The sequence below is a fragment of the Trichosurus vulpecula genome, chromosome 4, assembly GCF_011100635.1.
Source record: "Trichosurus vulpecula isolate mTriVul1 chromosome 4, mTriVul1.pri, whole genome shotgun sequence".
Taxonomy (NCBI): domain Eukaryota; kingdom Metazoa; phylum Chordata; class Mammalia; order Diprotodontia; family Phalangeridae; genus Trichosurus; species Trichosurus vulpecula.
Genome location: NC_050576.1, coordinates 431,648,815 through 431,907,727, shown reverse-complemented (window position 1 = coordinate 431,907,727; position 258,913 = coordinate 431,648,815). Strand labels below are relative to the sequence as shown.

General features: G+C 44.8%; 5 protein-coding genes and 1 pseudogene across 5 annotated transcripts; 2 read left to right on the top strand and 4 right to left on the bottom strand.

The window, feature by feature from the left end:
• Positions 1–22,926: 22,926 nt before the first annotated feature.
• NEU4 (neuraminidase 4) lies at positions 22,927–38,897 on the bottom strand. Its single transcript, XM_036753604.1, has 4 exons — positions 38,849–38,897; positions 30,357–30,564; positions 27,865–28,120; positions 22,927–24,288 (listed from the first exon to the last, which is right to left on the bottom strand). Exons 2-4 carry the CDS (start codon positions 30,555–30,557, stop codon positions 23,249–23,251), a joined length of 1,497 nt encoding a protein of 498 aa, XP_036609499.1. The 5' UTR covers positions 30,558–30,564; positions 38,849–38,897; the 3' UTR covers positions 22,927–23,248.
• Positions 38,898–82,470: 43,573 nt separating this feature from the next.
• On the bottom strand, positions 82,471–158,129 carry GAL3ST2 (galactose-3-O-sulfotransferase 2). The gene is made up of 5 exons (XM_036755839.1): positions 157,986–158,129; positions 125,549–125,754; positions 93,166–93,252; positions 90,866–91,124; positions 82,471–83,277 (listed from the first exon to the last, which is right to left on the bottom strand). The coding sequence occupies exons 1-5, from the start codon at positions 158,127–158,129 to the stop codon at positions 82,471–82,473; spliced, it is 1,503 nt and encodes a 500-aa protein (XP_036611734.1).
• A 3,473-nt stretch (positions 158,130–161,602) lies between these two features.
• LOC118848047 lies at positions 161,603–162,172 on the top strand (annotated as a pseudogene).
• A 10,899-nt stretch (positions 162,173–173,071) lies between these two features.
• Positions 173,072–202,095, bottom strand: D2HGDH (D-2-hydroxyglutarate dehydrogenase). The gene is made up of 10 exons (XM_036755960.1): positions 202,017–202,095; positions 199,502–199,869; positions 196,678–196,735; positions 194,144–194,283; positions 192,146–192,339; positions 185,635–185,803; positions 184,596–184,739; positions 182,184–182,326; positions 181,176–181,341; positions 173,072–175,906 (listed from the first exon to the last, which is right to left on the bottom strand). Exons 2-10 carry the CDS (start codon positions 199,860–199,862, stop codon positions 175,644–175,646), a joined length of 1,638 nt encoding a protein of 545 aa, XP_036611855.1. The 5' UTR covers positions 199,863–199,869; positions 202,017–202,095; the 3' UTR covers positions 173,072–175,643.
• Positions 202,096–204,725: 2,630 nt separating this feature from the next.
• On the bottom strand, positions 204,726–218,130 carry ING5 (inhibitor of growth family member 5). Its single transcript, XM_036757306.1, has 8 exons — positions 218,050–218,130; positions 214,963–215,034; positions 213,648–213,814; positions 212,388–212,499; positions 212,203–212,296; positions 209,250–209,385; positions 209,082–209,143; positions 204,726–208,561 (listed from the first exon to the last, which is right to left on the bottom strand). Exons 1-8 carry the CDS (start codon positions 218,084–218,086, stop codon positions 208,519–208,521), a joined length of 723 nt encoding a protein of 240 aa, XP_036613201.1. The 5' UTR covers positions 218,087–218,130; the 3' UTR covers positions 204,726–208,518.
• A 30,882-nt stretch (positions 218,131–249,012) lies between these two features.
• Positions 249,013–256,896, top strand: DTYMK (deoxythymidylate kinase). Its single transcript, XM_036753255.1, has 5 exons — positions 249,013–249,360; positions 251,373–251,481; positions 252,311–252,401; positions 254,155–254,352; positions 255,621–256,896. The coding sequence occupies exons 1-5, from the start codon at positions 249,231–249,233 to the stop codon at positions 255,729–255,731; spliced, it is 639 nt and encodes a 212-aa protein (XP_036609150.1). The 5' UTR covers positions 249,013–249,230; the 3' UTR covers positions 255,732–256,896.
• Positions 256,897–258,913: the final 2,017 nt, after the last annotated feature.

Here is a 258,913-nt window from a genome sequence, read left to right as displayed (position 1 = left end):
GTTTCCTTGATTAAACACCATTGACCAGCAGTGATGGACCACATCCCTGGGGGTCCCTGAAAAGGCTGAGCCCATCAGCTCCGAGGGAGTCCAGTTAGGGAGCCACTTTGCAGAATACAACCCTTGCACCTATACCAGAGGGGCATGTGCTCTCCCCACCCTCCCCCACTGGCCATGGCATTTTGTAGCAGAGATACAAGTCAGTTCAAAAGACTTTAAGACCTAGAGGAGCGAGTAGAGATTCACATGTTCCAGATACACTTGGACACAAAAAGGTGGTCATTTGAGGCCAGAAATATCTTTGAGATAAATGGCCTCTGACAGCAGAGAAAAGAGTTGGCCATGGCTTAAAGGGGAATCTTTTTCAAGAACCGCACTTCAGAGGAGACTCCAGGATCAGGGGTGGGGGGGGGGGAGATAAACCTCAAGATCCTACAATATCAGAGATGCTCATTGCCTTTGCCGCACATGTTCCCTATCTACTTGCTTCATTACCATTTTACTCCAAATTTGAGCCCCTTCTTCCCATGGACACTGTTCATATTTGTGGAAGATTATTCCACGGGTTTTCATGAGGGGAGGGAGAGGGAATATTTTATATCTACTGTTCTTAATATGTGATCTTAGTAAATTCCTTCCCTATGAGTTACTTGTGTCTACTGGTTGGCAGTGAAAGGGAAGCTTACTGGTAGGGGCTCATAGTCTAAGAAATATAGTTCCACAGAATCCCACAAAATTTATAAGAGTAAAACTGGCCTCTAGGAATTCATCCATGATGGTGACACAGTGAAGATTTTCCTGACATCAAGCCTAAATTTGTACCTTTGCAACTTCAACCTATTATTTCTGCTTCTTCTCTCTGCCAAATAAAACAAGTCTGATCCTTCTCCAGTATGATAGTCCTTCAAATACTTTAAGATAACTATCGTGTCTCTCCTGAATCTTCTCTTCTCCATACCAAGCATCCCCAATTCCATCCACAAATGACATGGACTTAAGACCCCTGATTGTCCAGATCACCCTCTTCTGGATACTTTCCAGCTCATCAATGTCTCCTTAACACAGTGGTACCCAGAACTCAATAAAATACTCCAGAAATGGTCCAGCTAGGACAGAGAGCAAAAGGATTATCACATCTTTCTTCCTGAAAGCTATCTATGCCTCTCAATGCAGCCCAAGCTCACATGAGTTTTTTTGGCTGCCACGTCACAGATGAATCATACTGAGTTTACAATCCACTAAAATCCCCTGATCTTTTTCAGACCAACTGCTATCAAACCATGCTTTCCCAATCCTGCACTTGTGAAGTTTATTATCTAAACCCAATGTAAGACTTGACACTTGCCCATATTGAGTTCCCCCTTATTAGATCTGTCCCAATACTTGAGCCTGTCAAGATCTTTTGGGACCCAGACTCTATCCTCTCCTTTATGAACTGCTCCTCACAGTTGGTATCACTTGAAAACTTGAGGAGTGAGCTATCTAAACCCTTCTCCAAGTCACTGATGAAAAATGTTAATAGCTTAGGCTTAAGCCCAGAACCATGGCACTCTACTGGAGACCTCCAGCTAAACTGACATCTACCTATGTCTGACATTTCCTCTCCATCAGCAGTGGCAATATAGACAGAGGTGATCTCTGGGAACTGGGAAGACCCCAGCTTTCCAATCCTCTACATTTAACCTGTACAGATGCACAAATATTTGTCTGTATACATGTTATTTATCACTTGTAGAAGGTGAGCTCTTTGAGGCAGTGACTGTCCCATTTTTGTTTTGTATCCTCAGACACAGTGTCAGACAGCACAGTGTCTGCTGCATAGTAAGTGCTCAATAAATGCTTGTGGAATTGATTTCAGTGTAGGTATTATCCCCATCTTGCTGACAGGGACACTGGAGCTCAAAGATTGGATCATCTTCTCCACAGCCACAGAGTTAGTAAGCAATGAACCCAAGAGTTTCTGCCTTCCATCACGGTCATCCCTCCAGAGCAATGGACTTCAAATTGTTTAGGTCCTATGCATCCCTATCAGTAGAAAATATTTGAGCACACATTCCCAATGGAGGCATATTTATTTATAAGTAATACAAATTACCATTGTACTAATATATTAAGTACATTGTGAATCACACTGAAAATAGAAATTAAAAAGCATGCAATAAAAGTGGTACAAACAATACCTGAATAATTTTTATTCTATTTTACTTATTATTGGTACAAAACACTTTTATGCTCTCCACAAGTCGTCAATATTCCTATATTAAGTGCCTACTGTATGCCAGGTACTGGACTAAGTACTGGAGATAAAAAGAAAAGCCAAAAAACCAGTCACTTCCCTCAATGAGCTCCAGTCTAATGGAGGAGACAACACCCAAACAACCATGAAAAATAAGATATAAACAAAGTAAATTGGAGACAATCAAGAGAGGGAAGGCATTGGCTTTAAGAGGGATCATGGGTAGGCTTCCTGTAGAAGTGGGATTTCAGCTGAGACTTGAAGAAAGCCAGAAGATTGGGAGTGTCTAGTGTGAGAAACAAGAAGCCAAGGTTGCTAGATTGGATATTATGAGGAGGAGAATAAAATGCAAAAAGACTGGAAATTTAGGAAGGGTCCAGGTTATGAAGATCCTTTAAAACCATAGAGAGGATCTTGCATTTAGGAAGCCAATGGGATTTACTAAATAAGCAGGTGATCTGGTCATATCTGCCCATTGGCCACTGAGTAGATGATGGGCTAGAGTGAAGAAAGACATTGCAGACAGGCCCACTATCAGGAGTAAGGTGAGGAGGACCTCTCACTAAAATGATTAATTAATCATAAGAATTCATCATATTTTTTCAAGAGTAATGTGGTTACATCTGTTTCATCATTTTGAACATCTTGGTTTAACAAGATGTGACAGCAATCTGAAGGTATGGCTAGCAGAGGAGACAAAGATGCCTCACAGAGATATGTAGATATAAATGGAAGAAATGTATCATGAGCTAAATTTACTAAATGATGCTACTCGCTACTCTATCCCCTCCACTCATAATGCAAAGGTTTTTATTAACATTTGGATAGTAAGTTTCCAGCTTCCCCAATACCAATGAGTTGTTCTTGCAGAGTAATCAGAGGATGTTGCATTTTTAGATTTGTTAAAAATGGGTTCAAAACCCACTGAAACTCTTCTTCTGGAAGATGTTCAAACAGGCCAGAAAATTCTGTTTCCAAGTATTTTTTAAGTTGGCAGATATGAAAGTTTATATAGATAACAGGTTTGCATCATCTGGAAAAAAAAAACCCTTAGGTTTTACGTGCATTGCTAATTATGATGGCCTCACATGATTCTCAGCTAACATCTCAAGGAACAACACATGTTTAGAGTGGGGGTTATTGCTGAGAGGAAAGGTCTTTGCAGCAAGTTTCTCTGGCAAATATCTCCTTTCCAAGCTATAAAGGACCTGATTCAAATTTGTAAGAATAAGAGCCGTTCCTCAATTGGGAAGGCCATCATCAGGCAGTCTCAAGGTGGGAGTGGGTGCTAATTCATATTTCAAATAATTGCGATCATTTATGAACTCATGGGTTGGCTTCTTGCTGGATCGGAGGAGCTCTCTAGCACTTTAATGCAGCTGACACCGGGAGTAGGAGAAATGTCAGCTTGGCTATTTTCTTGCTCGTCATCTATGCCCACCTTCTTAACATTCTCTTCAATCTACTCTATCTTGGCAAGACTCTTTGATCCCTCTGGTTCCATTTTATGAGATTTGGTTTAGTTAAAACTAGATGATATAATGCATAAATCCACTTAAGTTGCAGTACCTTGCAATTCACTGAAGGCAAACAATTAAGGCTGGGCACCACTATCAAACCCCTTTGCATGGTGGGATTCTCACTCTCCCCTGAGGATTCTGAGCATGCCATAGTGACATATGGATCAAGAGAGGGAAAACTGGTGCTCCATTAATATTAGTCAAGTTTAATTTCTTTCCTTTTTAAGAAAAAATAAATAGAAATCCTAATGCTTTCTTCCCCCAGGGCACTAGCTTGCCCACTCACCCACCCCAAGATGTGCCCCCATCCCACTTGGGAGATGAATCTAGGAGGCTGGAACATGCTGCAAATAAGGAGCGGAGGTAGCATTTGAACCCAGGCCTTCCTGATTCCGAGACCAGAAGTCAATCCATCATACCACCTCCTTAGCAGCATTGTCTAAATTCTCATGGGCCATTGACATCCTGCTGTGTTTGTGTCTTTGTATTAGCTTGAAATAAGTGGACTGTCTTCTAAGCTTTGAATACCTTTGCATCTGACAGAGATTTGAGCTGTAATGATATATCTAGTAATACATCAATCTGCATCCATTCCTCAGTACACACACACAGACACACACACACACACACACGCAGACATATACACATGCACTCATACAGACATACACACACATTCACACACTCACATTCACACACACTCATACAAACACACACACATACAAACACACACACTCATACAGACACACAAATTCACACACATACTTATACAGACACACACACTCGTACAGACACACAAATTCACACACACATTCATACACACACTCATACAGACACACAAATTCACACACTCACACACCGTGGCAGAGTAGACCTGGAGTCAGGAAGAGCTGAGTTTGAATCCTATCTCAGACATTTACTAGGGCAAGACACTCAAACTCTGAGCCATAGTTTCCTGCCTCATCCATAAAATAAGAGGTCCCTCTCAAGCGTCAGTCTTTCCTCCCATGTCCCCTGAACCTCTGAGAAGTGCCAGGACTCCACAGGAGCCAGATTGCGATGGTAGCCAAGACCAGAGGGGCTACTCCAACCTAGAAACCTGGGATTAGCAGTGGGGAGGGTCCTTACTCTTCCCAGGGGTACCCAGTGACCAAGCTAATCCATACAGAGTAACTTATTAACAAGCACTTACTAAGCACCTACTGCATGCTGGGCACTGCACTCGAGGCTAAAGATACCAAAACAACAATAAAGCCGTTCCTGCCTTCTAGGGCTCACATCGGAGGCCCAGATGATGCCTGTCCCCTGCCTCCTAACAGAGGCTATAGATTCAGAGCAGACTGATCCATTGCGGGGACGGGGAATGTGGTCAATGCAGGAATTTGTTTTTCTTGACTAGTAGTGATTGGAATGGGGGAGGATGTTTTGCTTGCTTTCTCAGTGGGAGGAGAAAGAGAATGCAGATGTGAAAATAAAATAAAATTTAATCTTAAAAAAAGAAATCAAGATAAGCTTCTCATGCCTAGTGGAAGGAAGCATCAAGTGAAGGCCCTCTCCAAAGACAGGAAGGGAAATTGCTGCCTTCTGCAGCAATTCATCAGCTGGGATGCAAAACATGGGCAAAGCAAATACACAGGTAATTTCAGGAAGAAGAATGAGACACAAGGATTTGGAAGTGGGGGTGGGGATTGAGAAAGGCCTCATGTAGTCAGTCAATCAACTAGCATTTATTAAGTATCTACTGTGTGCTTGGCACTGTGTCAGTGGTAGTAGTTTTCGACCCAAGGTCTAAAGGAATCTATGAAGCAGAAGTAAGAAGGGAGTGCACACCAGGCATGGGCCAGCCTTGGCAAAGGCAAAGTCTCAGAGAAGAGGAAGGGTGGAGAGCTAGAGCCAGGCTTCCACGTCCAAGGCCACACCTCTTTCCACTAATTCCATCAGTGGACATTTACACGGCACTTTCACTTTTACAAAGCACCATACAGACATTTTTAATTTCAGGAAAACACCAAGCACCTACTATGTGCCGGACTTTGTGCCAAATGCTGAGGATATAAAGTAAAAAATGAACAAATAACTGTTCTTGAGATTACATTCCACAAGAGGAGATAATATACACACAGATAGTATATGTATATATGTAATAAGTACTAAATATTTTGTAATAAAAGGGAGGCTCAAGAATCTGGGGGAAATCAGGAAAGACTTCCTGTGGGAGGTGATGCTTGAGTTGAGTTTTGAAGGAAACTCAGAGGGATTCTAAAAGGTGAAGGTTAGGAGGCCATGCTTTCCAGACATAGGGCTCAGTCAGGGCAAAAGCACAGAGGTGGGAGGTGAAGGGTCTTGCATAAAGACCATTGTGCCATAAGTAATACAGGGCCTAATATTTCCATTTTCCATTTGGAAAAACTAAGGCTTAGAAATATTAAGCAACTTTATCGTGGCCACAGAGCTAGTCTCAGGGGTAAAATTTGAACCCAGCTCTTTCCTAACCGCAAGGCCTGTTATGAAGCCACTTTGCCCTCTCTCAGGCTTCCACCCACTGATTAACTGTTAGGCTAAGACATGAAAGGGTGAAGAGGAGAAAGTGACACCTGTCTACTCTCTGGTCTCCCACTTTCCTCTTCTGCTGCCCCTTTGTCTCACTCCCTACCAGCCCAGCCCTCACCCCTCACACCTTTTCTGGCCCCACTAAGGAAGGAAGGCAGACTATAAAAGACAGCAGGGACCCCCTGAAAGCCACAGGCCAGGTGGTTGTCTTTGGGCAGGGAGGCAGAGGAGTCAGCTTTGAAACACAAGTCGGGGAGCTGAGAGATTGCATCGCTCTTTCTGTGCTTCTAAAGAGCTTTCCAGCCCCATTCTCACACCTCCAATCAGTTTGTCTGACTGACTCTCGCAAGCAGTGGAAAAAAAAGCGAGATTATTTTACTCAGAGAGATTCAACTGATACCCTATTGATGAGTGGGCGGCACTTCTGCTTACAAGACAGCTTCTCTGTGCCAGCTTGCATACAATATTTTTATTAGCACTTCCTTCCCATGCCCTTTGAAGCAAGTTACCCTTGCGAACTTTGTTTTGCATATAGGGGAACTAGGCTGGGAGGAGGGGAGAAGTGTTGTAAATGGGACTGGAGAAAGGTGGTCAGTCCAAAGCCGTATAGCTATGAAGACTCAGAGCTCTCATCCACCATCTTGTTATTTGCAGGCTGAGGCAAAGGAAGTTCAGCTTCTCCTTCATGCCCCCTGGCATGACCTCTGAGTAGAAAATCACCAAGGGGAAGTTGGGGGTATTTGAGGAACAGCCCTAACCTTCGAGGATGGTGTCATGGAAAGCAGTTACCATGCTCTCTCACTTGGCACCTTCCCCCCCCTTGGCACCGCTGTCAAAGACAGAAAACTGGGCTGGATGCGTCAGTGCTCTGATCCAAGGTGAACTTTATCTTATCCTTCTGGGAAGCCAGAATATCGACACTCTCCTGGGCAGCCGGGTAGTACAATGGATAGACCACTGGATGTGGGGTTAGGAAGACCTGAGTTCGAATGTGGCCTCTGACACTTACTAGCCGTGTGATAGTTGTGATCGCAGTTGTCTCATCTGTAAAACAGGAAAAGCTACAGCATCGGCCTTCCAGGTGTCATGAGGATAAAATGAGACAAAACTTGTAAAGTGCTCTGCAAGCCCTGAAACATCATAGAAATGTTAGCTATTGGCACTGGCTTATTTTGTGATTCTTGAGACCCAGGGCATGTCCCAGTCTTTTCTTCTTAGTCTCTTCTCTTTTCCCTCTCAGAAAATATGAACTGTTAACTAATCCATCCTTAAGCTTCCTTCGGGACTGGGCTAAAGGGCCACCTCCTACAGGCAGCCTTCCCCTACCTGTCCTTGCAGCTGAAGCCTCCCATATCTGTGCTCTTATTAAGCTCCTTGAGAACAAGGATTGTCCTACTTTTCTCTCTCCATTCCTCGTACTTAGCACCCTGCGTGGCACCTGGTAAATGCTTGACAAATTCATTTTCACTCATTCCTTATCTAGAATGTGTGTTCCTTGAGGGCACAACCTGGCTTTCATGTTGTCTGTTTCCCCAGTACGTAGCCCAGTGCCTGACACAGAGTAGGTGCTTTATAAGTGCTTACTGGATTCAGTTCCATTTTTTCTCTCCATCCCTTATTTGAAGGAGGGAATTGTTGGAAATTCACAAAGAATCCAAACTTAGGTGCTGCCCCTAATAACAGCCGGTCTGCAGGTTCTCTCCCTAGAATTGTGCCTCTTTCTATGTTCAGAAGCCTCTTGCCCAGCCATCATCCTTCTGAGAGGGAGGGAAAATTAAACTTCTTTAGTCCTTGATCTGTGATTTTTAAAAATACTACAGAAGATGAGCCGTGTGAGTCCACCTTGGGTCAACTGCTCGCAGCACAAGACTTGGCTTCTCTTAGGATTCCACACCTGCAAGGCACTCACGTTTCCATTGCAAGTAAACTCCAGAAGCAGAGTCCTTGGACTGTTTAGAGATTAGAGATATGAGACCTGAAGAGGAGGAGACTTGGTGGGTCCTCAGTGCTGCCAAGTGGAAGTGGGATTAGCCTCATTCAGCTTGGCCCCTGGGGGGGAGAACTAAGAACAAGAAGTAGAAGACATTGAGGGAGATCTTGTTATTAAAAAAATCTTTCGAACACTGAGAGCTGCTCCAAAGGGAAAAGGATTGCATGGGAGAGAGGGAGCTCTCGCCCACCAGAGGTCCCCCAGCAGAGGCAGCTAAGCACTCTGTGGAGAAGGCAGAGAAGGCATTCTAATTCTGCCAGCTTCTTGGGTACCTTCCAGTTCTTAAGACTGGGTGAACCTGAGGAGCCAGAAGTATATACAGTGCTGCTTTGATGTTCTTGACCCAAGGCCAGCCCTGCATTCTTGCACCTGCCATCTGCAACCTGGCCAACTCTGGCACCATCTCATGCCATTTATCACAGGACCCGGGGAACTGAGCTGGTGACAATGTGCACCCAGAGACCATGATATATGAGATTAAGCCTAAAGAAGAGAAGATTCAGGAGGTCATATGGCTGTCTTCACGTATTTGGAGGGCTCTTTGTGGAAGAGGGATGCACCTTGTGCCATTTGACCCCAGAGGGCAGGACCAGGAATAACAGAGAGGTTGCTTTGGATTTGAAACTTCCTAATGGAATTGTCCAGAAATGGAGTGGGCAGTCCCAGGAGTGGTGGGCTTCCTTCCTTGAAATTGAGGCTAGACAACCTCCTGGCAGGGTGTATTACAGTTGATGATTCCCTTTGTGTGCGCTTTGGACTGGATGACTGCTGCCTTCATTCAAAAAAAAGAGTTTCATGTGTGTCAGCCACTGTGCTTGGCATTGGGGAAGATGACAAGACCAGGGCATATTAAACTGAATTGGTTTAGAGACAAGATTTCTGCCCTCAAGTAGCTTACCATCTGCTAAGGAGATAAGACATGTACACTGATACTTTTAATTAAAATTAGCATATGGTGAGTGTACAAGAGACAAGGTAGCACAGTGGAAGGCACTTGGGTTTGAAAAACAATTCATAGACTTAATAACTGTGACCCTAAGTAAATCAGTCACTCAACCTCTGACAGCCTCAAGCTACTCATCTGTAAAATGTGACATAAGAAATATGCTCAGATGGAAACCGGATTTTAAAAATATGTATTCTCCATGCTGTACCAACTTAACTTTGACATGAAAATGAGGATGAGATATTTCCGTTTAACATGAAAAAATATTCAACGGAAAATACTACATACATAAAGCTATTCTTGGCCAGTTAACGATTAGTAAGCTTCAACATGTACGTAAGACAAACATTGGATGGGGCATTCATTTATCAGAATTAAAAGTCATCTTCAGCAAAGCTAAAATTCTGAGCTAAAGCATGAGGAGGGTGAATATCTTCCATTTTAAACCACTAGGTAAATGGATTTTTTAAGACCCCAGAAGCTCAATTAGGTTCTGACTTTTGCGTCAGGAACAGGAAATGGTTAATACTGTTTGCAAATAACAACATGTACTTTTCTGTTTCTGAAGCATTTCTCAGAAGTTAGGAAAGATAATAGCCTTCCACGCCTCAGACACAGATAGTCACACCTCATATATCTGACATCTCTGAGAAGACAGCTCGGCAAAAGTGAATTTTCCCAATAACTGAATCGAGTCACTACTACTGTATTAGTAGAACCACTTTGGATGGAAAACTTCCTAAGCTACCTGGCATGAGTCTCTCTGTCTTCTGAAGCAGATCATGTGAAACATAACTTAACCTTTTCTTGGTGACTCAGGGTCACCATTGAGAATGTCAGACATGGCGCAGAGCCACATGGTAGGAGGGAGTGACGCTCTTAGGATCTGATGAGGTGTGGAAGACTGTCCCAATGCTCCACGGCTGGGGCACTTTCTAATTGCCCTATTTTCTTCCTCGTTGCCAGGTTGCCAAGTTATCAGTTCAAAGTAATGTCAGGCACTTGTCCCTCAAAGCCTCATCCTTTTCCTAATTTGCTGCCTTTCCTTGCTAGGAGCTAGAAAGCCAAATAACCAGGCCAGTGAGAGTTGTGAATGACACCTACAAGAGGGCTTTGAGTCATGCATGGACCTGGAGCCATAGATTTAAGGTGCTCAGAGGACTACTCTGCTTACCTCCACTCTTTCATGTGGCATTCACTATAGGTGAGCTTGCCAAAGAAATCTAGCTGGATAAATGAGGCATTGATAGTATGGGTTTCATCTTTCTTTTCCTTTCCAGTTGCTATCATAACCAAGGCTCAGTCTTACTGTCAAGAATGTCACCATCATCTTAGCCACCTAGGCTTCAGCACTGTCCTCAACTTCTCTCTTTCACTCACCCTACTTCTAACCCTACCTGCACATTGTTAAAATTAATTATCTGAAATAAAAGATTTTCTGAGGCCTATTATTTTTAATAAAAATGATTTAATAGCAAGGCTAGCAAATTACAACTAAAACAGGTCAACTAATTAATTTCTCAGTAATTAGTGACAAAGGAATAATATTTGAGCTTATTTTTAATAACAGAAAAGAAGGATAAAAAAATAAGAAACTTGTTTTGAATATAATTCAATTGGACAAGGCAGGTCATCTGACTAGTGTGCTTCTCCCAGATTTTCTCAACCCAGCTGTGTCTAACTGTCAAAGTGAGATTAGCCCAGAAATCCTTGCTCGAGGGGTAATACCTTTTGTGACCAGAAAGCTCACTGGGAAAGAAGAACTTATGGTTTGGAGTTAGCAGTCACCACCCCGCCCATCTTCCTTAGAAGATTCTATTACTCAACTTAGACTCTAGCTCAAGAAAAAAAAAAAGAAGCTTATCCTCTCAGACTGGGAAGAGCAAGTTAACCTTTGGCTAGCCTCCCTTTTCTTAGCTGCCAGAAAGGGGAACGTAGCCTTTAAAAAAAACAGTCTTATCATCCTATGATTATTCCTCTTAATTATGAAATCTTCTCAATCCTATCTGTTCCCTAAATCTATAGGTAATCCAGGTTTAAGAGACTATCTATGTTAATCTGGTTTAGCTGTTAGGGCTAGCTTTTCCTAAAGAAGGGAGCTTAATCCTTTCCATAGTCAAACTAAAAATAAGTCATCAATAAAAAAGTCAATATTTACTGACTTCCTTTTCCACATCTCTCCTAGACTTCTCCTTCTCTCCTCTGCCATTGCCCTCATCCTGGTGCCAACCCTCCTCACCTACTGCAGATGGGTCTGCCTGCCTCCAGCCTCTCCCCAGCCTCCACTATGGCCCAGCCTCCTCTCTGCTGATGAAAGCCAAGCTCTGACCATGTCACCAACCCCTGCCATTCAGTGGCTCCAGGACCTCCTCCTGTCCTCTAGGATCAAACTCAACCTTCTTTCTTTGGCTTTTCCTAAACTGGCCCCTCCCTACCTTTCTGGTCTCACTCAGTAATCTATCAAGGCTGGCCCTCTTGGTGTTTCTCACACCTGACACTCTATCTTCTGCCTTTGGCCCCCTACACCAGCTGTCCTCTTGTGCCTGGAATACTCCGTATCCTCACCTTCACTTCTCAGCCTCCCTGATTCCCCACAAAACTCGGTTCCAATCTCACCTTTCCTAATTGCACTCCCCCTGCCTACCTGCTGGTTCCCCCTCCTCTGAGACACCTTCCCTCTACTCCACTTTGTATGAATGTGGTCATGTGTGGAGTCTCCCCCATTTTGGCTGTGAGCTCCTCCAAGGCAGGGACAATGGGTTTTTCCCCTTTATATCCTCAGCACGCAGCATAGCCTGGCACATTCATGATTGTTGACTGGCTGCCTGAGGATAATCAGGACCATTGGCCAAGGTCCACACCAAGTCCTAGACACAGGATGTGAGACCCAGCAGGAGCAGGCCAGGTGATAAGTGGAGATCTAAGGGGCAGTGCCCAGGGAATGTGCCCAGGTATGGGTAGGGAAACCCAGGTTCTGAGGGAATATGACACAAGGCAGGATCCCTAGGCAAGAAATGAATTTAGGGACCAGGCAAAAAAGCCAGCCAATGGTGGGGAGTTGGGGGAAGAGATATAAGGCTGAAAACGCAGCTGGAAGGAGACCTGAGCACCAAAAAGACCCCCAGTCATGGTAGAACAGGACCATTGTGTAGGACAGGGAACTTCGGCAATGTGGGGTGAGGCACTTTCCCGTCCCAGATCTAAAGGAAACTTGGGACAGCTCAGCTAACGATATCACCCTAGCAGACTTGGACAAATCTCCTGGTTCCTATGGGTTTGAGGGGTTTAGACTGATAACTTCTGAGATCTCTATCCATGGTCCTATGATCCTGTAATCTCAAGGCCTCACATAAAGCACAGCTCCTTTAGGATGCAGGAAGTGTGTCCATGGCAGAGCCAGGTCAACCAGCCCATTCAATCTGGTTGCTGCCAAGGGAGACATCCTGGAATAAATGGGGTCTCTAATCTGTGCAGATTGGACCTCACCTTCCCCTGCGGTGGCCCTGGACCTGACTCCCTGGTGCCCCCTGCTTGTTTCTCCTTGATACTACCTGTCCTCCCTGATCCTGGCTTCCCCACCAAACCCAGCTTTACCCAATAGGGAGTTGGAATTAGGGTTAGGGTTAGGGTCTTGCTCCGTTTGAACTCACTTGTTCCTTTAGGGCAGCCAGGCTGTGGGAACGGTAAGGCAGCAGCTCCAGGTGGCAACGCTGGGGATGTTACCAGCCACTCTCACCGTGAGACTTCCTGCAAGCAGCGGATGAAACAGGCAGAGACAAGCTCAAGGGAAGTGCCTTTTTCTGACCCATTCATCCTCTTGGAAGCAGGGATGGGGGATGAAAATGACTGGGCATTTTCTCTGGCTGTCCCCCATGCTTTGGATTCTCTCCCTCCTCATCTCTGCCTCCTGGCTTCCCGGGGTTCCATCTATGAGAAGCCTTTCCCAGCCCCCCCTTATTTTGACTATTTCCAATTTATCCCATCTATATTTTGCTTGTACATTGTTGTCTACCATTAGACTGTTTGTTTTGCCTTACTTTTGCATCCTCAGTTCTCAGGCCAGTACATAGTAAGCACTTAATAATTGCTTCTTCATTACTGTTGGTTTTGACTTGAAACAATAGAGATCTGTGGTGACACAAGAATGCAGATTTGTTTTCCTTCCAGTGACCGTTGCTGGACATCCCTGTGTTTCCCTGTGCTCTCCATGTGTGTCAAACAATGCCGAAAGCTTCCTGGGCTCTTTGGTTGAAGATCACCAAATGGCTCGGCAGCAACGGCTGCGTTCTTGATGACACCTTCTGGACGACACCTCGACAACATCCCATAGGATCCTGACAGTCACAAGTGATGGTGCCTTGACACAGAGGGCGAGCATTGGTCTCAGAACTTGGGGCACATCTGAATGGACAGGTTGTCTCAAGTGCTAAGGTTAGAAGGTGAGGAGATCAGCGGTGTATGATGCCACTGTCTTGGATGAAATGATTGAAAGCTGAGTCTTGGGGGCTCAAGCAGGAGTTGTGATAAAAACTGCGCTGAGTTTGGAGTCAAGGGACCTGGTTCCCAAATCTGGCTCTACTACATACATGGCCTTGGGTGAATCACTTAACCTCTCTTTGCCTCAGTTTCCTGTTTGTTGTTCAATCATTTCAGTTATGTCTGATTCCTTATGACCACTTTGTGTGTGGGGGGAGGGGGGTGGGGTTCTTAGCAAAGACACTAAGGGGGTTTGCCATTTCCTTCTCTAGCTCATTTTACAAATGAGGAAACTAAAGCACCAAGAGGTTTTAAGTGGATTTGCCCAAATTCATGAAACTGGTAAATAGCAGAGCCTGGATTCAGACTTGGGTCCTCTTGGTCTAAATCCAGTGTTTGTTTCATGAGAGCACAGACGAAAAGCTTTTCCTCCCCTTGGAGTTAGATGTGCAGGCCGGCTAGTCCAGCTGTTCAAGGTTTTGACCACAAGATGGCAGTGTTGTAACACCTCAACCTCATTAAGGCAAGCGGAATCCCAGAATCTCATAGTTGGAAGACATTTCAGAAGCGTCCTGGGCTTTCCCCATGGCGCTGACCTCCGGGATGCAGGCGGCATGCTTCCCCTGGACAGTGGTCTCCTGGCCCACCAAGCCTCAAGTCCTCAGCTCACTCTGTGCCTTGCATCCCTAGCCCCATGGTACCACCCCTCCTCCGGCACTCACCTCACCTGACTCTCCCAGATTGGCCCCAGGAGCCAGACTCCTTAGTCAGTGCCCTGACCCCCTCCTCAATATGCATGACAAGGGGTCATCCAGTATCTGCTTGGAGATTTCCAGGAAGGGCAAATCCCTCCCTCTCTCCCAGGGCAGCTGATTAGACACTGGGGCAGTGTTAATGGTTAGGAAATCCCTAGTGAGGCCATAGGATTTAGAACTGGAACAGAGCCCCGAGGGTATCTGGAGAAAGCCCCTCATTTGGCAGAGGGAGAAACTGAGGCCCAGAGAGGTAGTGTTATAAGTACCTCTGTCACAAAGGACCTGGAGTATCGGTTTGGTGATGGAAGGAGTAAACGTGGCCCACCCAGGCAATTTCCTTAAAATGGAGGCCCCTGAAGGAATTTCCCAATCCAAGAAAAGGGAACGCAAGGGGAGAAGGATCTTCTAGGGTGAGGGGGACTGGGGTTGTTGAGACATGATGGTGGTGATGATGGTGACGATGATAGCTCACGTTTGCACGGCACTTTAAGGATCACAAAGCAATTTATAAATATTATCTCAGCTACAGCCCTGAGAGATAACTACTATTATCCCTGTTTCACAGATAAGGAAACTGAGGCAAATGGAGGTTAAATGACAGCTGGCAAGTGTCTGAGGCAGGATTGTGAACTCTTGTCTTCCTGCCTCCGGGTTCCACTCCGTCTTCTGTGCCACCAACTGCCTCATGGTAGAGGTAGAGAGGGGCAGCTGCCAGTGAGCCCCTTGTCACTAGAGGAGCCACACAGGCCTCCAGCCTGAAGGATTGGATCTACCCCAGAAAGAAAACACAACCAGGGTTGCTCCCCACCCAAACTAGAAGTGGTGGAGGAAATGTCCAGGTTTTTTGCTCCCTTTTGTCATAGCTTTGGTCACTTGCTGATTGTCCAGCAGGGAAATAGAGGGAGCCTTGGGCACTACCTTCTTCTCTCCAATGGGCTTGTAGAGCCTAGGAACCCTCCCCTTGTCTCAATAGAAGGCTCCATTCTGAGATGAGGGGAGGATCAGGACAGGCTCCCATAATGAGCGGCGCCTGTCTTGCAGGAAGGTAAAGAGTTAAGTAACAAGTAATGCACTTTCCTAGATAGCCTGATGTTTCCCTATTTGAAAGTGCTTTGGGGATAAGATATCAAAGAGAAATTTTTACTAACAACAACAAATGAGCAGCTGCATTGCACAATCAGGGAGAGCAGTCATTGTTCCCCCTTCAAAGTGCCTAACGTCATTTTTTATTCCAGCCCATGATTTGCTAACAGCAGTAATGCCATGACGGGAGCTCTAGGCATCCTGCACTCTGTCAGCATGGTGCATGGTCTGCTGCTCTCTGCTGAAAGAGTCACACTCCTCCACACAGGCACAGAGTATAGCTCTGCCTTTGACTACATAGATAATTGGCAGTAGGTCTGGGATTTGCTCAGATCTCTCAGCGTCCGGTGCTCCCTGTACTGAGGCTCCTCTCAGAGTTCCACAGCACGCCCCAGGTGCTCTAAAAGTCTCCAGAAAGGAGCCTGGGAGTCTTCCCCCTGGATGACCCAAGACTGGTTTCTTTCAGCAGGTTCAATGTATGCCCCAGAAGCATTAGCTCAGGCTTCTCTTACAAAACCTGTGGCTCTGATACCCCAGCAATTATCTCCTCTGGTTATCACTTCCATCAGAGTGAAGTCAACCACACCCGGGACACAGAGAATGACAGGAAACAGGGCCCTGGTCAAGTACTCAAAGTGATCTACCATAGATCCTCTCCCCAAGAGCTCTCTGGGTCTTGCCCCGAGGGAGGGTCAGGGCCAAGGTGGGGGGGTGGCCCTCGGGGAGGGGGGGTTGGGGGGGCGGCACTGATCCTTCCAATCCTGCTTGGGAAACAGTGAGGCTCACTGGAGCTCTCCAGGGTGGCCAGGCCACCCCAGACATTCCTCAGTTTACTCCCACTGGGCAGTCTGGACAATTATAAGCACACAAAACAACCACCACAGGCTACAGCACAAATAAGGTCTCTGGGTTCTGTTTCCTAATTCCTAATGCTTCCAAGGCAACCACTCTTTGTTTGACTCTCTAACCAAAATAATAAGTGACATTTATGAGGCTTTCTGCACACCTTAGATGAGGGACTGATCACCTGGAGCTTCAGAGCAGCCCTTCAGGGGAGTCCCTACAGAGATTATTGATTCCAATTTAGAGATGAGGAAGCTGGGACTTATCTATGACCACACAGCTAGTAAGGGTCAGAAGTGGGTAAGGTTTGAACTGTAGTCTCCCTGACACTTTGAGTCCAGCACCATTAATCTATACTGTCTCTACAAAATAAATCCTTCACAAGAAAACCATAAAAATCAACACTCGTGAAAGATGATTGATCCGTGTCCTTCCTGAGCTGTGGGAGCCGGAAGTGGACAAAGTGGGCCTCTCACTTCCCAACCCCCTGAACACTCACTATAGCTCTTGTAAAGGGGGAGGGAGGACAATACCTCCCGCAAATAATCTGTAATTAGGTATGATCAAGTTTTTAAATGTATAAACTAGATTGTCCACCTCTTGGCTGCCGTGTTGCATTCTTGAATCGTACCAGTGTTTTGCAGAGGAGCAGTCATTTGATAAACCCCTAATTATGCAGGGCATTGGCCACAGAGTTTAGATTACACTCCATCCCTGCCCTCACAGAGCTTACCATCCATCGACAAGCTTTATTAAGTGCCAGCTGTGTGCCAAACACTGTGCTAGATTCAAGAGATAAAATACAAAAGTGAAATCATTTGGGCCTTAAGAAGCTTACACGGTACTAAGAAGGAGGAAAGGGGAAAAGCAGGAGTCTGAAAACAATAAATACCAGTGACTCTCTTGTCAAGATAAAGTATAAACGCCTCCGGTTGGCTTTTATAGACCTTCATGACCTGGCCTCAACCTACCCTCTGACCTAATTGTATACTCTCCTTCCTTGTCTTTTCATGGGTTGTCCCCAATGTCTGAGATGAACCACTCTTTTCCCTCAGTCACTGGTTTCTAACCAGAATGAGGTTAAGCTCCCCCTGCTACAGGAAGCTTCCCTAATCCTCCCTTGTATTGATGCCCAAGCTCCCAAAATATCCTGGTATATAACTGTGTGTGCATACACACACACACACACACACACATACACAAATGTATATGTGTGTATATACATATGTACACAGAAATACACATTCTGTATATACTTGCGTAACTTTTACAGAAACTTAGCTCCTTACCCCAATCCTTCCCTTTTACTGATGAGTAGGGTCTCCCAGAGCAAGACTATAGCAAGACCTCAGGGTCATGCCACTGAGGGGTTATAGTGTTTTTCTAATGACATGGGCTCAATCCTCCATTCTATATCAATCAACCAGTTATAATTAACAACACCCTTCTATCATCAGTACACTCTAGTGACTAGTGCCCCATTTAACCAAATAACCCCAAACAGCTTTTACAAAAGAGCATTTCCTAAGAAGAGATAACAAGAATAGACATTCCTCCATATCGGTTCCTTTATAGGAGCTTTCTTGGAGTCAGACACAAGCTATGGCTCTAGGTCAATTTTTTAACTAGAGGAAGGAATTTGGTGAGCTGTTGCCAAGAAAACCCCAAATGGAGTCGCAAAGTGTCAGACACAACTAAAATGACCGAGCACCAACAAAAATGGCTTTGAAAGCCAGTCCATAATCACCTGGAATCAATCAACCAATCAAATATCAAGCATACATGAAGCACCTATGATGCACCAGGTGTTGTGTGCTGGAGAAACAAAGGCAAAAGTGGAACAGCGTTTGCCTTCAAGAGCTTCTGTTCCATGGGAAGGACAACAATGAGCCGCCCAGTCAACAAAAATTGATAAAGCATTTACTACGTGTTGTTGTTGAGTCATTTTCGTCATGTCCAATTCTCTGTGACCCCATTCAGGGTTTTCTTGGCAACGATACTAGAGCGGTTTGCCATCTCCTTCTCTGGCTCATAGTACAGATGAGGAAACTGAGGCAAACAGGGTAAAGTGACTTGCCCAGGGTCACACATCCAGCACCTGCCTGAGGCCATATTTGCGCTCCAATCTTCCACTGTGCCACCTGGCTGCCCAATTACTATGTATTAGGCACCAAAAACCAAAACAAAGTTCCTTCCCTCAAGAAGCTCACAATCTAATGGAAGAATAAACTATGGAAATAATTGTGTGCACATAAGATACACGCACAGAATAGATGGGCGGTTAACTCCAGAAGTCAGGGAGAAGAGACTGGGAAAGGTCTCCTGCAAAAAATGAGAATTATTACTAATAGCTAATGTTTGTACATCGCTTTAAGGTCTGCTAAGTGCTTTACATATATCATCTCCTTTGAGCCTAGAAACAACCCTGCGAGGTAGGTGCTTTTATTATCCCCATTTTACAGATGAGGAAACTGAGGCTGCTAGAAGTTAAGTGACTTGCCCAGGGTCTCCCAGCTAGTATGTGTCTGGGCCTGGATTTGAACTCAGGACCTCCTGACTCCATGTCAAGCATTCAGTCCACTATGTCACCTAGACGCCACTACAGAAAGTAAAGAAGGGATACTATGAGGAGAAGATAAGGTGGGAGAACATTCTAGACCTGAAGGTCTAGAAACCAGGACAAAGACACGAAGACAGATGGGGGGGGTGGCAGAGCTGCATGTGAGAGACGGAAGATCCTGTTGGCTGAACTGCAGAATGATGAGGGGGAGGAGGTAGGTTAGCACCAAGCTGTAAAGGCTTAAGTGCCAAATGGAGGAGGAGGTTGGGGTTGAATCTAGAGATCATGACGAGACTCTAGAATTTACTGAGGAGGGGAGTGATGTGGTCAGAACCAGAGCTGGGGCCCAGGAAAGCCCAAAGAGGAGCGTGAATGTGACCAAGTACATCCAGAGGGAGGGTTGGGCACTGTCCGCCATATTTCTTCAAAGGCACTTCCTCCCCATCTTCAGCTGCTGAAATCCCTTGCCTCCTTCAAGGCTCAGTCCAGACGTTCCTCTCCTCCATGAAGCCTTCTGTGATCCCTTCCTCCCCGGGGCCCCAGGGCAGGTGAAGTCTCCTTTCTCCAATGATCTTGAGCTCTTTGTCTGGACCCTTCCTTTGCCCCCATAATAATCTGGCCCTCCCCACCCCCATCCCTACCCCATAGATTATAAATTCCTTAAGAGGCAGGGACTATGTCATTTTTCATCATCATATCCCCACTGCCTTGCACAGGTTAAGTGAATAAATGCTAGACACACATTTATTGCATTCAGATCCAATCTTTATTGTGGTAGGATTTCCTTCCAACCCCCTTCCTTGCCCTTCTCTTAATTATCCCAACATCTGTAGCCAAAAACAAATCCAGAGATCCAGGGGCAATCCTAATCTTCAGATATCATCTTTCCAATGGCTTAATTTTCTGTGGTGCTATCAGAGCTGTAACTTGGACAGAGCAAACAGGGGTCCGGCCCAGTGCACTGACATTAAGGGGAGGGCTTGCACCAACATACCCTAGCTATTACCCTAAAAGCCCATTCATGGCATCTTTATCCCAGGATCCAATTCCGTCTCATCCATCATGGGCACAAAGACCACCCTCTCTGGACAAAGGGTTCTTGCCATCTCCTCACAAGACTTTACCTATGATGAGATTGTCTTCTACACTTTACCTTTCTCCAGTGAAGCTGCTTTGGACGTAATGACAGCTCTGACTGCCACAGTATGAGAGGATAATGCTATTTCTGCTCATAGGAGGTTAGTCCCATTGAAGACCTTCCTTGCTCTGAGCCCATCTTGGACTTTCACCTCTTCCAGTGATGAGAAGCAGCCCAATTATTAGATATCATGAGAGAGAAAAAAGGACAGACCACTCAATACTGTTATCATAGATGCTTAAGGAAAATAAAACTGTTTATTTGGAAAACAGCACATAAAGTAGCTCAACCCACAGAATCATAGAATCTCTTCACTGAATTGAGGCTTCAAGGTCATATGACCAACCCATACCTGAAGAAGATTTCTCTCCACAATATACCCACCAAATGGTCATCCAGCCTTCACTTGGAGAACTCTAAAGAGAGGGAGTCTGCCAGCTGCTGAGATAGCCCATGACACTTCAAGGTGTTTCTATATGTTAGGAATCAAGCCTCAGTCTGTCTTCCACCCACTGGCCCAGGTCTTGCCCTCTGGGCACAAGCAGCAGACCTTTAATACTGGGGGGCATCTCTTATACCTGGTAGGTCTTCTTTTGTCCAGACTAACCATCTCTACTTCCTTTCACATATCCTCACAAGACGTGGTGTCCAGTTACCTTGCCCTCTTTGTCACTTGGCTCAAGATGCTCTCCAGATCATCAATGTCCTTTTCAAATTGTGGTGCCCAGAGATAGTATGATGAAGGGAGAAGACAGTGGAACTATCCTCTCCCTTATTCTAGATATTATATCTACCATGATGCAGCCTAAAACAATAGAGTTCTTACCCTTAGAAGTCAGGAAATTGCCCAGTTAAAGCAATCAGTCCATCAACTAAAATAAATTTATTAAGCACTTGGGCCTTGTGCTAACTAAGCCTAAGGATACAAAGAAAAATGGAAAATTGTCCATACCCTCAAGAAGCTTACATGTTAATGGAGTAGGCAACATATACCTATAAGGGTCTAAAATGATACATACAATGAGGGTCCAGGTGAGGTTAGATAATATAAATATGCAGTGGACTCATTCTAAGGGGTTTTGTAGCTTCCCCTACCTCCATTTACAGCAAGAATAAATGAAGAAGGCAGATGTGGGAGCAGTTCAGGGTCAGGAACTGACAAAGTGTGAGGTGACAAGACAAGAGGGCAAAGGAAGAAAAAGTATAGAATAGTGTAAAGCTGAAGGGAGAGTGTAAACTGAGAGGGGGCAAAGTCCTGAGGGCTGGGAGAACCAGAAGACATCATGAAAATGAAGCAGTAAGACATGGGAAGAAGTGGAATTATAGAAACTATGACTGTGTAGAGGAATTTTAACGTTCTTGAAGACAGAAGTAGGTGAAGGCAAGATCGATGTTATGACCACCCTTGTGTATCTCACAGGAGGAGGACATGGGAGAGGATGAGGTTGACAATCTGGAAAATTAAGTATTTGAAGGCCCATCAACATGGATGTTGAAGTCCCCAAGAATGATGCCAGGATTTGGGGTAGAGAAGAAGACTATGCACCAGGCACTGATCTCATCGAGAAAAGGACACTATCCTGGGAGTCAGGAGATAATGGCCACCAGACTCCATATTGGATAAGAAACAAGAGCAAGTGTTAAGACAAAAAGCATTCCTATGGTTATGTCACTAATTTAGCTTCTGTGTTTCTTTAAATATTTACATATTTACATGTTTGGCTTGTGGCTTCATTCATACACACCTAGTACTTAAAATGCAGATATTAATTTCTTCTGATATTCTAATCTTTGTTCCTCACTGAGTCCTAAATACGCAAATCTTTTTTTTAAGTTTTTCTCCTTCGATTAATAGCTCCTCTTCCCATGTCTCTTCATTGCTGATGTCCCTGAAATTCAAACATGGGTGCATTTAAGGCCATTGTTTCTCCCTCTCAATTACTCCTAATTAACTCATTCAGGAGTGAGACACATGACCAGTAAGTAATATGGTGAATTAGTAATTCTCTGCAAACCCCTTAATGCTTCAACTCCCAAACAATTATGAAACTAACTGTAGAATTTCTAGAGCTTAATTACAAGATTAGACAAAAGAATAGAGTAGCTGCTGGCAGCCAACATAAGCAGTCTCAGGTTTGTGCCAGAAGCCTAGCCTGGGGTAGGGACCCCCCAAAACTGAAGGGTCTCTACCCAAATACTCTTAGCCCCTCAACCCCCTAGACCTAAAGAAGTGGTTGATTCTACCTAGTCATGAGAAGGAAAAGCAAAGAATGAAGGGAGAAATCAAGTAGTCTGAAAATGAACCAGCAAAAGCAAATATGCTGCACCTAAGGGAAAGATGAGTGAAAAATGAGTTGAGTTCAGTCCTACACACCATTTACTCTGGGCAGGGACCCAGGCAGGTGAACCAACTATCCCCTTTCTAAGGAAGATTAAGGCAGCTCTGCAGCCTAGTAGCCCAGTGTCCAGGGCTTGTAGCACCAATGGAAGGAGAGGAGCCAGAGAGTGAGGGATGGGGAATACAAGAAAAAGGATGATAGAGATAACAAGAGCAAAAGGCTCAACAAAAGCCCAGGATATCATCAGATAAACCAAGAGACAGGACACTAAAATAACAGAAGGAAAAATACATTAAAAAACCACAAAGAGAACTCCAAGTACAATTAGCAAATATTGCAAAATGAAGGAAGAAAGAGCCTCATGAAAGGCAAAATACTACGTAATATACAAAGATAATGGAAACCTTCAGAATGACTCAAAGGAGAAATAAAAATCGTAACAGAAAAAATAAGGAATGAATTTGGGCAGAAAATAAAGTCATCTATTCAGAACTGAAAAAAAAACCATAAACAGCCTAATTCATTCATTAAGGGATATTTCTTCAGGTAAATGATACAAGCCAAATTCTTAGAGGAGCTAGCCCTATATTTATTTTAGAGCCATCAAACAAAATAAAATGTGAGTTTAAAACATTAAACTACGTTTGACCATGTTCCAACCTCAATGAATGTCTGCTGAAAACTGATGATATGTTATAAGATGACAAGAACCATTCTGTAGTGTTAGAATATTTCTGTAGGTCTTCTATGGAGATGTACTAAATATACAAGGCTATCCTGGAGGCCTCCCTTCCAGGACAATGAGAGAAGAATATTCAGGAGGTCACACAGCTTTTCCAATGGTTCTTGCTTTCTGCTTGGTTACTCTGACTCAGGGAGCTAACCTTTGTAGGTATGTTCTCGATGACTTCAGAGAGTGTGAACAGACAAAAAGAGATCTCTTCGTATGCATACCTGGCTCCACTTTCATAGAGGCAGGCAAAAGTGATGGCTGGAATCCCTGGTGTTGATGGGTCTGAAAAGGGTAACTCAATAGCTGCCAGATCAGAGTATGCACTGGGCCCCTCATAAATCACCCAGGGCTCAGTCCAGCTGTCAACATTTCTGGGGAAAGTGCTAAGGTAGATTCCCATATTTACCCGAGACCTGTGACTAGTGGGGTGGGAATATAATACCCAAGTAGGTTTATGAAATGGAGTGGAAGGCTGAGAGACAGGTCCTAGGGCAGGCTGGCCTGAATCACCATCACCAGCAGAGATCAGAGATTCTTCAGAGATCTTCTGTTGCGGGTGGCATTGGGATGTACTTTGTGCAGAGGCGACTGGTATATTTCTAACATTTTTTCCTTTGTGCTTCTGAAGTCCATGAAGTTTTTGTAAGAAATGGGAATAGTCACAGCCACCAACAAACCATCTCTCCCCTCGTGACAGAAACTGAGAGGAGTTCCTAATGAGAGGAGCTGGGAACCCAACAATGCTGCCATGGCAACCACGGTTGCTCTCCACTAACTTCCGGACCAGCTGTCCTGGGAGAAAAGCAGCCCCATCATCCATGCTGAGTGCCTGCACCCGGCAGCCCAGGGGACTCCTGGCATTGCAATAAAGAATATTGCTGCCATCTTCTTCATATACTGATACCAGCTGGCACTCCCCAGTTTTCAGGTTGGGAATGAAGTCCCCAAATTGCCAGCTCTTACCGTGGTCATCACTGTAGAAGGTGAAGGAGTGAGGGGTGGTCTTACAGATTTTCCCAAAGCACTCCTTGCAGTCAATGTGGTAAGTGTAAGCAGGAACAAGCAGACGTCCTGATCTCAGCTGGATGCCATGGCCAGGGCCCAAGGCAAAGGTAGCCCAGTCTGCAGAGAGAGAGAAAGAGGCTGCCATAAATGAGTGGCTCTTCGTCCATGAGGAGGAAAGAAGAAAAAAAGAAGAGGAGGAGGAGGAGAAAGGGTAGGGTAGGGTGGAGAGAAGGAGCAGAAGGAGGAGAAAGAGGAGGAGGGGAGGAGGAGGAAAAGAAGAAAAAGGAGGAAGAGGAAGAGAATTATTGGTAGTAACATTAATGGCTCTCTCCGAAAGTCATTTCTGGAGAAGTGCTTACATAAACAAAAACACCACAGGGAACATTTAGGTTCCAGCTTCAAAGCCCAGGCTACCCTGCCTTTTGAACCACTCCAATGAGTATTATCACTTTGGGGGCCCAACTCACTCCTGACCAGGTCTCCCCTTTCTGGCTCCCTTTATGGGGCATCTTCCCCTATTTGACTGTAAGCTCCTTAAAGGCAGGGACTGTCTTGCTTGCATTTGTATACCCAATGATTCTCACAGAGCCTGGCACATGGAAAAATGCTTAATAAAATGCTGGATCGATCTATCATATCTATCATCTCTCTATCACTCTGTTCATTCATCTCCCACCTATCCATCTATCCATCCATCTATCCATTCATCCATCTGTCTATGCTTTCATCTATCTGTCATCTATCCACTTACCTATCTATCAGTGCCTACAAGGTCCAAGGCATTGTGCTTGGTGCTAGAGATTCAAAGTCCCAAATTAAGGTCTTCAAAGACCTTAGATTCTACTTGTGGGTTGCAGTAATACACATATGTACATACATGCATGTATATAGGCACATGTATGTGTATTCAAGCATGTGTGCACCTATGCATACCTGACCATGTATACATGTGTATATACATCCATATATGTATATGTAAATTGTGTTGTTGATTAAATAATATATTATGTTCAAATATGTATTATTAATAATTACATTTCTATAGCATGTGAAAATTTGTGAAACACTCTACATATGTTATCTCATTGGAACCCCACAGCAGCTTCATAAGATACAAGATTATATATATTATTATCCCCTTCTTATGGATGAAGGAACAAAGGTTAAGTGACTGGTCCTCAGTCTCAAAACTACTAAGTGTCTGAGGCCAGATTCAGCCTGAGGTCTTCATGATTCTCGGTCCAGTGCCTAGAACCACCCAGCTGCCTCTCCCCCACCCTTGAAATTATTCCTTTGCAGTATAAGAGATAACTAGGTGTTGATTATGTAAAATTGAAAAAGTTTTGTACAAACAAAGCCAGTGCAACTAAGATTAGGAGGGAAGCAGAAAATTGGGAAAGAATTTTTACAATCAGTGTCTCTGATAAAGGCCTCATCTCCAAAATATACAATGAACTGAGTCAAATTTATAGGAATACAAGTCATTCCCCAGTTGATAAATGATCAAAGGATATGAACAGGCAGTTTTCAGAGGACGAAATCAAAGATATCTACAGTCATATGAAAAAATGCTCTAAATCACTATTAATTAGAGAAATACAAATCAAAACAACTCTTAGGTACCACATCTCTCCTGTCAGATTGGCCAACATCACAAAACAGGAAAATGATAAATGCTGGAGAGGACGTGGGAAAATTGGAACATTGTTACATTGTTGGTGGAGTTGTGAACTGATCCAGCCATGCTGGATCATTGGAACTATACCCAAAGGGTTATAAAGATGTACATACCCTTTGACCCAGCAATACCACTTCTAGGGCTGTATCCCAAAGAGATCATAGAAGTGGGAAATGGACCCAATTGCACAAAAATATTTATAGCAGATCTTTTTGTTGTGACAAAGAATTGGAAATCAAAGGGATGCCCATCAGTTGGGGAATGGCTAAACAAGTTGTGGTATGTGAATGTAATGGAATACCACTGTGCTACAAGAAATGGGGAGCAGATGGACTTCATAATAACCTGGAAAGACCAATGTGATATGACTAACTTTGATAGACTTGGCTCTTCTCAGCAATACAAGGTCCAAAGACAGCTCCAAAAGGCTCACGATGGAAAAAGCTATCAACATCCAGAGAAAGAATTATGGAGTCTGAATGATATGAGATATAGAGATATAGAGGCAAACTATTTGCTCTCTCTTTTTTTCTTCTTCTTTTTTGGTTTTGTTTCCTCTTTCTCACGATTCATTCCATTGGTTATAATTCTTCTTTACAACTTGACTATTGTGTAAATAAGTTTAATGCAAAGGTATATGTAGAACCTATATCAGATTACATGCCATCTTGGGGGGAGACGGGGGAGGAAAAGGAGGGGGAGAAAATTTGGAACTCAAAAACTTGTGGAACTGAGTGTTGTAAACTAAAAATAAAAAATAAATTTAAAAAACAATTTAAAAAGAAATAACTAGATGTTAACAAACAGTGTCAACCCTATTGCTTGTGAAATTGACAGTGCCCTGTCCCTCTTTGAAGAAGTCTTGCTCTCTGCCTTTGTGACCTCACACAGATAAAGGAAAGAAAAAGGAAGTACTCTTCGTATGTCTACCAGCTGCTACTCAAAGTAGACGGGGGAAAACATTGTCAGGTTTTCTATAGCTACACATTCTACTTTTCCATGTATCCTATCCCTACCATATTATGAACATAGATTGGTTTGGGGTGGGGGAGGGGATTTAGTGTTTCAAACTCCCTCCCCTTTGTTAAAGCCCCTCTCTCCCCTTGTCTTCCCACTCCTAAGAAATTATTTTACTTGGAGCATCTACTTAGCAGAGGAAAGAATAACCTTACCTGTAAAAAAAAAAAAGGTAGAATCTTATAAATCCATTTATTTACTTGCTTTTCCCAGGTAGAATTGGAACATCTGATTGTCAAAAACATGAGTACATATACGTGTGTGTGTTTATATTTATGTACATATGCATTTTGCAATGACTTTCTGTCAGAGTTAATGGTTCCTTCATTCCTGCTGAAGTACCCAGTGCCTACCTCAAGCTCCTCTCACTCCCCTACATATTTCTCTTTCTTTCTCTCTTTCTCTTTCTCTATCTCTGTCTCTCTGTCTCTGTCTCTGTCTGTCTCTCTGTCTCTGTGTCTCTGTCTCTCTCTCCCTCTCTCTCTCTCTCTCTCTCTCTCTCTCTCTCTCTCTCTCTCTCTCTCTCTCTCTTTCTCTCTCCCCCTCTCTCTCTCTCATTGAAAGAGATTTTACCTCTAGGTAATTGGCGTTTTGGGAGGTGCCTTAGATTGTGACATTTGTTAGGGGCTCCATTTTCCACTGTGAGCTACTCATTTCAGCCTAAAGTTCTGAGCAAGAATGGAACATGAGCCAAGACCAAAACTAGCCTCATAGAGCCTATGTGTCAAGCAATGATATGGCTAAGGCACATGAAACCTCAGCATCCATTATCAACCAAATGGTTTTGGTGACCTCAAACCCCACATCTTTTCAAGTGGGTATGGCTTTTGCTTCTTGAAACTCTGGACTGGACTGGTCAATCTAGATAGTATTGAGAATTCTCTTCCCCCACCCCCATTTCTCTGTTACCAACACAAGTCTTAATTGATCCCAAATGAGAGCCAATGCCAGTCATTTTAGGTGGAGCAATTTCACCAGCTCGGTGTGGGCTCCTTTACCTTCTATAACCGAGCCAATGACTTGCTCTGTCAGGTCAGTAACAGCACTCCACGTGCGGCCCCCATCTGAACTGGTCACATAACAAAGGCGGGCTGCATTCTTGCCAGTCATGATCTGGAAGGATTCCGGAGTGTTGCCCAGCACCGCGATAAAGAAGAGGAAGACAGTGCCAGTGAGCTCATCATACACAGGGCAGGGATTCATGGACCGATGCTCCTCCAGAAATGCTGTCTTTATGACCCGCATATCTCCCCACTGGAGAGAGAAGAAAAGCATCAAAACTCTCTTCTTGCTCTATGTCAGGCTTACATCCATCTCCATTCGTGATTCTTTCACCTTTCTCAATGTGCTGCACACTCCAAATTCTCGTTAACTTATAGGATGTCAGTTGCCTTGAACAATGGTTCTAAAACCTTCTAAGTTCAAGCATGTCATTGGGCCAAAAGACCACACAGTTCCTGCACACGTCTGGAGGAAGCCACTCGTCTAGAGTGATGGGCGAAGTACCAAGGAGAGAGATATAATTCACCGAAAGGGCAAGTCAATTAAGCCCTCTGAGTCTCAGTTTCCTTATCAGTAAAATGGGAGTGATAATGCTGAGGGAGAGGGACTAGACCCGTTATTTCATTCTACCTGTGCAGGTCGGCGCCTGCACCGGCACCTCGTAGGGTACTAAGAACTAAAAAGACTTGCTGAGTGAGGGTCATCCAGCCAGCCAGGTGTCAAAGGCAGCTTCAGTCTAAGGGAAACTACCTACTGTGTGCATGGTACCGTGCAAAGGTGATGAAAGGCTCCTGGCCTCAAGGAGCTTACATAGAATCATAGATCTAGAGCCAGAAGGGAGTCTAGTCCGACCCCCTCATTTTACAAATGAGGAAACTGAGGCCCAGAGAGCTTAAATACCTTGACCAAAGTGGTAAGTAACAGAACCAGGATTTGAACCCAGGTCCTCTGACTCCAGAGTCAGATCTCTTCCCACCATACCACATTCCCTCCTGTGAAGCACATTCCTGTGAAAGTTGCAATCACATTCAGATTTGGGGGATTTGGTCATATATGTGGAGCGTATAATATTTTCTTGCGTATATAAAGAATCTAGGAAAGAGGTTCTTAACCTGGAGTCGATGAATAGATTTCAGGCTATCCAATTTGAATGGGAAAGAAAATTATATCTTTTCTCATTAACCTCTAGCTGAAACTTAGCATTTCCTTCTATTATGAATGTAGACAATAAATCATTATTCTAAGAAAGGGTTTATAGGCTTCAATAGACTGTCAAAAAAGATCCACGACCTAAAAAAGGGTAAGATCTTTGATCTAGGACTTAATCTCTCCCAGTATGGGAACTCTCTCCACTGATGGAGATGCAAAGCCTATGCAGGACTCCTGACTGCATCTATATCTGATGATGATGATGATGATGATGATGATGGTGATGGTGATGATGATGATGATGATGGTGGTGATGATGGTGGTGGTGGTGGTGGTAATGATGATGGTGATGATGATGATGGTGATGCTGGTGGTGGTGGTGGTGGTGATGATGGTGATGGTGGTGATGATGATGATGATAGTGGTGGTGGTGGTGATGGTGGTGATGATGGTGATGGTGGTGATGGTGATGCTGGTGGTGGTGGTGGTGGTGATGATGGTGATGGTGGTGATGATGATGATGATGGTGGTGATGGTGATGATGATGGTGGTGGTGGTGGTGGTGATGATGGTGATGGTGGTGATGATGATGATGATGGTGGTGATGGTGATGATGATGGTGGTGGTGGCGGTGGTGATGATGGTGGTGGTGGTGATGATGATGATGATGGTGGTGATGGTGATGATGATGGTGGTTGTGGCGGTGGTGATGATGGTGGTGGTGGTGATGATGATGATGGTGGTGGTGGTGGTGGTGATGGTGATGGTGGTGATGGTGATAGCTAATATACATACATGACTTCAGAGTTTGCTTTACATACACTATCTCATTTGATTTTCATAACAATCCCATAGGTGAAGGTACTAAGGCGTTATAGTCCCCATTTGACAAATGAAGAAACTAGACTCAGAGAAGTTGTTACTAGCTTAAAGTCACACAGCTATTAAGTGTCAGAGTCTAGATTCAGTTACCTGGTAGCTCCTGACTCCACACCAAGCATCAGAAACCAATATGCCACATTGCCTCCTAATACTGCTGCACATCCTAGCCTTTAATTCTCTCCTTCCCGGAATACACCAACTTCTACAGAAGGTTAAGACTTCTGAGGCGTCCCTCCAACCTCTGATACTGCCCCTGCCCTGCTGCTGCAGGAGTCTTGGTCTCTGGAAATACGATGTTGGTGTTTCACCTGAGTCTTTCACACAGAAGCCCATCAATTCAATAAGAGGAACTGGCAATTTGCCTACAGCCCCTCAACAGCAACCCCCAAGTCAGCTTATCAGGGTGTATTTCTCATGTTTCCTCAGAGGGTGATTCCATCACCCAGATGTCACTCACCTCCACATATGTCCTGTAGAAGGCTCCCCTTCTCAGGACCAGCACATTTGCATGGGAATCATCAGGGCTAAGCCTCTCCTCTGCAAAGGCCAGCAGAGTGGCCCTCTTAGGGATATAGAGCAGAGCAGGTATCCTATAGGTCACACCACCTTCCTCCCTCTCAAACAGTACTGTCCGAGCTGGGAAATATGGGTTACTCATGGCTCTCCTGGAAGAAAGGAAAGGACATACAACCAACCAGTGTGTAGGAAGTATGAGGGAAAGAAAGGAACCAAAGATTCCAGGGTTTAGTCAAAATATCTAAACCTCACATTTAAATTATTATTAAATTTTTGTTTTAAGACATTCTCAGACAAGGGATGCTTTTCCTCCAGGTAGATTAAATAGACAATAATTGCAGTGTTTCCAGAGTAAGGCTTCAGAGTCACAGAATCAAAGATCAAAGGGATCCCCACGGAAATCTAATCCCACCCATAGCAGAAAATAATCCTCTCTACAATATACTTTGATAAGTAGCCATCCAAGTTCTGCTTAAAAACTTCCGATGAGAAGGAGTCTTCTTAAGCATCCCATTACACTTTCAGATAGCTTTGATAGCGTAACTAGGTAATTGGCAGCAGTATGACTGTGTGGTCCTGAAAGGCAGTCAGGACCATGGACAGAAGTGAACATCAATCAACCCAACAAGCTGCCCCACCAGGTCTTTTTTTAATCTTGGAGAATGATTTAATTAGTTTGTAGAGTAAGCCTACTCTCTCCAACTATTCATCAAGCCTGTCATTTCCTTAATAAGGAGTTTAGTTGGATTAAATAAAAAAGGAATAAAATACAAACAACAGGTCCTAGGAGAAGGAACCATTTCAATGGATCCCTACCCCAAAGCTTGCTTCACTCTTGCTCATTCCAGTTGAAGGGTGAAATAAAAGTCTCCATGTTTATCCTCCTTTTTAAGGAAAAAACGAGGCAGATAGAGGTTAATGACTATGCCAGGGTCACAAAGCTAGTAAATGTCTGAGGCCAACTCAAGCCTTCCCGACTCCAAGCCCAGTGCTCTATCCATTGTTGCACCTACAAGTAAGTCCCTAGACATAATTCTACTATTCAAGGAAGTTTTTCCTTACATCAAGTCTAAACTTACTTCTTGTACCAGCTATCCATTACTCCTAGTTCTTCCTTCTCAGGTCAGACAGAACAGTTCTAATCTCTCCTCCATCACAGTCCTTCAAATAGCTGAAGACAGCTCTCTTGTCCCCCTTCAGTCTCCTCTTCTCTAAGCTAAACACCCCCAGTTCTTTCAACCAGTCCTCAAATGGCATGGCTTCAATGCCTTTCATCCTCCAGCTTGTCTGGATACACTCCAGCTTCTCCTTGTCCTTCTGAAAATGTGGGACCAGATCTGGACAGAGTACTCTAGATGTGGTCTGACTGGAGCATAGGGAAGAGAAACCATCACTGATCTATATTCAATTCAAGTCAGAAAGGGCTTCATGGAGTAAGTGATATCTGAATTGGACCTTGAAAGAAGACATGAAGGGAGGGCAATGAGAGTGAGGGAGATGTCCAGCCCAATTATAGGGGAAGTCATCAGAAAATGCGGAGACTAGAGAGGACAGGGTGAGAGCAGGAAAAGGAAGCAGTCTTTTTTCTCTGTTCTGTGAAATAGGGCAGTGTGGAAAAAAATACGCAGCCCCTGGAGCTGACTGGCTAAATGCTGAAATTACAGTTTGACTTTTCCAAATTTAGTCCCCATCAAAATGCAAATGCCCCTTGAAAGAATAAGTAATTAAGCTATTGATTCTAACGTAGGTCCCAGAGTAAGGTTGTGATGGGGAAGGGGCTCAGTTGAGAAACATGATGGCAGTGGACAGCTGAGTGGAGCCCACAAGAGGGGGACCTGATATGTAACTGTGGCATAAGACCAACAGGAATTTGCTCCAGGATGTTATAATAAGAGAAGAGAGGAGCATGCTTCCTTGCCACTTTCTATATCTCATATCATCTGAGCTGCTTTCTGTCATGACTGCCCCAGGGCTTCTACCCTCAGATCCCCATGGCCTCGTCCATTCTTCCTCAACCCCCATGAGGGTGCAGGCTAGAATTCAAGTGGGGTGGACTGCACCCTACCCCAGGGCAATTACACCCACAGTTAGACTATTCTATGTATCACCACTGTCCTCTTCTCTATCTGACTGTCTTATTTCCTGCCACCCCTGCTCCACCCTCCAACTATTTTGAGATGACATTTGCTCAGCTTTGGACTCAAACCACAGAGGCCAGCTTCCAGCAGAGGGCCATTCTCCTGCCTCCTTTCTCAGTTGCCATGGAGATCCACATCATAGGTCTGCCATGGAAACAGTGGAGCTGGCTGAAATTGATATCCAGGGTTCATGTCCAGCACACATCAATGAATGAGAATGAGAGAAATGCTTAGCTGGGACTGGTGTCAGAAAGGAAAATAAGCATGCAAAGCTATCAGCTCTCATCCTGGGGCCATAAAACCCAACAGAGCTGGAAGGAACCTCAGGATCTACCTAGTGCATACACCTCACTTTACAGATAAGGAGGGGGCCCCAAAGAAGATGAGTCACAACCAATGCCATATAAGTACTGAGTGGCAGAGCCAGGCTTCAATTGAACCAAAGCCTTCTGACTCTAAATCCAAAAAGGGAGCCACAAGAACTGGGGGGAGGTTGCAAGAGGAACTTTCTCCACCAAGACCACCCCAATGGCCTATTGGCCTTAGAAATCAATCCCCTCCCCTGACTAAAATGGAAAGAATCAGAGAACCCCAGAGCTGTAAGGGATTTCAGAGGGCATCTAGGCCAAGCCATAGTTAATCAATTGTCAATCAATCAAACATTTCTCAAAGGTCACTCATGCAAGAATCCTCTCTGCCATGTATCCAATAAGTAGGCATCTCCACAGTATCTGTTGGAATATTTCCTACAATGGGAAACTCACTACCTCCCAAGATAGCCCATCTTTCTTTGAGATAACTGATGGTTAGGTGTTACGGGCTGAGTTAGAGCTGAGCCAGAGCTGAGCCCTGCTCTCCTCAGACCTCCAGGCCCAGGGGCCTGCTGAGATAGACTCAGGGCTTTGGGATGTGGGTGGAGCCAGGAGGAGGGGTCCCGCCTTTGTTGCCTCCCTAGAGATTCCAGGTCGGACCTGCCTGACCACGTGGAACTTCCGGCTCTCTGGCAGAGCATGTGGAACTTGGACCACGTGGAGTTTCCGGTCTTTGCCTGGACTGCCTGCCCGCAGGGAGCTTTGGGTAGTGTGGGAGGAGAGTAGGCGGAGTCAGGGCGGTCCTAGGACCCAGGTGTATTAGCTTTACCTGTCTTTCATCCACGTAACCAAAGAGCGTACCTACGTCACTAAAGGTATAAATGTGCTGCTTGCTGAAATAATAAACGGAGTCATTCACCATCTTGTTCGGCTCCCGCCCCGTACATTGTCCACGAGATCAGGCCCTTTGCTTAGGCAGAGGCCTGGGGCTTGGGGGGAACCCCGAGCGTAGTCACGAGGCTTCGGAAGCCCGTGACAGTTAGGAAACTTTTCCTCATGTCAAGCCTAAATCTGTGGTTTCCACTTACGGCTCCCAGTTCTGCCTTCTGGGATCGAGACAAACAAGTCAAATCCCTCTTTGCAGCCATTCAGATATTTGAAGGTAGGTATCATGTGAGGAGATTGTAAGGTCCTTGAGGTCAGGGACTTGCTTCTTTTAGTCTTTGTAAACCCAGGCATAGCTCAGGGTCTAGAACATTCCAGTTGTTCAGTCGTTTTTAGTCATATCCAACTCTTCATGACTCCATTCAGGGTTTTGTTGGCAAAGATACTGGAGGGGTTTGCAATTTCCTTCTCCAGGTCATTTTATACTCAAGCAAACTGAGGCAAACAGGGTTAAGTGACTTGCATAGGGTCACACAGCTATTGTCTGAGGCCAGATTTGAAAGCAGGTCTTCCCGATTCCAGGCCTGTCGCTCTATCTACTGTGCCACATCCCTGCTCCAACTAGAAAATAGCAGGTGTTTAATAGGGCTTGTTGATTGGTTTGAATAGAAGCTGAAACATCAGATTTTTTTAAATGCAATCCACACTCAGCGCAGTTTCTCTGGCCATCCCAATAGGTCAAAGGGAGGCTCTATCGGGTTAGGTGAATTGGACTAATGTTACCTCAACAATGTGCTTGGAGGATGTTTTGAGGTGGGAAAGGGAAAGGAAGAAGCTAGATGGAGAAAATATCATATGCAAATCTCTTGGGTATATAATTATTTACTCCTAAAGTGTGGAAATACAATTATTTTCCAGGTCTGAAGACAGCACAGTCACAGAAATAGAGCTGGACTAGGAGCCACCAGACTTGGGTTCAGATCCCAGTTTTACCACTAACTGGCTGTGTGACTTTGGGCAAGTCACTTAACCCCTCTGGGCCTCAAGTATCTCACCTGTGAAATCAGGTAGGTTGGACTAGGTAACCTCCAAAGGTTCCTTCCAGCTCTAAACCCAGGGCCCTAAGAAGCTCACTTTCAAGCCTTCTTTCCTCAGGAGCCTCCTAGATCTGCATTGACTGGATGAAAGACAGAAAGCCATGGTGAAGGAGGAGCTGGACTTGGAATCAGAGAAACTTGAGTTCAAATCTCAGAGCACTTTCTACATGACTGTGTGACCTTGAACAAGTTATTTAATTCCCTGGGCCTCCTTATTGATAAAATGAGGAAAGAGAAAAAGAGACCTTTGTAAAGCACTTTGCATACCTTAAAGGGTTATATAAATGCTTATTAGTACTATCATCGATCACCCTCAGCCTGGTTTAGCCCATCTGCCAAGAGGGTTTCCTGGGGCATGGCCACTGTGCATGCTGCAGCTTCTTGGAGCCACAGGTGAGAGTTGGGTGACAGCAAAGGTGGATGCACAGCCCTCAGTCTTCCCTGAACACCCCATACACCCCAACAGGCCTCCAACCCATTGGTGAGTTGGGGGGGTATCTACCCCAAGCATGTGAAGACTCCCCCTGGCAGAATATCAGATGAGAACAATTTGTCCCAAGGACCATGAAGGTGGCTGAAGGGGGCTCTGTGGAGCCTTCAGAGCATGGTCAGGCATGAAAGATGCCAAGGTCATCCACTGCATCCTGGGCCAGCATCAGTTGTCTTGACTTTTGTCTTGCCCCTGGACTTCAATGGCTCTGGAAGAGTGAAGCTGATGACTTTGTGCAGCTCTGCCTCTCTTAAATCCAGTTCGTGCAAGTCAAGATGTCACTCTCGACATCATTGGTCCTTTTTGAAAATGAAAGACTAACACAATGCATCATTGTTGTCATCGTCATCATCATCCTCAAGGCCTGACCAAGATGCCATGACCTCTAAAGTTCTCTCCAGCTCCAAGCCTCTGAGCCTGTGCCCCTATGTTAACATTCCTGAATGCTCAACAGCAGGTTGCCCACCCTGCTCTGCCAGTAGAGATGCCCCCTAAAGTGTCAGTCATGTCCCTAAATGTGACAACCAAAAGCCATTGGTCCCCACAAGATGCCGGTCTCTTGCAGGGCACAACCTAGAAGATGTCCGTGAGGTCTGTAGACACGTAGGCAATTCAACTGCATTGAATTTAGTGTCTACTTACTCAGCACCTAGTCTGTGCCAGGGCTCAGTCGTCATGGGGAAGGCAAAGAATACACCCAGATGACGGCTTTGGTTGTGGAATACAAGCAGCTCAAGAGGTGAAACAGATCATGAGACTCACATCACAAACCTGATGCTGACTTTGAGTCCAACTATCCTTATTTATTAAGGAAGGTTAAACAGCAAAATTCACCACAATAACAGCTGGTGTGGATATAGTGCCTTACACGCACTACCTCCTTGGATCTTGTGAAGTGGATGCCTGTTTTACAGAGAGAGAGACTGAGGCTGGTGTGTGCCTGAGGCAGGATTTGAACCCCAGTCATGATGACTCTAGGTCTACAATGCTATTCACTCTGTCAGAGACTGCCTCAGGCAGCAAACACAATCTTTTTATAAAGATTTTTTTAAATGCCAACCAAGGGCAACACAGATCAAGGGTTCCCTTCAGATAGAAATGAATGCACCATCATGGAACCAGATAACAAAAGGCTGATTTATACTCACACACAAGAGGTGGTGGAAGGAGACACAGGCTTGGAGAGTGCTGTGTTCCTATGAGATCTGGCAAACAAAGCCCAGAAGCAATTATAGACAAAGCAAGGAGGGCCACAGATACATGGGAAATTAGCCAGCATTTCATGGAGAGCCTTCCTCGCCATTGAGGACAGTCCATCAGATGCTCTTACTTCAGACTTAAAATAAGGAAATAGAAGTAGCTATTCAAAAGATGAAGTTGGGGAGAAATCTGGGCCAGAAGCAAACATGTTTTTAGGTCGTCAGGGACCTGCTTCCAATATCTCTCCAATAGAATAGAAGAGGTAACAGAGAGAATCACTGAGGAGGCCCTGTGGCATCACAAGGCTTGATGAAATTATTTTTAGAACATGATTGGGAAACATCAGGAGCTCACAAGCCCTCTCTCACATTCCACTGCTTCATAGAATCCTAAGAGAACGGTCCGAACTGAGGTCAGGGCTATCCTTGATGAGAGCATGAGAAGGGATAATCGTCTCCAGCAGACCAAATCTTCACAGCAGTCTGGGAAATGCAGACAATGCAACAGCCTGCAGCATTTCTTGGTTCTTACTCAAAAAAAAAGACATTTGAGCAGGGGAGCAAGACATAGCTTCCTCCAACACCAGTTAAGCTTCTTATAAGCAAATGGAAAGGTCATATGAGAGCCCATGTTAGACGGAAGCACAAGGACGGCTTTGTTTAATCATCTACTAAGTATCAACATTGAGTGAGTCATAAAGCCAGAAGACTCTCATTACTCCCCCTGTGCCCTGTGGAACTCCTGTTAACCAACCAGCCTTCTTACTTATGGCCTCAGGCTGGAAATTACTCTTCATATTTATATATTTTCTACTTAATTTTCTACAAGCTCCATGCAAGAAGGGGGTATTTATTCTGGTTTTGTCCTTGTATACTCAGCATCTAGAGCAGTGTCTGAATATGCTAGGTACCTAATAAAATCTTACTGAATTGAATTAAAATGAATTGAATCAGAGCAGACCATAATCTCTGAAGACTCAAAATTTGAGGAGAACCAAAGGGTGCTGAAAAGACTTAGGGTGGGAAGACACAAATTGTGGAATGTGGCCAATGGTGACCACCTTACAGGAAGCTATGTAAAAAACAACCCCAAGCCATGGGCGACCAGAAAGTCAGGTGGGTAGATCTACCCAACACTCCACAGACCCCCACTGAGTCTGTTAATATTTCACGGCCTCCAGGGTAGTGAGGAATTCAGGCTTAGTTTATTCCTCCCTTGGCTCTGCTTCTGGTTCTCCAAACTTCGCAACTATGCTCAACTGCCTTCTCACCCGGGAATTCCCCTCAGCGTAGGGTGGGGGGCCTTCGCCCTCATCCCGGGATGTCCCTCCTCCCCGCAGCCTTGTCCCACTAGACTCTCCAGAACTTCATCATCATGTCCTTCCACTTTCCAGCTCCATTTTATCTCTCATCTTCCCCTATCCTTGAGGGCATGGACTGTTTCTCTTTTTTGCATTTGTCTATCCAACATTTAGCATGGTACCCTTAACAAATGAGTATTGACTGACTGGCTGGCTGATTTCAGGGTCCAATAGTCTCCTTAGAGGCCTCCCAGACACTCTTCAGTATACCCTCACAGCTCCCAAGCCATCATTCCCCAAGCACAGACCTAATCAGGCCTTCTCTCACTCAAGAAGCCATGAACGCCTTGACCAAGAAAGAGAGACATCACCAAGAACAGCAGAGGATGAGAAAGTCTGGGAAGGACTGATGTGTGGACTGGGAAGAGGGAATTCTGGCACTGTGGGTGAGGTCACTGATCCATCAAAGTACAGAAAGACCAATGTGAACCTGCCCCCCCCCCCCGGTACACACACCTAGTTCCTTGGATTATGATGGGGGAGCATGAGTGACTCAGAATCCTGGAGGGAGTCAGGAGCAGCTGGGAGTGGAATTCATAGGCCTAGCATTCCTGAGACCATACCTCAGAGCACTGGGCCTAGAGGCAGGAAGACTGTGCTCATATCCAGCCTCAGACACTAGCTATTTGACCATGGGAAAGTCATTTAACTTGTTTGCCTCAGTTTCTTTAACTATGAAATGGGGATAGCGTCTACCTACCTACCTAGTTGTCAAGATCAAATGAGACAATATTTGCAAAGCCCCTTGCAAACCTTAAAGGGTTAGTTATTGCTGCTATCACCATCATCATCATCGTTGTCAGTCATTGCCATCCTCCTTCTACCAAGATGCCAGAGATGCATCCCTCCAACTGACTCCCACTGTAACCATGGGCAATGCAATGGGAACACAGGACAAGGGAGAACTGGAATCACACCCTGAGCCTGGCCTGGAGCTGCACGGAAATCTTACCTTATTTCCCTTTGCTGGAGAGAAGAAAAGAAAAAGAAGTTTGGAGTTTGTTGTGGGGTAAGATCATCAGGTGAGATTCAGTACAGGCATCAGAATTAGAGGTCATCATATCAGGGAGCCCAGCCTCCTCATTCTGCAGGAAAGGAAATAAGCTCAGAGAGGTTAGAGGGATTTGCCTAAAGTTACACAACCAAAAAGGAGTAGCATCTCCATTTGAACCCGGATCCACTGTTTTCATAGTCTGTGCTCTCTCTACTGAGGTTTTCACCAAATTGTTCACTGATGCCAGCCCACAACAAAAGAACTCAGGGAAGGAAGGAAGGAATGGAAGGAAGGAAGAAAGGAAGAAAGGAAGAAAGGAAGAAAGAAAGAAAGAAAGAAAGAAAGAAAGAAAGAAAGAAAGAAAGAAAGAAAGAAAGAAAGAAAGAAAGAAGGAAGGAAGGAAGGAAGGAAGGAAGGAAGGAAGGAAGAAAGGAAGAAAGGAAGGAAGAAAGGAAGGAAGAATGGAAGGAAGGAAGAAAGGAAGAAAGGAAGGAAGAAAGGAAGAAAGGAAGAAAGAAAGAAATAAATAAAGAAAGAAAGAAAGAAAGAAAGAAGGAAGGAAGGAAGGAAAGAAAGAGAGAAAGAAAGAAAGAAAGAAAGAAGGAAGGAAGAAAGGAAGAAAGAAAGAAAGAAAGAAAGAAAGAAAGAAAGAAAGAAAGGAAGGAAGGAAGGAAGGAAGAAAGGAAGGAAGGAAGGAAGGAAGAAAGAAAGAAAGAAAGAAGGAAGGAAAGAAAGAAAGAAGAAAAGAAAGAAAGAAAGAATGAATGAATGAAAGAAAGGAAGGAAGGAAGGAAGGAAGGAAGGAAGAAAGAAAGAAAGAAAGAAGAAGAAAGAAAGAAAGAAAGAAAAAGAAAGGAAAGGAAGGAAGGAAGGAAAGGAAGAAGAAGGAAGAAAGGAAGGAAGAATGGAAGGAAGGAAGAAAGGAAGAAAGGAAGGAAGAAAGGAAGAAAGAAAGAAAGAAAGAAAGAAAGGAAGGAAGGAAGAAAGGAAGGAAGGAAGGAAGAAAGGAAGAAAGGAAGGAAGAAAGGAAGGAAGAATGGAAGGAAGGAAGAAAGGAAGAAAGGAAGGAAGAAAGGAAGAAAGAAAGAAAGAAAGAAAGAAAGAAAGAAAGAAAGAAAGAAAGAAAGAAAGGAAGGAAGGAAGGAAGGAAGGAAGGAAGGAAGGAAGGAAGGAAGGAAGGAAGGAAGGAAGGAAGGAAGGAAGGGAAAGAATTGGCCAATCACCAGGGTGTCTCATCTATATCCTAGGATGACAGATGCCAGGCCAAAATGACCTTAGAGAGCTTCTTGTCCCAGGTCTTCATTTTGTCGATGAGGAAGCAAAAGCCCCAAGAACTACACTGATTGCCCCAAGGTTACAGAGAATGGCTGAGCCCAGCCTCAACCCAGGTATCTGGCTGCAAACCCAGTATCCTTCCCATCACTCTGGTCTTCAACCAAGCTCCATTGTCCAAGTTTACCAAAAGTTCTGAGATCAACTCGATCACACCTGACTCTGTTTCCAGAATTGGTGTCTTTCTGGAAAAGTGATTTGGAAAGAGTGGTCCAGACACACTATCTCCTTTTTTAGAAGCAGAGACGTAAACAAGGGATACTTTGTAAACCATAGAGTACCATGCAAATAGGGTTATAAGAGATGTAGAAAGACAGACAAAGAGCCACAGAGATAGAAATAAGAGATGGAGAGACAAAGAGACAGGGAGAGAGACAGAGACAGAGATGTCAAAGCATCACATAAATCTGGGTTATCATAATAAAGAGAAAAGGTCCAGGACCAAAAGAAAAGAGAGAAAGCTACCAAGAAGTCTTAGTTACTTGGCAAGCAGTGTATAAATGTGGGTTATTACTAGACAGACATAGAGAGAGAGAGAGAGAGAGAGAGAGAGAGAGAGAGAGAGATCACTCCCACGAAGCAGAGGCAGAGGCAGAGCGTACTTTGAAAACCTTGAAGTTCTACAAAAAAAGGAATTATGGAGAAATAAAGGAAGCAGCTGAGAAGGAGCCAGCCCCTACCTGACTGCCAACGTCAGGTGCTGGGCCCTTTTCTGCAGGCTCCTTGAGAAGTCAGAAGGCACCACCCTCAGAGGCTGTCAGGAGCCAGGTTTTTAAGCAGATAATTATCGTCTGCCCTCACTGCCATTCTCCCCAGAATGCTCCCCCACCTGCAGTGTAGGAGCCAGGGACTGCCATGTTCCAAGGCAGCCTCACACAGGTGCCTCACTCTCATTTAAAAAAAAGAAAAGAAAGTTCTGCTCCATTCCCTATCTGTCAAAATATCCATTTTGCCTTGAAAAGAGCAGCATTGATGAGTCCAGCTGGCTAGGCATTAATATCCTGGAGGGCGGGGGAGAAGAGGGGGGCTCCTCTGAGTAAAGCAGTTAGAAATCATATGAGCTGAATCATTCCTCCCCCTCCCCACCACACCACACCCACTGCCGTGGCACTATTGTGTGCTTGAGAGGTGGGAGGTGGTGTTAAAAAAAAAGACTTTAGGACCCAAAGAGGGGATTAGGTCTGAAAAAATGGAGATAAAGGTTTGGGGGGGAGGATGAAAAGCCCCTCCAAGATCATCCTTGTTGTGATGGCACCCAAAGAGGGGATTAGGTCTGAAAAAATGGAGATAAAGGTTTGGGGGGGAGGATGAAAAGCCCCTCCAAGATCATCCTTGTTGTGATGGCTCTTCTGAGGGAGAGGCTGTGTGGGGTAGTGGAGTGACCACTGGAGCCAGAGCCGGAAAAGCCTGGGTTCAAATCTTGCCTCTGACTCCTGCTAGCTGTGTGACCACTTAACTTCTCTGAGTTCAAGTTTCTACATCTATAAAATGAAGGTAATACTGTCCAGACTCCTTCCTGCCTCCCAAGGCTGATGTGAACCTAAATGAGATAATGCATCCAAAGTGTAACGCCAACTTTTAACTGCTACACAAAAGATCCTTGTTGATGAAGCAGCCTAGAGCTCTGGACCTGTTATCACAACCTCCATCGATTCCCCCTCCTCAAAGTCAAGTTGGAATAACCTCTTTGAGCCTCATTTTTCCATCTGTAAAGTGGGCGTAGTAATCCCTGTGGTCTGTGTCTCTCACAGGGGCGACAAATAGCAAACAAGACCGTATCTGCAACACACTTTAAAGCACAGTGTAAACATCCGCTGTTGTGATTCCTCTTCTTGTCATCTTTATTTGTCTAACTCAGGAGGAGAACAGCTCTATTGTAGGAGACAGAGAGAGCTGGTCTCGGACTCGGAAAGATACAGATTCAAATCCTGACTCTGACCCATACCAAACGTGTAATACTGTACAAGTCTCAGGTCATTTGACCTGTAGCGCCCCAAGAAGCATTCTAAGACTGTGAGTTTCAGAGCAGATGCCAATGTGGATTGCGAAGAGTGTTTCCACACTGGGAGTTACCCAGACGGAGGAAATGATATGTCCAGATCAGGGTGGGGTGGGGGTATTTGCAGAGAATGCAAATACCAAGAGATGAATATGCGGGGGGGTGGGAAAGGAGATCTCTCATGAGAGGCAGCAGGACCTAACAGAATCAAGAAGACTTGGGTTCAAATCCTACCTCAGCCATTCACTAACTATATGACTCTGGGCAAGTCACTTAAGACATCTGTGCCTGTTTCCTCATCTATAAAATCAAGGGATTGGAGCTGATGGCCTTCCAGCTCTACATCTGTGATGCAGAGTCACAGCCTCTGCAGAGGAGACAGACAGCCACTCGACTCTGTCCCTTGGCAGGAGCCCCACATGGGCGAAAAGGGCAGCGCTGTGCACTGGGGGCCCCCAGGACCCAGCTTGAGGTGCTGGAAGGTATTCTTGGTGACAAGACAATTAGGGGGAGGGGGAGACAAATCAAATCCACTTACCAGCTTCTTTCCCAATGAGTTGTGTCCTATTTTAAGGCAAGACCCAGACCTGGCCCAGGAAGCTATAGATCCATCTTTTTTTGATTGGGGGATTTTGGAACCCCACTGACTCCCACTCAGCTCCTAACTCAGTCCCTAAAGTCCCCTCAGGTACTGACCGAGGGAAGGTGTTGTTGCCTCAGCAGCCCCTGCCTATTATTTTAGTTTCCTCTAGCTTAGGTCTCTCTCCTGCTCTCTCTCTCTCTCTCTCTCTCTCTCTCTCTCTCTCTCTCTCTCTCTCTTTCTCTCTCTGATCTGGTCTCTTCTCTCCTGCCTGCTCTCCCTAACGCTCTCTAATAGAGGGGGCAGTCAATGGCCAGGAAAGAGAGCCATGAGTCAGCAGCAGGGGCTCAGATAGTGGCATCCAGACAAGTGGTCCATTGTGGGGAAGCCAGGGGCACGCGCATGATTGGCAGTTTCCCAGGGGATGGGACCCATCCAGGGATTCATAGCATCTGAGAGCAGGATTGGAGCTCACATTCAGAGATGTGCACAGTCAACAACTCAACACTCCAGAACGTGCAGGGGGACACTCCCACACACCCACGCCAAGCGAGAGCAGCTGCTGAACTGGGAGAGAGCAGCTCAGAGAATGAATTAATGGAGCTTTGGATCCTCAGAGACGGTTTCCCTCTGTAAAGATAAAGGGGAGAGGAGAGAGAGACAAACTTCATTTTTTCTATCACCTAGTGGGGCCCCCTGGAAGGTACTCTGGACTTTGACTTTGAAAAGACCTAGGTTCAAATCCTCCCTCTGATAATATGTAAGGTCATAGACTATGCAAAGCCAAGAAGCAGGAAATGAGATGTCATGTACGCAAGTTTGGCCATGGGGCAGAATATATGAAAGAGATCAGTATGAAAGGGTAGTTGAGGCCAAACTGGGAAGAGCCTTAAAGGCCAGCCAAAAGGATTTGTGTTTTATCCTCAGAGCAATAGGAATCCACTGACGGTTCTTGAGAAGGGAAGCAACCACAGGCAATCATTGAACTTCTCTGGGAATCAGCTTTCCTATCCAGAAAACGGGTAGAAAAATACTAGTTCTATCTACCTCACGGTTTTGATGTTGGGATGAAATAAAGTCACATGGCCTCTTTTTTAAACCTTCAAGTGATCAACACCAGTTGTGATCATGACTGTCCCATGGACTTCCCCTAAGCATTGTGGCCCTGGCAGAGCGCTCTGTCTATACTGATCTGATGGAGTACACCACACCATCCTGGCCCAGGCCTGTTCCTCATTGGTGTCAGAAGCATCCCCTTCTTTGCGGTTACTCAGGTTCATAATCTGATGGTAAATCAGGCCAAGTCAACAAGAATTTCTTAAGTGTTTCTCATTTGCCAGGTACCACTAAGCCCCGTGGAGTCAGCACATGGCATTTCCAGTACACTCGCTCCACTCCACTGGGGGTAATGCCATGGGCTGTATGTTCTCCCTGGTGGTGTTTGAAGAACAGCCACACCCACCCATTAACTTGTGCTATGGACTTTGAGAAGATGGAGGTGATGCCAATACTCACAATCAGACTATCTGTCAGCTGAGAAAGAAGCACAAGCCAGGCCTGGTGTTCTAGGGTGCCCAGGTTCATTGTCTAGACCTCCAACAAGCAGACAAATGTTTGCTGGGAAATCTGGGTTTGTGGGACACACAGTTTAGCATACTAGTAGAAAGCTACTTTGTACTAAGTTGTTGTGAGACTGAGCACCTTGCCTGTTTACAGAACTGTCCCAGAGAATGAGAAGGATGAGTCACATAACTACCTGTTGGTCCAAGGAGAGTTAGACTCTGAGGAATGAGAGTGCAGAAGAGATGGACACTAACCTTGAGCACATTCTGACCAGAAGGATCTGCCAACCAGCTGCAGACAGGGTGTCTGCACCACCTGCACCAAGGAGACATTGTACACAGCCAAACCTGGGACCAAGGGGAACCTCAGCTCAAATGGGCACCACCTTTCCTGCCTAGAGCTTCAGCTGCAGAGATTCCTAGAGGACAGAGCCAAGCCTCAGATCATGGCCATGCTGAAAGCCAGCTTGGCCCTGCCTTCCATAACTTCAGATGCGGAGAGGCAGGCCTAGAGCCAGGAGAAGAGGAGGAAGGGGAGGAAGATGAGGAAGAGGAAGAAGAGGAGGAAGAGAGGAGGAAGAGGGAGAAGAGGATCAGCTTATGCTATCAGCCAGCCCAGGTGTTGGGGCAGGCCAGAAGGTGAGCAGGTCACAAAAACATTAGACCCATTTCTTCTGTGTGACCAGACTCACTTCTGATGTTACAGGGGAACCAGGAAGTCCAACAACCACACTAAAGACCACCTTGACCTACTTTCATCAGGAATGGGTTTAAGAGGGAACTGTACATGCATACATACATACATATATATATATATATATGAGTATAAAAGTCTTCTAAATTTAGAAGAAATAAAATGGTAGGGGTATAGGGAGGGGGAAAGGACAAGGGAGGGATTTTTAGAGGGGAGAATGAGGGAATAGGTAAAAGGGCATATAGAAGGGTGCTTAGATTTATAGGAATGGAAGGACAGTGGAGGGATCCTTGAAGGGGGGAAGGCAAGTAATAGGAGGGCAAAGTAATGGGTAGAAGCAAAGTAGAGGAGTCAGGAGGGGTAGAGAACAAGAGATATGCACAAACATAAAAATAAAGATGAGGAGTAGAGTGTCTTTGGGAAAGTATATGTCTATATATGTATATGTGTATTATATATTTATGACTACAGAGAAACATCTAAACTTTATAGCAGCCTTTTGGAGGGGGTGAGGGGAGGGGAAAAAAGAACAAAGCTAAAAAGTGCCCAGCCAAGAACAAAAAGAAAACTCACAAGGAAGCAAAGAAAAGATGGACAATTCTCAGCGTCACGTGTATTATTTATCATACGGGCTTTCTTGAAATGAAAATTTATCGTTATCTATTTTGAATCCTCTCTTACGTTCTGCTATGCAAACGACATGCTTTTCTCTTAATTTGTATTTAAGCATCAATATTTAAGTTTATGATATGTTTTGTGTCTTTTCTCTGTTCCGTATTTGTGTTCTAGCTCTTGAGTCTAAAATAACATTAAAAAATTAAAAATAACAATAAGACCACGTTGCATGTAAGTGCATAAGTCGGTGGCCATGCAGTAAGCGGTACATGTTTGGGGTTTGGGTTCTTCCGTCTTATTACATGGTTGACATGCATCGATGCCCCCTTGCTCCCTAGTGAGATCTCTGTGCCCGTGGCACTGTTTGCTCGTTCATGGCTGCTTTCATCCTTATGATTCTACACCATCAAATAAGATAGTATTTGCAAAGTGCTTGGTACAGGGCCTGGAACACAGTAAGTGTTTAATAAATGCATGTTTCTCCCTCCCTTCCCTTCTAAGCCCCTGAACCATCCCACCAAGAGACCTCACTCTGCAATGCACCACCATGTACGTCATTTGCGCAGCTTGGGAATGTGCCTTTGCTCTGGATGGCGTTGTGGGATGATTGGGCCAACGGGACAGTCATCCTTGAGTAGTTTGGCAAGGAGAGGCCCTGAGGGCCAGTGCACAATAGGCACACCCCAGAATTCAGCCTCCTGGGAAACATGCAAAGTTTGGAGGTCAGAAGAGCTGGATTCAAATCCAAATGCAGTCACTATCCTTCTGTGAATTTGGACAAGTGCCTCAGCCTGTCTCCCCATATAAGGGATAAGGGATCAGCCTCTGAGGTCTCACTGGGCTCTAGCTCTTGGTCTGTGTTCCAGTTCTGCCATTTTCTGCATTGGGATATGGCTTGTTCATGGTCTTCCAGTTTAATGAGCATTGGATAAAGAACCTTCTATGTTCAAGGTACTATCCCTGCCCACTGGAAAACGGGGCTTGGGGAAGGGAACGCAGCCTCTATCCAGATAAGGAAGTGCCAGAGGAGCCGAGGAGGAGAGCGCAGCCACCGTCAGTGTGTTTGCATTTGACCTCCATCAGTTTAGGTCTCAGGGTTTCACTGCTGAGACTAGCCATGTTTGCTGCTCCTCCAAACCTGGGGCGCTCTGTTCGGTCCTGACTGCTTCATATTGAAGGGCAGATCTGGCCTCAGACACTTACTAGTTATGGGACCCAAGGAGACTCCCTTCACCTCACTGCCTCAGTTTCCTCATCCGTAAAATGAAGATAAAAACAGCAGCCACCTGTCCAAGGCATTAGGAGCATCGGAGGAGCCGACACATTGGAATGTTCTGCAAACCTTAAAGCATTACATGAAAGCTGTTATTATTATTAAGGAAGAACCAATCCCTGCTCACACCACTGGCCCTTTAGTTCTGCCTCACCTCTCACTGAGATTGTTATAATAGCCTCCTCACAGGTTTCTCCTCTTTCGGTATCACCCACCTCCAGTCCAACCTCCATGGGGCCACCAAGACAATCTCCACAGGTGTAACCTCATTACTCCCCTGCTCAACAGCCTTTCATGGCTCCCACTGACTCAATGATAAAATACAGCCTCTTCTGCCTGGCGTTAAAGGCCCTCTGCCATCTGGCTCCAGCTGGCTTCTACATCTTTCTTCCACATTAGTCTATCCCCTTCACACACTCTGACTTCCGGCCAACTGGACCAGTAGCTAATGGCCAATTCAACATTCCGTCACCACCTCTGTGCATTCTTGCAAGCTTGCCCATATGCACTTTTTCCTCATCTCCACCTTTTGGAATCTTCATCTTCCTTCAGGAAGCTCAGGAGTTTCTCTCCTCTAGAAAGCCTCACCCATTCTCCACAATTTGGAACGTGCCCCCTCAAATCACCTTATATTTACTTAGGGTGTACAATCGCTGGTTTGTTGGGGGCTGGGAGAGGAGAGTAGGGTCATTCTTCCTATCCCCTTTTCGGACTTTTTCCAAGGTGTTTTACTTGGACCCAGACTAGGTCAGAGGCATGGTATGGGTAAAAATAGAAACTGCTTATGAAAGTTCTACCTAGATCCTTTGCCATTGTGCTGAGGATAACTCCCAAGATTATTTGTGTGGACCCAGGCTGGCAACAAAATAAATGATGGGAGTTAGAAAGAATTTTCTAACCATAATTCAATTAATAATTATAATGAAAGAGCCCAAGCAGCAACAGAGAAATTTGATGCAAAACACAGACCAACATACCTGAAGTTTCTTCTAATTAACCGGCTTGGTGCAACTGCATAGGTTTGAAATCATAAAGAGATGAAATGCCCCTGGCAGCAAGTGGCATAGCAGACAGACTGTCAAGCTTGGAGTCAGAAAGATCTGCATTCAAATTCTGTCTCAGACACTTGATATCTGTGTAACTCCGGGCAAAGCACAAGCTTAGTCGACTTCAGTGTCCTCAACTCTAAAATGGAGACCTACTTCACAGGGCTGTTGCAAAGATAAAACAAGATAGTATATTAAAGAATTTTGCCAGCTTTAAAGTGCTGTAAATTCCAGCTATCACTATCACTGTTGTTAGAATCAACTCGAAAGGCTGTCAGCGAGCACACCTGCAGTTCATGAGGTGTGCCCGAAGATGGCGGAAGAGCAAAACCCGGAGCAAACGCCCATAGAGACCAGAGCAGCCCAGAGAGCAGCTCAAAGCGGGATGCCATCACCGTTGGATGGATGACATCGGATGATGTTGGACTGAGTCCAACAAAAACCTCATCTTAGAAAAGAGAGTTATCCTGGCCTTTTCCCCAGCCAGGCACGTTCCCTGGCCACTTGTTTTGTTTTGTTTTGTTTTCCAATACAGCTCAGTCACAATTAATGCAGGCTCAAATAATACCACCTATGATTTAATGATATCGGGTCATGTGTAAAGTGAATATGCTGATCCACAAAATCTTAATGTGGATGAAACAGGCTTAGTCTGGAAAAGAATGCCTTCCAGAGCTTAGATGTCTAAGGAGATAAAAACTTAAGGTGGATTTACAGTCCTGAACACTATAACTTGGAGGAAAAGCAACAGGTTCTTGGGTTGTTTACCTATTGATCATTTCCAGCTCTTTGAGGGGTCAAGAAAGAAAGCATGGGTGTCCAGAGACCTTCTGACCACTAATCTTCAAGTTATTTTAGGCCAAGCATAATAATATCATGTTTAAAGCATTACTGATTTTGAATAATGGGCCAGTTCATCCAATAATTCAGTCAATGCTGTTAAAACATTTTATGTGACAATAATGGTGTTTTGTTATATCATCAGAGTAAGCTTATCTTTAGGTATGATATTTAGTCATTTTAAATTGTAAATTTTGCTTTCCTTAACTATTCTGTTACTTCGTAACAAACTTGAATCAGAAATAGATTTTTCTTTTATTTTGTTGTTATGTTAGTAAACAGATAAAAAACTTATTAAACAATTTTCATTGCAAATTTTTATTGGCCTGGACCCAATTGCTATATTTTTCAAATAATTATAACTTCAAGTAGTATATATTTAAATAATATTTCCTGCTTTTAGGAAAATGATGAGGGCTGGAGCATTCACAGGCATTCTATCAGATGATTGGGAGAAGCCTTTTTTCCATGAGGACAAGGCTGGGCTTTCTGCTTTTGTTTATATTTCTACTGCCTAGGACAGTGCCTGGCACACTAATAAATACTTGTCAACTAACTTCGTGACTGGCACATAACAAATCTAGCTCTTAGAGGGTGGGGCCAAAGTCAACCATGATTTTATGTACCCCAATGCCTAGCACAGCACCTTACACATTGGAGGCACTTAATAAATGACTATTGAGTTTAATCGACTGTGACAAGGCACCGTCTCTTCCCTGCTTACAGCCCAGTAGGGGAATTAAGCTGGATCTACAAATTAGTCTAGAAAAAGACTGCGTGTGATACGTGCCATAAACAACGTGCTCTGGGAGCTTAGGGGACAGAAACGTCACTTCTGCCTGGGGGCATCAGCGAAGGTTAATGAAGGACAGTACACTTGTGCTTGGTCTTAAAAAGGTAGGAATTCCACGTGAGGATATTCCGAAAGGACTGAAACAGGTAAACAAAGTCATGGAGGGTTGGAGTTGAAGTGCAAGGAGCATTTGGCTCCAAGACAAGGGCCCTCAAGCTCTTATCTTGAATTTCTTTCTGCCTTATTAACTTTTTTCCGGTTTGTCAATTTCTCAAGCTGTAGAATTGAGGAGCTTCCAGGTACGATAACTTTTCCCGCGATAGAACTCCATTCACAAGGGCCACAGCCCAGGGACAGAGCGATCAGGGTATGTGTGGCACACGCATCCCTGTTTCCAAGATCTTGGTCTTTGTCCATGCTGGGCACATTCAGATGTACATCAAGCACCTACCACACGCTAACCTCCCTGAGAAGGCCATGGACGATAGATGCCTCCACTTCCTCTCCTCTCATTCTCTTCTTAAATCTTTGCAGTCTGCCTTCCACCCTCCTCGTTCAGTGGAAACTGCTCTCTCCAAAGTTACTGGTGACCCCTTAATTGTCAAATCAAATGGCTTTTCTCAGTCCTCATCCTCCTCTCTGCAGCCTCGGACACTGTTGATCCCCCTCTTCCCTTTAACACTCTTTTATTTAGGTTTTTCAGGACACACACCCCACCACCCCACCTCCCCAACCTGGCCACCTTTCCTGGTTCCCATCCTACCCCTCTGACTGCTCCTCTGCCTCTTGCTAAATCTTCATCTACATCTACTAAGAGCAGGGTCCCACAGGGCTCTATCCTGGGCCCTCTCCTGTTCTCCCTCTATGCGATTTCCCTTGGTAGTCTCATCGATGCTCATGGATTTAATGACCACCTCTGTGCAAATGATTCTCAGATCCACTGGTATAGCTTTAACCTGCCTCCTGACCTCTAGTCTCACAACTCCAAACGTCTTTCAGAAGTCTCCAACTGGATGTGCCATTGACAACTTAAACTCAACACATCCACAATAGAATTCATTGTCTTTCCCCTTCTACTTTCCCTATGACTATTGAGGGAAGCATCATCTTCCCAATCCCCAAACTCAAACCTCCGTGCCATCCTCAACTGCTCAGTCCCTCCCACCCAACCCACCCCCATATCCAGTCTGTGGTGAGGTCCTGTCATCAGCACCTTTGGCCACTTCTCTCGTATACGCCACCTGTCTTCCCCCGAAACTACAACCATCCTAGTGCAGATATTCATCCCCTTTCCCCTGGCCTCCTATAGCACCATGCAGGCTCTCCCTGCCTCACATCCCTCTCATTCTGATCCATCACCTACTCAGCTATCAAATGGATCTTCCTAAAACACAGGTCTGAGTCAAAAGACTCAAGTTTATTGAATGGGCAGGGGGAGATGTGATATTTCTCCTCTAGGATCAAATATGAAACCCCCTGTTGGACTTTCAAAGCACTTCGTAATCTGGCCCGTTGCTACTTTCTAGTATCCTACCCCCACTTCCACCCTTCCCCCCGCCCCCCCAACATTCTTTGTGATCCAGTGACACTGGCCTCCTTGCTTTCTTAATCATGACACTCCCCCTGCCTAAAACAGGGCATTTCCTTGGCTGTCGCCCACAAGTGGAACTCTCTCCCTCCTAATCACCACCATCCGCTTCCATCAAGAACCAGATAAAATCTCACCTTGGCAAGAAGCTTTCCTGGTTTGCCCTAATCTTAGTGCCTTCCTGCTAATATGATCTCCAAATGTGTGTGTGTACATACATATATATACGCATATATGTATGCATATGTATGTGTGTATACACACATATATACATACAGACATACATCTTGTTAGTACAGCCCTGTTTAGACTTTGAGCTTCTTGAGAGCAGGGACTGGTTTTTCAAATTTTCCTTTCTTTGTATCCCCAGCACTTAGGATAGTGCCTGGCACATAGTAGGTGCTAAATAAATGTTAGTTGACTCACTACTATATCTTGGGCAATGGAGAGAATGCCAGTCCTGCAGTCACAAAGACCTAAATTCAAATCCAGCCTCAGACACTTACTGACTGTGTGATCCTGCGCAAGTCACTTAACCTTGTTTGCCTCAGTTTCCTCATCTATAAAATGAGCTGGAGAAGGAAATGGAAAACCCCAAGAAAACACTAAATGGGGTCACAGAGACTCAGACATGACTGAAATGAAACAAGAAGAAGAAGAAGACTGGGCTCATGCAGTCGGAAGATTCAGACCACAAGATTCAGAGGTCACCTAAGCTGGGGCTTCCTCCCTTTTTTTATTTTATGAACCCCACGGACTAGCAATCTGGTGAAGCCTGCGGATGGATGAATTATGTTTTTAAATGCATAAAACAAAATATGTAGGATTACAAAAAATCAATTATGTTTAATTTTAGTCACCAATTTTTTAAAAATAAGTTCACAATTAAGTCCAAAGGGCTATGAAGCTGTGGATATTATTTGACCATCCAGCAATACTTCTAATAGTTCTATATTCCAAAGAGATAGAAGAAAGAGGAAAAAGATCCACATGTACAAAAGTATTTATAGCAGCTTTTTTGTGGTGGCAAAGAATTGGAAATCAAGGGAGAGACTATCCACTGGGGAATGGCTGAACAAGTTGTGGTATACAATTGTGACAGGATACCACAGTGTTGTCAAATATGACAAGGTGAGTGGGTTCAGAAGAATCTGGGATGATATACTAATCAGTGCAGAGTGAAACGAGCAGAACCAGGAGAACAGTGTACACAGTAACACCAACATTGTAACAATGAACTTGAACAACGAAAGACAGGAATAGGCATGGGAGCTGAGTTTTGCAATAAGCTTGGGACTCTTAAGAGATGCCAGGGTGGTGGGAGATGGAGTATCCTGTACAAGGACAGAGAGGAGGCCAGCTGGGCTGGAACAAGGAGTTTGTGAAGGATGGTAGTGGGTAATAGGCAGGACCCAGATTGGGAGGGACTTTAAATGCCAAACAGAGAGGTTTGTAGTGTTGCCAAAAGGCAAAGGGGGCCCTGGACGAGGGAAATGACAGGGTCAGTCCTGTGCTTTAAGACTCTCATCGGATTATAAATTTAGAGCTAAAAGAAACCTTTTGTATCACTGGATGTTCAGTTCTTAGATCTTGAGCCAGAAAGAACCTCGGGGGCCATCAGGGCCAAACTCCTCATTTTACAAATGAGGAAACTGAGTCCCAGTGAGAGAAAGACACAAGGTCACGTAACTAGTAACTAGCAGAGTCAGAATTCAAAGCTGGTTGTTCTGACTTCCAGTGCAGGGCTCTTCCCACCACACATTTAGGGATCCCCCTTGCCAGCAGCCTTGACACCACAGTTTAGGTGGCCCTGGTCCTCTCTCCCCTCCATGGGTCTAATACAGTCAACACGGCCCAAGGCCAAGGAAAATCTCGGTAACCCTTGGGGTGCCCCTGCATCCTCTGTGCCAAGGAGGCTCACATTCCTCTCCCAGAGGCCAGGGCTTTCATGAACCAGTTCTTCTACTTTAGCCCAAACACTGATACCAGATCCTCAGGGCCCCTGCCCAGGGGAAGAAAGAGTCCCCTTCATCAGTGATTTCCCAGCTCTGTTCCCTTGTCCTTCAGTTTCTGGAACAGGTCGTAGGAAGCCAGCTTGCTCACATGTCTGGCCCCTCCTGCATCATGGGGATTCCCTTTTCTCACATTATCTGACCCAAGATGAAAATTACACAGGTCTAACAGGGTGGGCTTAGCCCACAGTCAGGGGAGCTCTAGTCCTGGCAGCCACCATGAAAACTCTTTCAAGTTCCAGTTAAAATACAGATAGTTGGTGGGGCGGAGGGGGGGGGGGAGGAAAGAGAAGGTCCCTGCTCTGTGATGGGGGGGAGGGGAGAGGAGGTCCCTGCTCTGTGATGGGGGAGGGGAAGGGGGGAAGAGGAGATCCCTGCTCTGTGATGGTGGGGAGGGAAATCCCTGCTTTGTGATGGGGGAGGGGGGAGGCAGGACACTATGGGGAAAAACTCCCTTAAGAAAACAAAGGATGTGTTCTGAATGCCAGAATTGTGTTATAACGATCCAATCCGATTTAACAAGGACTGATTAAGCTCTGCTTGGCCCCTTGCACTGGGAACACAAAGGCAAAAACAAAATAATCTCTTCCCTCAAGCAGCCTACATTTCACTGGAAGGAAACGTGTCCCCAGATAAAAACATACAAAATATGTTCAAATTAAATATTCAGTAATAGGGGAAGGGCAGGGAGCATAAACAGCTTTCGGGAGGGGGATCCCCCAAGGTCTTTGAGAAGTGGCACCAAGCTGAGACAGAAAGGAAGCTGGTCTGGGGCTCCAAGAAGGAGACACAGAGGAGGGCATTCCAGACATAAGGGATGGCCTGAGCAAAGGTATGGCTGCAGGAGATGTGTCATGTTTGAGAACAAGGAAGGAAGGGAGGGAGGGAGGAAAGAGGGGAAAGGAAGGAAGGAAGGAAGAAAGGAAGGAAGGAAGGAAGGAAGGAAGGAAGGAAGGAAGGAAGGAAGGAAGGAAGGAAGGAGGGAGGGAGGGAGGGAGAGGAGGAAGAATTGAGAAGGAAGGAGGGAGGGAGGAGGCCTGCACCAGGGTAGTAACTACATGACTAGAGAGAAGGAGGCACAGGTGAGAGATGCTGTGAAATACTGAAGAAGCTACACATCCATTTGTTGATGCAAAGAATACTGGAATAAATGACTTCTGAGATCCTTTCCAAGTCTGAAGTTTTTTGATGGTATGACCTGTCTGCTGCTCTCCCTGCCCCCTTGTCCTTCCCCAAGCTCTCCCACCTTGTGGCACAGCCATTAAGCAATTTTAAAGAGAGGGAAGCCAGGATTCCCTTGGGATCTACTCCTCATGAAAACTGCCCCTTGAATTAGATCTTTCTAGAGGCACTGCAGAGGAAGGCCTGCCTTTCCAACCCTCAGAAGGCAAACACCACAGGTTACACTGAAAGGAACCTTTGATGCTGCTTTTCCTCACCTGCAGGGAATTTCACAAATGGGCTGAAGGAGCGGGGTATCGGGAGTACCCCAGAGAATTCTGGGTATGACAAAGCAACTCCCATCTCCACCTCTTCCCATTTGGGATTAAAAGTTCCCTCCTTTCTTGGGGGGGGGGGGGTGGGGTGGGGAGACAGTGAAAGTAGGTGGTCTTTCTGCTGGGTCTGTACAGGTTTGGGGTTTTTTAGCACATCTTCCTCCTCACCTGGAAGGACCTTTAGATCTATATGGCCAGGTGAGACTGAAGCTTAGTTAGAAGATCATCATTCCTAAGAGCAAGGACTATTGACCAGGCAACGAAAGGCATCAGCATGAGAAACAGTCCCCACAGCTGTCCAGACCCATCATTACAAAATTGATCTGCATAACCGGGATAGCATTATCCAAGGTGGGACCATTGGTGATATGGAGGGAAGATGGCACAAAATCATCCACTTTCTTATATTACCTATGTCTCCCCATCAGCAGGTGCCCTCAGCTCTTGCTTTGCTGAGATAAAGGTCATCCAAACAATCTCTTCAAGTCCCCTTTTCCACTCTACAAAGATTGTGTGTCAAATGACACTGGATGTGGACTTCAGCCAGTGATCTCTGATCCCATGAGCCTCTCCTTCTCTCTGTGTCCCAGAGAAAGCGTTCGGTTGGCTACCTGCTATCCACCTCTGCCCTTGCTGCCATCTCCTGCCTTCTTTTCTAGGGCCTCACTAAAGTTATTGTTGCTTCTCTTTGATATATATTCAAGCCCTTCCCCTCTATGGCTACTTCTGCCTTCCTTTCAGAGATGCTCAAGCCTCCTCTATTCTGAAATGAAGCAAAAATACATGGGATACGTTCTCCCACAATCTGCCACACCTCCAGTAGGGAGAGCTACCCAGCAACAGTCCTGGGACCAGGAGAGAGCAGCAGAAAACCACCTGATGCTATCACCTGAGGACATCAGCAGCCCTATGGTATGGGACATGTGAGCTAACCTTTCCACACATGTACTCAACATGTATGCCCTTATCAACATGTAAATCCCTACTATGCACCAGGCACTGTGCTAAGCCCAAATGCCCTAAAGGCATGTTCCATGATCATAAATGCTCTCTGAACATGCCCTCCCCCATTAGTGATATGGTAACCTGTAAAAGTGTGCCTCGTGTATGCCTATCAGGAATCTATTCTTGTCATTTTATTTGACGTACTGTTTGACTAAATACCTTTTGTTTGAAGTAGCACTTCCACAGCTGGCTATGTTACATTAAAAAAATAGCATGGGGGGGGCGGGGGCAGAGCCAAGATGGCAGCTAGAAAACAGGGACTCATTTAAGCTTTCCCCCAAATCTCTCCAAACACCTGTAAAAATGACTCTGAACAAATTCTAGAGCTGCAGAACCCACAAAATAACAGAGGGAAGCAGGTCTCCAGCCAAGGACTGCCTGGATAGTGGCTGGGAAAGGTCTATCACACTGTACTGGGAGCAGAGTGGAGCGCAGCCCAGCATGGACCATGCCAGGAATGACCAGACCAGGAATAGAGTGGGCAGAGCAGGCCTTAGGGCCATGAATCAATGAGCTGTAGCAATTACCAGACTTCTCAACCCACAAACACCAAAGACAACTTAGAAGGTCAGTGGGAAAACTGCTGGATCTGGGTGAGAGAAGTGTGTGGTCCGGCCCCAGTCCCAGGGTGGCAGAGGTGGTACAGTGGCAGCAGCAGGAAGCTCCAGCAGCTACTTCCAGAGTCCCTGGCCCACGAGGTGGGAGGAATCAAGCCATGAATCAGAGTGGGAGTGCAGGGAGCGCTTTGCTGGTGCAGAGGCAGTGTTCTCTTGCTTTGCCCTGCTGGGCATGTCTGGGTCATGGTCCTAGTTGGTGGTTCTTGGGGGAGGAGAAACATTGGTGTGGCAGACCTTGCTGTGTGGAAGTAGCTCTGAAAACAGCAGTGCAAGACCCCTGAAGCTTGGGACAAAGCACTCGCCACTCTGAAGGCAGTCATACCCTAACAAAAACCTCAAGGATCAAGTAGTTGGCTGGGAACATGACCAGGCAGAGAAAAAGAATGCAGATTCACACTCAGACTATAGAATTTTTTTTGGTGACAAAGAAGATCAAAACATACAGCCGGAAGAAGTCAACAAAGTCAAAGAACCCACATCAAAAGCCTCTAAGAAAAATATGAATGGTCCCAGGCCATGGAAGAGCTCCTTACTCTCTTAATTTGCTTGTGGTATCACCCTTTAAGTCTAAATCGTGTAATCCACTCTGCTATCTGCTTCTGTTTTATGAATGAGTACATCCCATTCACATTCAGCTATCATTACTAACTTTGTATTTTCCTCCATCTTAATATTTACTCATTTATCCCTCTCTCTCTCTCTCTCTCTCTCTCTCTCTCTCTCTCTCTCTCTCTCTCTCTCTCCCCTCCCTTTTACCCTCTCCTTCCTCAAAAGTGTTTGTTTCTGACCAATGACTCGCCAAATCCACCCTCCCTTCTATCACTACCCCCCTCCTATTCTGCTCTCCTACTTCTCTGTAGGATAAGATAGATTTTTTTTTGAATTCCATATTTTATTATTTAATATTTTTTAGTTTTCAGCATTGATTTCCACAAGATTTTGAGTTACAAATTTTCTCCCCATTTCTACCCTTGCCCTACTCCAAGATGGCATATATTCTGATTGCCCCATTCCCCAGTCAGCCCTCCCTTCTGTCACCCCACTCCCCCCCCATCCCCTTTCCCTTACTTTCTTACAGGGCAAGATAGATTTCTATGCCCCATTGCCTGTGTATCTTATTTCCCAGTTGCATGCAAAAACAACTTTTTTTGAACATCTGCTTTCAAAACTTTGAGTTCCAAATTGTCTCCCCTCTTCCCTCCCCATCCACCCTCCCTAAGAAGGCAAGCAATTCAACATAGGCCACACGTGTATCATTATGCAAACCCTTCCACAATACTCATGTTGTAAAAGAGTAACTATATTTTGCTCCCTCCTATCCTGTCCCCCTTTATTCAATTTTCTCCCTTGACACTGTCCCTTTTCAAAAGTTTCCTTTTGATTACCTCTTCCCCCTATCTGCCCCCCCCATCTATCATCCCCCCTTTTTATCCCCTTCCCTCTACTTTCCTGTGGGGTAAGATATGCAATTGAAGGTGTATGTCATTCACTCCTCAAGTCAAATCTGATGAGAGCAAGATTCATTCATTCCCCCTCACCTGCCCCCTCTTCCCTTCCAATATAACTGCTTTTTCTTGCCACTTTTATGTGAGATAATTTACCCCATTCTATCTCTCCCTTTCTCCCTCTCTTGAGATATTCGTCTCTCATCCCTTAATTTTATTTTTTTAGATATCATCCCTTCATATTCAACTCACACTGTGCCCTCTGTCTATATACATGTATATTTCCTTCAACTACCCTAATACTGAGAAAGGTCTCATGAATTACATACATCTTCTTCCTATGTAGGAATGTAAACAAAATAGTTCCACTTTAGTAAATCCCTTATGATTTCTCTTTCTTGTTTACCTTTTCATGCTTCTCTTGATTCTTGTGTTGAAAATCAAATTTTCTATTCAGCTCTGGCCTTTTCCTTGAGAAAGCTGGGAAGTCCTCTATTTTATTGAAAATCCATATTTTGCCTTGGAGCATTATATTCAGTTTGGCTGGGTTGGTGATTCTTGGTTTTAATCCTAATTCCTTTGACCTCTGGAATATAATATTCCAAGCCCTTCAATCTCTTAATGTTGAAGCTGCTAGATCTTGTATTATCCTGATTGTGTTTCCACAATACTCAAATTGTTTCTTTCTGGCTGCTTGCAGTATTTTCTCCCTGACCTGGGAACTCTGGAATTTGGCTACAATATTCCTAGGAGTTATCTTTTGAGGATCTTTTTCAAGAGGTGATCGGTGGATTCTTTCAATTTCTATTTTACCCTCCAGCTCTAGAATATCAGGGAAGTTTTCCTTGATAATTTCTTGAAAGATGATGTCTAGGCTCTTTTTTTTGATCATGGCTTTCAGGTACTCAAATAATTTTTAAAATATCTCTCCTGGATCTATTCTCCAGGTCAGTGGTTTTTCCAATGAGATATTTTACATTGTCTTCCATTTTGTCATTCCTTTGGTTCTGTTTTATAATATCTTGATTTCTCATAAAGTCACTAGCTTCCACTTGCTCCAATCTAATTTTTAAAGTGGTATTTTCTTCAGTGGTCTTTTGGACCTCCTTTTCCATTTGGCTAATTCTGCCTTTCAAGGCATTCTTCTCCTCATTGGCTTTTTGGAGTTATTTTGCCATTTGAGTTAGTCTATTTTTAAGGCATTATTTTCTTTAGTATTTTGGGGGTCTCCTTTAGCAATTCGTTGACTTGTTTTTCATGATTTTACTGCATCACTCTCATTTCTCTTCCCAATTTTTCCTCTACTTCTCTTACTTGCTTTTCCAAATCCTTTTTGAGTTCTTCTATGGCCTGAGACCAATTCATATTTTTCTTGGAGGCTTTCGATATAGGCTCTTTGACTTTGTTGACTTCTTCTGGCTATATGTTTTGATTTTCTTTGTCACCAGAAAAATATTCTAAAGTCTGAGTCTGAATCTGAGTCTGTTTTCACTGCCTGTTCATGTTCCCAGCCAAGTACTTGACACTTAAGCTTTTTGTCAGGGTATGACTGCTTGTAGAGTAGAAAGTACTTTGTCCCAAGCTTTAGGGGCTGCACTGATGTTTTCATAACTACTTCTACACAGCAAGTTCTGCCACAGCAGCTCTCCTCCTCCCCCAAGAACCGCCAATCCGGAACACAACTCAGATCCAAGCAGGGCAAAGCAAGCTCTGCACTCCCGCTCTGATCCGCCACTTAATTCCTCCCACCAGGTGGGCCTGGGGCCGGAAGCAACCATAGCTGGAGCTCTGGAAACAGCCACAGAGCTGCACCACCTCCCCCCACCACCACCACACACTCCTCTCACTCCGATCCAGCAGTTTTTCCACTAACCTGCTCTGTTGTCTTTGGTGTTTGTGGGTTGAGAAGTCTGATAACTGCCACAGCTCAATGATTCAGGGCCCTATGGCCTGTTCCACCTGGCTCCTGGTCTGGTTGGTCCTGGTGCAGCCCATGCTGGGCTGTGCTCCGCTCCACTCCCAGCTGCATGCGATAGACCCTTCCCAGAGACCATCTAGGCTGTCCTGGGCTGGAGCCCCGCTTCCCTCTGCTATTTTGTGGGTTCTGCAGTTCTAGAATTTGTTCAGAGACATTTTTACAAGTGTTTGGAGGGACCTGGGGGAGAGTTTAAGCAAGTCCCCACTTTCCAGCCACCATCTTGGTTCCACCCCCCAGTAAGATAGATTTCTATACCCAACTGAGTGTGTGCGTTATTACTTCTTTGAGTCAATTCCAATGAGAGTAAGGTTCAAGCACTGTCCACCACCACCCACCATTTTTCCCTCCATAAAAACTCTTTTGTACCTTCCTAGGTGCCTGGCTAGCAAAGCATTGTAGTGGGGCCCAGGACCTCCTCTCAATGTGTTCCATAGTGAAACTATGGCCCATTCCTGGAAGGAGCACATTCCCTCCTCACCCCAAGGACCATGTGCCCTGATAGGTGAGCTTTTTTTACCCAAAACCAAGCCACCTCACTACTTCTCGGCCAGTTTCAAATTGTGTCATAAGTCTGACCTGCCCTACCCAGCTGCTATTCCACCTGCATGGCATTGAATCCTCCATCTTCATTACATCACATTTTCTGTCCTCTATGCCTGGAGTACTCTTCCCTCTTTTTTACCTCCCAACCTGACAGCCATGTTTCTTTCAAGAGTCATTTCAAATACCACCTTCTGAAAGGCACCTTCCCACTTCATCCATTCCCCACCCAACCACCAGCCACACTGAGCCTTCTCCCCTAGAATTCTCTTCTTCCTTCTCCTATGCATGACAATGTATGTGCCTATTTATTTATTTATTGTCTCTCCCATTGGCGTGTAGACCTTTGAAGGACAGAGAGACTGTTTCTGTGTTTTTGTATCTCCAGAATTTGGTCTATAGTTAGTATTTAGTAAATTCTTGTAGACATCCTGCACTTTCCCACTTTTCCATCTTTCCTCAAACATAATCTCAGAGCTGCTCAGGAGCCATCTTGGCAACAGCCCACATGAACAAGAAACTCCTCAATAGCATCACCTATGGTCATCTAGCCACTGCTGGGTGACCACTAGTGAGGAGGAACCGACCCATCCTTGTAGCAACAGGTGGCCAGGTGATTCCACCCCCCCCCCAGCTTAATGCCTGCTCTACCAATAATATGCTATCATCTAAAGAAAAGTGTTTACTTGCCTTGTCTCTCATCTGCATCCAACAAGGCATACAAAATTCACAAATCAAAAGGTTAAGCAGGTACAACATGACTCCACAATATACTTTCAGACGGACCGGTTCTGGCTCCTTCTCATGACAGAATTTGCTTTCAAAAAGAAACATCAACTGTGTTGTGCAGCCCCTCCCAGGAAATCTTCCCTTTTCACATCACCTCTGGTTTCTCTTCATGTATTCATTTGGTCTGTGAAAGCAGAAACTCACCCGATGGCAATCTTGTCAAATAGGAAGTGAGACTTGAAGAGCCCTTGGACGACAAGTTAAGAGAACATGGCAAGTGGAACTGATGAGGCGATCAAGAAGGCAAATGCCCATTACTAGGATTAGGAAAACCAGAATCGTTGGCTCTGCCTCCCCACTGCTGTAGCTGTCTCTTCAAGAAGAGATTTATGGCCTCCGCTACCCTGCTTCCCAGCTACCAAGGATGCTTGCTGGCTTATTCCCCACACAGCAACAGACTATTTTGGTTAAAAATAGAAGGTATTTAATGGAGCTTTGCAAATATACATACTTTCACCAAAAAAAATGTGTAGTTCAGTAAACACACGCAAATCCATCAAAAATGATTCTACAAATTAAGAACAAAATCCTTAACAATTACACACAAGTTCATTGACACTAATTAAATGTAAGTTCTTTGGGGTTTTGTGGGGGGTTTGGGGTAAATTTGTATGAAAAAAAAATAAGAAAAGAAAAAACAAACTTAAATACAAAATAAGAAAAGAAAAAAACCCTTGCCATGTGCACAGCAGAACATAAGAGAAGATTCAAAATATAAAGCAATAAATTTCCATTTCAAGAAAGCCTACACGATAAATATTGCACACTGTGTTCAGAGTTGTCCACCTTTTCTTTATTTTCTTGTAAATTTTCTTTTATTCTCTGCTGTGCTCTTTTCATTTTGTTCTTTTTTCCCCTTTCTTCCCCCCCATATGTATGGATGTGTGTATGTATGTATACATATATATGTATGTATGCATAATATGTATACGAATGTAAGTTCTTTGTAAGCAAGAACTGGTTTGTTTTTGTCTTTCTCGATTAAATGATTAATAGATATGAAAGCATTCCTCCAAGGAGCACCAAAGAACTTTACAAGAGGGGCACTGGACTCAGCCAAGCCGTTCACACAGTTGCCAAAGAAAAACTAAAGGAAAGAGTGGAAGAAGACTGTCTGTTGCGTACCAAGAAGGAAGTGATGAAAGGGAAGTGGAAGCCAATGTAGCCCATGCATATCGGACATGCCCCTGGAGACAGGAAGGAGTCTTGGAGGGTCAGTCAGAGAAGTGGCCTCTTGATGATGGATTACAGTTACAGTCTCATTCCAAATCCACTGTGTCAATCCAGCCAGGTCACATGCAATAGCTTTCCTTCTTGCTGGTCCCTATAACCTGCCCTCAACACATCTGTGAGTTGAAAGCAACACATCTGTGTTCCAAAGCCTAAGCCCAATCTGAACACCAATCAAGGTACCCCACCCTTTTCAAAGGACAAGTCCATTTTCAATCAGGGAGATCCAACCCTATTAAAACAAGAAAGATGGGTCAATCATGGCCTCATTTGCTGCTGCCATCCCTTTTCCAAGATCCAAATAAATGGGAGCAAAGCACCCATTTCCAAGAAAATACTCTTCCAAGAAAGTGTCAAGAATTCAGTTATTAGTTGTGCTATACTAAGGTTAGCCAAGCAGATTCCTCACACAATAAATAAGCCTTCTCAGGCCTCAGGTAATCATTATGGAGGCTTGGAATCCTATATCCCATGGGGTTACTGGGGTTTCTGTAAGTCTGGAATGGTCACACGCTACTCCCACGTCTCTTATGTCAAACCAACATTTACCTCAAATTCTCAAGGCAACAATGGGCATTGCCAGTGCCTGCGTAGGATCCCAAGGGGAAATATGAAGCCCCAGACATTTTGGACTATAGACGGAAGCAGGAGTGATAAAAACTATGTGATCCATCAGACAGAATTTGCAATTAGATATTCACAGATGTCCATTGCCCCAACATGTTTAGGAGATTCCACTGGAGTCATCCATATCCATTCCCTGGATGGAGAAGAAGGGTGTAAAGGAGTAAAAAGTATTTGAGACAGAGGCTCATGGAGGGGGATGTTTTTATCATAGCTAACTACGGTATTTTACCAGAGTGAAAGGAAGTGTGAGGTAGCTCAATGAGCAATCGTAGCACCATTTCCCTGACTGGTGTCTGCAGAATCACCACCTACAGGCTGGAGCATTCAGAGTCACCATGAGAAGGGGATGGACCTGGATTGACCCTCCATGCACATCAAAGGAGAAAACCGCAGCCTCCATGAGCCAGGGCTTTCTCTTCTATTTGGAACTAAGTATATTCCACTGTTGTCTGCTCCAGTGGGAAGACAAACCAGAAGAGAAGAAAAAATGATTTGTGTTTGTCTGTGTCTCCTGCCTCACAGGGGCACTTAGTACCCACCCTCCCACAGTCACTGTATTTGATTCAATCATAGGTGGAATATCAGAATAAGGCTTTGAGACTCCTCCCTAAACACACCTGAGGATTATTTTTTGTCATATTGCTTGGTGCTCATGGTAGCGAGTGACATCAACTCCCTCCATTTGAACAGGATTCATGCTAGACAGGCAGGGGGCTTCTGGGTAATCTGGAAGCCTTTGGCCTAATTTCTTAATCCCAAATCATATTTCATGTCATATTTTTCAGCATTCTCCCCTCACCTTTGCACTGAAGTCACCAAGTGGTAGCAGAAATGTTGACTTAGATTAAAAGTTCTTTGTAGTTGTTTGTATAAAGTAGCATGCACAGGGGTGTGTATATATGTGTCTGCTGTACTTTTACAGATGTGTGTCCATGTGCCTATGTAAACATATATATAAATGTGTGTGTGCATGTACGTGTATACATACATGTATGTTATACTTGTATAGCCCTGTGTATGTACCTGTGTGTACATGTGTACGTAAATGTATGCATGTGTATGTACATATGTATGTGTGTCTGTGTGAGTGTTTGTACTGTTCTTTGATTTAATTGTTGTAGGCAGGTCCTAGCAAGGAAATTGCTTCTAGAAATACAGATCCCCAGCTGCTTTGCTATTCTACCTAAGGCATCCAAAGCTCCAGGGACTTGCCCAGGACCACACAGCCATTGTATGACAGAGGCGAAGGGCGAACCCAGGTCTGCCTGACTCAAGGCTGGTCCTCTATCCAGCAAACCATACTGTCTCTCTCCCCCTCCCTCCCTCTCTCTTTCCTCTCCCTCTCCTTTTCTCCCAACCTCTTGCCCCCTCTCTCTTTTTTTATTTTTTATTTTTATTTATAACACTCAGTTTCACAAGTTTGGGGGTTCCAAATTTTCTCTCCCTCCCTCTCCTCCCCGCTCCGCCCCAAGATGGCATGTAATCCAATGTCGGTTCTACATATACCTTTGCATTGAGCTTATTTACATAATAGTCCAGTTGTAAAGAAGAATTATAACCAATGGAATGAATCATGAGAAAGAAGAAACAAAACCAAAAAAGAAGGGGAAAAAAAAGAGAGAGCAAATAGTTTGCCTCAATAATTCTTTCTCTGGATGTGCATAGCTTTTTCCATCATGAGTCTTTTGGAGTTGTCTTTGAACCTTGCATTGCTGAGAGGAGCCAAGTCTATCAAAGTTAGTCCTTACAGATACCGTGTGTCTGTAATCATGTATAATGATCTCCTGGTTCTGCTCCCTTCACTCAGCATCAGTTCATATATGTCTTTCCAGGTTGTAATGAAGTCTGTCTGCTCCTCATTTTTACAGCACAATAGTATTCCATTACATTCACATACCACAACTTGTTCAGCCATCCCCCAATTGATGGGCATTCCCTTGATTTCCAATTCTTTGCCACCACAAAAAGAGCTGCTATAAATATTTTTGTACATATGGGTCCCTTTCCCACTTGTGTGATCTCTTTGGGATATGGCCTTAGAAAGTGGTATGCACATTTTTTATAGCCCTTTGGGCATAGTTCCAAATTGCTCTCCAGAATGGCTGGATCAGTTCACAACTCCACCAACAATGTAACAATGTTCCAATTTTCCCACATGCTCTCCAGCATTTATCATTTTCCTGTTTTGTCATGTTAGCCAATCTGACAAGAGAGAAATGGTACCTAAGAGTGGTTTTGATTTGCATTTCTCTAATCAATAGTGATTTAGAGCATTTTTTCATATGACTATAGATATCTTTAATTTCTTCCTCTGAAAACTGCCTGTTCATATCCTTTGACCATTTCTCAACTGGGGAATGACTTGTATTCCTATAAATTTTGCCCTCTCTCTTTTTCTGTCTCTCTCCTCTCCCCCTTCCTCTCTCTCTTCTCCTCCCTCTCTCTCTTTCCCTCCCCCCTCCTCCCTCTGTCTCTCTGTGTGTCTCTCCATCTCTCCCCCCTTTCTCCCTCCTTCTCCCCTTCTCCTTTCCTCTCTCCCTCCCTCCCTCTCTCTCCTTCTGTCTCCCTCTCCCTCTCTCCTTCCCCCTCCCTCTTCCTCTCTCCCCATTTTTCACCTCCTCTCTCTCCCTCTCCATCTTTCCCTCCCTCTCTTCCTATCTTTCTCTTTCTCTCTCTCTTTTTCTCTCCCTCCTCTCTCTCCCAACCCCTGTCTCTGTCTCTCTGTGTGTCTCTCCAATTCTATCTCTCTGTCTCCATCCCCACTCCTGTGTCTCTCTGTCTCTCTCTTTCTGTAGGTATGTATGTGTATATATTTGCATGTTTGTGTATATACATACATAATAACACTTTTACATGCCTGCTACATTTCTGAATTTTGCACAGAGCCTCACTGTACAAAAGCATAGAGTTCTGTGTACAAAAATATTGCCCCCAGGCCAGGCCACGTCTGCACATCTGTGCTACGTATGATAACCCACAAGGCTAACCTCAGGCTGGGACAGTCCCCTTTATCAGCCCCTTAAGCCACTGTGACACCCAAAAGCTCTGGAGAATCGCAGGAAGCAGGAAGATGAAGAGCTGACCTCCAAAGCAGACCCCTCACATATAGAGCCACGGAAACCAGACCAGTATCTGCACAGCTCTGCCCATGAGCTCCTCACACTTCTGGCTGGCACTGGATACCCCCTTAGGAAATTGGACTAAGCACAAACTGATGGGGTAACAGAACAAAAGCAGCCCATTTCCTCCTCTGCAAGACTGCCTGGCTGTGGGCGTATATCTCTGTGGGGATCATTGAATAAGAATGAAACTACAAGACACATAAGCATAAGCACAGTATTTCCATGCTGAGGTGAGCAGTGTTCTCACTGCCACTGAAACTACTGAAGTAGGAAGAACTGATCATGTCACCTAGATGTGAAGCCAGAAAGATCTGGGTTCAAATCCCACTTCAGACGCTTACTAGATGTGTAACCCTTGCAAGTCACTCAACCGCTCTTTGCCTCAGTTTCCTGGTCTGTAAAATGAGTGGCATTAGAATAAATGGCCTCAAAGGTCCTTTCCAGTTCTAAGTCTATGACTCTCTGATCCTTTCATTATCCTTAGTGAAAGCTAAGGGTGATACCTATTCCTTCCTGAGCAATGTGTTCACTTCTCCCAGACTAAAAGACCAACTTCAGAGTCATGATTATCTCCGTACCTATGCAAAAGTCCAACTGAAATCCATCATAGTGCAGAAGTAGTCCTGTTTTCTCAAAGATAGTAAGTGGAGAAGACCCAGGTTCTACCTGACTCTATCCATCTGGAAAGACCCCAAGGATGGACCAGGCAACAGACAGATCAAGAACCAGTTTAGTTCAGTTTGGGGTGTTCTGGATGAGGGAGAAAAATTCGTAGCACTGTCCCCAACACCACTGAGCTCCTCCTTTGAGAGGAGACAAGAAACAACCACATGAAGCCATTCTGAGCTAGACAGAATTAGAAGTCAGAAGCAGTGTAGACTAATGGGTTAATGTGTTAAGAAAAGCAATGAGAAATTAGTACAATATAGAAGAAAGTGACAGCGGAGCAAAATAGACAATAAAAAAATAGATCACCTGTTTCACTAGGCTCTCCCACAAGGATTGGAGATCCAGTTACTATTGATTATCGTTAAGGGTCTTCAACATGTTAAGGGATTAACAGCCATTCTCTGAAGAGTCTGTATGGACCTGGGAATGCATATTATGTTAGGAAGAGGAGCTGGGTTCACATCTTGCCTCTGATAAATTCTATATGTGAGTTTGGGCAAGTTACTTAATTTCTCTGGGCTTCATTCTTTGTAAAATGAAGAGTTTGAAATTGATGTCCTCTAAGGTCCCTTCTAGAAGGTATTGCTTCCGAGTCATGGCTGGAGAGAGGGACAGAGAAAGAAGGTGAAGAGGACCTCTTTCTTTAGAGAAATGTTTTAGCCTTTATTTTGCAAAGAAAATAAAAATAATTCTAGTGAAGAGACTTCACTTGGTATCTTGAGGTAACTGAATGGTGGGGTGGTGTTATATGAGCAAGAAGTCAAGAGTTATAGATATGGTCAAAGGTGAATTTAACCATAACATTTCTTAGAGCTAAACATTGTAAATAACTACCCATGTCTAGCGCCCCCACAGGACTAATTTCTCAATGCCCAATCACATTTGTAGAAAGCTGTTTACCTCTCTCCGCAAGGTGCTAAGCGACTGGAGTTTCTCTTACTATAGTTCACAAGGCCCCATCTAGCATGCTCTACATTAGCAGTCAACCAGAAGAACCTTATCAGCTTTTAGAAAAGGGATTTACTGAGAAAATATAAGAAGGGCATTTGTTACGTAAATGTCTCCCCCAAATTTGGGACAACTCTTCACTTGTACACAAAATGTTCCTGGGGACATTGGGCTCAACTTGGAAAGCCCATGTAGTCAAAGGATATACACAACTCCTGGCTGCTGGAAGTCTCTTTCTTCCTTTGTGAAATCCTTCTAAAGTTCCCCTTCACTGTGACTCTCTGCTTGGCTCCAAGGAAGGACCTGTCTTACCTCAGTATATCTAGTTTGTCCTTAATGTGTCTTTCAGTTTCCTAACATAAATGCTGCTGTTAATCATGACTGCTCTGGGGACACTGATCTTGGCCTCTGATGGACATTTCAAATATTTTGACCTTTTGAATTTCCCAAGGTCATCACTTGATCAATGAGGAGAAGAGAGAAACAGAGTAAGGGTGAAGGGTGGGGCTTTAAATTTCTCTCCTTGCTTGGATGCTCTAGGAAGTTGTGTAGAATTGATAAGCAAGTAGACATATGATCAGCATGACAATAACAAATAAAATAAGCAACTAGAAGCCACCATGCACAGACTCATGGAGTTCCCAGCCTTGTGACCTTTTCAATTCAGGAGTACTAGGAAATGCACAACTTGGCATTTGTTTTGTCCCTCATGGCTTAATCATCTTCAGGTTGTAATAGAACATAAATGATGCCATTTCCACCAAGGGTTTCACTCACAAATCCAGTGGGACCAACCTTCAGATGCCGATATTGTAGGAACTCTGAAGAGAATCTAGGCCTACAATTCACGGATGGGAAACGAACTCTGAATCCCGGTGGACATGGGAGAAGAAACATGAGTAATGTCAGTTATGTCCATTCAAGGAAAGTTCTCTTCTTTTGACCCAGAGTGATAGTTTTATCAGGATAAGGAATTTCTGGCTTCTACTGGTGCAGACCAGCACCTGATTTGCAACTTAGAAGCATAGAGAGTTGTTTGGGGAAACTGAGAAGTTAAACAGCTTGCCCAAGATTGGGTTGAAGTCTCCAAGGTAGTTTATTAATTAATGAGAGAGATGTTCCAATTTAAGTTTATCAAGAAGGAGCTATTCAAACATTAACCCAGATTATTCTACAGCCTAAAATGATGCCAAGTTGGAGTGTGAATGAGAAGGAAGTGGAAGTTAGCTCCTTTTGGCTTTAAGGCTGGCGTTTACCTGATGTTCAAGGCTGCCCCTCTCAAGTGTAGGAAAATGCTTCCTAATGATGGGGTAATGTCTTTATCTAAACCAAAGAATTCGGGGCAGCTAGGTGGCACAGTGAGTAGAGCACCAGCCCTGGAGTCAGGAGGACCTGAGTTCAAATCCAGCCTCAGACACTTGACACATGTACTAGCTGTGTGACCTTGGGCAAGTCACTTAACCCCAATTGCCCTGCCAAAAAGCAAAAAAAAATAAAATAAAATAAAAAAAAATAAACCAAAGAATTCATGGCAGCAAAGCACTATTCAGAAGGACATGGCTATGAAGCCCCCTGAAAACAGTGATGACTTTGCATATCCAGAAAGCAGGGCTCAATGGACTTGGTGAACTTTCTTTTCTCTTGGGAAAAAATGCCTATTCAATGTAGAAAGTTCCTAATATAACTCACCTTGTGATGTTCCCCTTCAATGTAACTCTCTACTGGGCTCATAGAATCACAGAATCTGAGAGTTGGAAGGTACCTAGATGGTCCCCTTGTCTAATCCATACAGAAAAAGAATCCCCTTTAACATGCCTGTCAAGTGGTCATCCAGCCTCAGTGTAAAGACCTCCAAGGGCTGGGCCCATTGGGGCAGCCTACCTTGGACAGCTCTACTAGGCAGGAAGTTTTCCCTGATCTCAAGCCTCAATTTGCCTGGTTGTGACTTCCATCCATGTTCCTAATCCTTCAGGTACTTGAATGCAGCCATTCTATGCCTGGCCCCCACCAAGGCTTCTCTTCTCCATGATAAACACACTAATTTCTTCACGTGATTAGCAGACTCAAGGTCCTCCACCACCCTGGTCACTCTCCTCGACCCGTTCTCCAGCTTACCATTGTTCCACATGAGAACTGAATCAAATATGCCAGATGTGGTGTGTCAAGGGCAGGAGACAAATGAGGGTATACAACACCCTGATGGCTAGGGAAATACCCCTAGAACATGGGTCCCTGCAATGGTTAACTTTGAGCACTGGCCTGAAACATAGAGGCATTTAATACATTTTATTTGATTATATTTGATTATATCAGCAATCTCACTCACCCTCTTGTTCCTCCCAAATCAAAACCTATGATCCTATAAACTACAAATCACCTCCTTATTACCGAACAAAAGACAACCAACCCATTTCGAAGAGCAAGGAGACAAGAATTAAAGTTTGTATCTGCGGTATGGGGACAAATTTGTCTGTTCGGGTAGAAGAGGTTTTAAACAATCAAAGCAGGGACTATTGGTGGAGCACATGTGAGGACAAACCTTCCCCCTGATCCCTTTCAGTGGGCCACATGAGCTCTGGCCCATCGCTGATGGATGGCCATGACTGGTGGCCCCTTCTTGGTTCCTAGGTCCCTGGGATGGGGAGAGGACTGATATAGAGGTGGGTAGAATCACTCCCCCAAGAGCCTTTAAAAGGAAAAGAAATTGTAAAAAACACTATTAAGAAAAAAAATTAAATTAAAAATGTAAATCCTCTATATCCCTTGGTGTGTCCGTTTTAAAACATGATTGTTTTTTAGGAGATGATCTGTCCCAGTTGACATTGTTTATGACTGCTATTAGAAATGATTATTGGCTGGTGAACCCCTTAGGTAAACAACAATAGAAGCTATATTTGTGGCCCAAGGTATAACAAAGAAGCAGAGAAGACAGTTCTCCTTTGTCCAGAACCAAAGTCAATGACACCCATTGTTGTATAACGAGACAAAGTTACAGAATATTAAATAAAGAAAGGAGATTCCTAACCAAAAAAAAAGAAAAAGAAAAAGAAAAGGAAAGGAAAATCCTCCTCTTCAGGGGGGATTTTGGAGTTGACTAGAAGTTGATCCCTTATCCTCACATGGGAAATCAAGTGGTTTTAAGGAGTTGAGGGGAATCCCTGCCTAAGTCCCTCTAGTACATAGTATACAGGTCTCCAACATATCTTTAGTGGATGAATTAGGTAATACAAATGGAGAACTGCATTCTTGTAATACATAGGGCACCTACTTTTCCTCTAGTAGCACCCTGAAAAGTCATAGGGCATTCTAAAGGGAGAGTCAAACTCATCCGATGAGAGGATTAGCAGGCTAGCTCAAAAAGAAAGAAAATAAATTTAAATGAGCTTCAAGCACATGGGGGGTATCCCTAAAAGGGATTAAGCACTTGTAGTTGATGAGAATCAGCCCCTAATGCCCTAAATGAGTCCCCAAGATGTTACCCATAGTTGGGAGGGCACCCTTCCCCACAAGGCTCTGGACCTATATAGAACCCAGATTGAATCTTGGGGAAAGCTTAACCACAAAGAGAGGACACTGTTTCTCTGGCTCATTATTCCCCCAACCCAGAGCCATGAAAAAAATTTCTTAAATAAAGGTAAGGAATGGCTCATGTCTAGGGTAACACATGAAAAAGTTATTCAATGTACAAAGTAGGAAATATAAGGTATAGGATAGCTCTTTATTTTCTCTACTACAAAAGCAGGTAGCTAGTTGAGGGGATAGAGCACCCAGCTTGGAATCAGGAAGACCTGAGTTCAAATCTAGCCTCAGTCACTTATGTGTGGGATGAAAGACCCTCACCAAATAATGAAAATTATTTTCTAATAAAGAGACATCTCAGGGTGGGAACAGAAATAAATTTTATTCAGTTCTCACGAGAAAAGGGTGTCCTCTGCCAGGATGAGACTAGCAGAAGGAGGTGGCATACAGAAGGCAAGCAGGGAATCATGTACCCTTGTACAAACAATTCTAAGAAATCCCACCCCCAGAGGCTGGACCCCCATTTCCCATTGGCAGGGTCAAGTGGCCTCACAATCTAACCAAGAATAAGGAAATAAGTTTTTACCCAATACAAGCACAGAAACTACAGAATTACCTTATGGGGGAAATAGGCAAGGGGAGGGGGAGAGGGGAATACCATCTGATTTCCCCGAAGTCATATGATTTAACTTAGGCTGAAGTGACATCTATAAATCTAAAGAAGGAGAATAGGGAAAAGGGGAGGGGGAAACCCTCTTTTCTCTCTCATGGTAAAGAAGGCAGGTCACAGTGACCCTAATTCTTATTTGGTAAATCTTTAAACCAGAACTAAAAGAAAGAACAAAAACTTCAGGGAAGAAAGACATTCCTAAAGGCTAAATAATCAGATTCCCACAGACTCAAATTTATCCCATTTCCCTTTTCTCTAAATATTGTAAACATTTTAGATATAAATACGTACATATTCCCTGTGAAGTCTTCATACTTTATTCTCTCACTACCTCACACACTTACTAGCTTTGTGACCCTGGGCAAATCACTTAACCTTGCTTGCCTCCGTTTCCTTATTTATAAAATGAGCTGGAGAAGGAAATGGCAAACTACTCCAGTATCTTTTCCAAGAAAAGAGTCATACATGACTGAAAAATGATTGAACAACAACCACCACCACAAAAGAAATGTTAAAAACACAAAGGACTCATAAGTGAGCATTAGCATATACTTAAAGCATAAATAATCCATTACCTTTATTACATAGGAAAGATTCTCAAGAGACTTGTGGTTTTTCTGACTAGGTTTTACTTTAACCTTAGTCTGTGCCATCCCAACAGCAACTCAAGGCCTGGGTCTTCTGGCCAGCCAGTCAGGGCATGGCTTATCCATCCTCCAATATTGTTTGGAATTTTTAAGGATCAGTGTTCTGTCCAGACAGGTGTAAACACCACTTCTGTCTGTGATGATAGCCCCATTCCCTGTCACCTCATTGTCTGAATTCTCAAGGATATTTTGGGGTTTGTTTTTATAGTGCGGGGACTGGATAGTCACCTTCTGGTGTATAGTCTCAGCCACCTTGGAATGTCTTCAAGGTATCCAGTAGAGTCTAAATTTTTGCAAACTGTAGAGCTGCTTATCACCAAGTAAACATCATCTCTGACAAGAATTGCATAGTTACAGGAAGCACTATACCCTGAGAACTCGGGTCTTCCTGACTCCAGGTCCATTGATCCGTGCTGCATCATTTGGAGATTATGAACATTGAGTAGAGTGGTATCTGTTTTAAAATGTCATTTTGGAATTTTCAAGGTTCAGTATTCTGTCCAGACACTTGTGAAGGACAGTTCTGTCCATGATAATGCTCTCATTTCCATACAGCTTGTTTGTTCTCAAATTTCTTTGTCCCAAGACACATTTACACTCTTACAAATGCCTGTGGACTGCTTCCCTTAAAGAGCTTTTGTTTATGTGGGTTAAAGATATCAATATTTACCATATTAGAAATTAAAACGTCAAGATGAAACAGTCATGAAAATGGCAGATTAGGGGCAGCCACACAGCTGAACTCCCTCAACATTCCTCTCCAAACAACTTTAAAATAATGCTTCAAATCAAATATTAGAGCAGTAGAGCCTTTTCCAGCCTAAGAAAACTTAAGAAGTTGGCAAAAGTCTGTGACCCTCCAGGTGGAAGCCTGTCTGGAGTCCATACACACCACAGTAGCAGTAGTAGCAGCAGCTTTGGGAGCTCTCAGTCCAGAGACAGTAAGGGAGTCAGATAACTGGCCAGAAAGAGATTACAGGGGACCCTTTTCTGGCATTAGGTACAACTATCACTGAAAGACAAATCTATTGCCTATATGCAGTTCTGGAGTGGAAAGGAGTGGAGAGGAGTTCTAAGACTCAGTCCCAAAGGAACAGAGGTCCCTGGTTACAATTCCAAGGCAAAGAGATCACTAATGTTTGTGGCTGCAGGGGACCAAGGGCCTTTCCTGGGTAAAGAGAAGACAAAGAAATCAGTGACCATACTTCTAGGATAGCACCACCTTAGAAACACCAAAAACTTGCAGACCCCCAGAACTAGCTCTGAAAACAGCAGCACAAAAAAGACTGAAGCTTAGGACAGTGTCTCCCCACCCCCAAATTAGCAGAGCCCACTTTAACATAAAGTTGAAAGTCAAGGAATAGGCTAAAATAAATGAGCAAACAACAGAAAAAGAACCTGACCATAAAAATCTATCATGGTGGCTGGGAGGCCCAAGACATCAACTCAGAAGACAATAACATGAAAACAGCTACAAAAAAACCTCAAAGAAAAATGCTAATTGGACCCAACCCCAACAAAAATTTCTGGAAGAATAGAAGAAAGAGAATTTTTATCTCTTAGTCATAGAGGAAAAGTTGGGAAAGAAATGAGAGCAATGCAAGAAAATTGTGAAGGAGAATTAACAGCTAAAAGAGACACAAATATTGAAGAAAATAACACCTTAAAAGCAGAATTGGCCAAATGGTAAAAGGGACAAAAATCCACTGAGGAAAAGAACTCCTTAAAAAGCAAAACTTGAGAAATGGAAAAAGAGATACAAAACATTGGAGAAAATAATTCCTTAAAAATTAGAATTGGACAAGTAGAAGCTAATAACTCCATGAGATATCAAGAAACAACAAAACAAAGTCAAAACAATGAAAAATAGAAGGAAATGTGAAATATTTAGAAATAAAGGAATTTCAAGCATTATTGATGAAAAGAACAGAAACAAATAAAAAAATTGGAATTCAAATGGAAGACCCAAGAGAAGGATAAAAAAGTAAACTCGAAAGAGTAATCATAAAGGTCTCAATAAAGTTAAAGTGTTCACATTCCTATGTGGGAAGAACTTTATCATTATTAGGGCAATTAAAAGAAATTTACATAAAGGGCATGGGTGTGAGTCAATTATGTTGTAATGATCTCCAAAAAATGGAGTGAGAAACAAGAATGCACTAGGAGAAAAAGAAAGAGAGAGATAAAATGGGAAAAATTTTCTCACATAAGAGAGGTACACAAGGAAAAGTTTTTTCAATGGAGAGGGAAGTGGGGAGAGGTGGCCAGCTTGAACATCACTCTCATCGTATTTGGTTCAAAGAGGAAAGAATATATATATGTACAGTCAGTTGTACATAGAAATGTAACTTACTCAATAGGGAAATAGGAGGGGAAAAGGATAAGAGAAAGGGGAAATGGATAATAAAGGGGAGAGCAAATTAAGGAAGACAGTGGTTAGAAGCAAAATACTTTTGAAGAGGGACAGGTTAGAGAGGGGGGACAGGGAGGGGGGAAGGAGAGAGAAAGGGAGGGAGAAAGGGAGACAGAGAGAGAGAGAGAGAGAGAGAGAGAGAGAGAGAGAGGAAGAAACAGAAGAAAATGGATTGGAAGGAAATATACAGTTAGTGATCACAACTGTGAACATAAATGGGATGAGCTCATCCATAAAAGGGAAGCAGATAGCAGAATGATTAGAAAGGAGAACCCAAAAGTATGTTGTGCACAAAAGAAAAAATTGAAACAGAAAAGCACAGAGAGAGTTAAAATAAAGGACTGGAGCAGAATTTCATATGCTTCAGCTGAACTAAAAAAAAATGGCAGAGGTAGCAATTGTGATCTCAGACAAACCAAAAGCAAAAAATAGACCTGGTTGAAAGGGGTTAGCAGGAAAACTACATTTTACTAAAAGGTACATAAACAATGAAGTAGTATTAAAAAATTACAGCAAGTCTCTATGGCAAAAGGCCTCAACTATATACTGATTATAGAACTGAGTCAAATTTGTAAAAATAAAAGCCATTCCCCAGTTGATAAATAATCAAAGGACATGAACAGGCAGTTTCAAAAGGAGAAATCAAAACTACCTATAGTCATGTGAAAAAAACACTCTAAATCACTATTGATCATCTAACTTAGAGAAATGCAAATTAAAACAACTCTGAGCTACCACCTCACACCTAGCAGAAATGACAAATGCTGGAGTGCATGAGGGGAAAATAGGTACGCTAGTGAACTGGTCCAATTATTCTGGAGACCAATCTGGAACTATGTCCCAAAGGCTATACAACTGTGCAAACCCTTTGACCCAGCAATAGCACTGCTAGGTCTGTATCCTAGAGAGATAAAAGGAAAAGGAAAAGGGCCTATATATACAAAAACATTTTATTATAATAGTTCTTTTAGTGGTGGCAAAGGATCAGAAGTTGAAAGGATGCTCATCAATGAGGAAATGGCTGAACAAGTTATGGCATATGATTTTGATGGAATATTACAGTTCTATAAAAAATCATGGGGAGGAGTGTCAGAAAACATGCCAAGACCTCTATGAACTGATGCAAAGTGAAGTGAGAAGAACTGAAAATCATTGTGCATAGTAACAGCAATGCTGTAATGATGATCAACTGTGAAAGACTTGGCCACTCTGACCACTATAGTGATCCAAGACAATTTCAAAGGACCCATGATGAAAAATGCTCTCCACTTCTAGAGAGAGAACTGATGAATTCTGAGTGCAAATTGAATTATCATTTTCCCACTTTCTTTATTTTACTTGCTTTTTAAAAATATGGCTAACATGGAAATATGTTTTGCATGATTTCACACATATAATTGATACATTTCTTGCCTTCTCAGTGGGTTTGGGGTAGAAGGGAAGGAGAGAATCTGGAATTCACAATTTAAAAAGAAAAGAATGTTAAAAATAAATAAATGAAGTGTTAAAAAAATTAAAATATGCTAGTATTACAATATAAATTGTTTTGGCCTCAGAAACCCCCTGAAAGGGTTTCAAGGATCCCCAAAGTTCTCCAGACCACACTTTGAGAACCACTGCTGTATATAGTTCTGTATGACTCAGCCATTCAATCGATTCCCCTTTGTTGGTTGAGTTTAAGTGGATGTCACCCATGGAGAGATTCCCCCACCACCACAACCATCATCATCGTCATCATCATGATCCTTGTTTCCAGGCTAGCCCGAGCAGCCATCATCCAGAGAAGCAGCCATCCCCACCAACCACAGACTAACTTGCCACCTCATGGCAGGCAAGCCAAACTAGCTGGAAGATCGAGGCACCCTGAGGGAGAGATCCTAAATGGCTTGTATCAAAGAAGTGACACCATCACCATCAGCTCAGCTCCTGACCAACTGCCACCAAAGGCAGAGCTGCAGCCTCTTCCTCCTTAGTAACCATCCCCATCAACCACAGACTAACTTGCCACCTCGTGTCAGGCAAGCCAAACTAGCTGGAAGATCGAGGCACCCTTCCACTTCTGGAAGGAAGGCATTAAGGATCTTAACAAGAATCAGATGCTATGAAAAGTAGGAAAAGCCCAGCAATGTTGGTGCCCCAGGGTGCAGACCCCAGACAGACCAGCAACCAGCTAATTGCAGACCAAGGATGGTGCTCCTTCCAACTAAATATAATCACAAGTTTGTCTGGCTCACCAGCCTTTATAGAGTGACTGGCTCACACAAAATTTGCTGCCATAAAAGATGGCAAGGCATGCAGGCCAGTACAATTAGATTGATTTAGAAATGAGCTAAACAACCAGATCCAAAGACTTATCACTCACGGCTCCATGTCACCTTGGAAAGAGGTCTCCTGTGAGGCACCCCAGGGATCTATTCCTGTTGTTTTTGTTGTTGTGACCTCATGGACCACAGCACTCCAGGCCCTTCTATCCTCTACTATCTCCTGACGTCTGTCCAAGCCCACGGTCATTGCTTTTGTGACACTATCTATTCATCTCATCTTCTGCCATGCCCTTCTCCTTTTGCCTTCAGTCTTTCCCAACATCAGGGTCTGCTGCTGGCCCTATGCTGTTTGATATTTTGTCAGAGATATGCAAAAAGGCCTAGATGGCTTAACTAGAAAATTTTCAGATGATGCAAAGCTAAGAGGAAGAGCTAACACCTCTAATGACAAAATCAAGATCCAAAAACACCTTGACAGTCTACAACATTGGGACAAATTGATTAAAACTTTAATCAGTTAAAATAAAGTTTTTGCTAAGTAATGTCTGACTCTTCATGACTCCATTTTTTTGGGTTTTCTTGGCAAAGATGTTGGAATGGTTTGTCATTTCTGTCTCCAACTCATTTTACAGTTGAGGAAACTGAGGCAAACCGAGTTAAGTGACTTGCCCAGGATCACACAGTCTGCAGCCAGATTCGAACCCAGGAAGATGAGTCTTCCTGAATCCAGGCCCAGCATTCTATCCACTGTGCCACATAGCTGCTCTTCCTTGAGGACAGAGACCCTTGATCCATCCCATCTTTCTCATCAAATTGTCCCCAATATAACTCCCACTCTCTCATTAGGTAATCATAAATTTCTCTTTGTCTATTTGTTCCTACCTTGCTGCCTATAAATACACAATTTACCTCTGTAAAAAAATGTGTCAACAATTTAGTGAAGGAGACAAAAAAATACTGTAGAAAAAACACCTTTAAAAAAACAACATAGGTCATCCACATCCTTAAAAAAAAATGCTCTCAGTAGATGTTACCACCCCGCTAGACACTGTCCCATATCTCTCCTCCCCTTCTCAGCTAGTCAACAAGTCAGCCAATAAGCATTTATTAAGCATCTACCATGTTCCAGGCCTTACTAAGCACCAGTAATACCAAGAAAAGACTGTCCCGGTTTTCAAGAAGCTCATGGTCTAATGAGGGAGAAAAAAATTTCATTTGGTCTTTCATCTGTTAAATTCCTTGCAAAAGTCATCTGTATTTAATGCTCCATTTCCTCTTCTCTTACTCTCCTCTAAACTCTCTGCATTTTGACTTTCTGCCTCATCATTCATCTGAAACTGCTCCCTCCAAAGTTACTATCTTTTAATTTCCAATGGTCTTTTCCCATCCTTCATCCTTCTTGACCTCTCTATAGACTTTCAGTTGACCTCTCTTCCTGCACACTTTCTACTCACTGAGCCGAGCTTCCTCAATCTCCTTTTCGCTGAAGCGTCCCTGTCACACCCTCTAAGTGTGGGTGCCCCGCCCAAGGCTCTGTCCTGTGTCCTCTTCTCATCACTCTTTATGCTTTTGGTTTCCTCATTAGCTTTCATGAATTCAGTGACCCCTTCTCTACAGATTCTAATTCTACACATCCAGCCCTAGTCTCTCTCCCAAGCTTCAGCCCCACATCACCTACTTCCCAACAGACATCCCAAAGTCAACATGCCCAAAACAACTTCTTACCTTCTTCCCAAACCCACTCCTCTTCCACACTTCACAATTGCTGATAAGGGTCTTATTCCCCCCCCCATTCACCCAGTCAGAGCGTTGGTCCCATCCATGACTCTCACTTCCATCACCTCATAAAGCCAATCAGTTGACCATCTTATTTCTTTCTTCACTCTCTTCTCTCCACACACTCCTACTTCATGCCTTTATCATCTCTTACCTAGACCATTGCAACATCACCCTAATTAGCCTCCATCTTTCATGTCTCTTCCCACTCCAGCCCATCCTCCACTCAGCAGCCAAGGGGAACTTTCTAATAGCACAAGTATGACCCTCCCTCCACTTAATAAACTTCAGTGGCTCCCCATGGAGTCTGGAATCATACATAAACTCTGTTTGGCATTGAAAGCTCTTGCAAACCTAGCACTTTCTTACCTCTCCAATCTTCTTAACAAATGACTTTCACAGAGCTTCTGAAAGGTTTGCACAGAACTTTACATATGTCATGTCATTTGATGCTGAAAAATAAGTGTTATTATCATCCCTGTTTTACAGATGAGGAAACTGAGGCTGAGAGGGATTTGTCCAGTCACATATCTAGTAAAAGTCTGAGGCAGGATTTGAACTCAGCTCTTCCTAACTCCAGGTCCAGTGTTCTTTCCACTGCACCAACTAGCTTAATTCTTTTTTAATGTACCACTCATTTCTCCGTACTCAACTGGCCTCCTTACTGCTTCTCACTCCCTGGCACTCAGCCTCCCACTGCTATGCCTTTGCACTGGCCAGCCTTCATTACTGCAATGCACTCTCGCTCCTCACTCTCGCACTCTCTCTCTCTCTCTCTCTCTCTCTCTCTCTCTCTCTCTCTCTCTCTCACACACACACACACACACACACACACACACACACCTTGGAACCTCTATTTTTCCAACAAGGACCACCTTTCACAGGAGGCATTTCCTGACCCTCTCCTCCGCTGTTCATGCCTTTCCCCCTAAGGCAACTTCGTGTCTGGTTCTTTTTAATGCGTCTCATATATGCCTACATGTGTACATGTTGGTTCCCCTGTCAGAATGTAATCTCCATGACATGGGAATACTTTCACTTTTGTCTTTGCTTCGCCAAGGACTAGCTCAGCGCCTGACACATAATGGATATCAATTCTTATTAGTTGATCAGAAGTAGTGCTCAACCAGGACAGCAGCACAGCTTTGGAGTCGGAGAAGCTGGGCTCAGCCTTCACCTCTGATGCATCCCAGCTGGGTCACTTTGGACAAGCCATTTAGTCTCCCTGCATGTCAGTCCCCTTGTCTATAAAATGATTGGGGACACTAGATTATCCCTTTTAACTCTAGATCTATGGTCCTGTGAGCCCATAATTGAACTGAAAAGGTAGTCTCTAGTACAGTGCCATGGGGTTCTGTTCTTAGCCCTGTTCTGTTCAAGCTTATTTAGCAATGATTTGGATGCAGACATAGATGGCATACTTATAAAACTGTGGAGGCTGAGAGGAATTGCTGCCATATTGGATGAAGAACTATTAAGATCTAAAAAGATGTGAATGGTCCAGAATTCTAGACTGAATCTAAGAAAATGAAACTCAGTAGGGATGAGTATCAAGCACATTTTAAAAATCAACTAACTACCCAAGCTCCCCACTGACTAATGATCGCCAAAGGAGCTGAGGCCCTGAGTGTTCTGAAGGCTCATGAAGCTGAGGCCATCTTGCTCTCCATTCCTTGCCCTGCCTGGCATCTAGAACATGGAAGGTGGGAGCCATTGTGGGCTCTGCTCTGGGCAGACTTTAGCAGGAATACCACGATCAGCTCTTGGAGCCATCTCTTGAGAAGGTCAGTAACAAGCTGCGAGGCTAGAGGAAAACAATCAGATAACGAGCGACCTCAAAGCTATGCCATAGGGGTCAGTCAAAGGCACAGGAGATGTTTATTCTGAATCAGAGAAGACTTTGGAAGAACGTGATTTATGCCAGTTAAGTACTTGGAAGCTGTCACATGGAAGAGGGGTTAAATTTGTTTGGCTTGGCCCCATGAGGGAAGGCTGGTGCCAGCAGGTGGAAAATCTGAGACAGATTTCAATTTGAGAGAAAGAAAAACTTCCCAACAATTACTGTTGAACACTGCCTTGATATGCAATGAGTTCCCCAATACTGAAGGTATTCAAAACATAGACTGGAGGAGCACCTGTTGGGGTTGTTGCAGAAAGGATTCCCTCTCAGAAATATATTCAAAGCAGCAGCTTCTGGGGACCCACTTCTGACCCTGAGATGCCAAGGGGTTTTGTAAGCTACACTGACCACAATTTAAACCTGCCTTGATTCCAAAGGCATTTAGGACATCACACAATGGACCATTATTAATGAACCTCAGTAATTATTTTATCATAAAAACATAGAAATGGTGGTTGGTAGAAACCTGGGCACTGGAATGACCAGTAACAAAGAATGTCCTATGTATTGCAATCATTTGGGACTGTGTTTGTGAAATGAAGACCAAGGTTCAAATACGTCTAAGGTGTTTAACCATTTATTCTTTAAATTAAAACATTTCTTCCCATAACATTAGAATCCATTAGAACATGAGTTTCCTTGAGACCCAAGACCATGTTTTTGCCTTCTTTCTATCCTCACAATGCTTAGCACTAAGCACATGCTTGTTGACTGACTGAATGACTGACTGATGACCTGGAGCTAAAAATCCTTTTCAACTGAACACATGTTTTACACAGTAAAAGTTACCTAGTATCTGTGTTTTCCAGCCTCTAAGTAATCAGCATGATGTGGTGCATAGAAAGCTGGCCTAAAGTCCAAAAAGGCCTGGGTTCAAGTCCTGACTCTGACACATCCTGGCTATGTGACCCTGGGTCAGTCACTTAATCTCTCAATGTCCTAGGCAGCTCTCTAAGACTGAATTTCAGAGCAATGGCTGATCTGTGTTGGTAGAGGGAGTTTCCTTACTAGGAGGTCCCTGCCCCAATGAAATCACATGTTCAGTTGAAGAAAAAAAAGCAATCAGACTTAAAATCCCATCACCCGGTCCATCCATGTGATACTTTCATGTTGGCTATAGAGGACTCCTCTTTGGGATCCAATGCCTATAACCATTCTGGAGATATCACCCAGAATTCTTGGCTTGGATGCTCCCATGCAGGAGTTCTTCTGGGAGGAGGAGACCATGAGCTCAATGACCTGAGAAATAGAACCTCCTTTTCCATTTTCTCCAAGCCACCCCCCAACACACACACACACACACACACACACACACACACACCCTACGCCTTCAAAGGAAAATAATCCTATTACCTTAAGGCAATATTCCATGGTAGATTTTTTAAAAAATAAAACTCTGGACTGAATTAAGAATTGTCTAGGCCCCCCAGAGATCCTTTAGAACAAGGTGTCCCCAGCACCCCCTCTTTCTTGAAGTTTATTCCCTGCTGGCCACACCAGAGTCAAATGAGCCTTCAGGGATCTGGAGGTCACCCTCTAGCAGGGCACTTAGCCCCCAAGCATTGAGCTTCCAGCAATCACTCCACCATCACTACAGCCTGATCTTCTTAGGGGGGTTTGTGGGGAATTGCTGAGAGTACAAGTGGGACATGTACTGTATCTCGGGCATCACCATCCTCTGACACATGATCAGGGTCTCATTGTCTAAGTGTTGTTTGAGATTGTAGCCCAGGATGTTGGCCTGCCCAGACTGGTAGGGCCTGAGCTTCATGTCTTTGATTTGTGTCTTATTCTTTGGCTTCCCATCCTGGATGCAAATGTCCATGAGCTCCCGCTGCCTTTCCCTCAAGAGAGTTACTTCCTTCAGTAGTTTCTTCAGCCCAACGACCTCCCTGATCTTCTGCCAGAAGGTCCTGTTGAAATGCTGGTAAAGCTCCCAGTCCAAAGCACACCACTCCTTTACTCTCTCCTGGTTCTGCCTGGTCAGGTTCTGGATTGTATTCTTACTCCGTGAGTTTAGCTTGAAGTAGACCACATCATCCAGATCCCAATGCAAGATGTTCCTCAGGAGGACCATGGACTCATCGAAATACTCAGAAATCAGGATCAGCTGGAACTGTTGCTGGATCTCCTTTATGACACCCTGCACATAATCTTTGCCACTTTTGTTGTTATCATAGCCAAAGTCAAACCACATGCTATTCTTGGCATACATATTTTTTATAGATAGGTTTTTATCATAGTATGTCAGTGGAGATACCAAAAACTCATTCAGACTCTTTGTCTCCCGAAAAGCAGGCACATATCCTTTGTAATAAACAAAAGAGGACTCCAGCTGGAAAATTGGGTTTCTCAATATGGAAAAGTAGAAAGTGTTGTTTGGCATGACTTTCTGTACCTTTGAGGGAGAAAAAAAAGAGAAAAGCCCATTAGCAGGCTTGGTTGATCCCCTGAAGGGATGGATATTCAGAGCATGAAAAAAGACCTTGGGTCAGTCCTCCAGGCAAAAGATGCCTAACTCAGGCTGAGAGGCACTGAGCAAAGTATCAAGCACCATCCTGGAGGAAATCACAACCTGGGGGCTGCAGCCACTATCCAGACATCAACCCCACCCCATCCCCGCAGGGGCCTGTGCAAGGAGCTGAGGAGGAGAAATGTTCTTGCTATCATATACATTATGAAGGAAATGACGTGAACTGAAAGATTAAACCAAGAGAAGTGATACCAAACCCTGTCCTCCTCCCATGATCTCCAAACCCTGCACCTTTCAGTTCTCTCCCAGGCCAACACCCTTACTCTTACTACCCCCTCCAACAGTATGTTCCATAGGTCACTAAGAGTTGGACACAACTGAACAACAAAAATGGATTCACTCTCACATAGGGCTCTTCCAAAGCTTTCCACCCATCCTCAATCTCTCATGCTCCTAGGGCACCTGTTTCCCCCACCCCCACCCCAGTGTAGGGCCTTGCCTGGTAGCATCCCTTAGCCTTGGTTTGCCTTGGCTTCCTCAACTGTAAGAGCACCTACCTCACAGCATTGTTGTGAGAATCAAATGAGATCATATTTGTAAAGTGCTTAGCACGGTGCCTGGCACACAGTAGGTACTCTATAAATGCTTCTTGGCTTTCCCCTCCTTCATCTCATACCACTCAGATGCTTTCTGTCTACCTCCTCCATCATTCCCAACTCAGTCTACAAGGTGACTCTTGTCCTTGCCAAGACCAACCCTTCTTCCATGCTCATTCTTGATCCCATAGCCCCCTTCCTTCTCTGGCAGTCGGATCCTCTCGCTCCTCCCCACTCTCTTACTCATTCCCAATGCTCCCCTGCTACACTGGCTGCATGTCCTGTCTCCCTTCCTTTGTATTGGCTCTGCCTTGTGCCTAGTAAGCTTTCCCTCATCACGTCCTAGCTTTCCTGACTTCCTTCAAGACCCAGGCAAATGAGGCAGAGCAGCAAAGTGATCTCTCCACAAAACTCTCCTAAACGCATCTAGAAAATGCACCAGACCAAATCCTGATTGGAAAATCCAGAAAATGTCAGAGTTGTTTGTCTAGGCCAGCTCAGCGTAAGGAGATGGGGAAGAAGGACTGCAGACACTAGGGATGGGGATGGGCCAGGAGCATGCCACGTGCTAGCTCTCTAACACCCAGGGAGAGTCTGGGCGCTACAGCAAAAGGAGATCCCAGACTCATATTAGGGCATGGCTAGACCCATACTGGGACACTGTAATGGTGAAAAGGAGAGAACTTGAAACTTTGTCACCCACTACTCAGGTCCAAGAAACAGATTCAGAGAGAACTGAGAAGGGGATGTACACAGTGGTAGTATGACCAGGTAGGGAGGCCATGAGCAGTGTACCAAGAAAGGAGGATGTTCAGAAGCCAGCAACAGCATCATTGTGGCTCAAACCCCAGGCACAGAGCTGGATCTCACTCCCAGAATCTAGACCAGGCTGCAGAGGAATCACCAGGGCAGGAATCCCAGTATAAAAAAGTAGCCTACAGTTGTGCTGCTCTAAACCAGCAGAATTTCTCAACTGGCTGACAGGGTAAAGTCCAACAGCAGCATCTTCTCATGTTCAGACCCAAACCCAGGTCAGGAACTCAGAGAGCTCAGACCAGGAGGCAGCAACCAGCCTCTGCCCAGGATGGGAGCACTAAACATGAGCCTGTCCCTGAGATCCTACAAAACACAAAACTCAATATACCAAGAACACAGCCACAGGAGGCAGCCCAGATATTCCCTCCAGAAGTGCTGCAAAGTCTTTGACATCAAGTCCAGAGTCAGGAGGTGGGCTAAAAGAATGGGCCAACAAAGCAAGAACCCTACCCCGGGAAGCTCAGAGCTAATGGTGGCAGGGACACTCAAGACACAAATTTGGGAAAAGAGAATAACCCCAGAACATCTACGAGCAAAGCCTCAGACAAAAACAAAGCTCAGGCACAAATTCCAAAAGAACACATGGAAGAGATGAAGCAACAACTTAAAAAAGAAAAGTTAAAAAATGTATAAATGGAATGAGGGCGCTAGAAGAAAAAAATGGAAAATAAATGAGAGCTATAAAACAAAGAAGTGGAAAGGAGGTTAACAGCCTGACACAAGAGACAAAACCCCAAGTAATAAGCTTCCTGAAAATTCACAGAGACCAAACAGAAGCCAGTGACTCCATGAGGCAACAAGGAACACTAAAACAAAGTCCAAAGACTGAGACATAGAAAGAATGTAGAGTATCTCATTGCCAAAAAAAAACTGACCTGGAAAACAGATTGAGGAGAAAAAAATTAAGAATAATGGATTCTCTGGAGCCCATAACCCAAAAAAGGAGCCTCAACATCTTGTTTCAAGAAATCTGAAAAGAAAACTGCCCAAATCTCTCAGAACCAGAGGGCAAAGTGAAAATAGGAAGAACCTGGCAGCTCCTGAAAGAAACACCATGTGAAAACTCTCAAGAATATCATAGCAAAATCTAAAGCTTCCATGTCCAAATTAAAAGAAAAGAAAAAGTCCAAGTACTGAGGCGCCATAGTCTGGATCACACATGATTAACAGATACCACCATAAAGGAGTAAAGAACTTGGAATATGATATTCCAGAAGGCAAAGTATATGGGATTATAGCCAAGAATAACTTACCCAGAAAAACAGCATAATGCTACAGAAGGAAAAAAATGGATTTTTAACAAAATAGAAGCATTTCCTAATGAAAGATCAGAGCTGTGAAGAAACATTGAAGGTCAAATACAAGGGTGAAGGAAACATAAAAAAGTAAACATGAATGAACAATGATAAAGCACTAAAGGAAAAACTGCTTACATTCAAATATAGGGAAATGATACATGTGACTCCCCCCACCCATCCCTAGCATCATCAGGGTTCATAGAGGGTATCCAAATAGACAAGATTTAGGAATGGCTCTGCTATGTCCTGATGACCTTGAGAAAAGAATGGAAGGAGAGGGGAAAAGGAATACACTGGGGCCTGGGGAGAGGTGAGGGGAAGGAAAGGAAGGTCAGGGGAAATTGTCTCATGTAATGAAAGTGCGCAAGTAGACATCTATACAAACAAGGCGGGGAGGGGAAGAGGCTAACCCTTGAACTTCACTCTCATTTGAATTGGCCGAAAGAAGGAAGGAGAGAGAGAGAGAGAGAGAGAGAGAGAGAGAGAGAGAGAGAGAGAGAGTAAGAGAGAGAGAGAGAGAGAGAGAGTGCTGGGTACAGAAATGCATTTCATTCAACAGTAAAATATGAGGGAAAGGAGAGAAAGAAGTTGGGGGAATTAGAGGGAGTGGAGTTTAAGGGAGAAATTAGTCCTAAACAAAACAAACTCTTAAGGATGTACATTTGTGGTACTTTTTGAGTTTGCAAAGAATAGGAGTCTGACAGGGTGCCCATAAACTGGGGAATGGCTGAACAAGTTGTGGTATGTAAATGAGATGGAATACTACTGTGCTGAACTCTTTTCCATGTAAAGACTAACCAGGATTCCCGAGGATCAGTGATCAAATATGCCAAGGACTCAGAATGTAAAATGAAACAAATATTTTTAGGACACAGCCAGTGTGGAAATGTGCTTTGATTGACTATGCATGTTCATGATGGGTTCTGTTTTCTTATTGGAGTGGGGAGGGTGGCAACTTGGGATGGGAGGTTGAGATTAAAACAAAATATTTTTAGGACAAATCAAATACAAACACACACACACATACACATACACATACACACATACATATGCACATACACTCATACACACTGCTAGTACCTTCCCTCGAGAGTTACCTCCCATTTACTCTGGGTAATATTTTATGTACTGGTTTTTGCATGTTTTTTCTCCCATTAGAATGTGAGGTTGTACATGGCTGCGACCTTGTTTTCATTTTTCTTTGGATCCTCAGTGCTTAGCACAGTGCCTGGCACATAACAAGTACATTATAAACGACTGGTCACAGACTAATTCTAACGACCAAGCTTGTCCCCCAAAAGATAAGAAAATACCCATCCCTCACTTTTGGCCAAGGCAGGCGGGGTTCACGGACCTAGAACACTACAAACTGTCACACTTGGCCAAAAGTTTGGTTAGTTTTACTGAACTGGGTTTTGTGGGGGGGTTCTTTCTTTTTATTCTTTATTACAAGGGATAGCTCTCTAAGAAGACAGATGAAATGAAGGTAATATAGAAACAAAAATTATGAGTTTTTTTAATAAATGTTCCGTCTACCTTTCATGCGTATAAAATCTCCCCGCTCCCGCACTTGCAGCTTTATCTTGTTTCTTCCTCCCACCCCAACCTCTGAAGTTCACCTCATACTCAAAAGACCCATTTCATTCATGGCTTGTAACAACCACAAATACGGTGAGTCAATTGGATTCCATCGTCATAATAGCAGCTGACTTGCGTATTTAGGGTTAGGGTTTTTTCACAGTGTATTTCATAAACTCAGGGTCACAGATCTAGAGAAGAAAGGTACCATTAAGGAGGAGGAAGCCAGGGGGCTAGGGGAGTGATAAAGGTGAGAATCAAACATAAGCTACATCTAGGAAGCACCAAGACAGAATTTGAAGCCACATCCCCCGACTCCACAGCCGGCGATCTTTTCATGGGACCATATCGCCTCTCTAACTTCACCTCAAAGAAATTCAGTTTCCTCCTCTTTAAAACGGCCCTTCCCTCCCGGGGTTACTTTGAAGCTGAAATGAAAAAAGGTAAATAAAAGGATCTGAAAACCTTTCGACGCTCCTGCTCTCTCCCATTCGTGGGGCAACATGATTGTGTAGACACGCTGTATTTACCTATAGCTGCTCCTTAAGGACAGGGATTGGTTCAATTCAGTCTTCGTACCCCCGGCGCCTAGTACGGCGCCCGGCACCATAAATCTTTGTAAGATTGACGATAATAATGATAGTAAAAGCAAGCGTTCGTTGCGTTTGCAAAACATTTTATAAACATTTCATTGGGTCCTCACAACAACCCTGGAAGATAAGCGCTATTATTATCTCCATCTTACAGATGAGGAAACTGAGGCAAGCGGAGGTGAAGTGCCCGGAAACACACAGCTAGCAAGCGTCCAAGGCTGGATTTGAACTCAGGTCTTTCTTGAGTTGAACTGTTGTTCAAAGCATCTCTTTAGTGGGATTTACAAACAACCCCTTTTCTGAAGCGCCAGCAATAGGAAAGTAGAAAATAGGTCAAGGATATTCATGGACTGGGAAGGGCCGAGCAACAGCCTTCCTAAAAATCTGCGGGGGGTTTGCCCACAAAACAGTAACCTGGGTGCCTTGGGCCGCAGGGAGGCAGCTCCTTCTACCAGGCAATTTCCATTTCCTGGGGCAAGAGACAAGGAGACACTATCTTACAGGGAGTGGAAATCGGCTAGCCTTATTACTGTGTGTTTGAGGTATGTCTGACCCTGTAAGATAGTGATGAAAGGAGCCTGGAAAGCCTCTCCCTCAGAAGGACGCCTGAATCATAAAAGAGCTGGAATGAGTCCGGAGGAAGGAGGCTTGAACCAAGACATACAAGGATCAACAACTGAAGGAAGCGGGGATGTTTACCCAACAAATGGGAAGATAGGAGGGGAAACCTGAGAACTGTCTTCAAACATTTGAAGATTTATCGCATAGAAGGGTTAGACTTATCCCGTGTAGACCAAAGGGTGGACTGAAGATCAGTAAACAGAAGCGACAGAGACAATTTGAGCTTAATAGAAAGATTAGAACACACCAGAACACACCAGATGTGTGACCCTCATTAAGGCATTTAACTCCTTAATGCCCAGGCAAGTCTTTGAGACTCCTCTAAGTTACTGGCACCCTGAGCCAGGAGATCATTTACTAGGGAAAGAGCTCATCCTTCATCTATATTCTCCAAATTAGCCCAGCCTCTCTCAGAAGGAAACAGCATCAGTGTAGTGTAGGAGAAGGAGAGCAGCCTTCAAAGTCAGGACCTGGGTTCAAGTGCTACCTCTGACTGGTTGTGTGGCAAGTCACATCACCCCTCAGTGTGGCACACCCTAACCCTAAGTGCCTGCTTTGGTAGAGGGTTGTTCCTCACCTGGGAGTTCCCTATGCCAATAAAATCATGGGTCCAGTCCCTGTCCCTATCCCAAAGGGGGTCATAGCCTTTAAAATAGGAAGATAAGCCCCTGCCAAGCCTCACCTCCTTCTCTGATCACCTCTTTACCATAACCCCCTTCCAGGTTTGCATGTTAACCCTGCCATTGTTCCTGGAGAGGATATGCCCGTCTACTCCACTTGGGCACCTCTCACCTTCCCAGTCATTTTCCAAACTAAAATATCCTCTCTGTCCATCACTCCCCAGGAGTGTTATCTCCCCTGTTAAAATGTAAGTTCCTTGAGGGCAGGGACTAGCTTGGCTTTTGTATTTGGATCTCCAGTGCCTAGAAATAGTAGGGTGCATGATAAATGCTTATTGGTTGATTGGCACCTAAGGGTAGGCTGACTAGAAAAGGGGCTTGGCCTGGTAGACAGAAAGACTGCCAGGGCAGCAGCCATGGAAAAATCCAGGAGGGAGAAGGAGAGGAACACAAGGTCCAGGGAGGAAGCTGTGGGGGCCACATAGCAATCAATCCACCAACAAGCATTTATGAAGCACCTACTGTGTGCTGGGTACTATGCTAAGCTCTACAGACATGAAGAAAGGCAAAAACAGGGCCCTTGCCCTTAAGAAGCTCACAGTCAGATGAGAAAGACAACATGGGGTTCTACTTCAAGCTATCATGTTCCTCTAAGTCTTTTCTTCTGCAGGCTCTCAATCAAACTATCAACCAATCTCTAGTTTATTTATAAGTTCCCACTATGTGTCAGGCACAGTGCTGGGCTCTAGAGACATGAAGACAAAAGTAAAACAGCCCCTGTCCTCAAGCGGAAATGATAGTGACCATGGGGAATGAATGATCTCAAGGCCCTTGATTTGACGCAATGGGTCAAGTGTTGAACTTGAAGTCAGGAAGGCCTGAGTTCACATCCTGACTCAGACGCTAGCTGTGAAACCACGTCTCTGAGCCTGTTTCCTCATCTGTAAAATGAGAGGACTGGACTGAATAACCTTCGGGTCCCTTCCAGCTTTAATGCTATGATCTATGTTCCTTCTTCTCTAAGCCCCCTTCCGGAGCTAAATCTCTAATCCTCATAATCAGATCCCTTCCCAGCCACAATCGCCTTCCCTGCCTAGTGATCTGGCATCACCCAAATCTGTCCTTTCCCCCACCTAAAATTCTGACAAAGAATGAGGCTCTCAGTAACAGGTCACCATTCTAGATCAACCCCAAAAGCATTCGCACTCATTAACCTGACTTACTCCAGCTTCCTACTGTTAGTAGAGTGCCTTCATCCCTCAGAGCCCTTCTCCATACCCCCTCCACCCAGCTGATGCTCCTGGTACCCAGCTTGAGCCAAGCTGGCCCCTGGGGAACATGGGTGATACCACCTCTGCCGGGCGGAGGGCAGCATGGGCCACGGACCTCACCTCTGGGGGGTTAAATCTCAGGTGATTGCACATGACGTTGAAGGTCCCATTCAGGGTTTTGAATCCCTCCACATACTTGGTCAGGAAGAGCCAGGGGTAGCCCAGGTGGAAGAGCTGCCCAGCAGGCAGGGCCACCGTGAGGTTCCGCTTCTCTGTGAACCGATACAGGATGTTCATAACGGTGCTGCTGGCGGTCTTGTGGGTCTTGAGGAACATGATGTTGGTAACAGGGTAGAAGGATTCCTGGCCACTGAAGAGACTGCGGAGAGAAGAGAGAAAGACGTCCTCCATCAGTATCTACTGCCGTTAATGGCGAAGTCCTCTTGTTCACTATGGACGAAAGAAACCACGGCTGAGAATTCATCCAGCCCATTCCTGTGCTGAGCTCCCACTGCCTGCTGGCCATCTCCGTCTAGATGTCCTGTAGGCATCCCAGACTCAACATGTCCGAACTTCCCACCCCTCTGAACTTCCCTTTTTCTGCTGAGGATACCAACATCCTTCTAGTCTCTAGGTTTGCAACCTAGAATCATCTTAGATTCCCCATTCTTCCTCATCCTATATAGCTGATCACTTACCAAGTCTTGTAGATCCTATCTCCATATCTCCTGAAATGCCTTTCTTTATCCTTCCAACCTTCCCACTCCTTCACTCACATTAAACCTGGTCTCCACCCTTACTTTCTGCTGCTTCACCCTCTTATTCTCTCAGTCCACCTTTCATCAGTCATCCAGCCAACAAGCATGTATTAAGCACTTAAGTACGTACCTGGAACTGTGCCAGCTTCTGAGATACTCCTCCCCTCTGTGGCCTGTCCATTTCATGATACATTAGCTGCCACCCTGGCCTCACCCCTGAACCCCTAACTGCCACTGAGTCAGATCTCAACTTGCCCATCCTCAACCCCAGCTAGCCCACACTATCTGATCCCTCTGTTCCGATTCTTGTCCTGTCTCTTTAACTCGAAAAGCAGATTTTGAGCCTCATGCTTTTCAGGATGTTTTATTGGTGAGGTTTTAGGAATTACACAAATTTGCAGGAGTCAAACCCTCCACTTAAATCTTCCCCTGACTCCTCATAGCAGCATAGAGGTGAATCTGGGTCTTTGAAGGCTAAACCAAAGAAGCCCAGGCTCTCCTAGGACCTACCAAGCTGGAAAGGCTTCAAGTTGCCTCTCCAACTAGAATGTAAGCTTCTTGAGGGGAGGGCTGGGTTTCTGTGGTCTTGTTTTTCTCTATATCCCCAGCTCTTAGCAGGATGCCTAGCCCATAGCAAGTGCTTGATGAATGCCTTTTGGTTGATGGAACCAGCCTAGCTAGCTAGGTTCTAAGAGTCTCCTCAGCAAAAAGGGTCTAGACTGAGCCATGTGTTGGCCCCACCTGGTACCCTGGTACACACAGAGATCATAGAGGCACTGAAGGACCAAAACTGGACTCAATGTTTAGACACATACAGTGACTTCTTCACAGATAACCTGGGGCCATTTCAGAGCAAGGGCAATGAGCGTGAGGTGATAAGGGTGGGCAGATGGAGGGGGCAGATGATCTGGGGAAAAGGCACCCAAACACACACCATTGGCCTCAATAGATCAGGCCTTTTCTCTTCCCTAAATCCACCACCACCTTCCAGTAAGATCATGGTTCTTTGGCTGCCTGTAGTGGCCTCTCTACTGATACTGTGCCTGTGACTCACCAGGTACCTACAGATCCTGAGACATCCATGTCTCTGCTGATAAAGCTTGTGCCAGGTTGGCAGTGTCCCTGCTACCCTAAGCTGGCCCAACTGATTCAACAAGGCTACTTCTGCTCAAAGGGGTCTATCAATCCTGGGCAGTTAGGAGTGCAGTAGACAGAGCACCAGGCCTAGAGTCAGGAAGACCTGAGTTCAAATCCAACCTCAGATACTTACTAGCAGTGTGAGCCTAGGCAAGTCACTTCAACTTGTTTGCCTCAGTTTCTTAATCTGTAAAATGAGCTGGAGAAGAAAAGGGCAAACCACTCCAGTATCTTTGCCAAGAAAACCCCAAATGGAGTCAGGGAGAGTCAGATACGACTGAAAAAACTAAAGCAACCCCCTTCTTTTACAAGTGGAAGAACTGAGACCCAGAGAGGTGAAGGAGTTTGTCGGAAGTCATATCCAGGGGGTAAAGAAGAGAGCCAGGGCCCACACTCTAACTCTAAGAAAGCAAGCCCTCCTCTGCCTACCCTGCCACCTCCTGTGCAAGCCTCAGGGCTGACATCAGCCAACAGTCCTGTGGGTCAAACCCCCCAAGAGTACCTCAGAGCCAACAACCAACTTACGGAACCATCAGGCTGACTTGTGTGTTGAGGAAGCTTCCCAAGAGAAGACTCAAAAGCACCAAGAGGAGGATGGTGACATGGAAATACCTGGAATGATACCAGATGGGAAGAAACATTCAGCCTTAGCAGGAATGAGATGATGCCCTGGCAGCATTTGGGACTTGGGGTTCACTAGGCCCCCCTCCTCCTCCTCTGCCTCTTGAAATGCCTGACTCCCTTCAAGGCCCAGGTGAGTCATGACTGCCTGAAGAAAGCCTTTCTTGATCACGCCCAAGGGTCACCTTCTGTCTACTTTGTGTTTTGTACAAATCTGGGTAACCCACTATTTCCTCCCCTCTGCTTCCCTCGTAGTTGCCCTCAAGACTCAGCTCCTGGTGTGGGAGGCTTTTCCCATCCCATGCCCTCCCCATCTCCACCCCAGCTAATGCCTTCTCAGAGATTGCCCCCCATTTCTAGTATCTGTATTGCATGTACACAATTATCTGCACATTGGCTCTCCCATTAAAATGTGAGCTTCTGGAGGGCTGGGGCCAAGGTTTTGCCTTTCTTGGTATCCCCAACACCTACTCCATAGTCCAAGAAGATTCTGTGGGCATCCAGAAAGAAGCCATTCAAGTCCCAAGGAACAAAAGCGAAGACCACTAAAGGCCTGGTATCTTCAGATCCTTAAGGATGCTCTGGCTGCCAGACTCCTACTCATCCTCCTCCCCCAATCCCTGTGGTTCAAAATCACCATATGCTAAGAAGGCAAAACACCTCATTCCACAGATGAGAAAGGTCAGGTCCAGAGAAGTGAAGCAATCTACCCAAGGTTGCCCAGCTAGTAAATGGTAGAACTGGGATTCAAAACCAGGTTCTCTGACTCGAAAGCTTTCCACTGCACTACCTTGACCCTCTCATATGATCATGGCCAGAAAGATACGCATCCATGGCCTTCACCTGGGGCTCATTGGTTCTCATCTCAACAACTGCAATCACCTAAAGTAAGATGGAGGCAAAGTCTTCCCTTATCCGTAAAACAGAATGGTTGAGAGAGAACTCTTGTGTATGCAGAAACCCAAGGTTGGAAGGGGCCCCTCAAGGGCTTCTGGCCCATCCCCATGTGTGGGCAGAAAACCTCCAGTATATCCCAGAAAGAGCTATCCAACCTGTTCTGGAAGCCCACCAGGAAGTTTTTACAACCTTTTCTATGACGCCATCCAGATGAGGGTTGCACAACACTTACCAGGAAATCCTGGTCCTGTAGCTAAAGGGGGGTTGGAGACTAGGCAGGTCAGTCAGCTCTAACCACTAGGATGTCTCCTTAGTGAAAGGTGCCAGGCAAACTTAAGATATGATTACCATTTTACTCCCTTTCATTAAATTAGAACAAGGAAATGTGGTATCATGGAAGGTTGATGGACTTAGAGGCAGCAGATCTCAGTTAAGATGGGGTCCATTGCAGAAGGTCCCTGTAAAAAATGTTCTCCACTGACTTCTTCATCTGGAGGCAGCTAAGTGGTGCACTGGGACCAACATCAGGAAGATCTGAGTTCAAATCCACAAAATCAGACACTTAGCTGTGTGACCCTGGGCAAGTCATTTAATCTGTTTGCCTCAGTTTCCTCAAATGTAAGCTGGAGATAATAATAGCACCTACATTTCAAATGAGATATTTGTAAAACACTTAGCAGAGTGCCTGGAACATTGTCGTTCAGTTATTTTAGTTATGTCCTACTCTTTGGGACCCTATTTGGGGTTTTCTTGGCAAAAATACCGGAGTGGTTTTGCCATTTCATCCTCCAGCTCATTTTATAGATGAAGAACTGAGGCAAACAGAGTTAAGTGACTTGCCTAGGGTCACATAGCTAGTGAGAATCTGGGGCCAGATTTGAACTCATGAAGGTGAATCTTCCTGACTCCAAACTTGGCACTCTATTCAAACATAATAAGTATTTAATAAATGTTTGTTTCCTTCCTTCCCTCCTTCCCTCCTTCCCTCATCAAGTATTCCCTCAACTCACATGTAGATGATTCTCATAAATAATTTGCCTAAATGGGAAGGTAGGCATATATGTTGGGAGTTATTGGGGTTCTTTCTGTCATCTTCTGGGGATATTAATAAGTCCAAGACTTTTTCTATATCTCTGGTATCTTTCCCCTCCTTCAGGTACCTTGTGAATCACAATTATGTCACCTCCAGATTAGATTTTCTCTGCATACACTTGGTTCAGTCAGACTAATTTTCCTGCTTTTGTTCTGGCAGACACTTGGCTCTCATCTCAACAACTGCAATCACCTAAAGTAAGATGGAGGCAAAGTCTTCCCTTATCCGTAAAACAGAATGGTTGAGAGAGAACTCTTGTGTATGCAGAAACCCAAGGTTGGAAGGGGCCCCTCAAGGGCTTCTGGCCCATTCCCATGTGTGGGCAGAAAACCTCCAGTACATCCCAGAAAGAGCTGTGGCTCAGCTCTAAAGGACTTGTACCTTAGAATGATGGAGGACATCCCAGGAACACATAGTGTTGGGTCCATGGTTCTAGACCAGAGGTTCCCATCAGCACTGCCCCCCACCCCAGAAATCTACTTCCTTTAACCTTTTAATGGTTTTTTTTAATTTGCACCATTTCAAAAAAATATAAAACATTTTTTAAAAAATAATGCATCTTAAATTTAATAATTTATTGTAAATTTGGGTTTTCCTGCACTAAAATTTTGATGATGCAATATTGCATTATGTAACCATATAGTATTGTATTGTCAACAAGTCATTACACACATGTATTCCTGATAATGCATGCTGGACTTTCCAATAATGTATGACACACTTGTCTGCCAACACTTGCTTGTTAAGACCTCTCAGCAGACTTGACCACTGATGGGTTATAACTTGCATTTTGTGTGTTTATGTGGAAAATAATGTAATTATTATGACTTTAACTCTGTTTACACGACAGATGAAACATGTAGGAACCATTTTTCAAAATTTTCTTATCTTTTCTTTCCTTATGCTTCCACCACCCCCTTATTTTTATTCAATGCTCCCAAATTGCACCCGAGGCTACTGCCCCCCCCCCCGATCATTCCAGCACCCCCCAGAGGGCAGTATCACCCACTTTAGGAACTTATAGTCTAGACTCTTGCTAAAGAACATGTAGAGGCTCCTGGATGATCTCTGTGGTCACCCTCACTGGGAGCTATGTTGAAGAAGATTGACAATGAGGCCAAGAAATTGCCTACCCAGTAGGTGAAAAAAGGAGAAATTATTTCCACTCTTCCTCTCTTTCAAACAGGTGGCTTGGGACTCTGACAGCTCTGGCTTGGACTTCCAGAAAGGGAAAGAGGAAAGGGATCCCTGTGCCTTCCCCTCCTCCCCAGCACCATCTATGGTGACTGCACAAACGTGGCAGCAAGAACACATGCTTGCCTAGATCCAAGACTAGATCTCAAGTCACTGGCTCCCCCTCCTGCTTTGTGTTTCTCCTCCTGAGTGTAGATGGTCCTCATCTTGATGGAAACCTTGTAGAGAGATCAGAAGAGCCTTGTTCCAGGTCTTGGTTGGCCAACAACAACTTCTCAGGAGAGGAGATGGTCACCACAAGGAGTGCAGTACAGATGAAAAAGGTAAGAAAGCCCAAGCCAGGCTATGGATTGCACTTGTGAGCTACCCAAAACGCCTGGGTCATAGGTAAAAGGAAAGTCCCTGTTCAGCAGTCCCACAAATCCCACAGGAGTCTTTACGTCTGAGAGAATATAAGAAAAGTAATGTGTTATGGTACCATGTGGACTTGTTTGTCAATGTGCTTGAGAGTAGGGCAGTAAGTGTTTCCTTGTGGTCAATATGAACAGGCCCTAGACCTGATAGCTACTACATCACACACTAAGTAATTTTCAAGAAGGGACCTTGCCCATCCTTTTTGTGGAGATTCTACACATTAGTCAAATTTTAGCTTTGTTTAAGGAACAAAATGAGCCAGAGAATATGAGAAAAGCATGATCTCCCTCTTTCAGAGGTCAGGCTCCTGAGTCTGCTTGAGCCCCTTTGGGTAGGGGGAGGCCTGGGCAGTTGGTAACATCTTGGTCAAGATGTTAACCATGAACATGCCCCTAAGTTTTTACCAATAGCACAGGGAGAGCCCATTCTCAGCAAGGTTCTGCTCTGGACCTGCAAAGGTCCCAAATTCATCCCAAGAGCAGCCTGACCACAATAAAAAGAGATCAGGCTTATCTCTCTGATTTTTCTCTCTCTGATTTCTTATAATCCCACCCCAGAGTAGGACTTAGAGGAAAATCTCCTAAACAGAAGCTTTAATTTTAGTTCATGCCCAGGATCTCCTCAAAAGGGATTAGCAAGGTCACTTTTCAGGAAAAGTATTCAAGGGGGAAAAATAAATACTACGTATAGGGCAGCTGTTTATTTCCTCCACCACAAAAGAAATGTTCAAAATACAAAAGCCTCATCAGCACACATTAACAGATATTTAAAACACAAAATAACTGATCATGCCCATTATACATTCCTGAGAGGGAAAGAAAATAGATGAACTCCGAGTTCACATTCACCTGAGCTTCATACTTTCAGAGCAACGGGCAAGCCAGCTCTCCTGGCCAAAGCACAGCCCTCTGGACCCTTCAGAAGCACGATGCACCTGTGCGGTCATCTTCTCCTCCAGGAAGTGCAACTGCAGGAACCACCTCCTGTTGGGCAGTCAGCATCGACTCAAGAACTCCCCAACTCTCACGGTCATGAGCAAAGCAACAATTCAAAAGAGAGACAGACTTTCTCTTACTCTCACAGCCTTCTGTTCATCAACAAAGGGCTAAAAGACATATCTCCCAAAAGAGGGCTCAAGAGGGGTGCTCTCACCCAGCCCCACTACACTGAGATTGGCTTTGTTACTAGAAAGAATTCAATGGGGGGGGGAGGAACAGGGAGGCATAGAGAGAAACGATTGTTTTAAAGGAATGAACCAAAGGTACATATGCCACATGTCGAACAGTGCTACTTTTGATGGCTGCAGCTCCTCAGCTATACACACATACACACACACCAAACACATATACAGGCACACCCCATATACATACACACTACACACATACATCACATACACACACCACACACATTACACCACACACCAAACACATACATGCACACACCCCACATACATACACACAACATATACTACACACATACATCACATACACACAACACACATTACATCACACACACCAAACACATATACACGCACACCCCACACACACTACACACATACATCACATGTACACAGAACAAACACTACTTTGTGCACACACACCAAACACATATGCATATGCCATATACACACTACACATATACATCATATACAACACACCACATACATTACACCACACACACATACACGTAAACCAAACACATACATATGCACATCCCACATGCAAACACATACCCACTACACACATACATCACATACACACACCACACACTTTACATCACACACATACACACATACCTCCTATAATCAGCACATGGCCAGGAGTGCCAGTGGCTTCCCCATTTGCTGCGCTGCTTTGCCCATCAGGGACAGCCGAGGGTGGGGTGGGAGGAGACCATCACAGAGGCAATGGGCACAGGTATTCCAGATTGCAATAATTTATCTGTCAAAGAGGATAGGCAGGAGCTTGGGGAAGAGGCTCATTAGCTTCGCTTAGAAGTTGTTCCCCCGAGGACAATCAGTCACCAAACTTTTGCTAAGTGCTGTCTGTGTGCCGGGTACTAGGCAAGGAGCACATGGGGCTTCGGGGGCCAGCATTCCAAGCTCGCTAGTTTCCTAGAAACAGTCACCTCTCAAAGGCCTGAAGCATTGGTTACTCCGTCTCCACCGATGAGTAGAATCCTGTGTAAATAGTCTGAGGAAAATGATAACTGCTGGAGGGTATATGGGGAAGTAGGGACACTAGTGCATTGTTGGTGGATTGGTTTAACCATTCTGGAGAACAATTTGGAACCACATCCAAAGGACTGTAAAATCGTACGTATCCTTGGAAGCAAACAATTCCACTACTAGGTCTGCATCCCAAAGAGATCAAAGGAAATGGAAAAATACCCAGATACACAGAAATATTTCTAGCAGCTCTTGTTGTGGTGGCAAAGGATTGGAAATTGAGGGATGCCCATCAACTGGGTAACGGCTAAACGAATTGTGTTATACGAGTATGATGGAATTGCGCTATGAGAAATGCTAAAGGGGATGGTTTCCCAAAAACCCGAGAAGACTTATATGTATCGATGAAGAACCAGGGGAACATTGTACACATCAGCAATACTGTAAGATGATCAACCGTGAAAGACTTAAATACTCTGATCAATGGGCAGAGCCAAGATGGCGGCTGGAAAGCAGGGACTCACTTAAGCTCTCCCCCAAATCCCTTCAAACACCTGTAAAAATGGCTCTGAAAAATTCTAGAGCTGCGGAACCCACAAAATAGCAGAGGGAAACAGGTCTCCAGCCCATGAGAGCCTGGATGGTCGCTGGGAAGGGTCCATCGCATGGTGCTAGGGGCGTACCGCAGCCCAGCCACCAGGACAGACCAAACCGGGAGTCAATGAAAGCAGGCCTGAGGGCCATGAATCATTGAACTGTGGCAGTTACCAGGCTTCTCAACCTACAAACACCAAAAACCACAGAGCCAGTTAGTGGGAAAACTGCAGAATTCAGTTAGAAAGCAGTCCAGCCCCAGCCCTGGGGGTGGCAGAGGTGGTGTGCCATCTGTGGCAATAGCAGCAGGAAGCTCCTGTGGCTGCTTCCAGAGCTCCGGCATCAGCTGCTTCCAGAATCCCTGGATCACACAGTGGGAGGAATCAAGCAACCAATCACAGAGGGAGTGCAAGGAGCACTTTGCTGGTGCAGAGGCAAGTTCTCTTGGTCCCAATCCTGCTTGGCAGTTCTTGGGGGAGGAGGAGAGCTGCTGTGACAGAGCTTGCAGTGACAGTGGAGTAGAAGTAGCTCTGAAAACAGCAGCACAGCCCCTAAAGCTTGGGACAAAGCACTCTCTACTCTACAAGCAATCATACCCTGACAAAAAGCTGGAAGGTCAAGTAGTTGGCTGGGAACATGAACAGGCAGTGAAAAAGGATGCACACTCAGACTTAGACTCTAGAATCTTTTTTTGATGACAAAGAAGATCAAAATATACAGCCAGAAGAAGTCAACAAATTCAAAGAGCCTACATCAAAAGCCTCCAAGAAAAATATGAATTGGTCTCAGGCCATGGAAGAGCTCAAAAAGGATTTTAAAAAGCAAGTTAGAGAAGTAGAGGAAAAATTGGGAAAAGAAACAAGAGTGATGCAAGAAAACCATGAAAAACAAGTCAACAACTTGCTAAAGGAGACCCAAAAAATATTGAAGAAAATAACGCCTTAAAAATAGACTAACCCAATGTCAAAAGAGCTCCAAAAACCAATGAGGAGAAGAATGCCTTGAAAGGCAGAATTAGTCAGATGGAAAAGGAGGTCCAAAAGACCACTGAAGAAAATACCACCTTAAAAATTAGATTGGAGCAAGTGGAAGCTGGTGACTTTATGAGAAATCAAGATATTATAAAACAGAAACAAAGGAATGAAAAAATGGAAAACTGTGAAATATCTCATCGGAAAAACCTGGTGAATAGAACTAGGAGAGATAATTTAAAAATTGTTGGACTATCTGAAAGTCATGATCGAAAAAAGAGCCTACACATCATCTTTCAAGAAATTACCAAGGAAAACTGCCCTGATATTCTAGAACCAGAGGGTAAAATAGAAGTTGAAAGAATCCACCGATTGCCTCTTGAAAAAGATCCCAAAAAGAAAACTCCTAGGAATATTGTAGCCAAATTCCAGAGTTCTGAGGTCAAGGAGAAAATACTGCAAGCAGCCAGAAAGAAACAATTTGAGTATTGTGGAAACACAATCAGGATAACACAAGATCTAGCAGCTTCAACATTAAGGGATTGAAAGGCTTGGAATATGATATTCCAGAGGTCAAAGGAGCTAGGATTAAAACCAAGAATCACCTACCGAGCAAAACTGAGTATCATGCTCCAAGGCAAAATATGGATTTTTCAATAAAATAGAGGACTTTCAAGTTTTCTCAATGAGAGGACCAGAACTCAATAGAAAATTTGACTTTCAAATACAAGAATCAAGAGGAGCATGAAAAGGTAAACAAGAAAGAGAAATCATAAGGGACTTACTGAAGTTGAACTGCTTTGTTTACATTCCTACATGGAAAGATGCTGTGTGTAATTCATGAGACCTTCTTTCTCAATACTGGGGTAGTTGAAGGGAATATACATATATATAGACAGAGGGCACAATGTGAGTTGAATATGAAGGGATTATATCTAAAAAAATTAAATTAAATTAAAGAATGAGAGAGGAATATATTGAGAGAGGGAGAAAGGGAGAGATAGAATGGGGCAAATTATCTCACATAAAAGTAGGAAGAAAAAGCAGTTCTGTTGAAAGGGAAGGAGGGGATAGGTGAGAGGGAATGAGTGAATCTTGTTCTCATTGGATTTGACTTGAGGAATAACATACACACTCAATTGTGTATCTTAACCCACAGGAAAGTAGAGGGAAGGTGATAAAAAGGGGGGATTACAGAAGGGAGGGCAGATGGGGGTGGAGGTAATAAAGAGCAAACACTTTTGAAAAGGGACAGGGTCAAGGGAGAAAAGTGAATTAAGGGAGACAGGATAGGATGGAGGGAAATATGTTTTGAGTATTGTGGAAGTGTGTGGCCTATGTTGAATTTCTTGCATTCTTAGGGAGGGTGGGTGGGAAGAGAAGAGGGGAGAGAATTTGGAACTCAAAGTTTTAAAAGCAGATGCTCCAAAAAAAGTTGTTTTTGCGTGCAACTGGGAAATAAGATATATAGGGAATGGGGCTTAGAAATTTATCCTGCAATCAAAGGGATGCCCATCAATTGGGGAATGGCTGAACAAGCTGTGGTATATGAAGGTGATGGAATACTATTGTGCCATAAGAAATGGGGATGATGCAGACTTCGTAACAACCTGGAAAAACCTACATGACATAATGCTGAGTAAGCGGAGCAGAGCCAGGGGAACGTTGTGCACAGCCACAGATATATGGATTCTGTGAGGACCAACCCTGACATACTGTGCTCTTCTCAGCAACCTAAGGTGCAAGGACAACTCCAGGGGACTCATGATGGAGAATGCTATCTTCATCCAGAGAAAGAACTGTGTAGTTTGAATACAGATCGAGGCGCACTACATGCTCGCCTTTTTTGCTTCTCTTTTGTTTTTGTTTTTGGGTTGTTTTTTTTTGTTTTTGGTTCTGTTTCTTCTTTCTCATGATTCATTCCAGTGGTCAAAATTCTTCTCCACAACTTGACTAGTGCATAAATTAATTCAATGCGAAGTTATACATGACAGTTATATGAGATTCCATGCCGTCTTGGGGAGGGAGGGGGGAGGGAGGGGAGAAAATCTGGAATTCAAAACTATGTAGAACCATGTGTGGTAAACTAAAAATAAATAAATAAATTTTAAAAAAGAAAAAAGAAAAAAAAAGAAATTTATCCTGCCCTACAAGAAAGTAAAGAGAAAGGGGATGGGGGGGCAGTGGGGTGACAGAAGAGAGGGGTGACTGGGGAATGGGGCAATCAGAATATATGCCATCTTGGAGTGGGGGAGGGTAGAAATGGGGAGAAAATTTGTAACTCAAAATCTTGTGGAAATCAATGTTGAAAAATAAAATATTAAAAATTATTTTAAAAAATTGAAAAACTAAAAAGAAATACTGTGATCAAGACAATGATTGAAGACAATTCCAAAGGACTCATGATGACAAATGCTCTCCACCTCCAGAGAGAACTGACGGAGTCTGAATGCAGACTGAAGCAGATTTTCTTCACTTTATTTTTCTTGGTTTTTTTTTTCAAAATATGGCTCATGTGGAAATATGTTTTAGGTAACTTCACATGTATAATGGGTATCCTATTTCTTGCCCTCTCAATAGGTGAAGGAGAGGGTGGAGGGAGGGAGAGAATTTGGATATGAAAATTTTAAATAAAATTTTTAAAAAGTTTAAAGTCTGGGAGGGGGAGGAGAGAGGGGGGAGAAAATTTGGAACTCAAAAACTTGTGGAACTGAGTGTTGTAAACCAAAAATAAAACTAAATTTTAAAAAAAGTTTGAAGTCTATGGACCTCTTCTCAGAATATCTTTAAACAGTTGGAGGAAATAATTTCAGTTAGGCATTAGTGAAAATCATGATGTAATTGTTCCTGTCCAAATTCCAGAATCCCCTGCCCTCTCTCCTTAGAGCCCAGGTTAAGAACACCTGTTCTAAGGTTATAAATGACAGAGAAGATGTTGGTCTGCATTTGGTAAAGGGCTTCTAAGCCAAGGAGTTCTCCACAAGTCTTCTAGACTCCCTCCCCACTCCCCAAAAAAGCTCAGATGAAAGTCAAATCAAAGTTCTGACACTTATTTATTGACTCAAAAAGAAATAAATTTGCAGCTAGAAGGAGAAGATAGTTTCCCTTATCACCTCTAAGTACCTGACTTAAAGGGCAGGGCACCAAAATCTAGGCACATGAAAGTGAACTAAATCATACCTTGATTTATACAATAGAAATCTTATGCGAGCAAAGGAGTTTGTTATGTGTCGAATTTGTGTTGTTTTTTCAGCAGAAATGGACATATAACTTTTTCTCGTCTGCATGTATGGTCTTGAATTATTGGTTCTGAGAAATATGCTTTTTCTGTCCATGAGTAAAGTCCACAAGTAAAGGATGTATGTCATTGTAATGGAATACTATTGTGCTACAGGAAATGATGAACAAGTGGACTTCAGAAAAACCTGGAAAGACATATATGAACTGATGCCAAGTGAAGTGAGTAGAACCAGGAGAACATTGTACACAGTAACAGCCACAGTGTGCCATGACTGACTTTGATAGACTGAGCTCTTCTCAGCAGTGCAAGGACCTAAAACAATTCCAAAAGAATCATGATGGAAAATGCCATACACATCCAGAAAAAGAAATATGGAGTCTGAATACAGATCAAAGCAGACCATTTTCTTTTTTCGTCTTGTTTTGTTTTATGTTTTTCTTTCTCGTGGTTACTCTCATTCATTCTTTTTTTTCTTTTTTTTTCCTTTTAATTTAAATTTATTTATTTAACATATTTAGTTTTCAGCATTGATTTTCACAAGAGTTTGAATTACAAATTTTCTCCCAATTTCTACCCTCCCCCCAACTCCAAGATGGCATATATTCTGGTTGCCCTGTTCCCCAGTCAGTCCTCCCCTCTATCACCCCACTCCCCTCCCATCCCCTTTTCCCTTCCTTTCTTGTAGGGCAAGATATACTCTCATTCATTCTAATTCTTCTATACAACATGACTAATGTGAAAATATGATTAGTAGGGATGCATATGTAGAGCTTATATCGGATTGCATGCTGTCTTGGGAAGGGGAAGGAAAGGGAGGGGGAGAAATTTTAGAACTTATGGAAGTGAATGCTGAAAACTAAAAATAAATAAATTAATATTTTAAAAAAAGAAGTAGGAAGTGTTATTCCTTACTGAGCCTCTGGCAACAAAAATGGTCACTGAATCCAATCTGAATTCCAATGCCTGTTAGTGTTTTGATTTATATTATTGTGCTCTTTGTACATATTGTATTCTTTACAATATATTTTAATAAATTTTTTTAAAAATGTATGTCATCTAGACACTGATGATAAGAAAGAAGATAAGCATATGACCTAGCAAGGGGCAGGGAGGCAACGGGTAGACAACCAGCAGGCGCCACTCCTCCACCTCTCAGGGAAATGACCTCCAGCATGTCCTATGGATCTCCAGTGCTGAATCGGGGGAAGATGTAAACAAGAAGAACACAGGATGGAGCAGAAAGGAATGGTCTGTGAACAGCATTATTGGTGGGAACATCCATCTGCATAAGAGCCCAGATCCACTTGAGGGGATGTAACATAATGTGATAGAAAGAGTTCAAATCTTCTCTCTGCCATTTACTACCTAAATGATTGTGGGTAACCTCTCTGCACCTCATTTTCCTCATCTGTATAATGGGTGGGGTGGGATAGATGGTTTCTGTAATCCTTTCCAGCTATAAATCTGTGGTTCTGTAATCATATGTACAAATACATATATCAGTTTACATACACACATGCATGACAGCAAGTACAGGCTGAGTGTGTATGGGGTTGATTTTTCCAGGTGTCACTAGAGCTGTTGGAGCAGAGCCACAGCAACCCCCACTAGGCTTCTGGAAAGCTTCAGGAAGCAAGATGTCACAGGAATTAATCATTCATTTGCTCATGAGGGAGTTCTTCTCCATTGCCATTTGCCATCAGTCCAACCTCTCCAAGCTTCAGGCTTAAACAGGCCAAGTTAGGAGGAAGTGCTCATTGGCCCAGGTTCTGAATTCTAGAGTATGATATAGAAAATGGGCTCAAATTACTAAACTAGGAGGATTCTTCCTCTTGGTTCTTGAGCCTCCACTCCTACTTTTGCCATCTTCCTTTCTTATTCATGACCCTCTATATCTATTTGTTTTCATTATTACATTGTCACAAAGGTGACTCACCCACAGCCATAATGATTTTATTGGACAAGACAAAAATAAGGAAGGTATGATGATCGGTTAGTTGTTGTCCTTCCTTCTCGAGGAGGACCAAAATGGCTTTACTATGTTGGGGACAAAGTGTGTCCCACTGTGGCTGATCAGGCCAATATGAGCTTGAAAGGCTCTATCACAGGTTGGACACAAATAATCCATGTGAACATTTGGAGTGGAGATGACTAAATTTATGCATCTCACTTTTTTTTGAACTACTGCAATTCTGCTTTGCTCAGTGCCTTCTTTGATGCAAGCATGCCATGCTGGATGGTCCTATAACCAGTGTCTACCATATCTCACAATCAATTCCAAAGTTCTTCAGAGAGATCTTGAGAGTGTCCTTGTATCGCTTCTTCTGACATCCATGTGAGTGCCTGCCATTGTGAGTTCTCTGTAAAATAGTCTTTTGGGCAAACATATGTTGGGCATTCAAACAACATGGCCAACACATCAGAGTTGCACTCTCTGCAGTAGAGTTTGAATGCCTGGCAGGTGATCTTCAGAATCGTCCTAAGATAATTTAAATGGAAGGGATTCCATTCCATGGCATGGTGCTGGTAGACTGTCCAGTTTTCACAGGCACACAACAATGCAGTCAGCACAACAGCTCTGTAGACCTTCAGTTTGGTAATCAGTCTAATACTTCTTCTCTCCCACACTTTCCTTCAGAGCCTCCCAAAAACTGAGCTAACTCTGGTAATGTGTGCATCAACTTCATCACCTGTGTGGACATCCCTGGAAAGTATACTGCCAAGGTAAATGGCATTCAATATTTTTCCATTTGCTATAACTGATGGTTCCATATATAAATGGTGTGGTGCTAGCTGATGGGGAACCTCTATTTTCTAGGTGTTAATTGTCAAGCCAAAATTAGCACATGTGGCACAGAATCAATCCATACTCTGTTGCATCTCATAGTCATCAGATCTGATGGGAAGGGAAGTAGGCATCATACCTGACTATAATCAGGAAGACCTGAATTCAAATCTCAGCTCCAGTTCTTACCAGCTATAAGACCTAGGGATGACCTTGGCATCTCTGATGTCTAACCAAGCTCCAAGAGCTCCACAGAGCCTGCTTCAGCCACCTTCATGGCTGTTGAAACAAAGTGTCCTCATCCACCCGTTCTGCCAGAGGAAGTCGTCCCATGTTTGGGGTGGAAAACCCCCGAACTCACCAATGGATTTGAGACCCCTCAGTTGCCCTCAACCTGGTTCAGTCCATCTGTCTAAACAATTTACTGGGGTGTGGCTGCTGCACGTGCCACAGATTCCTGGAGCCATGGGCAAGAGTTGGATGAATCAGGTGGACACCAAAGGAGGAAAGCAACCCTGAAAAGGGCTCGGCAACCCTCATACCAGAGGTACCGGTCTTCCCTGAGTGCACCCATACACCCCAGCATGATGATAAATAAAGTGGAAAGAACACTGGATTTGGAGTCCAAGAACCTTGGGTCAAATTCTTGCTCTACAACTCCTAACCCTTATAACCATGCGTGAGTCACTTCACATTCTTCATTTCCCTCATATGTAAACAGGGAGGTTGAGCAAAGAGCCTCAAAGGTCCACTACAGCTCTAAAGCTGTGATCCTACGATCAATAGAAACCTCCTTTGACTCCCCTTTGATCTCTACCAGGTAGCGAAGGTAACCAGGGAATGAGCTCAAGGTGATAGAGTGCTGGACTTGGAGTCAGGACAACCTGAGTTCAAATCTAGCCTCAGATACTTAGTAACTATGTTACCCTGCGCAAGTCACTTAACAGCTCTCTGCCTCAGTTTCCTCACCTGTAAATTGGGGAAGATAATAATAGCACCTACCTCCCAGGGGTGTTGAGAAGATAAAATGAGATAATATTTGGGTGATGGTGGTGGTGGTGGTGGTGGTGATGGTGGTAGTGGTGGGGGGATGGTGATGGTGGTGGTGGTGGTGGTGATGGTGGGGTGGTAATGGTGGTGGTGGTGATAGTGGGGGGGGTGATGGTGGTGGTGGTGGTAGTAGTGGTGGTGGTGGTGGTGGTGAAGGTGGTGAAGGTGTATGTTAACTCTTCTCAGATATCAGGAACCTATTTCAGTTGAGAGCAAAGAAACACTGTGGAAGGAGAACATATCCATCCACTCTCTGGCCAGCTGATATGATTCTCAAAAGCTGCTGGTTTGGTCCACTCATTCCAGCTTCCCTCTCAGCTCCAGACCTGACATGTCTTAGCAGCATTGACTCCTTGCAACAGGTACAACAGCTGAGACCCAGGCCTAGAACACTGATGACTACTGCCCAGAAAGAAAATGAAGAGCCTTCACCAGCGTGGCAGCTAGCCCATAACAACTGGATCCATGCCCCAGGCACCAACATCATGGGGGGGCACCCTTACTCACCCCATCCCTATTCTTTCCCAAAGCCAGTTGCCAGACCAGTCCAGTCTCCCACTGGAACTAAGTGGCCACTCCCCCAGGAGTCACAGCAGAGTCAAGGCCCTGTCCCTAGGTGCCTTCAAACAAAACTGAGGTGAAGCACTAGGGATACAAATAGTATCTTACAAAGACAAAACAGCCCCTTCCCTCAAGGAGATTACATTTTACCTCCTAGAATGGGGCAGGCTACTATCCTCCACTTTCAGTGGATGAGCTGTGTAGTCTGGGGACCCACTACGCATGAGATTTCTGAGTATCAGTATAGGATATAACCATGACCCTGAGGTTCCACTGCTAGGTATATACCCAAAGAAGGTCATTGAAAAAAAAGAAAGAGTCCACATATATACACCAACATATATGTGTGTGTATATGTATATATGTATGTATGTATAGACATAGATATAGACATAGAAATAAACATAGACTTGGACATAGATATATCAGTACATCTCATGATAGCAAAGAACTGGAAACAAAGTCAATGCTGGTCAAGTGCGAAAAAAGAGAAATCCTGGAGCAGGTGAATATCATGGGTGATTACTGGGCTATCAAAACTGTGTTACAAAAGCAGGAGAAGTATATAAACTCATTCAAAGAAATAAACTGAGCCAGGAAGCAAGCTAAATAGAAGCAATACAAATAAACTGAAGCAAAGTAAACAGAAAGACTGAGGCAACTGAAACCAAAGCTGATTGGTATGGCCTTGGCCATAGCCACCACCACTCCATCACAAACTCAGCTCTCACCCTCCCCCAGTGACTCACTGTCCTCCTCTGGACCCCTGTGAACCTCCCTCCATTGTGGTTCCATAGAATGAGTCACAGCTTCAGAGCCAGAGGACCCACATTCCAGGTCCTGGTTCTGCCCTTCATTTCCTGCATGACCTTAGACAAGGGACCTCACCTTTCTGGGCCTCAGTTGCAAAATGAGGGAGTTGGACTAAGTGACTTCTAAGGTCATCCGGAAGGCCTCTTCTAGACATAAATCTGTGATCCCAGACCTCTTCTTCTAGTATCCATTCTCTCTTCTGGTGCTCACTGAAAATTGAGGCAAGTATGCTGGGAAAAGAGCCCGGAATCCAGAGGATTCCGGAGCTAAGTTTGACCCCCACCTTTGATGCTTACTAGCTCTGTGACTCTTAGGCCTCAGTTTCCCCACCTGTAAATTGGGGGAGAGGGAGAAACTAGTTGACCTCTAAAGTTCCTTCCAGCTCTAGAGCTATGATCCCCTGACCTAACCTTCTTCTGATGACTCCACTTGTCCAAAACTGGACACTCCACTCATACACAGAGCCAGCAGAAGAAATCCCTTTTCTCCTCCCATTTGTAGAGTCTCCTTTTACCACCATCACCCAGCAGCCGTACCTCCTCCTTTAATGATAACTCCATCCCTTTCCTCTCTAACCCCTTGCCCCTGTCACCCAAGGACAAAGTCCCTCTCCTTCCTCCCAATGAGTTCAGTACCTGCTGCCAGCTCTCTTCTCCATCCCATCCCTCTGCCTCGCTAAAACACCCTGACTTTTTAGGTTCTCGACCTTCTCAGCTGCCATGACCTCTGCCTCTAGTCCATCACAACTGCACACAGGAGCAGGCATACATTAAACTCCTATGCCCCTCTCTGGAGCTCAGCTGAATTCCTAGTTAGGGCTCTGGTTTTCATATATTAATCATATGTTATATATTATGTATCATATATTATCATTTTCATATATTAATCATATATTATAATCATATATTAATATAATCAAGCCTTCTCACTGGAAACTTATTGATAAGATCATTTTCCCTGGGGCAATCTTTGGGGAAATTCCTGAAATAAATGAAACATACGTCTGAATCCCAATTGTAACTTAAAAGCATGAACCCATGCCTCAAAGCCCATGTGGAATAGATGTAATTTTAAGGTGCTTTATTTTTAATTTTGAGTTCCAAGAAAAATAATTTTTTAAATGTCTGCTTCAATCTGCACTCAGAGTTTATTGGTTCCCTCTCTGGAGGTGGACAGCATTTTTCATCATGAGTCCTTTGGAATTACCTTGGATCATTGTGTTAGAGTAATTAGTTAACTAGTCACAGCTCTGAAGCTGTGACTCATTCTATGGAGCCACGGTCCAGGGGAGGACAGTGAGTCACTGAGGGAGGGTGAGAGCTGAGTTTGTGATGGAGTGGCGGTGGCTACGGCCAAGGCTATATCAATCTTTCACAGTCGATCATCTTATAATATTGCTGTTATTGTGTATAATGCTCTCTTGGTTCTGCTCACTTCACTTTTCATCAGTTCATATAAATCTTCCAGGTTTTTCTGAAATTATCTTCCTCATCATTTCTAATAGAACAATAGTATTCTACTACATTCATAAATCACAACTTGTTCAGCTATGATGGGCATCCGTTCATTTCCAATTCTTTGCCACCACAAAAAAAAACTACTATAAATATTGTTTTACATATGGGTCCTTTTCCTTTGATCTTTTTGGGATGCAGACCTAGTAGTATTGCTGAGTCAAAGGGTATGCACAATTGTATAGCTCTTTGGGCAGAGTTCCAAATTGTTCTCTAGAATGGTTGGACCAGTTCACAACTCCACTAACAGTACATAATGTCCCTATTTTTCCACATCCTATCCAGCATTTGTCATTTTCCTCAAAGGCTACTTACATAGCAGATTTACATTGACTGAGACTGATTATTCAGTGCTCCAGACCTGCAAGAAGTCTTCTAGCTCCTTGCTTTGAGAGAGAAGATACATGGTTCCAGACTCTCTCCAGGTCCCTGAAAAGAGAGAAAGACTCTGGGAAGAAGCTGATGTGACTGAATCTTCTCTTTTAAAGCTGGAAGCCAGAAGACCAAGATTTCTCTTTACCCAAGCTCTCCCCAACTCTGGGTCTCTCAAAGGCATGGATCAATCTCCACCAACAAGAACAGTCCCATTCAGATGGGCTATGAGGTGAGAGGTACAAGCAGATAGTAAAGCTCTAAGCAAAGTCTCCAGTAAGGGCTTTTAAAATTGCCATTAAGCCTTAATTACCAGGAGGGAGGGGCTCTTTTAATTTCAAACAACTGGAGTTTCAGAAAATTGAATGGGAGTTTCATTCATCACAGACCTGAACTGCAATTAAAAGCTAATAAGAAATTATAGAGAAGTACTGGGCATGAAGAGAGAAAGACCCATAGCAAACACAAGGCAAAATTTTGGCCTCAGCCAGACCTATGAAGGAACTGCTCACTTAAATCCTAGCTTAGAGCTGCTTGGGGAACTGAGGGATGAAGGGACTTGCCCAAAGTCAGTCTGGTTCTGAAGTGGGCCTTGAAGACAGATCTGTCCAACTCCAAGCCCAGCCCTCTAACCTGTAACCATCCTACCTCAAGTAAGAAGGAAAGAGGACATTTTAAACAGCAGCTCAACATACTGTAGCCTAGCAACCCTGGGAGAAGTCACTGGCATAACTTTGATCCTTCCTGGGATGTGATATTTCAAGAATCAAAACCATGTGACATCCCCTGGGGAACAGATATGTTTAAAAGATGGGTTTTTCTGCAGAGGAATGACTTCAAGTTGTTGACAGTGACACACAATCTCCCAAACACAAATTCATTCTTTTCAAATTTCAATCATTGCCCATCTAGCTGCATAGCCCATCCCAGACGTACACACTGCTGACCTGCCGGTGGACTGGCCTGCCACCTGAATGCCTTAGTGTGGTCCAGGGGCATCCTTCACCCATTGAGCTTATTTCTAGTATAATGGAAAGGGCACTAGCTCTAGAAAAAGGGGACCAGGGTTCAAACCTTGTCTCTAACACTCACTACTTATGAGATTGGACAAGCTAATTAACCTCCCTGGGCTGCAGTGTCCTCATTTATAAAATGAAGGTATTAGACTAGCTGGTTTCTGGATAGCCCAATAGCTCTGGATCTATGATCCAATGACTCCAACTATGAAGGCAAAATTAAAATTGTTATGCAAAAATCTTCCCTTTTTGAATGTCAGGAGAAAAATGTTCCTATCTGAGGTCCCAGATGTACATGTATAGAGAATGGAAGGGGATCTGAGATGTTTTTAATGACCTGGATAACTAATTGGACATTTGAATAGCCGTCTTGAAGATGTTGACCTTAACCCTCCCTTCCCTCAGGGGTTCTACATTTTGGCCTATAGAAACAGCCATTACAGATGACTCTATGATTTAGAGAAGGTTTACACCCAAAACTGAGTGCTGACAACTAGAATCCAATTGGGAAGGCCTGACTAGAAATACAGCTAGGTAGCAGAAAGTCAAAGCTGCCTGGTGAGGCCACACTCCTGGCTAGCTCATCCTGGCCAGAGAATCTAAGCACAACTTAGGTAGAGGTGAGGAGGTATAGAGACTAGCTTGGGTGCATGTCTCAAACAGAATGAGAAAACGTGAGATGCTCTGGGACTTCTAGATTCAAGGCACCCATATCCACTTTCTAGAGGTCAGTTGATTTGCCAGTTTTCCCTCCCTCCCCTCTCTGGGATCTGGACTAAATCTGGGGCTGGGCATAATTTGATGGCCACCTTGAGTAGTAAAAGAGATGGGAAATGAGCCAAACTCATCCCCCAAGTTAGGGTGCTAGAGTGACCAGAGCCAACCTTCATGCACTGTCTAGAGAAAAGTCATGGTTAGAGTTGCATGGTGGGAGATGGGCTTCACAATGCATGATGGGATGTCTCCAAACAAGGCCCGGATATGAGTAAGCTTCTCATAAAGGAAGAAAACCAATGGAAGTCCAGAAAGAAATACAGAAAAGCAGGACAGCTTTGAAAGTTACAGGTTAAGTTTTTTTTTTGTACTTAAAAGAGAAAGCAACCCCAATTGATAAATGGTCAAACGATGTGAACAGGCAGTTTTCAGAGGAAGAAATTAAAGTTATCTATAGTCATGAAAAAATGCTCTAAATCACTACTGATTAGAGAGATGTAAATCCAAAGAACTCTGAGGTACCACATCATACCTACCAGATTGGCTAACATGACAAAACAGGAAAGTGATAAATGCTAGAGAAGACATGGGAGAGTTGGAACACTAATTCATTGTTGGTGGAGCTATGAGCTGATCCAACCATTCAGGAGAGCAATCTGGAACTACGCCTAATGGGCTATAAAAATGTGCATACTCTTTGAACCAGCAATAGCACTTCTAGGGCTGTATCCCAAAGAGATCATAAAAATGGGAAAAGGTTCCGTGTGTACAAAAATATTTATAGCAAGTCTTTTTGTGGTGGCCAAGAACTGGAAGTGGAGGGGATGCCCATCCATTGGGGAATGGCTGAACAAGTTGTGGTATGTGAACGCAATGGAATACTATTGTGCTATAAGAAATGAGGAGCAGATGGACTTCAGAAAAACCTAGAAAGATTTATATGAACTGATGCTGAGTGAAGTGAACAGAACCAGGAGAACACTGTACACAGTAACAGTTACACTGCGCGAGGACTGATATTGATAGACTTAGCCCTTCTCAGCAATTCAAGGACCTGAGACTTTTCCACTCATCATTGATGGATTCAAGAGTTACCTGTTGGCAATATTTGTTCATATATTTGGAAAAGGTTCTGCTCTCCAAAGTGTAAAACAGTGCTACTCCTAATTGCTGTAATCACTCAGAGCTAGCAAGTGTTCTGATAAGATTGTCTCTCAGGGAATAGAATAAACAGCAGAGAATCTGATGACCCGCCAAACCAACTGACATTTGTATAGCACCAACTCTGCTCTATTCCTCCAATTTTCATTCCCACTTTCAATTGAGGTCTCTAGAAGGATGAGCACTCTCAGAATTGGAAGGTGGCACAGCCTGTGGAACCACCCTTCTAAAACTATAACTGATGAGTCTCCACCAGTGTGCTTCCTATTAACGATCAACCAGCAGACTCAATGAGCTCTTAGAAAAGGCATTTATTCAAATGGCATAGCAAGAATGCTATAAACACCTTCTCTGGTAAACCTGGGGCACACTGTCTCACAAATACACACAAATTTTGGCCTGGTAAACCTGCACCACAAATTTAAAGTATAATGTCAATGATGCTCACATAAAACAGGAAATTTAGAACTTTCAAACTACAAGGCTTCAATGTCCTTTCTCCCTGTGGACATGAAGGACTTTGAAGGCCTTTGCTCTCATGATAGAGTCACATAAAGTTCATTGCTGAACTAGCTAGCATGAAATTTCTGCTGGATGGGTCAATCCTCTCAAGACTACCTAGGCTTATTCCTCAGTGGGTATCGACTCCACTATCTCCAACTTCAGGTTCAGCTGGAATACAGTCCTCAGCTAGAATGCTTTGTGCTCTTTCAGAAAGAGCAGAGACCCTTAGCTTAGAACTGAAAGAAGCCTCTCTATTTCTCTTTCCTCAGGGCTTCAGCATAGAGGCTTGTGACCCCCAAGACAGGAAATGGAAGATTGGGGTCATTTTGTTATCAGCCTTTCCTTTTAAGCACTTTTCCTGGTTCAGGCCTGAGTTCTCTTAGTACAAAACCACACCCTGATTTATAGTGACCACCCAGTACGTTACCCAAATCCCCATCTCCACAGATTAAGCCACAAACAAGCAAACACTATATGCAGAAATTACTGAGCAGCTCTGGGATTCAGGGCTCCCCCATTTTTTTTAAACTAAGTTTCTCCTATTGGTCTATGGAAGTGAGTGGCTGGGGGAAGGTAGAGAGGCAATCTACACCCCTGGAGCAAGTTTGTTATCTGCTGCTTTTTTATATGTAAATGGACTACTCAAAGCCTCAGATACTGTCCTAGGCACTAGGTACAACAGCAGTCTGACTGGGGGCATGCCCTACTGTTTCTATGACTGGCTTCTCACAATTCACAAATGTCCTTGTCTGAAACGGCTGTGCCTGGCATCCTAGTCCATGCATCCTTTTTATATATATCTTTGATGGCTTATATGTTGTCAATAAACCCTATATTGTTAGCTTTAAGTAGTATGTGTCTACAAAGGAATATACATATTTATATATGTATATATACATATGTGCATATACATACATACACACATTATCTCAGACATCATGGTTTTACAGGGAAATGTAAGTCAGTCTTTACAAAAGGGAAACCAAGAGAACTTAAAAATTACTTCAGCTACCAAATGCTTAATCTTCTGTCTCTAAGAGGTGTGGCAACCAAGGGCAACATGATTTAAAACAGAAACTTGTTTGTAAATATAATATAAAGGAGGAGGATAGAAGCTTATGAGCAGTATTATTTCATAAAACAGTGAGAAGCACTGGAGAAAAAACCAGAAAATTTAGCAAGAGACCCCATCAAACTAGATCATAAAAAGAGTATTTAAGGATAAATCTGAAAAGAGGAAAGAGGGGGAGGGGGTCAGGGATTGAAAAAAAAAATCTGCCAAGATGACTGTACTCAGTGAGTCTTTCCATCAGTGAGAACAGGGTCATGACATCTGGAATCTAACAGTATGATACTGAATCGTCTGTACAACAAAGTGAAATGAGAAGGATGGTGAGAGCAGCTGACCACACACAAAGGAACTCTGGGACAGAGACAACACAATTTCCAGAAGAGCAAACATTTGTCAACTGAGTCAAGTAGGTATGGACCCAGACACTGCCAAGTGGTGATTGCTTCCCCTCTCTGACCCGGAAGTTCTTCAGGTAAACCTGCCTTGGTTTTGTAGCATGGATCATGTGAAGACTAACTTAGAACGAGAAACTCCCCCTTCTTGAAATCAAAACTCAGCCTGAACGAATTCCCTGAAGTGCCTGAGCTCAAGGCTGAAGAACAAAGGGCCTCAAGCAAGAAGGGGAGGTGGAGATCCCTGGCGCCCTCATGGGAGCCCAGACTCAGAGACTTAGAGCTTGAAAGGATCTCAGAAGCCATCTAACCCAACCCCCTCATCTTACAGAAGAGGAAACAAGTTCAGGGAGAAGACACTTGTACAAGAGTATACAGACATTAAGTAGCAGAACCAGGTTAGATCCCAGGTCTCCAAATCTAGCTCCCCTTCTATTACAATACACCACTTCTTACTGTGTTGCAAGGGGCCCAGCTTACCTCCCACAAATACATCAGCAAATTGTCTTCTTCCACCTTGCCCCCACATACTCTTCCATTTAATGACACTGGCTTCCTTGCTGTTCCTCCAACAAGACCCTTCATTTCCCAATTCCAGGCATTTTCCCTGCTTCTCTCCCATGCCCAGAATTCTCTCCTTTCTCCCCTCCTTGTCTTGTTCTTCCTGCCTTAAATCTCGCCTTTCCCAATCCCTCTTAAGGCTAATGCCTTAGTGCTCTGACTAGCTCCAGTTCATCCTGTACATAGCTTGTTCATATAGAGGTTTATGTATGTCATCTCCCCCATTCGACTTTGAGCTGCTTCAGAGAAGAGACTGGTTCTTGACTGTCTTCGTATCCCCTGACACATTTTGTTTAGTCATTTCAGTCACGTCCGACTCTTCATGACCCCATTTGGAGTTTTCCTGGCAAAGATGCTGGAGGGGTTTGCCGTTTCCTTCTCCAGCTCATTTTGCAAATGAGGAAACTGAGGCAAACAGGATTAAGTGACTTGAGCAAGGTCACACAGCTAGTAAGTATCTGAAGCCAGATTTGAACTCAGGAAGACAAGTCTTCCTGACTCCAGGCCCAGCAGTCTTTCTACCAGGCCACCTAGTTGCCCAACCATTTCTGGGGGAGAGAGGAATTTAAGTGAAACAACATTACAGGGGGCCAGTTTGTCCCATAAGAGCAATAACATGAACAGGTCAAACAACATTAGACTCCAGGGTGGAGGAAGGGGAAAGGGTAATAGAATGTTTCAGTGAGGTTAAGTTACAATGTATTGATTTCTTTATTACAAAATTATATTAGTCAAGGCCATATCAGAATTCAGGGTATCTCTTTCCTCTCAGCAAAGAAGCAGAGGACTATGGGACAGGTCATTTCATATACTGGCAGATGTACCCATAGTATCAGTTGTTGCTGCTTAACTGTTGTTCCTGTGTTATAAGGAAGGGGTCAGATGATAGGGGGAGCTAAACCCCAAAGCGGCAATAATGGAAAACCAAAAGTCATCAACCCAACTCCTTTTGTAGACAGCAAAATGTAGAGTGTGCCAGTTTACAGAACAAGCAGTGAGTGCACACGCATCAGGCACACACATCCATCCCCTCCCTGTTGTGCACCCGGGGCTCAGTCAAAACAATGATTCACTCATTGCTTGCAAAGAGATCCCTAGTTCATCACTGCAAACCACAGAAATGTAAAACCCCAAGAATGCCCAGGGGATTTCCCATAGTGGAATACAATTTTTCCTTCTGGTGCATCTTACGGTTCAGTTACTCCACAAAAATTCATGAATCATCTGGTATGTGCTAAGCTGTATCCTAGGTGCTGGGGACAATACAATGATATAGGGCTTGAAAGATTGCAAAATGCCTCATATATGTAATGCCTGCCCAGCAAGCCATGTCTTTTCTTTAGCATTTGCCTGTTCTCTTCCTTTCCTAAGATTATTTCTACAGTTAAGTTTTCCTCTGAACAAAAGCACTTGCCCTTGGTGGTAAAGAATTGGTCACTGGAGGTAGAAAGGAAGGTGGGTGCAAAGCCCTACTTGCCTATTCAAGGCATGGGCAGGCACTGAGTTGAACTCAGAGAGTTCAGTCTCTATGTTAACCACCAGGTGAAACTCTCAAGTTTATAAGCCCAGACGTCTTTCATGTATGCCCAGATGGAGAGGGCCTGTTTGAAGATCTGTACAAGTCCTGGGAAGTCCATCTAGACCCTGATGGCTTCCCGTCCAAGGCCGCCATTTATCCTACATGGGATATCCACATCATGGCAGGAACAGAGCAATCTGTAATGCTGTAAGTAAGGTGGGTTTTAGTGTGTGTAAGGTGGTTTTTTGTTATTCTTTCTTATAGTTTAGTTCCCAGGATCCTTGACCATAATGATATCTTGTTCCCAGGTGATAGATATGAGTTCTCATGATCATGGTTCAAAATATCTCCACCAAGCTTGCACAGCATTATGTAATGATAAATAACATAAACATTTATGCTAAAATTTATAAATATCCACTGTGAATGTACAGTGAGATATAATGGTGAGATAATATAAACTCGTGAGGCTATTGCTGGCAATATGCCTTTTTTGTCTGATGTCCTATAAAGCAGGTGGACACTGGTCAGTGAGTGGGGAAGTCTTAGGGTTGAATGCACAAGCTAGAATGCTGTGTGTTCCTTGATTGGCCCCCATCAAGGCTTGGGGGAAATCTGTGTTTGCCTCAACTGGCCCCCATTGAGACTTGAGGGGATTTAGGGGATGCGCAAGCTGTGCCTGTCTCAATTGACCCCATCAAGAAGTGGGGTAGTTGTCCCACCCTTCTCGCCAGCCCCAGCAAACCCTCTTGTAAGAAGAATAGACTAGAATAAAGAGAGATTCGTAACCCCTCCAAAGCTGTCTTCCTGTCCTTCCTGTCTGACCAGATCAAGAGTGAACCTGTGCTAGCAGCCCTCCTGTGTGTTAATCTGTCTTACAAATGTTCATGCTCTCAGCTTCCTAACCACTGCTCAGATCCTATCTTATTTATTCCAGGGTTTAAAATATAAAGACTGTTATTATAAAATATTTCATTTATAGATATTATATGTGTATATACATACATACACATACACACATATATTTTACCAAATTGGGCTCAGCCCCATTTCCCACTAAGATTTTTGCCTCCTGAACATCACATGATCCAAAGAAATAAGACTCACATTTTTGAGCTTAGCAAAATATCCAGTACATAGTAGGTGCTTAATAATTGCTTAATAGCTTGACTTTATAGATTCTGGTACATTTATTAATGGACTTTAATGTTAAAAATATATATATCACCAAAACTTCCAGCCCACTGGCAACCTGCTTACTTGGGAGATCTGAACTCCCAGCTTCACTAAGGGAACAGACATGCCTAGAGGCTATAGTCTATTGAGAGTTATCAGGTAGAGAGTTATGACTGCCCGTCTCACAAGCAAAAGAGGGGGAAGGCCAACCTCACCGCACCACAAGTGGGGACTCCCTACTGCTTCAAGGCCATGGCCAATTCTTGGCCAAGTGCCAAACCAATGGCCTCTGCTTCTGAACACTCTCTCTGATGTTTCCATCAGCATCACTAGTTGCCCTGATGTGGATTCTCTAAGGGTTAAAAATAATATTAAGCTTCACTTTTTCAGTACCCGGAGAGGCCGCTCCTGAGCCTGAGGGCATCCTGGAATCTCTTCCCCTAATCTTGAGTTACCATAAAACTTTCCCCTTATCCTGGACCATAAAATTCCTTGTTTCCCTACCCCCATTCTGGATTATAAAATTTCCCCCTGCCTCCCTTATCCTGTCCTTATAAAAACAAGGCTCTGTCCCTCTGTAAACTACTAGTCCTTCTTCCAGGGCTAGCCTGCTGCTTTTGAGTCAATAAAGCTCCCAATGACTACAAAGAAGGTCTAAGTGAATTCTTTCACATTTGAACCTGCTCTCCCAACTCTGACCTCATCAGCCCCTTCGTAAAGCCCATGACCCATCTTAACCTGGCTTCCCATACTTGTCCTCTTCCTGGCCTTGCTGCTAGGTTTTCGGTGGCCATAGACTCCTGAGCAGGTTAAAAGCTGCCACATCTCATCCACTGGTGGGTGCCCAGGTTGGGGAGCAGAAGGAAGCCCCTGACCAGAAGGCAGAATGCTCCCCAACCCTGCAACAGGCAGAAAGCTTATGGACCATCCAGCTTCCCTCTCCTCTGGGCATTCCACAAAGCAAGGAAGCTCAGTTGTCTTTTTAAAGAGACTGTTTATCTCCATAGCACAACAATTAAAGCAGTTTTGGCAACCTCTGCTCAAGCCGATACCCTGAGGCTACACAAGTCACCAATACTTCCCCTTAGTGCCTTCCAAATACCAGGGAATGCTAAAGAAAAGGCAAGCCTAGCCAAGCCAGCATTGCATGTACCTGAGTTCATGTGAACTTCACAACAGTCTCCTGAGGTCTGTCCTTCAGCTATTGTTCTCTCTTTACAAATGAGGCCCAGAGCTGAGGCCCAGAAAGGTTAAGTCACTTGTCTTCAGTCACACAGCTTGCTGTTCTTCAGCCATTTCATTCACGTCCAACTCTTCATAACTCCATTTGGGATTTTCTTGGCAAAGAAACTAAAGTGGTTTGCCATTTCCTTCTCCAGCTCATTTTACAGATGAGGAAACTGAGGCAAAGAGGGTTAAGTGGCTTGCTCAGGGTCACACAGTCAGTCAGTACCAAAGCCAGATTTTGACCTCAGGTCTTCCTGACTCTGGTTTCAGCTGTCCGTCCACTCTAGCATGCTGCTTTTCATGAAGAAGACCCAATCCCTGCCCTTATGGAGCTGGTGCAACCACTTGGTAATTATTCATAGTTACCAATAATAACAATATAGAAAATCAGAATAGAAAAACGAAAGGAGAGGAGAAAAATGAATTAACCTTTACCCTTCTGCTTACCCAACCACCTGTTGGACATTTCCACCTCGTATTCTGTCCAGCTCAACGTATCCCAAACGGAAATTATTCATTATATTCCTTCTCTAAAGGCACTATTCCTCCAGACTTCTCTATGTCTGTCCCCGTGCTTCAGGTCCCCATTATCCTACTCTCTTACCTCTGTCCCACCCCCAGCCCCAGATCCAATCTATTGACAAATTGCCACCATGATACCCCTCTTATTTATCCCCTTCCATCCACCTACAGGAGTGGCACTTAAATTCAGAGACTTATGAGCCATCACCTCAACTGTCACAACATCCTGCTAATTAGATTCCCAGTTTCCAGTCTCCTCCACACAGCGGCCAAATTCATCTTCCTAAAGCAAAAGTCTAACTATGTCAGTTCACCGTTCAAGAAGCTTCCCTGGCTCCCTATTGCCTCCAACATAGACTAGCTAAAAGCTACTCAGCTCGGCATTCGAGGATCTTCACAATCTGACTCCAACCCACCTTCGCAAGCATACTGCGTGTCACTCACTCCCCTCCATATACTCTACTTACCAGCCAAACAGATCTCCTTGCTAGTTTTCAAATTCAACATTTCATCTGCCATCTTGGAACTTTTACCCTGGCTGCCTCTCCTGCCTGCAATCCACTGCCTCCTCAACTCCATCTCTTAAAAATCAGTCCCTAGCTTTCTCCAAGGCTAAGATCAGCAGGTGGAAAAAGTCTTTAGTGGACTGGCTGCCCTTTCGCACTGGTACACCCGTGAACAGACGCTGCCTAAGAGCTGGTTTTGCCCAACTTCTCAAAGGGTTGCCTCATCTGAGCTTGTGAGCAGAGAATTCTTTCAGGAACTTTTGGAGGAGAAGACACTGAAAGAAAAGCTAGCCCCAGACAGGGATCCATGCTTTTGCAGGAAGATCTCTTCCCGGCCTGGGGAAGAAGGGGATTTTCCTTCCACTCCCTCTGCCCTTTTAACAACTATGATGGCTACATATTCATGAAAGGGAGAGCTCATATTTGGTTAGAATGTAAATTCCTTTGAGTATTAGACCAATTTTACTTGTTTGTATGCCTGATGCCTAGCACGGAGCCTAGTAGGAGCTTAATAAATACTTTGATGTAGATGCATCTGAAGGCCCTGGATACATTTTGTGCTTTGTAGTTCTTTCCTCGGGCCACAGGTGACACAAGAAATGACTTTTGGGGATTCCAGTACTGTTGGGAGCCAGTTGGGGCCCCATGAGTTCAAGAGGTGGAAGCAGGGACGTGACTGTGGATTGTGTGCATTTCGGGAATGAGGGAGAAGGAGGGCACTAACATAGACTATAGCAGCTAAGGCACCATCAAGGTCCAGCATGTGAGATGGAGGGAGTGGAAACCCAGAGCTCTCTAGAGATCTCCTTCTGGGGAGGTCACTGAGAGGGAGAGAGAAGAGTGCTCAGGCACAGGGCTCATGACTGAGTTGCTCGTAGCCCAGGACCCCCACACAGAGGATACAATAAAAAGGTTGGAGCCTGTCTAGGACAGGAGTTCTAACCCAGGCACCTGAGCTCCTGAAGGAGAGAGCCTGCAAATAGGGATGGGGGGGCAGACCCTAAGCAACCTAACCACCATCCCCCCAGGCTGCTTCCCTGCCCTGCCTCCCCCTCCCCCAGCCCCACTTAGACCCTTGGTCAGGATGAGACATATGCAGGGAAACAGATGCATCAGAGCAGGCAGGCTCAGAGATAGCCTGAGAAACTCTCCCAAGCCTCTCTTTGTCTGTTCCTCAGGCACAAGGACAACTATGCCCCCTTCCTCCATTGTTTCCAGGGAAGCAGAAGGAAACTCTGGCCTTCCTGGGGTGGGACCAAAGCAGTCCTTGCACTGCCCATGTGGGATTTCACTCACGGCATAGGGAATTCCTAGGGACCAAACCCGCTCCACCAATGCAGGTGAAGCCTGCTCTGTAACTTTCCATCTTGGAGGTGCCTGATGGCGCTGAACTGGTCCAGGGTCACACAGCCAGGCTATGTCAAAGGTATCACAGGAAGCCAGGGCTTCTCTCTGAGACCAGTCCCCTAACCACTACACCACACTGTTTCTCACAGGGGTTCTTAACCTGGGGTCCTTGAACTTTCAAATTAGATAGAGATATAGATAACTCTTTCTTAATATAATTGGCTTCCTTTGTAATTCTTTGCATTTTATTTTCTGCATTTCAAAACATGATTCTTTTGAAGGGGCCCACGGGCTCCATCAGACCATTATGTGTCTGGACCAAGGGACCAGGACACACAAAAAAAGTTAATCTCTACAATCAAAACCAGAGACTAAAGTGGATTCCAGACAAAAGCACTGAAAGCAAAGAGATCCTTCAAACATTTATATCTGCCACATTGGATAAATTTGGGACAAGATGAGACTCTGTCTGGGCAGCTAGGTGGCACAATGGATAGAGTGCCTGAGTTCAAATCCAGCCTCAGACACTTACCTGCTGTGTGATCCTGGGCAAGTCACTTAACCTTATTTGCCTCAGTTTCCTCATCTGTAAAATGAGGAGAAGGAAATGACAAGCCACTCCAATATCTTTGCTAAGAAAACCCCAAATGGGATCACAAAGAGTCAGATACAACTGAAAAAAATGACTAAACAAGAAAAACCTGTCCATTCCCAGATGAAGAGGAGAATTTGTATACCTATCTGCAACTGCCTTTGTGAGTGCCTCCACACACCTGAATTCTCTCTTCTCCCTGGCCTCACAGTCTCCAGCTTCCTGTGAAGCACAGCCCATATGCTACCCAGAAGGTTTCCAGATCCCTTTCCTTTTGAGTGTTCTCTCCCTTTTGGAATGGCACAGTACATAAGGCTCTGAATCCTGAGTTAAAAAGACTTGAGTTCAAATCTAGCCTCAGACCCTCTAGTCGTGTAACCCTGAGCAAATTGCTTCACCTCTGTCTGCCTCAACTTCGTAACTAAAATGCAGATTCCAATAGTACATATCTTCCAAGGCTGTTGTGAAGATCAACTGAAATGATATTTCTGAAGCACTTTGTAAACATTAAAGTACTGCATAAATGCTAGCTGCTATTACATTGTGGTTGTACACACACAACAGAATGCAAGCTCCTTGGGGGCAGAGACTGTTTGGTGCGGTTCTTCTTCTCTCCCCAGACCCTATCCCAGTCCCCTTGCACATAGTAGGAGCTCAATGATAGTGAACTAAATTTAAAGAGAAGGGAACTCCAAAAGACTCATGATGGAAAAAGCCATCCACGTCCAGAGAAGGAATTATGGAGTCTGAATGCAGATTGAAGCGAACTATTTGCTCTCTCTCTCTCTCTTTTTTTTTTCTTTCCTTTTTAGTTTCATTTCTTCTTTCTCACGATTCATTCCGTTGGTTGTGATTCTTCTTTACAACTTGACTATTGTGAAAATATGTTTAATGTGAAGGTGTACATAGAACCTACATCGGATTACATGCCGTCTTGGTGGGGAGCGGGGAGGAGAGGGAGGGGAAGAAAATTTGAAATTCAAAAACTTGTGGAACTGAGTGTTGTAAACTAAAAATAAAAAACCAATTTTAGAAAAAAGAGGGGAAGGAACATTAGAACTGCAATTTGAGTGAAAGTGCATTTGTTGACCAAACTTTGTATACTAAACCCATTCCTCACAACTCTTACCAAAAAAGTTCAATTTTTAAACACCAAAAAAAAATAACTCTATTTGTTTATTATTCAAAAGGAAAGCAGCACACCGCCCTCTCCCCCCACCCCCCAGGTTTACCTAATGCTTTCTTTTCCTGCTGTAGCAACAAGAGAACCAGAACAGGAGATTGTTTTCTTGTCCCTTAAAATGACATGCTTAAAAGCTCACCTTGGATTCTCTGTAATGTCTTTATGATTTCATGTCCAGATCACCATAATGTTAACAGGATTTCTTTATGGGGTAGGAGAGGAAGGGAGGAGGCAGAGTGAGGTCCTCAGAGGGTAGGATTATCAAGCTGAATTTGGAGATTTGTCCCAAATATCTGTATTCGTGCATTCACTTAAGAACTTAAGAAAAAAATTAATGCAATGCTTGAACCGGGTAGCCTGGCAGTAACTTTGGGGCAGAGAGAGACAGAGACATAGAGAGAGGAGGAGGAAGAGGATTCTCTTCCCCCTCGTGTCCCCACTCTACTCTCAAGAGAAAGTATTTGTCTTTCTAACTTGTGAACATTATGTGATTGAAGCAGGGGAAGAAAGCTGTTTTTCCCAGCCTCTGAAGTGGCATCTTGGGATGGTTCCCGGCTTTTCAAACAGTTACCTCTGACAGCCTGAAAGGCAGGGAGAAATGTCAGCTCAAAGAGAACATTTCCTAAAGAAATAAAGATAGAAACTTTCAGACAAGGCCAGGCCATCTTGACAAGCCACACTTCGGCTGAGGGGAGGGAGGGTCGGAGACACAAATGTTTGCCCACTGGCTGGAGGCTGCTGGGCTTAAACAGTAAGATGAGGAGGGCCACCAGGCAGAAACCGACAAGCGGTGTAGGGGGGGGGGGGGGGAGGGAGGGAGATGCGCCTTTTCCAGTGGAGCCAGGGCAGAGAGCGGTGCGGAAAAGGAAAGATTCATGTGCCTACCCCCTGGAATCCAGTCAGAGGACTTTATCTTGCTTACTGGGAAGGGTATCACGGAAATCTGAATTAAAGATGATTTGGTTGTTTTTTGAAAACCCAAATAATAATGTGGGGGACAGAGAAAGGCTCATTCCCTTCCAGCTTATCTTAAAACCTACTCATTAGAGCTTCCTTATTCAACCTCAGTCAGCCTAAGCCTTCCACAGCTGCCTGGGGGCCCCCGGGCAGAGCCCGGCTTCTCTCTTACCTCCATTTGGGAAGCAGCCCCAAGGACATTCTGCAATGAAAGGCTCCAGGGGAACAAAGAGCTGCCTGTGTTCGAATCAGCCTGTGGCTGGAGCGCCAGTAGACTGCGCCTAGGTGTCCAGCCTGGGAGGAAAGACCTCGCCAGCCTGGGGCGGGTTCAGAGAGGCGGGGTGTGGCTGGAGAAGCTAGAGATGGAGCTTTAATCACCTGGGAGAGCCCAAGGTGGGGCTCAAGGCCAAGATGGGGCGCTCCTTCCATTTTTCTCGGAACCCCAAAGCCAGGACCTTTTAATTTCACTCTTCCGAAGATGAGAAATTTAGCTCTGAAAGGAACCTCAGAGGTCATTCAGTCCAACACCCTTGTTTTACAAGTGAGAAAACCGAAGTATAGAGAAAGTGAAGTGACTTTCCCAAGGTCACGTAGCTAGTAAGTGTCAAAGAGGACCTGACAATTGCTGACCCTTTGATTCCAAGTCCAGGAGCATCCTTCCATGGCACCAGGCTTTACTTAATGTAAAACTGCGGGAAGAATGGCATTTTAAATAGCAATTTAAAGTTTGCAAAGCCCATTACAAAAATTAATTCCATTCCAAAACGAGCAATCTGCCAGGTACTGCCCAGGTGAGGAGAAGAGGAAGGAAGGGTAAGCAATATGTTTATGGGGGGGGGGGTGGACAGAAGGGAGGTAGAGGAGAGGGAGAGAGGGAGGGAGAGAAAAAGAGAGGAAAGGAGGAAGTGAGGGGGAGAGAGAGGGAGAGAGATAGAGGGACAGACAGAGGAATAGAGACAGACACAGAGAGAGAGATAAAGAGAGAGAGTCATTTATAAGACATCAGTAATACCCCTAAGGATGTAAGGCAAGAATCTAATAATTCTTTATTATCTCACTGGAGAGGTGGCAGATAGAATGCTGGACTTGGAGTGACTTGGAATCAGGAAGACCTGGGTTCCAATTTCACCTCTAATACTTCCTGCCTGTGAGCAAATCACTGAACTTCTCTCATCTTCAATTTACTCATCTGTAAAATGGAGATAATAGCCTCATAGGATCTGGAAGGATGATCAAGTAAGATCATATTTGAAAAGTGCTTTACAAACCTTAAACTCTAGAGAAATGCTAATGTTGATGATGATGGTGATGGTTATGGTGGCGATGGTGGTGGTCGTGGTGGCGATGATGGTGGTGGTGATAATAATGATGATGGTAGTGGTGGTGGTGGTGGTGGTGGTAGTGATAGTGGTGGTAGTAGTGATGGTGATGATGGTGGTGGAGGTGATGATAATTATGATGGTGATGGTGGTGGTGGTGGTAGTGATAGTGATGGTGGTGGCGATGACAATGTGGAAACCAGTCTCTGTCCACTAAGAGCTTACATACTATTGTCCACACAAACTGCACCAATAAGCAAACCAATAAATCAACCTAAAATATATACAACATAGCTTGGGAGGGAGAGAATGCTAACAATTGAGGTGATCAGGAATGACGATGTAGGAGCTAGAGTTTGAACTGATCTTTGATCCCTTGGATTCCAAGAGGCAAAGATAAGAAAGGAGAACATTCAAGGCATAGGGGGTAGCCTATGCAAAAGCATAAAGTGGTAGATGTACTACTGTATAAAGACAAGAGCAAGCAGGCCAGTCTGCCTGGGATATAGTGTGCATAAACGTGTTTTAAAGGCATTTGCATTTCTCCTACAGGCAGTAGGGAGCCATTGAAACTTAATGAGCAGGAGAATGGCAGGGTTAGGCTGGTGTTTTGAGAGTATCAATTCTGGCATGGTGTGAAGGATGGACTGAAGAGCAGAGAGATGCAAGGTAGGAAGATCTATTAGGATATTATCAGGGTGATTGATCAGAGGTGATGATGTCCTGAACTAAGGTGATAGTGGTGAAAGTAGACAAGTTTAGATTTAGGAAATGCCATAGAGAGAAAATTGACAGGGCTTGGCCACTGGCTAGATATGGGAGGGGGTGCAGGAGAGCAAAGTGCCTGAGAGAAATCCAGATGACTCAGAAGGATAGTGGTGCCTTTGGCAGACAGAGGAAAATTAGGAAAAGATATAGGGTCGGGTGGGTTAAGGAATAAGGAGCTCCATTTTGGACATGTTGATTATCATATGCCTAGGGGTGTCTAGCATGCAGTTGGTGACCATAGTGACTGGAGCTCAAGAGAGATGGAGGGCTATGTATATAGATCTGAAAGTTATGTGAAGAGAGGTAGTCTTTGGATTCATGGGAGCCAATGAGATGGAACAAAGGGGAAGAAGAAAGAAGAAAAGAAGAAAAGCATGGTTTTCCCCTTTCATTCTGATTCTTCTTTCACAACATGACTGTGGAAATATGATTAATATGATTGTACATGTATAACCTGTATCATATTGTTGCTGTCTTAGGGATGGGGGAAAGGAGAAAAATTTAGAACTCAAAATCTTATAAAAGTGAATGTTGAAAACTATCTTCAAGTGTATTTGGGAAGGGGGAGAAAAGATGAAAGAGCCCTCAGGTATAATTATACAAATAAGAGGAGGAGATTGAGAAAAAATCAATAGTCAGACAGGGAAGAGAGGGCTAACCACAACAGAGTAGGGTCGGGAAAGCCCAGGGAGGGAAGGAGACAGGATTCAGGATGAGACGGTGGCCAACAGTGTCAACCACTACAGAGGGGTATACAGGAGGGAGACAATATAGGTTATACACAATACAAGCTGTAGTGCTGGAGAACAGTGGCACCACATACAAATAAATGGAGATTGAACTGTGACAGTATCATAAAGAAGCATGTGATTAGATGAGATGCATTTTATAACCCCTTGTGACCTCACTGCCATAAAAATTCTTTAATAATCAAGATTCGATCTTCATTTATTTGAGGGTGGTGCTACTATTCTCCAGTAGGACAGCCTGTACAGGCATACCTCAGAGATATTGTGGATGCATTTCCAGACCACTGCAATAAAGCAAATACTGATGTAAAGTGAGTCATGTAAATTAACAAGTGTTAATTAACCAACAGAAACTACTTTGAAAAAAATTTTTTAACTCAGGGAAAGTACCTAGAAGGCAACTGAGGCTTGATTCTGGGTTAATTTTTTTTTCCTGCTTTTAATTAGCTTGTCTTTAGTAGCTATATTTTTTTCTAACAACTTTAATAGAGAATTGATTTTGAATGTTAAAAATTGTAAATCCAAGTTTAATTAGATCCCAAAACTAAAGTTTGTAAAATATGCTCACTTCTCCCGTACACCCCAAAATTTGGGGCATTTATCTATTTCCAGAAGGACCTCCTAATCTCTATTTAATAGACTGTAATTGATGAGTTGAAAGATACAGCCCAGAATGTCCATGAAGGGAAAAACAAGGAAAAAGAAAAATCTAAGCCTAGGGCCCAGGCTAGGTGTTCCTGCTGTCTGAAAAGAGGTCATGTTGTCAAGAATTGAAATATGTAACTCTTTTGATTTGGGAATTATAGAATATGACACTCCTGCGAATGATATAACAAAACTTAATTGTTATTTGGATAGACCAGGCTTTTGTAAGTTGTTAAAGGTTTTTATAACTGCTAAGAAACATTTTAATGGATTTTTGGAAGTTTGCAGCTAAGATTAAAATGAGGTGCTTTCATCTCCTGGAGGATAACAAAATTAAGACTAATTAGCAAGAATTCAACATAGTCCATTTGTTAGGGATAAATTAATGACAATGCAACTTAGGAAGGAAAAGCTTGGTAGGTCACTGGTTTTGTTCAGCAACACTTCGTGCTAAAGGAGAAATTCAGTGCAGTGAAGAAGCTGTTTAGATTGAGTTGAGATAAGATACAGGTTCCTAAATTCGCCATGCACTTGCTAGAAAATAATTTTTGTTGCTGTTATTATCAGTCATGTTGGACTCTTTGTGACCTCGGGCGGGGGCCGGGGGGAGGGGATGGGGGGGTTGGCAAAGATACTGGAGTGGTTTGTCATTTCTTTCTCTGTCTTATTTTACAGATGAGGAAACTGAGGCAAACAGGGTTAAGTGACTTGTCCAGGGCCACACAGCTAGGCTGAGACTGGATTTGAACTCACTAAGATGAGTCTTCCTGATTCCAGGACTGATGCTCTCTCCACTATGGCGACACCTTGCTGCTTACAGTAAATACACTAATGCAGACCTCCACAACCTGGCAGTAGGTAGGGGCCAAAATCAAAGTAGGCTTAACTTCTTAGGGCCTCACACAGGTTTTTAGTAGCTCACTTTCCAAATAAAAGTATAATTAATGATTAAGTTATTTTGCAAATAAACCATATTTTAAAAAAAGAAAATTTCAATTAATATCAATGAGTTACACTTATTGCTTAAGATTTTTATTTATCATGAAATCACATTAATGTTTTTTAAAATTGCTTTGCTAAGCAGTACAAGTTTGAATAGATTTTTCAGGTTTTCTTGCTGTTTACACTTAGTTAATTGGACATGTTACACTTCTTGCCGGCAGTCAGTTTATCATACTCCAGAATCATGTTTGAAATTGATTTCTTTAGAAATCTGAAAACTAACCTTAGAAGCTGCCTCATTTTCTGAGTGTACTATCTTGAAGATACAACCCACTGAGATATTTCAACAATTTGGATGCCTTAACTTGTTTTTCATTGGTGTCCAATTTGCTTAAGTCAGGATGTATTGATTCAAAATGGCGATGAAGATTGTATTCCTTCAGAATGGCTATTACTTCTTGGCAAACAAGACACGATTTATTTTGTCTCTCGTGTAAGTAAACAAGTATCTATTTGTCCACTCTGGATTAAACGCTCTACATTCTGATTCAATCTTCTATTTCTTTTTACCATCCATTTTACAAAGTGACCCCAAAAACTTTAATGTTAGAACCAAAAAATCTCCACAGCAACTGCTCACATACAAAGAAATACCAAACTGAGTGTCTGACCTTGGAGAGAACGCCAGACACTCATGTAACTTGGAGGGCGGTCACGCAGCGGGGGAGGGGAAGAAGACCTTGTTACCACTCATTGCAGAGCGCTCACTTTGTCCCTGTTCAACACCAGTAATGACCAAAAACACAGTGAAAAGATGTGACTCTTGCTCAAACTACAGGCAGCCTGACGATGGTTGTTTGCCTCGGATCACATGACAAACAGGAGCAAGTGCACAGTGGTAACCCACCCACCAAGTTACCTGATGGGCATGATAGTGACTAGGGGAAGGCAGGTTAAGCAGGGCACAGACAACACACTCGTTACATCTTTATTTTACATCCTCTACATTTTTCTCAGGCTGCCCAAAATCCTTTGGTGGGCCACAAACAGCCCACAGGCCATCTGTTGTACAGGCCTGTACTAAATGTATGTTACCTCAAGTCATCTTTGAAATATCTCAGAATGATAAGGGAATAATTAGACAAATACGAAGACGTTTGGGGGACAAAGGTATAACTATTAATAAAGTTATAATCAGAAATATCTCCTGTTTTGTTTTAAGGAAGAGAATTTCAGTGAAATTAATTATCTTAGAGGATGAGTAACTAAATATATTTTCATCTTCGATTATCTGTTACAACTGAAGTTGGATAAGCACCTTTTAGTCACTCACCCACCTCACAGGGTTGCTTGTGGGAAACAGTTGTTTGTAAAGTGCTGGGTCCAATGCCTTGCCCGTAGCACATATCAAGTACCCTATAAATGTTGGCTATTGTGATCACTTCACTCTCCATGCTCCTTACCTAATAACTTTAATGTGACATTCATTTGTCTTATGGGATTTCATTTACAGAGAGCTATATCTTCCTATTGGGATAATTAGACCTTTTTACTACTCCTTCTCACCTCTGTTTCTCAGTCTAAAGAAAAAAGTAGGAACATTCAACCTGCCCCCCCCCCACCCCAACCACCACCGCCATCCAGGATTGCCTCATATATATGTTACTCTTTTGCTGGTTCTGTCCTTAGTAAAATGTGTTTGGTATTAATGCTTTTCCAAGTTATAAGGATTATGAGTTTAAAAACTACTTGTGATAGAATGAACGATTTTCTATGTAAGATAATTTGGAAATGCATTTGACTGATTTGATATCATCAAAGAATAAGCTTTGTTTCATGTTTTAAATTCATGATATCATGAAAGTTATTGTTGTGTTTCTAAAATTTCTTGTATTGTAAATTCTGGGAAACCAATGCTGTTTAGGAAATGATATGATTGTGCCATTGGTGAAATATGAGGGAGGGAGGAGGAAGTGGTCTCAAAATTTACCATCCCTGTTACTACAATGTGGAACTAAATCTGACCAGTGACTATTCTCATCACTCAGCACCTGGGCCAGAGTCATTGGTCGCTGAGACCTAGACTCCACCCATTCTTTCATTCCTATCAGTTTATGAGCTTGAGCTCGGCTCTAGAGCCACTTCCCACGAACTCAACAAGAAAATCATTCCAAGGATTTACCCCTAGAGATGCTCTCTTCTTACACCTGTCCTCAACGTCTGGGTCCCTACCTCACTAAGGTTCTGTTCCACAGGGCAGGGCTTCACAAACCACTGGGTTATAAATTCACACTTTTACGCAATCTCTCAGCACGTTCGAACTAACAAACATTGGAACAAAGAAGACTCCAGACACCTGTTGACAAGAGCTTCCAACAGTAATCTCTTTTTTCAGCCTGCCACTGGTATAGCATACATTTACATAATGCTTCAAAGTTTGCAAAGAACTTTGCCTACCCACTTAAAGGGCTAACTCACCACCCCTATTCATTCCAACTCAGACTAACCTCAGCCCGGAAGTATCCCTTCTGTTCCTTCATTTCCCCAGGGCAATCAACCCTACATTTACAGGAAAATGAGAGATTACTTCAAGTCAACCCTTTCACTCTGACATGGTCCACCCAACTGCTTACAGAATATTCTACGTCATCAATGGAATAAAATCAGTTAAAATTCACGTTCAAAAATTATTGTTTGCCTTAAGAAAAAAGTTCCTCCCAGAGGCATGCTTTCTGAGAGACATCTCTGGAAAAGCCCACTTGCTCATGGGAGTTTATATAAGTTTCAGGCCACTGAAGGAATCACTGAATGTAAATGATACCTACTCATCAGCTTCTATCTAGAGAAGGAGGTTTAATTCTTTTTAAAGGGCTATTCCAGGCAGCTTGTCCTTCCCCAGGGAAGAGACACAAAAAAGGAATTCCAGAAAAGAATGAAGACTTTCTTCAGTGGCAGATAAGGAAAGAGGAACTCACGGAGATGATTCCCTTGCCTAAAGTTCCCACATTCTTTAGAAGACAGAAGAGCCTAGGAAGACACATATATGCAAGACAGGTGCAAAGTGATCACAACCAGGAAAGCGGCACAAACAATGATGACAACAGCTCCGATGGAAAACTACAGCAAACTCAGAGCTCTATGTAATTATAATGACCGAATCTGAGCCTGCAGAAGGGGTGAGGAAAAGTGCATTCTTCCCTTTGGTGCACAAATACAGTGGGGGACTGTGGGCATGAAACTGAGCATATGTTTCCAGACTCAGTTGATGAGTTGGTTTTCTGCTGTTGTTTCTTTCTTTTTTGTTCTTTGCTCCAAAGGATTGGCCCTCTGGGTTTGGAGTAGGGAAGGGATGTGTTTGGAAATTAAAATTTTAAAGTAAATAAAGGACCTATATTCAGCAACGAAAAAAAGGGCTGTAAGAAGATGCCCAGCCGGGACATGCTAACATCTAAGCCTTAATAATATTTAATAATAATCCTCTTAATAAAAGGATTTGTTCTGTGAAATTTGGATTCTGTCAAAGGGCCACACTTGAGGACCTAGAGGGCCATATGTGGCCTCAAGGCCACAGGTTCCCTACCCCTATAAGGCCATAAGGTCTAGGGTTTGTGTCATCAAATTGGGAGTTAGAAAGGAAAATTACTATCACTCTTTATGTGATATATAAAACTTGGAGCAAATTGAGAGTAGACAAGAACTAGGGAGAAAGTTACATAATTGTACCCAGAAGTAGTTTGTTTGTTTGTTTTAAAACCTGTTCTCAAAGAATTCCCTTATTTACTCTTGAATATTTGCTGTTTTACTGGTCTAATACTTTTAAAGCCGCCCCAAATGCACAATCATAATCTAGATATAGGCAGCACTTATACAGCTTGTGAAGGTTTGCAAAGAGTTTCCCAACACTGTCTCATTTGACCCTTAACAATAACCCTGTGAGACAGGTACTTTTATTATCCCCATTTTACAGGTGAGGAACCTGGGGCTTACAGGGATATCAGAGGAACAAGGTATCTTGCGGTTCACAGGCACAGATTTAGAGGTGGGAGGAACCTCGGAGGTCATCAAGTTCAACCCCTTGTTTTACAGATGGAGGAACTGAGGCAAAGAGAGGTTAAGTGATGTGCCCAAGGTCACACAGCTTTTAAGTTTCTGACACAGGGTTTGAACCCAAGTCTTTCTGGTGCCAAATCCAGCATCCTATCCACTGCACAGCCCTGCCTCTCAGGGCACATGAATGAGACAAAAGCACTCATTCAGCCTGCTGATAGCGTGTGACATTTGCAGGAAAAATGTCGTAGGGAAGAAGAAAAGTTCGTTAGTGGCCCCCACCATTCTACCTTTGGAAACACGTCAGACTGTGCATTTCTTCACCCTTGAAATCAGACATTAAGTTTTAGCAATTCTTTCTTCGTGATATCTCTTGGACTGATCCTTTCTCTCCTATTCCCAAGGCCACTACACTACTCCAGATGCTTCAACCAAAGATGCTTTGACTTTAGAATATTTGTCCAAGGCGGGGGGCGCATGTTCCCCAGGTCTCCATGTCACCTGGGATGTTTTCTCCGACACTGATCCAGGATAAAGACGGGGATTTGGAAACAGTGACCTGAACCTGGCCTGAGACCTTTGGGAGTTTTCATCTGGGATTTCAGCAGCATATTATCGCCATCATCATCATCATCGCTGTTGTTATGCCAGGCAAGCTGGCATAGGGTATAGAGAGCTGGCCCTATACATACAAGGGGCATGACTCTGAACAAGTCCCTAATGCTACGAGAAACTCGCAGAGGCTGTAAATCACCAGGCAGTTGCCAATCTGCTCTAAAAAGGGAGAGTCCTCCCTGTGCATTCCCCAAACTAACGAACTCACAGGTCCAGAACAGCAATAGTAATTAATCAATATTGTTATTCACATTCATACAATGTTTTAAGGTTTGCAAAAATGCTTTCTACATTTTTGCACTTGCTAAAATGAATCACATGCTTAAATATAAACTTATTTCATCCTAAAACTTAGATGCACTCCCCAATCCCTTAAAAAGGAATGAGACAAATTTGTTCTGGCCTTCTGTCCTCTAAAGAAGAAATGATCCTTCCCCGGCTTGTCTGCTCCTTCCTCTAGTGTCCCATTTGGTCAGGGCAGCTAGGGGGCGCCATAGTGCACAGAGCACCAGGCTTGGAATCAGGAAGACTCATCTTCCTGAGTTCAAATCTGGCCTCAGACACTTCCTAACTGTGCGACCATGGGCAAATCACTTCACCTTGTTTGGCTCAGTTTCCTCATCTGTAAAATGAGCCAGAGAAGGAAATGGCAAACCGCTCCAGTATCTCTGCCAAGAAAACCCCAAATGGGGTCACAAAGGGTCAGACACAACTGAACAACTCAACAACATGCCACTTGGTCAAGGGTCTTGCTGCCTTATTAAAAAGCGTTGGGAAGAGAGATGGGAGCAGATCTGAGTGAAGCAGTTACTGTCCCCAAACTCTAAAACTATGCAACTGGGACAACTAGAGAAAGAAGTAAACACATCAAATCCATTGTCATTTCCCCGACATGCCTGGCAACTTGCCATAGCCAGAGGAAATGCCCCTTCATGTATATTTGCCCACCTCCGAAGCAGTCACTGAGAATTCCTTCCGTTTTGTTAAAGTCTGTATTTCTCTTTTTTTATTCCTTGTTATAAAAGATGGAGAGGAAGACATGAGGGATGCATTGGGAAATGTAGGTGTCATAAAAACAAAAGACATCAACAGATTCAGCTAGATTCTCAAACCAAAACACCTCTGAACCCCATCAAACTGGGACACCATCAGCCCAAAGGGTACTTCGGTAGAAGAAATGAAGTCACGTGAGCCCAGAAAGAACAGAAGACCCAATGCCACAATCACATATGCACTTTGATCATACCTGACGCCATCCATCAGGAGTTGAGGGGCTCCAACTCCATAATCTCCAGTAAGCTATTTGGCCTGTCTGGGCTTTGTTTTCCTAATATATAAAATGAAGCTGGATCAGCTGCCTTCTGAGGTCCCTACCAGCTATAAATCTATAAATATGGGGCTCCTGAGGCATGCCATGCCTCTCTGAGCCTCATTAACCTTCTCTGTAAGATGAAGGGGTAAACCAGATGACCCCAAAGGACTCTCCCAGATCTAAATTATAAACCCAAAAACCTGAGCTCAGAGAGTAACAGGACTAAACCCTCAGGTAGGAAAAAAAATTGTTGCTTCCTGCCCCACTCCACCTGAATAGACAAACCCTTCAGTTGAAAGGTAAAGTCTCAAAAGGAAATCAGGGGTCGGGAGCTAAGGCAGGATCCCAGGAGTGTTCTGGATGTTGACCAACTCTAAGAATGCACAAGCTTTTCCCAAGTTGACGGCCACATTCAAGTTCATAAGCCTCACCTACATGAAATGCTGGGATTCATCTCTAAATGCCCTTTAAAATGCGGATGAGATAATAACCCCAGAGATTCAGTTTACCAAACACTTTACAGATGTTATCTCCTCTCAACCCTGTGAGGGAGAGGCTTCTGATAGTTCTACCAATGTAAGAGTCACATAAGACCCACTGTCTAGAGCCAGAGCGGGTTTTAGAGGCCATCTGGTCTAATTCCTTCATTCTGCAGGTGACAAAACAGATGCCTAGAGAGGTACTGACTTGCCCAAAGTCACACAGCTGGTATGGTAGGATTCATACCCAGGTCCTTTAGTATCCAGCCCACCACCACATGCAACACTACATACCAATACCATACACAATCTCAGTTCATCAAATGACCCAAACATGCATTTGTCTATCATGTCCCTAAAACACAGACCCTCCTCTACCCAACATCAGATCCCAAGAAAGCTGTCTCCAGCCTCCAAGCCCAGGCTCTTACCACTACCCCCCAGCTGCCTCTCCTTTGCATGCAGGGTCCTTAGAAACATCTGTTCCTTCCAACTTGACTTTGCCTGCCAGCATAAAACTGCCCTCGCCCCTCCTGACCATGCGCTTTGGGGGCTCCTGGCCAGGCGGCTCTTGCCCTCACCTCCATTTGCCTCCCAGAGGCATGCTGGGTCTGGGGCCTTTGTGGGAGCTGAGCTGAGCTAGAGACTGGCTTGCTGGGCGCTGGGTGCCCTCAGTCCTGCTTCTCTGCCTCAGAGGGAACTAGCTTATAAAACAGCTTTCCTGGCATCTGAGAATTGAGACAGACTGGGTGGGTGGGGCATGGCTAAGCACACAGATACCTGGAGACTAATCAAGCCAGGCAGCTCATCTTGGACTTAAGGTATTAGATGGAAAACTAAATAGATTCCAGAAGATTAAAAAGAGATCCAGGTTTCCTGTCACACCCAGAATCATAGGGATAGTTAACTAAACCTGCCTGTCTCCTCCACTCCTAATCCCTTTTCTTTAAATTAAAAAAAAAAGTTTTGTTGATTTCCTTTGTTTCTTCATCTGTCATTATATGACTACCGTGCCTTGAAATTAAATCCTCCTTTGAAGCAAAAAAAAAAAAAAAAAAGCCATTGTAGTAACCTAATCTGGCAACATAGACAATGTTCTCCTCCACTAGTCCCCCATCTTTTTACCAAGAGGGAAATCTATTTCATTAGCCTTCCCTGATCTCACAGCTGTCATCCCCACCTCAAATTACCTGCTGTCAATATTGTCTCTTCCTATATGTCTACATGCTCTCTCTTCCAGCTCCTTGAGAGCAGGGATGGTTTTCTCTTCTTCTTTGCCATTCCCCTAGCATGGAGCCCGGTATGTAGTAGACCCTTAATAAATGCTTGGGGATTGATCGATTCTCCCCTTCCCTAGTAGCCCCCACATGTCTCTGCAGAGAAAAAGGAAACAATTATTGGTTTTTCCATTACTGAGAATTGAGTTCACGTTCCTTCATTTGCTTCATTTACTTTATTGCAACTGTTGTGCATGCCACCCTTCCGACTCTGCTTCCTCCACTCTGCATCCATCCATACACATCTTCCCATGTTTCTCTGAAATCTTATCAGCAGTTTCTGAGAGCACAACTGGAGCATAGACGTGGACCTGGGAGGGACCCCGGAGACTGTCTAGTCCAACCCCTTCATTTTACAAAGAAAACTAGACCTAGAAAGATGATGTGCCACACAGGTCCTAGGCATCAGCTATGCCATGGCTGCTCATTCCCCAGGTGAAGGGCGCTCACTTGGCTCCTAATTCTTTATTCCCACAGGTAGTGTCACTAGGAACATTTCAACATATTTGGGACTTCTGCTCCTGCCCTTGAGCTCCTTCCCCCAAGCCCTTTGCCCACTGAATTTTCTGCCTACTTCAAACCCAGGATGAAAAAGACTGAAACTCGCCCAGCTCCACTCTTTTTCTCCTGGTTATCTGAGTCGGGACCTAAAGTGGTGTCAAGATGTAAAAAGTGAAACAGGATGGGGCAAAGCCAGGTCTGGACACAAAATGGGGAAGGTGATTACAGGGCCAGCTTTGCACAAGCAAGATGGGGCATGACTCCACGGTCTCAGTCACAAGGGGACATTGCCACAAGAAATCGAAATTACAGGTGGCTGGGGCTGCTGGCTCCAGGGCCTCTTAGCCTACTAGTCTTACAATAGAATTTGCAAAGTAGTGAGGATTTCAGGAAGTAGGATCCGATTTCTAACTCTTAGTGTTAGAGTCGGTAGCTCTGTTAGCATAAGGACGCTTCCTTAGTTATGGGCTTTCACTGAGAAAGGCAAATAAGAGGGTTTCACTTACTCAAGAAGAAAACCAGTGCAAGTGTTTGCCATTTGTCTTCTGAAGAATCAAGATCCTTTTCACGCCTCCCCCAGCCACACGGACAGAGGTCAATCAACAATCAGTAAACAATTATTTATTAAGCACTTTCTGTGGACCAAGTCCTGCAGATACAAAAAAGAACAAAAACAGAACCTGCCTTCAAAGAACTCACATGGAAAAGGATGGGGGCGGGGGGGGGGGGGGAGGACATGCAAATAACTAGGGGCCTACAAGATCTACCGAACAGAGAAAAGGTAATCTCACAAGGTGAGAGGCAGCTAGGTGGTACCATAGTGCATAGAGCACAGGTCCTAGAAGCACAGTCCAAGAAGACTCATCTTACTGCATTCAAAACTAGCCTCAGACTCTTACTAGCTGTGTGACCCTGGGCATGTCATTCACCCCTGTTTGCCTCAGTTTCCTCATCTATAGAATGATCTGGAGAAGGAAATAGCAAGTCACTCCAATATCTTTGCCAAGAAAACCCCAAATAGAGTCATGAAGAGTCAGACACAACTGAACAACAACAAAACAACAAATCTCAGAAGAGAAGGGACTAGCAGCAGGGTATGGGGAAAGCCCTCAGCAGAAGGTGGAGTCTGAGCCAGTTGTCATTGGATTATGAAGTCCATAGAGGGGAGTAAAGTGGAATAAACCAGACATGTAGGAAGGGTCTGGCCAGCTTAAGAGAAGAGTTGATGTCAACAGAAGATTTTACATTTGATGCTGGAGTAATAGGGAGCCACTGGAGGTCATCGAGGGGGGCAGGAGTAGTTTCCTGACTTCAAGACCAGTTCTCTGTGGTACTCTGCTAGTAGGCTGACACATAGTTGGCACTTGATAAATGGGCTTTTTTTTTTTTTTACTCATTTGTCCTTTCACAGCATAGAATTTGTCGGTACAACTTCAGATCCTTCTATACGGACCATGTCTGGACTTTCATTGGTATTAGGAAGCCCCTGGCAAGGAAAACCCTCTCTACCAGGTGGCACTTTCTCTGCAAGTCACAGTACTGGAGAGTTGCCCGGAATACTGAGAGCTTTAAATACCTTCCTCAGCATGGCCCACACTTACTTTGGGTGAAGGAATACCTGTCCTAGACCTGATCTACACTGAACATTAAGTACCTTTCTAATCCCTCTTTTGCATCAGACAAGATCCTGCTTCCTCTAAGTGATTTTCCCCAGGGCTACAAGATGGTGGCATGAAGAGCCTGACCCTTCTCTTCAGAAACCAGGCACCGCCAGGCATGACTCTGTCTGTGTGTGAGCCCACAGAGCTGGAGTCCCTTAGTGGGAGGGAGAGTCCTAGCCCTCAGGGCCAGCAGTGGCCTTGTTATCACTGAAACTTTGTCAAATATAGGGTCAAAGCAGCCAAAAGTTGATGGTGTAACAGAAGAATCACTTCATTGGAAGTCAGGAGACTTGGCTTTGCATCTCAGCTCTGTAACAGTACATAGAATATTAAAATAGCACTAAAAACTGACATCCAGACTGCAGGCATCAAAGCCTTTCATGGCCTGATTCCAAATGACTCTTTGAGCCTCATTACAGGTAAGTCATTGGCATGCACTCTGTGGTCCAACCCAGCCAGTCTTCTTGCTTTTCCTCACATACAACTTTTTGCCTCTTGTCTCTGGGCCTTTGTATAGGCCTGTCCCGCATGTGTGCCCTCCTCATTTCAGACTCTTAGCATCCCAAATTTCCTTCAAAGTTCAGCTGGAGCATGGGACAAAGTGCGGAGAAAGTGGAACAGTCTGGAGGGTGATGGGCATCAGTGGAGCCACTCGAGAAATGGTGATCCCAGCCAGGGACTCACCAATTAAGACAGCAGGCCCCCGACCGCAAAAAGCTCCAGTTTTCTAGCTCAATTTTCAGCTTTCTAGATTCTCCTGCCCCTGTGGCCCTCTCTTCAGACTAGTCAGTCCCTGGCCTGAACCACCATTTCACGCAGTACCCATTCCATCCATGCTCACTTCACTCCCGACTCCACTCTTGAATCTCAAGACTTACCCATCTCTTTCCCTCGCCGGCGAAGGGCACTATCCTTTGACAGCTCGCATTTATGCATTGTCTTCCCTCATTAGAATGTAAGCTCCTTAAGGGTATTTGTTTTCCCAGAGCTTAGCACAGTTTTCTCTAACATATTATGAACTTAAAACTTCTTTTCTCTATGTATTATGAAAACAGAATTCATAAAAGAAAACAGATACGTAATAGGGCTGGAAAAGCAGGTAAGGCAGGAAAGATTTTGGAGGGTCTTAAAATCCAGACTGAGAAATTGTATTTGACTCCTAGAGGCAATTCCTTGAGCTCCTGAGGATTTCAAGAAGTGTGGCAAAGTCAAACTTGTACCTCTAAGCACTGGTCACCATGCTCATGCTAATATTATCTGGAATCTATCACAGGAATTTTTTAAGCACTTGTCTAATTCATAAGGGTTAATTTAGTTCAAACTAAATAACACCTGCTTGGGTGCAAGTAAACTGCAATACATCCCAACCTAATGAAGGTGAATGGGTGGGGGAGGGTGCCACTATCCCCTCCTCTGAGCTATCAATGCCCATTCCTTCTTCGGGCTGTCCTCAGTGCTGTGTATGACATATGGCATTCCGTCATGCAGACTGAGTAAGGGCAGTAGGGTTAATCCATAGACTTCATATGAATACAGCTAAACTTCTTTTCTTAGTTAAAAAATGTAAATGGTTCTAATATTTTTCTTCTCCTACCTCAATGGATCATGTTGTACTCCCTTTGTGATACACCCATGCCACTGTGGAGATCATTTTAGTAACAATAGAAGATAAATTGGGGGGAAAGATACTGGAAACATGAAACCCCAAATCTGTTCTGATCATTATTAACATTACTGTCGTTAGTACCGTTATTATCTTAGTAGTCCAGATGAATGATACAAGGACATACAAGGAGGAAAGTGAGCCTTTACAAAGGGAAAATTAGCCTTTTCCTCTGGGACCAGAGTAAAGGGGAGAAGTTGTATGAAACATAAAGAAGAAGGCATGGATGGGTTGAAATTTGTGCCATTGAGAAACAACTTATGTAAATAAGATCACAGATTCTTTGAAAGACTAGGAGTTAAAAAGAATAAAGGAATTAATTTTTTTATAACTCTAAAATTATTTGCCATGGGTGGGGGAGGGGTTGAGGAGGGCGGGACATAGAAACAGGGCTGGCACCAAGCACGAGGCATGAGGTCCATGAGGTCCACCAGCACCTGGATGGGGTAGGAGACTGCTGACTATCTTCCTGGCAGAGTAGATGCCCCACTGAGAAGCATAGTCTCCCATTCCCTCCACCTCCTCTCTGCCTGAGTAGGGAGGAAGCTGATGACAAATCTAATTGAGCTCTGTAAAGAGAAAAAAATAGAAGAGGTCAGTGCCGCAATCAATACCGACTTGGAATGATTGTCTTTGTGAAATTCCCGGTGCAATTTGTGGGGAAAGCAAAGGCTGGGGAATTTTGGCAGCTCCACAGTAGGGGTCTGATGTTCCTTTGTGTTGCTACTTTCTGTGTTTGTTCTGAACCTCAAAGGGGCAACCGAAAATCCCTATGACATTTCCATGTTTTGTTGGGCTGGCTTGACACTGATTTCAACAACCTGGCTAGCAGCTTCTGTCGGGGTATAAGATTCACCCACAGCCAGCACCCAGAAAGCTGCCAACACCACAGGTTCTTTCGATCTGCTTAAGCAAGGGAAGCAAGGTGAAGGGGTTGACAAGCTTACTTTTAATTCAGCATTCAAATATCATTCAGTTAGTTCAGGGGAAAAAGCCAGCACCTGGAACTACAAAATGCAAACAAATTTCAAACATCAACAGACTTTGTCTGATTCAATTCCAACACAGTTACCAGAGTTCAACAAAGTTTCAACATCCAGGTTTACAAGCTGGAGGGCTCCTTAGCTACAGCTGCCCGGAGTCTGCTCATCAACACCATCTCCAGAGCTCAGGCTCTGGTGATTGGTTCTTGAGTTGGCCCCTCCCCTTAGGACCCTGGGAAGTTCACAAAGACTTTTCTGTTGAGATCAGAGGTGATGTTAGCAAATGTGATTTTTTTAATATCATATAATGAAATGTGTCAACATTTAGAAGATCTGCAACTCAGTAAATCAATGTTTTCCAAATGACCAACGGATAGTGTTATAAAATCACGCATGGGCAAAAAAATCCATTCAAAGTACCAGATGGGCCGATGGATTTCAATGTAACAGAAGATCTCAATGTAAACAGAGGGTGTTCATTCGTATGGTGTCAAATTCCACACTGTAACTAACCTTTAAGAAGCAGCCACTTACTGAGTTTCTGTGTATATCAATAAAGAATATCCACAATTATCTGAAAAGCTATTCAAATATCCCTCCCTTTGCTAACTTCATTTCTGTGTGAAGATAAATTTTTCCTACACACTTCAATTGCAACAACATATCACAATTCAATACAGAAGCAAATAGGAGAATCCAGCAGTCTTCTATTAAGCCGGATATTAGAGATTGCAGCCTCAGAAGCAAAGATGCAGCAAAGTATGGATCACTTCTCTGCTGCTTGTGCTAACTTTGGCCTAATAATTAACACCAAGAAAACCCAAGTGCTCCATCAGCCACCACCACACCATCCATATGTGAAACCATCAGTTACAGCAAATGGAGAAGCTTTGAATGCTGTGGATAAGTTCACTTACCTTGGTAGTGTACTTTCCAGGGATGTACACATTGATAATGAGGTTGACACATGCATTGCCAGAGCTAGCTCAGTGTTTGGGAGGCTCTGAAGGAAAGCATGGGAGAGAAGAGGTATTAGACTGATTACCAAACTGAAGGTCTACAGAGCTGTGGTGCTTACCTCATTGTTGTATGCCTGTGAAACCTGGATAGTCTACCAGCACCACACCAGGAAACTGAATCATTTCTATTTGAATTATATTAGGAAGATTCTGAAGATCACCTGGCAGGATAAGGTGCTAGACACTGAGGTTCTTACTCGAACTAAACTGCCAAGCATTCAAACTCAGCTTCAGAGAACACAACTCTGATGGGCTGGCCACGTCGTTCGAATGCAAAATGGACCAAAAAGACCATTTTATGGTGAACTCACACAGGGCAAGCATTCACATGGTGGTCAGAAGAATTGATACAAGGCCACTCTCGAGGTTTCTCTCAAGAACTTTGGAATTGATTGTGTGACATGGGAGACATTGACACAGGATCACTCAGCATGGCCTGCCCACAGCAGAGAAGGTGCTGTGCTCCATGAGCAAAGCAGAATTGAAACAGCTCAAAGGAAACGCAGGATGCGCAAGTGTGGAATGTTCACACAGACTACTTGTGTCTGACCTGTGGCAGAGCATCCCAAGGTCATATTGGCCTGATCAGCCACAGTCAGACATATTGAATCGACTCAAGCCTAGTGATGTCATTTTGGTCCTCTTCGAGAACAAAAGACAACCAACCAACCAACCAACCAAAGAGACTGGCAAAAAATATATTTAAAATGCTACTCTTCTCACTAATTTGTTTTGTTTTTGAAAACAGTTATTTTCATAATTAATATTTATGTTAGTATGTAATGAGTCTGCTATTGCCATTTTAAATGTATTAATAAACATTTTAAAATTGTATCAGGTTTAATTTCTAATACAGTAAATATCAATAACTATAATCAAAATAACAAAAGCTCTTTGGGATCCTCAGTGATTTTCAAGGGTTTAAAGGGGCCCTGAGACCAAAAAGTTTGGGGATCATTGGGCTAGGAAGTAGGAACTACTTGGTGAGTAGAAAAAATGCACCAGTACTGGCTAGTAATGCCCACCTTCCAGAGGGGCAGGGTAAAGGAGGGAGAATTTTCTGGAGTCCTTCACCAGCCACCTAGCAGACAAAGCACTAGGCTTGGAGTTAGGAAGAGCTGAGTTCAAATCTGACCTCCAACACTAGCAATGTGACCCTGGGCAAGTCACTTAATCTTGTTTGCCTCATTTTCCTCATCTGTAAAACAGAGATAACAGCACCTACCTCCAAGGGTTGTTTTGAGGGGTAAATGAGGTAATAATTGTAAAACATCTACCCCAGTGCCTGGCGTGTTGCTATATACTGTGGCTGATGCTGGCTATATACTGAGGCTGAAATCTGGTCACCCAAACACAGGACACACCTCAGAATCTCCGAACTTTCACCTCATTCTATAGCATTATTTCTCCCCAAATTCCCTCTAAGTCCAAATCCGGCCACCAGTTTCCCCTTGTCAATGAGGTTCAAAATAGCCATTCATCTTGCTGTTCTCTGACCTTTTAAAGGATAAGATTATCTTTTTAAATTAGATTTTATTATTTTAATTAGCAAAAATCTGCCTTCTTTCTTCCCCACTACTCCTCCCCCATCAACACTGAAAGAAAAACAAAATCCCTGTTACAAATCCGTAGTCAAGCCAAACAAATTCCCGAACTGGGCACGTACGAGGATAGACATAGAGATGGAGATGGAGACGTGTCTCACTCTTTCATCTCTCTATCAGGAGGTGGGTAACATGATCTTTTGCCTGTCTTTTTTCACTCACGTCAGAATCTTCATGAATCCATTTGGGGTTTTTGTGGCAAAGACACTGGAGTAATTTGCCATTGCCATCTCCAGTTCATTTTACAGATGAGGAGACCAAGGCAAACAAGATTAAGTGACTTGCCCAGGGTCACACAGCTAGGAAGTGTCTAAGGACAGATTTGAACTCAGGAAGAGAAGCCTTCCTGACTCCGGGTCTAGCACTTTCTCCACTGTGCCACCTGTTTTATCTTTAGTCCTCTGGAATTATGGTTGTTTATTATGCTGATCAGAGTTATCTTTACAGTTTTGTTATTACATAAATTACTCTACTGGTTCTGTTTACTTCACTTTGCATCAGTTTATACAAGTCTTCCCAGGCTTGTCTGATACCTTCCCCTTCATCATTCCTGACAGCCCGATAATATTCCATCACGTTTATATAACACAACTTGTGGGCATCCCCTCAGATCCCCACACTTTACCGCTTCAAAAAGCTATAAATATTTTTATACATCCTTAGAATTTGTTTTGCTTATGACCAATCCCTCCCTTAGTCTCCCCTCCCTCTCGTTCCCCTTTCTCCCTTCTCCCCTTTCTCTCCCAATCCGCAGCTGAGTGAAATGTGTTTCTGTATCCAGCTGTTTACAAACACACACACACACACACACACACACACACAAATACACATACACGTGAAATTGTCTTTTAAGCAAACAGAAATTCTTAGCTGCTCTGCTTTTCTCAGAGTGATGACTCTATCAGACAACCAGACAACTGAAGTCCCCCAGCTCTTTCATACCTCCATGACAGGCTTGCGGTCTGTCCCCTGAAGCCCTCTTTAGTTTCCTCCTTCTGTGGAGATGGCCTGTAACATAAACCAATAACCACATACTTTATTTCTTCCTATTGATTTTTGTCCAAATACTCACCATCCACCATGCTCACGTCCGCTGCTTCCTAGATCTCCCTGATGTAATGGAAACTCTTCAAGGACTAAGAGTTTCACCTTTTTCTTCACATCCCCAAAAGGAAGCACAAGACTTGTACCTGCAGTAAGTGCTTGTTGTTTATGAAAAGGACTAATCATTAACATACAATATACATGAAGTGATGGGGGGGGGTGGCAACAGAGCAGTAAGAACGTAATGCACCAAAACCATATAAATAAAGACAGTCCCAAAAAGCAACCACACGAAAGGTCAAAGCCAGTGGACAAAGGGATATAAAATGACAAAAATTAAAGCACATGTTTCTTTCGTCTCTTCTAACAAGCAATAATCAAAAAAATGGGAAATGAGCTATATTATGCACCAATCACAATTACATGATTCTGTGGTTTTGCTTGATAGCTTTGGGACGATGTTCTTTTGTGGGGTGTCTGAGTGTTCTGGGCTGGTATCTATTGTGAATATAGACTTATGCTTTAGGAATCGGAGAGGGAAGAGCCTGGATGCAAGAAGACTAAGTAGATGGCTTACTCTGATAGGCCAGGTGAGGGCTGACAAGTCCTTGGACTGGTGGCTGTGCTTTGAGTAGAGAGAAGGGGACAAATGTGAGACATGTTGAGGAGGTGCAAAAGATGACAACTAATTGGACAAATAGGGCAAGAGAGAGTATAGACACAATGCCGAGATTGTATCTAGGTAACTGACAGCATGATGGTGTCTTTGACAGAAATAGGAAATACAGGATGGGTGGGTTCGGTGGAAAAGACTGATATCCTCGAGAGAGTTCATGGATAAAGAAAGATTGAAAATTAGAGGAGGCCACAGAGAGGATTAATTCAAGAGAAAGGTCAAACTCCTGACGTGGGAGGGGATAGAATGAAGGGGACTAGTAGAGAGCAGCCACAGAAAGAGACTTCCTGGTGAATGGCAAAGGAGAAAGAACCATCGCTGCTTGCTGAAAAGACCTGAGGTGTAGAATTGGGGAGAAGGGTCATCTGGAGATGGGTGGCCCAACTTACCACAATTTCACATCAACATCTGAGACCATGGATTTTATCCATCCACAAGCATTTACTAAGCCTGTACCATGGACTAAGCTAAGTGCTGAGGATATAAAGAAAACAAAAACAGGTCTCTGCAGCTCTCCAGGACCTCCTGTTCACATACCTGCTGGGTCCTTTTCAAAACTTTGTCACTAAAGCATCTCTTCTTCCGGTCCATCTTCCTCCAACCTTGTTGAAAGTTGCTATGATATCCAGCCTTGCCAGCATGCATAAACTGTTGGTTTTTTATGGCGGGTTCCTTTTCAATTCAAAGACTTTTTATTGACTTATAGGGTGTGCTGGCTTTGTTCATCCTTGAGACATTCAAGTCTGCCACCTGGAAAATTTCCTTAATGAGGCAAGGGTGAGGTGTGAATTCCATGCTTCTCCTGGCCACCCTGAAGTGGAAGGAGGTGCTTACCAACTTATTATCTATACCTACCTTATTTGGGATTTGGGGCAGGGAGGATGGGGGCAGGGAGGATGGTGTGGGAGAGCAACCACACACCTATGGGATCATTGGTGGAGAACCCACTAGTGAGAAAACTCCCTCTACCAATGGGACCAGTACCTGCTCTGCACACATAGTCTTAGTACCTATAGTCTTAGAAATGCTCCCAAATCTAATGCTCCCAAATTTTTTTTCAAAATAATTTCAAAAACTGTATTTTAATATAATTCGTTTCTTTTTTAATCCTATTTAGTTTGTTTTCTGCATTTAAAAACCTTATTTTGAGAAGGAGCCCTTGGGCTTGACTGTACTGCCAAGAGGGGTCCATAACACACACAAAAAGGCAAGAACCCCTGTCTTAGAGAATTGCTCAGAGACACTTATAAGTCAAGTGACTTACCCAGGATCAGACAGCCAATATATACATCAGAGATGGGACACGAACTCAAATCTTTAAGATCCACTATGTTGCTAGTATCAAAAATAATTAGTTGTTCCTGGCAAGAAGTTTGATTTCTGAGGAGAGGAGGAGAGATGCCTGATAACCTTTACAGCAGAATACTGATGCTTTGGGGAAGGGATCTGAAAGAGGTTCAGGAGTTAATTACATCCCTTCCCATTCTGCCCCTCTCCCCCAAAGAAAACAAACCCTCAGAGTATTATGTGGAGCTGAAAGGGAGCAGGAATCAACTTGGCCAATCCTTGCTTTTGCAGAGGAGCACAATGAGGTCTCCGAGTGGAGAGACTGACTTGTCCAAAGTCATATGTTAGGCTCTTTCCATTCTTATTGAAGTTAACTTGAGGTGGAGTCCAATGGAGCCTGAATTTCAGAGATGGTAGGACTGTCAGAGCTGAAAGAAACCTTAGAGATGATCATGTCAACTCCCTCATTTTTGTTCGTTTCCTTTTTAAAAACCAAATGGGATTGATGTCTTTACATCACCTTGGTGTCCCCTAATATCCCTCACCCTCCCGCCTCAAGAAGACCATTTATTATAACAAAGAATATTGTTAAAGAAAAGAAAAAACAGAAGAAGAGGAAAAAAATTCAGCAAAACCAATCAATAAATTTTAAAAGTATGAAAATCCAGGGTGTCCCCAAAGTTTCACTAATACTTTTGATACATACAGTATAGGCAATGCTCCATAGCTGTGGACTCCCCACATCTGCAAAGGACATGGGGGACGTATCTTCTGATATTTCTTCTTTGGGACCCAGCTTGTTCTTTCTAATTTTGCAATTTTGACTTTTGATTACTTTGAGGAGATTGTTCTTTCCAGTTAATTTGCTGTAGTTACTGTATATATTGTCTTCATGGCTCTGCTCACTTCACTCTGCATCAGTTCATAGAGATCTTCCAATACTTCTCTGTATTCACCATGCTCATAATTTCTCCAAGTAGAGTCATATTTCATTCCATTCATGCACCACAATTTGTTGAGTCATTCCCTAATTGACAGGCATCTTCTTTGTTTCTGGTTCTTTACTACCATAAAAGTGTGGCTATAAATATTTTGGTGTATATGGGAAAGTCCTTCTTATCCATGGCCTCCTGTTAATTAGAATCTCTGAATCAAAGGGTACTCACTTTATTAGTCACTTTATTTACATAATTCCATATGGTTGTACTGATTCACAGCTCCATCAACAATGCACTGGTGTGCCTATCATCTTGACTATTCTAATCTTTTGTGATTTTTGCCAATTTATTGTCAACCTCATTTTATAATGGGAAACAAAGGCCTAGAGTTCATGTTAGAGGAAGGCTAGAACTCAGGACCCCTGAATCCCAGACTAGTGCTCTTTCCACCAGCTTGTTGAAATCTTCCCCAGTTGGGGGACTGTTAGAACGCTTCCAGAGCATCATCCTCTAGTCTCAGGACTCAGGCCAAGCAAAGAAGCCTAGAGGGCTCAATCCTTCTAGGCAGACTGGACCCAAACTCCTTCAACATTACTACTCCACATGAGCTCCAGGGAAACTTGAAGCAGATTAGCAGAGTAAAGCTTGCAGTGACCCCAGAAATGAGAAAAGCAGAGGCCATGAAGAAATTGAGGCCAAGACAGGTGAAGGTGATTTGTCCAAGAACATACCAATGACTAGAAGCAGCCAGCTCTAAACCTGTCTTTCCAAGGAACCAGATGCCTCTCTTTTTACTATCTTGGTAGTCAAACTCCTTTTTAAAAGACCCACTTTTGAAGGTAAGTGCCTTAAAGCTTTTTGGTAGTTTTTTTCCCTCACCTGAATTTTGGGAGCAGTGATCTTAGGATAATTGTCCATCCTCTTGTAGGACATAATTACTCTCCTCTTGATTTTTACGTTTTTCTATCAGCTCTTCTTGCTCTCCCTCTATCTCGGTCATTACTTAATATCTTATTATATGGCTTCTAACCCCACTTACCCCTCAACTGAAACTTTTCTCTCCAAGGTAGATAATGGTGATCTCTTAATTTCTACATCTGGTGGCCTTCTCTAAGTTCTCACCCTCTTTGACCTCTCTGTATCATTTGACAGTCAGCTACTCCCTCCTCCTAGATGCTTTCTCCTCCCTGGATTTTCTTGATGCTGATCTTTCTTGGTTCCCCTCCTAACTGTCTGACTTCTCCCTCTCCCTCTACTTTGCTGGATCAATATCTATGTCCTCTCTCCTACAAATAGTTGTCTTCTAGGGCTTTGTGCTGAGAACATGTTTCTTCTCTTTTTACATTGTATCTTGGTAGTGAAATATAAGCTTCCTGAGAGCAGGAGCCATTTTCCTTTCATCTTTGTATAACCAGTACATAAAATCAGTCCTCATGGCACCATTGACCCTTCATTGATTCTTCCTAATAATAAACTAAAAGCAAGAATAATCACAATCCATTCGTAAACCTGAATCACAGTCTCCCATGAATACACACAGTGTCTGAGGGGGAGAGTGGATACACACGTTAAGCCAGAAGAGAAAGACATTAGTAGAGAAACCTATTTGTCCAGAGCAACTCACAACTCTCAACTGTAGATCTTGATGTCTTTGACCTATTCAGGAAAATCTGTACCACACAAAACTATTTTTCTGGCTAACTGATCCCCTTCTGGTTCTCACTGCCCTCCTGCTGGGTACCCTCTCACTCATGAAATGACAAGATTTTAAATTAACCTTCAAAAGGTGTAACAGCAACCAAACTGGCATACTCAGGATAGCTGCTAGTGTGGGTTCTCTTATCTGCTTTACTAAGGAAAGCAACTTTAAAGGGGTCAATGATCTTCTTTAATTACATAAAATACAAACAAAGGAAATACAGAGAAGAAAAATAAAGACCAGCCACAGGGCTCCACTGCCTGAATCAAAGCTTTACATCCACCACTGAACTGAGAGAGCCTTTACCTCTGAGGAGTTGGGGAGCTCTGAACATATGGCCACTCAGAGTCTTGACCAGGGAATCACAACATCTTTCTCATAAGCGAGCCCCCAAAGAAAAACTCAACTCTCAGAATATATACTCTTTAGGCTCAGTGCCTAATTATAAATTAACAAAAGGTGTGTAAACCTTCCTACAAGCAAGCTTCCCTTAATGGGCTCCACATGAGCCCTATTGATGGACAGGGAAGATCTTATTCCCCATTTACCTTACATTCAGCCTCAAGATCTTACGCCTGGCTTTTAGTGGCAACTTGCATCAACATAATTCCTATAACAATATAAAGAGGATAACACAAAATAAACACATCATGGGCTAAATACATAGCAAAATACATATCATAAAAACTCATTACCAGAGTGGCCCCATGGCCTTAAACAAACACAAAGGTATATAACATAAAATCATTCTTTGGGGGTCAAAGTCTTTGGGGAGTGAGCAACCAGCTCCTCCTCCCTCAATCCAAAACAAAAGATGTCCAAGCAAAACTTCTCTTCAGGGTGTGTCCTTCTCCCCACACTGTCATTGCAGGCTTCCTCCCAGCACTCTCAGGTGCAAGCATGCTTTAATGAGCCAAGTCCCAACACAAACAAAAAAGTCCAAATAAAACTTCTCTTGGGGGTGTGTTCTTCTCCCCCACACTGCTCCAGCCCCCACTTCCAAGTCCTAAGGGGCAGTTGGGCAACAAAGCAACAGGGTGAGGTCCTTGGGGGTCCATGGCACTTCCCCCCACCCACCATAGACAACTCCATACCCCCACACTCCCACCCCACTTCAACCCATCCCAAACCATCCCAGGGGAGCTCAACAAAAAGCACACTCAGCACCTTGCTGCAAAGTTTTTATCTTGCCCCAAGGCTGAATTCTGAGCTCCAGGACTCCTCATCCTCCAGCAGGAGCCGACCACTCCTGCCTTCTTCCCGCTTCCTGATGCAAGCCGTTCTTTGCTTTTTCTCTCACCTCACCAAAATCAGCAGGCAGGCAGTTCTCCACTTCTGCTCCAATGCTCCATTCTAAGCCCTCACTACTCCAGTTGAAGTTCTGAATGCAATTCCCTTTCAGGGCATTCACCCCTCCAAAGCTGGGCTAATCCACTCGACCCCTGGCTCTAGCCATCCCCGCCCCCAGGCTAGTTTTACTCCCATAGCTGTTGCTCAGACCTCTCTCTTCTGGAGTGCTAGTGAGGTAGGGAGGGGGAAGGAGAGGTTATCTCCCAGGGGCCCTGCTCTAGGCACCCGGGAAACTGTTCCCATCACTGTTACTTGTCTGTTTCCTCTCAGACCACTGCTACTACTGGGGCTTCACGGAACCAAAACTGGGAAACAATGAACAAGTATCCCAATCCCCATGCTTTCCTTTTAGTTTATACAGGTCCTGATGAATATGCCATATGTAATGGCAACCACACTGGCATACTCAGGATGGCTGCTAGAGCAGGTTCTTTTATCTGCTTAACTAGGAAAAGCAACTTTAAAGGGGCCAATGATCCTAGCTTCTATCAGCAATGCAATGATCTTCTTTAATTCCATAAAATACAAACAGAGGAAATACAGAGAAGAGAAATAAAGACCAACAGACAGGGCTCCACTGCCTGAATCAAAGCTTTACATCCACCACTGAACTGAGAGAGCCTTTACCTCTGAGGAGTTGGGGAGCTCTGAACACACGGCCACTCATAGTCTCGACCAGGAAATCACAACATATTTCTCATAAGCAAGCCTCAAAAGCAAAAACTCACCTCTCAGAATATGTACTCAGAATATAATTAGGCTCAGTGCCTAATTATAAATTAACAAAAGGTGTGTAAGCCTTCCTACAAGCAAGTTTCCCTTAATGGGCTCCACTTGAGGCCTATTGATGGGTGGAGAAGATCTTATGGGAACATTGACCTTACAAAAGAGCACAGTTAAAGTGTTACACTATTTTAGAGATAAGCAGTTCACTTAAGCCGGAGAATTGCAAAACGCCTTGGGCTAAGTATGAGAAAAGGTAAAAGTTAAGGAAAGTTAGGTTTCCACAGAAGAGTTAAGTTCCATGGAATAATTAATGAAGTGTCAGCTTGAACAAAGAAGAAGTAAAAATTAACCAGGATAAGAGCCCTCGACCAATCTGAATCAACTTTGTGGTTTTGGTAGATGCCTCAGACCTAGGATGTAGGAGAACTGGTCTAAACTGGCCAAATAATGGTCAGGGTTGAAGAGAAAACTGGGTCAAATGGCTACCACACATGCTTAATTGGCTAATTGAATATTACCTTACGCACCCACAGAGAGGAATTTTCCGCCATTTTTGAACATGAGACATATGTTGAGGAGGGGGGCACATGCCAAGGAGTTGCATGTGGGGGGCATGTAGGGAAGACTGTAACCCAGAAGGGAGCAGACCAATCCATTCTCTTAAGGGAGGTACTGAGCTGATGGCTCATCAATCTATGTTAGTCTAACAGAATAAAGCTGGTCTCACTCTTGTACTCCCCACTCCCTCTTCCTAAAGAAGGATGGAGTCCTCCCCTGGCCAGGAATGTTTATCAATTCCTTTGAATTTCTCAGTAATAATAAATTGCCCTTGATACCTGAATTTCAGTGTCAAGCATACTTCTAACACTAAGTCTCTGGGCAATGGAGACAAGCCCAGTGTTTCAACAATCTGGCTAGCAGCTGTTGTTGGGGTGTAAGACCAACACAACCCCAACAACAAGCACGCTGCAAAAGCACAGGTTCTTTTGATCTGCTTAACTAAGGAAAGCTACATGAAGGGGTTGACACGCTTACTTTAATTCAGCATACAAATATCATTCACTTAGTTCAGGGGAAGAGACCAGCACACTGAACTTCAGGGCAAATTACAAACATCAACAGACAGACCAAATACAGATTCATAGTTACCAACATCTAGGTTCAGCCCAGGAGCTCAGAACAAGGGCTGGCCCAAAGTCATGCGTGCCACCACTGCTGTGCGAAAGAGCTCCAAAAAAAAGAAGGCCAACCCCTGGTTTTATATCTTTTTCAGTGTCAGGGTGAGTCACACATACGACTCACCCACGTGACCTAAAATCATTACAAAGAGGTGACTTAAACCCACGTGGTCTAAGAGCCTCTGATGTCCCAAACCTATCACTCAAACTCATTTGTAAACTAGGCACTCTCCTGAGTTAGCCCCACCTTGGGCCCCACCTTAGTTACCAATCCACACCCACATAGGTTTTACAGCTAATAGGGGTTTGGGCCTGGGGCTTAGCACCTAGTAAGGCTCAATGAAATACACTGAATTACTCAAAGGAAACAAACCAAACTCTTGAAGGGCACTTGTTTGAACTAAGTGCTAAGGAGCCCATTTTGCTTACCAACACACTCCACCCCTTGTTCTAGGATACACCCAATGAGCTCTTCACTCAAAAGGTTTCTTCATCATGCATTCAGCTTTCAGCATCCTGTTACAGCAAAACAGAGCTCCCAGGTAAGCAGAACCAGGAGAATATTGTATGTAGTAACACCAACACTGTGCAGTAATCAACTTTGGTAGACTTAGCTCCTCTCAGCAATGCAATGATCTAAGACAATTTCCAAAGACTTATGATGGAAAATGCTATCCACATACAGAGGAAGAACTATGGAGTCTGGGTGCAGATCAAAGTATACTATTTTCTCTTTTATTGTTGTTGCCTTTTCTTTCTCATGGCTATTCCCTTTGGTTCTGATTCTTTTACAACATGACTAATGTGGAAATATGTTTAATATGATTATACATGTATAGCCTATATCAGATAGCATACCTTCTTGTGGAGGGGGAAGGAAGGGAGAAGGAAAAATTTAGAACTCAAAATCTTATAAAAATGAATGTCGAAAACTAAAAGCAAATAAATAAAAGAGGGGGGGAAACAGAGCTCCCAGTAAAATTCTTCATTCTGGCTTCTGGGCAATGAAAATGAGCCTAGCCTGCTCCTCACTCAACAGGATTCTGCACAGTCAAATCCAACTCTCTTCCTACAGCAAAGCACATGCAAAGCCTGTATTTCACTTTCTGTTTTTCCCATGTCAAGCTAGAGGGGAAAATAGAAAGCATCTAGGTATTTCTAAGAATTTTCATCTCTTTCAAAATGTATCTGGTGCTTAATTGCAGGAGTTCCTAAACCAGCAAGGAGTACCTAAACACAGTCTTCTGGACCAGGCCAAGTGGCACCTGGGTAGAGCAAGTATAGTGAGTTATTCAAGCTGTCATGGATCAAAGAAAAGAACTGACTCTCTGGAGATTCCAATTGTCTTCAAGAAACCAGCATTTATTAAGCACCTACTAGGTGTTAGGCCTTGTGCTAAATGCCTTACGAACATTATCTCATTTATTATTCCTAGTTTACAGTTGCAAAAGCTGAGGTCAATGGATGTTAAGTAACTTTCCTAGTGTCACACAGCTAGTAAGTGTCTGAGGCTGGGTTTGAATTCGTGCTTATTTAGGAAGGGGAGGCTTCTATACCACGCCTAGTAAGGGTAGGATTAACCAGGTAAGAGGGTTGCTTGGCCCTTATGCAACCGATAATGCTTTCCCCCTAAAAGGGTTATGGGCAAAGGGCATCAGCCTTAAGGTAAACTATAATTTTGTATTTCAATAAGTTCTGGGTGAGGACTGACAGAGGAGAAAGTTCACTTGTCCTCTCTGTTTATGGGCTTACATACAAGGCTTTTTCATAGGGTGGATTTTTTTATTGGTGCAATAAAATAAAGCCTATCATATAGTTGATGCTTTTATTAGCTAACAGTTTTTTGTGGCGACCATATGTTCCCAAGGAAAATTCTAAGGCATTAGACCACAGAGAAAATATTATTCAGAAGGCACCAATAAAGAATCTAGTCTCTATAAAATTACAGCTTCAGTTCTAATCTAGATGTTACAGATAAATTTGAAAGATTCCAGGAAAATATATTTACTTTTCTCCTATATGCCTTATTTACATCAGTAAAGGTTTGTTCAGGAAGTCCTCAGAATTTCCATTGAAAGGTGGAGCAATGCAGGCCAATTAGCTGGGCCTCAAGAGGTGTCCTCATGTGGTTGAGGGCACTACAAGTTCAGGATCTAATCCTCAATTTTATAGGTTTAGAAATTCATTTTTTTTTCAGTTCACTGAGTGGTGATCAGGGTCTGGGGAAAAAAATTTATAATCATCAAACTCATAAGACATTGATTTATGAACTAGAATTCAAGTTATTAATTTACAATGCAGCTTAAAACTGATTATTTGTTCAAAGCACCCAGTAGGGTTACTTGGAAGACCAAACATATATCAAAAGTTGCTCCGTGAAAATACAATTAGAACACAATTGAAAGAATATTTTTATGAAGTTGTGGGAGCTTGCAGAATTGTTCTTATCCAGGACCAGTCACTAGAATCAGAGCGCACCCTCCCCTGGGCAGCACCAGACAGACACCTATGAATCCTTACTCTCCAACTCCACTTTTAAAAACTTTCTAACAGACAATAATGTTTCCATAGACAAGGAAGAAAAATCAGAAGATTGTATATGCAACCACAAATCTCTATTCTATACATACAGATTGGTATAGGTTCTCTTTTGTAACAGGAGCTTGGGAACTGACTGACATTCTGGGATCTGTAGTACAAAGAGACAATCATTCATTCTCAGCCCTGAGAGCAATTTAGGATAAAGTCACCTTTGAACTGGAGTGCTGACTAGAATATCACCAAGAGGTTTTCAAAAAGACACACACAATCTTTGAAAAAAACATGCTAAGAGGCAGTAGCTGCCATAGAATGAGCCAAGAGGCAATAGCCCAACCAGGGACTGAAGGATTTTAGCTAGAGAGAAGTAGTGGTACAGAGGCAATGGTGGCAGGGGTGGGGGAGAGAAGGAGGAGAGGGAGAAAGACAGAGACAGACAGAGACAGAGACAGAGACACACAGAGAGAGACAGAGAGAGACAGAAGAAGAAAGGGAAGGAATGGAGAGAGAGAAGGAGGAGGAGGAGGAGAAAGAGAGAAGAGAGCTGAACGGTGGTTGAGAGAAGAGAGATGTAAAGGGGTCCATTACGTTCATACAAGTATCTTGGAACACAGAAGTCAAACTACAAGCTGCTGGTTATGTCTACCTCTTCAAGGTCCGAGGAAAATTGCAAAAAGTCTACTTTTCCCATCTTCATTTCCCTGTGCCTATCCAGTAACAGGTTCTGTAATATCGTCCTCTCACCTCTTTTATCTAAGCATTTCCAATATCCTGGTCTTGTTTCATGCATTTAAAAAATCCCCAAGGTCAACCTTGAAGACTTGTATTATTTATTTAAACTGTGGAGAAGAGAATGGAAGAAGTTAAGCGTTGGCTAGAAGTACACAGAATTTAAATTAGAGAAGAAAATCAAACCTCTGTGTGAACTTTTTGAATATTCCTGACTAGGGGCTCTGAGCTATTAGGATTATATTACTAACTTTTTTTCTGATATAAGCTATATAAAATAAAGGGGAGACAGACAGACCACAAGGGACCCAAGGGCTATAATATTGTTGTTGTTGATCAGTCATTTCAGTCATGCCCAACACTTCATGACCCCATTTGGGTTTTCTTGGCAAAAACACTGGACTGATTTACTACTTCTTTTTCAAGCTCATTTTATAGATGAAGAACTGAGGCAAACAGGGTTAAGTGACTCGCCCAGGGTCACACAGCTAGTAAGTGTCTGAGGATGGATTTGAACTCATAAAGATGAGGCTTCCTGATTTTAAGCCCATTGCTCTATCCACTGACACCCAGCTGCCCCTAGACTAAAAATATTATAATATCATCCCTAGGCTAAAAATGAGCTTATTGTTATAATGGGTAATGGTTGATTAAATCTTCAGAAATCTCTTTTAGGATAAAAATGAGCTTATTGTTTCAATAGGGTATGGTTGGTGAAATCTTCAGAAAAGTGGACTAGAGGAGATGGGGGAGGCTAAAGAAGAGATCCCACCCTAAGTGACCCTTTCATGAAGAGAGAAGACAGTTAGGAAAGATTCCGCTCCTTCCCTTCTGAGGAGGAAGAGGAAGGGATCGAGTACCGGACAAACAGCTCTCTCCTCCACGGCAACATCCGCCAATGTTACATAAAACAAATTCACCATGTTAGCTCCAGAGCTGTCCTTGTTGCTGGAGTCTCCTTCAGAACTTCCTTCTCTTCTACGCATTTCATGCGCTTCATTCATCGTCTAGTCTTTTTTCGCCATCACAATCATGAGCCCAGCACTCTTCTTCAATTGCTCCTCCCAAAAAATAAAATAAAATAAATACAAACCTTCACTTTTAACAAATGATAGCTAGCGTTTCAATAGTGTTTGAAGGTTTCAAAATTGTCAAAGGAAAGAATCCAAATCACAATACCAGGCTTAGAGTCAAGAAGTCCCATCTTCTGGCCTCAGACACGCGCAAGCTGTGTGACCCTGGGCAAGTCACTCAACCCTGTCTGCCTCAGCTTCCACTTCAATGAGCTGGAGAAGGAAATGGCAAACCACTCCAGCATCTTTGCCGAGAAAACCCCAAATGGGGTCACCAAGAGGCGGACAAAACGGCGAGAAGACTGAACGACAGCAACAATAACTAACAAATAGAAAAGTACGCATGAAAACATCCGCGAAGCGCCGCTCCACACCCGTCAGATCGGCAAAGAGGACAAAATTTAAAGGAGCAATTGTCGGAGGGCCTGGGGGAGGTGTTACTTATCATCCCTGTTTGAGGAAACTGAGACGGAGAAAGGTTAAGAGATTTGCTCGTACAGGAGCGGTTCGCTGTCTCGTTCTCCAGCTCCTTTTACGGACGAGGACACTGAGGCGAGCAGGGTTAAGTGACTGCAGCTCGGAAGTGTCTGAGACCAGACTTGAACTCAGGAAGACTTGTCTTCTTGACTCCAGGCCCAGCACTCTGTGCACTACGGCTCCCCCTAGCTGCCCTTTTAAAACAGACTATATATCAGTTACCCCACAACTGGATTCTAGCATCACCACCCTCACTGTCCCCAGTATAAGAAAGGCATTAGAGGAACTTTTGTAGCCGGGGTGACAAAGATGGGAAGAAAAGACCGACTAGACCAAGATGACGCAAGCTCAAAGTAGCACAGTTCTGAGGAAGTTGAGTGGTTAATTTTCAAGATCTGCAAAAGAAGGCACACCAAATGCCCAGTCTCTGACAAAGGGTCATCATCACCTAGGAAACTGATCTAATTGATTAAGGAACCTCCCTCATTCACTCGCTACACACAACTGAATACAACATATTCAGATATTTCTATGTAGGCTTGATGGAAGGAATAACTTCCTAATTAAAACTACCCAAAGTAGAATGGATTGCCTCAAGAAAAATTGAGTCAATACAATAGGTATGTCTTAAGTTCCTGCTTGCTATGTCTCAGGCACTCAGCTGAGTATAGGGTATGCAAAGGAAAAAAATGAAGCAGTCCCTGCCCTCAAAAAGCTCACATTTGTTCCTCCTCATGGGAGGTCTTCAAGCAAAGGTTACAGGATGACTTGGGAGGTGTGTGGTAGAGAAGACTCTTTCAGCACTGGATGAATTAGATGGTCTCTAAAGATACTTCTACCTCTGGGGTCCAATGATTCCATGAAATGCATAGAAGAGGTATAAAAAGCTATGGGAAATCAAAGGTGAAGATCGCTGTGGATGGGTTGGAGCTACGGAGATCAGCTAAGGCTTTCTAGAGGAGGTGACCCCTAATTGGACTTTGAAAACAAGGGAAAATTTCCAACAAAGAAAAATCGATCAGAGGTGGGGGAAGAGATCACAGGGGAGGGTATGAGAAAAGCAAGATAATGGTTAATAGTAATAATTAGCTTTTATAAAGCACCTACTATGTGCCTGGCACTGTGCTAATTGCTTTACAATTATCTCATTTGATCCTCATGAAAAACCATACAAAATAGGTGCTATTATCCCCCCACTTTACAGATGGAGAAACTGAGGCAAATGGGTTAAATGACTTGCCCAGAGCCACACAGCTAGTAGGTATCTGATTCCCAATTTGAATTCAGGTCTTCCTGACTCCAGGCCCAGCTTTCTATCTACTGAGCCACCTCACTGCTCTTGCACTACCTATCAAAAAGGTAAGAAAAGGTTAAAAAAAAAAAGTCCGGAGGAAAACCAATTGTCTAATTATAGCTATAGTTGAAGTAAAGTAGCATAAGACAAAACTGGAAAGGTAGGGCGGTAACAGACTGTGGGAGGGCTGCAATGCCAGAATCAGGAGTGTGGGCTTTATAGGGTAAACTATATCAGATTTCAGGGCTGGTGGGCTGATGGCCCTCTGAGAACCTCGGGGTAGCATAACCATCAGGTCCAGCCTTGGAATCAGGATTCACAGCCAGGTGTCTGCTGACCCCACATCTCTGGAGCCTCCCTGGTCTTTACGGACTCTGACTGGGCTTGTCGGTGTACCTAATCATGGCCATTACTACCTATGATACCTTTGCAAGTCCCACTCCAGGACTGTTTCTTCATCTGCAAAATGAGGATATTGGCACTACTGGTAGGAGAAATGCAAATCAAAACAGCTCTGAGGTACCACCTCACACTATCAGATTAGCCAGGACGATGGAAAAGGAAAATAATAAATGTTGGAGGGGATGTGGGAAAATTGGGACACTCATGCATTGTTGATGGAGTTGTGAACTGATCCAGCCACTCTGGAGAACAATTTGGAACTATGTCCAAAGGGCTAGAAAATTCTGTATACCCTTTGATCCTGCAATATCACTACTTGGTCTATATCCCAAAGAGATCAAAAAGGGGGGAGGGAACTATTTGTACAAAAATATTTACAGCAGCTCTTTTTGTGGTGGCAAAAATATTAGAAATCAAGGGAATGCCCATCAATTGGGGAATGGCTGAACAAGTTGTGGTATGTAATTATAATGGAATATTATTGTGTCATAAGAAATGATGAGCAGGTAGATTTCAGAGAAACTTAGAAAGACTTACATGAACTGATGCGCAGTGAAGTGAGCAGAACCAGGAGAACAGTGTATACAGTAACAGCAATACCTTGTGATAGTCAACTGGGAATGGCTTAACGATTCTCAGCGATACAATGATCCAAGACAATTCCAAAGGCTTCGTGATGAAAAATGCTGCCCACCTCCAGAGAAAGAACCGATGGAGACTGAATGCAGATTGAAGCAGACTGTTTTCTCTGTTTTCATTACTTATTTTCTTTTCTTGTGGTTTTTCCCTTTCATCCTAATTCTTCTTTCACAACATGACTAATGTGGAAATATGTTTAATATGTTAATATGTTTAATATGATTGTACATGTATAGACTATATCAGATTGCTTGCTGTCTTGGAGAGGGGGGAAGGGAAGGATGGAGGGGGAAAAGTTGGAACTCGAAATCTTACAAAAGTGAATGTGTCACTCTGCAGTTTTCCTCCAGCTTTGCGTTGTGGCTGCTGCCTGAGTCGGCCTCTGGTCGGCTAAGGGGCCAGGCGGCGGGGACTGCGGTCCCCGTCCTCCCCTCTATCCACGTGCTCCGTTCCCGGGCCTTCCCCGGCCTTGTCAGGAGCCCATCCCGCTCGGAGCCCGTCGGTCCTCCCCTTCTGCTCCCAGGCAGCCTCAGCAGCCGCCACCTCCACCTCCTCCTCAGCGGGCTGTGCGGCAGCCAGGGGAGCCGCCTGCATGCGGGCCTTCCAGTGTGTGGTGGTAGCAGACGGAGCTGTAGGCAAAACCTGCCTACTGATCAGTTACGCAACCGATGCCTTTCCCGGAGAACACATCCCTACTGTCTTTGACAACCATTCTGCCAATGTCATGGTAGACGGGAAACCTGTGCATTTGGTTTATGGGATACAGCAAGCCGGGAAGACTGACTGATTACGTTCCTCATCCCATCCGCAAACAGAGGTATTCTTGATTTACTTTCCCCTTGTGAGTCCTGCATCATTTGAAAATGTCCGCGCAAAGTGGCAGCCTGAAGTGCAACACCATTGTCCTAACACTCCCATAATTCTAATGGGCACCGACTTGACCTTAGAGATGATAAATACACGATTGAGAAACTAAAGGAGAAGAAGCTGACTCCAATTACCTACCCACAGGGCTTAGCCATGGCAAAGGAGGTTGGCGCTGTGATGGTTCTGGAATGTTCAGCGCTCACACCGGAAGGCCTCAGGACAGTGTTTGATTTATTTATTTATTCTCCGCCCACCCCCTGTCAAGAAGAGGAAAAGAAAATGTCTGCTGTTGTAAATGTTACAGCCCTACCCTATTCCCCTTTGAACCTTCATGAGCTTTGCTTAAATAATGGAACAGTCACTCAATGCCAAGTTTTTCTTATAAATTAGTTTCTTTCCATAAAACCTTCTAAACCGATCAATAATTTCATGGTTTTGTTTAAAGTGTTACAGAATGATATTTTTCCCATTCTGTTACAACCAAATCCTAAAAAAGACACATCTACTTAACACCTTATTTTTCAAAAGCCCTGTTGTTGCTCCGATTAAGTATTGCCAAAATATCCGCTGAACTAAACTGTATTGCTGTGCTACGAACGCTAAGCACTAAACTGTGTTTTAAAGACATTTGTCTTTGAGAAGACTTTAATTTCTGATAGTAGGAAATGCAAAAAAACTTTCCATCTGATTTTTCAGATTGTGAAGTGGAATAGCACACTTAGCAAAAATGTTTAATGCATTGAATAATTAACTAACCCGTGTTTGTTATATAACATTGTACTGTATATCAAAATGGAATATGTGTAACAAAACTATGGTCTTCGGATCAATATTTTACGTTCACAGTAAAGATTCTTTCAAGAACCAAGCTCTTGCTGTAATTTCAAACAGAAGTGTTTTGTTGATGGAGTGTTCTCCTCTTTAACGACAATGTTTTGAGTTGGATTATTTGAAATATTTGGTTTCACCAAGGAAAAAAGCCAGTATTTTGACATACTCTGGAACCTAGGATTAATTTACACTATGTTGTACACTGAAAAGTGGAAAGCTGAATAAATTTCGTCATGGGTAGAAAGGTTAAAAAGCAGAACAGTTAACATCTGTCAGATGCAGTAGATAGGAAAGGTTGGTGTTCTAGAGAAGTGTTTTGTTTCTAAGCTTTTCCTTTTTCTTCTTTTTCCTTCCCCTCAAGTAGAGCATTCATTTAATACAACTCTGAACTGGTCGGTCCCCCAGTTGTGAACTTGGTAAATGCTTTTTTCATCAAACCCTTTCTTACTGAGCAATATTATTCTACTTGTTTTTTCAAATTTTTCTGATTAGGTATTAGAACTTTGTGTTTTTGTGGTTTAGAAAAAGCGCATCCTTTTCACGTTGCCTTTGTTCAAACTACTGCATGCTTTCTTCAGTCTTCCAGTAACTAGGTGTAAAAATCATGTGCTGCAGCTTTAAAAAAAACTTTTTTAAAAAAATATACTTTAGCTATTAAAATATGAACCTTCTTAAACATCACTGTATTGCCAGGTTACCAACACTATAACGCTACTAGTGTTGACTGTGTTCTTGATCTCACTTACATGTACAGATGCTTTCTATTGCTTTTCCTAGTAATGTGACTTCGAGCCTGTGAGGTTCTGTCTGCTTAGGACTAATGCTAACAATGTTCTGTACATCCTAAACACTGCCAAGAATACACAATATTGAGCCTCAACCTTTCAACCACCAGAACAAAATTTTGAAGATGCAAAAGTGGCAGAATTGTGGAGTGTTTTAACATTGCTGCAATTAGGAGTATGTTTTGCATGTATGACTTAATAAATCCTTGAATCATATTACTGGTAAAAAAGTGAATGTCAAAAACTATCTTTACATGTAATTGGAAAGAATAAGATACTATTGGGGGGGAATAAAAGTTAATGTTGAAAACTAAAAATAAATATTTTTTTAAAAAAGAAGCATGCTGTTTTTCACTTTCTGTACTTTTGAGTGCTTTTTTTTTTTCCTTTGGGTCTGTGTCTTCTTTCACAATATGACTAATATAGTAATATTGTTTGCATGATTGAATCAGTATGACCTATATAAAATTGCATACTATCTCAGGGAGGGGTTAGATGAGGAGGGAAAGGAAAAATCTGGGACTCAAAAAAAATTTGAAATGCATGTTAAAAATTGTCTTTCCGTGTAATTGGGGGAGAAATAAAATACTATTTTTAAAAATGAGGACATTGGACTAGAATACCTCTAAGGTCCCTTCAAACTCTAACTTTCATTCATTTCAATAAACAGTAATTATGCACCTACTATGTGCACCATGCTAAGTGCTGGGATACAGCCCTCAAGGAGCTCCCAGTGGTTGATTCTACTCCCTAACTTTTCTGGGTCTCTGTTTCCTCATTTGTAAAGTGAGGAGGTCAATGAGATAATAAAACTAATAACAGCTAATATTTCTGTAGTGCTTTATTTATAGACTTTACAGATTGAGCCTCATAACAACAGTGTGAAATAAGTGCAATCACTTTGTCAGCTTTTAAGATAAGAAACCTGAGAATCAGGGTCACAGAGCTAGCAAATATCTAAGGCCAGCTTCAAAGTCAAGTCTTCCTGACCCCAAGTCCAGAACTGCACCCACTACCCCATACTGCCTAACTGCTCTGGACCTTGGTTTCCTCATCTGTATTACAGGCTCGTACTAGATGACCCCTAAGGGCCCTCTCAGTTCAAAATCTATGATCCTCTAAGCCTATGAATCAATCTGAGCCTCAGTTTCTTCATTTGTAAAATGAAGGGGTTGGAGTAGATGACTTCCAAGGCACCTTCCAACTCTAAATCTAAATCTAAAATAATATACTATTAGTAATACTAATATAGTATTATATACTATTTGTATACTAATAGTAGTACCAAGCTAAAGGGCTACTGTTTATTAGTCTCTAATTTTATTAGAGTTTATTAGCCTTGGCTTTCTTTTCTGTAAAATGGGGATAATAATTCTCCCTGCTACACCTACCACTCAGTTATAGTATTTGGCCTTGCAGGAGGTTTACTTTGTAAACCTTATGAGGTTTACAGAAATGGCAGCTGCCACATGGGGGCGCTCCTTGGCTCAGTACTTGGCCCAATCCTGGATTTGTGGCTGGTTTTCCCCCAGGGACAGCAGCTCAAAGCCATGAGTTCGTCTTCTACCCTGAGTTTGGCCACTGCTGCCCTCTGCAGGCTTCAGGAAAGTCTGCAGGCTTCCCATGACTACCTAGAGCAGCTTAGGAATCCCTGAGAATCCCCAGAGAAGGCAATGGGGACCATTGCAGATTTTCTGAGCCAGCCAGAGCCACACTTAGGAAGAACTCTCCAGTGACAATGTTCTGTAGGCTAGATCCGATCAGAAAAAACAAGAAAGAGGGCTTCTGCAGTACCCCAGATGAGAGGAAATGAAGCCTGATGAAAGTCTCTTGAGCAAGACAGGGACCAGTGGTACTCTGAAACCTGGAGAGTTCATTGTTATGACCCTTTGGCTTCTTTCCAAGACATACAGTACCATCACCAGGACCCACTTGGAGGGTGGTGGGAGGGCTGACTACCAGACAGAAATATTATTCCTTCCAAAGAAAAAGAGATGACCAGAACACACCAACCACTGGACCTTGGCCCATCTCTGACTTCATCAGCTCTTGGCCATGGAACCAACCCAGAGCCCATTTCCTCTGGGGCTCCTGCTTCTCATCATGAATGGGGAGTCTTGGGGCAAACCAGAAAGCCTTAGTGTGATGTTTGCTCCCCCCCACTTATAGAAAACAAACTTAGGCACATCATGAATGCCCTCCCAGCTGGCATTGCCATGAATGGCATCTAAGCACAAAGGGGTTCCCTGGCAAGTCCCGCAAAGCTCATGACTGTCTCTATCACAAAGGAGCCAGTTAGCGCTACGTACTCTCAGCCAACAGCTATCACTTGGTGTGACAGGCACAGTGAAAGCCACTAGTGTCCCATGAACACCTGTCTCATTCAGTAGATCTCACAAGCTTCTTGAATAGTGCACTTCATTTTCAGCTCCCTCTCAATTGACAGTATCCTGCCCCTTAAATAGAGTGGATTGAGAATATGGGCAGTCATCAATCAATGCCTTCTTTTGGAAGAGAATGCATGTGATATTCCTAATGGCGGATGTTGGCATGGTCATCCAGTATTTGCTAAACACAGTCCTTGTAGCCTCGCATCTGAGCACCTCTTGGTCCAGTGCTGGGAGGGAGGCAGCGTGAATGTTAGTAGTAGAATAGAAGCTGCTTGAAGGCAGGGGCATTTTCTCTTGTATCCCTAGGACTTGGCACATGGCCTGGCACATAGTAAGCACTTAACAAATCCTTCATCTATTCATCTGTGTGTCTATACCTATTGATCTAATCGAGTATCTCACCCATCGTAGGCATTTATTAAGAACTCATTCTGAATTGCCATTTTGTGAATGTGCCTGGCATAGAGCCAGGTCTTCCAGATGCAGAGCCCTGCACTCTATCCACTACACCAGGATATCTGCTGTTCCTGAATCAAAACCCAAAGGATCAAAGGCCACATAAAAATGACTCAGTGGGTTTTTTCCCTGAAAGAGAAAATATACTCTAATTATACACTTTTCAGCTAATTTTTAAACCCTTATTCATAATAAATAACAGTTGACACTTATGTCAGTCTGTGATATCCAAATTGCTTTATAGACCTCTCATCTGATCCTTTCAACAGCCCTATAACTTTAATTATAGTCATATTATCACCATTTTGCAGATAAGGAAACTGAGGATGTACGGCACAACATCTAAAAGGAAGAGGAATTCCCAAGAGATGGTGTTACCCTGTTCGCAGATGACTTTGTGCCAATTATATCAAGCCCAGGAACACCAGAGGGTCTCATGGATGAGATCTGTGGCCATTTCAAAGGCAGGCCTCCCGATCCACACAGAAGAGACCACATGAATGGCCCCATTGCATAAATGAGGCCAAGTGGCTCACCAAGGTCTCCATCAGTACATGTACCTTGGACTGGAGTTGCAGATGGACACCAAGCTGGGCCCAGGTTTGAGCTGAAAGAATCACAGAATTTTAGAGTAGAGGGTGGGGTTCAAAATTTCCCAGTTACCCATTAATCAGGTTCTGGCCATAGGCAGTGGATTTGACATGTCTGATTTAGCCCACTCAGTCTTGAACAAGAATCTCCCCTATTGAGATCCCCACCAAGTGGTCACGTGACCTTGGTTCAGAGACCTTCAGGGCCAGGGAGCTCACTACCTCCCAAGGCAGCCTATCCCACTTAGCAGAAAGTTTTTCCTCAAATTGAGCTTCAGTTTGCCTCTTCGTAACTTCCATCCATCACTCCTGGATCAGCCCTAATGCTCAGATGTATCATTGGTTCCCCTCCTCTAATGTTATAGGCAGTCAGGTACCAGTTAGCCAGGAAGATGGAAGTTTCCATCGAGGAAAAGTGGCAGGGGGTGGGGGGCGAGTAGAAAGAGGGGGGAGTATGGGGTAGGAGGAAATGCCAGCCCACAACAGAGATGATCTGTCATAAGAAAGATGAGGTGATGGAAAATGCTCTCCACATCCAGAGAAAGAATTGTGGGGTCTGACTGTAGATCAAAGCAGGCGATTTTCACTTTTTTGTTGTTTTCTTGGTTTTTTCTTTCTCGTGGTTTTTCCCTTTTGTTCTCATTCTTTCACAACATGACTAATGTGGAAATATGATTAATATGATTGTACATGGATAACCTGTATCAGATTGCTTGCTGTCTTGGGGGTGGGAAGGAGGGAGGAAGAAAAATTTGGAACTCAAAATCTTATAAAAGTGAATGTTGAAAACTATCTTTACATGTAATTGGGAAAAAATAAAATACCATTAAATGAGGGGAAGAAAGATGAGGCCCAAAAAACCAGGGGGGTTAAGGGCTCAAACGTACAAGTATATACACTATACTGCCACAAATACTCGATAGCAACCATCATGTATCCATTTTGTCTTTTAGCCAATTCTCCAGTGCTTAGCATGGTGGCTGGCACATGTAAGAAGCACCCAATAAATGCTCATCGACTTGAGTCATATGACATGTAATCAAGGCCCTTCACCATTCTGGCTGCCCTCCCCTCTGTATTTTCCAGGTTGTCATGTCTCCTAAAACAGGGTGGTGTTCAAAACTGAGCATAGGTATCTGGAAACCTACAAAGGGTTTTCAATGAGTGGAAGCCACTCCCGGACAAAAATCTCTTTTTAACACAAGCAGTCCCTCAAGAGGCATTGTGGCATACCGGCTAGAGGGCCAACCTTAGGCCAACCCAGGTTCAAGTCTTGTCTCTGATGCCTACTGTCTGAGGGACCCTGGGCAAGTCACTTAACTTCTCAGTGCCCTAGACAATTCTCTAGAAGAGAAGTTGCTGAAAATGTACCAACCCCCAGAGAGGGAGCATCCTCAACCACGAAGCTCCCTAGACCAATAAAATCACAGTCTCTATCCTCTTCTGCAGATGATGCTACATGCCCGTGAATCATAGAACCTCACAATCTCTGATGAAGCAGAACTGGAGATAAGCCCTAGAGCAGTGGAGAAGTGTGTGGTGCATGCCGAAAGTGGCATCAAAGTTATCTCCTCCGAGACATGGGATCAGAACAGGAGGCAGGCTGAACATGTGGAGTCCCAGGGTTGAAAGCTTGGTTCTCTAAAGGCTACACCGGGCATTCAGAATGGTCTTTTAAAAAAGAGGTTCAGAAGGTCCCAAATATGCAGGCGAGGTGCTCGACAGAGGATTCCTGGGAGGGCGTGGACTACAATGACACAGACTGGGGAGCAAGGGGTGCCAGTGGAAGGAGTGACCAAGTCAGTGAGATCGCAGATCCCTTGAAATACTGTGATGATTGCATCGTTCTTCAGCTCTCCCCCAAGGCCGTTTAAGAGGCAGATACAGACACATGGCCAAGCCACAAGAGGCAGCAAGATGAGCCTCTGGCAGACTCGTCAACACTCTGGTGGAGCACACAGTGTTCAGAAACGAGTCTGAATCAGGTGCTGTTTAGAAAGTTCCTTTTGCTGATGCTCTGGATTGGTTCCGAGGAAGGAAAGTCTATTTGGAGCATGGCTTTGTGCCTCATGAGGACATCTGTGCCAGTCATCTCAAATGACTGTAGAGGCAAAGTGTCCAAGGCCGGGCATCAACAGCAAGGTCACTGCCACCGGTACAGTCTGATGAACTACTATAGTCTCTGTGTCTGTATGTGCGTGTGTGCACACACACTTGTGCATATCCTCTCCAAGAATGCAAACGGATCCATGCCTGTGCATCTTGTGTCATTCCTATCCCTGCCCTTCCATAAAGGCACCACCAGGGGTCCATCCAATGTGCTGGAAGCCTTCCTCAATTTCTCTTGGCACTGCAAGGATATCTAAAAAGCATGGAAATTGTTCATTGATAATTACTCATTCTCAATATGATCCTAGACCATCTGCTTTGGCAGTCATGGATTTCTTTGATGAGATACTTTACTCTGCTGCTTCTGTATAACTTCTCCTGGACATATGTTCCCTCTCCTCACCTCTCTACGTGCCCCTCCATTGCCTTTGGAGACTTGCAGCCATACAACATAGTCAGAAAGACAGTGAAGAAAGAAAAGGAGGGAGGGAGAGAAGGATGGGGGGGAGGGGAGGGAGGAGGGAGAGGAGAAGGAGGAGAGAAGAAGAAGAAGAAGAAGAAGAAGAAGAAGAAGAAGAAGAAGAAGAAGAAGAAGAAGAAGAAGAAGAAGAAGAAGATGATGATGATGATGATGATGATGATGGAGGAAAGGAAGGAAGGAAGGAAGGAAGGAAGGAAGGAAGGAAGGAAGGAAGGAAGGAAGGAAGGAAGGAAGGAAGGAAGGAAGGAAGGAAGGCCCTTTTTTTGGGGGACAAGCTGGAATTCTTTAAAGGAACTCTGCAATTTCCCAAAGGCAATGTAGCCTGTTCTCCTGATCAGCTCTGGGTCTGGGTCATTATACTTTTGCAGTATCTCCCCAAGAGGTGTGTGTCTATATTTATATATATGTATATAAATATATGATATGTAAATATATATCATGTCCCAAAAGTCTTAATGCAGTTCTAAGCTTTAATAACTTTAGAATTAAAAACACTTCAAACTTAGAAAAAAAACAAGTAAAATCTTAACTGTTTACTTTTTAAAATTTTTAACAATAAATCTATCATTTTAAGCTTTTTTAAATTTATTTTTAGTTTTCAGCATTTGAGTTCCACATTTTCTCCCCATCTTTCCCCTCCCCTCACCCCAGTTAAGTGTGTAAATTGCTATAGGCTCAATGAAACATTTTAATCTTAACAAAGGGGCATGCTCTGCCGTTATTGATTGCATGTGCAATACCTTCTGGATGACACTTTCTCAGGCCAGTGAATCAGAAGAGGTCCTCTTGCTTGGCCACCTCAGTCACCTAACCTATCTCCATTAGAATCTTTCTCATGAAGCCATGGCAAAACTATTCTATGTGCATCCAAACCTCCATCTTTGGAGGATCTTAAAGCTGGGATTACAAAGCCAATCCTTTCAGTCCCTAAACAGCAGCTAGTGAAAATGTTTATGGACAAGAGACAAGAAATATAGACAAGAAAATGTTTATTGACAAGAGCAAGATACATCACAAGACAGGGGCCAGGTTGAATTTTAATAAGAAACAAAGTGATATTTTAAAATTTTAAGTAACCTTTCAAATGGGTTTTTTGGGGGAGTTTGTAGCATTTCTATTTCTGAAGTTATTAAAAGCTTAAAACTGTACTAAGACTTTGGGGATACCCCTACGCATACACACACACACACACACACACACACACACACGGACCCCCTACAACTACATATTATAGTCTAGGCAACAGGGATTCTTCATCCACTTTGCTTTTCATGTGTGGATAGTTAGGATGAACTCTTTTGCATGATAACAGGTATATAAATGAGACTCTGTAATGTTCTGGGGCTGGATGCAACCAGCATAATGTGAACCTCAAATGAGAGTAGTAGGAGGTGCTCACCATCTAAGATAGAGGATCTTAAAGTTTTTGTTGACAGATCTCTTCTCAGAATAGTGGTTTTAATGCATAACATAAAATATACAGAATTATAAAGGAAACCAAAAGTTAGTGAAAATTATTTTTTTTGTCATCCAAGTTTACAGGACCTGGAAATCCCCACCTTAAAACCTTTGATGTAGAAGGAGTCTTTCTGTGTCCTGGAGTCCACATGGGATCTACTCCCGTTATTAATAATCAGAGAGTCATCAAAGTTATGTCTATTGTTATAATTTTCATTGATTCACATGACTTAAAAAGTGTATCTCTTCATTAATCAAAACATACAAACCACGTGACAGCCAAACGATCATCAGGACTCCCCATTTCCAGACTTGGGACAAGAGAGGTGGTACAGTTACCCTGGGTCTGGGCAGTTACTCATTTAGGCCACTAGATGGCACTCAGATTCAGTAACCTCTTGTAGCAAACAACCAACCAAGCCTCATGGAGGGACCATGAGGAGCAGGATGCTCTGCCCCCCTCCCACTTCCCCCGTACTACATGTCTAACCTTGGGCAAGTCACCCACTTCTCTGTGCCTCGATTTCATTTGTAAAATAAAATGGCAGTCTTAGATGACTTCCGGGGTTCCTTCCGGCTCTAAAATCAGCAAAAATGCCCATCCTGAAGGAACCCCTCAATTTGGACGTGGGTAGATGTATCCTAGGACCCAAACTTCTGCAGATTTCTTGGGCTGGGGCACTGTTGGGCTTTTCTTCTATCTAGACTAATACGTTACCTTGACAAAGTGAATAGATCAACGAACTTATAGCCAGGAACACCTGGATTCAAATCCTGCCTCAAATGCTGACTAGCTGTGTGACTCTGAGCAAGCCACTTTAACGTAACTAAGCCTCAGTTTTCCCATCTGCAGGATGAGTGGATGAGACTCAATGGCCTCTCAAGTCCCTTCTAGCTCTGAATCTCTGAACACATTATATCACGTACTCCAGCCTTACTCTCCTCTGTCTGTTGAGATCCTCTCCAATCTCCTTCCCCTAAAACAAAAGAACAAGTGTAGAGCCAAAGCATGGCAGTCTGTATTCACGGGCCTCCAGTGGGGAGAACCTGACGCTTCTCCCCTCATAGCACCGGCTCTTCTCTCACTGGAATGTGGCCAGAATGGAAGAAGTCAACGCACTATGGAGCAAGGCTTTCTAGTGCCTTTTGAATGCACCCAGGTTCAGGCTCCTCACCACCTGAGCAGCAGACCAGCACCAGTTACCAGTTACCAAATGTGCTCCAAAGCTCTACATGACTCCCATCACATGAGGGTCATCACAACTCTCCCATAAGCAGGAGACCCAGCCTCTTCTACATAGCGAACAGCATCAGCAGCATTCTGTAGGCACACCTAAGGATGGGCTTCACAGCCAGTGCATTCCACTAGCACCCAAACTGGTCCCGAAAAAGCCACCACCTTTCCTCAGTCACTCAATTCCTCTTTTAATAGGCCATGTAATTTAGAACTAGTTATGAAAAATGAGGAGATATGGAGCAATCTTATGACAGAATGCTGGACATCTCAAAACCTAATTTCTTTGAATTAATTGTGATTAAAGTTGAATCATTAAAGGTTTAATCATTAAACCTGTGAACAGAGATGGTGTGTTAATTAATATTCACACTTAGTTGGCAAGTGCTTCCCTCTCCCCCACCCCCACTCCCATCAATCCATCAGTATTTAGATATCATCCTCATTCCTCACCTCAGGCTTGAGAGCCTAACAAACTGGAGTCTATCTTACTTAGAAGGACAACTCTCATCTGACTTTCAGAATTTGAGCCCTTAATCTCCGCCCTTGGCAATGCACCATGGTCTCTCACATTAACCCTTCTTCAGGTTTCCCATGGCTAAACTCTCAGGCACCAAGCAGCGGAATATGGCAGAAGAGTTCTAGATGGCCCCTGAGGTCCTTTCCAGCACTTAGATACCATCATTTTGTGACACTGCCCCCCCAAAAAAAAGTGTTTGTGGAATTAATTTGTCCTCCCTCTGAACTGAATGTTAGCAGCGATGAGCATTCTGCACCTGCTCACGCCCAATGGACCTCAGCACATCCCTTTTAAGAGACTACTGGCTCTAGCACACAAAGAGGAAAAATGCCTCCCAATCTTGCTTCTTTATTATTTTATTCATTATTTCATGACACTAAAATTCTGCTACAAAAAACAAATCAGTTGAGTTTGTTCAACAACACTATTGGGTAGAGTCCTTTGCCATTGCCTGGCATGCTCATGAAGAAGCTCAACAGTCAAGGAACGTCATCCTATTTCCCTTCACAGGGGGATTGTGGGACAAGTCAGTGGTGACTGCGCTAAGGTCCTAGCATAATGAAGATGTTAGCGAAGCAATTCCCTAGGGCCTCTTAAGGGTTTCTCCCAGCTTGAACCTTCAACTGTTTGTATGTTACATTGAGGGAGCTGGACAGGGCAGCACTGTGGAGTCTGGAGACGTGATGAGACCGACATTGCAAAAGCATCATTGTCATCATCATCTACAGTAGAGTGAGGTGTTCTGTAAGAGGCTTTGTTGTTATTCAGTCCTTCTGGTTGTGTCAGACTCTTCATAACCCCATTTGGGGTTTTCTCCGCAAAGATATGGGGCAGTTCATCATTTCCTTCTCCGGATCATTTTTACAGATGAGGAAACTGAGGCAAACAGGGTTAACTGACTAGCTCAGGGTGACGCAGCTAGTAAGTGTCTGAGGCCAGATTTGAACTCAGGAAGATGAGTGTTCCTTACTCTAGCTCCAGCACTCTATGCACTATGGCGCCATCTAGCTGTCCCAAGAGGGCTTTACTGTACCACCATTTCCCAATTATACAATGAAGGACACTCGGTGCAGAAAAGGTGAAAACACTAGGTGAGGGACACACTGGAAGCCATCAGTGGCAGGCAACATAATCTGGGTCGTCTTATTCCCAGTCCAGTGGGCTCATCCACTTTGCCTCTGCTACCCAGCTTTGGGAAAATCTTTGTTAGCCTACAGAAATGACCATACAGAGGGAAAAGAGATAGGAAAAATCCATGAAATATTTGTCTTCATCTCCAGTAAATGCTGCTATAGGAAGATGTGGGCCATATTGGGAAAGACATCAACTCTGAATGCATTAGACAAGACACATGTCCCAGAAGACCACAGGTGATCACCCCTCCAGCAGTAACTGAGACAAAAACCCACATTGCCAGAGGGGATTCACCTGCTCGAGTATGGATTCCTCCAAGGTCCTCTCCAACTCTGAGATCATGCAACTGTGAAACGCTGGAATAAGGGCCCTGGAGCATGATTCTATGCCTCAGTTTACTTGTGTCTCCAAGCAGGGAAAACCACAACCCATGTTCACAACAGACAAGCCAAGCTAAAACAACAGAGTAGGTACTCCATCAGGAGGATTAGCTTGGCCTTCCGAATGAGAAAATCCACATCGACATGATCCTGCCCAGTTTCCTTTGGCATCTCTATTAATCTGACGCAAATCACATACTAAGAGCTAAGGTTGTCGCCCTGAGTGTTTAAGGTGGTAAGGTAGAAACAGTGCTAGAACTGGAGTCAGGAAGGAAGATCTGAGTTCAAACCCTGCCACAGACACTTAACTAGCTCTGTGACCCCAGACAAGTCTCTTGACCTCTATCAGCCTGTTTGCTCATTTGTAAGATGGGACTAAAAGAAGCACCTACCTCATAGGGTTACCATGAGGATCAAAGAAAATGATAGGCAAAGCACATTGGAATCCTTAAAGCATAAGACAAATCCAATGAAAGCCAATGGCAAGCTGTGATTACCACCCACCCTGTCCTTGTCACCCAAGCCTGGCCTCTTCTGACCTCCACAAAAACCTTTCCCAAGACAGGAAATCATGCCCCCAGAGGAAGGAGCTAAATGTATTTCCATCAGCTGAATGGGCTCAGGGTAAAATGACTGAAATAAATACCCAACTCTTGGCATCCTTGTCCCAAACACACAATCGGTATACAGGAATAGGAAAGGATGCTTGTCTGCTGATATTTGCTACCCAGGGCTGAAGGCAGGTAGGGTTTTTGTAATTCTATGTAAGGCTGATGTAGAGCATCTCTTCCTACAGAATCAAGGCACTGAACTTTGCACCTTTAAGAGAGCACTGAGGACAGCCAACACATGTTTTCACTGTTTTAATCAGAGGTGGCCACCCCCAACCATTCCTGCCTCTGATTAAGGAATGGGAAAAAAGAGGACAAATTCACATTGCCCACTAGGACTACCAGGCTAAATCGTATGGCAAACACTGCCATCACACCTATACTTTGACTCACCTGAACATTATGCGCAGAAGATTCAAGACAGAAGGGCCTGGGAAGCAATCATTGTATGAGTCAGAACTCTGAGGCCCATAGAGGTTAAAGGGAATTTCCCAAATCACACAAGAGCCTAGATGTGAACTCCAAACCCAGGGTTCTTTCCACATAACACACCAACAAATAGGGGCACCATGGCCCCAACCTGGAAAAGAAGCCACCCCAGAGCAGGAGCCAGTAGAAAGGGTCGCCAGCCCTCTGGCCTCCACACCCAGCACAATCAGCACAATGAGGCTGTGTCTGAAGTCCTTCTTGGCTCTTCATTACAATCATTGATTATAACAGAGAAGGAATACTGACTGGGAGGGTCCACATGAGTCTGAATAGCAGTAAGCAGCAAGGGAGGGCAGCATTAGCAAGAACTCGATGGCAGGGTCTTGTAAGGGTTCAGGATTCCCTTGGGATCCAGCATGCCTTTGATCTGCCGCATGAGAAGGACCGCTTCACGGGGCTTGCTGTAGCCAATGAAATCTTTCTTCTTGAACCCCAGTCCATGTTCCGCACTTATACTCCCATGGTGCCGGGCGGTCCACTCATACACATAAGGCTCGATGGCCTTCAGGAGGGAAGAGCTGAATGACTTGGCCGTTACATTTAAATGCAGATTGCCATCTCCTGAAGGAACAGAACATAATCATATCAGAGACTGTGCATCCATTGTGCTAAGGAGAGTGCGACGCAGCATCATGGAAAACAGAGAGGATATTGGTAGCAACAGACTGGCCCTTGGTTAAGCATTAGTCAGGTACAGCTTAGGCAGGTTCTTTTAGCAATGCCTTTGAAAAAATTCAGCACAGGCTGCCCCCAAAAGCTCACGATGGCCAAGATTCTACTGAGAGCCCACAGGCAGGGTCTCAGATCTTTCGTACAGCTTCTTTAAAAGAAAATGAGGCAAAAACAACCCTCAGACACAAGAACCCAACAGCTGCCTTATTAGCTCTGGATAAATGGCCTCAACACAAGAGCAGGGATCACTTTCTGCTTGTTTAAGGCCTGACTGGCCCATGGGACTCACACCCAATTTAGCCTGGGAAAAGGACACTAGGCAGAGAGCTAAGCACATATTCTAGCCCCAGGGTGCTGTGGGACCCTGCCTAGTCACTGAGGTCTTTGGGCCTCAGTTTGGGGGGGGGTCTTCTATAGAATGGGGATAATTGACACATCTATTTGATTGGATAATTTAAGAATCAAATTAATCACTCAGATCTAAGTAGTGGTGCTTTGGGAACGTTAGAAACCCAAAGCACATAATGGTCCTTCAATTTTTTTTTCTTTTAAGCTCATTCACCAAGTGCTGTTATGGGCACACAGGTCCACCAGCCCCTGCCTGAGCCTAGACCAGCACCTTGTTGGGAAAACCTATCTTATCAAATTAGTTTTGGGAAGGCTGGTCTGGGCCTGGGGGGAGGAAGCCACAGACCCATCAACCTCCTTCCAGCAACATGCCCATACAGAAACATACCTCTGGTCACCCCCAACATGCTGCCCTACTGGGAGTGGGCTTGGAAAATCCCAGAAGGACTCCAATATTCCCATACAGTGTGGGGGACCCAGGGTCTAGCCTGCCCCCCACCACCCAGGCCCAAAGGATAGCCCAGGGCCTGGATCTGGGAAGAGGGTGCAAACTACTCAGCCGGCTGCCCCTCATCTCCAAGATGAAAAGGCTATTGGGATGAGGAAATGGGGCTTCAGTAGCACCCCTTCTCTCCCAGGTACAATCTTCCCCCTGACAATTCTCTTCCACCACCACTATCCCATGCATGCACATGGCCCTATATGTACACACATATATACACACATACACATATACACAGACATACACATACACATACACACATACATACATGGCCCATTTTCATTACCACAGTATGGCAGTAAGGATCCTGCACTTGGAGTCAAGTGAGTAAGATTCTGCCAACTCTGCCATGTGTGTAACCATGAGCCAGTCCCTCAACCTCCAAGGCCTGTAAAAGGAGGCTGATAAGGCTCAAAGGTCCTCCTGACCTAGATCAATAAGCACATAATGAGTTTGGCCTTCCTAGTCATCAGATGTTTCAGGTCCCAGGTCCCAGGCTTGGCAGAATCTCAGACCTTTGCAAACACTGAGTATTTGGTTGTTAGTCAGCAGGAGCCAGAGCGCCTACAGCCCACACATGCCCAGTGGCAATGGAAATGATGGCATGTACCTCCTGGCAGGAGGCATGAGCCAAGCCGCCTGCAGGGAAAGAGAGGGGCACTCCAAAGTCCCTGGCCTGGAAGCTGCCTGTCACACTCTCTCACTGGTTGTACAAGGGGTCTGCTGGCCAGCTCTGCCTGGGCCTTGGGAAAGTCACCTGTCCAGTAATAGGCATGCACTGCACCCAGCTCCAGTCCCTCCTGGAGCTCTCCTCCCGGCCCCAGAGGGAGGGATATATTCAGCCCGATAGAGGCAACCTGGCTGCCCCCACTCCACTGACAACTGGGCCCCACACCATGGCTCTGTCCACATTCCTGACTGCAAGTCACTTGAAGAGGCTCATGTAGCCACCCACTTCTCCTGCTGGGCCCTGGTGCAAATTGTTAAGAGGAGCTGGAAGCTGCAAAGTGAGCAGCCCGTTTAGAAGGGGGAGACTCATCCCTGATATGTGACCACTCAATTACTAACGGGGACTGTGGGCAGTGCTATTCTCAAAATGGACCTGGGTACGAGAAGCATTCCATCTGATCCAGACAGGGGAATGTGATTCCATCTGGACACGGCAGTCCAGTTTCGGTGCATCCTTCTGGAGTGAGGTCAGGCAGCTGTGTGCTTCTGCCCTTGGCTCCTCACGGATCCAAGTTCCAGCATGAGCTCCCATCATCCAGGACCAGGAAGGCCAAAGCAGAACAGGAAGTCATCTCATCTGCTCCTGGGACCCCAACCAGCAAGTTGCACGGGCCTGGGATGCCTCCGGCATGTCTGCACTCCAGCATCGCTGGCACGGGGTTCTCATCATCCCCAATGACCATGCCCTGTCTACCCTTCTCTGGCTGAAGAGTGGTGTCCTTGGTCCTGACTACTCTCTGCTCTCCATCACCGTACTATCCACCCCAAGAAGCAGGCCCATCCTCTCAGGGACCTTCCTCTTGTCCTCAAAGTAACAAAAAGAGGTCTTTAGCAAGCAGTCCTCCTTAGCATTCCCGTAGCCCCAGCTTCTCCTGGGCTCTCAGGCTGTTGACGTCGTTATTCCAGGGCAGCCCCACTCAGGACACACAGCCTCCATTCCCAGCCTTTGTCTCCACCTTCAGTAGGCAGCTTTCTTCCATCTACTTCATTTTTTCCACATTGGAATAACTGGCATTTGGAGCATCAGCATTTCATCCTGGAAGCATAAGCCACTCACCCTCACTCTTTGCTCTGAACTTTCTGATGCTCCTTCTAGCCTCTTTCTCTCTCGTCAGCTAAAATGGCAGGGCTATTGCCTCCCACAGCACCCATTAGCTCTCCATTAGCTCTCCTACTGGTAAGAACCAGGTCCTCAGTATCAGTATCTCTGCCTCTGGAAGAATGAAATCATCCTCAAGGCAATCCGAGATTTTACCAGCTCTTCTCACTTCCACAAAGAGCACCCAGGAGATATCCCAATAGGTGAAGTCTTGATCACTACGAAGTCATGCCTTCATGCCAGTTTTACCAACGGCTTTTGGACTTCCTCCCTTTTTCTTCCTTCTGGCCTGGCCTGGCCAGGTGCTCTATAATCTACGCCCACCACCATGTTACTTCCATTTCTCCTCCTGCTCCATTCTCCTTCACCCAAGTGCTATCCACCCTGATTTTCCCCTCTGGTTTATGGGTCACATCAAATGTGTACATTTGTGCCTTTTCTCTACCTTCTGTTGTCAGAATCCAGTCACAAGCATGTACCACCAAGGCTCAGTGATGGCTAGAAAGCCAAATTTGCCTCCACAATCTTTAGTTCATTTTACTTATTAACCATACCGTGCATATAATAAGAGTTTATTGGCTCCATTTGACTGCTCCTCCTCCCAAACAGTCTCCTGTACATCACTGGACCTCTTCATAACTATTTTCCTATCTGCATCACATCTGTTACCTGCAGGAGGTGGCTTACAGGTTGTCTTTCTACCAGACCTGTGATTTCATCAGCTTAGGAATGCCTCTGAGTAAAGCTGATTGGCAGCTGCTTTATAATTTATAGTCAGAGAGTTGCCTAGGGCACTGAAAAGTTAAGTGACTTGCCCAGGGTCACACAGCCAATACCTGTCATGGGCAGGACTCAAACCCAGGTCTTCCTGATTTTGAGGCCAGCTTTCCATCCATTATAACATGCTGTCTTGCTGCCATGTTAGCTATCAATGCTATGCAGATAACTCCTTAAACTCTGTATCCAGCCCTAATTTATCTCCTGAACTCTGGTCTCAAATTTCCTACTGTTTGCTGGACACCAACACTGGAACTCCTACATTATCTTAAACAGAATATCTCCAAAATAGAATTCATTACCTTCCCTCTCTCCAACCTGCCCCTCCTCCCCTATTTCTGTTGGGGGCATTACCCTCCTTGTATTCACCCACATGGGAAACCTCTGAGTCATCCCAGCTCCCTCATAGCCTACCTCAGTCACTCCATTCCCCTCCCTCCATATCCACTCAGTGGCCCCAGTCTTATTAATTCTGCTCCCCAACATCTCATACCTCTGTTAACCCGCTCTTGATTTGAAACCCCCACTCTCCTTCGGGTCCTCAGCCTCTTATCTCTTGTGTCCCTGTGACCCTTGTAACAGGCTCCAAACTGGTCTCCCAGTGCTGGGGCCAAAACCTTCTCCAAACCATCCTCCACACAGCTGTCCAAATAATCTTCCTAAGCTATAGGTCTGACCACCCCCTTGGCTCAAAGCTCTTCTGTGTCTCCCTATTTCATTGGAATAAATAGGAAATCCTCTGTTTGGTTTGTAAAGCCCTTCACAATCAGGGTCCCACCTCCCTTTCCAGACTTAGAGCATACCTCTTCACTAAACCTACTATGTTCTGGCTAAAGTGTAATCCCAGTTGTTCCTTGCAGGTGGTATCCCAGGCCCCCTTCTCTGTATCTTTTCCCAAGCTGCTCACCATGCCTGACGTGCATTTCTTTCTCACTTCTATTTCTCCACATTTTTAGCTTAGCCACCACATCCTCCGCAAACGCTTCCTTAATCTCCTCGGTTACTGGTGCACTATCCAGCCTCAAAATTGTGGTAATTGAGGCTGCATTCCCTATGGAAAAGCTTCCTGAGAGGAGGAACTGCCTTGTGTTTGCATCTTCAACAAGCAACTCTAGAGCTTTGCACATGGTGGGCACTTAATAAGTGAATCCTGTGAAAAGCAATCCCTTCGATTTGGATGGGGAAGGAGGCTGACATGGAGGAGGCAGAGAGCTGGCAGCTGGCTCTGTGGAGTCAGAAGGATGTGCCTCTCCTAGAGAGTGGTTGGATGACCCTGGACAAGCCATGTGACTTCTCAATGCCCTTTGCCACTCTCTAAGTGGCAGAGCAAGGCCAAGCTTCCTCGGTAAGGAGAGTTTCCAAAGGCCAAGTATCCTGAACTAATGACATCAGAGATCTGGTTCCTCCCAAAAAAAGTTTTTAAACAAAACAACTGTATAGGACAATTGTTCCAAACAATACAAAACAAAGTCTATAAAGCACTTTGGCAATTCTCTCATTCTGAAAAGACAGGCTCTTGGCCAGCCTTGTCAAAGCCCATTTTGCACATGTCAGCACAGAAGAAGGCCATGAAGTGAACAGGTGACAAAGGCAGGAAGTGGAACCTAACTAAGTCTCCCAGTTCTTGAGGCAATGCGCGGACCACTGAGATATGCTTCCCTCCCACCACCAAGGGAAACAGGCATTCCCAGGGGGCCGCTCACCTAGGTGTCCATAACCCACCACGCTCTTGGCACTCTGGCCCAGGCGGCTCCGAATGTCAAGGACGATATCATACAGCTTCTCTACAGGGAGAGAGATGTCATATTTGTATACGTAGCCATCGCAGCTTAGGGCCTCTGTGATTCTCTCCCTCAGGGACCACAGCATCTAAGAGGCAGAAGGTCAAGGGAAATCAAAACAGATATTTAGAGGAGCTTCAGTGAAAAATAACTGCACGCTGCATTCAATACCTTATTGGATCCTCCCAACAGCCTTCTAAGGCATGAGCTATTATTGTCCCAATTTTACAGATGAGAAAATTGAGACTGAAACAGGTTAAGTGACTTGTCCAGGGTCACACAGGTATTTAGAGTAAAGTTGCTATTTTTCCAAATTAACACATGATAGTAAATCCCAGAAGTCACTGCACTCACTGGGACTCTTTACTTTAGAAAGACCAGGATGGGGTATGCCAGCAGTACCACACTCAGGCTATGTTCCTAAAGAGTTCTGTGGAAATCAAATTTTTAATACTGACTCTCATTTTAAATATGCTGCAGAAATTGACTATTCAAAGGTACCCTGACTTACATACTTGTATGAAGCAAAGAAACCTTCCTAGAATGAAAAATTAGCCCCAATGTCTTTGTGAAAAAGGGAAGTCAAGTCTGGCAAGTGAATGGTGATTTATTAGTATGGGCAGGATTTTTAAAATTCTGATTCCCACCAAGAAAAGACAAGTGATATAAAGTAAAGTTCATCCTTGGGGAAAAAAATCCACCTCCAAAATCAAGAAAAGACAATAATTTACAGGCTAGCGAAAGAGGGTGGTGAAACCTATTATTCTCTATTACAGTGTTTAAGAGAATACAAATATTAAGCACCAAGCGAGGACATGCAGCACAGTGGTTAATTAGCCTCTGTGTTTAAAAAAAAAGAAAGCCCTGAGTTCAACATGGACCTCTGCCACCCCTTGGCCATGTGACCCTGGTATTAAGGAATAGAATTACCTTTATTTTTGTGTTATCCGTGGCTACAGTGCCATCTGTTACCAAACCAGAGCTCATGACCTGCTCCAGAAAGTTATTCAATTTTTCCTCATCATGCCCAGCGTCAGAGCCCGAAGTTTCAATTAAAACATAGAAGGGATTTTCTGGAACCAAACAAGAACAGAAACTGAATGAGCTATGAGAGGTATAAATCCAACTAGTAATTTAAAGTCAATTCCTGAAAAGCTCGGAATTGGCACCGCTCGACTTTTCTGCTTTCTACATCATCCCTCCCACAGCTCCTCTACAGAAAACCTTAGCCATAATTCAATCAAATTCCAATACTTATAGACTAGACTACCCACTAGGTGTGCCCTGTCCCAGTGCCTCACTATGGCATGACCTCCTTGGTGGCCTGACCAATGCCAGCTCGGGCACATCCTGCCATCTTTCTTCTGAAGATGTTGCTCTTCAGTTAGGTTCAGGGAGGCCAGTACCCAAAGCTTGGCCATCAGATGATAACTGGTTTGGCCAAAGCAACTCAAGAAATCATCTACTAAAGTTCAAAGGGACAGTCACTGCATCGGGGAATAAGACTAAACTCTGAGAACCTGCTGGAGATCAGTCACAATGATGGGGTATAGGCCCAAGCTGAGACCTTTGCCCCCCGCCCCCAAAGGATTTGGCTCCCATTTGTCTACAGGCCCTCAAAAACCCCACCTTGAATTCTCCTTGAATCTCCCCACTTGATCTGGCGTTCGTCTGAAACTATACGCCTTTTGTTATCACAATGCCCAATTCTCTGTTACCCTTACCCTAGCCTAGCCCTCCAGAGTCTGTGATCTCCACATCACCTTTGGCTGCTTCCCAGCCTTAATCCCATCTTGGTTCCTGGCCTCCAAACTCTAGTCATCCCAGACTACCGGCCATTCCCATCAAGATCCTCCCTAGACCCCTCTTTCAGTCACCCCAGACTACTTGGCCACGCCTAGATCCCTCCCACAGCCTTTCTGTATATAAGATCCATCTTGTTTTCATGAAAGAGTTCAGATTCAATCTGGCCTGCTCACATTAATGTTACAAATGCTCAGATTCCTAAGAGTCTGACCAATAGAATGGATTTTTAAGAAACTCTGTCTTCCGTTCATCTTCATTTGCATCTCTTGCCCCAGGTACATGTGCCAACCTCTGTACTCTCAGAAATGCGCCTAACCCTTAACCTTTACACGTTTCTCTCTGACTTCCTCTTGGCCTGTCTGTTGGCTTCTCCATCTATGGACAACTCTACTTCTGATCTTGCACCTCATATGTCAAAATCACTTTTCCCCTTCTCCCTTGCAAGTCTGATAGTTCTTTCATCTTCCATCTTAGGAATTCACTTCTTCCAGAATGCAGAGTCTTTATAAGTAGCACGGAGGGCCAAGGGAAGAAGGGAAGGGGGAAATGGATCACACTGCTCCAAGCCAACCTTCATCTATCCATTACCACTCTCCGGGTCTAGTCCTGAATCGACCTAAATCGACTGTCACCCAGGGTGTGCCTCACCCACGAGGACAGCCAGAGACCCGGCCACCTAGCTGCCTCGCTGAAGCCGACACACACTACCCCCCTGGCCTGCCCCTGATCTAAGAGTTTAGTAACCCATTTGAAGAAGGAAATGAAGCCAGTCGAGTGTGACTTAGCCTTCACAGACTATCGGCTCCAAGTGATCACTTCCTTCCTTCCTTCCTAAGAGAGTCTTGGGTTGAAGAGATTTGTTTTCCTGTCTTACTCATATGCTATTAGGCCCTACATTCTTTAAAGACAGGAACCACACTCTACCTCACCTACCGGTATCATCTACACAGCTGGTGCCCAACACGTATCTGTTGAATTATATTGAGTATCAACACCTCTGCCACAGATTCAAACCAAAGCAGGGCCCAAATTCTGCGCTATTTTCAGAGAGGCAATGTGACAACATGGAAAGAAAGCAGGCTTAGGAGTCAGAAAGCTGAGGTTCCAGCCCCAGATGTGTTGGGGAAGTAGCTGACAAGCCACTTACTCTCTCTGAGTCTATAAAATGGGGACGTTGGCCTAAATGATGCCTTAAAATCTCCAACTCTCACCGAGCACGATGTAATGACTGGCTCCAAAGTTAGAAAGGCAGCCAGGAAGGCTTTCTGATGGTGGCTTTCAATTTAATGAGACCCAAGATACTGCCAGGGGCATCACCAAAGGTCATCCCAATGCAAACTTTTCCATGTCCTATTTTTCTATTTCTGACATCTTTCCAAGTCAGCCGCTGAAAACAACTCCACTTCGCCTGTACTTTTTTCCTCCACATTAAAATGTTAAGGGACAGAACTAATATTTAACACCCAACCACATAAAACACATTTCCTAAAAACAGGAGCGATTTGATTTCATAGCACAAGAATACAAGATTGGTACCTTTGATGGGGCTGGACAGTCGGAGGTGTTTCTCTACCAGCTGCATGCATTTGTCATCCATGAATTCATAGGCAGACAAGATTTCCCCCAGCATTCCCTTGCAGGTACTGAAGGTTTTCAGAACTTCAGCAAAGCCTGGACAACCTTTCCACAAAAGGTCAAAGCATTAGAAATGGCCTCATTGATCACCATCTGAAAGGCATCACTGGTTAAAAACAGGAGAACGGATCCTCACCCCAAGCAACGTCCTACCATGCTCCCTTCTAGAGGCCTACAATGTGATATCATTCCAGTGGAAAAGGGGCTCATAGCCCAAAGAGAAACTTATAAGAAATAACACAGGTAATAAGATGGGTAGGACCTACCCCCAAACCTATGGCCTGACAGTGTCATCTTTGAACATGAAAAATAACAAACTTATGCCAAGGACAAAGACGACTTTGGGGTTCTTTCAAACGCTGAAACTAGTTCTTGTAACAATGGGCCCTTTTACACTTAGAGTTCACCTCTATTAGGATTCTGAGTAGTGAACAATATGGGGGGATAATGAGTGGATTCTATTAGAGACGGAAGTTGGGTTTTTAAAGGGAGCTGGCATCCAGAAGGCATTTAACAGATGTTAAATGAAGGAACGTATCCTCCTTGCAATTACAGATTGAAGTTGAGGGGGCTTTTTCTAATTCAAAGGGAGCTGGCACAGAGAAGGCTGCCTGACTGAATGAATGAATATATCCTGGTTCTAACGCTACACCAGCTCCTTTAGGGCCTAAGATGCAGCTGCACCATTAGTTCTGACAGCACAGATAAAGGTCAGACGGTGACATGCAAGGTGAAGTGATCCCACTTGGGATGGCGCTTTGTGCTTCCCAGTCCTTCCTGTTCAGATTCAGCTCCCCATAGTCAAAGTAAGTCAGAGGAACAAGGCATGAGTCCCTGGTGACCGAATGGTTTCACGTTCAACTCAAACCTGTCCCTGCCCCCCAAGCTTCCACTGGACTTTGCCTCTAATGGTCAGGGTGAGACACTCTGCTGGTCCTACCTAGGAATGCCAAGTTCACAGCCTTAGGTTTCCGAGGACACAGAATGGAAACAGCAGTGATGACGCCCAGGGTTCCCTCTGAGCCAATAAAAAGCTGCTTGAGGTCATAGCCAGTGTTGTCCTTCCTCAGGGAAGTTAAGCAGTCCAGAACAAGGCCGTCAGCTAGCACCTGGCAGGAGAAAGGAGAAAGCACGGATTTGAAATAGCACACCAACATTTTGAGGAAGCCACCAGGGCTGATGAATGCTCTGAAAATAAGTGGATAAGCATATTTATATCTCCTAGTCAGCCATCAGCAGATGGCAAAGGAATAACAATTTTGCTCTTGAAGCTTTGAGATTTGGCAAATGGTAGTGAAGACACAGTTTGCATGAGGACAGCCAGCTGGGACATGTACATACATACATACACACACACACACACATGCATACATGCTTACACGCATACATGCACATAACACACAAAAGGCTATGCCCAATCAAGAGCCTCTGTCACGTTTCAAACAGGATCAAACCATAGTGACATCAATATTTAAGTGACATGTGCTTTTTATAGCCTTGGGTAGGATGCTGGCTGTCCTCAGGAAGATATAAATATAGATATAGATATATTTTATTTCAATGGAACTTCAAGGAGAGGTACCAGAAGCTCAAGGGACTCAATAGGAAGCTTCTTGTTACTTGTTGATGGTCAACTTTGTGGTAAAAAAAAATCACACATAACCTTTGGATTGACCCCTGTATGATGATGTCCCCCACAAACGCTCATCGTTCATCACTGACGACAGTGCAGTTCGAGGTCTCCATCAGGGAAGGCCGTCCATGCAAACGTCAGAGGCCCAGGGTACCAAAGGGCTGCCGCCTCCTAAGCCCACAAGCCCACAGTCAGCTCCTTTCACTCCTGCCCAGCTCCTTTTTTCACTTAGGCTGCTTTATCGTCTTACTAATACTCATTGTTTTCTCCTGAAATAACCTATTCAGGCCCATTTTACTCATGTGCAGTGGAATACACAAAGGATCTGTGATTTTTATCAACACAAGGAATTCTTTGAGATTCCTCCATAACCATGATAAAAGCAAGCATTTATAAGTACTTTAAGGTTTGGAAAGTGATGAACACGTATGCTTGTACGTGTGTATATGTGTGCATACATGTATGCGTGTGTGTAGCCAGTCCTCAACATTCACACATTTAACTGTGATGACATGAATCATTCATGTGATTTTACTAGTAACCTCGTTTTCACTTTTGTGTTGGCAATCATGCACATTCATGGCTGTGAACAGTAGAGAAAAAGCTGAGAGGCTGAATACACGTGTGTACATATGTGGAGTACCTGGTGTCCTCCTGGGTGCTTGGCTTGTCTGGTTCACCCTACCTTGTGCATTCATTGCATATTTCTGTTTGCCTTTAAAATTCAATTATGCCTTCAAAGTCAGTGATTTGGCTTAGTGAGAACATAAAGGTGTTGGATAGATATGGTGCCAGAATGTCCACAGCCTCTGTCAGTCACAAGTTTGGTGTTAACAAATCAAAGATTTATTATGTGCTACAGTGCCCTCACACCACCATCTGACACAATGAAAGGGAATATTTGGGTTAAAAATGTTTTGATTTTTTTTTTGAGACAAGAATTTTATTTTCTTTTTTACCCTTTGAACACTTACTTGAGAATACCATGAGAAGAGGGGGTGTCTCCTTGTAATGTCAATTAAGTTGGGACTTTCTTACTGTTTTAAAATGATTAATTAAGTGTCTTTGAGTCTTACTAGGTGCTAAGCCCCAGGCCCAAACCCCAATTAGGTGCTAAACCTATGTGGGTGTGAAGCTTCCAGGGTCCTAAGGGGAGGTGCTAACTCCAGAGCCAATCATAGCAGCCTAAGTTCTGGTCATTCAGATGAGTTTGATGATGTCTGAAATGGTATAAGAAGAAAAGACAGAGCTATTTGCTCAGGGCTCTCACTCCTGGTGGCATGCTGATGCCGAGACTCCAGGCAGCTGTAGCTAAGAGCCCTCTAGCTCGTAATCTGGATGTTGGGACTTTGTTAGACTCTGGTAACTATGTATTGGGATTTGAATCAGACAAGGTCTGTCTGTCAATGTTTGTAATTTGTTTGCATTTTGCTCTGAAGTTCAGGGTGCTGGTTTTTTCCCCTGAACTAAGTGAATGGTAATTGTATGCTGAATTAAAGTAAGTTTGTTAACCCCTTAACATTGCTTTCCTTAGTAAAGCAGATCAAAAGAACCTGGGCTTTGGCAGAGTTCTTGTTGTTGGACTTGTGTTGGTCTTTCACCCCCACAACAGCTGCTAGCCAGATTGTTGAAACACTCCTGTGGCAAATTTTCCATATCAAGAGGGAAAAGGAAGACATTCTCAATTGCTGACAAGAGGGGAAAGCCTTGGTAGGTAGCATTTAAGGGCAAATGAGGAGAATTGTTAGCCAGCCCTTTCATTAAAAAAATAATAGATCTTTCAGGATATATTCTAGCTGCAGACTCAACAGCACATGAAACTAAGGGAGAAAGCTCCAGCCAATCAGTGGTTTCCAGGAATACAATACTTTTGCAATGTTTCAAAATGTTCTCAGGTCTCATCGTGGTTTTGTATGCAGGTGTGCAGGAAAAGAAACATCTGGGTTTCAGGGTCATTTCATACAGTAATCCACAAGCGAACAGCAAAAAGACTGAAAGAGAGATCCAGAACTCCTTCAGCATTGTTTTTTCTTCATAGACCTTTTTCTTTTCATGCTTCTCTTGATTCTTGTGTTTGAAAGTCAAATTTTCTATTCAGCTCTGATCTTTTCACTGAGAAAGCTTGAAAGTCCTCTATTTTATTGAAAGTCTATATTGTGCCTTGGAGTATGATACTCAGTTTTAATGGGTAGGTGATTCTTGGTTTTAATCCTAGCTCCACTGACCTCCGGAATATCATATTGCAAAGCCTTCAATCCCTTAATGTAGAAGCTGCTAGATCTTGTATTATCCTGATTGTGTTTCCACAATACTCAAATTGTTTCTTTCTGGCTGCTTGAAGTATTTTCTCCTTGATCTGGGAGCTCTGGAATTTGGCAACAATGTTCCTAGGAGTCTTCTTTTTGGGATCTTTTTCAGGAGGCGATCAGTGGATTCTTTTAATTTCTATTTCACCCTCTGGCTCTGGAATATCAGGGCAGTTCTCCTTGATAATTTCTTGAAAGATGATATGTAGGCTCTTTTTTTATCATGGCTTTCATGTAGTCCAACAATTTTTAAATTATCTGTCCTGAATCTGTTCTCCAGGTCAGTGGTTTTTCCAATGAGGCATTTCCCACTGTCTTCCATTTTTTCATTCCTTTGGTTCTGTTTTATAATATCTTGATTTCTCATAAAGTCACTAGCTTCCACTTGCTCCAGTCTAATTTTTAAGGTAGTATTTTCTTCAGTGGTCTTTTGGACCTCCTTTTCCATTTGGCTAATTCTGCCTTTCAAGATATTCTTCTCCTCGTGGGCTTTTTGGAGCTCTTTTGCCATTTGAGTTAGTCTATTTTTTAAGGTGTTATTTTCTTCAGTATTTTTTGGGTCTCCTTTAGCAAGTCATTGACTTGTTTTTCATGGTTTTCTCACATCACTCTCATTTCTCTTCCCAATTTTTCCTCTACTTCTCTAACTTGCTTTTCCAAATCCTTTTTGAGCTCTTCCATGGCCTATGACCAGTTCATGTTTTTCTGGGAGGCTTTTGATGTAGGCTCTTTGACTTTCTTGACTTCTTCTGGCTGTATGTTTTGCTCTTCTTTGTCACCAAAGAAAGATTCCAAAGTCTGAGTCTGAATCTGAGTCTGTTTTCTCTGCCTGGCCATGTTCCCAGCCAACTACTTGACCCTTGAGTTTTTCATCAGGTTATGACTGCTTGTAGAGTAGCGAGTACTTTGTCCCAAGCTTGAGGGGCTGCGCTGTTGTTTTCAGAGCTTTTTCTACACAGCAAGCTCTGCCACACCAGTGCTCCTCCTCCTCCAAGAACCGCCAACCCAGACCACAACTCAGATCTGAGCCCGCACTGCACGGCCGCTGAAATCCGCCACTTAATTTCTCCCACCAGGTGGGCCTGGGGCAAGAAGCAATTGCAGCTGTAGTTCTGTAGCTATACCACCTCCGCTGCCCCCTGGGGCTGTGGCCCAACCAAGAACTTCTTTCACTCTGTCCCCACAACTTTTTCCACTAACCTTCTCTGTTATCTTTGGTGTTTGTGGGTTGAGAAGTCTGATAACTGCCACAGCTCACTGATTCAGGGCACTAGGGCCTATTCCACCCGGCTCCCAATCTGGTTGGTCTGGGTGCAGCCCACGCTGGGCTCTGCTCCATCCACTCCCAGCACATTGCAATAGACCTTACCCAGTGACCATCCAGGCTCTCCTGGGTTGGAGCCCTGCTTCCCTCTGCTATTTTGTGGGTTCTGCAGTTCTAGAATTTGTTCCGAGCCATTTTTTACAGGTTTTTGGAGGGTCCTGGGGGAGAACTTTAGTCACGTCCCTGCTTTCTAGCCACCATCTTGGCTCCGCCCCCAAAAAATGTTTTACTTTTAAGAATTTTATTTGTGCAGTAATTATGGTACTGTAGATTTCATGCAAAAAAGTAAATATTGTGTAAAATCAATTTTTATTGAGATTTTTAGCACAAAAATTCAGAAAAGTATTTTTGTTTGTTTTTTAAATAATATTATTTCCCGAAGTCTCTAGAGAAAGATTATAGTTTTTGGTAGTAGCAGGAACCTCACCTCTATTTCCCATAGGTTCAATGTATCAACATTCATATTTTTTAACTTTTGCACCATTTTCTAGGAACACTGCTCCTGGAAAAGACTGACCATATATATGCGCGTGCATATACATATATACATAGAGTGCATGTGTATGTGTGCATATAAAATCTCATTGGACCCTCACAGCAACCCTGGGAGGTAGGCACTATTATTATCTCCAATTTACACATGAGGAAACTGATGTAAATAGAGGTTCAGTGACTTGCCCAGGGTCAAACAGCTAGTATGTGTCTGAGGCATCATTGGAACTCAGGTCTTCCTGATTCCAGGCACAGCACCCTGTGCACTATAGCACCCCTCACTGCCACCAAGCAGTACTGACTCAGTTGCTGGGTCCCAAGGAGTTGCCTGAGGTTCAGAAAGGTTCAGAGCCGTACCCAGCATCACCAGCTAAGAAATGTTAGAGGCAGGATTTGAACCCAGATCTTCTTATCTCCAGCATCATCCCCCTACCCACTCGGCTACACTGCTTCAGTGAGTCAGTGGAACACCCTACTAATGCTGATCTAAGGGAAAGGTTGATAGGAATTTATAACACTTTTACTTTACTGTTGCTTTAGGAGTCCTGGTTGCGCTCAGAACATAGCTACATCCACATACCAATGATCCACTTAATTATAGGGCTCGGCACTATTTCCAAAGCCAGAGAGAAGCAGGGGCACCCAATTAGTAAATGAAGGGAACATGGAAAGAGAGCTGAGGAAACAAACAAAATGGCCCCATCTCATGGGACTTCCCAGTGGAAATGGCAAGATGACAGGGAACCCACTCAGAATCTGAAGCCCAGCACATTTGTAAAGATCCGCTCTACAGTGCCAGTCATTCACTGGCTTGAAAGTTCAAAGACAAGATCCGGGCTAGGGGATAAGTGTTGTCACCACATCACATCCGTGGCTGCCCGGCCCCTCCACCTTGTCACACCATCTCCGCCCTTAGACAGCCAAGCCGACGTCATTAGAAACCAGCATCGGGACATCCCCGAGAAATAAAATGAATGAGACAAACTTTGTAATCACAGCAGCTCATCTGCCTCTCACTCTATGAAGGTTGGGAAAGCACTTCACAAACATCTTCTTTGATCCTCACAAGTACTCCATGAGGGAGGTTCTATTATTGGTCGCATTTTAATAGCTGAGGAAACAGACAAGGCCCACAGTTTGGGGTCATTGCCCAGGATCACACAGTTGGTATCTGAGATAGGGTTCGAAGTCAGTGTGACTTCAGGGTCAATGCTCTATTCACTATACCATGCTGAAACATTCTACAAGCTACTGAATAGCAAACACACACACACACACACACACACTCTATGCGGATTGCAAAAATAGTCATAGATTCTTCCACATAAAGCCCCAAATAACATCCCTTAATAGAGATCATAAGAATGAGGTAAATAGGGGCAGCTAGGTGGCGCAGTGAGTAGAGCACCGGCTCTGGAGTCAGGAGGACCTGAGTTCAAATCCAGCCTCAGACACTTGACACACTTACTAGCTGTGTGACCTTGGGCAAGTCACTTAACTCCAATTGCCCTGCTTACGCCCCTCCAAAAAAAAAAGAATTAGAAGAATGAGGTAAACAGCAATGGCTTGTGGTTTTTTTTTTAAATAATCATGAAAAGATTAAAATGCTACATTCACAAGTAGCAAGAATAGAATGGTCTAGAACAGACTGAAAACAACAGTGCTCTAGAGTTTGCTCAAGGCTTGGATCTCTCACCGCTTCTAGTCCAAGAACCGTCCCACGCAGAGAACCGTATCTCAGCAGTCTGAGACCACCTGCGTTGGTGGCCACATTCCCACCAATGTGACAGCTGCCCTTCGCTCCCAAATCAATGGGCATGATGAAATCTCGTTCCTCTACATACTGGTTCAGTTCTTCAAGGATGCACCCGGCCTGGCAAACCAGAATTCCTGAAAACACCAGATTCAAGTTATTGTCACCTTTGGCAAAAGATGAGAGATTACTAACTATGGCAGTCATACCTCCCAAGCCACATCTGTTTCTTAGGGACAATCCTGGCTTGAGTGAAGGAGAAAGAAGCCTTCATCCTTCACCTCAGGAATTGGAAATGCCTTTGCTAGTAACGACTAAGCAATTGGTTCTCATGCAGTAAGAGAGAAGGAGAAAGGAAGAAGAAAAGGTGTTGAAAAACAAGAAAGGAGTAGATGATAAAGGACTGGGGCAGGGGGTAGGGAGCTGGGGGGGAATGACAAATACACAAATGGAAAGGCTAGAACTATTTGTGTCGCCTGAAGCCAACAAATATGAAAATACCGTGAGGCCGTGTCATCCAAGTAGTTGGCAAACACAAAAAAAGTTGGATAAACAGTTTAAATGAATTTCACTGATTTCCAAAGCTTCTTTGTCTTCTATATATATACATATAGATAGATAGATATAAATTGAGTAATTTTCCTGGTGAGTCATGAAGGAAATCAAATTTTTCTCATTGTTTTGTGTGTATGAGGAGTTTTGGTCAATAACTACAAAATGTTTTCCCAAATTAACCAAATTTTCCTTGAACCCAAAATACAATAAAGACCACAAAGTTAAAAAGAAAGCATGAGAAATGCAAAATAATAGACTTAATCAAAAAAAAAAAGAACCACTTAAATGCTTATGGTATGCAGGATACCAAACTGGGAACTGAGAGAAAAGATGTGGTCCTGCCCTCATGGAGCTTATATTCTAGCAAAAGGACACGATACCAATAACTACAGTACAAAATAAGACCTAAGTGTCAAAGTGTGAGGCAGGAACAGGGAATTGTCATCAGCTGGGAGATGAAGAAAGATGTCTTGTGAAAGGTGTTATTTGTAAGGAGGAGATTGGGTGAGAAAATTCTCTAAACGTAAGAAACTGAACAGAACATGGAAGCAGGTGAGCAACGGATCTCTTTTGACTGGGTCAGAGAATGCAGGAAGGAGAGGAGTGTGCGATAAGGCTGGAAAGGCATTAGGAAGATTATCCAGGCAGGGGCAAGAAGCCTGTTATTAGAGGGGATGGGGGGAGGGGTGAAAAGAGCGGTCTGGAGGTTCCTACAATGATCTGGGAGCGTGCTAATGAGGCTTCCTGCTAGGCAGAGGGCCAGAAGAATAGGAAAGAGGGGTGGACTCCGGAAATAGTCAAGAATGAAACTGACAAGATGTGGTAACTCATCAGCCGTGTGGGAGGAGTCAAAGATAACACCATCGTTTCAAACGTGGGAGATTTGGCAAGGAAGGGCATCCCTGACTGACATACTGAATTAAGGGAGGAAGTGGTGATTTTGGCTCAGTCTCAGCTGGTTTTTTGGACCAAAAACCAACAATAACTTTGGGGTCCTTGTTCTGTAGCTTAATGGAGGTAGTTAGATAAGAATAACCACCTTGTAATTATATATAGTTCTACACTTTACAAAGTGCTTCCACATGGATTAATTATCTCATTTATCTTCACAACCACATTATGAGGTGAGTTTTATAATCTCTTTGCTACAGATCAAGAAACTGAGGCTTGCAAAAGGTTAAATGACTTCCCCAGATAATTGGGAGCAGAGCCAGAGCTAGAATCCGAGTCATTATCATTACCGTTTAAACAAATAATGTGCTATAGCGGAGGGCAGCTCTACCTCTCAGTCTGAAGGTAAATAATACTTAAACCAAGAGAAGCCAAGCTTCTCTTTAGCTCCTATGTAGCCCCAGGAAGCACGTGAAAAAGCCCAAGGCAACTCACCAGCCACAGGGTCGAAGCTGATGACTTGATTCATAAGGGATGTGGAGAGGATGATTTCATCAAAGACAGGAACGCTGCCCCCCACCATACCTGTGTTCCCCCCCTGAGGATTGACAGCCAGATTCTTCTTATTGCAGTACCTAAAATAGGAAACACAAAGTCGGTGACACCGGGGAGCTAGACACTATTATTAGAAAAGGGAATGGGATATTTTTCTTCTTGTGCCCATGCCTAAGGTAGGAACACTTGAGCACAGACAAAATTAAGTGCCTGGAAGATTTTGCCTTTTGTGTGGCCCAGGGATTTTACAGGTTTAGTGAACTCCCTGGTGAGAAAACATCCTCTGCCACAGCAGATCAGTCCCTTCTCTGTGACTTACAGTCTGACAGTTGCCTGGCATAGGAGGATTAAGAGAATTGTCCAAGGTCACAGAGTCAATCGGACAATAAATATTTAGTAAGTGCCTACTGGGGCAGTTAGATGGCTCAGTAGATAGAGCTCCAGGCCTGAAGTCAGTAAGACCTGAATTCAAATCTGACCTAAGACACTTCCTAGCTGTGTGACCCTGGGCAAGTCACTTAACCCTGTTTGCCTCAGTTTCCTTATCTGTAAAATGAGCTGGAGAAGGAAATGGCAAACCATTCCAGTATCTTTGCCAAAAAAATCCTAAATGGAGTCATGAAGAGTCAGACACAATTCTAATGACTGAAAAAAGTGCCTGCCACCATGTTCCAGGCATCATGCTACGAGCTGAGGGTACAAAGAAAGGCAAAAAAAAATAGCCTCTGCCCTCAAGGAGCTCACAATCTCATGGGGGAGACATTATGCAAACAAATGACTCTGTACAAAAATAAATAAGAAATAATCAGCAGAGGAAAGCCACTAGAATTAAGAGGAATAGAGAAAGGCCAATTGGGAAAATCCAGTATATGTGGGAACAAAGACTTGAACTCAGGTCATCTTGAGTTTAGTCCAGATATCTGTCTACTAAGGGGAAAGACATTACCCTCCAAAAATAAATGAGTGAATGAATGGGTGAATGGATGGGACTAGCAGAGAACAACCAAAATAAGAGGTGGCAGTTAACTCTCTCAGTAACCCATATTCTGGGACATCTCCAAATACCTTGAAAGGATGTCTGAATTCAGGAACAGAGAAGTCACCAAGATGGCACAGCGGGTAGAGCACTGGACTGGGAGTCAGGAAGACCTGAGCTCAAACACTGTTTCAGACACTGAGCTGTGTGACCCCGGACAAAAAAGGGGCCTCTCTCAGCCTCAGCTTCCTCACGTGTAAAATGGGGATATTAACAGCACCAACCTCTCAGAGTCATGGGGATATTAACAGCACCAACCTCTCAGAGTCAAACTTGAAAGTGCCTCTTATGTAAACACTGCCTATGTCATTAACATCTGAATAGTGGCACACACCCTAAGGCCAGAGCTGTCCCTCAAGAAACAACATGGGTGTAAATGTTCTCCCATCACCAGCCATGGAATCACAAGGGATCTCCCTCATGGACTGAAGTTAGCTAAGTAAAAATTAAAATAAGGCTTCAAAATCCACTTCTGTGTTAGCCTCCATTAGTCAGTCCTAAAGGACTCCCTTTTTCTCTTGACTGTATATTCCTTTTTTTTTTTTTTTTGCCAATTAAACCTATGATTTCACCTGTGTCAGGAACTGCTCTTTCTAGAAACCCAGAAGGGCACCTGACATGCCACTGACAGTGTCAGAGAGGGGAGGGGCACTCAGAGGTCAAGGGACCAGGCCAGGGTCACCCAGCCAACGTGTGTCAGAGGTGGGACTTGAACCCTGGTCATTCCTGGGCCAGCTAAGTACCCACTATGCCATGGTGCTTCTGTGTGTTCCTTATTAACTTATTACTCCACAAGAACACTCCTTCTCAACTCCAAGGAATGATTTCCTAGTTTCTTTTGAAGGCAGCACAAAGAAACATTACTATAGTTTATTTGCCTCTGGCTATCCAACTCTTCAGCTCTTCAACATGAGGCAAAAGATGGTGTCCTTTCTTAATCCTATATTTCTCCCAACGAAGAGCACAATGCTCTATATGATAGAGCCACTCCTCCGGTCTGTTCACTTAACTGCAACTGAGGAAAGGCCAAAGTGGCTGTCTAGCACATATGTCAGTTTTCATTCCCATCAGCCTTGGTACTCACACCTCATCACGAGTTCTGCCCCTCTGATTAGAGGGTGAAACCAGGAACTCCAAAGCCTCCATTTAAGGAGTGGCTTCAAGAGGGAAATCTCATTTCCCACCTGGCTGTGATACTTGGGGATCTCTCTGACTTCTCCACAATCCCCCCACATCGGTACCTTCCCTCTCCCCCTCCCCCCCACTTTCCGGCTTCCTTTTGTGTGTTGTCTTCCTCCGCTAGACTGTAAGCTCCTCGAAGGCAAGGACTGTGTTGCTCTTTTCCTATTTATATCCCCAGCACTTAGCACAGTGCCTGGCACATACCAAGCACTTAATAAATGTTTATTGATATTGTCATAACACTTTCTCAAGTTACCTGAGTATTTGGGAAACCTCCTCTGTCGTCTTGGGTTTCAGCAGCACCTTACTACAGCCTGTCACAAAACCAAAAAATAGTCAAGCCAACACAAGCGTTTTAAAGAAGCAAAATATAAAAACCATCAAAAGATACTCCTCGTTACTTGGTAATATTATTCCAGCATTTCTCACTTGGGTCCAAGCTGGGTCGTGCTAAAAAATGAAAAGGATGATAATGAAGATTTTAAAAAATCATCAACAACAAACAACAACTCGATTTATGTAGCACTTCAAGGCTTACAAAATGTTTCCTTCACAACAACATGAGGAACACTCGGGGATGCTATTTATGTTTTTATTTACTTAGTAACAAATACTATAGCTACACCCCAGCCCAATAACTGAAATTGAGTCCAAAGAAAACATGGACAGCAGGCTTGTCTTCCAGACTGAAACCAGCTTTATCCTTACGGCAGAATCAGAACAGAACGGGTTTTAGAAAAGAATCCTAGTGAAGAACCGCAGTTTCAGAAACCTTTAGAAAGACCATCACAAATAATAAGAGAAATGCACATTCCAAATACCTCTAACGTTTCACTACACACCCAGGAAACAGGAAAAATGACAGAACCACTGCAGAAGGAGCTGTGGAAGGGCAGGCACACTCATACACTGCTGGTAGAGCTGGGAATTGGGCAAGAAATGTCACTAAAGTGCTTGTTAATTCAGAAAGCCCTCTACTGATCATATACACCTTGTAGGTCAAAGATAGAAAAGACCTCTGTGCCTCAAAATATTCAGAGCAGTACTTTCTGTGGTTGGAAGAAAAATAAAAAAAGAAATGAAAACGGTTGGTGACTGACTGGTTAACAGCTAAACAAACCGTGGTATATGAATGTAACAGAATATTATTACATGTAAGAAATAACAAATGGAAACATCAGGGAAATTATAAGAACTGATACAGAGGGATAAATAGAATCAGGAAGACAATATACACATGACAATACAACAGAATAAATGGAAAAGGAAGGAAGGAAGGAGGCAGGGAGGGAGAAAGAGACAGAGGAAAGAGGGAGGGAGGGAAGAAGGAGGGAGACAGGAAGGAAGGAAGGAAAGAGAAGAAAAGGAGAGAGAAAGGAAGGAAAGAGAGAAGGACAGAAAGGAGGGGAGGAGGAAAGGAAGGAAAATGAGAGGAAGAGAAGGAACAGAGAAAGAGAGGGAAGGAAAGAGAGAAGGAGGAAAAGAAGGAGAAAAAAAGAGAGGAAGAGAAGGAAGGAAGGGAGAAAGGAAAGAAGGGAGGGAGGAAGAACATAATAATGACCAAGTCTGGACCAGAGAAGAATTGAAAAAAGGCATCTCCTTCCCCTCTACAAGGGTGCAGGACCAGAGCGTGGAACATTGCATAGGTTGTTAAATTTCATGTGTTGTTTACTTTTGCTCAATCTACTTTTTTCATCTTTATCCCAAGGGATGGCTTGCTGGGAAGGGGAGCGATGTATTCAGAAATGAAGATCGCATGAAACAAGGCATCAACAAACGTAAGGTAAAAAGAGACCAATAATTACAGGAGTCTGGGAAAAGATGAGAAATTTTGCTTTATCAATTTTTAAAAAAAAGAATCCTATTTCTACTTAAGGCTAAATAGAAACAGGATTGGAGAGGAGAAAATACATCAGGGTGACCCACATTGCCTCAAGTATGTTATCAAGGCATACCTAACTACATCCTGGGAAATTGTCTAGGGCACCACATTGAATTTAAAGAGGCCTTAAGAAAAGGTCCATGTGGCAATCCTTCCAAGAGCATTCAGGACACCAGCTTGACTAAGTAGATGACCAACTTTGATAGACTTAGCTCTTCTCTGCAATTCGAAGATCTAAGACAATTCTGAAAGACTTATGATGGAAAATGGTATCCACATCTGTATGAGAAAGAAAGCACTATGGAGTGGGAATGCAGGTCAAAGCGTACTATTTTCTCTCTCTTTTTTTGTTTCTTCTTTCTCACAGTTTTTCCTTTTGATTCTAATTCTTCTTTACAACACGACTAATGTAGAAATATGTTTAATATGAATGTATATGTATAGCCTATATCAGATTGCATGCCACGTTGGGGAGGGGGCAGGGGAGGGAAGGGGAGAAAATTTAAAATGCAAAATCTTACAGAAGCAAATGTTGAAAACTAAAAATTAATTAAGTAATTAAAAAGCAAAAAGTATGCTATCAACAAAGACTGATTGGCGTCAGCCCCACCAACTAATATTTGGCCAAAGCATCCTCTGTTTAAAAGCACATGTGCAACAAAATTGTTGTCATTCAGTCATTAGCAACAAATACTATAGCTACACCCTAGCCCGATAACAGAAACTGAGTCCAAAGAAAACATGGACAGCAGGCTTGTCTTCCAGACTGAAACCAGCCTCCGTGACCCCATTTGGGGGCAAAGATATTGGAGTGGTTTGCCATTTCCTTCTCCAGCTCATTTGATAGATGAGGAAACTGAGGCAGAGTTAAGTGTTCTGCCCAGGGTCACACAGCTAGTAAATGTTTGAAGCTAGATTTGAATTCAGGAAGAGGAGTCTTCCTGACTCCAGAGCCAGAGCTCAGAGCTCCCCCTCAGAGCTGCTCCTCACCTGCTTCCCAGCATTCCCACTGCCAACTAAATGGCTTTTTGCCAGGCTGCTAAAACAGAAACAAAAAAAAACCTTTAAAAGGAAACAATTTATCCTGTTTTGTTTCCCTGGGGTGTAAAAGTGTAAGTGTATCTTCTAAAGGCTTTTCCCAGGCTGCCAAGTACATGCAAGACCCCACTGGAAAGTAACAAATGACCATGATACTGACCTCGAACCATTTTGAGCCAGTCCACATTCATAAGTCTTAGTTCATGAGGATCTGTGCTGACTCTTCCAGGGATAATTCGTTCAAAGAATGCCAAGTCGTCTTCAGACACCTCAGCAAAAGGCAACCTCCGCACAGGATACCGGTCACAGGTGAGCATCACCTCCTGGGCACCAGCCGGGGTCATGCAGAAATCTCTAACAAACCTGGCATGCTCAAAGCTGTAGACTCCGGAAGGTTTCTTTGCCTTCATCACCAAAAGGGTGGGAGGACCAGTCATTCCCACCAGCATTCGCTTGTGGCCATTCAGCCACCATCTCAAACGCCAAACAGGATGCCGTGGGAGAAGGCAAGGGACTGTCATGGTCGCTCTGCAACATAAGGGAAGAGAATCAGCTCCTTGTTAAAAAGGCCGTAGGCAGCACACATGCCCTCATGGGAAACAAAAAGCTGCAGCTGAAGCCACCCTATCAAGAGTACTGCCTCCAAAAATGCTTCATTGGATTGTAGAACGTTAGGTGCCCAAGTGACCTTCCTAACGGGCAGGCCTGCCCATGCCACACCCCTGCACCAAAACCCGCAGTGGCTCCCTCCTACCTCCAGGATTTAATACAAAACTCCCTGTTTGCCTCTTAACGCCCCTCACAAACTGGGGGCCCCTTGCCACCTCTCCAGTCTTCTTCTACTTCACTCCCCTCCTCTACTTGATGAACCAGTGGCATGGCCTCTTGGCTGTTATTCACAGAAGACAGTCCCAACTCTGTACAGGATGCCCACAATTCCCTGCCTTTTCATCGCTGGCTCTCCCTCATGCCTGCAATGTTCTCCCTCCTCATCTTTGACTCCTGCCTTCCAAGTGTTCCATTCAAATCTTCCTCCTTGAGGAAGTCTTTCCAGCTACCACCCACCCACACTAATGTCAGTCTGAGACTGCCTTCCATCTACTCTATACAGACCTTGCATGTCCATAGTTGCTTACATGTTGTCTCTCCCATTAGGGTGAGCTCCTTCGGATCCAAGACCTTATTTTTTTTACTTTCTTTGCATCAGAATATCTGGAGTACAATATGTACTTAATAAGTGATTGATTGTTGACTGACCTAAAAAAAGTGGTGAGGCACAAACAAGAGAATGCCCGGGCAATGCTTGGAAAACCTTAAAGTGCTATAGAAATGTTGGTGGCTGTTGTCATCATCATCACCATCATCATCATCATGCCATAGTAATTAGGCACTGGGAAGGGATGATCAGAAGGTGGAATAAAACACCTCATCTTAAGCATCACAGATCTACGACAGGAAGCAATTCAGCCAGATCTAATCCAATGCCCTCATTTCACAGAAGAGGATAGGGGAGTAGGGTTCCCCTCCTCGAACGGTCAGCTTCAGGAGGCCAGAAAGGTCCACAGGCAGTGTCAGAGGTGAAATTTGTTGAAGGGCTTTCATTAAAAAAAAAAAAAAAATTCAATCCATGAACATCTGCCTCCTCTTCATTCCCTCACTGGGAGAAAGAAAAAAAATCCCAGTAACAAACATGTGTACTTAAGCAAAACAAACTTCTCCATTGGCCATGTCCCCAAAATGTCTCATTCTATACAGTACTTTCTCTCATCTCTCTGTCGGGAGGTTAGGGTGGTTGGTCCTTGCAAAAATCTTTCAAAGATTTGTCTTTACAAGAATGTTATTAACATACAAGTTGTTCTCTCTGCTCCCTTCACTCTACATCAGTTCAAGTCTTTCCTGATTTCTCTGGTAATTCGTTATTATTTCTTAGAATTCTTCATTTCCTATAATTATTTCTTCATTATTCCATTTCTCACAGCACCCAGTATTCCATCACATTTATATACCATGACTTGTTCAGCCATTCCAATTAATGGGTATTTCCTTAGTTTCCAATTCCTCCTCACCACAGAGGTGATGTCTTTTTTTGGGGGGGGGGGGGTGGGGGGGGGGGCCACAGACCTAGCAATGGAATGGCTGGCCCAAAGGGTATGCACAGTATAACAGTTCAAACCTCTTTCCAGAATGGCTGGATCGGTTCCCACCATGCGAGTCTATCCGTTCGCCTGTTTTCCCGAAGCCCCTCCAACATTTGTGGTTTTCCTTTCTGTCAACTTTGCCAAACTGACGGGGGTGGGAGTGGTTGTAATCTGCATTTCTCTAACTATCAGTGATTTGGTGCATTGTTTGTTTAATATGCTATTAACAGCTTGAAATTCTTTCTCTGGAAAGGACCTGTTCATATCCTTGGACCACACAACAATAGGGGAACAGAGGTGACATTTAAACCCAGAGCCCAAGGAAGAGGTAGATCAAACATCTATCCGCCCCGGGGTTGTCCCATCCCATAAACAGAGGAGCAGGAAGGGAGGTGGGAGAGGAAACTGAGGCCCACGTAGGTGCTGGGCGCTGCTCGGGCCCCCCAGGGCGCCAGCAGCCCAGTCGGTCTGGGTTCCAGGTGAGGGCGGAGGGGGTCCCCTCCAGCGCCTGCACCGACCCCCGGCCGCGGCCGTTACCTGGGCCCAAGACGCGTCTCCGCCAGCACTCCGGGGTCCGGGACGCGCCGGCAAGCTGGAGCCTCCAAGCGGGGCGGGCCAGGGCCTGCGCAGTTCTCACCCTTCCCTCGGCCCGCCCCCAGCCCCGCCCCGCCCGGTCAGAGCGGACTCTGGCCCTGCCCCCTCACCTGGCCTCCCTCCAGGCTCCACCCATGGCCCGCCCCGCCCGCTCTGGTCCCTTACACCCCAGATCGCCGCGTGTTTGCTTTGTGCCTTTGGGGGCGTCCCTGGATAGGGGAGTGGGGTCCCCCTCCTTGGCCTGTCAGCTTCAGGAGGGCAGAGACAGCTTCCTCAGGGTTGCTCCGGCGCCAGGAGATACTTAAGCACTGCTTGTAGACCGAGTAACTGAGTACAGGCCACCGGTTACCGGCCCGCTTAGGGCTTCACCACCCCAACCAGCCCCTCGGCTCGGCTCCTCAGCTCAGCCCCTTCTGCCTCGGCCTCCCAGCTCCTTCCCTTAGGCCACGCCCCCAACTACCCCTGCCGCCCCCCAGCCTGAACCCCAAGAGCCTTCGCGTCCCGGGAGCTCGTGGCCAGGAAGGGGGTCTGCCCCCTTAGCTCAGCCCCTCCCAGCACCAAGTGGCCCACCCAACTTTGCCTGCCATCCTTTCCTTCTCAGCTCCAGCCACGCCCCCTCGGACCAGCCCCCTAGATCTCCCCTCCCTCGTCCATTAAATCCCAACCCTGCACCCCTAGATGCTTGCTCTCCGTCAGTCCCTGCCCCGCCCCCTCAGCCCAGCCCCCCCCCCCATCCTCCGCTCAGCCACAACCCCACCCCCTGTTCCAGCCCCCTAGAGCGTACCTCCTCAGTTCCCACAAAGTTCCAGCCCCGCCCCCAGATACTCCTCTTCCTTGATTCCCAGAGCCGCCCCCTCAGCCTGGTCCGAGCTGCCAGACCCCAGACCGCGGGCACAGCGGACTTGGGGGCGTGCAGGCGCTGCGGCTTTCTTGGTGGTGGATGGCGTCCGTAGAACGCGCTCATTAATGGTGACCCTCTAGCGAGGGGTGGCCCCCAGTGGAGAAGCCCACCGGGCACCCACATGCCGGACTGGGTGCGAGAGGGGCACCGCAGACTTGGTGCCCGGCAGAGTTCAGGGCCTGAAGGTAGCCCCTCTGGCCTGGGTCTTTGAGCTGAACTGCGCTTGGGTCTGCCTGGTCCTGATCTCTCCCTGCTACATCCTCCCCAGCTGCCAGTGCACAGGTGACTCCCCTACTGGACGAACTCTGGCCGTCTTATCACCTCCAAGATCAAATGTAAAATCCTCTGGCTTGGAATGCCCTTCTCCACTGGGCGTTCCATGCCTTTCCAACCCTTTCCAACCCTTCCCTTCCCTGTAATCTACTCCTCATCCCCAAGGCTCCATTTCCAGCCTCCAGGCATTTCCCCTGGCTGTGCCCTTACCTCAGTCCCCAGGCTTCTGGAGTGGTCTCCAAGACTTGGCTCAGATGGCGGGTTGTACGAAAAGCTATTGCAGGTGCCCCACACTGCTGGGCCCTTTCCGCTCCCATAGTCTTCCCCACTAGAATGGGAACCCCAGGAGGGTTTGGATCACTTCTGGCTTTCCTTGTGTCGCCAGCACTCAGCCCAATGCCTGGCAGAGAGTGAGGCTTATCGACTGGACATAGAGGCTGTGGGACCTTGGGTAAGTCATTCCCAGGGGTAAAATGGAGGGCTAGATGACATCATCTCCCAACTCTAAGTCCACCCTAACTCCACTGATGTTGGGCCCCTCGGATTTACAAACACAAATTCAAACAGCAAAAATCTAGTCTGATCATGCCTATGGCTTTTGTAAAGGGCATTTCGTAAAACAGATCCTTCAAAAACCTCAACTTCTTCCACTCAGGAAATCAGATCCCTCCCCCACCAGTGAGCCCAGCCCTCCAACCTAAACCCTCAGTGGTTCTAATTAATCTAGAGAAGCAGGATCTACCTCAAACACTACCAGGTACAGACAGGCCAGACCCCACCAAAAGCTTTTGGCTCCACTTCCAGGCAGATTAAGCTAAGCAAAGGGTCAAGGTCTTAGGGAACCTGTGACCTCCCCTCACTTGTGTGGGGCTTTCCCTTTCCTTAAAGCTGAGGTTGGAAGAAAGGTCTGTTTGAATGGGCAATAGCAGGGGGGTCAAACACTGCCTGGGCCCCATGCTGCCCGTGGTCCCCAACACTCCACATCACTCCCCCAGTGTGTCCAGAAACCGATTAAAATGAAGCTGGGAAACATTTGGCAAAATACACAAAATATAACAGACTATAGCACGTGTTAACATGTGGTTTCTAAGTCACTGTGTGACCCACAGGGATCCTTATGTACAGTCAGTGGCCTTGGTCTCCACTTGAGTTGACACCACTGGGTGCCCCCATTTTCCATTTTTAGAGGCAAGGCAGGCTAAGAAGACCATTTCTTCCATACAGACTCCATGGAGAGGACAAACAAGCCAAGCCTGGGGCCCCAGTGGCTTATGCCATGAATTCAAATGAAGACTCTTAACCAGGACTCCCTAAGAACAAGTCAAGGGTGGGCTCTGGACAACCTGAGCACCTGGGGAGAGGTAAGACAAAGGCCTGTGCAGAAGGTAGTGCCCCAATATGCAACAGTTACCTCGAACACAGCTTTGAACCTTGACCCCAGGTCCCTGAAACGACGTGCTCTCAAACTTGGTTTTGTTCCCAAAAATATTTTATTTATTAAACAATATATCCATTATCTATAACATGATCCAAAAATACAGATATACATCTTTACTTTACATTATTTTTAATAAAAAGATTTACAATATTCTCTTCCATTTACAAAGGGAACATATTTCCTTTGAAAATAAAATGTAACATTCATGTTAAAGCTGCATCATCATCTTTTTGGATGAAATGTGGTAAAGCTGAAGACACCAAATATACACGTATGTGAAAAAACATCTTTGTAACCTTGCGTCAATTAGAACAACCTTAGATTTTCCCAGTTTTTCAATCCCTTTCGCAAAGGCGATGACCAGCAAACAGTGGAACACCAAAAACCTAGGAAACCTTGAAACTTTCCAATGCCCAGAATCAAAATTCTTCATTTTGTTTAAAAGGAAAAAGAAAAACCCAAGTCCCTGCCCACTCCCCACCCCAACCCCTGTGTGGAGCAGAGGCTGGCTGCCAAATCCAGAGGAAGCTGCTCTCTGTGGGCCAGCTTTATCGCTAGATTACACTAGCCCTGCTCCAGTGCTGACGACATGACAGGCTCTGAGAGGCCACCGGAGAGGAGAAGAAAGAAAAAAAAAAGAATGAAGTCTAAGCCTATGACTGACTGACTATGCATGGTCCCTTTTCTCTCGAGTCCCTGCTAGAGAGAAGCCTCTTGGGCTTTCACTGGGAGATGGTCCTCCCACCCAGCTCCCTGACAGCCGCCCAATGGTGTGAACGCCCTTGGAAGGGAGGCCCAGTTCTGCATTTCTAGATTAGGAGCTCCTTCCTGCCTCCAAGGGGTCAGCTTCTAAGGGACTTGCTCCAGCCAGCAATTCCACTACAGACAAACACAGGTTTATGAGACTCAATGAAATAAACACTTTGTTTTTAAAATGCAGCATGTTTTCTCCCAGAAGACAACAGAAGAATTGTTCTAAAAGTGTTAACTCTAACAATCTAAGCATCGAGGAAGGGAAAATCAACTCCTGAAATGTTCTGACTTTTCTTCTGAATAGACTATAGTTTTTACTTGCAAATAAGCACAAAAAAATATGGATAATACATTATACCTGGCTCATATACAGTGTCATAAACTGTGGGATTAAATAGTCTGGGACATTCAAAACGCATTCATTTCAATCAACAAACACTTATTTAGCACTAAGCAGGTGCAAGGGACTGTGCTGGGGGGGATCCAAAGATTAGCTAAGACTAACCTCCATCCTCAATCATTCACAATCCAGCCCAAACCTTCAAGTGCGGCCCTAGGCTGGAGCAGACCGAGGAGATCAAGGCTCTTCCCAGCCTAAAGAAGATGGGGCCAGTCGTAGCAGACAAGACCAACAGTCAGGTTCAAATCTACTTTAGAGACAGGCAGAATTGGCCTGGGAGCCAAGCCCCCTAAAATCAGGCTAGATCTAACCTTAGAGGACTAGGGGAGAGAGGGAGAATCCTGCAGGTGCAGGCCCACCCCTGGGATAAGATCCATCTCCCCCATCACAATGGTCAGACAGACACATCTGCTCTGGTTTCAGAGACTACTGGGGGGGCCTTTTCTCTTCCACTCTCTGTCCGTTTGCTCCAAAGTTCTGCACCTAACATTTTGGTGACATTATTTTCAAACGCATAACAGAACCCTCCAGGCAGAGCCTCCCAGAACAGGACAATGAGAAGTCGCATGTCACCAAATGCTCCCACCAGTCATGGGAGCCAGTCACTTTCTCATGAGATCACAAGCCCCCAGACACTTATTACTACGTCCCCAAAACCCTACACTGATGAGCGAAACATTGTCTATTGTGTGGTCAAAGACCAAAGAAGTACATTATTAAATTGGCTACTAAAGAATCAACAGAAATTCTCTCATTAAAAATTTGCTGTACTTACAGATTTCGCCATACATACTGGGAAGAAAATCTAGAAAAATATTTTCCCCATAATTTCTACTACTTTTTTCCCTGCTTTTCAACAGCAACTAAATAGAGCAGATGAAGCATTCAATGAATCACAGAGAGTAAGTGGCTGGCTGCCCCAAGCCAAGAAGGGAAGGGCAGCCAGTCAGGCCTTTGCCTGGCCACTCCCCAAGAGCCCAGAGCAGTGGGTTCCGAACACAGATCTGACCCTGCAGGAGAGAGGTGGGGGACCAGCTGCCTGACCCCACTTTCCCAAGAATCAAAGGCGCTCAAGCCTCAAACCTAAATTCTGAGTGTAAACACCACGATTCAATGACTTAAACAGCATAACCCTTGGCACATCTTTCTGTCAGAAACACAAAGGCCTCAAACAGAAAGTAGCCTGGATGTGAAGGTTGGGAGAGATCTTCGAAGAATCAGATCCACTCCGTTGATTATTAATAATATCTTGGCTGTTTGAGGTTCTCACCACCCTCACGCACTAAAAATGAACTTGGTGACGAAGGCTCGAAGTGCTCCTGGCTTGCCTTATCACTTGGCCCATTTTAGAGCGAAAGCATTGGAAAATCACAAATGATGGCAGTAAACACAAGAACAACATGCCTCGATGGCATCTTTGCAAGTGACCCTCATTCTACAGCTAACAAAAGCAGCATCTTAGAATTGTATTCCTCCATCAGCTTGGCCAGACTCACTCTCTAGAGTCTAAGAAGAAAGCATTTTTTTCTTCCCTCCTCTTTTCTTTCTAATCCCTTTAGCTTCATGCTGAGGGTTTCAGAGTATCGTCAGAATTCCAACCCTGTCTGTCTTTCTAGGCATCTCAAAAGTAGCAGAACAAACGTCATGACACTAAACTACTCATCAAAAATTTCATCAAAAGGATCATTAAAATGATCAGTAAAGAGTCTCCCCTGCAGCCGACAGCTTCCTTTCCACAAGAATCCCCACATCATCTGAGATTATCTAGTCCCCTTGGATACAGCTTCTTGTCTCACAGCTCTAACAGTGTGCAACATAAATCGAATATAAAACCAGGCCTTAGCAGACTGGACTTTAACTTCATAAAACACATCAGACCCCACTATCTTCATGCTAAAACACTAAGCTTGTCTTCACAGTAAAAACTTGAGGAACTTCCAGAGAAATGATCATTAGCAGCTCTGAGAGCCTCCGTGCTAATAAAAACCCATTTTGCTCCAGAACAGGCAAGTACAGCCCTCATGAGAGGGAAGGAGTGGAAATTCAAACAAACAGGGCAGTGCACAATAAAGCAGAAATCACTTCCTAATGGTAAGAACCCTAAGACCCACAGCAGGTGGGCACAGGAGAGAGGCCCTTACCATAAGTAAACACAGTCACTGGCTTCAGAATCGGAGCTGAGGCCTCGTTGAGAAGACGCCCCAGCCAAGGCCGGGCTGCCCCAGCCCCTATGGACACATGCATCAGTGAGGGTTGTCCTCGCTGTCTAGCAGCTGGTGCTGCTGCGCCACCTCTACAGAGGGTCATGTCTATACTTCCCAAGCGATGGCGGGCACCAGGGTCCCAAAGGGGGCACGGACTTCTTGTGGCAGTCCCACATTTCCTGATGCCTAATTAGCAAACACCCCATCTAAATAGTAAAAGTGTTACTGCCCAGTTCAGTGCTATTGGGAAATCCATGTAAAAAAGGAAGGAAAACAAAGTCCCTGTGGCAAATTTACCTACAAGAGTCTCTCCTCAGAGAAGAGAGCTGGTTTTCTGCTTTTTGTTTTGAAATACCAAGAATTACCACTGGCCATTGGATAATTCAACACCAGACCGAAACAATAAGGTAGTTTAAAAATAAAGAGAAGCTATTACAACATAAAGGGAGGGAGGTATTAACTGGTCCTTCTGAGTCTTACTTCTTCTTCCTCTTCTCCTGAACACAGCGCGGGCAGAACCTGAGAAGAGAGACGCATGCTGTCACAAGCCACATTTGGGCAGGGCCCCAGGAGGGCATACACAGCTGTCTTGCCTGCCTGAGAGGGGACAAGCATGATCATGCAGCAGCACGGACCAAGGCACAGCCTTTTCCAGTCTCACTCTCACCCCTACCAGGGCCCTGGCCCTCTCCCAGAAGTCCCTGCAACTGCCCAAACTGTAACCTCCCTGCCGGTGATATCCGAGGTAGCCAGCTGAGACTGGCACAGCTCCTGAGTGAGGATCTAAGCAGGTGTGAGGAACCAGCAAGTATCTGCTGGGCAGCAGCGTGACTTGGGGTCGGGAAATAAGCAGAAGGCCCGACTCTTCTGACTTGAGTCCAGTACCATCCTGACCACTAGGCCATATTACCTCTCCACCAGAAGCCTGGCCTCCGACTACCACTGCACTGGGGCAAATGGGACCCAAACCTGCACACTTTTAAACCCATGCTGGGCAGACCAGGCACCAGCCAGCACACTGCCCCACTCCGTCACTCACCATTTTCCTTTGGGCTTTGTGGTGAGATCCACACAAGCAAAGTGAAACCACTCAATAGGACACTGTAAGGGAGAGAAGAGAGGGGCCAGCCATTAGCACAAGCCGTCAGCACCAGTCGTCTGCACCCGCCTCCCCCAGGCCGCCTCAGCCTCTCACCCCAGTACTCACATCTGGGTTGTCACAACCAATCATCTCTCCATAGGACACCTGGTGGCACAGGCAGTAGGTCGGCTCGTTGGGGTCCACAGGCATGTCCAGGACATCCGACGGGTGCACCGAGAGGATGGTTTCGGCAAACTCTGACCTAGAGGAGACAGAGAGAGGCCGAAGGAGCCCAGAGAGAGCGCCCGGCGCCTTCAGACCATGGGGCCAGCTCCCCTTCCCCCACTCCGAGCTCTTCTCTGGTCTCTGAACACTAACTTTCCCAGCCTGGCCCAAACAACCCCTCACCCATAACTCCTGAGAACCAACATGTTTAGAGGATGTTTCATAAGCACTCTGAATCACTTGCAATTACACAGTTTCAAAGTAAATTTACTCTTATGTTTAACAAACATCTGAGACAAACACGGAATGACAAAGCAGAGCTGTGCACACCACCCAGCATAGCCATTCCCTGAGAGTGCAGCTCTTGCATTTTCCAAGGTTGTTTTTTTAAATAAGTGCCATTTAACCGGCCCTGCTGTGTGGTCAAAAGCACTCTAAGTGTCAGCAGATTCAGACTGAGGGGTCGCCAGCTCCCTGGGAGCTGATCAAGGACCAGCGTGGGGACAGCAGCACACCTACGTCTATCTCCCTACAGGCCACCCAGGAGGCAGGGCACCATAAAGGCCCCCTTCCTGGAAGAGAGCCCACTCACCTGGGAAACACACAATGGCAGCCACTCCTCTGAGCTCCACCGCTCTACCTGGGGTCTCCCCTCACTTCCCCTCATGGCCATCCTGACTCCTTGCCCTGTGATGATCACACCTGGGTCCGCTACTCATCCCCCTACACTGACACAGGCTGCAGATGGGCCCAATCTCTCAGCTTCATGGGCAGTGGCAGGGCCAGCAGTGGATGTCCTCCCAACAGCAGACTCACAGACCTACACCCACTGAGTAATTCTCGCCAACCCCACCTCCAAGGGCTTGCGTGCCTCCCCTCCCCTCAGTGCTTGGGGGGGTGGGGAATGAGAGAGGGACACTTCTCTTAAACATGAAAGGAAGGTACCAAGCCCAGAAGGCAGGACTGGGCAATCAGGCCAAGGGCCAATCTTCCAAGCCTGCTGGCTGACAGAAAGGTTACTCCAACTACTTTAACTTCTGATAACACTACAATAAAATGAAACCACCTCAGCAGATGAACAGCATTCCCATTTTTTTTTAATGGCCAATATGTGACACCTGATAGCTTACAATCCAAAATTATGACTAAAAAAAATTCATTCTTTAGGCAGAGTGCATCACATTCTAAGAGAAAGGGAGCTGGGGCTGGGTAAGGCCGTCTACATCTTAGAGACCCTGATACTGTTTTCCATGCCATCCCAGACACCACAAGTCCAGCCCCACTGGGCCAACAGTGAGCCCTGTCCTCTCCTTTTCTGCCTGCCCAGGATGCCAAACGAGACAAGAGATGCCAAGCTCCAGAAGCCGCCAGGCCCCGAACCAGCCCAGACCTCTCCCCAGGGACACCAGCTCCAACAGCCATCCCCGCTAGCGCATCACCAAAGGGAGCAGGCAGCCCAGCCTGCTGCCAGCACTCCAGTCATCACACAGTTCTCCCAGTAACTGAACCAGATTCACTTCCCCCAAAAACTTCAAGCTACTGTTACTGTTCCAACCAAATTAAATCCCTTTTCTGTAGGATTTCCACTCAAGTCCCTGGGAACAGAGGGCACAGAGAACCACACAGAATTTCCAAGCTGAAAGAAAGCCCAAGGGTGCTCTGGTTCAACCCTTAAGGGAAAAGAATTCTCCCCACAGTCCCGCCACCCCAAGTCTTCTCCCCGCTAGGCTACACATTTCTGGTTCTTTCAACTAGAACCACAGAGACCCAGAGGTAGAAGGAGCCTTGGAGGCCATGGGGAGGAGAGAGGGAACATTTATTAAACACCCGCTCTGTGCCACCAACTGAACCTCATCTGATTCATACACAGCACGATGCCCTCAGCAGCAGCATTCCTGACAAGTGCTCCCTCTGCTCTTTGCTAAGGAGCAGCAATTCCCAGCCCCCAGGGCAGCCCCACGGCTGCCCTCAGAGAAGGCTCTATGCCTGAAAGTCTTCCCCTCCACCTGGGGCCAAATGCCTGAGTGAGCCTAGGCCTACTCAAAGAGACTAAGCAGAGTAAGTCCAATCCCTCTTCTACCAGACAGCCCTGCAGGCATGTGAAGACCACCGTCATGGCACCGACAAAGTCCATTCTCTGCAGGCCCTTCACCAGACCAGCCACCCTTGGCAAGATGCTTCCCAGCTGACTGTCCTTCCTCAAGGTCAATGCCATCAACTGACCACATACTCTCCACAAAAAAAGGCCCATCCCCTGCATCCCAGTGCAGTCTGTGCCTCCATGAGCTAGGGTCACCATCACACTGTGACCCCAAGGGAGCCTACGGAAACCTGAAAATCCCCAGATCTTTCCCAAACAAATCTCTCTTTACCACTCTCCTTGTAGAGCCTTCGTGGGCAACCTGATTTAATTCCTTTTCTGACTCTGGTCCCTTCATTCTGGGCTGCCACAATTCTACCATCCAACTTACCACCCCTCCCCACCCCCAGCCTTGTGTCATGTGCTCACTGGGCACCTGGGTCTCCTGCAGAAATATTCCACAGGACAGTGCCAAGCTCAGATGCAGGTTCCTTCTGTACTGACCACTACCCATCAGACCACATGGGTTTGGCTGCTGCCGAGTGCCACCTGTTAGCCACCCTGGCTGTACAAGGAAAGCCTCTGCCCAATACCTCTGTACCCCGTAGGCAGGGTGGCTTCAACACCCTCGACATCCCCACCCCGCTCTTCCTCCTGCCCAGAATGGGGCTTCCACAGAGTCTCAGGCTTGTCCACATCTACACCGGCCCACAGTGAACTGAATACACTGCTGAAGACAGACCCTGTGGCTCGGGAGCAAGGTCCAAATCTTACCCTCCTTTCAGCTTTTTCTTCTTCGGAGTGTCCTCCTCTGATGTGCGTCTCCCACGGCCCCGGGAGCCTCTTTTCTCCTTCTGCCCTCGGCCTTCTGAAAGACAACATTGGTACAAGGGGTTACTGTGGTCTGTGGCTTCTGATTGCATGGCCAAGCCCCAGAGAAGTGGCATCCAAGGGCGTACTTTTCAGGCCTCTTCCTCCCAAACTCTCCAGGTCACTGCCCTCCATCTTCTCCTTCAGATCCGCCTCAAAGCGGGCAAGATCCGCGTCAAGGCGGCGAATGTGTTTGTCCACCTGCACAAAAGCACACACACAAAGGTCACTCTGGAGCATGAGAGCAAGCAGATCCCACACACCGCCAAAGTCCAGCAGGAGACATGGCAAGGAGCCTTGGACCCGGCTCAAGTGGGCCCACGATTCCTCCAACCAACCCAGGACCCTCTCTGTAACCTGTGGACTTGCTCCCAGCCACCATGTTTGGCAAGATGAGGGTCTGGCGCTCCGCCAGCCAGGCTAAGTGGCCTTTAGAGTTTGGACGACTATTCTAAAGTAAGATGCACCACTGCCAAGTTCACATAAGATTCCCCTTTCCATTACTGGGACCTCTCTTAAAGGACTATCACCATCAGGGTAAGTAAGCAGTGGGATCCTGGGAGCAGATGCAAGAGGCGGGCAAGGCTGGTGGAGGAGTCTTAAGATGAAGTAAAAAATGATGTCACCGTATGTCCTTAAGCAACATAAAAGCCTAAAAAATGGCAAGATGAGAATTACCCAGTGCCTCCATGGAGGACAGACTAGAGACTTGAAGGCACAACAGAACCAAAAAAATGTTATTTACAATGAACAGAATGTGGTTAGGAATAAATTAGCCTGAGAAATGAAGCACAATGAAACAAACAAGGGCTGGGCCTCCTAGGGGCCACTACTGAAGGGGCACGCCTGCCTCCAGGGCTCCCCCAAGCCAATGAGCTCCACAAGACAAACAGGAGAACCTCTGGGTCCTCCACAGGAATGGCTTCCAGAAATGCCTTATTATTTGAAACTTGTGCCAAGGGTTAGCCACTTCACAGCACAGTCAAGAGAATGAGTGCAGTTACAACAAACTAAATGTAATGATCATTTAGAAAGAATTGTTCCTATGTAATCTTCTCAAACAAGAATCGGAATTTACTGAAAAAGTCCAAGGGAGAAGTCCATCCAAGTGAAAGAGCATTTAATTCAGATTAAGCTGGGTATTTCTTGATGTTTGGCTTTTGTGTGAAAGCCAAGTGTAGGAAAGTCTGTCTGCTTAGGAAGCTGGACAAGTTAGAGGCTAAAGAGAGAAAGGCAGCCAAAGCAAAGCCCCAGCGTGAGACCTGACGCTCCCTAATCAGTCTTTCGGCTGCCATGCTGCCCCCCCGGCCTCCCTGTAACACCTCGTGACACCCGCGATGCCACCTCACCATCTCATAGGTCTGCATGGCCAGCTGCACTTTGTCGTCGCTGTACTCCTTACATTTACTGTACGCGTTCTGGATCTTTTGCAGGTGCTCCACACGCTGCTCGGGGGACAGAGTCTTCACTGTGGAGATATACTCAGCTGCCAGGATGTCGATCTCTGCTTTCTTATCTGGCAAAGAAATGCAAGCAACAGTCAGCACGGATGCGGCACCAGGCCGGCACCTTGGTCTGTTGAGAGCCACAGCTCCCACCAGAGACACAGTCCAGGCCCTCCGGTGCCTGGCCCCACCCTCACCACCCTCTCCCAGCTCTGAAGTTATAACACTGTTGTCAGCTGCTCCTTTATTTCATAGAGATAATAAAAATTCACTAAATATTTTCAATGCTTGGTACCTTTCTCACATCTGTACCTCCATCCCACTGTTTTTCATTACACTCTCGCTGTTCCTGATTCTGGTTGTACAGTGAAGGCTTGAGCAGAAATACAAATTTAATTCTAAAATATCCCAGGAATGTTTGCCATTTTAGGAAACCCCCTGCCCCCAACACACACACACACAAACCCTTTCCTTAAAGCCATGTGACTTCTTCCTACCGTCCAGGCTTGTGACCATCACAGATACATGTCATCATACACCCCTTCAGGTCAAACCAATCTCATTTCTTTCTGTATCCCCATGGCCTACTTACCACAAAGCCTGGCTGGCATGTGGGAGGTGGTTACTGCCTTTGGTGACCAACTGCTCTATTGATTGCCACCTTTAAAGTCATCATCCCCCCACTGTCACTCTGGGCAGCACACGAGGGCTCCGGGCATGCACAGCGACCCTCTCAGCCACCACCGGACTAGCTGCTGCACCGGCACCTCTGTGCTAAACTCTGACACTATCAAATGACTAAGATTTTGGCCTAGGTTAAAAGAAGTTAAATTGAGGCAAAAAGCAAAAATTTCCCAAATCTTACCTGCAAAAGTTAAAATCGACTTGTAAAAGTTAAGAGAATTTTGAAGAAATTAAGCTTCCTTAACACGTCTCCCTTATGCGGATAAATCCAAGAATTCAATTCAAGCTTCTCTGAGCTAGCGAGACCGAAGGGGAGGGACCCCACAGAGACAAACCCACCGCCAGCCTTTGTCACTGAACTTCACAGTGACACAGGAGACCTCCTCTTCCCTGCCCTCTCTCAAGCTCACACTACATTTGGGCCCTTTCTACTGGGGTATCCTTCAAACTCTCCCTCTCCCCTGATGAGCACTCAGCACCATGCAGCTGAGGGTCCCTTGGTATCCCGGCTGCTTACTGGAGTACCTGAACACACCTTCTGTTCTCTGATCCAGTTCACGCATCAGCTGGAAATTCCTTTGGAGTTCACATGGAAGATTTTCAATACCTGAAACACAAAGGTATTAAGGGTACAAATGTTTCTCAAAAGCACAGCACAAAATCTGCAATCTAAGAAAACAAATGGGTCTGTCTTTTATGGGGGGAGGGGAAGACACACACAGAGGGAGAAGTTATGGAACCAGAGTGTTTTCTTGCTTCTAAGGGAAAACCTTATGTTTTCAATGGAATGAAATCTCTCCTTTCATAGATAATAGGATTTTAGCTTTGCGAATATGGATGCAGCCCAAGGAAAGACAGAGAAAAGCACATGCCCAGAATGTAAGAAGAGGAAAAAGGGACAGAGAACAGGAATGAGAGATCAATGAGATGAGGACAAGGAAGAGCCTGATGAGAGAGAGGCAAATGAGTCTCAACTGGAAACTAAGAGAACTGAATTACTCTAGGGGAAGCTCCTTGTGCCAAAAACAAACAAACATGTCTGAAATGCTTTTGGAAGGGAGCAAAGGCTCCTAAAACACTGCTCCTGGTCGATCTCATTTGCCATCATGAATACTCTTGAGGTGACAGGGAATGTTCTCCCCGAGCACTCCAACGAACAACCATGTATACGCTTGGGCTCCCCGTCCAAGGATCTCAGAGAGACGTGGAGGAGCAGAGAAGATAGAAGCAAAGAGGATGAAAAGGGGAACCGAGGAGGAGATAAGAGCAAAGGGGACAAAAAGGGGAACCAAAGGGGCCCAGAGAGTTCCGTCTTCTGGAAAGCAGAGAAAGCTCAGACCGCTCCTCTGGTGCCATCCCTCCCCTTCCCCATCAGTGAAGCTCGGCTCCTTTCTGCACTCACTGCTGCTCATGGGGCATCCAGAACCTGGGGTCAGACCATGAGCTCTCTGTGTGCTGTCCAAAGACTTAGTTCATTCCAGAGGCTCATTACTGGGCTGGCTACAGGGGGATGGGGAGCGTTCTGACCCCAAGAATCCTGAAGGAGGCACTCGGCACCAGTGAAGGAAATCCCCACAACATGGACAAAGCCACAGGGACCGCAACCATGAAGGAGGGACCGAGAGCTCTGCACATATACTCTCTTTTCAAATAATGCATCATTTCCTCAAACAGGCTGGCTGCAAGGAACTGCAGATGACCCTGTTTCTTCCATGTTCACACTTATTCCCATCTTCCAGACCCTCCTGAGGCAAACTGACTGAATTGGAATCAGACCCTCCCTACGTACCAGGAAATCACAGCCACTTCAGAGCTGGAAAAGGCCCTAGAGCCCTCATCCTATAGAGGAGAGAAGTGCCAGAATGGAAGCTTCCTGAAAGCAGGCCCTGCTCCTTGGTCCTCTTCCCAGCCAGGTCTTCCTGAAGTGCTCTTCCCACTAACAGCACCTCCAGCAAGAGACTGGTGGAGGCTGCTGGGGCCCACCCAGACCTGCCCCAAACAGGGCATGCTTCAGACAAGGAGGGGGAGAAAGGCCTGGACCCCCTGGAGGTGACCCCTGCTCAAAGCTGAAGGTGCAGGATACAAAGGCAAAAAAGCCCCTTGGTCTTCCCCTTCTGCCCCTTTATAACGCAGCAAGCACCCAACCAAGGGCTGTTCATTTCATGTGAGAGGGAAGGGGGGTGGGGGGAATGAGCATTTATTAAGCATCCTTCTGTGTGCCAGACACTGTGCTAAGGCCTTTATAAATATGATTTCTTCCCAAGTTAGAAATGACTCAAGATTAGTTGGCTGAGAGAATGGTATACTGTCCACAGAAGATGAGAAGCAACTTGGCGTTGGGGGAAAAGGTCTAGAAGTTTAACATTAGCAGGGATGTTAACGGTCCTCTAGTCTAGTCCTAGTCCTCTCACTTTACAGACAAGGAAACTGAGGCCGTTCCACAAGGAGTGACTGAACAAGGTCATCCAACTCCAAATCCTTGGCTCTCCCCACTGGTTCTGCTACTTTCCAGTTCCAGAAAACTCCCAGTATCCCCATCCCCCTCTGTAGGATGTAAATCCCTCCTCCCATACAAGGTTACAGTGAGGATTAGAAACCACTGGGCCGGTCAGTCAACAAGCACTGAAGGAGCTCAGGGAATACAAGGCAAAAGACAGAGGCCCTGCCCTCAGGGAGGCTGCTGGGGGACCACACCCCAGGAGGGTCTGGGGGTCCTGGGGCTCCTTGGAAGGATCACTAGGGAGCCAGGAAGCTCCAGACTGGGGTTCTACGCAGGGGAGGGAGGAGGAATGCTGTTCTAGAATTCAGTTCCAGGGATGGCAGCGACACCCCCAAAATGGGCCTGGAACCAGGCAGATGGCGGGAGGTGCCAGGCTCCAGGCTTCTGACACCCAAGTGCCCCACGGCCTTAGAGGTGCTGCTTGGCCTCTCCAGAATGGAAGCTCCCCGAGGGCTGGCCCCGTGTTCTCCATGTCTCGGGAGCCTAGGAATCAGAGCTCAAAATCTGAAGCCTGGGATGATTCTCCAGATCCTCAGAGCGCCCTGCGTTCTAGATCTCAAGCACCATGTTCCCTCGGCTCTAGAAAGCTGACGTACCCTCTCCCAGCTCCCTGTGAGGCCAGCACGCTCTCCCAGCTCTAGATCCATGGATCTGCCCTTCCAGCGCTCTCACAGCTGTTCTAGACTCGCGCGTTCGCCAGGGGGCGCCAAGAGCCGCCAGAGGGCGGGGCGAGAGAGCCAGGGGGTGTGTCCCGAGGACAGTGACGCCCGCCGGAGTCGCCTAGGTCGCCATAGTGGCCGCGGGCTCCGCCCCCGCCTACGTCACCTCGTTCCGCCCTCCCGCCCGCCGGTGACGCACCTCTTAATTCCCGCCGAGCCCGGCCTCCCGCCTCCCTCGCGCGCGCCCCCGCGGCCGCCCCTCCCCTCGCGCGCGCCCCCGCGGCCGCCCCCGCCCCTCCCCCCGGCCCCCCTCCCGCTCCGGGGCCACCCTTCCCCGCGAGCCCCCGCCCTCCCGAGCCCGGGCCGCTGTCCCCGCCGCGAGGCCCCGCGAGGCTCCAGCGGCGCGAGGCAGGGCGCCCCGCCGGGCGGCCCCGTCCCCGGCCCAGGCGGGGAGCGCACTCACTGTCCAGGTAGTGCTCCAAGTACATGGCGGTCGCCATCTTCGTCCTGCGGCCCCGGCGGCGCGTGTGTGGGCGAGGGTGGGCGCGAGCGAGCGCGCGGGCGCGAGGGCGAGGGGGCGGGGCGGCCTCGCTGTCGGGCCGCCGCAGCCTCATTCCCTATTCATGAGGAGCGCCCGTTGATTGGCCAGCGTGCTCGGCGCAGGGCAGGCCCCGCCCCTCGGCAGGCGGCACCCCGCGGCGCGCGGGCATGGCCCGGGAGGGGCGCGCGGGCTCCGAACAGGAGCGGAGCGGAGCCTACCCGCCAGCCGGGGGCAGAGGCCCGGGCCGGGGCGGGGGCCGGAGCCACCCACGCCCCAGCCTGGTGGGCCTCTGGGCCCGGGCGGCCCCGCCAAGGTCACCGGACCAGGGCGTGAGCTGCACGTGTCAGGATAGACTTCACCCAGAGCTGGAGGGGTCCGCGGGGGCAGAAGGGGAAACTGAAGCAAAGGCAGGGGGCAGAAACCCTGAACTGGAGGGGTCTGCAGAGGCAACTCCCTCTGGTGCAGAAGGGGAAACTGAGGCACGGGCTGGGTTCAGAGACCTCGTGCTGGAGGGGTCTGCAGAGAAAGCCCCCTCTGGTGCAGAGGGGGAAACTGAGGCATGGGCAGAGACCCTAAGCTGGAACGGTCTGCTGGAGCAGCCCCCTCTGGTGCAGAAAGGGAAAAACCTGCGCCCTCACTTTGCAAAGGGAGAGCTGAGGCACAGAACACCTGCCCGGGGTTTGCCCCAGCCTGAGGGTCTCCTGTGCCCTCAGCTCCCTGGTAGCGAAGGGCCTAGTACCCTGCACACAGTAGGCGCTTCGTGACTTGTGGAACCAGAGTCTCGGGACCCTGAGGCCGAGGGAGCTGAAGCCGCACATCCGAGGCCAGCCTCGGGAAGCCCATGACCCTCTCCCCCCGCCCCAAAGCTCGGGCCCCACACTCAGCCCCCCAGAGCAAAGCGCCCCTTCCCATCACCTTCTGAGACAAGGCCTGGCCGGTTCATCACTGAGAGTGGCCCCCCCCCTCCACATGAGCAGCCTCGTGAGCTGGGGGCCAGACCACCAGCCTGCCCTGGGTTCTGGACTCCCGCCCTTGGTGCTGGACATTCGGTGGTGCCTCGGAAGGCCAAAGACCAAAAGCCTTGCCCCGCCCCCCCCCACCTCCCGGTGCTTGGAGATCATTTCTCTGTGGGTGAGGGGATGCCCTGGGCATCCTCACCTCTGCCTCTGGGCCTCTCTCCTAAGATGCCCAAGCACTCGTTTGTCCTCCCTAACTTCAGGGATGACTCCCTCGCATATATTTGTGCTTTTTTGCTGTTTGTCCTATATATGTGTCAGACATACACACACTTTTCCCCCATTAGAATGCAAGTTTCTTGAGATCAGGGATTGGTTGATTCTTTGTGGACCCCAGCACCTCCCCCAGAGCCTGGGACACAGCAGAAGCTTAATAGATGCTTGTTAATTGATGGATCAACCAGTCCAAAGCTCTATCTCATTAACCTGCTGCAGGACTTTCATCCCTGCCCCCCCCCCAAGTAGTTCAGTGCCTGACTCCTCAGTCTTCCTCCTCACCCATCTCAACCCTGCCCTCCTATGTGGGAACTTCCAATATTCATGTCAGTATTCCCTCCAATACCCTAGCCTCACAAATCTCTTCAAATCCTATGATGAGGGACTATGTGGTGCAGTGGATGGAGAACTGGAGATGGGGGCTCTGGGTTCCAGAACTGCCTCAAACACTTAATAGCTAGGTGACCCTGGGCAAGTCACTTAGCCTATTCGTCTGTAAAAATGGGGGTAATGATAGGGCTTACATCACAAGGTAAATGTGACCATCAAATGAACAGTATATAAAATGCTTCACAAACCTTCCATTATATCAATGGAAGTTACCACCTTCACCTGATATGCAAGGATGCTCCTTTCCTGCATCACCCCAAACACTACTTTCATGGATGAGTGAATGAGCCTTTATGAAGTGATTAAGAGGGGCGAAGCCCTCGGGGTAGAGAGAGAAAAGCTTCACTGTGTGAGCTCTCATTCTAGGGGGAGCAAAGACACTTGTAGGGGGTTTCAGCATCAAGTCAGACAGAAAGGTCCCGTGGTTGTCAGGGGTCCTTAGCACCAAAACAGATTCCATTCGTGTCTCTTTAATGTCATTTTCACTAATAAAGCCAAATCTGTCTGTGGTATCAAGCCATATCTGTTTGTGGTATCAAACCTGTTGACAATGCCAAGGATTTGAGTGATAAGAGGGTCCTTTTCTGGGTCTTCAGTAGCTGTAGAGGCCCAGGGCTGAAGCATCTATACAATCAATTACCAGGGGCTGCAGGAGCTGGTCTGCAAGCAAAATTGGTGGGTTAGGGTGGTCCTGCCATTCTTGGGGCTCTCGGGCTCCTCTGTCCATTGGTGGCCATTGGTTGGAGTGGGGGTGCTTGCCGAGATCAGGACTCAGAAGTCTCCATTCCTGTCTGCAGCTACAATCTTTCCCTCCCTCTTTCTCTGTTCTCCCAGTCTCTCACCCCTGCCATGGCCTCCCTTCCTAGATGTGGCGCAAAGGCTAATAAATACAACCTCAGTGGTCGAGATCCCCTCCATTACGGCCATCGCACTTGCTTGGCCACTGCTGAACACGGCTGGAGAAGGTCAGGCAGCTGCGGCTGCTGGGTTCCCAAAAAATCCATTATCTGATTTCAGCTAGGCCTTTGCTGCCATACCAGGACCCTACAGCTCTTCCAGATTATCTGTCATTCTCTCCACAGCGGCTACTTGAACCTTCCTCTCTCCTCAGCCCTCTTTTGCCAACCTTCTCAGCATACCTCAGCTCCTGCCTTTACTGAGAAAATGAGCTGTGCGTGGTAAAGACCCTCCCCTCCCATATTCTACACCTCGGAGTCCTCCATTCTCCCCTCTGCTTCAATCTCTGATGAATACTTGGCCCTTCGTGCCAAGGCCAAAGCCCTGTACTTGTACCCCTGATCCTTTTTCTGCCATTGGACCAGAATGTTTGACCCCCAACCTTTGCCCAAGGCTTTTGGTATGAGTCTGTGATACCCTTTTATCCAGGCCTTCCAGAAATGGAGGAGCCATAAAACAGCTCGTAATGGTCGGTCTGTCTCTTTGGGAGGTAGAACAGAGCCCCCTCACCAGCTGAGAAGTGAAGCAAAGCAGCAGGAGGGCAATAGTGGCGCCTGCAGAAGCATCCGGAAAGGGACATTGGAAAAAGCATTATCAACGCAAGCGTTTCTAACATCGTTCAGCAGCTTCTCTTAGGTTTGCTTGTCTGCTAAGGGGGCGACTCTTGGGATGTCGTTGTGTCTTTTCTCAGCAGAGAGAGAGAGACGGCGGAAGGTGCCACGCGCCCTTGCCCTCTTTGAGGTTTCACACATTTCGATTTGGAGGATGGGGCTAATACAACAAAGGGAAAGCTTCCACCTTCCTGTGCACGTATACACACAGCAAAGGGTGGTGCTGTACAGCCGTCTGACCCCTTGGATTTTCTTGGAAAAGACAGTGGAGTGCCTGGCCTTTTCCTTCCAGTGCACCTGCACAGTACACATGAAGGACTGAGGCAAGTAGGGGCTAAGTGACTTGTCCAGGTCAAGCCGGTGCTTGACATTTATCCAGTTCATGTTCCGAAGGCTAGGGGAGGAAGGTTGTTCCTGGGTACTTCCTTTCATACCATCACTATCAGTCAGATAGTCAACAAACGCTCGTTCAGTACTAAGTGATACAAAGAAAGTTGGCCACCCCTTCATCTCCCTGGCCCAGGGACCCCACTCCCCTGCCAGTAGCTAACCAGTTTTACTGCCAGGAATCCTGAAGGACCGTCCTGAAGATCACAGATTTACAGCTGAAAGGTTAGCACCCATCTTGGCCAGCTCTCCCATTTTACAGATGAGGAAACAGAGGCCCGAAGACTTACCCGAGCTCACACAGAGCCAGAGCTTGAACCCAAATCATCCAAAGGCAAAGATGATCATCATCCCCACAACATCGGTTCAGTGGCTTCTAACTCCCACCGGCAGAGGCTGCTCCCAGCCCAGAACAGTCTCTAAAGCACAGATCATGCACACTAGCTCATTGGTGAGGCAATCAACAGGCATTCATTAAGCTCCTGCTATGTGCCAGGAACCCTTCTAAATGCTGAGGAAACAACATAGACTGTTTGCCCTGAAGGAGCTCACATCACCCAGCTCTTTGAGCTGAAAGGGACCTGACTTAGCAGAAAGGGTCTAGAGGTCTGAGTTCAGATCTTCCTGCCACATGTGACTCAAGGAATGTGGCTCCTGCTCCTCTCTGATCCTCGGGCCGTGAGAAGGAGCCCACCAGGGGTTGGCGAGCTCAGAGGGCCACCCTGAGGATGGAGGAGAACTCACCACTCTCTAGAGCTTCAGGGCTCACAAAGCCCCTTCTTGACTCCAGGAGACTGGACTTGATGGTGCCACTCCGTGGATAAATGGAAAAATTCAGCTCTACATTAGAGCTGCCCAAAACTGGTGTGATCTTAGAATGTAAGAGGCCTCATCAGAGGAGAGCCCTAGAGGCTGGGCCTTGTTCTACCAAGCCAAATGTTTTTAACGAGCTTTTGTGTGAGATAGATATATACACACACACACACACACACACACACACACACACATATATATGTGTGTGTGTGTGTGTGTATATATGTGTGTGTGTGTGTGTGTGTGTGTGTATACACATTATATATATATATATATATGTATATACATGCATACATTTTATTTCTCTCTCCATATAGAAATTTCTCCATATATGTGTATGTATATGTATATGAGAGGGAGAATTGGGTTTTTTTTAATGAAAGTGCAGCTAGGTGGCACAGTGGGTAAAGCACTGAGCCTGGAATCAGGAAGAACCAAGTTCAAATCCAGCCTCCAACACTGACTGTGTGACCTTGTACAAGTCACTTAACCTCTGCCTCAGTTTACTCAACCGTAAAGTGGGGGTGATAATAATAGCACCTGCCTCACAGGATTGTTGCGATAATCAAATGAGACAGTATTTGTAAAGCACTTAGCTCAGTGCCTGACACATAGTAGGTGCTTCATAAATGCTTGTTGACTGAGATCAGATGTCACTAAAGCACTTTGCTCTCCTTACAACACCATAAAAATGGCGACTATCATCATTATTATTACCTCCCAGGTTTAGCGTAGTGGCCCGGTTCAGCCGGGTTTAGCTCGATTCCATCCTTAATTTATTTCTTGAAGGCTAACAAGAGAGATCCAGGGGATGAGACTCAGAAAGGCAGACTGAATGTAGTGTGAGCCTCCCCTCCTTTTTTCATCACAAGCATTCTGGTGTCCTACTCTAAGAGCCTGGCTGCAAAGACCCGAGAAGGAGACTTGAGCTACCATCTGGAAATAATTGGAAGAGGCTGGGGGGACTGATGACCGAAGCTGTTCTTACCTTTCCTATCTTAAGTATTCTTCATTCCCCATAACTATAAGGACCAACATTTGCCTTATCAAAGAGACTTCAAATAAAGGTGTTCTTTTCTTTAGTAGATGAGCCTTAAAGACTAGAAAAATAGATGGATGGATAGATAATAGATGGAAAGAGAGATGGATGGATGGATGGATGGCACAGCATTTATGAAGCATTTCCTATGGGCCAACACTGTGCTAAGTGCCTGGGATACAAACGGAAAGAAGCATACCACCAGGAGTCATTAGTGTTAGCCTAGGAAAAGGCCCAGGTGCATCATGACTGTGCCCTTGGAAGTACAGTTAGGATGCATCTGTAGTTAGGAAGAATGATTATGCCCCTAGTTAGAGAGAGATCCCAGCCCTGTGCTGGGGAAGGTCTCCCTCTGGCATGTGGCACCCTCATGGCTTGAACGTGGGGTGTTCAGGACAGGGTCAGCCACAGGTGGGCATCAGACATAAGCTAAAATACCTTCTTTAACAGAATAAAAGGCCACACCTGGAAATGAGCTGCAGGTCACAGTCAGCAGAAGTATGACAGGGGAAGGATCTGAGGACTTCCAATTTCTCCATATCTATTTTTTCCTCAGTGCTCCATGCACCTGACCAAGAGTCCCTGATTTAAAAAGAAACTCAACTTTATGCCTTGCATCTGCCTATTTTGCCTTTCCAAACTCTCCAGTCTGCCAAGAGGCAAAGCTTTGAGGAGGAGAGCCGCTGATGTCCCAGGCCATGAACTGCTGCTCCGTGTGTCGCTAGGGGAAGGCCCACAACACCCTACTCTCTACCATGGGCTTCCTCCTTTTTTTCAGAGCTCTCTTTTTCATCACACCTTGGTGCCAAACCATGCAATATTTCCTCAAAAACCTCTCAATCCCATGAGGGTCCAGGCCATGAAAAGGAAGCATTATCCAAGTAAGCAAAACAGTCTCTGTCTCCAGAAGCTTAGATTCTAATGGGGAAAGACAATATATAAAGGACTCACAGCAGGGAGAGAGGTAAGATACATGCTCCATATGATTTGGAGCTGGCTTAGAAGTGAAGTAGAGGCCTGGATCCTGGCAAGAAAATGCAGCCAAAGCGGTTCCAGGAGAGGCATCTGAGTTTCTGGTGGGAGGGGCAAAGAGATGAGCATGGTGGCTGGAGAGCAGGCAGCTTGGTTTGGAGGTGGCCAGGAGGACTAGCACTGATGTCTTAGGTGGCACTAAATTATTTAAGAGACTTTGAATAAAGATACATCCTCCTGTTCTACACCACCCCACCACCACAAAACAAAGGAACCAGAGGTTGTATCCAACTAGCCCATTTATCCCACCTTTCCATAATTCTCATTGTTAGGGCATTTTTGGTTGTTTTTTGGTTTTTTTTTTTTTCAATCAAGCTGAAATCTACCTCTCTGCAACTTCCAGCCAGGGCTCCTGGCTCTGCGCTCCCAGGCCAGGAAGAAAACGGAATCCCCCTTCCACTTCAGACACTAGAAGAGGCTATTGGGTCCCTACCCACTAAGGTTTGGAGCAACCTCCAATAGGTGCACAGCTCATCTGCCCAGCCCCCTCATGGGGAGTAGAGAATCAGAGGCTACTGCTACAAAGAAGGGCTGAGAACAGAGATCACGCCAGAGGTTTTCTCTTCTTTTCACTGACAAAGCGCCTCTAGCTTCCAGCTCCATTACCGGAGTGGAGGAAGGAGCAAGCAACCACTCCAGCTGCCAAGTCACAACCTTTGAGACCCAGGTCACCGAGTGTCCAGAAGCAGCCGGGCTGTTCATCTCCAAAGCCCCCCCATGCTGTCCCACGTGCTCAGTCGGAACCAGGCGAGGAGTGTCTCTATGCTCTGTAAAACCCATGTTACATAGAGACCTGCAGGTCAATTCCTAACAAGGTTCTGGGGACCTAATCAATAATATGCAGTCGACGTTTTTTATCCAACTCTTGCCCAATTTTTGCAACTGAGGACTTTACATTTATCCTTATGAAATTTTATTTGATTCATTTTGCCCAGTTTTGATCTGCTGAGATCTTTTTGTATCCCAATTTTGTTCCCCATTAATACTCTGTATATGTGTCTATCTCTGTCTCTCCTCCCCCCTACTTTGTTTTCTTTGCAAATTCATTAAGCAAGACATCTATATTTTCATTCAAGTCATTGACAAAAGCATTACACAGCCCAGAACCCTGAGATTCAAGCACAAATCCCTGGGGTACTGAGCCAGAGACTTGCTTTCTAAACCAATATCAAACTATTTATCACTGTTCATTCACAGGATAAGTAGTCAATAAGCATATAATAAGGACCTACTATGGGGGGGCGGGGGCGGAGCCAAGATGGCAGCTGGAAAGCAGGTACTTGCCTAGGGCTCTCCCCCAGGATCCTCCAAACACTGATAAAAAATGGCTCTGAACAAATTCTAGAACTGCAGAACCCAGGAAATAGCAGAGGGAAGCAGGGCTCCAGCCCAGGACAGCCTGGATGGTCTCTGGGTGAGGTCTATCCCACACAGAGCTGGGAGCTGGGAGCTGGGATCTGGAAGCGGAGCTAGGAGGGGAGCAGAGCCCAGCGTGGGTGGCAGCAGGACCAACCAGACCAGGAGCCGGGCAGAACAGGCCCTAGCGCCCTGAATCAGTGACCTGTGGCAGTTACCAGACTTCTCAACCCACAAACACCAAAGACAACAGAGAAAGTTAATGGGAAAAGCTGTGGAGAGTGAAAGGAGTTCCTGGGCCACTGCCCTGGGGCAGGGTGGGGTAGGGGGGATGGTGCAGCCATAGAACTACAGCTGCAGTTGCTTCAGGCCCCAGGCCCACCTGGTGGGAGGAATTAAGTGGCGGATCTCAGCAGGAGTGCACCTGCAGTCCGGGTTGGCAGTTTTTGGAGGAGGAAGAGTGCTGGTGTGGCAGAGCTTGCTATATAAAAATAGCTCTGAAAACAACAGTGCAGCCCCTCAAGCTTGGGACAAAGTACTCTATACTCTACAAGCAGTCATACTCCGACAAAAAACTCAAGGGTCAAGTAGTTGGCTGGGAACATGGCCAGGCAGTGAAAATGGACTCAGATTCAGACTCAGACTTTGGAATCTTTCTTTGGTGACAAAGAAGAGCAAAACATACAGCCAGAAGAAGTCAAGAAAGTCAAAGAGCCTACATCAAAAGCCTCCAAAAAAAACATGAACTGGTCTCAGGCCATGGAAGAGCTCAAAAAGGATTTGGAAAAGCAAGTTAGAGAAGTAGAGGAAAAATTGGGAAGAGAAATGAGAGTGATGCAGAAAAACCATGAAAAACAAGTCAATGACTTGCTAAAGGAGACCCAAAAAAAATACTGAAGAAAAATAAGTACCTACTATGTGCTGGGCACTGTGTTAAGCACTGGGGATACATACATACATATATATATATATATATATATATATATATATGTATATATATACATATATATATATACATACACATATACACACACACACATAGATCCATACACACACATATATATGTATACACACAGACACACACACATATAAGGCAAAAGATAGTTCCCTACCCTCAATGAGTTCCCTATCAAATGGTAGAGACAACAAGCAAAAACACACATGTACCAACAAGGTATGTATAAGAAAATAGAAGTCATTGAGGAAGAAGACAGCAGAATTAAGAGGGATTGGGAAAGGCTTCCTGTAAAATACAGGATTTTAGTTGGGACTTAGAGGAAGCCAGGGAACGCAATAGGCTGGGATAAGGAGGTAGAGCTTTCCAGGCATGGGACACAGCCAGAGAAAATGTCCAGAGTCAAGAGATAGAGCATCTTGGATAATGGATAATAGTAGTGTTGAGGTTATATGTTGAGGTTTAGGGGTGCTGGGACCCCAAAATGGCAACACACGGATCATGCCCAAATGAATTTGACCCAAGTCTTCATTCAGCCAAAGACAAGGTTTATTAAAACACCGATAGAGGGTGGGGGTAATTCTAAAACTCCACCATATTGGCCACGAATCTGAGCATTTGTGACGCCTGTATTGACAAGCAGGCCAAATTGAATCTGAGCCCCTTGAGGGAGGCAAGATGGATCTTATATACAGAAGATTGTGGGAACAGAGAAGGGGTCTAGTTGGAATTAAGGGAGTAGTGGTTGAGGGTGGGACCAGGTGCAGACAATGAAAGGGCAGTTAACTAACTGGGAAGGGCTGATTGGCCCAGGAGAACACCAGTGACCTGGGCCATGTGGGAAAGTCCAAGGGCTTTCCCTTTGTGGGGTCCAGACTCCAAAGACATGGTCTTTTCCTCTTGGGGGTCCAGATCCCATCCCCATTGTCACGATCACAGATTTCAAAGTAAAAGGCCATCTATCTCAGAGGCCATCTATTCCAATTACTTCATGTCACATACAAGGAAACTCAGGTTAAGAGGGGTTAAGTCACTTGGCCAAGGTCACATAAGCGCCAGACACAAGATTTGAACCAAAGTCTTCTTGCTCTAACTGTCCTGATTGTGTCTAGTCCAGGGGTAGGGAACCTTGGTCCTGGAGGCCACATGTAGCCCTCTAGGTCCTCAAGTGCAGCCCTTAGACTGAATTCAAACTTCACAGAACAAATCATTTTATTAAGGGAACTAGACTCTAGTCCACCTCTCTGTTTCTGACTCTGCCTCAGTCTCTTCCACAAGAAAAGCACTAGAGAATGTCCTGGCCCCTCCTTCTGATTCAGGATAATAGAATGAGGACAGAAAAGGCAAGTCTACCTTCCAGTTTCTCAGGAACAAAGAAAAGGGTGACTTGGCTACCTCCAGCTTTCTCCACTAACCTTGGACTCCACCCCTGGAACCACCCTGGGCTCTTCAAGTCTGTAGCTCTCACCTTATCTCACCCATCTCCAGGTCTCCACCCTACTTCCCAGTTACCCAGCTCCCCTTTAGGAACTGTCTTCCTCCATTAGAATATAAGCCTCTTGAGGGCAGGGACTGTCTTGCTGGCTTACATTTGTAACCCAGGATTAGCGCGGAGTCTGACTACAAATGTTCTATCTATGTCTATTTAAATTTGGAGAAGAAAATTGATTCTGTATGGGACAGAATTTTTAAATAATAGGAGAGACATCTTTAAGAGAAACAAAGTAAATTTATTCTACAAATCTTGCAAGATTTGGGCACACCTCCATAATGGAGGAGGTGAGGTAAAAGGGAACCTGTCTTAATTTATAGTCTTAATGAAAAGATTCCCACCCACCTCTATCTCTTCTCACCATTGGCTGGGAGGTGGGCTTACAGTCTGGGCGCCAAAACTACACAGAGGCCCAAGGTTGATCCGGTCCATTCAGGTTTTTCCCTATCAGAACTCAACTGCCAGGGTGGCGTCTGAAAGTCTAGGAGAAGAAATGGGGTGGGGGGGAGGAGAGACCCTTCCTGGAGCAGAGAACAAATAGCTCACAGGAAGTTCATTATCTTCTAACATCTGAGAGAGAGGGGGGAAGAGCATGCCTTCCAAAATTACAAGGCCAAATCCCAAAACCTCTCCATTAGACATACCGTGTGAAGTCTTCACAATTATCCATCCCATTCAGTCTCCCCTCTTTTTATACTTGCTGATATAAGTTGCGTCCCCATTACCCTTTTCTAAGGTTTCCATTCCTCAAAATCTCTGACGCATTGACAAATCAAAGGGGGCAATCCCCTTTGTAAATACAGATACAGAGACCCAAAGGAAAATGATGATGAGGTTGTCCCTTTAAGATTCAAAAAGTCTTTTCCTGTATAGCTGTCTGGCAGGGAGCACCAAAAGTCTTCTGGTCCTTGGCATTTGCTCTCAGCACAGCATCCCAGCACCTTCCTCTTGTCTTCTTATAGGAACCAGCTTTCTGTCCATTCTCCTACAAAAGTCACCTTAACACAATTTTAAGTTACCATTTCTAATCCTTATAACCCTGATCATTTTACAAATTCAAAATTGGAACCTTGACCAATTGTTCTGTTTAAGAAATTCACATCAGAACCCAGTTTCTTACATTTTACATTCACTCATTATTAATTTCCTCACCAGGAGGATGATATCTCCCTTAAGGAGTTAACAGACTCCAGCACATACATAAACACATTAAATAACCAATTTTTATCACAGTACATACAATATCACAAACTTTTGTCATGCCATGTTTCTTTGATGGCATTTACAGAATAAGCCACAAGCCATTCTTCTTTTAACATTATTAATTGTAGCAAAACCCTGGACAAGCTTGATATTAACCAAATAACAAAATAATATTCTCACAAGCCCTCGACCTAATCGTCTCCATACCATTACTGAGAAAAAATCTAACTTATACAGACCTATGCAAAAATGCTACTCCCAGTCCTATAGTAATCTAAGATGTTCCATAATCAATAGATTTTTTTTTTTACTGTACTTACAAAACCTTCTGATTATAGAAATTTACCACCAAGAGAGTAGGGACTTAGAGTAAGGGGAGCATATTTTCCCCAGCTTCCTATCAACCCCAGGCAGAAGTTATGTCAAACTACAAGCTGCATTGAGCCAGGCCTAGTCTGCCAGGCTTTAGTTAAGAGGATCAAGTCAAGAGGGACCCACCTCAGTGCATGCTGAACGGTTGCCCCCTCAACTTTGCCAAGAAATCGTACCTGCAACTCATGCCTGCCCTCCCACAGGGCTGCTGGCATCCTGGGTCAGTCTTCCTGGATACTCACAACTGGAGTTAGGCTCAGAAAAACTGTCAGTTAACAGTCCCATTAAGTCTTTGAACGGCAAGTTTCAATGAATATAATCTCACATTGCTTCAGGAACATCCTTAAAGCTAGCTCTAAATAGCTTGCATGCATTTCCTCCCTTATTCATGAAGTCTTCCCATTAAGATCATAAGTTATTGCTCTAACACATTTGAATCAGTTTCTCCTATATTTTTCTATTCTTCTCTAATTATGCCTGATCTGAAAGAATTGAACCATATAACTTTATCTTTATGTTTTAGATGATGGAATGAATTCAAATCCACAGTTAACTTTTCCCATCAACACAGAAATATTCTATAACTTATCTCTCCTAAAGAGACTTACATTGAAATTCTTTTCCCTAAACTGAAGATGTCTCTGATTTAGTTCCAGTGATTAATTACACTATTTGTATTAACACCTAATTGCTCTCATATCACTTTAAAACATCTAAGAACTCTATCTCACATAGATACAATATAACTTTAAATCCCAGCCTTAGTCTATGGGATAATGATTCAACCTTACATTTGTAAACAATATTATCTCATAAAACTTCTTTTCCCTTTTTCCCAAATTATTCCCATTCATACTTTTAGAAACCATATTATCTTTCATTTGGCTATACAAGAGTACCAATATAACTAGCCATTTGATTAAAAACAACAAGATTTCACATATTTGCCTTTATCCAATTTTTCCATTTTTCCCCATAAAACCAACTTCTTTCACAATGGTAACAGATTCTGGCAGATAACTTCCCTTTTGTTACTACCTGCTTATTTCTGATTAAAGAGATCTGCCATCTCATCTCCCCCTGAGGGTGGGTTCTTTTCCATCAGATGGCAAGCTTCACCAATAAAAACTGTATCCTTAAGACCCACATCCTCAAAACCTAATCTTATCCTAAAAACCCATCACTTTTGCTGACTTTAAAAAGCCAGGTTTGGACACTTCTGTTCTTTCTTTCTTTCTTTCAGTAAAAACTCAAATCCCAGTAACTACTGCTCCTCCCCCTTCCTTCCCTTCTGACAGGTGGGCAAAGGTAAACTAAGGGGGGAGGAGTAAGGAATGCACAGACTGCCTCCTTACTCAAAAATGTAGAATAAGACATTGAATGGGCCTTTCTTGGGGTACATAAAACACATGCTTTAACCACCCTCCCCCAAGACTTCTATAGATAAGCATTAATTCTCCAAGTATAAGGTTCTCACCCAGAACTTGGAAAACTCACAGAAAACTGCAACCAATTAGCTTACAGGTGGAAATTCAGCAGGCCTTCTGAAAATCATACAAAAAGATTTTACAGAGCATTTTTCAAAAGTATTTTCCCTTCTTTAAAATAGTTTAAAATTGATCCTGATATAAACAGGGATTGTCACTAAACTTTCATGAAGAAAAATTATTTGGATGGCTCTAAAATGAGATGTGTCTCTATCCTTTTTAAAGCAAAATTAACCTTTACACATTGGGATTCATTCACAAATTCCCAAAGTGCCATCACAAATTAGTCCATAAACCTCCAGATTAACATACATAAATACATCTCTAGATGATACAGGCTTGACAATCATACCCCTATATTTTTCAAAGTATTATAACAACTCAATTCTTTGTTATTACAGAATTTCTAGATATCACAAAATTCTTTAGTCAAAAAGGTGTTGTAATGGGGATAACACTTAGTTTCTATACATTACACACCCAATTAAATTAGCTTTAATACAACAACAAAGTTTACCAGGACTTTAAAAGCTTTGTGCATAGGAATCCCTCTACAATGAAAACTTTACTCAACATTGAATATCCAAAAGCCCTTGGTTCAGTTAACAACCTCAATTTCTTAACTAAGTATAATTCTTAATCTAACAACATCTAGATTAAAAGAGCAATTATTTTAATCACTAGTGGTAACATTTTAATTTCTAAGGCCCAATACTCTTAGCATTGTAAAAGAAAAGATTATTGTTTATAAAACCACATTTTAACAGTTCACAATGTATCCTGAATTGACAGAGATTACAAGAGGACCCAACAAGGCCTTTGTATAAATACTTGATTTATAGCAAAAACAATTTCAATTGAACTTTCAGACAAAACTTGAAAGTTATAATTTCTTAGGTTACAGCAATTGTCCAACTTCTTAAGCTAATACAACTCTAACAAAATTCATCCTATAGAAATGTAATAATGCCCTAAACATTATTATGTAGTAAAATTTGAACTACTCATTTCAGTCTAGGTAAATACATTTATAAACCAAATATGACAGTTTAAAATCATCAAATTTTCATCACATCCTTTAAAGGCACCCAATTCACATATGTCAAACTCAGACTAAAATCACATAATTGTTTTCTCAAACTTCACAATCTAAGAGAATTTTAGAAATACAATATAATTTTAGAAATACAGAAACAATAAATTTCAGATGACATCAATTTGCATTTCCAGATTATCACATATAGGAATTGTTGATCCTATTACTTCTGGTATTTCTATATTAATACATTAATATATAAATACATGCATAACATGTATTAATACATTAATATCTTAAATACACTTTATTTATTTAGCTGTATATTCTTCAGCACCCACTACCTCTGGCCCAAGTATTAGGAATACTTGCCTAGCCGTGAATGAACTTATAAAAGGAAAGAAAAACTATTTCATATCATTATCTGCTTTTATGAACAATGCAAGTTTGAATTTGGCACCCCGCTTTCTCCAAGCTTCATCTTATGCATTCTGGCAATTAACAAAATGCCTAAAAGGATTTTGAGGGGGAAGGGGTGTGGACACTTCTCTTCAAAAAAAAACTTTTGGACTCTTAAGAAAGATAAGAGGGAGTGGTCCTTAAGAGCACATGGGTTTGCAACTCCCCCACTCATTCTTTCTACCAAGCTAAAATATTTTTCTGTTTCCCCTTTCATCCTGCAGCCTCAGATAACCTGGAAGAGAAAAATCCCTCTCAGTTGCTAATGGCTTTTCCCTAGGTGTATAACAAAGGAGCAAATTAGATATGCTAATTTTCAGGCACTAGCTTCCTCAACCGATTTGGAATGCAATTCAATTTCTGCCACTAGCCAACAGTAAGATTTCATAGTTTTATATAATCTCTGTGGAAACAAAATTCAGTCATACCTTACATAGGCGAAGCTTAATGATTATACAAATCAAAATCTTTCTCATAGTCAATATCCAGAGATTCAATAAAACCTTTCATCACTAACTAATCAGTCCTATTTCCCAATCAAGTTACAAGTTTCTTTTAGCTTCAGCTCCCCACAGTCTTTCAATGTCGAGGGTGGGGGAAGGGTGTGGCCAGGAGCACATGGCAGCTAAGAGCAACAACCCCCCACTTAAATTTATCTCCACTTTCTATCTCTCTCTTTTCCAACTTTTACTTTAACTTTTAGCCTCTGCATTCCAATTTCAATCTTTCTTCCCTAATCTTGACCCAAACTGCCTCAAACATTTCAAGTGAATAATAAATTACATACTCACCCAGCTTTTCCTTTTCCCAGCTGCTTTCTTTTTACCTTAAAACTTAAAGGTTAAAATAAATGACCAACAATTTTAATCACATCCTAAGCAGACCACTGAACCTCTAAAGTGGTCATCCAATTTTTCATACAGACCCCTTTACTCTCCTCTACAGTATAAACACTTGCCTGATATTAGATAGGCTAACTCAATACAAAATACACAGATTTTTTCCTTTAGAATCCAACCAACCCTTAATTCAGAGCCCCCAGCCCTCCCAGCTGGCAGCTTCAGCTCTGATTCCTTATCTAACAATTTTCATACCAAAGGAGCCCATTTCAGTCCCCTAGAGTTAAACAGTTTTACCTGAACATAGAACAAAAAACACAGACAAAACATTAGACAGACATTTCACATGAACAATTTCGCACATGAACAATTTCGAATTCGAATTCAGACCCACTTCCAACATTACCAGGGGAAACCCATTTTCCCCACCTGAGTCAAATTAAGAGCTCTTTCTATGGCCATTCCTTTCTACTTTGGTACAGCACATCAAGGCCGTCCAAGTGCTGAGATTTGCAACCAATTTACACGAGACAGGTTGTCCTTGTCTCGTGTAATTCCCACAAATTCCAATCCTCTGGCACTCCAAGGCCAGGTGGTTTGTTTTTTGTTTTTTTTTTTTTTTGCCTAAGACCTCGAGATCTTAGCTCAGTCCCCCAGTGTCTTCTCAGAGTCCTTAAATCTGTCAGTCGACACTCTTGGATCGCAAAGACAGAGGACACTGAGGACTTACCATGGGTCACACAGCATATGACTATTTGTGACTGAAAATTTCATGGCTGGCCGATTTCCACTCAGCGCATAGTGCACTCAAATTTCCCCCTTTTTACTTTGCTTCTCCGAGTTCCTCTCCTCTGAGTTTGTGACTCCCCAGTGAGACCAGGCCTGCCCTCAGGCTCTCAGTTAGTCGGAGAAGTCTCCCATGCACACACTGGCTAAGCCCTGAGTCCGATGCCTGCCCACATGGAGAGTGCAAATCTCAGTGGGACCTCCAATCTGTATGGGACAGGATTTTTAAATAATAGGAGAGACATCTTTAAGAGAAACAAAGTAAATTTATTCTACAAATCTTGCAAGATTTGGGCACACCTCCATAATGGAGGAGGTGAGGTAAAAGGGAACCTGCCTTAATTTATAGTCTTAATGAAAAGATTCCCACCCACCTTTATCTCTTCTCACCATTGGCTGGGAGGTGGGCTTACAGTCTAGGTGCCAAAACTACACAGAGGCCCAAGGTTGATCTGGTCCATTCAGGTTTTTCCCTATCAGAACTCAACTGCCAGGGTGGCGTCTGAAAGTCTAGGAGAAGAAATGGAGTGGGGGGAGGAGAGACCCTTCCTGGAGCAGAGAACAAATAACTCACAGGAAGTTCATTATCTTCTAACATCTGAGGGAGAGGGGGGAAGGGCATGCCTTCCAAAATTACAAGGCCAAATCCCAAAACCTCTCCTTTAGACATACCCTGTGAAGTCTTCACAATTATCAATCCCATTCAATTCCATCCTCAAGTAGAAAATTAAATATCTTTTCATATTGAGACCCTTTACTATAGGATTGAAGGATTTAAAGCTTAATCCCCCATAAACCCATTTTACAGATGAGGAAACTGAGGCTAGGGTGGCATAGCCACTGAATGTTGGAGCCTGGATCTTCAACCCAGTTCTCCTGACCCCTGATTGATTCAGGACTCTTTCCATTATAATATATATTCAAACTAGTCTGAGTAATTAATGAGCTTCCCACTCAGTGTCTTGCTTGAACTCCTATACAGAGTTCATGTCTTCTGTCTCTGGATTCCCTGTGAAAAGGCCAGGAGGAATGGGTTGTGCTCACCCAGCCCCCACTGCACTGCCCCTCCCACATGGAGCAGGGACCAACTAGTTCAGGCTGCCCCAGAGCCCTCTGCTGCCTTTTCCTCTCTGTGTTTCCTTTCTTGAGGAGGTTACCAAGGATCAGACTAGAGGCAGACATGCTCATGCTTGGAAGTGGCCGTGAGTTCAAGATAAGCCTCCATGATAACCCCGAAGGGCTAGGGCACTGTGCTTATTCCCTATTCCTAAGGAGCCCCCTCTGCTCTGGCCCCATGCATTTAGTAGCATTTGGTTTACTCTTGGGGGAACGTGCCCCTTAACGAGAGGATCTAGGCTCCCTTTTCTCATGCTCTTAGGTTTATTAAACCCCACCCTAATGCCCTAGGTGGTGACGTTTAGCCTGTAGGAGACCCCTTGAATCTTCCTACTAGATGAGGTGTTTGCGTGAGGCCATAAGCCTTTCATTATTACTAGGCCCAAATCTCTTAGCCTAGCCCTCCATAGTCTGGCTAGTTTCCACCCTTGATCTTGTCAAAGCGTCTATGCCCAAATCTGTTACTCTTAAACCTGCCTAGCTCTATATTGTCTGTGAAAACAGCATCACAAAGGGTGAGATTTCTTAAGACAACCCATTATGGCGAATCTGTAATAAACTTTGTCTTTCTGTGGCTATGAGAAAGCTTGAGTCGAATTCTTTCTGGCAGGACCTGGCATGCTGGTATTTTGGGGTCTCAAGCACCCCTAAAAACATATAGTTCCCTGACCTCTTCATAGAGACAAATGATTTAAAGCTTAAGTATTAGCTTGGGTCTAGAGTCTCCCAAAAATGGCAGAGTTAAAAAGGTCTTCATTGTTCAATGTGAATCAAGTAGGGGACAGGTAATTGTTGCTCACATACAAAAAAACCCAACTAAAACACAAATGCCTCACCAGTGTGCATTGGCACAACTTAAAACAGGAATCCTCCACTTAATTTATAACTGTTTGTTATAATCTCTTGAGAGGACACAGACTTAAACCTCCTCAGAACATGAAGCAGTTTGTAGGATTTCTGATTAGGTGGTTTCATTTCACCTTGGCTCTTCAAGGTCTAAACAACTACAGGTACCTATCTGTTGGTGAAATAGGCCAGGCTTGGGCCAATCCTTTAATCAGTGGCCATCTCTCCAAAGCAGATGCTTCACCTACCAATCGCCAGCTCTATTCATTGGGTCCAGAACTCTTGTCCTCTCGAATTCAGATCGGTATCCAATCCTGACCTACGTCTTGCCACAGGACTCCAGTGACCCTGGAGGAGAGAGAGAGGCTGATGGCTTTGCACAGCCCTGCCTCACTTAAATCCGAGTCACTTGCAAGTCAAGACATCACCCTTCTGTTGTCTTCGGTCCTCTTCAAGACCAAGGAAAAACAACACAGCAACACTCCTGGATATCTCTACTTGTGGCTAATGTTCATTCATTAACCTACTTAGGAAAGGAAACATAAAAAGGAAAAGGTAGCCGGGACTTCAGGTATAACCTCACCTAGTTGAATTATCTGCCCAACCCCTTCATAGGGAGTATGGAATCCGAGTGCTACTTGCTACACAGAACAGCCAAAAGTTTTCTCTCCTTTTCAATGACACAGCACTCCCACCTCCAGCCTCTGTTCCTGGGGTAGAGGAAGGACTAAGGGACCTCTTGGGACTGTCAAGTCATATCTTCAAGCCTATGTTGCCACATGTCCAGAGGCAGCCAGGCAGTTGGTCATCTCCAAAACTCCTGAAGGCTAACTCACATGTGCTCAGCCAGATAAGGCATGGCTGGCTACATGTTCCATTACATAAATCATTTTTTTCTCACAGAGATCTGTAGGCGAATTCCTAAGAGGACTGGATTTAATAATAAAATACAATTGACTTCTTTTATCTAATTCTTGCCCAATTTTTTGCAACTGAGTTGGTTTTTGTTGTTGTTTTGGTATATCTTTATCTCATCTCTTCTGTCCTGGTGCAGGCCACCTCAGATATTTGTATTGAAGAACTCCAAAAGTAGGCAAATGACTGATATAAATATTAAAAGGGAAAAAAAGCAGCTATTTTCCCCTATTATTAACAAATAAGAGTTGAAAATGAGTTGAATCATCCATTCTCCCCACAAGTAGTATATATTTTCATTTGCTCTTTCTGTGGGAGATACATTGTCCTGTATCATTTAATATATGTGTACATAAGATTATATATGCTCATTAATTTTTTTTAATTTTAGAGGAATATAGACTGAAGGTGTGTGTGTGTGTGTGTGTGTGTGTGTGTGTGTGTGTGTGTGTGTGTGTGATGGGCAATTTTCCTATCTGGGTCAAGTTGGATTATCTTAATTCTACATCTAAAAACCATTATGAGAACACCTTATCTAATTTCATCACTGATGACAGCAGATAATTACAGACAATATGCCTTTTGCTTGCTTGTCTTATATAGGAGCCATGTTTACTTTAGCTTTATACTAGGAAACCTCTGAGTTTTTATGAGTTTTTTTATTCTTTTAAAAATAAATGTTATTGACATCTCTTGTTTACATATCACCTATACTTCCCACTATTCCCTCTGTAATCTCTTTTGACAAAGAACAAGATGGAAAAAACAGTTTAGCAAAACTAGTCAACATGTCCAAAAAGTGTGCTATTGTTTGCAGGCTTCCTCACCCTCCATCCCCCACAGATCAGTAAAGGAAAGATCAGAAACAAGAACTGAGATTCAAGGTATAACTCATCTGTTGTTATCAATTATATAACAAGTGACGTAGAAGGGAAGGGAAGGGAAGGATTCTTCCAGACTACCCCACGTAGGGGTTGGGCAGATAACTCAACTTGGTGAGGTTATGCCTGAACTCTTTTCCCTCTACTGTGAAACCTTGGTCAAGCCTTGTCATATCCTGAGTCTGAGTTTGGTTGCACTAGAGCAAGCCTCTTCCCACTCGAACACTCCATGCCTAACAGAATCATCTCTCAAGCTTGAAGTGAAGGAGAGGCAGAAGACACTAAGGAGAGCTGTGCAAAATCCCTGCTGGCTATTGTAAGAGGTTTGTGATAATTAACTGACCCATCCAGCTCTTGGATGACTCGGGGCTGATGAGATGTGATGCTCTGGCTGCCCACATGTCCAATAAGTGGCCCCCAGAGGGTCATCCTTGCAGATCTCTTTCTTCAGAATAGCTGTCAAGGCCATGTCAAAGGAATGCTCAGAGGAGTGATGTCAGACTAACTAAGAACCTAAACCTTTTCTTTCCGTATTGTTTCGTTGGGTGTTTTTGTTTTTTAATACATATTTTATTTGTTTTAATCATCCGATATCTGCCTTCTTATCATCTCCGCCAGTTGGGAACACAAGAAAAACAAAACCCAATACAAAGATGTATAGTCAATGAAAACACCTTTCCACATTGGCCATGTCCTAAAAAATATTGTCTCATTCTACATTCCAAATCCTCCCCCTCTCTATCAGGAGGTGGGTGCCATGTTTCCTCATTGGTCTTATTTGGTCATTATGCGGAAAAGCATTTAGCGCAATATCATCCCATCACATTCACGGTATATACCATAACTTGTTCATCCATTCCCCAATTTATGGCCACTCCCTTAGATCCCATCATTTGACAACCCCCCCCCAAAAAAGATATCTTTTTGTACAATCTTAGAATTTGTTTTGTTTAGGATTCATCCCCCACCCCCCTTAATCTACCCTTCTACTCTTCTTCTAATTCTCCACCCCCCTTCTCCCCTTTCCCTTCTATTTTCCTGTTGACTGAAATGTATTTCTTTTTTTTTTTTTTAAGGGGAGAAGGCAAAGCAACTGAAGTGAAGTGACTTGCCCAAGGTCACACAGCTAGTAAGTGTGTCAAGTGTCTGAGGCTGGATTTTTAACTCAGGTCCTCCTGACTCCATGGCTGGTGCTCTACTCACTGTTCCACCTAGCTGCCCCGACTGAAATGTATTTCTGTACTCAGCTCTGTGTGAGTGTCTGTGTGTGTGTATTATTCTTCCTTCTTTGGGCTAGTTCAGATGAGAATGAAGTTCAAGTTTCAGCCACTACCCCACACCTCCTCATCCTTCTTTGTATAGATGGCCACTTGAGCGCCCTGATTATGAAAGATAAATTTCCCAAACTTTCCTTTCCCTTCCTCCTGAGCATATTCTTCTTCTTTCTTTCTATTCTTTTCTTATCATCAAGATATAATAGAACTGATGGGGTATAGGCCCTGGAAACCCTCCCCCACCCCAACTTCCTTTGAACTGTCTCATGTGGCCCTGGCCTCAGCCTGAGGTTCATTTCAGTAAAATCCTTATGACTGCCTTTTCATTGAGGCCCTCATTATCTGTACCTGGCCCCACCCTAGACAACCATTCCTTGATTCCATCTAGACCCACCCCTTGACCACTGTATATAAGGTCCATCTTGCTTCCATTAAATGCTCAGATTCCTTAAGAGAATGGCCAATGCTCACATTCTTAAAACCTCACCCACCCCAACTGGTGATCTAATAAACCTTGTCTCTGGCTGAAAGAAGGCTTGGGTGAAATTCATTTGAGGCAGGACCTGCTTCCCAACACCCTTAGACGTCAACAGAACCACTCCTAGTTCTTACCTATTTGGACTCCCTCTATTAACCCTGATGATGAAGATAGGAATCTGGGAGAGGACAGGACAGGACAGGACACATGTATCTTTTCCCCACATGTGAATGTAAGCAGTTTATCCTTTAGTCCTCTATCATTATTCATTTATGTTTACCTATTAATGCTTCTGAGTGAAGACTCCTGTGCTTGAACTTCAAAGTGTGTCCACAGCACTGGACTTTTCGTCAGGAATGCTTGGAAATTCTCTATTTCATTAAAGATCTATCTTTTCCTCTGTAGCATTATATTCAGTTTTACTGGGTAAGTTATTCTTGACTGTAAGTCCATATCCTTTGTTTTGTGGAATATTGTATTCCAAGTTCTCTGCTCCTTTATAGTGGTGGCTTCCAAATTGTGTGTGTTCCTGGCTGTGGCTCCTTGGTGCTTAAATTCTTTCTTTCTGGCTACCTGCAGTATTTATTCTTTGACCTGAAACTGTGATATTCCTGGGAGTTTTCATTTTGTGGTTTCTTTCAGGAGCTGAATGGTAGGTTCTTTCTATTTCTACTTTGCCCTCTGTTTCTAAGAGATGGGCACTTTTCTTTTAAAATTTCTTGAAATATTATGTCTAGGTACTTTTTTAGGGCCATGGTGTTCAGCTCATGATTCTTAAATTTTTCCTCTCCTTAATATGTTTTCCAGTTCAGTTATTTTTGCAATGATATACCTTACATTTTCTTCTATTTCTCAGCCTTTGGACTCTGTTTTAACATTTCTTGTTGCCTCATGGAGTGATTGGCTTCTATTTGGTCCATTAGAATTTTCAGAGAACTCGTTGCTTCAGCCTGTATCTCCTGTGCCAAGCTGTTAACTTTCTTTCCAATTCTTTCTCCCATAGCTCTCATTTCTTTTCTAATTTTGTCCTCAAATACCCTCATTCCATTTGTAACATCATGTTAAACTTTTTTTTAATTCATGCTTCATTTCTTCCATATATTCATTTTGAGTTTGCACCCAAACTGTTTTTCTCTGAAGCATTACTTGTAGATGTTTTTAGAGTTGTTCTCTGCCCCTGCCACCATTAGCTCATAACTCATTGTGGTGGCCTTCTTGTTTTGTTTGCCAGTTCTTTCAGGCTAATTCCTGACTCTGGGCTGTGTTCTGTGGCACTTCTGGAGGGAAGGTCTGTGCTGCTTTTATTTCTTGGGGTATTGTTATTCTAGTATCTCAGGGGCAGGCTGGAAACTTGCAAACTTTCAGTGCTCCCAAAATGGTCAGATCCAGGACAAAGTCTGATTGCTGCACCCTTGTTCTGAGCTCTGCAAGTTCTGACCTGGGTTTGGGTCTGTTGCAAGCATAAAAGCAACCCCTGTCAGCCAGCTGGAAAGTTCTGTTGCTTCAAAGTGGCAGAACTATAGTCTTCTCCTTGGTATGGATTTCCTGCCCTGGCTATTTCTCTGAAGGCTGGACTAGATGCTGGAAGTGAGACTCTGTTCTGAGCTTGGAGTCTGAGCCCTATCCTTGCTTCTGGAAGCTTCTAAATTTCCTCCTTGGTACACTACCTAAAGTCTCCCTACCTGGGAAAGGCAACCCACTGCACCATGCCAAGCACAGGTTCCCATCCATATGTTCTGGATCTGCAAGCTAGGTTTGGGTAGTGGGTGACAAAACTGCCAGTTAGGATTGGGGGGGTGCCCCATGATGGATCTGGGGCCTACTTTTGTGCTGGTGTACAATCTGTGCTTCCTGCTTCATGTGCTCTTGCCCAAATCCTGTCCCTAGTATCTGCAGGCCTCTCTGTCCGGCGCTGTGCCTCTTTCCGAATTTCTCCATCAGGATTTGGTGGGGCACATTTTATAGATTTGTTGGGAGGAGTTGTCAAAAAGATCTCAGCTGCATTGTTTCCTTCTGTTCCGACATCCTGGCTCCAAATGCCTCTATGGTGTTTTAAAGAAAAAGGGAAGAGAGAGTGTTATTGGTCCTGCTCACTTTAGGTATTCCTACAACCAGAAGAGTAACCCAGGGGCATAAGATTAAATTCAGGACCCCTAAACAAAAACATGGGGTGATTCTTTCAGAGAACCTCAGAATCTCATGGCTCACAAGTGAAAACAACAACAACACACAAAAAACAGATCGAGGGAAGGGACTGACGTTGAGGAAGACCAGGAGAGGCCTCTTGAAAGGCTTTAGTCTGTATCATGTGTTTTCTTTCCTGTTCTTGGGTAAAGGAAGATTGGAGATGGAATGACTTTTTGAGCTTTGAAAGGACATGAAAGCCAGAAGAGTGTGCCAGGAACCATAGCTGTCACACCCCCAAGGAGTGACCTGCTTACCCCGGTCCAACAGGGGCTCCACTTGGCAGGCATGATGCCATGTCCTCCAAGCAAGTAGGGGAGCAACTGCTCCCTTTGGATATGGCCACATCCCAAAGTGAACTTGGGGATGGGAGGAGTGTTGGTAGAAGCTACTTTAAGTTGGAGCGCATTCTCTCAAGGGCAGAGGTCAGTCAAGAACTATTGATTAAGTGCCTACTATTTGCCAATCACTGCTTTAGGTACCGAGAATTCAAAGATAGACAGAAACAGAGTCCAAAGGAGGTGGTGGAAGGCAGAGTGTGGGATGGTTTTGTACTTTGACCCTTTTTATATGTTTCATTAAATGTCCCTGTGTAGAAATATCAATTGGTTGATTGCTTATGTTAATTGCTCTTGGCTCCAGCCCCCATTCCAGAGAGTTCCCCACACCAATATCAATCAGTGTGTACATAAAGATAGGCTGAATTCATGAGCGTGTCAGTAGAGCAGTGAACCAGTTTAGAGGCACGAGAATTCCAGGTTGAACCTTGGAGCCAAGCCCCTGAATGGGAATCTGTCTCTGTGTCTCTGCCTCTGTCTCTCTCCTCCCCCACCATGGACTGTGTCATTGGTAAAACTGGACCAGTGACAGAAAGAGCATTGACCTGGTATCTGAGAGTCTAACAGACAACATGTACAGCTGGGAGTGAGTCACCTGAGGAAAGGTAGGTAGCTTCAGGAAGAGTGATCCCTTGTGGTGGAGAGAAGCACCATCTATGGACTCTACCAAGGCACTGATCTTCAGAGCCAACAGGAAGCTACATCCAAGGGTGCAGAATCCTTCGGGAGGATTCTACAAAAGGACTTCCGATAACCAGGAGTTGGGCCACATAGATTCTTTATACATGTTCCTCACTAGAAACTGCTATACCAGGAGCAGGTAGAATATCCCTTTCTTATGAGGGAGCCTCTGAAAGTCTGTCCCAGTCACAGGTACGTTTGGGGTCAGCTGAGCTGCCAACATCTTTGTAACTGCCTGACTCAGATGGTCCCTCTCTCTTTCCCATGGAGTCCAGGACCCATGGAACTCCACTCCTGGCTCTCCTGACTTTCCCTACAATGGCCCTGCTCTGATAACTTCTTTCCCCTCCTCCTTTTTCTGTGCTGCCCTCTGCCGTTACGATGTAACCTCCTCAAAGGACAAGGACTGTCTTTCTTTTTTGCTTATATTTGTATTCCCAGCACTAAGCACAGTGCCTGACATATTAATAAATACTTACTGACTTGACTTACTGAAAATCATAGCTAATAAGTCCAGACCTATTATTTTTATCAGATCATCCCGAAGACATATTAATTCAAAGCAAAAGACAATTCAACAAGCCAGCAAAAGCTATTACAAAGAAGCTATCCATAGACAATGATGTACAATCTCCCCCAGATTCCCTTGCCACTAGCAAGAGAAGGAGCACAGATTTAATGTCCTTTCTCTCTCTGCATACTCTCCCAATGATCTACTTGGTTCCCAGAAGTTCAATCGTTATCTTTGCAGATGACTTCCAGATCTAGCCAGCAGCACTTCCCTCTCTCCTGAACTTCACTCTTTCACCAAGAAGTGTCACCTACTAGACATTCCCAGCTGGGTGTCCCATAGGCGTCTTAAACGCAACTTGTCCAAAACAAAACTCATCTTTCTCCCCAAATGCACCCCTCTTTCTGTCAAGGACTCCATCACCCTTCCATCCACCCAGGTTTGTCCCCTCAGTCTTCCTTCTTCAATACTTCACTCTCTCTCATCCCCCAAAGCTAATTAGTTGCCAAGCATTAATCACTTTTTCTTTAAAACATCTCTTGCCTCTAGCTCCTTCTCTCTACTCTAGGGCTACCACCCTAATCCAGACTCTCATCACCTCGCACCTGGACTACTGCAATAATCTCCCAAGGTCTCCCTGCATACGGTGTCTCCCCTTTCTGATCCACACTCCTCAGCTGCCAAACTGATACTTCCAAAGTACACTTCTGACCATATCCCTCTTCTGCTCAAGAAGGTCCAATGGCTCTCTCTTCCCCCTAGAGTTGAATACAAACCCTTCTGTGTGGTGCTCAAAACACACTAAGATTCTGGTGCAACCATTATGTACTCTACCACTGAGTAATACTGGCCAGTTTGCCATCCATCAAATCAAACCATTCATCTGTCTTTGTATAGGCCTGGAATGCACTTCTTCCTGGCTTCCTCAAGTAATACCTTCAACATGAAGCCTTTCCTTTTCTCCCCAGATGTTCATACTTCTCCACCCCCCAAAAAACTATCTTGTATGTGTGAGGTAGTGAGAAAAATAAAACATGAAGACTTTGCAGGGAATATCTATGTATAAATATATATCTATATCTATTCATATTAGAAATGTTTAAAAATCAAGACATAGGGAAATGGAAAAATTCTGAGGCCGTGAGAAGCTGATTGCTTAGCCTCTGGGAAAGTTTCTTTTTTTTCACCCTGAAACTTTTTATTCTTTCTTCTGGTTCTGGTTTAAAGATTTGCTAAGTAAGAATAGGGTCACTGTGACCTGCTTGCCTTTACTGTAAAAGTACTGTAGAAGAATGGAGAGGGTCTCCCCCTCCCCCTATCTCCTTCTCCTTCTTTAGATTTATAGATGTCACCTCAGTTGTAATCACTAACTAAGGGAATGGGAATTGGAGTTTCTATGCCTTGATTTTCCGGTTCTTTGTCTAGTTTTTCGTGCTCAGATTGTAAGCCTGCCTCCCAGCCAATGGTGAGAAGGGTCAGAGGTGGGCGGGAATTCTCTTGGGTTAGGTATAATTATTGGTGCTTTGTTCCTTGTACAGGGTCTCCCTTGCTAGATCTGTTCTGGCAGAGGATGCCCTATTCCTGCGAGAATTGAATAAAATTTTATTTCTGTTCCCACCCTGAGATGGCTCCTTATTAAAAATTAATTTTTTTAATTGGTGAGGGTCTTCCATCCCACACATTGTATTTACCGTATATATGTATATACACACATATTTATATCGACTTAAATGTGTACGTGTTGTTTCCCTCAATTGCATTTAAGCTTTTTAGGGCGTCTTTGTATTCTCAGCACCTCATATAGTGTCCAGTATACAGCAAGCACTTACCAGATGCTTGTTGGCTTGAATTGTTCTGCTTATTTAGGGAATAATCTGGTTGGGGGGACATGTGGAAGAAGGGGCCAAATGTAGCCAGGACAAGGCTTGCTTCTCAGGCTTCATCCCACATGGAATCCCTCTTTACTTCTGTCACTGCTGATTAAACGTCTAGTATCAGCTAGTCAATAAGCATTTATTAAGCACCTGCTACGTGGCAAGCATTAAGTTAAGTGCTGGGGATACAAAGAAAGGCAAAAGACAGCCCCTGCTTTCAAGCAGCTCGAAGTCTAAGGGGCGGGACAATGTGCAGACCATTCTGCACAAATACACCACCAACAAAACAAACGGGAGATTATCAAGAGGAGAACGGCCTTAGAATTTAGGGAGGTCAGGGAAGGATTTTTTACTGAAGGGGGATTTTAGCTGGGACTTGAAGGGAGCCAGGGAAGCCAGGGAGCTAAGATGGGGAGGGAGAGCCTCCCAGACTCGGGGGAGAGCCGAGGTCAGCTCCCTCCAGTCCTGTCTGACTCTTCATGACCCCATTTGGGGTTTCCATAGCAGAGACACTGGGGGGATTTGCAAAGCGCCTTCTCCAGCTCATTTGCAGGTGAGGAAACTGAGAGAGGGTGAAGTGACTCACCCAAGGTCACATAGCTAGTAATTGTCTGAGGCTGGATTTGAACTCAGGGAGATGAGTCTTCCTGACTCCAGGGCCGGTGCCCTGTGCTCCATGGCGCCCCCTGGCTGCCCAGAGTTGGGAGGTGAAATATCTTGGGGGTCTGCAAGCAGCTGTGTGACCAGCTGGGTTCCTCTACCCCTTCTCTTGTTTGGGATCCTCCCTGGCTGGACGCCTCTCTGCTGCCACCTGCTGGACCTTAGCTGCCATACAGCTTTTATTCCCCTTCCCTCCACCCCACCCCCAACTTTGGTCGGGTGGGGAGTGTCTCAGTTCTTTTACCATTTCTCTGGGGCTATTTCACTCTTTGTGGTTTAAACTCTGAGGAGACTCTAGACCTCCCAAGGCTCTTTTGTACTCCTCGGATACCTCAACTCCCATCCTCTGCAGGCGGTCCTTCCCAACCCCACAAAGCTAGTGCCTCCCCTCTGTTACCCCCCATTTCCCCAGTGTAAATCTCAAGGTGCACAGGTGTTTGTTTTAATGAAGTAGAACCTGCGTGGACTCTAGCTGAAACATCAGCGTAGCTTTATATTATAGCTATTAAAGGGGTGTGAAAGGAAACATGCGAAATCATAAATACTTCAGAAACAGAACCAAAGTCATCGTAATCATTCAATTCTCAACTCTTTCCAAGTGATGTTAGCCAGAGGTGTCAAACGTGAGGCCCACCGGCGGAGGTGAAAATGTCACTGGGAAATACTTAACAAAATAACCAAAAGTGCAAAGATAATTTATGTTTTAAAATCAACAGCGTGCGGCCAGGAAGGCTCCTTACACGTGGATTAGTGGCTCCAGTTTCTGTCTGAGTTTGACTCTCCCAGGGTAAGCCATGACACCAGGTTGTGGGGACTCCTCCATTAGATTATAAGCTACTTGAGGGCACAGATTGTCTTTGCCTTCCTTGCACCCCCAGCCTCTTGCTCACAGGTGGAGTTGAGGCAGGGCTGCACAATCGGTCCTCTTTGCAGATAAATGCTTGTTGACTGAGTGCCTGACCTACTGCTTCCTGAGCTGAGTCTAAAATTTGATTTACTATGGGAAAAGTCCTTGAGTTTCTTTTCATTTCCATGGTACCAATCCTGGTCCATTCCAATCACCCCAGCAAGACTAAAAGGAACTGGGCCAAGCTGTCAATCCTTTTAACAGTCCTCTGCTAACAACAAAGTTTCTGCCCTCTTCAGAAGTGAACCAGAAGAGGAGACTTAGGGAAACACTCTGAACCATTTGCAGGCCTGCCATCTGGAAGAGCAATGAGACTTCTGTTTGACCCCAGAGGACAGAAGGAGGAAGAAACAAAGCGTCAGAGAGGCCGATTTAGTCTAAGAGAAGCGATGAATTCTCTGTCCCTTAGAGGCAGCCTGGGGAGGGAAGGGGGCCAGGGGGGTTCCTTCCTTCATTAGACATCTCCGAGGCAAGGTTGGATGGCCCCTTGAGGGCCACGTTGTGGAAAGGATTCTCGTTCGGTATGGACAGGAATGGATGGCCTCTGTGGTCATGGAAGGGGAAGGATGGGGCCATTTGGGGCGTGCCACGAAGCTTTCCCCTTCGAGGAGGGTGAGGAAGCGTATTTCCCAGCAGGGCTGTCCAACCTTAGGTTATCTTAGGGCCGCATTACAATAACACGGCACACTCATAGAAAGCGGGGGAACACGCGTCATCAATACGACAGGCGAAGGCACAGAGCCCGAAAGCAAACACAGAGCAACAAAACCACAACACAACAGTATTGGAAGGTAGGTGCATACTGACTAGTCTGCATGGTACAGACGCGACCATCACACAGATCGATTGAACATTCCGTGCTATGTTCCGTGGGTAATACTGCTTAAGGACACCAAGGAAAATTCACATCGACGAGATTATTTATTAGCGATGGAATTATAAAATCTAATACGCATTCCATGCAAATTATTATTTTATTTTTTCGGTCGTGAAAATTAAAACTCACAGGCAGGCCGCATAAAATTGCACTGCGGGCTGCTGGACAGCCCTGTTCTACAGGAACCCGTTCGTCCTGCAAGACCACTTTCAGGTCTGGTACCTCCTGAGCATCTTCTGCCTGGTCTGATTGGCGGGAGCCAGCCCCCTTTCCCAGCGGCTGCTCTGGACGCGCCACGGTGCCCCTCCCCCTCTCCGCTTCCCAATAGACTGGAAACTCCCGGAGGGCAGGGGATGCTTTGCCTTTCCGGGTCCCCACCTCTGGCGCCTGGACCCCTCTTTCCCAGCAGCGGCTCCGCGCTGGACAGCTCCACCATGCCCCTCCCCCTCTCTGCTTCCCCAATAGATTGGAAGCTCCCCGAGGGCAGGGGGTGATTTGCCTTTCCCCGGTCTCCACCGCCGGGCGCCGAACACTTCTTGACCCATTGACCTCGGCCCGGGGGGACAAGGGGCAGGGGCGATCACAGTCACGCACATCTGTAGCATCTGCGTTGCCGTAAGGGCAGTCTCATCGTCTCCGTCTTACAGGTAAGGAAAGTGAAGCCCAGAGAGGAGAGTGACCCGCCCAACGTCTGTGCTGGCATTCGCAGACGCGTCCCTAGAGACCAGGCACCACTTCGGAAATTTCCCTCTGGCGCCTCCAAGGGCTCAGAGAGAGAACAGGCGCACAGCGTACCTGTCCTTTTCCAGCTCCATCTCCCAAGGTACAGAGAGGAGCGACGGAATGAGCATGCGCAAAACCAGCTCCCCGCCCACCAACTAGCCGGAAGCGGGGAGAGGGGAGGAACGAGGAGTCGTGAGCATGCGCGTAGCCAAAGGGGGCCCTTCCCCCGCACCGATCCACAGGCACCCCCAGGAGCAGAACACTGAGCGTGCGCAGCTCCTCCGCTCCGCCCCTCCTTCCCCCCACAGCCCGGCGTAAGGCTATGACGCCAAGGTGTTGCCATTTGGCGGGAAGAAGAGACCTTGCTGGGCTAACGGGGTAGGCTTGCGGCCATGGCGGGGCGTCGTGGTGCCCTCATCGTGCTGGAGGGCATGGATCGTGCTGGGAAGACTACGCAGTGCCGGAAGCTTGTGACGGCCCTGCTGGAGTCTGGACAGCGGGCAGAATTTCTCCGGTTCCCGGGTAGGGAGCAGAGCCAGGCCTGCAGGGGGGCGGGGCGGGAGATGCGGGCGCCCGCGCAGTAGGCTGTGGTGAGAGGGCGCATGCGTGGTCTGGGGCCACGGCCACGCCCACGAGGGCCCTGATTGGTCCGAGGCCCAGGTGATGGAGAGCTTCGTCACGTGGGGAAGCGGGAGACCGGGCTTCCAGTCCCGCCTCTTCTGACACCTGGCTGAGTGGCCCCGGAGGGGCGCTGGGACAGGCTGGGAGAGTAAGAGCCCTTGCCTCGCGGGGTTGTTGGGAGGCGCAGAGCAGCCAGTGTAGACAAAGCGCTTTGCGAACCTCGCCATGGCAGGTGTGTGTGGGGTCTGCCTCCCACCCCACCCCCTAAGAAGTACACTCCTGGAGGGTAGGCCCTGGAGGGGACTTCGCAGACCCCTGGAGCCGCCTCTTCTTTTTACAGCGGGGGAAACTGAGGCCCCAGAAGGGGCCACGTGCGGGCCTCCCGACTCCCAGAGCCGTCTTTCCCCACTAGACCCCCAGTAGGGGGGCAGCAGCACGTGCAATTCCCTTTGAATCCAGCCCCCCCCCCCAATTAATGTCTTCCGATTTTTATTGATGACGTTCACATTCCCCGTAGGCTCGTCCCTTCCCAAAGAGCCGTCCTTTATAACGGTTTTAAAGGGGGGAGGGGAACCCGTTTAGCGAAATGAGCCAACACACTAAGCCCGACGTCCGCAAGGTTCCATGCTCATCGGTCTCTGCAGAGATGGAGGGAATGTCTTCTCGTGTCCCGGTCTTAGCTTTACTCTCTCCTCCTTCCCCTGCCCTCAAACATCTTACAAAGAAGGAAGCAGGCCGTGGGAAGGGACGGAAAGTGGCAGAGTGGGGACTCAAAGCCGGGGTTCTGTCCCTGCACCAGCAGCACAAGGCCAGGAAGCATCAAGTGACAGAACGGAAGGAAGACCTCCCAGAGAATTAGAGCTAGGCCAATGTCACATGGGCTGCCTCGGCAGAGAGTGGGCTCTCCCGTCAGGGGAGGGGGTCAGGCATTGGCCGCTAAGACCCTCTTCCACTCACTGATTCTCTGATCAGCCATTTCCTGTTTGGTCTAATCCTGCTACGTAACAGCTATGTTACCTTGAGCAAATCATCTCAGTTTCTTGGGCTTAGCCTAATGAGAGAGACTGACCCAAATGATCATTGTGGACACTCCTGGCACTGGATACTATAAATGCCAAGCGCTCAAAACTCCTCCTCATAGCCAGTACACTGAGGAAGGCGCCTCGAGAAGGTGACCTCTGCCAAAGACTTGACTCCTTGTTTAGGAGCAGCCAAATTCTCCAGAGTTGGGCTGGAATTCAGTCTGTCATCAAAGAAATGCACCAAATACAGGCACCCTTAATTAATATGTGCACACATAGCTACATTAATTATGAGGTTATTAGTGTGGGTATACACTGGACATGAACATAAATTACGGCCTCTCTAAGGCAAAAAAAAATCTCTCACACAATGAGCCTTTCTAGGCTTCTCCTCAGACCGTAAACATGATGGCTCACCAGGCCTGACCCAAGCCTTTCAGGTGTCAAGAGACTTCAAAGATTGTGCTTTGAGAACCACATTAACACAGGAATCTGGAGTAAGTTAGGGATGAGGGAAGGGGAGTGTGTGTGTGTGTGTGTTGTGTCCCCCAGTAGAATGGAAGATTCTGGAATGAAACATCAGGGCTTGTATTTCCTTTCAGTGCCTGGCATTTCCCCAGGCACTGAGTAAATACTCGCTCGTTGAGAGTATGATTCATGGCATAATTTTTGAAACCTTGGTCAGCTTGTTCAGTGATTGATTTCAAACACTGTCATTTCATCGGTCTCTCTTGTGCTTCTCCTTGCGTACACGTCATTATTTTGCCAGTCTTAAATTTGGTGCTATTTGAGAAATGCTCCCGGTAGGCAGAGTTTGGTCTGTGCAGGAAGTTCAGCCTTCTGCGTTTCCTTGGGCTAAGCTCGGCTCATCCCTCATTCTTTTCCTCACAGAGAGATCCACAGAAATTGGCAAACTGCTGAGCTCCTACCTGGAGAAGAAGAGCAGCATGGAGGATCACACGGTGCACCTCCTTTTTTCTGCAAACCGCTGGGAACAGGTGTAAGGCAAAGATGTCTGTGCTCCCGGGGAAGACGTTCTGGCCAGCCACCCGGGTCCTCACAGATACCCTGCCCTCCTAGGCTTCATTTTTAGGGAATGCCAGTTTAGCACGAATCTGGAAGTCAGGTGAAAGAGAGAGATGTGGGTTCTTTTCTGGCTAAAATCAAAGCCACAGCCTGACCTGTTCCATGGAACTTAATTTAGAACGTCTGCCTGGAGGTTGGGCTTCTATTGTTTGTGGCTTCCTAGAAAAGGGATGTAACCGGCAGTCACTTCATTTACAATGTGCATTAACCAGCCTGCTTTTCCCTGAAAGGTCATTGTGGTCAGGGCATCTTTGGTTCTAGAGCACACTTTTGACCCACATCGTTTAATTTTTCATTTGCTTTTTAAGCCTCTTGGGGTGGTTTCTCCCTGCTTCTGTTCACAGAGAGCCTTCCTTTGGCAAAGTCTCAGTCCACTACAGTGTGTTAGGCCTCCCTAGTCTGTGCCTGGTTGGGCCTTAATCTAACGTGGCTTCAATTCCCAGACCATTTTCGCTCTGTACATTCAAGCCTCACAGTTTCAGTGAAGTTTGTGTCTTTTTCTGTGTATCAGTCTGAATTTGGGCACCTTAGAAGGTCTGTGATTTTAGCAGGGTGGGTTTGCCCTGGGCCGACACAGATCACAGTACCCGCACACCCCCTCCCTTATCATGTTGTCCCACGTTCTGCCTTTAGGATCTCCCTACCTCTGTGGAGGCCCTCCTCTGGCCATCAGACAAAATTTTAAAAGTTTTGAGGGCATTTGGAATAGAGAATGATCCTTCTTTTCTTTCTCTATTATCTAGACCGTTGATTAAAGAAAAGTTAAGTCAAGGCATCACCCTGGTAGTAGACAGGTACGCCTTCTCTGGTGTAGCCTTTACAAGCGCCAAAGAGGTGAGTCATCAAAGCTTGTCTGCCTTCACCTTCTAACAATAACCACTGTGACCCTTAAGCCCCTGCAGCATCCTGAAAACTTTGAGGGACTGAGGAACATACAAAGCTTAGATGAGACAGGGCCCCTGCCCCTTCATAGCTTCTGCTCTAGTCAAGGGGTAAGATACCATCGAGGCAGATGTAGACAGGATGATGCGATAAATGCCCTGGAGAGAGAAGGAATAAGGCGCTGTGTGAGGCCTAAAGGCGAAGCTGGTCCCCAAGCTAGACAACCAGGAAAGGCTTCCTGGAGGACTTGGCTTTTAAACTGGAGTCTGAAGGGTGGGGATGGGGGGGGGCCTTCCAGGCCGAGTGAAAAGTGAGCCCAGGGGATGAGGATGCTGGGCACGTGTGGCGTGCAGGGAGGCCCCAGAGTCAGGGGTGTGGAGTCTGGAAGTAAGAGTTCAAAGGTGTGGCTGGAAGAATAGACTGTTTCTGAGGATGGAGTGCCAGGCTAAGGAGTTTGAATTGTCCTCCATAGGCAGCCCCTGTGGATGTCTGGGCAAGAGAAGCATGGCTAAAATGTTGGAAGGCACCTTTCCTGTCTGCCTCCTGGTTTATAGGAAAGAGGCTAAGTGGCTTCCTCGGCAATGCAGGCCAGCAAAGGGGCAGAGCCAGGACATTGTGTGTCTGGGAGAAGGAATAGGCTGGAAAGTGGCAGAGGCAAGGGGAGCAGAGGGCTATTAGAAAGACCTTGGTGGGAGGGGTGGGGAATCAAAAGGAATTGTTGAATAATTAGATATGAAGGTGAAAAAAGCAAGACAGTGACACGTGGAAGCCTGGGCTGGCGTGGCATCCCAAATACAAGTCGTAGCGGTGAGAGGATGGACAGGCCAAGGGGGAGGGAGCTGAGCGCTGGCTCTGAGGTGCCAGCGAGGTGTTGAGGCGAAGCCATCCTCCAGAGGGTCAGAGGTACAGGCCTGGGCTGAGAAAGGCGTGAGTCATTGGAGCTTCCTGAGGAAGGGAGTGTGGAGAGAGGGGAGAAGGCAGCCAAGGAGAGACTCTGGGGAAGTACACCTGTGAGAGGGCCAGGGAAGGACAGGAGCATTTATGGTGGCAGGAGGGAAGAATAGACAGAATAGGCAGGGCGCAGGCAGTGGACTGAGGCCTGAAGACATGGTGTTGGGTCTGGACATTGACATAGGAAGTCCCTGTGACCCTAGAGTGGGGGCAAAACCCAAGTACAGCCTGAGGCGGGATAGTAGAAGTACCTATACACGTAGTAGTAATGCTCCTGATTTTCATGTTTGACAATAGTTGGCATTTAAAAAAACTGACATCACAGAAGTAATAAAACTTCAGAGGCTGGTGGTCCTTGGTATATTCCCTTCAATACTTAACTCATTTTGACTGTCAGAATACTTTTTGTAGGACCTCTCAAGTTTAGAGCAGGCCTGCTTTTACCACAGCCTTACCCTTTGTGATGATGCTTAGCTTCTGTTTCCCTCGCCTTGACCAGTTGCCAGAAAGCCAGTCCCTAGAAGGAGAATAGTGTTCCCCACGTAGGCCTCGAGTGGCTGAATGCTGCCACTGTTAAGAGAGTCAGGGGTCAAGGAGGACCTCTGAGGTCTCATTACATCAGTCTTATAAAAGACCTGTGACCTTCTCCCAGTAACTGCTGCTCCATGGCCTCTACAGGAATCTCTGCTCCCCTAGGATCCTTTGTCTCTGCTCTGACCTGTGGGGCTTTCTGTTGTCTGCTTCCCCTTGTCAGAATTTTTCACTAGACTGGTGTAAGCAGCCTGATGTGGGGCTCCCCAAGCCAGACCTGATCCTCTTCCTTCACCTGAGCTCACAGGAAGCGGCAAAGCGGGGAGACTTTGGCAGTGAACGTTATGAAAACAACGCTTTCCAGGAGAAAGCCTTGCAGCGCTTCTACCAGCTAATGAAAGACGATTCTCTAAACTGGAAGGTGAGAGGAAACACCCCGGGGTCAGCCAGTCCGGCAGAGGGTTAGATAGATTTCTCTGGGGAGATTCCTGTGTCTCCTCCCCAGGAGGGAAGCTCGCCTCTCACATTGATCTCTTGAGCCCGGCCTTCTGTCCCATTCCATGTCATGAGCCCTTGGCATCGCGGCCCATTCTCTCTTCCTGCAGAAGCGCCTCTTCTCCTGGCCTGCTGGACCTCGGTGCCTCTGATACCCTTCCGCCCCTGCCTGTCATCCACATCCTCATGTGCCTTCTCTCGGCCCTGCCACGCCCATCATTGCTTCCTTTTTACAGCCGAGCACCAGCATTAACCTCTGCTTGCCTGCCCAGTTCCTCACCTTCCCTTCTCACGCCATCCATCTGCTCGCCAGCCTCACAACTCAGGTGAAATGGCTTGTTTCAGGATGACCAGTGGGCTCTTAATTGTTGCGTTCCATGCCCTTTTCTCAGGCCTCCTCCATTACCTTATCTCTTTGCAGCATTGGATGGTGTTGTCCACTCCCTCTCTCCTCTGTCGGACCATCCTACTTAGTGTCCTTAGCTGGAATATCATTATCCTTGTCCTGGGTGGGCATTCCCCCAAGGGTCAATCCTGGGACCACTTTACAGCCTTTCCCTTGGCGATCTCATTAGCTCCCGTGCATTCACTTACCTCCGTGCATATGACCCCTAGGTCTTTCGATCAAGCCCTCACCTCTCTCCTAGGTTCCAGTCCCACACCTTAAAGTATTGTATAAATGCTGGCTCTTATTGTGTGAATATTAAACTATAGAGTCACCCTTATATAGCGTATGAAAAATACATACTTGAGTAGGGTCTTATTCCCAGGACCAGCTTTCTTTTGGGGCTAACATTTTCTAGCCCTGTGATGGTTTCTTCTATGGCAGGACTTCCTTGCTCTGCATGGTACTCAGTGATATTGTGAGCCTGGGTGGTGTGTCTTGGGTTTAGGTGCTTGGGTCTCCTTTTATCCACAGGTAGCGTTAGAAATAGCCTGCGGGGAATTGGTGCCAGCGAGCTTGTTGGGTGCTGGAGATCTGGCGTGTGGTTTTCAGTAAGCCGCCTCCAGTCCAAGCAGTATTTCTTTTGCCTCAGTGTCAGTGGGCCTAGCATGGTGGGAGAGGGCAGTCGCTTGGGGCTCCTTTCCTGGTTGGTGTTCCCATCCCAAACCTCCAGCTCTCTACTCAATTCTTTTCTTGAAAAGTCTAATCCCTTTTGTTCTTTACTCCCTCATGTCCTCGTGGTGAGACAGACCATCGATGCTTCTCAAAGCATAGAAGACTTACACAAGGAGATTTACTCCCTTTCTGAAGAGACCATTCAGATGGCCAGAGAGATGCCTGTGGGAGAGTTATGGAAATAGGGCCGGCCTGCCAGCTCTCTGTGCTCAGCAGGAAGGAGGGGGAGCGCCCACCGGAAGAAGATGGTGATGTCTGAGAATTTAAAAAGGACCAAGCTGTTGGATGGCCATGGATTATGTCAGGAGGCCCAACCTGGACTTCTTAATCTGAGCTGAGGCTGCAGCCCTCCTTGCGAGCCCCAGAATAAGGCAGCAAGAAGGTGGTGGACAGACATGTGTTTGCTGAGCCAGGAGAGTTGATTTAGGAGTTCTTCCCAGTTCTGCAATTAGAGAAAGCCCATTCTCCTTCCTTTTTGGTCCTGTTTAGTTTCCTTTCTCAGCCTTGTTTTTAACTGGAATCATCAAAGTATTATCGAGATAAATTACTTGTTTGATCTAGTTTTTCAGGATCCACATTTTAGTAGGACAGTAAATTTGAGTAATCCTGCATCATCTAGGCCGGCTTCAGTCCCAGCATTAACCTGAACTGTGTGATGGTATTCTTTTTGAAAAGTTCCAGTTGTCTTAACATTCCATCGTGATGTCCTTCCTTTGGGGATGAATAAAACCAGCAGGAATACCTACTCTCTTCAACAGAAATGTATGTTCATTTGGGAAAATAGCTGTGGGAAGCTTACTGTTTCCTACCCCTTCTCTTTGGAATCTTGAACAATTTGGCTTAGAACGAGAAGCACTGGAATGAGAGAGTATTGGTCATGGCCCCCCACCTCCCAGAAGTCAGCTCTTGCTTTGAGTTTTGCCTCAGGGTGGATAGCTGTCGGCAAGACACTAGCTGTGTCCTCTTTTTTAAGTAGCCTGAATAAATGTAAACGCTAGTGACTTGAAAGGTACCTTCTGCACAAGGAGGGAGGGCAGCCAGCAGGACCTATTGGGTAGAGCGGGAGAGCTGGGTTTAAATCCCACCTCTGACCTTGGGCTGTAAGTAATATCAGGTCACCTCTATGCCTTGGGCTGTGTATTTGAAAATCGAGGGTAAAGCTTCCGGTACTTGGCTCACAGGGCAATCATCAAGATTGTAAACCTTAGAGGACTTAAGAAATATTGGCTCCTATTTCAAATGCTCATTAATTATTGGGAATGGCTATCATAACTCTTAAGTTTGCCAGGTTGAAAACTTGTGTTTGTAAGTCACCATGAAATAAAGGCTCCATTTGGTATTTGGTCAAGATCAAGGGTTATGTCTTGATGTTTCTCTCTGCAGGGGCAGGGAAAAGAGAAATCAGAGTTGGACGGGTAGTGGATTCTCAATGTGAGTCATTTCCTGTTGCCTCTTTTTTAGAGATGCTGTGATGGGCACTCAGCAGGAAGCCTCTGCCTCTGCCCACTAGCTAGATGCTGCCGTGGCCGTAGGCTTCGGTGGTTGGCCTTTAAGCTGGCCATTTAGGGGTACACAATTCCAAATGGAAGTTTTTGGTGAGGAGGGTGGGTACTCCCCTCCTTCACCCTTGAAGCTCCTGTTATTTACATACACCCTAAACTAAGGGTGGCTTCTGCTTATTCTGCCTGAAGATGAAAGGTTGAAGACCCCAAGGAAGAGCTGTCGGAAAGGGAGGAAGAAATTGAGCAGTGGATACGTGATCAGAGCAGGGAGCAGGCTCGAGCTGTCTCTTCCAAGTCAAGGTTTACAGATGTGGAAACCAAATCCCACAGGGAAGGATGAGGTGGTTCTTTTCTTTATGGATGACCAGGGATCCACTTTGAATAATGAGTGCCCTCTTCTCAACCTTCTATCCATTGCAGTTTATGATGTATACACTATGCAGTTGTCGAGGCCTCCTACTTTGGTAGAGATGAAAACAGATCAACAGCAGAATTGGCCAGTGCATTAACTCCTTCTGCCTGGTATGGGAGGTGGTTAGCCTACTAAGTCAGCTGACAGGGTTTTCTGAAACTTGATCACTTAGGTAATGGTCGCAGGGATGAGCATCTTTTTAGATTTTAAAAGTTGGCCTGCTGATGTGGGCCACTACCACCCCCCGAAAGAACCTCAGAATTAATGTCCCTGGGACAGTTATGCCAGTCCTGGGCCAGGTAGTGGTGGTCACCAGAATCTGGGATCTCAAGCATTTTCAGATGAAAAATCTCCCACTACTGTGGGCAAATCTCATACATTTGTTAAATTTAAAGGGGATGTGGAAGGAGTTTCACAAGCTAGGAAAACCAGCTCAGGGATGACCCTAAGCTGACCCAGTCTCTCCTAGCAGGTGTACATCTTCAGGTGCCAGGCTTCCCCTTTGGCACCTGCGAGCCCAGAACAGGAGGGAGGTGCATGACCTGCCAGGACAGGGGTAAAGTGCCCAGTGCCCACAGGAGGCTTATATTAGGGTGAGAAGGTGAGTCCCACTGGCTTGTGGCTCACCAATCTGAACCATCTATTATGTTACCACTAAATTCAGGAGATAGTTTTAAGGATGAAATAAATCAATACCGTAGCCAAACCTGTTTTTCCCTCATGTTTATAAAGAAAAAAAAAAGGCTGGAGTGGCCTCAGAGTTTGACAGGAGATTATTCCCACCTTTTATATACACGTTTTCATTTCTTGTTCTTTCTGGAACCCAAGTGCTAGTTTATTGTGCTGCAGTCATCGTGGCCTTTACTTTCCTAAGAGCCATTATTCTGACCCCTCCAGCCATCCCCCTCTACCAGCTTTGGTCCTGGTTTGGTTGGAAGCCAGGGAACGGATTCCCTTTGTGCAGAATTTGGACTCTGACATCATTTGGACATCTGACATGCCTCCTCTGCTGCCTAAATCACCAATCATAGACCTGAACTACAAAACTTACCAAGCGAATGCTGTAGGTCTTAGGCTTAAGCCCTGACCACTGGGCAGTCCTGCAGGAAGGGAGGAGTCTGCCACCTTGCTTTGAGAATAGGAGGCAAGCTTCCTAAGAGAACACTTTGGAATGGGCTGTGCCCAAAGAAACTATAACCTTACCTGCCTCCAGGTTATGAAGCTTTCCCTTCTCATTGAAAGTATAGGCCCAGACAGTAAGAATAACAAAGGTGAGAATCTTGGCAGGCACCACCAGTAAACTGGCTGGCACCAGCCAGAGACCGAGATGATCTAATAGCAATCAGTGCAAGATTGCCAATGAAACAGAGACATAGCCCTGCACACCATTATAAAATGAGATCAGTTGTTTTTATTTGTATCCTTATTACAAACTAAGTACCAAGTAGCTTAA

What these genes read in the sequence shown, in the direction of transcription:
- GAL3ST2 (XM_036755839.1), bottom strand. Translation starts at nt 158,129, where the DNA reads ATGAATGAAGCGCATGAAATGCGTAGAAGAGAAGGAAGTTCTGAAGGA. An exon ending in CAAGTCAGCCTGATGGTTCC is followed by an intron (nt 91,125 to 93,165) that starts GTAAGTTGGTTG and finishes TTCTCTCCGCAG; the next exon opens with TCTCTTCAGTGGCCAGGAAT. An exon ending in TGAGATTTAACCCCCCAGAG is followed by an intron (nt 83,278 to 90,865) that starts GTGAGGTCCGTG and finishes TCTCCCTCAAAG; the next exon opens with GTACAGAAAGTCATGCCAAA.
- ING5 (XM_036757306.1), bottom strand. Translation starts at nt 218,086, where the DNA reads ATGGCGACCGCCATGTACTTGGAGCACTACCTGGACA. An exon ending in CTTGGAGCACTACCTGGACA is followed by an intron (nt 215,035 to 218,049) that starts GTGAGTGCGCTC and finishes TTTGTGTTTCAG; the next exon opens with GTATTGAAAATCTTCCATGT. An exon ending in CCATGCAGACCTATGAGATG is followed by an intron (nt 212,500 to 213,647) that starts GTGAGGTGGCAT and finishes GCTTTTGTGCAG; the next exon opens with GTGGACAAACACATTCGCCG.
- NEU4 (XM_036753604.1), bottom strand. Translation starts at nt 30,557, where the DNA reads ATGAGTAACCCATATTTCCCAGCTCGGACAGTACTGTTTGAGAGGGAG. An exon ending in TCTACAGGACATATGTGGAG is followed by an intron (nt 28,121 to 30,356) that starts GTGAGTGACATC and finishes TTCTCTCTCCAG; the next exon opens with TGGGGAGATATGCGGGTCAT. An exon ending in CATTGGCTCGGTTATAGAAG is followed by an intron (nt 24,289 to 27,864) that starts GTAAAGGAGCCC and finishes CTCTCTCTGCAG; the next exon opens with ACTGGGCTACCTTTGCCTTG.
- DTYMK (XM_036753255.1), top strand. Translation starts at nt 249,231, where the DNA reads ATGGCGGGGCGTCGTGGTGCCCTCATCGTGCTGGAGGGCATGGATCGT. An exon ending in GCAAACCGCTGGGAACAGGT is followed by an intron (nt 251,482 to 252,310) that starts GTAAGGCAAAGA and finishes TCTATTATCTAG; the next exon opens with ACCGTTGATTAAAGAAAAGT. An exon ending in ACGATTCTCTAAACTGGAAG is followed by an intron (nt 254,353 to 255,620) that starts GTGAGAGGAAAC and finishes GTGGTGAGACAG; the next exon opens with ACCATCGATGCTTCTCAAAG.
- D2HGDH (XM_036755960.1), bottom strand. Translation starts at nt 199,862, where the DNA reads ATGACAGTCCCTTGCCTTCTCCCACGGCATCCTGTTTGGCGTTTGAGA. An exon ending in CAGCTTCGACCCTGTGGCTG is followed by an intron (nt 192,340 to 194,143) that starts GTGAGTTGCCTT and finishes TGGTGTTTTCAG; the next exon opens with GAATTCTGGTTTGCCAGGCC. An exon ending in CGGTTCTTGGACTAGAAGCG is followed by an intron (nt 185,804 to 192,145) that starts GTGAGAGATCCA and finishes TTCTCCTGCCAG; the next exon opens with GTGCTAGCTGACGGCCTTGT.